Raw genomic sequence first — 264867 nt, 5'->3', positions numbered from 1 at the left:
CTTCCAGCTGTCAAGCCTGAGCGGTGGCTTAGATTGAAATTGAGCTGTATTGTTATGAAAACACTGCCGCTGCTTGGGAGCGAATCCAAGCTTTTGTGGCTAGACATCACAGCGCTAATGACAGTGTCCCCGCGTTGGAAAAGACTGCAAAGGCCCGATATACCAACGCAGAACATATATGAGCACCCAACACGGAACTCAAATGACTGCTGCGTGTGTAGACCTGAGCGGCAGCCTTATAAATACAGCTGTACTTAAAAAACAGTGGCTGCAGACCCAGCTGACAGTGACAGGGGGATTGGAGGCTCAGCGGAGCCGAAATGTGTTGAAATAGAGGGGTGGAAAAGTTGCTCAGCTGCGACTGGAGGAATGGGGTCTCCAGCTATCACATAAAAATGTTGGTTAGAAGAAATGAGCACCAGATGATCCAGTCGGTCTGCAGAGGAAACTGTAAAACACATTTTCTGTGGGGAGAAATTCTCCAGCATTCCTTGGACAGTTTTGTCCACAGTGGAAAATGACTCTCTAAAAAAATGAAGCACCCAGCACCCAGCACATATAAGATTTAAGAAGAAGGATTTGCTATAATGAATCTTTTTCATAAGGGATATCTCTCCCGGTGAGGAATGGAGATGTTGTTTTAAAGTATCGTCCCATTGAACTTACAAGGGCAACTCTTATTGGTTTTTAATAACGGGGCCTGTACAGAATGTGATCCTTCAGATAATTCATATATTGCTTCAGTGGAGCTCTCAAGATCCCGGGGCTATATCAGGAATGGAACTCTAAAACAACCCCCCCCTACACACACACACACACACACATACAATTTATCCTTTTTATTCCCTCACACCCAACATAGTTTGTTCAGCTGGATTTCCTGCTTGTGATCACTGTGTCGCTAAGACTTTGTTGAACATCTTGCAGTTACAGTTGTGTGTGTGATTTCTGCACACACACACAATCTGTCGCTTACTAGATGCACTTTAGAAGACAAAAAGCGATCTGTTATTCAAATATTGTCATTGATTCTTTTATTCTTAGTATATCCTTCCCCTCATGTTGGGTATGTCTGCTCCATGTTGAGTGTGAGCCTCTGGCAGCTCTTCTGACTGTGCCTGTGAGGGTGTGTGGGGGAGGTGACTTTACCGCTTCACAAGTCCTAGTTGCCCAGAACATAAAGCCTAAAACACTCCAAACAGCAGGAAAATTTAACCGCTCAGATATTTGATTACTGGGACAAATCCTGACAGAAGGGAATGTTGCTGTAGTTCTATGGAGAAGGGGGTTTTGACAATGTCCAAACCCATGACTCTCTGTGTGGCTTTTGCCTTCAGTATTCTTTCCACAGCCCACAGAGAAGAAAATAATTGCCTTGTAGTTGGATAAGTTAAAGATTTTTTTTTTTAGGACACATTCTTCCAGTAACTTGCTAAAAGGTTTGGCTAAATTTCTCATTTTCATTGTGGTGTAATCAACTTCTTGACGTAATGCTGCTCTGTGGTATTTGAGCAAAACCTTCTGTGTTTGGACAATTCTGACATAATGTGAACCCCTAAATGTACGCCTTAGATGAGTGCCTCTGTTTTACATTGAGGTTCTACAGTATTTCTCTGGAATAGGATTGAACAAAGGGGGCAGAAATAGGCCACAATGTTCCCACATAGTGATTTAATTGGTTGTGGGCAGGGGGGAATCCCGTGGGACTCGTTGTTAAATCTCCAATGGCAACATAACAGTTGTGGTGAGAGAAATCCAAAGCAATGGCTCGCTTGTGTGATTTAGACTGAGAGGTATTTTTCCAATAAATTGGACTGACAACTTTTCTTAACTTTACACATATTTAAAATTATTTTCAGCCATGTGGCCAGATAAAATGATAAAGGGATACAGCCTCAATTGTAATGAAAGCTTTAGCCTTGTGATTCTGTGGCATTAGTTGTAATTTGCATTGTAGGGACTACATGATTCATAATTACTCATGATGTAGTCTTTTTGCAGGACCATCCACACATTATAATTGTAGGAATGCTCAAGAATTGACTAGTAATCAAACCAGACCACAATATGTTTTTATCAATAAGCCAAAAAATGTAACAACAATGTCAGCTTCTGTTTATTTCTTCATAGGAGGTGGCTGCTTCCAGCTTTATCATTTCATAGCTGTCAACCCAGGAAGTATCATCACTATACTTCTGCTGGTATACTATAATAGTATACCAGCAGAAAATGGAACTGTCATCTCTGAAATTTCAATCTCTTTCACCTGCCACTTTCAAATCTCAGTTTCAGAAGATAGTATGTTTTCATAAGATGCACATTTCCATTTTCATATAAAACACTTTATCATCAACCACAAGACCCAGGGCCAATGCTGCTAGTGTGGAATATCAAAACAAGTCCAGTTTATGTGCTATATGTATGTATAAACTGATTTTTAAAATATTTCTTTTTGATAGTTTAGTTGTTGGCTGTATTTTTTTCTTCAGATAACACATAAATTGACAGTAATCTCTATAGAGAAGCATGACTGCAAAAGAAATAACCAGAACATTCCCATGCAATTTATCTTTGACAGCTACCACATTCAGAGAGAAGGTACATATAAAATTCTGTTCAATAACAAAATAAGCCAAGGTAGCAGTGTGCAATACTCGATAACATTTTGCAGAATTGCAAATGTGATATATTTGTATGTGATGTAAGTCATCAGCGGAACTTACAAATGGGGGCTCTGAAACTTTGTTTTAATAGTACTCCAGAGAATGCAGGAATTCTGTAATGTGTTACACAGGAAGAACGCCTCATTAAAAACAAGCCTCTCTGTGCTACTGATGGACACAGAGGAAGTGTAGTCTAGATAAGGATCTGCTGAGTGAATAAGAGGAGAAGCAATTTCCTCTCCTCTTCTGTCCAATCACATACAGTGAACTCCTTAACATTGGGGCAAAGTCCACTTTTTTTTCTTGATTTTGGCTCAGTACTCCACAATTTTAGATTGTTTCCCATAGATCAAACAGTTTACATGTGGTTAAAGGGCAGATTTTCAGCTTTATTGAAGCTTTTATTATTTTTTATACATTTTGGTACCCTTAAATGCAAGATAAGAAAGTGCACTTTAATCGCATGTTGTTTGATTGCAAATCAAAAATTGGTAATATCATTCTCTTTTTGACTGTTAAAATCTAATGATCTAATAATCTGCAGGCTCAAGCCAGAGCAATTTATTTGAAACTGTAGTAAAGTAAGTAGATTTAGTGATGTGACCGATGTACAGACGTCCACCTAGCATTTTTGGTTTAGGCATAAGTGAGAAAAAAAGGCAATGCAAAAAAAAGACAATGCAATAGGACAGAACAGACAGAAAGAATTTATTATTTCCTGACTAGAGTATGCTGCAAACATATTCTAAAAAGAGCAGCCAGGCACTCATCTAAGTGCATCGCTTGCTTAGCCTGCATTTGCAGATCTGTTAAATGGGACCTATTCAGCACTCATTTCGTTCAATTAGTCAGAGACAAGCAAGCTTTGTAACACGCACATTAATGAGAGAGACAGTCTGCACCACTCCTCTCAGCTGACTCAAACGCTTCATGCCCTTATCAGCCAGTCACTGTTGCTCTCTGAGGCTCTTTTGCGCACTGCAACTCTTTCTCTTTCAGGCCCTACTGCGCCTCACGTTCATAAACTGGAATCTAGACTAATGGGGTGCATACGAATGGGTGGTGAGGGGGAGGTTGGGAGACGGACTGTTTTGCCACTGGGTCAGTTCTGTTTGTCATCATCTCGTCCCAATGACCCAGTTACAGGCTGAAAAACAAGCTGAGGGCACAATAGATGCCAGCTCAGACAGATTGCCTGGTTGCATCGTTTACGTCGCTCCTGGTCCTTCCATGAGCCTGTAGGCAGGTGCTGGTCAGCAGGGCAGAGACCGTTGGAGATAACCATATGTGGATTGTACACATTGGGGGCCAGAGAAAGGTGAGTGGAAGAAGATCACACGTAAGCGTTGTGTTCCTGTTTTCTTTGGTCTCCCCTGCTTTCTGTTTCTTTTTTTTGCTTTGTGTGCTACTGCGTTCGTTTCTGTCTCTCCTACAGGGTGGAGGTGAGGACATCACAGTCCTGCTGTGGAGATCCTGGTCCGAAGATGCGTGGGAGAGGAGACCCACGCCTTCGCCTGGCAACCCTCTTCAGGAGACGAGGACACCATTGATCCTTGCCTAGCGACCGGGCTAAAAGACGCCTGTTACACAGGGTGCGGAGAACTGTCACGGAGCAACAGAATCAGAAAAGATGCAGGACTATATATAGATAATCTGCATCAGCATCTGTCATTCTGTTCTGATAACTATGCGCTTACGACTTTTCCTGCAACAAGCTTGCTTGATCACTTGCTGTTATTTCTGTTTGGCGTTCAAACGTTTTTTGTAAACAGAGCGCAGGTTGCATCAGGTAGTCAGTATTACCAGAATTCCTATTTTGTAGCATCTACGAGGGATTTGTGGCTGGACTTTCAAGGAGAGGAACATTTCCACTTTCGCATGAGTTCTGGAGACTTGCACTCCAGCTGCTTGATGAGATTCTGCAACCAGCACTGCACATTTATATGTACTGATCGCTTGTTTTTTTTTTGGGTTGAGGTTATTGTGATGTCACTGTTACATCATAGTGTTACAGTGTGTCCATTACTGTACTCCTGGTCATTCTAACACAGGTGGATTTTGGGACATAACAGTAAATGAATAGACAGACCACATAGTAAAGTGTAACATAACCACTGGGATAAGGCCCATATGTATCCGAAGCCCGGTCAGCACTTCCCCGTTTCTTGGCACTCAGAGAGGATTAGCCGTGCTTTGGTTGGCTAGGCTGTCACTGGGCTGTGAAGTGATGTAACTATCCCTGGTACAGAGCACATGCTTTAGAGGACAGATGAGAAAAAAAGCTTTTCATCCCCAGTAAATGAAAATCATCTCAGCACTGAGCCCATCAGCGCGTTTGCAACCAAAATTCAGAGGTTTTCTATTTACACTGATTCAATGAGAGAGCGCATGCAGTGCAGTCTGTACAAAGCACTGGGAGAAAGGACTTCCTATTTAGTATGTGTGTGCATGTGCTACAGGAATGAACTCTGACACACATGCACAGTTTACAAAGTCCCTCAAGAAATGTCAGGCAGTAAATCCGATACATGAGTTAATGCCTTCTGATCCATGTATCATTTCATTGACTTGTTTACAAGGCTAGACCTGACTCCAGCCTGAACCTGGGTAGGTTTTGTTTTATTACAGTGCCTCTGCATAGATTCTTGCCCCTGGAATGACTTATTACTGATGCTGGGAATGTTCACTGATCTCCAATTCATACTAATGGGCCTTCCTAGTTCCTTTGCTCCATATGCCAGCCAATCCATGCACTGTACTGATCAGTTAGCCAGCAGCCAGCAGTGCCTCATTGATACAAAAACAAGACTTCCAGTTCAGCTCTTGTGTGTAGTTTGCACTCAAGGGAATGAATCCCAGAGCTCTTTGCCACTGTTGGTTGTGAAAAGGATGGGACCTGATTACTTCCAGATGGCCATCGCTGGAGATAAATCAAATTTGATACCTCAGTTTATTATTCCAATTATTGTGAGACATAATAGCCATTTCCTGGGAGGTGGGATGCCTATAGTGAAAATGTTCCTGCGGTCTTGGCCTCAAAGTCTACAGGGCAAATATCCAGGTGGATAAACCTGCAACATGCTGCAACTAGGGGAGGGAGGGAAAGAACATCAGTATGATGACAGAGCTTTGTTCTGCATGTTATCAAAGAATGTGGCACTGATTTATTCACAGAGAACACCTGTTCTACAAGTCACTAATTTTTCAATACTAAAAACTATGTGATGGGAAGAAATTATTCAAATATATTCAACTGCTTCAAATTATTTTTAAAAACAAATAAACTTGATAAATCACATTTCAGCCATGTTCTATTTTACAGTTTATCTAAAATATAATTTTATATTAATTTAAACCCAGCAGAAAATATTTCTTTTCTGGTTTGACACCAGAACCATATTACACAGCCATATTGCTTTGATAGGTTTGTTTAAAGAAAAGTACTGTAATTAAATTGAATCATTCTTTTACTATTTGCAAAAGAGTTCATGATCTGCAAAATCTGAACTGCTGAGTTTCCACAGATGACTTGGTTCAATTTACTCCCTTTCTTTGGATAAACAGTGCAGTAGTTCTCCACCATAAACATAATTTAAAACTGTAATCGTCCATGGAATTTCCTTGTCCTTTCAATCCAGCAGCACTGTGAAGAGAGGCCTGCTCTGGGGAGAGAGAAGGGGGAAGATAGGAAAGTATGGCGGATGAGGACATGTTCTACTTTAAGTTGGACTTGTACTGGTGGAAACTGAGTCCATTCCTGTACATAATTCTCTGTAATTGGATGGTATTTTCTCAGCATGCCGCAAGGCCCGTGAATGACACTGGCTAAATAGTTTTGTAGATTTAGAGAGATCAGTCTAACCTTCGTAAACAATATTTACGTCACCCGATGTTAATTCTTCACTGATGAAAGGCATCGCTAATACCTCACTGCTTAAGAAGAACTTACACATACACTATACTTCCACTGAAACCTGCAGGCTCTGGGACTCCAGAGTGCACCAGAAACTGTTCAATATCTATCACATGCAACATTTCTTGCAAATATTTCATAAAAGGTACATACTATTACTACTAGCAGTACCAATCATACAGAATCATCATGAACATTATTAGCAATAAAAAACTGGTGTGGGGTAATATTTCATTTCAATATGATGGGAGAAAGTAATGTGTACCACTGTCACATTGGATTTATGATCTCTCAATAAAAAAACAAACATCTGATCAGTGGGTTTTAATCAGTGGGTTTTTTGACAGCTCCAATAAATCCATCCACCTTTGAAGATGATCACATTTGAGTGACAATAACCAAGGCACTGTGATAAAGTGTAGGGATGGGGAGTGCTTTGATTATCTATTTTTTCAACATAATGCACCAGTTCTTTCTGCATAATATTATTATGACTGTATATTATGTTTTAGTAATCAATAATTCTACATAGAAAAACTGAAACCAGTTTGCGTGTCAGAAAAATGACAGTGCCATATCTTGTTTAATGTGCACTGGATCTGACTACTTTCATATTTTTATTGTCTTTGTGTTAAAAGATGGATGTTAAAATTGTGGTATAGTTTCTGACAGGAGGGGAAAATATTCAATTTATTTTGGCAGGGCCCAGTACAGAATCATTTTCCTATGCGAGAGTAATCTGGCCCATTGGGTATTCATAAAAATCAGATATAATTAAAAAAACATTCAGCGGACCTTCATGAAATTCTGGAATGGATGTGAATATCCATCTAAGGCAAAGGCTGATATTACTCAGAAGAAGCTGTCCATCTGAATATGATGGCACAGTGGCATAGTGGTCTGTTAAGGTTTGCATATTTGTGGACAGTGAAGGAACAGGAATATATTTAATCATAATAAATTGACTGTGGAATTTCCCACAGTAGTCTGTGTTGGGTCCCACTGGATGTCTTCAAAAGTGTATATCACACCATTTGTGTGACAATCATGACCAACATATGGTGCCTTGGAGACAGAATCTGATGTAAAAGAGGAAGCCTGTCCTAGAAAAACAGCTAAGCACTGAAATGTGCTCTTCCAAAGCAGAGCTGGAGATTTACATTAATCTCCCAGCATATCAACGCCCTCTCTCAAGTGCTGGATCACATAGTAAGAGAGATTAAGGGGACGGGCTACTTGTATATCCTGCAGAATATGCAGGAAGTACATATTCGAACAACAAGCACTGCAAACATTTTCTCAAGCTTACATGATTTTCTGCAAAAAAATGTGTGCTCCTTCACATTTTTTATTTATATCGCATCATTTGATGAGATGTTTGTTTTTATAATTGAGTAATTCTGGATATTTCACACTGTAACCACAGAGACTGGCCACTAAAAAATATCAACACAATCTCAGGGAGCATTTCAGATTTCAGTCTAGTTAGGTTTTCTGTCGAGAGCTTTGAAAGGAATTTGATGTACTGAGACTGCCAATGGGTGTCCTAAATTGAGCCAACCCTTACTCTCCCTAACATAGATGGAAATAATAAAGGGCCAATATGGTAGTGCACAGGGTAGAAGGTCTTGGGTTTGAATACTGGCCTGGGCCTTTCTGTGTGGAGTTTACATGTTCTCCCCGTGTCCATGTGGGTTTCCTCCAGGTACTTTGGTTTCCTCTCACAGTCCAAAGACATGCAGGTAGGTTAATTTGGAGACTCTAAATTGACCATGTATGAGTGTGTGAGTGAATGATGTGTGTGCCCTACGATAGACTGGTACATGTCCAGGGTGTATTCCTGCCTTTCGCCAAATGTACACTGGGATAGGCTCCAGCACCCCCTGTGACCCTGACCAGGATAAGCGGATATAGATAATGGATGGATGGATGGTCATAATAAAGGATTCATCTGTGGATAGTCTTGCTTCTTTGAATTCCCTAAGTTGCATTGTATTGAAAAGGGAAAATAGGGGGAAAATGTAAGGCAAGACCAATAAAAACAATAAAACTGCTGACAGCTTCAATAATATAGATTTTTTCCCCTGGCTATTTAATATGAAATGTCCATGGTAAGATGGAAAACAGGAGTTTTTCATTAGTTAGATCTAAATCAGTCCCTGATCTTTCTGTCTATTGTCTGGACAAACAGAGAAAACCCCTCCCAAATGACAAATTATAAATGTGAGAGGGGTCTACTGTGGTAGTTTGCACACTAAAGACCTGGGTTGAGGTTAGGGACCACAAGGTCCAGTTGTGTTCAAAAGAAAACTGGAGAGGCTTTCCTTGCAAGGACTCCAGGTTCTAATAAATGAGCAATCATCATTCAACTTCCATGAGTTTTCTTATAGTCCAGCTAAAATACTAATGCATTTCAATGTTCAACAGGCTGTCTGTGCCTACTGTGAAGTAATAGTACAGTAGCAGTATAGAAGAAAACACATATAGAAGACTAAAGTGCTGACCATAAACCAGTACAACGTTTGATAAACATTCTACGGTGGCCCACAAAGACGATCGAGCTTCAGAAGCAAAAGCACAAAACAGAAAGGGAACATAGTCCAAATCAAGAACTGATGCAAAGATGAGAAACACGGCAGAACTAGTTGATACAACGGAAGTGCTCCACACCACTTGAGGGGAGTCGCATAATGGACTGTACTCTTGTACAGAGAGGAAGACGCCACGACTGCTTTGGACTTGGCAGCAGGAAGTGACTCGTGCTTTTCTGGGGTCCATTTAGCTGAGCTTTGCCAAACTGACATGTTTAACTGGAGATATTTTGCCTACTTCGGTTGGGCTTGCAAACGAAAGCGGGAGAAAGCGCTGGCAGCGGCTTAATTTCCTCCAGGCACAGGATCCTTCTTGTAGCTTCCTGTGTTGGTGTAAAGACACAATATGGATTCATTTGGGATCAAATGTCTTACACGTGCAAGACTGTACAGCGTAACCTCCTCCATAAGGAAACAAAAACTAGACAATGAAAATCATCATGATTCATATCGATGATAATAGTTGGCTGTATTGTTATTAAACTGGAGCTCACACAAATAAAAAAAAAATGTTACAACTGATACTGTTGGAAATTAGGCATTACTTTAAACCATGGAAAAAGAATTATGGGGTTTAAAGCAAATGGCTTGAATAAACAAATGCTATATTATGTCATATTATCATCAGTCAAGCACTACATCACACAAATCCGTTCAAACAATTTCAAAATTGCATTACAAATTACAGAATGGCATTATTTTCAATCTCAATAACATACGGTTATTGTTTGTTCGGTCAAAACAAATACCAACTAAGGGCATTATGAAACTATGTTCTGCTTCTGTCCACTTCCCAGTGCATGTATTTGACAGGTAATGACCTCCCACCCCAGTATACATGTCATTAGCATTACTCATTTTGAATCTCATAATGGCAAGATACAGTAAATAAAGTTCATTGTTATCAAAGATATGGTTAAAATGACCAGTTGAGAGACTGAGTGGTTCTTGCAATTGACAATTTTCGTTTTACTGAACAGTATCTTGTTCTTTTTATTTTTGACTTCTATTATCACTGAGTATACAGTATATTACATACTATAGATAATGCATTTTAGATGAATGATTCTAAAACTTATAACTGCCTGACAACCATGGCTTATCATTTCATTTGCAAGCTAGTATGCAAAATTGGACTTTTATATCACCAGACAGGAAACAAACACCTATAGATACCATTTTCCCTATCAGATGAAAAATAAAATTTTTCAAAAATAAAAAAATCAGGGGGACAGCTCCAGAGAGAGAAATGTTGAAGACACTGGAGTGAGGCAATCGTCCACATTTCCAGGAATCCCACAGACAGGCAATGTGTCAGCTGAGCTGGGTGAGGTTTTTGTGTCTTGGCAGTTAAGGTCAGCACCGATTCCAGGGAATTTCACATAAATCGGAGACACACCACTAAAGCTATACCACAGAGGAAAGTGATAGACCAGCAGGCTTTTTTCTTCTCTGGTGGAAGATACTGAGGCTTGATAAACACCGCAAAGCCCTGCATGGGTGAGTGGGGCTCTCTTTATCCACAAGGCTAGAGGGGTACAAGATGTCTGACTGTCAATGGTGATATCACCTGGATGTATTGCAGAACACTTCATCCTGCAGAATTCCACAAGCCAAGTTCTTTTGCAAACACGTGGCTCTCTAGAACACATCAGAAAGACACCTCCCGAACAATCTTAAATAGCTTGAAGTAGCTATGTAGTAGATTCCATTGAGGGGGCACTGGGACTTTTCCTCAGTAAATACATTCTGTAAGCCTGAAAACCATGGAAATTTGGATTCAATATTTTCCCAACTTAATATTGAAAGCTAGGTTTAAGGCCTTCCATGTGGCCTTATTAAAACCACCACTACAATTTAAGAATGCATTTTTAATGTGTGGTTCAATACAACCAGAAAACCATGTACTTAGTGAGTGCTTATTTGAGCAAAGCTTAGTGATTCAACAACTTTTGACAATATCATCAATCATGATCCCTATTCTTAGAAATGAACATGACAGCAACAGACATTTTCTTTTTACTGAACATAGAATGGCAGCTTCTCTATTGTGAAATAAATTTAAAAGCTAATAATTTTCGTAAGAACGTTTGTTATCAGATTCAATATAAAATATTCAACATATTTCACCCTGTTGCAGATTCAGATATCTCACAGCTTAAACTTTTGTCATCACGGTACCACAAATTACTCCCTTCCTCCCCAGTCTACAAAACCTCTGAGGTAACAGCCCTCTCATCTTTGTTCTGGTAAATGGTAAATGGACTGCATTTATATAGCGCTTTTATCCAAAGCGCTTTACAATTGATGCCTCTCATTCGCCAGAGCAGTTAGAGGTTAGGGGTTAGGTGTCTTGCTCAAGGACACTTCGACATGCCCAGGGCGGGGTTCTCTCCTGTATTACTAATACTACCGTGCCAGGTTTGTAACAGTAACAACAGACCCGTCAAAAGACCCAGTAATGGACAAAAACAGACTTCATTGTTGATATCATAAACATGTAGCTCACGGGAGCATTTTTGAACACTTTGTCATTATTAATCCTCTCAATTTTACATTTTTTATTTCATGGGGGTTCTGTTCTGTAAATACTGCTGTCCATCTCACATATGTGAATTTCTTGGCTGTAAACAGATCTTTTTATTGCCTTCATAATTTCAGATTCAAAATTAATTTCTGAACAAAAGAGAATGATACTCAAGATAAAAATGTCTTAATTACTGATTATGAAAATATGTTTACTTATTTATTTGTCAGGTATTATCCATGTGCTGAATATTTATTGGTGCAGTGTTATTCATTTGTTTATTCGTTTTTTTTGTTTATTCTTTTTTGCTGCTATAGTCGTAGATGTAATTCAGTTAAACATATTTTCATATGTACTTATTTAATGAAGAATACAATTATGGAACAACTCTTGGCTAGCTATACACTGTTCATTCTGTTCATATACAGTAGCTACTGTTGCATATGTGGCACCAGAAGTTAATCAGTTCAATCCAGCCAGTTACAATAAAAACTCAAAAACTGTGCCATTACCTCCCTGTTTGTCCCTGCACATAATTCTATGGCTGGTCACCACAGCGCATCCACCATGCTCCAACCAGCACTTTTTGTACATATAATTTTGTCCAGGAAAAATAAAGGGTAACACTTTCCTCTGTGAAATAAGCTTTTCATGGATTGTACACGTGTATACATTGTATTAAGTGAACTCTAAACAATATGAGACAAAAGACAAAACTGATTATTTGATGAAGCTCAGTAATTTTCTGCAAAAACTGACAGGGAAGTATTTTTAATTTTCAAAAAGTTAAGATTATTTGTACTTCCCTTCATATTATATAAAATAAAAAATATACCATGCAGCAATGAAATGCATTTGGAAACAAAAGACATACAATGTACAAAGAAAGGGTTATAGTGCTTCCAAGTGTTCGTATATGAAATTGCAAATGCATTCACAAGATTTCTCGATCCATGAATGTACAGGGGTATACATAAAATTAAGAGAATATTTTACACCACTATTCAATCAAATATATTTCATTTTATCGGGGCTAGTCTTTGCATAATCATGCGGTTTGCGCTCGTCAAAGACCCGAGTCGAATTGCAAAATGGAAGTTTCAGTGAATGAAAATAGAAAATTTGCGACAGAGGAACGAATGGGGGGGATACGTTTGGGGAATACGGAAGTAAAGATGTACGATAGCTGGACCAAATGAACGTGTTTCCTGGAGTGCTAAAGATGAGGAGCAACTTGTAGAAACACCTTTATTTGGCTCGCCATCGCACATCTACAGTTTACTTCTGTATTCCCCACATTCCTTCCTTTGTGTCAGTGTCTGTGTCAGTTTTTGTGCAAGTTTTTTCTGTGCAAATTGCCACGCAAACTACAATTGTTGCAATCCATATGGATTCCATGTTTGTTGTTTCAAAATATCGTGTAAAGAACACATTCTTGCAAGTGCAAAAATCACGTTCTTCTCATAAGCAAACAATTACGAAATTCTCAGTTGTTGTCTGGGAGAGTTCCATGATGTAAATGATGTCTGTTTTGTTATTTTTAACGATATCGTAAATATGGGGATAATAATATAGTAATATATATATAAATACTGCATTCCCAGCTGGTCAGATTGGTCAAATTTTGGATACCAAAGCAAAAAGACATCTCAGTGACTTTGAAAAAGGGGCGGTTGTTGGGCTACATTTGGAAGGAGGCTTGGTGGACTGGTCTGCTGAACTTGCTGAAGTTTCATGAAATGATGATGTTAACCTAATCTGTGAGAAAGCCAATCTAGTCCTTGATTTATTGGAAGTTTAGAGAATGATAGTATGGTTGGTGTTGACTTTATTTTGGCAGTTGTGCATTGTTCTTTTAACTGGGTTCACTTGGTTTAGGATTTTAATTTTACTCTCATGGTTCCTAACTACATGAGCTATGGACACGTATCCATTATAGAGTTATCCTTTTGCCGTTGGGCGAGAGGGGTGGTCATTTATAATTTTTAATCTACGCGGCATTATCAGGAGCGCTCCAGCATTACACTGTCGACATCGTTGTGTACGTTTAGAACGGCATGCTGGACAGATCTGATTCTGATGAGAACAGCTGTGTAAGGCATCAGGCCAGTGGGGGGCAGCCATCTGCTAGACTCTCAGAACACTGCAACTTTGAATCGAATGAAATCCTGATGCATGGCTGAGTCTACATGAAGATGAAAAATGAGGAAGAGGCCTGTCTAGACGGAAAAGGGAATATTTTCAGAAGTGGCTCCAGATTATTTTACCAGTGAAAATATTTCTTTATTTATTTTGTTGTTTGTATTTTCCACAGTATCCCTTTCCATATACCTCAAATATATTGATTATCCATATTTGCTTCATATGTAAGAGTCATTCTAGACCATTTTATTAGCCACAGACAGTATTTAGCTGATTTAAAGGATCATGATGTTGTATAAACACACAATATAATCAATTACATTTACACATCTATAAAATAATTAATAACATGAACTTTATTTAGAGTATATTAATGTACTACAGTGCAGTTTATAAGCTGGCAAATGTGATGAAATGTGATTTATACATCCTAGTTCACCAATGCGCCTCCCGGCTCCAAAAAAAGAACACTGGAGCTGAAGCAAAATGCTGTTTCAAACAAAGAGCTCCTGATGAGCAAATTCAAATCCCCTGTGTCAGTGTTAGGGGCGGGGCGGTAATCAGGAAGCCAATCAGCAGACGCTTCCAGTTCAACTGACAATTGCTTCCAGTAATTTGCCACGTTAACTTAATTGAGCGTTTGATCAAAGCCACCTGACAGTTTAAAGTCACATTCCACTTGGTGCAGCTGTTTTAGAATAGGAAGAATGAACTGACTTGATATTATAGATTATTCTTTTTATAAAACAGTGAGTATGTTCAGCACATTGAAAGTGTTTTCGTCACATAGGGTACGGATTATAATGATTCAATTAACATTTTAAAAGGGACTGGTTTGTGTTGCAATGACTGCTGAATCCAGCTTTAATTCATAATTTCATACATTTTAACCATGATATACTTTTTATACATGTTTTCAGAAGAGAGAATAAACTGAAATGATTCTTCATCAATGACAACAATGATTACAAATTTAAATTAAAATGGCATCGTTCATGGGAACAAAAAATACACCTGCCCACCAGATGGCAGTCTTGTATTTTGTATGAAACCTCTTCTGAGTCTCAAAAATAACTGTGTCCATGGCTGCTTGCAAGGATTGATCATAGAGTAAAAACTGGTTTTTGGTTTTTTCAAGAACCCAGCTTGCCTACATTAGATGAGGATACTTGTTCATCAGATTGAGATAATCATAAATGCAATGTGTCATAGACAAATTAAAGAAAAAGCCTGAATAAATTAGTGGAGAAATGTAACACATGCAGATGCTTCCATACAGGTGTACTGCATGATACAATTAAGCAATTAACATCCTATCATGCTCTGTTACATATATAAAAATGTTGAGCAGGCCCAGTTGACCTCAATTTTGGATCAAGATAGCAAGAGAAAAAGATCTAAGTGATTTTGAAAGAGGGTTCATTATTGGGGTATGGATGGCAGGAACTTCAGTTGTAAGACTGTTTTCCTGGCATAGTTTGAGTCCACTTGTCCAGAGGGAAGGGTCAATGCAAACCAATACAAAGTTATTCTGAGTGATCACCTTTATCCTGTGATGAAACATTTCTATCCTGATGGGAGTGGTCTCTTCCTGGATGACAATGCCCCCAGGAGGGCACGAGGGGGGCACTGAATGGTTAAATGAGTATGACGCTATGGCTTTTGCAGTCACCAGACCTAAACCGAATTGAACACCTGTGGGAGATTTTGGACCAACGTGTTAGACAGCGCTCTCCACCACCATCATCAAAACTCCAAATGAGGGAATTTTTTTTTTTTGGAAGAATGGTGTTCCAGCATTCAATAAGTCCAGAGACTTGTAGAGTCTATGTCAAGACACAATGAAGCTGTTCTGGTGGCTTGTGGTGGCTCAGCACATTACAATGGCACTATGTTGGTTTTTCTTTCAATTTGTCACCTCTGTATCTCTAGGCAGTCTACACATGTACATTTCTTCAAGTCCTGCACTTTTGGATTTGTGCATCCATATATAACATACCGCCAAACAATGTAAATGTCAAATGATGCCAATTGATGTAAATGTAAATAATAAATATTTCAATTGCATTTACATTTGTGAAGTAGTATAAAACATAAGACATAATGAGTTGCTGCTTGTCTACTGAAGCTAAATGAACAGATTGCGATGGATTGATTTAGAAAACTTGGATTGCAATGATTTACATGATGAAACTAAAATATTTTTTTACTGTAATGAATTTCTCTGTAGCATCTCCATTCAAGTGATTCCTGAAATGCGTGTGACGTGTTCGTGAAACGTATTTTTGGCTTTGAATTCCGTGTGAAAAGGGTGGAGACCGAGTCAGAAAATGAGCGGCATGTGAGTCTGCTCTTCACGGCCACTGCAAACAGCCAGAGCGGCGCTCTGCCAAGCCCCTGTCCATCGTGTGCGTTCTGGAGGCCAGCCTCGTGGACATAAAATATCTGATCTAATCTAGAGCATGCTGAACCCTGCCAAGAAATCTCAATGCTTTATTTGATCGCTGGTTGTCACCAGCTAATGAGATGGGAACTTCAAAGCATTCAAAGGAAGCGCACACTGAAGATTTACTGGTGTCTGTCAGACTGGGCTCGAGGTGGGCATGCCATGTTTTGAATTTCATTGCCTAAATGTAGTTTTAAAGTAGTAGTAAGTGTTGGCAAACTGCAGGCTTGCAAATAGCAGAAGTGAAGCTGGCTATTTGAAGAATGAGCAATTCACTGACCCTGACCTTTTTCACTGATATTTTTTTGCCTAATAATAATAATACTAATGATAATCACAGCATGTCAATGGTAACATCTGAAACCATGTGAAGCAGGAGATAATATTAGGCCTGGGCTGACAGGTAAAGATTCACTGTGGGCTTAAACTTCCAGGGACCTTGTGTATGCTGACTGATCCAGTGTGGGAGTTTCCAAGGCTGGTTTTGTGACAGTTGAGAGAACGCATCATTTGAACTCATGAATCATCGCTCACTTTCTTCTCTCTCTCTCTTTCTCTTTTCTCTTGCCCTTTGCCAGGGAATCGTGTGTGTGAGTGTGTGTATGTGTGTATACATGTATATGTTTGTGGCTGGATACACTTGTTTACACGTCTGTTGATGGGTGTTAATACAATGCGGGTACGGGTGTGTGCATGTACACGTTTGTATCAGAGTAATCGTGTGAATACATGTGGTGAGAATGTGTGTTCTAATATTGATATGTTAACATTTGCGCAGAAGCTGAGAAACATGTGAGAAAGCTAGGAAAACCCTTATGGTCGAGGATGAATTTTTTCTGGAGTCTTTCTATGATGTGAGAAATTCCTTATGCTGGTGAAAAACCACCCCTCACTATATATCTGCTGAAATTAGCCCAGAATATTCTTTTCCATTTTTTGCAATCCTGACAGAAATTGTCCAGCCTTTCTTCTGTCTAAGAAGAATCTTGCAGTAGATTAGATTTTCACATTCAGGGATTGGAATGCTTACCAGTTCTAAAAAGACAAATTACGTGATGTATTTTTATTTATTTATTTTGGATTGAACGCTAAAGTTTTGTAACAAAGCTCTGAAGTTGTTATAGTTATTCAAGTGGAAAATTAACAGTCATGCCTCTGTAATAATATGATAGCTAGCTAGCTAGCTATGCTGAAGAGTGGATTTGTGAAAACTGACACTATTCATTGATTATTGCAATTTTTGTATGCTAATTTATGTATTCAGTGTTGAATTAGGAGGGGACGATGAGTTTAGAAATGTACATTTATCTCACACCAGATTTCAGAAAATAAAATGAATTAGATTTGACTTATGATTTATATTTTTTTAATAAGGCTATATTAAATGTGTATACCCATTCCCTCTAAATCCTGTGAGAAAAGCAACTGGATTAATGGCTATAGAGGAATATGATGCTGAGGGATGAGGTGTGGCCAACATGGATGCCATATTTGATTTCAGAAGGGGCTTTCATTTGTCTCTTTATCTTCCACAGTTGTGTAATACAGTATGTGTAATAATATCCAAAATATTTATAGCTGCGTTTAGAGGAAAAAAACTTGACTGATCCATGGTATTATTGCACCACAGCTACAGCTAAGAAAAGATCATATTGTCATGGATGTGCCAATTTTCCATGCAACCTTATAAAAATTATGGACTTAAACTGTTGTTATATTTTTCCCTTTCCCCTCAGCTGAATGTTTTGAGTTTCACCTTTTGTTGACTCATATAGAAAGAGATTCTTAAATTTTCATTGCTTCAAGACTTACCGTATGGATTGGTGTTTTGTTTCCTTTAGCCTTGCCCAGACCCCCAGGATAGCGTTCCATATTAAATGACATGGAGGAGGAGATGGTGGAGTCATACACTTGTGAGAATGGAGTAATGAACACATTCAGTCTCGGTGTTAGTCTTTTTATTTCCAGTATATACGGTCCTGCCTGCACTCTCAGCTTTTATTCCTGAGACACTCACATTTTCTCTTAGAACTGCTTTCAGGTAAAAGCGTGATTTTGTTTCTACACACCGATTTCAAGGAATTCAGTCTACTCTCTTATCCAGAGTGACTTACTCAAAATCCGTGTTTATATACAATCCATTTATATGGCTTCATATTTTACCAAAGCAGCTACATGTTTAAGTATCTTCCTTAAACATGCCTCCTAGGGGCGATATACCCATCCCAGCACTTTTTGGTAATTTGTATTTGTCCTAATACTGTAGCTTATTCTTCTGCCTAGTTGGCTTTGCAGAGGTTAGGTCTGAATAGTGTTCACTGTGTGAACTAAACTGGGTTCTTGGCTAGAAATAGCTGTACAAAATAAGTATGTGTCTTACTGAACCTGTGTTTAGTAGTTGTCTATGACCATGAAATGCACTTTTTGTACGTCACTTTGGATAGGTAAGAGTGGTTGTCTGGCAGTCGGAGGGTTGCTGGTTCGATCCCCCGCCCTGAGCATGTCGAAGTGTCCCTGAGCAAGACACCTAACCCCTAATTGCTCCCAACAAGCTGATTGGTACCTTGCATGGCAGCCTTTCACCGGTGGTGTGTGAGTGTGTGTGTGAATGGGTGAATGAGAGGCATCAATTGTAAAGCACTTCGGATAAAAGCGCTATATAAATGCAGTCCATTTACCATCCTAGAAGCTACATTGGCAGAGCCCCAGCTGGTCAGCCTCTGAGTTACAAACCCAGTTCCCTAACCATTATCCTGCATTATGCTTCGGTCACTTATTCGGAGGTACAACCTATAACAGCGCTGCTGACAGCCTTGAGTCTGTTCCAGACATGAGGAGGTGTGATGGGGAGGTTTGCTGCCGAACGGCGTCCATTCGAGCTCACGGATAGAGGCTGGGGGGGTTGCCCTGGCCTCATCTGAGTCACGTGTTTCTGGGCGCCCAGCTGAGCAGCTGGCCGGACTGCTGCTGTCTGCCCTGATGAACCCGGCCCGTCTCCAGTCAACCTGTCAGATCAGATGAGCATGACAAACCACGGTATGTAGCACCGCAGAGTGCATCATGCATTTATTTTCGCTCAGTTTTTCCACCACATGGTACAGGAATTTGCTGCCCAGTGACCATATTCAGTAGTCACACTATTGCCTGTGCACTCTTAATCGCTTTACCTCCTCAGCTATCTGCATCAGTACAGGTGTTCACCAGGAATAAAGAAGATCACTACAGCGTGTGGTCGCACCCCTTTTTAATGAGGACCAGTTTAATCCTACACTATGAACTACCTTCATCCTGTTACTTTGAGATATATAATCACATCCAAGAGGCTCTGAGGTTTGCTGTTTGATTTTCCCATTAAAGTTTTCTGTTAAGGGAGGCCTATTCAACACTTCATAACACCTGCAATTGTTCATAACACCTCAAAGCCTCTATTGTTCAAATTTTCCTTTGATGTTTTGCAAAGGCAATTTTCATTGGCTTGTTGGATCATGTGATGAGATTATCTAACGTGATATTAACAGTAAAGCCTCTGAATTAATACCACTTTTATTTAATTTTTTTTTTAGAAATGTTATGGTAGTTCCAGAGAATCTGGGGGTCTTCTAAAAAATGTCCATTAGGTTACCCAGTTTCCAGTTACCATCACAATCTTCTCATTTCCCCTCATAATGAAGTTGTCAGCGATAATTGTAAAGAACATCAGCATAGATCTTACATTTTCATTGAATACATTTTTGTTTTGCAAAATGAGTTTACAAATAACCAGCAACAAGTAAGCAACAATTAGCATTTATTTTATATTTCCTTATTTTTATTTCCCTTTATATGTCATGTTACTGTATGTGTTTAAATCAGTTATGCCAATTGCTGGTTTAATTTCCATTTGAATAAACACAATGCTCGACTGAGAGGAGGGGCTGACAGGAGGCTTGCAGTACTGATGTCAAGTTTTTAAGTGACCTGGAAGCCATTCTTGTCCTCCATTGCCCTATTTCCATATACACAGTCTGAGCTATAAAAAGAAAGAGAGAGACCACACACGTGCGTTTGCCCCCATGTAAGGGGGAGACCTCCAGTATGCGATAAATCTTGCCTGTTGAGGCAGACAGAAAGCCATCAAGCACTTCCGGTAAACAGGATATCATCTCTTAACATCGCTAGCCTCTTGTCAGTGATTAAGAAACACGTAGACACAAATGAAGAGTCGCAGCCAATACACGCGGATTGAGAACATCTTTATATCTGTATATAGCTTGTCAACAGCTGTCTCAAAGAACGATAGACGATAAGAACGAATGTTGTGCCTGGGATGTGAAGCACGGAACTGGAGGTGTGGGAAGAGATGCGGCAGGATCAGATTTCTCCCAACTATTATGTGCGGGAAGGGAAAATTCTCGGCAAGGCCACACCTGTTAATGTCAGATGTCATAGCTGCCTCAGTATACAAGGTGACGGGGGTTCCATTTCACACACAGACTGCATGGAGACAGGTATTAATAGGCCGAAGTGACTGTGGCAACAGCTTGGTTGGAGTAGCCGTTACTCAAAAATGCTCATTGGACATGTTCGTAAAAGTAGTTTTACATCGGACTGACTCTCTTCTCGCGCATTCACAGATTATTTTACGAGAGATTCGAAAAACAAGCTTGCAAACCCCAGCTCTGAACAAAACCACACCTAATTTTTATTATTAATAATTGGCTTGATACACCTATATTATTTATTTTCCCAGTGATCAGCACGACATTGCCTATGAAGCTTCATGCCTCTGCTTTGGCATCATGTATGCCAAGAACAACAGTTTAAATAAGTATTTTTTATCCAAATAAGAGAGAGGCAGTTTATTTCCAGTATTGTGTAGAATTATGTGATCTCAGTGGCAAGACTCAAAGTTTCTCATAGGAAAGTATTGATTCAATATACTGCACAAGTGATATAACTTTTTTCATTTTATTACCTTTAACTGAGTTCCTAGAAAACTGAGACTGTTCCATATATATTGTTTTAACTAGTGCCTATACGTAATGTAAAACTATTTTTAAATGCCCCTGAGAACAGCTCAGTGTGGGGTTAGCTCATTTATGACTTCTCTCAATCATCACCCTCATGTTTTAACAAGCAGGGAAGAATACTCAAAACTACAGAGCTGGTATGGCGGATTATCTGTGGACTTCAAGCAGCGTTGGAAAAGTAAACTAAAATGAAGTTAGTTACTTTTTACTTCTTAAGAGGCTAAATTCAAAGCAATGTGTGAAACAGATTTGTCACTGCAAGACAGACCACTCAGAACAGTTGGACTGATCAGCCTCTGTGACTGTATGTTCTGCTCCTTGCATAGGAGATTCATTTTGAGCCAACTCCAACATCCAGCCATATTTTGATATTGTTGAATAGGGATGGAAGTGAAAACGTGTGACATTGGACCCAATGCAGTTTTTAGCCAAAGGTCTATCTGGTGTTATTTCTTTGCTAAAGTCCTTCTAGCCAAGGGTTCTTTGAAGCTGACTTCTGACTTTCTGTGCAATTATGAGGGAGCTGAGTGCTCTCAGACCAGGGTGAACACAAACGCTGTGAGTTGCTTCTCACGCTATCCGTTTAATGAGTTTACCCGGAAAGCTACACGTCAAAGAAATCACAAGCGCCCCCATTTCTGGGGTCAGTACTCTCACCAGCAGTGGAGGCCAGTTCAGCTTTGTTCACATTTGATCTCCCTGCCTTTAATGAGCCAAAACATGACACAGCTCTCCCAGAAGAAATGCCAAATAATATCTGCCCAGACTGTCACCTGCTGTACAGTGTTGTGTCTGGTGGTCTAATGCCTTAACAAGTCTACTGTCTTAACAATAGTTCCCCCAGCCTACATACCAGAGGTAGCAGGAGCTGAAGTTCATTTCACACCTCAGCTGAATGAACAGTGCACCTGTCTGAATGTCAGGGACAGACACAGTCTGTAGATCAAAGGGTAACTCCTCTCCCTCACACAGCTTCTCCCAGAGGACTTCACCTCCAACAAGGCCCCAAAGCTGAAATAAACTCTCATTAACCCTGAAATTGGTTAATTGAGTATGCCTACAGAAATGAGCCTCATACGTTTGGAGCTGGTGCATTACATTCCGCAGACCTTCGGTGTTCCTGTCAATTTCCCAGTCCGTCAGTTCATTCTGGAAATCTAATCTGGTCAGTGGCAAAGCACAAGGCAGTCTGCAAAGTTTATGCGTTTTTTTCAACCTTTGTTTGAGTGGTTTGGTAATTTCCTGCACCGAAATGGGAGGGGAGCCACTGCTGGGGGTGTGTCAGTCAATGTCACATGGAGCAATGCAATTTTGGGAGCTCATCAGAATTTTTGGGTTAGTCCAGTCTGTCGTTTCCGCCATTCGCTGCCTGCGCGCCCAGACCACGTCTACAGCGTATGGTGCAGGCCAACATCCGGTGGATTGCTCATTTTGGGGCTTTCCCATGCAATGTGCACATGTTTCACAGTCTATTCAAAATCCAGTCAATGGTTTTCATTGATCATATGCTGCCTAATTTGACTTTGATATTAATCCCCAGAAGCAGGAAAAAATGCATACTTTGCATTTATTGTTCTGTCTTTTTTTAAATTTGAATTCCTGTATTTATTTCCATTTTTAATTGTTTATGGCTGTTCTTATGCTGCATTGTGGTCCTGTGTTTCATTCTTTCATACCCATCTGTAATTCATTTTAAATGACTGTGGTTAAAATAACAGCAACAGTACTGGAACTAATTGTGGATAGACTGCCTTTATGAACAGAGTTTGATGATTAATGCAATATTTTGCTACAATCTCTTTTTGGCATAACAAATGTAATATGTCATTAACCTAATGACATAAAACAAAAATGTAGAAATAATTAGCATTTGAGTGAAATAATAATCATTACAAATTCTGCCACGCGCTATGCCATTGAAAAAATCCATGTGCTGTGCAACATTTATTCGGGAAAATAGAGCCCCATGTATGAGGAAACATTACAGAAGAACTGGCGAAGGTAAACAGAAATGGCTATTTACTTTTGAATAGATATTGAGAACTGTAGCTATGCGCTCTCAGACATTTTGATGCCTAAAGAAATATCTCAGTTCACCATATATCAATTTATTCCTGAATATGCAGTAAAATCCAAAATGATTGTATTTAACACAGCTTGCCTCTTATCATAGTGTGTGGTTCATGACTGCTTCAGCACAAGGTTGAACTGAAAGCAAGGCTGTGTGGCATGTTTTTTCATCACTGGTACACAAATGATATGTAAAGGTTATGCAAAGCATTTAGAATGTGCCTGGCAGTTTGTGGTCCTTAAATGTACGCTCTTTGTTCAAGAATACCTATTTTCTGACCACCTGTCCTCTGGTGTCAGTAAATCCATGTCTCCTCCTGTCCATCACTCCTGACATCCTTCTGTCCATTTAGTTCCTCTGATTAACTCATACCAGTCCACTGGCTGTTTTCTCTCTTCCATAAAACAGATTCATGTCACCCCCTTGCTGAAGAAAGCTACACTTTTTCCTTCTGCCATCTCGAACTACCCATCAGTCTCTCTGCTCCCAGTTCTAGCTAAGACATAAGACCATCCTGTTTTCAGTCAAGTCTCTGCTGTCTCCACGCAGAATAACCTGCTCAATCCCCATCATCTGGTTTCAGGGCTGGCTGCTCAACTGAACTAACCGCTCTGCTCTGTCGGTGAGACCCTGAACTCTGTCAGGTGACCTCCCTTTCCTCCCGCTCTGATTCTCTTTGACCTCTCTGCTGCATTTGACGCTGTTGATCTTCCCTGTCTGCTGTGGGGATTGGTGGCATAGCCCTTGCTTTGACTGCATGATACCTCTCTGGATGACTCTATGAGCATTCCTCAGGGTTTCATCCAAGTCTGCTTCTCTTCTACCACTATATCATATCCCTTGGTCCTGTCTTTACCTCTCAAGGCTTGTCATATTGTTGCTGTGCTGATAATGCTCAGCCTTTTTTTTCCTTTTCACCATCTGACCTGCAGGTCTTTGCATGTTTCTCAGCCTGCCTGGATGACATCATGAGCTGGATGGAAAATCCTCACCTAAAGCTCACCCTGGAAAAGACTGAGATGCTCAACATCCCTGTTGTATATTCCCTTTAAGTGAAAACTCTCGCCAATGTTTTGGCTTTTTCTGGCACCACAAACTTTGGAAAGCTGCTAGATTACAAAAATATTGATTCTACAAACATCACAATGGTGTGCCAGGTGTGCAAATTCTTAATCTATAAACAGCATTGGCCCTCACCATCTATTTAACCCAGCGTCTGGTTCATGTTCTGGTCCTCCTCAGCCTTGACTACTGCCACTCTCTCCTAGCTGGCCTTGCTGCCTCTGCCTTTAGTGTTCTGCAGCTCTGCAGCTGCTCTCCTAGCTATCTTGTATCACCTCCATCTTCATTGCCCTCCACTGGCTACCTGTGACTACTCAAGTCAAATTTAAAACCTCAGTGCTAGCCTCTTGGTGCACTAGACTGCCCCATCAATAATTTCAAAATATCATCAGATTTTACTGTAGTCCACTGTCCCACAACCTTGGGATATCTGGCTCCTCCCCCTCTCTGAGCCTGCACTTCCTGATGATGTCTGCCATCTGTTTTTGTCTATCACAGTCAGAATGAACTTCCCACCATGGGCAGAAAAGTTGTGATCTTGCGACCAGGCTGAAGAACCACCTCATCAGATTGCACCTTGGCTCCTCCACTCAAACCTTCTTTGGCAATTTTAACCTAGCCCAAACACCTGATTAGGTCTAACATACCTTTCTGATTTTAGAGCCTGTTTTTGTTCATATAATGTAATTTAATGCTTATTAGCGTAGTTTTGTTGACTTCAGTAGTTTCACGTTCAATAGAACTGTTGGCAAGTTGTCATTGAAATCTGCACTTCTTGCACTTGCTGTACCCCTCTAGGGAATTCGTGCACTTCATTCCTTGATCTTTGTAAGTTGCTCTGGATGAAGGCATCTCGTAAATGCTAATAAAGAATCACTCACAGATCTTCTGCCGCAGTCTCCATTGCACTGAATTTTCCACATCAAGCTAACCTTCAATTAAAAGGCGGCGTGTATGTTTGCATCTGTTCCGTTCTGATCGCCCACATATGTCAGCTATAAAACTTCTCACACAAAACCATGCTCGGCAATTCAATAAAAAGTGTTTCTACTGCAACGGTCTTTCGCCAGACCGGTGAGCCATCTTCCATTATGCTCATCTGGAACACGGTACCTGTGAGCTCGCTTGATGTGGACCAACTGGACCGAGGATAGGGAGCTCTGTCACTCACGTGACCACTGCGCAGTCTGATCTGGCTTTCATCCTCAGAAAACAGGGAGGAAGCAATATTAGGTCATGGCTGCTGTGTAGTTGTTTTGGTGTGGCAAAGACTGACATGTAACCTGCATTACAGCTGTCAGGGGGACAGGACTAAGCTGGTGGGCGACAGGGCTCAGTTATTTTTACCACAGTGACATCAGGGAGGAAGACAGCTGATAGCTAAGCCAGGGAACCTGGCTGAGAGACAAGAAGCAAATTTAGGTTTTTTTTTTTTTTTTTGTATCTGTTCCTAGCTAATGATTACTGCTTCTAGCCCCAACCCTCCACCAGAGGAGTTATTATTACTGAAAGTAGAGTTATCACACAGCAAATGTCCTGTGTTATATCAATTCTTACAGAGTACATATGGTCCCTGTTAGACTCATATGCATTCTGTTAGAGTTGAATTAACACTGGATATTTATCTGTGTCGAAAACATTTAAACTACAATAAAAACAATCAAAGCCTCATTATTATTCATGACACACATTATGTGTCCATTATGATATGCAGTATTACAGTGAAATGAAGGATGTGTCTAGATTTCTTCTCTTTACCATATTTAGAAGAGTTGAAATAACAATTGAATGGCTGTGCAATAAGTTAAGATAAACAGACACCATTGTTCTGTATTTGTTTAAGATGCCAGACATGGTAGACAGGGTTTTGAGTATGTTTAGAGGAAAAGACCATTTTCACAGAACATGATCTCAATGAATACTGCTGAAGCAGATGTAGATGCATTTTCCCCATCAGGGGCTGTTAACAATTTTCTTAGCAGTTGTTTCTAATCTTTTGCAGAACACCATGTTTCTCTCTCCAAAAAAGCGTTTATTTTCAAAAGCGTAAACATGGGGTATGTTTTTCATTGTACTGTGTTTGAAGTCTTGAGTGATTGCAATGAGCTACACAAAATATAGATTTCTAGTTCCCTCAAAAGAGAGAATTTCACACAGATGTTCTTTTATTATACAGTTGGCTCATAGATTTTGTCATTTAATGACCTACACTGTAAATCAGGGATGTCCAATCTTGTATGAAAAAATGGCCAACGTGAGTACAGGTTTTTGTTTTAGCCCAGCACTAACACATCTGATTCTACTTATCAAGGTCTTGATTTTAGACCATGATTACTTAATTAGCTGAACCGGGTGTTGTAGTGTTGGGGTAAAATAAAAACCTACACCCACATCAGCCCTTTTTGGATAGGATTGGACACCCCTGACCAAAATTGTGCGACTTAATGAAGGCACGGTCACAACAAAATTTTGATGGCCACAACAAAATACATGGCTAATGATACATATGTGGCTTTTCATACTAACCAATCTCTGAATAAAAAATACAATGCTAGGCTGCTGCTAATGCTTGATTTTGTTTGTCGTTTTTATTACTTTCAAAATGCAATTTTTAAAAATAAAATGCATGATTGTGCATATTACTATGTAGTGTCTAGAGTGTTCCAAATATCCCCAAAGTTGTTTGTGACGAATAAAAGTATGATGCTGAAAGGCAGAACTGCTGAATTGTTTACCAGCTGACCTAGAGACCTCAGGTGGCACTCCGTGCCACATAACATCACTGAAAATATGGTGTGTTGCCATAACATGCTGTGAATACAGACTTCAATCTGGAACATATGACTCAGAGGAAAGTTCAGCCTGCAAAGTAATGCAAGCCTGTGGCCAAGTCAGACATGTGAAATATTTCCGCTCCTCTTTAAGAACCGAAGAGCCTGTGGCAGGCTGGTGTGAACTCTTCCTTGGTGTGGCACTTCCACCCATGAAAGGGAGTCTTGTAGTGTGGCAGCCACCAGGGCCCAGTCCCCTGAACTTGACTGCTGTCTCCTGTCATCAAATCATCCATATGCATTTGTAAAAGAAGGTACATTGAAACAGTATTTGTCACTGCAAATGTGTCAGAAACCAAAAGTGGAATTCTGCTGTGTGAGAATTCGAATACACAATAAAAATTAACTTAACTTCAACAGCTTTGACAATAAATTTGTCGACATTGTTTAAATCAATAAAATATAAATGTGGGTATATATTTATACTTGTCCTGACAATTCAATTTAGACCTGAAACAACGAAGCATGCACTCTGCTTACGTCTAAAGCCGGCTTGCGGACAGTGGGGGAACCTTCCTCTTGATGACCAGGCCTTACGAAGCATACTGACATATAATGAGCAATGAAGATAACTTTTGGAACTTCAAGGCAAGAATACAATAAATAAACATTAGGTCGCATGTTAATAAGCTGCAGACCTTCTAAGTTCCATTACTGAATCTGGCCTCCTTTTACAAAGCGCTTCTCGGAAGCACATAACAAATGGCTTTATGAGGAGAGCACTAAATGAAGAAGAGAAGAGAAATGGAGATGATTAAGAGGTTTTTGGGGAGATTATAAAGCACTTTCCTTTCATCTTTGGGAGACTGGCCTCATGTCTGAGACTGCACAGAAGGCACAGCAGTTAAGCCCATCTTGACCCTTGCTGAACTCACATTTTTACTGCTTGTGCTGACGCTATGGCCTCTGAGCAGGAGTGCCACAAATTTTTATTCATAATGAGTACAGCATGACAAATGAGATCAACTCATTTTAATAATGCACATAATGTGTCGAAAAGTATCTGGACACCCCTGAGACTGTGACCGTTTTCCATGGTTAGTTTCGGTGAAGGTAAATCTTAATGCCATGACATTCTAGATGATTCCGTGCTTCCAACTTTGAAGCAACAGTTTGGGAAATGCTCTTTCCTGTTTCAGCCCCAAGGCACGCAGCAAGGTCCATGTAGAAATGGTTTTGTTTAGATTAGTGTGGAAGACCTTGACTGGCCTGCACAGGGCCCTGACCTCAACCCCATCCACCACCTTTGGGATCAATTGGAAAGCCAACTGCGAGCCAGACCTAATTGCCCAATTAGTGCTCAACCTCACTTGTGCTCTTCTGGCTGAACAGAACCAAATCCCTGCAGCAATGCTCCAACATCTAGTATAAAGCCTTCCCAGAAGAGTGGAGGTTGTTATAGCAGCAAATGGTGGACCAGCTCCATATTACTGCCCACCATTTTGGATGAGATGTTGGATGTCAGGTGTCCGCATACTTTTGGCCATGTGGTGGAGCATAAAAAGACACGTTCCATTATATTTTATGTTGTTCAAGTTAAATAATAAATGATTTCTGCAGAGGCTGCATGCCCTCCGTGTAAAAAGGGTAAGATAAAGCACTTGCCTCACATTTAATACAGTGCTTTTCCACTTCTGTCAGATGGAGAAACAGACTGTAAGTGTGTCTCAGTGGATCTGTTAGAAGTGCTTATATCTGATTAAGCCGAGTATAAGGAATCCCATTTGAACTTGGTGCAACATATTACTATGTTTTGGCTTGGAAACTCCTACAGACTGTAATTGTGTTGGTACTTCTTAGTGAAGGATAACTGAAAATCTTCTCATTTTTTCTCTGGTAAGAAAGGCTCAGTTCCTAGTAATCTGTGAATGTTGCTGGGATTGGGATCAAAGCTGGCTATTTGAACAGTTATGCTCCATAGCTGCTTAATATACAGTCTTTTCATTAAATAAAATGTCACAATTCAGTTGTCTGTTTCTGTCTGCTTCTGTTTCTCTTCATATATATGTGTGTGTGTACAGCAAATTTTTGGGGGGTAATTTTGGGGGTAAGATTTTCATATACCACATGCAAGATGTTTAATTGTTTAAGATTGTAGTTACAATGTTTTTTTTTAGTAATCTTCCAAATACATACAGACTCAGGGGGCTTGTACTTTAATTTCTGAGGCTCACAGAAATTTTAAATATATTTTTTATCTTAAAGCTTTTTCTATCTTTTTCTTCTTAAAGCACTTTAAAGATTAAATTAACTGCCCTGTTCAATTTCATTTGACCTGCAATGACTGAATCATCTGTTTTTGTTGACCAAGAAAAGACTTTAGTCTTATGATAATCCATCGCCTGTTCCTAGAGAAAGGAAAAGGGGCATTTGTAATACTGTGTTAAAGGTCCTCTAAGTACATTAGGACTGCAATGACATACGAAGGCTTGCATACAATTTCTATAATTCATGTTCAGACTAGAACAAGGAAAGTAGTGAAATGGATGACATGGAAAAAGATAATACTGACTGTGTTCTGTTGGAAACATTTGGCCTGTGCACATGTATTTCAGTTGAAGCTGGGAAAACCATCAGGAAGAGAACTTCATTCCATTTTCTGAACCTGAACCCACCAGGGACAGGAGGAACTGCACAGGAGGAAAATTACATGGAAAAGTGATTTAAAATCATAGAAACACACTGCTGGCACTGTGCTTCCACCCACTAATGTGATCCTGTTCTTCTTCTTTTTTTCATGGACATTGCAAATTCTCACACAGGGACTTTACTGTTTTTTGTAAACCACTACTTTAGGATGTTGAAACCTTGGATGATCACTGCAAAAACTGTTTATCTATGAGCTTTTAAAGTGAAATGTACTTCGATGTGAAGCTTTTGTGAAGCTGCCTGCTTTTTGAGGTAGGACTTCTTATCTTTGTGATGTTTTTGCCATTAATTCACGCATAAACCATTTTCCTGCTAAGGCAAAGAAGTACAAATGACAAAATAATGTACTTCCTGGTTTGTAATACTTGTTGAATTTTTCTGAAGGAGAATATAATATCAGTGCAATTCCTAAAAAAAAAAGTCTGAGGATAGTCTCAAATTTATTTTTCAAATAAGTTGGAAAAAAGTGGATAGAATAAGGAACTTACAAAATACAAAAACAAGAATAGGGAGTAACCCTACATTATGCTCCCTACAAAAACACACTACTGCACTCTTTCCTCCTCTGTGAACTGGCCATCTTTACAGACTAGAAGCATGACATACTGGTTTATACTAATCTACAAATCTCCCCAGTCTATTCTACTGCAAACATCTGTCCTGGTTTACAATAATCAGATCTGCCAGATACATTTAACTCGAGACCCCCAAAATGAACTACACTTGGCCACACCTCCTTTTTGCTCTACTGCAGCCAGAGACGGGAACAAGCTGCAGAAAAGGCTTAAAATGGACAGTCTGGTCTCAATCCCAGTTTACAAATCTAAAATCATGGACACTTTCAGATTCATGTACTCATATATGACATCAGTGTTGCCTTTAATGGAAGTCTCATGCTTGAATCCCCTTGTATTTCTGTGTGCCTGTCTCATCTGACTCTCCTGACCAGACCATCATTGTAAATGAGAATGCCTTCTCAATTAAGTTGTAAAAAGTAAACATTTATTTATTTCAAGAGGTGCCGATTATTGTTCTTATAAAGGCGTAGTGCTTTTTCATACAGTAAGGAACTGATGTTGGAAATGAGCCCTGGTGGGTATTGTATTGAAGCAAAACCTGAGGCACAGAAGACTTTTTTATGTCAACTATTATATTATAAATTCTACATTTATCTCTATTTCACATGCGACAAATAGAAATATCATCAATAGAATGAACAGGGCCTGTATTACTATGCCCGTGCATAGCATTTTTAAACACCAGGTGTGCATTGAAATGATGCAGGGGTTACTGGACAATAAAACAGATATTTATAGGTGTCATGAATTCCATGTCGACCTATTGTAAATGCTGGTCTTGAAATGTGGTGCTTGTGAAGCTACCTGCATAATGAGAAAAGTAACACCCATGATTGTTTGTGTGCTTCCCTGTTGTGGAGGATATTCCCTGCAGGGACTCATTAAACACGTAGTCACAGCTGGCGGATATGCATGTAATCCCCACATACTGCAATCAGTCCCACAGCAACAGCTGGCCTACCTAAACTCTGATCATTCGAAGCATTAAAACAAATCAATTTTGTTTTGAATTCTGTTGGAAGGGCAGCATTAGCAATAATAGAAAAATAGCATTGTTTAAAACAGATAAAGCATGTGCACTCCACCGAAGGACCAGCCTCTGGTCTTTTGAATAACATGGTCTGTATGGCCATTGGATGAAATTTATCAAGCACCTACAATGCAAAGTGCAAAGTTTTCCTCATTAACTTCCTTTTGACCTTCCATAAAAGTATAGAGATGGCCTGTTTGAACTTGTATGTGTATGTGTGTGCATTATTATGTCTCAAGTACTTATAGTCAAACGGCTGCATCAGCATCTGTTTTTCCTGTGTAAAGACAAGCTTCAGGATGACTTGATTCTAAATAACTTCATTATATTTTATTCTTAATCCTGGAAACAGGATGAATGGAGCTCTAAACAGTATCATTTAGCTGTCATTTATCTCTTTAGTTGGGCTTTATAAAATTGGACTGTTCATATGCTTTATAATGGAGGGTATTAAATACTCACTTAAGAACATATTTTAACAGGACTTAAACTCTCGTCGGAGTCAGATATAGCTTCAAGGACAGACAAGCCTCTCTGGTTCTCTCTTTTGTGGGAAAGCATGTCCTGTGGCAAACCTGGGCTTTTGATTTCTGGTCCATTCTTATTCCCCCAGGACGGGAACCACTTCCCCTTACTTTACTGCCTGATTACCCCTCAGGCCCCTGTGTTTTCCGCTGCTATTCCCCTTGTCCAGGTCCCGGCGACTTTACAAATCTCCGGTAAACATCCTGGGGGTTTCTTGAGTCCATACTAATGGAATGTTCTTCTCTACCGTCCGCTTAACACTATTCCAGCTGCTATCCACGCTGGCTGTATTTGGCAAAATAATCCCTTTCAATGTGCGTGTCTTGTGATAGAATGAAACAAATTGCTACATCATGGGTTAAATAAAATTATTTTTTCTAGTAGCGTAATGGAAAATTGTGACTGCAGATTTTTTTGGAATAATTTGCACGTAACCAACATGGAAAGATGCAGACTGAATGGTGCAGAGAGCTTAAGGGGGAAATTGGAATTAGATGTAAAATTGAGTTATTACTCATCAGTCAGAAGCTGAAGGAAACATAAAGGTACTTCATCCAAGGAAAGCCAGACATTCAAACCGCTATGGTAATTTGTCCTTTGTCCACGCTGAGTTAAAAAAATAAAATAAAAATTCAAACCATATGGTTTCCCCATTTTCACACAAATTTGTAAGTCTGAAGTTTAGAAAAAAGAAAAAACAAAGATTGACATAATGGTTGTTACTTACTGAATTCTCATTTTACAGTGTTAAGATACTTGAGATTCCCATCACTGCACCAGACCATGTCCATGCATGTGCCACACTCTGAAGCCTTTTTGTATTCGATGATCCTGTAGGTCAAGATTAACAGTAGACTGCCAGACCAAAACAGGAACCCTCCTTAAGCATAACTTCTTAGTTGTTACAGTGTAATTCCACAGAATGGCTTATCACAAAAAATGTTTTGCTTTTTTCTTTCTGTTTACCCAGGCCTGGGCGATTTTGGCTTGAATATCATCTACAGAGGAAAATAATTTCCACGAATTTCTGCTTAATTTACAAGCTGTTGCTATGAAGCATGTGGCTGAAAGACAATATGCAATTGGACCACATGTTATTTGAATAGATTTTGGATAGGAAATAGCCTTTCTGGTGTTCAGATTACAATGTGGAGGAGGAAACATGTCAAGTCTTTGAGGCCAAGAGCCAGCTCAACTTTTTTTCCCCTCTTCGCATAATTTTAATCATGTTATTTTCAGTCATATTTGAATGTGTATATACTACGTTCAGGAAGATCACACAGTTATCCAGCTGTCCGTGATTTTTTATTTCCGCAAGTCATGCAATTCTCATCAGGATCTATGCTTGTTCTTCAAGTTACTAACTGTCCAGGAATATAAGCTATACAAGGTGGGTGTTGAGCTTGTACAGCAATTTATTGGTTATATAATGGGTTTGAATAAAAAAAGTTAAATCACTGTACAATATTTAAAATAAAATAATGAAAATGACAATCTCACTTGGTGATTGCTCAACCAGACCTGTGTTAGTATGGGTAATCAATGGAATATTGGCCCAGGTTATGACAGTGACAGTTGGTTTTCACTGATATATCTTGCCAAAGTGTATTCTCAAATACATCAATGAACAGTTGGAGTTGTAAAATGTAATGTCCTAGGGGATTTCCAAGTCTTTGCTGAAGGCAATTGTGCTGTGTGCAAAGCAAATCAACAATGACATCCTCATAAACTGTTGTTATCCAGAAAGTACCTATTTTTGTCTCTAAATACAAAAATGGCACGTAGAAATCTTTTTTCTACTGATTTACTGGACTGTTGAGACCAACTTCTGGACAAGGCATTACGAGTAGTAGATTCAGGTTTAACCATCTGTGGATGTCCTGGGAGAAATTCCTGCAGGATGTTTTGTTAGTACACAGTGCTAAGCCTGCTCCTGTAGGCATGGTCTTTGAGAGCATGGTGATCACGAAACATAGTAATGAGTGTGAGGACAATTTGTGGAGTTGAAGGCTCATATTCTTTTCAGCTGTTCAGTAATTCACCGAGATGTATCTGCTCTAAAACAATAACTTAGGCAGTTTGATAACTTAATAATAAAACCAACCAAGTTTGGTTTTTATTATTGATACATTTATTTTGGTAATGAAACTTCTTCTAGCATCAAACACTTGGAAGTAGGGTTGCCTTATGCCATGTATTAAATTAACACATGTTCTTAACTTGGACTTTGAAAAAGAATAAAGTATTTTTGAAATGAACTAAAAATTGTTCAATTCATTTAAATTTTGTTTGTATAGTGTTTTTTTTTTTTTTTACATCGGGCATTGTGACAAAACAGCTTTACTGACATCCAGGCCTGAACCCTTGAAAAGAAAGCCTATGGTGACAGTGTCAAGGAAAAAGCCTGAGCAAAATCTGACTCAAAGGGGTGTACCTATTTGCTGCTGGATTTTACTTGTTAATTGGAAAAGGCTACCAGGCTACCAGGCTACCAGGCTACTGGTAAAGAGAAGAAAAAATATCATCATTAGGCAGCTAATGTTGATGAGTTGAGCAGGAGAGATAGAGGTGCCTGTGTGCAATAAGGAAAATCTCCGGCAGAATAAGTCTAAGGCTGCATGGCAAGGGGAAGGAAGGAGAAGGACCAACACAGTAATTAGGGCAGCCCTGAGACAGTCACCACCAGACCATGACTGGCTCCTCTTAAAACAGAGACATCATGTATTATCCAGTGACAGCACTGACAGCTCAGTCTACCAGAAACTCTGTGGCCTATGCCAGCCACCCAACCCTGTCCCTCCACTATAGGGCTGGCTTTAAAAAAGTAAATCTTAAGCCTAGATTTAAATATTGAGAGAGTATATGCACCCAGAACATGACCAGACAAATTGTTCCAAAGGAAAGGAGCATGATAGGGAAAAGCTCTACCTTCTGTGGTACCTTTAGTTACTTTAGGAATAAACAGGGAGCCTGCTATCTGTCAGCAGCGTGTTCTTGAGGGATTACAGGAAGAAAGGAGACCAGTCAGATACACGGGGGCTAGCCCATGTAAAGTTTTAAATGTAAGGACAAATGTCTTATAATAGCCAGTGGAGAGAAGCTAACTAATCTCCCTGTTCTGGTAAGAATACAAGCCACAGAATTTTGAATCAGTTGGAGACCTTTCAGTGAGGAATTTACATATCCATACAAAATATAATTACAGTAGCGTAATCCTGAAGTAAATGACACAGAGTTTGACTAGTTAATCCGTGATTGTTGAACTTGCTATGCTGTGTCTGCGAGGTGGAAGAAATAATTCGTTTTTCATTTTTTTTGTCAGCTAAGTAAACATGTGGAGTCAGTCTGGGTCCATGTTAATTACGATGATAACACAATTCATCATTTAGTAATTTTTCTATTGTATTCAAATCTGAAATTAATACTTTTCATTCATTCAAACTGATTCGCCTTTATGATTTTTAGTCAGAGTAAACAATAAAATTGTTCACTGATGGAGGCCTTTGTATAGTTGTTAAGACAGTATTCAACAAGAGTACACATTTTAAGCATTTTCATGTTTCTGAAGTATTGTCTTGCCCATCCCATGTGTGCTGCACATGTCAGTTTAAAAGAATTATCCTGAGCATTTGAAATGACAGTTGATTGTGAGAGACATGGGGCCCACATAAAGAATGGGACTATCATGGTAATATAGGCCAAAGGCAATAAAGTCTGGGTCCATTGTGGTCAGTAGAAAGTCACATAACTCAACTGATGCACCCAGATATGACAAGCTAAGATGCTGACTGGCTGATGACTGACGTGATTGACTCTTGAGCTTCTTCAGGAAAGCTGTGATGTTGAAGGCACAGAAGCACACCCGCTGATTTTTAGAGGTAGAATCAGTGTGTACAGTAAATTTAGACCAACAGCAAAGGTGGATTTACAGCCGACATGTTGAAAAGGAGATATATGAAACTGTTCAGCCATCCTTACCATGAAAATAAAGCGAATGGTCCTGTGATGGATTGGTGACCTGTCCTGACTGGATTCTCGCCTCTCGCACACTGCATGCAGTGTAAAAAAAACCATCAACTATGCCATATTTTTTTTGTCCATATCTTCACAATACATCTTTTATTTTATTATGTCACAAATTGCAATGGCAGGTATGCCATCCGCCAAGTTACAGCTTGGCTGGGCATGCCCCATTCCTTAACAGCACCAAGAGCTTTGAACTTTTCCGGGTTTCCTACAGAAATAACCACAATGACCAAACTCTCAGCCCTTAAGAACACTAACTTCTGTACTTTCTGACCTTACGTAAACACACAGAATTCAGATACAACTTTTACACATTCACACTATAAAGCCCCAAACATGGGTTATTTAGCATTTTTCTCCTATTTCTTTTTCCCACCGATTTCATCACTACAAATGCTCCAGTCAACAATCAATAATTCTCACCACTAGACATTTAACTACATCTGCTACCATTCTGCCAATAATGACATCTGATCAAAGTAGTCTGATCAAAGTAGCCAATTGCTCGGATTCCCTGATACGCAGGCAAAATAGACGTATAAGAAAGTGCATGTGATGCTGATTCAGCCAATATAACATGGCTTTTAAAAATGTAGTGTTCACCTTTGTTTTGTGTGCAAACTAGCTTGCATACTAACTAATAATTACCAAAACAAATGAAAACTATTGCTCACACCACTGTATAAACTTTGTGGGAAGCTCATTAATATTTTTGAAATGCATTCGCTATCATTTCACTTGCAAACCTCACATAATATCCTTTCATTACTAGGGATGCGTATCATTCCCGCACTTTAGACAGTTTCGCTTTTGGCATTTTGACCAAGTTTAACGTTAGCCAGCTTGCAACTGACAACTGCTGTCACTGACTTGGTCGACAGAGCAAGTGTAATGTTAGTTAAGATGGTGCCAAAATGAAGCATTGCAATCTGTGTTGCAATCCAGTCAGATAAGCAACAGACATATGCGAATTGGTGCCAGAGTGCTAAACAGGTTTTGGTACCCAGCTCTATTCATGACTCAGACAGCTACATGATTACATGGTAGGCCCCAAAACCACAGACCACTATTGCAGGCTTCGGCCAACCACGGGCTTGTTCTGTGGGCCTGCAGCTGGGTACTGTTGGAGTCCTTCTGCATCAATGTTGCACCCAACAATCGCAATGCTCAAGCATGTGGTAAAGGCAAGATAAATCATGGAGACTTTTAGTGCCCATGGAAATTTTAGTAAGTGTTTATAACTTTATTTTGTTATGCAATATTGGCATTCAAATTATATCAGAATGTTCAATGCATACGTACAGGAAACTTCATGAAGAGGGAGCCATGTGGATTTCATGATGGCAGATTTCTTGATTTTATTTAAGTGACAACAGTCAAACTGTGGCATTTCTAGTGTTTGCTTTGTAACAAGGCTACTGTTGCCTACTTGCTAATGTCATATTTTAAAATTAATGTTAGCTAACAAATAACTTTAAATAATTTGTAATTCGTGGAAAAGGAATAAAGGACTGAATCTACGTCTGTGTGTTTCTTTGAGCTAGAATGTATGTGTATGCGTGACTCAAGATTTAATTATCTGAAGGTTCATACATGTTTATGTATTATTATTATCAGTTGCTCATAACAAACACAGTAAAAAATGATCAAGAAAACACGGTAGCCAATATTGTTTGTTGAAACTTGATCTCATTTTGACATCAAAACAATACATTCACTAATGACAATCCCGCAACACGGGCTGCTGTATTGGCTTGATATATGGCGCGTGATGTGTTAATCTTCTCGGTCCGCACAAGGGACACCATGTGAAATGTTACTCATTTAAATGCAGGATTCTTTTTTCTTTTAAAAAAGAAATGTTCTTCTAAATTACTTCTTAAATAAATTTAAGAATTGATGGGTGCAAGCCAAAAATGCGATCTGATCTGTGATGTCACGTCAGTAATTGGTGAAATTTAACACCAACTGGTACCGGGGTTGAATACGGCTCCCCTTGCAACATTGCAAGTTAAGGCATCTGCGGAAACCACCGCCTGGAGGTACAGCACGGATCTGAAGTAGCCTGTGTGCATGAAATCTTGCGGCAGTCACTGTACTCCATTTAATACGGGAATCTGGATTCGTGATATGGTTCTGTAAATAGAACTGGGCAACTGCAGAGTGAATAGTTTTCCGTGCATAGGTCGGTTAACAGCTGGCACTTGTATTAAGCAAAAAGTCGCACTTCTACTATCAAACCGCGACGGAGTCTGGGGAAGTTTCGGTGAGAGGGAATCTCTATCTCTGGATTTCCCTACAATGAGGAAATTCTGAGGTGGCAGTCTTCAGTCAGTTAAACTCTCCTTGGCTGTTACTAAGGGATAGCTCATGAACCGGTATCCTCTAGCGTGGAATTCTGTTTTCACTTAGAACTCTGCTGCTTGGACAAATGCATACAAATGCATTTAGGAGCCCAACGGACAAGGAGTGGAAACATTTCTCCTACGGCAAAAACGTAAGTTTAAGTAGTACGTTTATTCAATTAATTTGGTTAGGAAAACAACGGAAACACAACAAATCTTGCACCCATTTGTGTTAATGTTTTTTCTTTATTTCTGTTGTTAGCATGTTGGGACTTACTGTATATTACTGAAAGGTAGCCTACATTTAGCTTGCATTTCAATCTGAACACTGAAAACACTGTGACAAGAGCAACCCTTTCGGTTGTCTTGCTCTTTTGATACATTGTTAAGAATGGATAATAATTTTGCATATTTGGCACCTTTGAAGGTGATAATTAACCGACTAGGCAGAACAGCTTCCAGAGCATGACTGGCTATTGAGCCTACATAGAACGTTCATGGCTTTGACCTGCCGAGTCTCTGAGCGCATGGTTGATCTTGTGTGGGTCCCAGTCGGTCGCCCTGAGGATAAAACAGACATGAGCTAAAAATTTGATTGTTTGCCATCCAACGGGTTTTATATGCTGAAACAAGTTACTGTCAGACCCAGATGCCAGGGTTGAAGTCATGCATTTCACTTATTAATTACTTGGAAAGTTTCAGTTTGTATTTGTATTAACTTGTTATGTGAAGTCGAGGCTGCTTTTTGAATGGGATTTTCATTGAGTTCAGTGGAACTGCGTTTGGACGTTAAGTGGTAATAGTCACTGGCCTTTAAAAGTTGTTCCAACCGAAAACGTGTGTGTGCGTGCGTGCGTGTGTTGTATTGTGTGTGTATTTGAATGAACCAGTGCTACTGGAGCTCTAGACACATGACAGTGGAAATAACACGGTCATTTTGTTTTGCATTACATTATAAAATTGACAAGTATTTTTTATTTATTATTTATAACAATAGTTACTACAACGCGCAGTTCCTTGTTGCGCATAAATAGCCTACAGTGTAGCGTGAACTGCTTTCTACGCAAGCAAAGTCTAGCCCAGTCACTCAGCCTGAGGTGAATTCTTTTTGGTTTAAGACCTAATTGAGACCAGATGATAGGACTTCGGTTGGGATGGGAAGACATCAGTGGAGTTTTAAAACCCTGCCTGTCCTGCTACAATAGCCAATGTAGCCTAGCAATACCAGGATCGGAACATGTACTATCTTTACTGTCTTCTGTAATATTACAGCAAATGCAAGTTCTGGCAGGGGTAGAACTGCAACAGTACAACCCACGCGCAGGGTAATTGCGTTGGGTTGCACACAGAACATTTTGAATGACCGCTGACTGAAGGCGTATAGCAGTTATGGCTAAACATTCCTCATGTAAGTGTGCATTGGGTATTTACATCTCGGCATTCGGTTTCTGCAGTGCTGTGACATTTGTGGGGGACAGACAAGCTGGATTACATTTGAGACACCATTTGAAAGCCATAGCAGAGATGAAAATTATATCCAACTTACATTTTTTCCCCGGAACATAACACCGTAACTTTTTTATACCTCTGTGGGAAGTATTGTTTTATGCAATCAGGCAAAACCACTGTGTTTAAAAAAAGTGGCTAATTCTTGTTTGAGTCTAATTAGAGGCAAAATGTGAATCAAAGCTGTTATGAAGCATTTTACTCAATCTCCACACATGGCAAAGCCTTTGATTTTTGTACATGATTTGGGCATAATATTTGTCAAGAGCTATTGAAGGCATTAGATTATTTCCTGAAGTAGATTGGGACCATTGGAACATGTTCATAAAGGGGAATTCAAATGATTGAGCCCTAAAAAGGTGGCTTGTGTCACTTCTTGACTGAGGTGTGCAGAAATAGGCTGCTGGAGATTGGAACAATAACACACTGTTCGCTTAACTCTCTGGGCCAGCAGTGAGCTGAAGCCTTGGAACACTACCACCCGTCTTCATTGACCAAGCATAGTCCTGGATTTTTTTTTATAACACAAGCCTTTCTTCGTTTTCAGTGTTAAAACAAATTCAGAATATCAATGTGGCTTTCACTATTCTCTGTAGGTAGGTAGTAAAGGATCTGTGAACAATTAAAATAAGGACTATACACAAGAAAAATGTGTCAATGAAGTTGGCCATTGTTGAGAGAATATTCACATAATGAGTGTATTGTTTTTTTTGTCCTCCGGAATGTAGGATGCTTAACATCAGTAGGTACAATATTGAGGGCTGGTAGTGTGTGTGTGTGGGTGTGTGTGTGTTTTTGTGTGTGGCAAGCCCAACATCTGCATGTCTTCCTATGGGCAGGAAAGGGTAAGCCAATAAAACCCTGCTGAAGTTTACTCACAGTCCTTTGTCTGCTCAGGGTCTTGTGGACCTAGCAAATCTTTACTTTAGTGTACAGCGACCTCTTGACTCTAAATAATTTGAGTGTTTTTGAAGAGGAGGCTAGTGGACTTAGCAATTTTATTGTACTGTGGTTTGAATAGTATGGATCTGAAGAGTCACAATGTGGAATGAAGCATCCATTAGACAATGAGATAGTGGTGATTATGTCTATCCGTGCAATTTTATCTTAATTTAATGCCTTTCTAATGAGCTCATTTTCCTGATGCAGCTGGGAAATATCAGCAGCCGCAATGAGGACGAGCTAATGGCTTGCTACGCATCGACTTTCACTGGCCTGTTAGCAATCACTGGATCACTATGAGCCAAGCTGCAAGAGATTATGTTAGTGAATACCAAGAGCAGAACTCAATGTTGCAGCACTGTTAACCTAAATAAATGGAACTTATAACCAATGGAAAGGAAACATCAAAGTAACATATCTGTGAAACGTAACATTTCCACAGTCAATATTATGGATCTTGAAGGAGGTCATAAACCGGCTCATTGGATATGGATCCGTATTAGACTGTCTCCAGTATACAGGAGCTGCTCTCTTGTCGCAGGCGGAACAGTAGAGCAAACATGCAGATAACTCCCTGTCCAGTCACATCCTTTTTTCACCTGTAGGTCAACTGAGGCAAAGTCTGCTTCTGAGTTACACAGTAGACATCTGTGCCTCAGAAATAATAAATGTCAAAGACTGGATACACCATTGCAAATAACAAACTAGTAACAACAGGTTATTGGTGTGTAAAAGACAAGGGCCCAGGAGTCAGGCAATGGTGACCTCTTCCCAGTTCAATTAACTTTAAAGTTAATATTGTATAGTTAAAAATCCCCTGTGGTGGTTAGGGCGGAGATGACACTGTCCTTGAAAACTGTCTAATGTATTGTTGTTGCATTGAAGAAGAAATTTGATTGCCCTGCTTGCAGATGCTTCTTGAATAAATTGTGACAACATTTCAGTGTTGCAGAGCTACAATGTGTCAATGTCTGACAGTTTTTGTATGCATGTAAACAGTTCTTGAAAGATAGCCGTGGTTTAACAAACTTACATTCTGGGTGGTTACCATAATGATTAAGATTTGTAATGGGAGGTTTTCATTAAAAATGTACGATAAATATTATACTTGTTTTTTTGTAGAAAAAGCAACTCACATTAAGTAGCGTCTAATTGATTTTGTAAGGACCCTGTTAATTAGCCCCATGGAAAACATAACTAGTGTCTTAAAACATCACATGCCCTCTCTAAGCAATAGAGTGGGGATAATTGCTCCCGTCTCTTAATTAAAGATAATTATAAACTAGACTTTATTAGATGTGGATCATTCCATAGTCCCATTGATGAAATGAAATAGTGCTTTGTCTTCTAGATGCCTAAATGTCAATTGATCTGCTGTGGCAACTTATTTTCAAACAAAACTGAATGCAGTTTTTTTCTGAGCCTCACACACACACACACACACACACACACTGTTTAAAAGTGGTAATTGTTTACAATTCTGACATCATAGTCACTACCACACTGTGGCATTTCCTTCAGACAACACAGTGTTGTTTGGGTCTCTTTGCTGTCCCTTCAACTTCTTGCCCTGTAAACTATCCATGAGAGATTTCTATGGATCATGCCAAGCGATTATCTTTTACTTTACAAAACTTCAAGTTTGAGAGCACAATTTTTTTGCATTAAAAGAAAAAATGCATCTTGCATCTTGTGGCACACTTTACAGGTAATGTTAAAAGGAAGCATAAAATTGCACAGTACAGAGAGTAACTCCTGTGAAGAGTGCAGTGTTTGCTCAGGGATGTTGGAATGCTCTTACGACCACCCCAGTGAATGTGACGTAACTTTGCTTAAAATCAATAGCTATTAAAATAGGTCACTATTAGATTAAATTACCGCATTTCATCCATGGGCAACTTAACTTCTGTACCTTTTCTTTGTGTTTAACATCATCGTGTCTTATTACTGTTTGCAGTTTCATAAAAGAATGTCCTTTTTTCTGCTGATACAATGTGTTGTTGCCCATTTTCTCAGCTGGTGTATTGTGAGAAATGTCACACCAGCATCTCGGACAGGTGAAATGATTCATTTGTTGATTCCCTTGCTGTGAGCCCACTGGCCAGTGTTTATCTGGAAAACAAACTTGGGTGGATTTTCTGCTTGGAGAAAAGTCTCGCCTCTGTAACTGAGGCCACACACAGTAACATCTATTCCGCTTGGAGACACCTCTGTCCTTGATGTTGCATTGTTCTTTTCATTTTTGTGCAGAGTTTGGGATTGTTCAGTGCAGCTCACTTACATCATTGCCTGATTAAAATGAGAGTCTGGTTATCTGTTTGAAGTTCAGCTTTCATTAGACATGCAAGTTCCTTGCAGCTGTGTGTAGTTATCTAAATCTCAGATTGTATAATTTAATATGAATGGCAAAAGGCCTTGCTGATAAGCAACCATTTTGAATGAAGTCGGCTAATTATACAATAACTCAGTTTAATTTTGTATTTTGTCATTTAACTGTGTTTTAGTTGAGGTGCTGATCATTTTCCTAATCAAATGATTCATGGTTGGAATGATTTTGCCCCTCTTACCTAGCTTGTTTGGCAGTGTTTCCATCTGTCTAGAAAGCAATGTTTAGAACTGGGAGTTCTGAATGAAATGTTTTTAAGAAACTTAGCATTACATCTATATACTTGTCAGAATCAGAGAAGACACAGAGTATGGGCCGGCTTGTGATTAGCTGTGATTAACATATATGAATTTGCTAGCGATACTTAAATGGACTGGAATTAACCCCTGGGGTACCCTTGAGCTTTGAAGTTCTTCACTGAATGATTGGCTACATGAACTAAGCTAGTAAGCTTATAATATTTTCAAAATAATCAATGGAGGCCATGCTGGAAGCCACTTTGTGATAACACTTGTCTCACACATAATACTCAACAACAAAAGTACTTTGTTATGGACTGCTGTCATTAATTTGTGTGTGCATTATTTGTGTTTATCTGCAGAAGCTTCTAGTCCCCTGCCCCAGACAAGAAATATCATTTTCTTCGTTTCCTTTTCTGTTTTAAAAAGTATTTTCATTACATAAAAATGTCTTTTTATGTGGATAAATGAGGGTGCATTTACCTCTTTCAAATGGAGGAATGTTTGATTTCTGCATTTGACTTTCCATATATGAATCAGTGCAACATACTTTTTCATAGTAAACACATGCAGACATAGCTCACTCTTAAAGCATTATTTTGTGCTTTACTGTCCTGCTCCATGATTTGCACAGTGCTTCATGCAAGAATGCATGCCTGCGGACAGGCTAACATAGAGGTTGGGTTTTTCAAGGTTAGGAAGGGAGATAATTACTAGTTACCTAGTGAATGGGGTCTGCCTGTTATGCAATAAAAGCGATGAGAAATGTAGCAGGTTATCAACTAAATCAATCATGATTTAGTTCTTGCTTTCAAACCACTAATGTCATTGCTGGCACTACTTGTTCAAGTTTTAAAAGTTAGTGTAAGAGTCTTCACAACATTTGTCATTCTTAATCTCTGACCTTTAACAGTAAATAAGAATTTGGAGATGTTGTTTGAGATGACGTTTAAAAAAAAAAGAAAAAAAAAATTATGGGCCCCAGTCACATGATATTTGGAATCCTTTCATGTAACAGGACGAGCGATACAAGTAGACATGGCCCACCTCAAATCACTTGCCTTACATTTGTGTGACCATCCATCAATGGTGTCAGGCCGAGATACAAAGTGGAAATGTGTAGCCGCCTGTAGTCTACAGAAAATCTATTATTTGTATCTGCATCGTAGTCCGTAGGCATATTTTTGTGATGCACACACTGCTACCCAGAAGGCATGAATGTTTTTAGTTAAGACCTTGCTTTTCCAGCACTCTAAATGAGAATAACATTTTGACTGTTACAATCTGAACAGTGCCGGAGTTCAGCAGTTTCATGAAATATATTTCTTTTGACATCTTGAAAATTTGACACATTATTCTTTGACCGTCAGCTCTATTTTAATTTTTCTCTGAGAGATATATTTGCTCTCTCAGATAAAAGAACACCTGTGCCCACCTTTGCTGTCACTAACTTCTGTTTTCTGTCCCTTCCAGGAGAACCCTCCTCCTACTCTTCTCAACATGCACAGCATTACTGTTTGCACAAGCGCACTCTCAAGCACAAGGTAAGGCAGCATCCTCTGTCCTCCAACAACTCCGAGCCTGTTGTCCTCAGGTCACTCTGTCCTAAGTTCAGTGACCACACACCCAGATCTGCATCTCTTCCAGAAAAGATCAGTAGTGACAAGGATGACCTTTCTCAGCACGGACGCAGCTCATGAGGTTATGGAACATTTTTCCACAGCAGGGCTATTGCTTGTGATGAAAAGTGCTGATTGTTATAGTCCTCTGTGTGGGATGCGGGGGCACAAGTCTCGGACCTTCTGGTTCTTTAAATGAAGAGCATGATGTAATATGACTGTGGCCTGTGTTTAACAGTGTACTTTCGTACATTGCTTTGGCTGCAGTGCGCTGTGATTAGAATTCACCATGCCTGCAAATGTCAGAGGTATGCGTAATGGATATTGTCCCATCCTTTTTGTATTACTTTTATATATACATGCAATGTTATACATGTTATTATATGATTTTCGCAATGCTATTGCCAATTTGACCAGTTGAAAGAAAGTAACCAATGTGTTGGTATACATTTGCAGACACATATGTGTACATTTACAGGCACAAAGACACTGAGGTTTTGTGCTATAAAAACACATATGATTTTTATATTCAGCTCACCAAGAATTAAACTGTCATAAACAGAAATTTGCTTTTTACTGTCCCTTTTGGCACAGGCCATAATAAAGATTAGCTGTCTTTTCGTAATGATGTCTTATTGCATACATTTAAACTGACACATTTTTCTCAAGTGACTACAGCTAAACATTATTGCTAGTCTTATCTGATGAGCAAAATATCAATCGGCTTGAACTATCTTGTTTCCCTGGATCAGTGCTCTTCGCTGTCTTGTATTAGCATGATCTCCCCGTAGCCATTTTGCATCTGTAATTATGTGCCGCGTAATACAGCATGGAAAAGAGCCACAGTACTGAGTGAGGAGTGACAACACTAGCTATTCTGCCTCACAGAGGGACAGCTGCAAATAGGAGCTTCTCTAACCTTTCTTTTTTTAAACTCTCCTGCATGTCCGCTCTTGTTCTCTGGATCCCAGAATGCAGGTAGAGACCGCCAAAGAACAACTTGAATTTTTCATTTTTTTAGTTCTTTTTTTTTTTAAAGGAGACCACTAGCTGGTACAAAGCCTTTTCTTCCTTATACTGCAAGATCATTTTGAATGTTTGACCAGTCACACTAAAAAAAAAAACGATAACAAAACACAATTCTCAGTATATCTTGGCAAGACTCTGTATGTGCTCAGATGTAAGAGATTAAGAAGGATGTTTGCCATTGGTTTACAGACAAGCACATGGTGGAAGGCACTGACCAGGCAGGGCAGATGGAGTTTCCTTTTCTTTGCTTTGTCACAAGCTGCATAGCTCAGGCCCCCTGCCCTACCAGCGTAAATCAACACAGGCTACTCATACAAGTTCAATCACAGCAGCGATGCCTTCATCCTGTTCCTCAAAGAAAACACGCAAGTACAGTATATATCAGCTTCTCCTAGCTTGCCTCTTGTATGGTATTTAAACTTTCACAGGAGCATTTCACATTAAGTTATGTGAAGGGGAGTGTCTGAGACTGGAGGGGCTTTTTTTTGTCATTGCTGAGACAAGTCCAGCAATTTTTAAACCGATGGTCACGGTGCTTAATTCTACCACTGACCAAGAACACATGGAACCTCAGCAGAACCGCCTTCTCTGGCCACACAGATTACTGAGTGACTGACCGCTTCCAGTTGTCATTAGTCAGTGTTTCTTTGAAGTGCCGTGTGCATGGCGTAATTATAAACTAATCAAATTGCTATTTGTTGGAAAAAGTATTTTTAGATAGTTCAATGAGAAAGGGATGCACTTTCCTGGAAAATGTCTTTAATCACCCAAAAACAACGTGCAATTCCTGCGTTTGGGTTGAAGTAGATTTCAGCCAGATGATTTCTGTCCTGGCAGAGCTAAACCTCTGTCACAAAAGGTTTTTTTTTTTTAATTAAAAAAAAAAAATATCCACTGTAGTCCTACACTACAAACTGAATCAATTTATTCTCAGTTTGTTGGAATGCAGAGTAAGGGTGAAAGAAGCCTGTCTTCACGTATGAGACAGGTTCATTGGAATCCAGGTTTCTGTTGCCTCAGGCGTAGAATGTCAAGGATATCTCTGCCTGTAGATCCCCTGAAGATACGGCAAAGTGCCATGGATGGACACAGGCATGTTCTCTCTGTGGGCACAGCAACAATACTTTGCAATCTTATTCCAGTTGTATTCCGCACAGGTGGTGCTCTACTGTACAAAACCTCACTCTCACTTGGTGCACACAAATTAAAATAGCAGAAGTCCCCCTGGCACCAAGTCCCTTGGTTGCAGTGAATGCTGAATATTTGTTTTTGCAATCTTTTAACTTCTTGATTAACTGGCTTTAATGGGAAAGAGGAAGGGAGAATAGAAGGGAGGGAATGGGAGAAATGGTTAATGGTTAATGGACTGCATTTATATAGTGCTTTTATCCAAAGCGCTTTACAATTGATGCCTCTCATTCACCAGAGCAGTGCTTGTGCAGAAGTTGTGCATTTACGTACAGTGCAAGCACAGTATTTACACACTTTAACTTACTCTGTTGAATGATTTTTGTAGTAGTTTATCATGAAAATATTAAGGCAATATTATTTAATACTTGGTAGAATGACACCACTTTACTGCCTATAAATTTAGTTTCATTTGCAATAACATTGACCAGCTTGAGTACAGGAGTAATACTCTGAGCAGCAGTCAGATCAAGTTTGATTAGTGTTAAGGTGAGTTCAAAGATAAAATTAAAATATGGCATGTACTCATAAACATGAGGGCATTTTAAAGTGCTTTAAACAAATCTTTGACTAGCATGCCCTATAAGGAAATATATGGGAGCAATTAAACCATGTGATTCAGCCCTTTCAAAGGTATCATGAAGCTCTCCTTCATATCTAATTCAGTCAGGCTGTTTTTCAGTAAACTTTCATCCTAGGTCCCCCGTTCATCTGTAGTCCATCTGCGTCAGTGGGAATGTGAGTGTTATTGAGGGTAAACTGTGATGTCAGCAGAGCAGAGAGCTTTGAGGGAACCTCCCCCACACAGTCCCTTCCGAGACTGCGGTTTCTGACGTTCGGTAAAGGTCTTCAGCGTTTGAACTGGGGAGAGATTGACTGCCTTGTTTCTGTCTCTCTCCTGTCTCTTCCCACAGGTGTAGATGTTCTGCAGCAGCTGGGCCTTACAGGCAACAAAGAGCGAGGCTCCTCAGGGGAGGCTGTCCTTCCATTATCCTCCCCTTCACCACCTCCTCAGGGTGCCCTTGTTTCAGATGCTGGGGTTATTCTCCAGAAGTCTGCGTACATCGAAGGCTCCACCTCCAGGCTCCTCCTTGCTGAGATTGGAGAGGAGTTCACCGTTGTTGTTAGCCTAAGCTCCTGGCGAGCGAACAATGCTTTTCTTTTCAGCGTTAAGGACGGCAAAAGCAAACTGCAGTTTGGTATTCAGCTTTTGCCACAGAAGGTGGTGGTTTACACTGCTGAGAAGACGTCTGTATACTTTAAGTACAATGTGCACGATGGGCAGTGGCATTCCTTTGCCATTGGTGTCCGTCCACGGTCCGTGTCCTTCCACGCGGACTGCGGGGACGTGCATTACAGCGAAGAGACTCTGTCCAGGCCTCAGAAGCTGGATTCTGATGGTCTGTTCACCTTAGGAAGGATGAACTTGAAAGCTGTCCAGTTTGAAGGTGTGATATGCCAGCTGGACATCTACCCCTCAGCGCAGGCAGCCGCTCATTATTGCGACTATGTTAAAAAGCAGTGCCGTCTGGCCGATACCTATCGATCGTCTTCACCACCCCCGATCACATCACCACGTGGCTCTTTAGCCTCAAACCGCCCCCTTCCAGAATCCCAGATCAGGCCGACGGTTCCATCGGACTCCTGGACACAGACAATCACTACCCAGCCAGGATCTGCCTCTACCCCTAGCTTTGAGACCTATGTAACGCATCACCCGCGTTTAAAACCCACGTCGTCTTTGATGCCTGATCTGAGAGCCAGCCCCGAGACGTCAACGCTGCTGCAGCGGCTCAGGGCACTGGCAGGCGACTCTTCCACCAAGCCTGTCACTGTGCAGACAACGTTGGGCATCAAACTCAGGAGTACAACTGCCTCGGCAGGTCCCCGTGGTCCTGAGGGGGACCCGTCTGAGAATAACACAGAGAATGAGCATCTCCTTGGGAATCCCAGTGCCACAGATAACACCTCTTCCCCGATCTCTCCAGAGAGACAGAGCCAAATTAAGGAGGGTCTAAAAAATAGCAGCAGGCCTCTACAGCCCACGGATGAACTGATGGAGGTGCAGTTGAAAGTCAACACTACTCTGTATCGTGAGAACCAATACCAAGTGGACAACTCTGAGGAGCACAGTTATGAAAAAGCCTATGATGTTGACATGGGAAATTACGACTATGGCTATGAAGAAGGAGACTATTCCTTCTATTACGATGGGCTCCCAGGGCCGAAAGGAGAACCAGGTCCACCGGTGAGTACTCTTTGTCACATCAGTATGCAGTTCCTTGGACATATACTTATATATTCAATCACTTTGCCACTGCAAGTCCGTGCAAAATGTACAAAAACACTGCAAATTAGAATTCAAGAAATGAGTGCTAATTTATAGCCATATGACTGCTTTGACTGGTCTTACATGTGGCTGAGGGGAGGACGCTTTTTGGCAGCATTGCATATTGATTTAGAAGCAGGGAGATAGCTTGTCCAAGTATTTTTTTATTTTTTTCATGTACCAACAGGTGGTTAAAATAACACATGTCATTCTTCTGAAATACTGCCAGTGGCTTGTGCTGTGATGTGAGTGAGGGTAGGGTAATTTACAGCTGTGCTGGAGCTCAGGTTTGCATGGCCTGGTTACACATGAGAAAACTATCAAACAATGCAACATCAACAAGTAGTGAGACGTTACTGACAGAAAGTCTATAATCACCGCGTTGCTTTGGCTTTGACTGCGCATACCATACATACAGCACATACAAGACGACTATTGTGTCATCAGAGATTCAGATCTTTTCCTCAACATTTTCATGATGGGAATAAGTCACGGAGTTGTGATTTTTGAGAATGTGAAGTATGCCAGCTTATCTAGGAAAATCTCACGGTAAATTCTATGAAATGAATGCCATACATTAAGCAATGCGTGCCATATATTAAAAACACAAATCAGAGGAAAATGCCTGAATTCCGTGTGTTTATGTGCTCCAATGCAATTAATGTCTGTGTCATCTCAATAAGCGAATACCACATTATGACATTCACCAATCAGTTATGTGAAAAAAAGTTCTTGGAATACAATGAAGATGTTACTTATTGCAGATGTAGTCTACGAAGCCAGCACTGTGAATCTATTCTCAGCATATATCTAATCTGAGCAAGGCTCTTTGAATCTTGACCATTTGAAATGTCAAGCACTTGGCACATCAAGAATGGTGAATGGATCATAATTCTGGATGCTTTCAGTTCCATATATATATATATATATATATATATATATATATATATATATATATATATATATACCATGAGCTCCATAATGTTTGGGTCAAAGACTTTTTTTCTTTTTGGCTCCACAATTTTTTTATATTTGCATTCAAACTATTTTCATGTGGTTAATGCAAAAAAAAAAAATGCTTTTATTAAAGGGTATTTTTTTGTTGAGATAGCAGTACTGTATATTTGGGATCATTATCCAATGAGGTTGGAGGCATTTGCTTGAACTTGAGCAGGTAAGATGCCTCTGTACACCCTGTTCATTCCCCTGCTATTAGCAGTCACATCATCAATGAATCAGACAAGTGAATCAGTGTCTGTGGGAGAAATACATGCCCAAGTCATAACATGGATCTTGGGCAGTTCCTTTTGGCCTCCACACTTTACGCTTGCCATCACTCTGATACAAGTGAATCTTGGCCTGATCTGTCTGCAAGAACTTTTTCCCAAACTCATCAGGCTCTTTTTGGTACTTCTTCACTCACTGAAACTGGCCATCCTGGTTTTGCAGCTAACTAGTGGTTTGCATCTTGTAGTAAAACCTCTTTAGTTCTGTTTCTGAAATCACTGGTGCATCCACGCCCTGCCTCCTGGAGAGTGTTTATGATCTGTCAGACAGGTGTTTCTTCATTATGATGACAATTCTTCAGTCGTAATCTTTACCCTTTACAAGGGTTGTTGGTGACAGTTTTTACTTTTCTTATTCTGCCCTGTGAAGAGTTATATGAATGAATAAACCATTGTTATTGAAGCTCACTTTGTCCCATCTGAGCAAGGAATGAGTAACTCAGGCTGTGCAGGAGTTCCCCTCCAGATGTTAGGCCAGTTTCACAACGCACAAAATAGTGTAGCGCGCACTACCATTGGTCAGTACCTCAGAAAAAGTCAAGGAGGGGGAGGGTATGGCCTTATTTTGCTTTGAGGTCACAGATGGACAGTGTGCAAAACAAACAATACTGTTGTTTTTGTTTGCAACAGGGTTTTAATTGACGGTGAATTATGGCATTTTATTTTATTTGGAAAGACAAAAATCACAACCACAAAAAAGTAATTGTACATTTTCACCACAGATAGATTTAGTGCTTATCTATTTTTGTTTTCCAAACTTCCATCCAAAATTGTGTTTCTTCCGAATAGTTTGTATACTCATTTGGCCAGTTGGTACTAAACTGTGCACAAGGGCCACAATGATGTAACAGAGGACTTCTCTTTTATTTTCTGTTGAAATATTTTTCAAATGTTTTCAGCCATTCTCTTCCCCTGAGATGTACTGGTGACTTTTATTCATTTTGTTTGGTTAAATTGCTTAAAATACATATAAAAAGACTGACAACAGCACAAATAAATTTTTTAAATCCAGTCCTCCGTTGTTCTTTACAAATATAAACAAACTAGGTAAACCTATTGCCCTAATACCAGTTTTTATCTGGCTGCAGTATGCAGGGTAGTATACTTTTCTTCCATCAGCAGCCAGTATTGACTATGGTCAATTAATTACTGCAATTAAATACTCAAGTGCTTAATCAAAGTAATTAAAATATATGTACTTAGTTATTTTTAGCTTTATTGTGATACTTTCTGAGACTACCTTGTTTTCATTAGGATTCAAGGTAGACTTTAGTCAACAAGGGATGCAGAGTTGAGGGAATGACAGGGGAAGGTTGAATTGTCGGCAGTGCACAGTGCAGGTGGTGCGGTGGATAGTACTGTAGCCTCACAGCACGAAGGTCTCAGGTTTGAATACCGGCCTGGCCCTTTCTTATTACCTTTCTGTGGAGAGTTTGCATGTTCTCCCAGTGTCCATGTGGGTTTCCTTCAGGTACTCCCACAGTACAAAGACATGTAGGTTAGGCTGATTGGAAACTCTAGAGTAAATGACTCAAAAATGAGTGAATGTTGTGGGTGCGCACTGTGATGGATTGGCGTCCAATCCAGGGTGCGTTCCCGTCTCTCATCCAATGCATGCTGGGATAGGCTCCAGGCCCCCCTGCAACCCTGACCAGGAATAAGTGGGTTAGATGATGATAGATAATGGTTGTAATAGAAGGCTGTTCCTAAATAGGCAAACTGAAAAATATGAGCTATCACTGAAAAAGACTGCCTAACAATGATCTTTAATTACGTGAACCATCAAAGCACAATTAACTTTTGTATTTGTTAGTAAAATGTGCATGTAGTCTGACCTGTCTTGGATTTGGCTGCCTGTTTGGGCCTCTGGGAGTTAGTTACTGAAGAAAACAGTGGATTACTTTCCAGTTCATCTGGCTATTTTCTTTCATTCATTAACTAGCAAGCCAATGCAATTTTGAGATTGGCGTATGTCTCAAGCTTAGAATTTGTGGGAAGATTTGTTTAATTGAAGTAATAAAAATCATCATCAAACAATCAATCAGATTCAGCTCTTTTGGCATGTTCTCTGGTTCTCATGTATCCTTCTTGTGAAATCCACAGTTTACAACAAATCAGAACAAATGCTTAAGTTAACTGTGCCAAACAAGAACTACATGTATGACAGAGTACTGTTTAAAATATTACATAGTGGTATTTCACTGAGGTTATATGGCATATTCCACACGGTTATTTCCAAGTATTTCACACAGTGGATTCATAATTCAGGTAGTGTAATTCTGTATTGTAATGTGCTGAATGACGATTAATTCAGTGCTGCATAGGGTCCTGTGCCACACTTCTTCATTCTGGCTCAAGCATTCTGTCATACATTGCGGTACCACATAATAATGAACCAGTTTTTTCTTCCACTGAATACACTTTGCTCACCTCAAGACACTCAAGGCTCTCAAGAGACTGTGTTTTTTATGCCAAGTTAACCTTGTAGGAATGATACCATACGTAAAATCAGAATGGCACTTAGTGTAATTTGAGTATTCAGTCAGTGATAAAAAGCTAGCTAAAACATACAGTATAAGTGGGATTAGCTAGCAAGAGCCGTACAGTACTTCTCAACCATTGGTCACAGACCACATGGGGGCCTCAGATAACTGCAATATGACATGGAATATTTGAAAAAAATACAAAATACTCCAATCACAAAAAACACAATAGAAATGACAATTTGACAAAATAAATCCACACTGTACTGTTACATACGGTATGTCTATAAAATAATAGTCAAATCTAATTTTATAAAGTGTATAGTTCTGGTCCATTGCTCCTATTGGTCTAAGCCGTGTCTCATGGACCCATACTGCAATCATGGACAATCTGCAATACAGATGAAGAATCGTCTGGTCACCTGCCATGCCCATTCCTTCAATGATTGCACCTTAACTGACAGCGTTCGAATGAACGTGAACAATAAGGAAGGGTGATATTTGGATTTGGATTGGTTTTATATAGCCAGCCACCTAGCTAATGCATGTTTCTTTATATTTTCGGAAGTTTGCCCTCTTTCTGGGTTTTGGCTTCACTACCTCGATAGCTGGCATTCACAAGCCTGTTAGGCAAGTAAAGGGATTCTATAGCTGAAACCAAGTGGTAAACTGCTAACCACAGTAACAGTCAAGCAGTGTAATGGCACTAGTAACAGCAAGCAGTTTTTGTTCAATATATAGCTATGTGTTTGAAAGAAAGCACTTTTGCCGAAAACGCTGAAGCAAGAAGCTGCAACTTCAGCTGTGCTTTGTCATTTATGGGCTCTTGTTTTATCAATGCTTTTTGCATTCATCTACACTTCAAGTCTCAATGCACTTGTCAAATTTCGTTCCCCTTATATGTAGGAAGCCAAATGCGTTTTTTGAATTACTTTGGAAATGTTTGCCATAAAATATATTGCGAGTGGGATGTACCACAATTTTATATGTTCAGATTGATTTTGTGATATCTTAATAATGATTTTTGCAGCCGCTATTATATTACAGTGTACTATAAGCTGAATACATCTGTGCTGCTGAATTGAAGTGCGCCTGACATGAGTAATGGGTGCAATCTAATTATAAGAAAACATCAATGGCACACTATTGTAAGATGAATGTCAGGTATTTAACCCAGAACCATAATAAATATTATTTCTATAAAGGTCATAAAAATGAGGCACTTGTCAAAATGGGGGTAAGCCTGCAAGGCTGAATTTCACTGACTAGTTGAAATGAATCAACATATGCAGCGCACAGGCTACATTACCACCCGAACGAAAGTCCGTAACATAATTTGTAATATGAAATATAAATTACTGGCATATGAAGTAGGATTAAAATCAGACTGGCCTTTTTCTCAAGATTTATTTCTGTTGTTTTATCTCTTCTGGGTCCCTCTCTGCGGCCGATTCTGGCATGGTGAGTCTGGGCTCCTGAAGGGGCGCTCAATGCAAACAAGATCAGAGATACAAAGTGAAGAAAAGTAAGCAAAGGCACTGAACGACATCAGCTGCCGTTAGCCGTTATTTTTTTAGGCCCATTTCAGTGCAAGCTATTTCATTCCTGCGCATTCAGAATCAAAACCTAATTTAAGGCGGTGTTGCTAATCATAATAAACACAGTTTAACGCTGCGTTAAGTTTATCGATGGCGTTCACAGCCTCAGTTACAGTTACAAGTGCACCTCTGGCAGGGATGGAAGTCCATTTTAGGGCCATTGGCCCAGTCAGCTGTATCTCGTTAACAGTTTGTGCTCAGCGCAAAGCTGTGATTACTACAATATTTTCAAAAATCTTTGACATCACCCAACTATGGACTGAGTCACTGAACTCACTGTCTTACTGTACAAGGACATTGCAATGATAAAACTGCTAAACTGGTCATGGCCTACACAAATTATCAAATTAATCATGTGATGATTTCAACCTATGAATAGAAGTCGTCATGTTTTCAGTAGTTTCTTGTTGATAACTTTGGATTGCTCCTCAGATAAAGGGCTATTTTTGTTTAATTTGTAGCATGGAGTTTTAATCTCCAGCAGTAAAGAACTCAACATAAGATGGCTGAATAAAGGTTATAGTTCCAAAAAGTCAATCAAATCATGCATCATATGCAAAAATACCTGTGTTCTTTCAAGGGAACGATATGGTTTATGGAGTGTTATAATATTACAGCTAAAAAAGTGCACTGCTCAGCACCCTATCAGTACAGTGTGCAGGCTGTATGTGCTGAACTAAGTTGCTTAATTTATGGAGCAGGGTTTCAGATCCAGGGTATTTTATTATAAAAATGCACAAAAGCTTTCATCATTGTACAAAGCCTGGAACTGTTTCAACTCAGCATCATGCCAGGAGTCTTGGCCACCGTTTACTCAATGACATCAGCCATTGAACATTTAGTGTTCTTTACAGCCAAAATCCACTATCAAAATGAATGCTTTCAGGGTTAACGGACTGTTTCAATGGATTGCAGTGTCTTTCAGTAATGAAAACGTACCTTTCCCCATTCTGCTGCGGGTGCTTCTCTGAAACCATTGTTTCCTGTTGGAAAATCAATTAATACAGTTGCGGTGTGAACACGTCCGATGGTGAAATAGTTGTGCAGGGATTTTGGGACCTCCAGAAGTTATGATTACATATCCCCCCCCACATCCTCTCACTGAATCTCTTGGAATATGCAACTGAGGATTATTCTGTGTATGGCCTTTGGGGAGAAACTTAGATTGATGCATGCCTTTCCATTTGGAAAATGCATTTATTCCTTAAAATATACAAGATGGGTGGTGTCAGATTCACTGCAGACTGAAAAACGATATATTGCTGTTACTTCTATATTGAGTTATTCTGGAAACAAGAAAAACGCATGGTGGTTCTTTAGGCCATAGATGTTGGTTGCTGTTTTGGAAACACAAGAGGTCGTCCTTTGGGGGTGTTATTTTTTTTCCATGCTCGGAAAAGTGTCAGACCACACGTGCCATGGAAGAGAATACCTGTAACAGTCAGTTTCAGTACAAGTTCAGTTTGTTTCCCTGTCAGTGCCTGAGCCTCTTTTCTCTCTTTCTCTCTGTCGCTTGAAGGGTCCAGCAGGTCCCCCTGGCATGCCTGGGCCTTTTGGAAGAAGAGGACCTCGAGTAAGTATGGTGTTTTAATGACTTGTTTTATGTGCACCTACGTGCTGAGTGTTGTTCAGTCTTGTTTCCTCCCTCCCATTTTACTGATCATCCACACCCTAGCCCACATTACATCCATCGATTGTTTTCTATTCTCCAATTTCAACCTGTGGCTGTTTTGTGCTACTATTGATGTTGGACACAGGCTAGTTTTTAGTTCAACTACTGTAAAATACAATGTGAAGGAAAGTAATAAGAATTATTATATTATATTGGATATCTGTTCATTTTTATAGGCTTACCTGTAGTGGATTTCATAGTCATATCAGCTGCTGTTATTGGAGTGGTATATGGGGTGACTAAATCGATATATGAGTCAGGATTTGACATCAGCATCAGCCTGCTATTTTTGTGTAAGAAGAGACCAAGAGCCCTATTTTGAGGAAGCAAGTTGACAAGCACAGCTGGGCAAGCACCGGTGCAGATGAAAAGAGGCGTGCCCAAATCTATTTAGACGTTTTAGCAATGCTTGGCAGCTGGCCAAGGATGTGTTGAGGTTGTGACCACACACTGGCAAATCAAGATGCTTTTCACATCTCCTTTAAATGAAGTGTCCATGTTTCCTGATGTTTCTACAGATAAAAATGAACAAAATTAACCTGTGAGGGAACATTTTTGACAAAGGTCATGATTATAATATAGTTATAATGAAGCATTTGGGCCACACAGGGATAATGACAATTGAAGAAATGGATTTACATTCATCAGTAGTGTTTTGTGCAATTTCGTTGTGTTTATTTCAAGTTGAAAAGGAAAAATCCTTCCTAGATGGAACCTGAATGTCTCTCAGGCCTATATCGTATCTGTCTACAAGATGCCCTGGAAAGACTCTGTGTCCTGGTAACACCATGTAACTTTGCATTTGTATTTGTCTTCGAGGCCACTGCTTTGTGTGCTGTATTGGACTTCAGAGAGAACAGCTGTATGATGATAGCACACCAAGTTCTACCCAGTTAAATAATATGACCTATTATTTTATTGTGCCCTCCTTTGAGGGCTATACCAAACAAAAACATTGCAGGGCTTTCCAGAGGGTTCTGGCACCGCCAAACATCTGTGAGAATTTATCTTTTTCATTTTTTAAATAACCTTTGGAGACATGATGCAACTTGAATGCAGTTTTCCTTCCTCTTTGTAGTTGCAAAGTATCTGGCAGGAAGCCTCAAGTAGGAAGCAGTCTCCAGATAAGCTGTGGAGAAGTCATATGTTCTGAATATCGTAATTCACTGCACATTGATGCAGGTCTGTAGCTTCATGGAAAATGAATGGGATGAATGGATGGTGAAGGACATGGGTGGGGCAGGTGGGGCCAAATTTCAGACTCCTCTCTGCCACACTTTCCCAGAATGCCCTATCCCACAGTAGAGTGTTTTTAAAGAAAACCACATTACAAACGTCTGTTTGCAAAAAAGAAATTAAAAAAAATGTGTGTGAAAGGCTCTCCTGAGGGAGAGAAAGAGGTAGAGTAAGGACAGCCCCACTACCTGTTTCTGTGAAGATCCCATATGGTCCTCCCCACTACACACACTCTTCAGGGACATGTGTAACAGCTAGTGTGTCCAGTGAGTCAGAAAGAGAATGTGGTGGAGCCGGCCAAGGAAATGGTGTAATTCATTGCTACCTTTGCAGTCGATGCCAACCGCTGTTTATTGGTGGATATTTTGAAATGATTGGGCATTGCGTCTTGTGGATTTCAGGGGTGACTGTGAAAAAAAGGTGTATAAAGCAGCATGGAGGCAGATGTGGGATGTCTTGCTTCCAAACCCCTGCATTCCTGCAAGGAGAACAAGCTTTTGGCTCAAACATGACACAACACAATATAAAGAAGCATTTAATTCATCTCACTTCTCCTTTACTTTCAGATGGGAAAAATGGCCAAACACACAAATGCACACACTCTCTCCCTGTTTCTATAATTTTTGTGTCTCCCACTGAGACAAAATATATAAAACACCTGTATTGATGTTCTTAATATGCAGTGTCTTTGTCTATATCCAAACAATGTAAGGTAAAATTGTTTTTTTTTGTCTTAATAGAAATATTGTGTCGCTATTCTAATGCATGCTGTCCTTTCTTGTATTGTTTGTAGGGCCTATCTGGTCCCCCCGGAAACCCTGGCCTACCTGGTCTACCTGGGCCCAAGGTGAGTCTGACACATGCCAGATCAGCTCCTATGCCTGGGGCATCCCAGCATGTTCATGTGAATTTCAACATCATGTGTAACCCTGGATTAATTAGCTAATTAACTGTATGCACCATCACTGGTTCTCTCCCAGATGAGGCCACATTAGCACGCTTCATATAGGGTCACAAGAACAGTCTTAACTTGAAAATTACTTCTCAGATGACATAAATGATTGGGTTAACTAAATAATTTTGTTGACACAAAAACCAGAAAAAATTCCTTGTCGTCCACCTCTGCTGTACAAACATAATTCAGTTTTGTCCTTGCAAATCTCAGCAGTGCAGTCAGAAATTTGAACCTCAGAGTTATGGCCTGGTTGGTTAGCTGATAGGGGTATGAAACTGGATGTAGTACAAGTAATTATACATTATCAAGCTCCTTATTAAGCATCAGTATGCAATTACAAAAACCTTAAAACTCTGTGAAGATTAGACTTAAGGCCATGTCTTAGCACTATTTCTAAGAATATTAATCAGAAAGTCAACAGCGTTTCGTGTAACATAAAAATGAAACGTTTTTCATTAAAGTCTAAAGATAGCAAGCTTTCTACATTCTGTAACCATTGACTCTAATAAATGCGTGGCTAAAGGAGGGCTATCAGTTCTGTTTCGAGGTTATGATGAAACAGACCGATCCCGTTTCCAGCATTGCCATGTTGGGAATAAGAGAATGTTTAGGGTGGACGGTGCCCCAGGGTGATGACGAAGGCCTTTCATAAGCTGTAAGATGCTGACGGACGAGGGGAAAAAGCTCTTGTCTGCCATTTGATGAAGTCGTCGCCAAAGTAAAATGGAGAAAACACCTGGGCACTGTGTGCCTTTGGCTGCAAGCCGTGGGCGTCCCTGAAAAAACGTGATCGCCAAAGGGACTCACACCGCTTAAAGCAAACATGCTTAATAAATGACAAGTTGTCATTTATTAAGCTGCACTCGTTATGTGCATTCCTCACCCAAAGCATTAGAGAAGAGGAATGCTTTTCCTTTATTCAGCTACCACAAATGCGCCTTGTAAGACTTAATTAATGGCACTCTTATGAAATGGATATATGCATGCTTTTTTGTACTGTACTGTACTATGTCCTGTTTGCTGAATTTTGGTTGATGCAAGTAATCATGTTTTCACTTTTAAATGTCCCTCCTGAATATAATGTGGTGCAATGTAAACTGCAGTTTCACCCAGAAGCCACAGCGTGGTTGGCTGTGACCTGTTTCTCCTGGGTTGTAGAAATGTCTTGCTTTCATGAATGAAATGATACTAATTGCAGCTGAGAGCTGGTTTTGTGTCTAAAAAATAGCGTGCCCTGGGAAACGTTCACATCGGCTCCTGACCTGAACTCCCTTTTGTGTGTGTATCACCCATGAGGAAACCAGTAAATGTGCTTTTATATTTAGGAAAGTTTGGTTTAAGGAAAGGGGTTAAGTGACGAAAGCATTCTCAAAGGAAGAGTAGACTTGGTTTTTTGCCTAGTTCTCAATGGACGTTTTGCAGTTGTTGATGTATTATTTCTACTTGAATGGAAAATTGAAAAGCATCAACATTGTACAGCTCTATTTGGGATTAAATTGTCTCTCATTATAACATTAGTCTAATCCTTCAGTGTGTTGACTGATTTAATACTCTAGAAATCTCAGCAAGGCTATGACGACTATGCACTACTGATGTATTTGGTATGACTTTTACATGCTTTAAGGGCATTTCAATGAGATGGAGTTTTATCACCATTTCTTACTTGAAGCCACTTTCACACATACTTTTCGGATATGAATTCTAACATTGATTTATTTGAAATGTGCAGATATTAATCTAGGGTGATATGCCTGTCGTGTCTTCAGTTGCTCTAAGGCTTCAGTTAAGCTCATGGATCTTCCTCTGTCCTCATGTTTTTTTCTCTCTTCTAAAAAGATATGATCTGTACACCGGGTGTGCTGTATTAACAATGTCAGGTTCTGAAGTATGCTGCTATAGAGCTTTCCCAATCCATACGCACAGTCGCACACATACATGTGCACAACAGCACTTGAATGCATGCACACACCCACACACACAGAGACAGACAGACACACACATGTACACACACGCACATACACACACGCACAAGCATGCTAATATGCATGCACACTTCCACACACAGACAGACACATATACATACACACACTCACACACAGATACAGACACACACACACGTACACACACGCACACGAACAAGTATGCTAACATACACGCACGCACAAACCTGCAGGGGATTGAAGGTACTCTGACATCAACCAATGTGTCAGACTCAATTATCCTTGTAAAATGAGGAACCTTTATGAGCACTGTAATATTTTTGGCACACAGTGCTGGTTCATTTACTACATACCTCTAAGTAGTGCACAGTTTTTCAGTTGGGGTCCTGTTTTATTTCTTCCCTTTCCTTCAAAGGAGAGCAGCACCTGTACAGGCAGTTTATGACCTGACTGTGCTTACCTCACTGTGTTTTATGTTAGGTGTAAAATACAAATGGGATGAACAAAAAGATTTAGTTCACCAAAAAGGTATTTTGTGCTGGAATTCCTAATGACATACCTGTAATAAATTCTACCATAATTGATTGATTCACACCTGGCTTTTTAAAGTGACCTTGAACTTTGCAATAGGCATTGATGATCTGAGGTAATTACATTTTGCCTTACTTTCTTACGTTATATACTTTCTGCAAATCGTATTACACAGCTGGTTAAAGAATGGTTGTGGTGAAGAGCCTAGCTCCAGGCCATAACAGCGGCATCCCACCTGCATTCTGAACCTTTGACTTTTAGGTCTGCAGTCCTGCGATTTAGCCGCTACACCTAAATCATATTTATCACATGTTGCCATGCTTAGCTGTGTTAGTTTAACCTTATTTGCTTTAAACATCCTGTCCTATATACACATAAAAATTGTGATCTCATGCACTGTTATGATCAATGGAAATGGGACTCTTTAGACGTTTTTGTATCGCATGAAAGGATAAGCTCCATAATACTTAGATTCCCGTTCAGAATATTGCAGATTAGATTTTGTTCAGACATACCATATGCATTCATTTTGATATCAATGTGATTTTAGAGTACTGAGACTAACTGATTATCATACCATTATACAGTTGTCTTTATGAAGCTCTTTTCATTTTCCTTATACTTTATTTGGAGATTCAAAACAGCATTCCTTAGTTCATCATTGTACACGTTTCTTCACAGACTTCATACTATGTGTTGTGTATTACAGTGAAAATTGACAGTAGACTTTATTGGCCAAAAGTGAGAAGATTCTTGCGATTTGTCAGGTTAACGCTTTGAGATTGCATGTACAAGGTAATTCCCTCCAGCCACGTGAAAAAAAAGAAGCAGTTGTCTGTTCTCGTTTGTATGGAGGTTGAACCCATAGTTAAATGGCTCCCAGGTATGCTGACCTGTGTACTTGAAGGAAGGTCAGATATGCCAAGACAAGGGATTCACCTGGATCTCTCGTACATTTTTGGTGTGTTAAATCACAAAAGATAGCATTGTAGAGGAGTGCTGATGAGTCATCTGCCCTCTGATTGATGCCAAATGCATTATGAAGTCAGGGAAAGACAGAGAGCTCTTTGCTTTGTTATTCTAAGTCCTTTGTGAAATCCTGAAAGCTTGAATCAGGACAGAAGAGAGGAAAACTGTCGGATGTGGTGAAAGCCTCAATTAACAACAGTTAAAGAATAATGTGAAGTGTCATGATGAAATGGAACTAAAAACAGCAAACACAGCCCCACACATTGTAAACATTTCCTAGCTCCAAAGGATCTGCTGGAACCTATTTATGCATTTATTTCCAATCTCGTGCTTTGTGTGAGTTGTTTAAAGGAGTCTTAAACTGAATAATTTGAGTGTAACCAGCCGCAGTGGATTGACAGTCACAGGGATCACAATACTTGGAATGGGACTTAATAGCTGTAACAGCTAAAAAATTGGATACAGCTATCAGCTGTGATGTGATGGCAAAGGACTGGCAGAAAGTGCAGTAGAGAAGGCAAGGAGATAAACATCAGATGCCAGAACAGAAGAAAAATGTGTCACTGGAACATGTCTGTAGTCCTGGCAATGGTGCATTGGTTAACATATGAAGAAGAAGAAAAAAAAAATAGAACGAAATATGGTTACCAGGCTACCATCTAAATCCTAAATGCAGATAAATGAATTACAAGTTGTCTTGTTAAACTTTCATGCATGGTTTCCTAATATTTTCTTAAAGTATTTTAGAAGAATTTTGGAAAATAATATCTGGGCAGTCCAATCTGCAACCAGTCAAAAATACACTGTGGGGATTATGAAATTCTCTGTGTCGCAATTTTAGAAATGTGTTATGCTCTGTGGAATGTCTCTTTAGTGTTGTTTTATCATATATGTGGTGGGCTTAGTGTGTAGTGTTGCGTAGTTTGTGATATATGCCCCACTATGTAGCATTGCTTAGTTTGTAATGTATGTCCCACTGTGTAGTGTTGCTTAGTTTGTAATATATGACCATGTTTGTAGTGTTGCTCAGTATGTAATTTATGGTCCTGTGTGCAGTCTTGTTCCCTGGCATACTCTTGGACTGCCTGTGTTTCTGAATGGAATAATCTACATCCTGTCTTTAGTTGAACTTCATCTTTATTTTTCTAATATTTTAGGAAATACAGTGTAGTTCCAATAAATCTTTTGTAACACCTTGCTATAATACTACATTACACACATTACATTTACATTTTATACATTTAGCCGGCAGTTTTATCCAAGAAAATGTACACAGAATACATTCTCTTTATATACAAACAAATTACACAGCTGGGTACCTTGCTCAAGGGTATAATCACAGTGCTCCAGTTGGGGCACAAACCTACAACCTTGGAGTTGCAAGCCCAGTTTGCTGACCATTGTACTACGCTGCTGCCATTTACAGCAATACAGTCCTTTATTTCTTCTGTATAGAAATGATATTCCGATAGCTACCAATACAAAAAAGTTTCCCTTTTATGGAAATAAATAGCGCTGTAAATAAATAATTGAAGTCAACACTATGTGTCAACAGGTATTTGATGCCATCTATCTACCAAATTTTGAGGCCATAGCCTCAGGTTTTATGTCTTCAGCTTTTGACCTTTATGCATTGCAGCATTGATCTTAGAATGGAGGGGGTCGGTGATTTTTTAAGGCAGCCACATAAGAATTTCAGTAGCATAAGAATTTCTGTTGACATACCACACATCTGTTTTTTAAGAAATACTACCTCAAATACTACCTTTCATTCATGTGTGATGCACAGCAGCCAGTGGCATTAAAGTTTAATGATATGTGGGCAAGATAATCGCAGAACTGACATGTGTGTTTGTCATTATCAGAGCATCCAAACCAATGTTAAAGTAAATATACAAATAAAATTGTATGAAATGTAGTCTAATATGTGTCTGTCACACAGCGCATGTGTGTGGGGTTTGGAGACATCCACGGCGGACTGGATTTGTCTATTCTGTGTATAAAATAGTAAATAGCAATATATTGTCCTATACTACAAGCATTCTGATCTTAAACTTACATCTTATTTATACCTGACCAGGTTTGGTGCCTTGAAAGGTAGAAACTGTGGGTAATTATGCCCCTACTGGTTATCAGTTGTAATAACTCTAGGAAAAATCCAAATGAAACCAACATTTGTGTAAGAATAGAAACTACCCAATAATATTTTGAAGCATGTCTTAACATAATAACCATTTAAAATTAAATAAAAAATGTATAATGATTAAAATATTTTGGGTAGTGTTACAGAATTTTGTAGCCACTTTTGGCCATTAACCTGAAATAAACATTTGCTGACAGTTCTTTTTATATAGTGCTGTATTTTGTCTAGCCTGTTTACGCATCACGGTAGTGCTTTGGGCTCACCATTTATGTGTTAAGTTCCTGGCTTGTCACTTGCACTGGTCTGCTGACACCATTGTGCTTAACATCATTCTACAGTAATTATTATTTGTGCCAGCCTCCAAGAGTTCAGTGTCTTCTTACATCTTGCATCAGCACTGTTCCATAGCTTTTGTTCTCCTCTATATCGCGATGATTAAGTTTATTAAAGAATTAGCCGTGTATTTTTATTGGGTTGTATTGCAGCTGAGACTGTTAAATAGGACACTTTTTAAATGTGTGCTGTCCATTAACATAATTACGTAAGCCAAAGTTCTCAAACCATTTTCATTGCTTTTGTTGAATAACTTACAATTAAAAAGTAATCACATAGCTCGCTGTACAAAAATCTTGTAGTAAGTATAGTCTTGTATAATCTACATTTGAGCAACTTCTCATGCTAATTTCGTGTGACTCCTGTGCTAGATCATTAGCACTTGTGATTAGTAAATTAATCAGCCAATTATAAGCTTGTATTCTATGCATAGACATTGAAATTTCTTTCTTGCTGAACAACATTAATCAATAAAGTAAACTTTATGGCTTTGAGTGTGGAAACCAGCATGTTGAACAAAATACAACAATCTGTGCTTTTTTTTGTTTTTTTGTTTCTATGGCAGAAGAGTATAATCTTGCCTTGGAATTATTGTGAGCCACACTGAAGCAATCTATGGGCAGGATCCAGTCCGTGGGCTGCATTTTCCACCCACTGCCTTTGAATTTTGTAGCTATGACCTCAATTTGAAGATATACAGTAGATATGCAACTGATGATTTCTTTTTGTGATTGAAAAAGAAATAGTCCTGGATGTTATCATTTGAAATCTATAAGCAAATGCTAACTACATTCATGCAGAGAAATCGTCATAGTACTCATTATTTCGATATGACAGTCTTCACGTCTATGCTGTGATCAGTGGATGGTGTAAAGAAAATGGGATAGATGGCACGAGGCCAGAAAATTCAGCTTTGGGCTAATGTATAAATCATGATAAAATCCATTTACATATATTAGTGACTGATATGATCATTGCATTGGTATCAAAGTTTTTAAAATATGTTCATAGATTTGTTCCTGCACTCATTAAATTTCAAAATCATAAAGCTGTGGTATGAAATCATAAAGCTGCAGGCTTGTAACTCGATGCTCATGAATTGTGGTGACCGTGACAAAAATATCTTGCCTACCAGTTATTAAGTATGGGAAAACTGATATGAATGTGACCCCAGTGGCACAGCTCCTGGAGAGCACAGTTAGTTGCCATCCTGCCACTGGCCTCCCACATGCCATGCAAAAGTCGTTGCTCATATGTAGGCCATTATAATAGGTAATGACCTCATGAATCCATTTGTATTAGGGCTCCAAGGGTGATCCAGGACTGTCTCCGGGCCAGGCCCCATCTGGCGTAAAGGTAAAGAGATGGGCTGGTGGATGGCTACCCAGCATGCCCTTACTCTACCCTGATATCCTGTTTTAATCTTCGCGTCTTCGCACCCGCTCGCTGGCATCCCCGTAATCCTTCTCAGATGGGGTGGGCGTGGCATACCGCTGAGCCTCGGCTGTCCTTCCTGCATGTCTATCATTGCTGCCCCACGGCTTCGTCGCGTTTCTCACGATTCTTGGCAGCCAGCCCTTTAAGATTACTGGCTCTCCTATCACTACTTGGCAGATCTATAGCTGGCTGTCTCCTCGTGTTCTTGTCTGCTGGGAATTAAGCTGCTTCTTCACACCTTTATTCTAACTTCAGTGCATGTCACATGGTACCAGGAAAGTGCAGAAGACGATGGGATTTTCTGACTTTTTTTTTCCATCTGTTCTAGGGTGATCCAGGTCTTCCAGGTCCACCTGGTCCAACAGGATTCCCAGGCTCCCCGGTAATATAAACTGCAAATCTGCCAGCAAATACACATTCAATAGGAGCTGTATGAGAGCATAAGCATGGCAGGATTTTCAGGCAGCGCACAGGTAGTACAGGCCAGGTATGAAGAAATGGCAGGAGTTGGCCATTAGGAGGCACTATAAACAAGAAGCCCCAGAGTCAAGCCCTCAGCTCCACCATCCCGTTCATCCTAGAATTGTCAAATTTAGTACAGTGGTGTATCTCTTCATGCTTAACATTTTTGCCTCTAGGACCCAAACGTTCCTCCTATAATTTTTGCCCGCCATTTTGAATTTTTAAAATAACTTCAAAAGACAACTTCTCATGAACCCTAAACCGGAATTATGCCAGATTTGGTATGTGTTGTCAGTGGATGTGTCTGAACATAGTTTGTGAAAAAGTAAGTTTTTTAATGAGGCAATAAATGAATGCAGTATTAATTAAATGACTTTCAAACATGTTTTCCATAAATTTCTACTGTCAGTTGAAGTCTAAAAGCCTTCAAAGATTACAAAATGGCAGCCATTTCAGTTTGTGGCTGGCATCTTTATATTGTTCACAAAACATTCCTCCTCAGCACTTCTGTGCATTTTGTCCTGAAGTTGTGACACTTGGTACATAAGTTTGTCTCCTAATAATTGACATTTTTGCCCAAACATCTTTGGATCCCCTCCATTTGCCACTTTAATGGTATCTGGCTCGTTGCTGACCATGCAGCTATATTTTATCTTAAATCTAGAACCTTCAACCCTCATTTCTTATTACACGTTTGTATTTGCTGAACAGTTGGAGCATCCTGGTGTTCTGTCATTCTGAAACTAGCAAGTTGTTTCTATACTGCAATGAGACCACTACTCCAGCATAGGGGGGTGTCAGGTGATAATGTAGCATTTTAAAAGAAACACATTCAACGGAAGGTTGCACTACTGATGGTAGAACCCGGTTAGTGCATTCTCACAAAATGGCAAGTGGATCTAACCTTTCCCAAAGATAGATGCTTATTTTTCCTTTTTGCTTTGATTTGTATTTGTGTTATAAACAATATACTGATTTTCATTTAGCTTTTTATTTGATGCATTTTGACATTTGCTTTTTAACAACAGAGAAGATACAGTTCAGAAACAACTAGAGGGCCTTTTTATTTTTTTTTAGCTGGACCGCAACAGCAAAAAACATTTTAGCCCTATAAATGCAAATGTCTGTGACTGAGTGACTGAGTGAGTGATGAAGTTACACCGTGCATGTCTGTGACTGAGTGACTGACTGATGAAGTTACACCATTGGTCGGCCAGTTTGGTCCAGCCATATACTAGGTTTTGTCCTGGTCTTGCAGTATATCTCTATCTCACAGAAGTTTCTCTGATAGTACTGTAATAGTCCACATCTTATTACCCAACTAGAGAGTTCAAAATATTTGTAGTAGCTATAGCTAATATCAAGTCAATAAGCTGTTTGTTCCCAGTGGGTCTCTTCTGAAGAAATTAATGATGTGGCCTGTCTTACACAGGCCTTTGTTTCCAACAAGTTTGTTATGATGATTGTAAGAGGACACTCAAATTCTAGGAAGAGCTTTACTCAGAAGAAAAAACTAATGTAAATCTGACCATGGATTTCTCAGCCCTGAACATCTGTTGCAGATATAAAAGCAGGTGGGAACTGTTGGAAATCAAGTAAACCGGCTACATACAGAAGTAAAGGGGCTTATCTTCATCCCAAGGAGCAAGTTCTGATTAGTTCCCTGACAGTGCAGATTCTCTGGAAATTGGATTCTCTGGAAAAATCAGTTCAGATTCATATTGAAATCAAAATATAGAGCTATTTTCAAAAGATACTGTAGTTTTTTGATAGTTTCATTGTTGTGTATCTGAACTTTCTAATGCTTTTGACAATGCCATTTGGTCATTATCCAGCTTTTGAAATTCTGGAAATATTAAAATTGTTCCTGTTATCGCTTTCCAGGTTGAAATTTAAGTGATAAACAATACAGTGCCTGTATTTTATTTTCTTTACTTTTATAAAACTTTGATTATTAATTAATATATTAATTTTTAAAGCAAAATGTAGTCATAGACACAAATAAAAACCTTTATTCAAACTCAAGAGAAACTCTACAATTATGCCCCATAAGATGAAAGGTCTCCATTTCACTCTAGTGCAACTAACTGCATCAGAAAACAATTCATCAGTCATTCTTTAAAGAAATTGTAATACCCGTAATACACAGCTGATTTTGCTCTTCTGTACAGTACTAATTGCAGGCATAGCACCCCCTATTGGCAGATTAAGAACACCTGCTGTATTAAGTTTTACATTAAAATAATTGTTTTTACATGATGAGACTTTTTATATTTTTATGTGTTATTTTATTACACTTACCTGCATCATGATATTTCGGTCCTTGTCAGCAGCCTGTGGAAATAGGTAGCTAAAAGGTTTGACTCCTTTCCAAGTATTTGCAGGGAAATAACTGCAAACAGCTTGTTTCTTAAGACAGGTGGCCTATGTGCTGCTTGACCCCATGCGGCTTTGGGGGCGGTCTCCTGAGAGGATTAGAGACGCACGGGGTGTCCTAAGAGGGAGTCAGAGTGCATTTCGGTAGACCCGCTTTTTTCTCTCACCCCCCTCCTGAGATCCCATGTGACCCCATAGCACTCTGAAGCTTTTGAACAGGTAATGTAAAGCAGATTATGTTTTCTGCTTGAGTGATCCTTTCTCGTTGTTGTTACTTGTAGGGTCTCAAGGGGTATCCTGGACCACCAGGTCTGCCAGGAGAACAGGTAGGATGCTGCAACTTCCTGGTGATATCATGACTCATATGAGTCTGAGAAATCTGCATTTTGACTTGTACTTTGTAGGTCACTTATAGTCCTCCACCAGCTATATCACAACAAACAGGTTTTGTGATGATGTATTTGACATGTGAAAATACATTTGATATTTCTTGCATAGAACACCATTTTCCATTAGGCACTGTGATTGCTTCAGCTCCTGGTGACAGGTTGCCCCAAGCACAAACATAAATGGGTACTGTTTATCTACAATGGTAAGAGGACTTGACATGGATTGACTGAAAGTGGAGTAGGCCCAGCCAGGAGCCAGAGGTCAAACACTGCCCTTTCCTAATTCCCGGGCTGGCAGTGCCACCTAATGTCAGGGCCAAGTCTAGTGCTTCCACACTTTCAGCCCCTTTTCTCTGTCCCAATTCAGGGCATTCCAGGACTCCCGGGCATGGCTGGGGCAGCAGGTTACCCTGGCAGGCAGGTGCAGTGACTATTCTCCGGACCTTTTCCCTCACGGGGTCTCCCTCAGTGTACAGCGTCCTGAATCCCTGTCTTTTACTGAACCCCACATGTGCAACATCCTATCTACTAAAAATGCATAGCAAGGTTAAGAACAGAAGCCTGAATACATATGAAATTTGATTGACTTTCAAAGTCTGAACATGAGAGCATATTTAAGTACAACATGTATTCAACACATACTTCACCATTCATTTTCCATGGAAACTCTTGTCGACTCCTTCCATTTTCATTCTCAAAGAGATTATTTATTCGATAATTTGCTCCTAACTTATTAGGCCCTAACTTTTTTGTTGAATGTGAATCGATGTGCGCTGTCCTGCATTAACTTTGTGCTGAGTAAAGCATAACAATGCATTGTCCTCATGAACGGCTCTCTGTTACAGGGGTTGGCTGGGCCAGAAGGTAACCCAGGTCCTAAAGGTGTGCGAGTAAGTAAAGAAAACACAGGCTTAAAACGTGCTCAAAGTCCTCTGTTCTCCGTGCGCCTTAAAAGTGAATATTTAATTTCCTGAAAGGATTAGACAGTGACAGGCCTGGGTTTGTGTGAGGGCCAGCTCTGGGTCTGTGTTCTTAACAAAGCGCAGGCTCCACGCTCCGCAATGCTCTGCTCTCCCGGAAGAGGCATGGGGGGTTGGGTTCTGGGCCTGGGCTGAGGGGAGAGAGAGAGAGGGGGCGCGCGGGGGGGGGGGGGGGGAGAGTGAGAATGAGAGAGAGAGAGAAACACAGAGAGGGAGAGCAAGACAGAGAGAGAGAGAGAGAAAGGGAGAGCAAGACAGAGGGAGAGTGAGAGAGAGAAAGCGAGAGAGCGAGAGAGATAGAGTGTGAAAGCGAGAGAGAGAGAGAGAGAGCACAAGATTCAGAAAATGTGCTGCCTTGAGCGCAGCTGGATTCCTTGCATAACACACCCTGACAGGCAAGAAGGCCTTCACAACGCATATCATTATCTGGCTAATTGTTGGAAAAGGAGGTTGAGGGAAGCTTGACATATACACAGTGTGAGTTTAGTTGATCACTGAGCGCTAGGGAGGCAAAGGAAGCCTCAAAGGGTGTGAGAGGATAATACATGGGAGAAACAAAGAGGGAGTAAGTGAAAAACAGAGCAAAGAAGAGGGAACAAAAGTAATGAGAGAGAAGAGGGTTTACAAAAGAGACAAGTGTGTGTGGGGCAGGGGGGTGGGGCTTCAGGGGAAGGGCTATGTTTCTGAGGTGCTATTATGGTGCACCTCCCAAGTCATGTCTTACATTTTGAAATGCTGATCATCTCTGGTACAAAGGAAAGAAAACAGGCTATAAAAATAATTTTATATAATTTTTTTTTAGCAGTCTGGTCTTTCATTCCTCTCTGTGTATGTGTCCAATAACTTCCCAAACCTTCTGGTACTGTATCTGTGACATGACACTCAAATGTCATAGACTAAACTGTCCTAAATAAAAATAATGTGCATATGTTCTATAACAGTGCATTTTTTATTACATGAATTTACTAGCCTTTCCAAGTAGCAGTATGCAATGCAGTAGAGATAGAATGGGGGGTTAGAGAGAGCAGAGATCAGAGAGTAATGATTTAGCAGTTTCTCGTATTTCTTTTTTCATACTTGAGTGAATGGACATATGATTCTAGTTAACCAGAAACCAAAACAGCAGATACCTGCTGCCTTCCAGACTGCTGCCCATGTAGATTATTAGAACAGCTTTTGTGTCTTGTGCTCTTAAGCACAAAGACACTTTATGAGGAGGATAGTTTCTCTACTGCATGAGGTAATGGCTAACCCGCTGACGTAGATCATTTAGTGAGTGTCAGATGAATGTAGATGGATATCTTGTTTTGTGAACTGTGAGCAGTAGAACCTACACACACATCAAACCCCACAAACTTGTTAGAAAGTTGTGGGTTTCATATTCATTGTTATTTAAAAATGCATATGTAGTCTACTTGTTAGTAATCAGAGAGAAATATAGAGTGAGTGATAGAGTGTGTACGTGAGTGAGTGAGTGAGTGAGTGAGTGAGAGAGAGAGAGAGCTTGCCCCTATATTGGATCGGCCTGTGAATGAAGTATTGTCCCCAGGGCAGATCTTACAAATGAGAGCAATACTGTATATTTTTATCAGAAAAAAGTCATGGTACCTGAGGTAATTGTTGCAGAATACAGTAGTAAGCCATCTGACAGGAATGCTGCCATATTTCTACAGATTTAGCTTTTTTCATTTTAAAGTACCCCCAGGATTGTCCAAAACAGAACTGTGCAGAACATCTTGAGTTTCAAATAGTTATGTTCAAAACGTTTTCCAAAATGCAAAAAGAGCATGTTTGTATTCCCAAATGTCAGCACACCTGCTGATAAAAATAAATAAAATAAATAAATTTACTAAATAAGGAGCCCTGACTGAGAAGAACCTTGGTGGGAGTAAAGGTACATTTTTAGAAAGTGTGGAGCGGATATTTAATGTTGCCTTTGCATAATTTCGTGTTTGTGTCTGTGTTTCAGGGCTTCATTGGGCCTCCGGGTGTGGCCGGACCACCTGGGCTGGAAGGGGAGAGAGTAAGTCACATGACTCTGACTTTGAAGTGCTTTAAGTATTGGTCTCAGTATAAAATAAAACACTTGACGGACAGGGGATAGACAGCAGCGAGGTTGTTGTGTGTACACATTTAAATGACTAAGGACCACTGCTCCTAGTTTTTACCTGGAACATTCTCTATCCTAACTCTGGAGGGGAAGTGTGTTATCAGACTGTGTTGAGTTCATTGCCCACTTTACTTTGTGACCAGGCTTGTTTTAAAAGGAAGTGCATTCAGTTCAGTCCAGAAATACATTCACATTCTGATGGAGTTCACTGTACCCTAGCAAATGGCAGCTATGACCTCTAACAGCACTATAATAAACTACTGAGCTGCTTTTTATGGCGTAGGAAAGGCAGACATTCCCCAGGCGATATGGGAGCAGTTGTTTCCATGCTCTGTTCTCTCCAGTATTCCAAATAGACTCTGCCTTCATCAAGAAGAAACTCGTACATTTAACCAGCGCTGTATACATTACATTACTTTACATTTATTTAGCAGGCACTTTTTTTCCAAAGCGACGTACAATAGTGCATATCATGGTCATTGGACAATTACAAAACACAGGTTCAGTTAGGTACAATACTAATTGCGTACAGCTATTTATAGCCAAGAACACAGTTCAGTTCAGGCAGTGAACATTACTCTGACCTAACTTATGCCAAGCCAAACTAGGGAGAAGAACAAGCTAAAATATTAGGAGTTCTGAAAAAGGTTTGGAAGGAAACAACTTAGCACAAGGGAATAGGAAATATTTTGTTTTAATTGTAATGCTCAACTTGCCACTTCACTGCTGGTCTTTATTGCTGCCTCTACTTGTGTTTCTGAAAAAAAAAGCTTCACCAACAAATTATACGGGAGCATGTCCATACAGTATTCTGCCATGTGCTCTGTATTTTCCTGTGGGGGACAACCCTTACGCAACAAAAATATATTTTCCCTGTATATCTAGTGTATTCAAATTATTTTTGTGACAGTAGAATCTGTTTTACCAGTACTGACATACCAGTCACATCAAGACTGACTTGTAAAGAACAAAACTTGAAATGTACATTGTAATTTGTACTGAGAAATATATTGGATAACACAGTAGAACCTCAGAGATATTAACTTCCAGTAAAACACAGTACCATTGTTTTTGCTTAGAAGCAGTTTACATAACAGGTTATATGAAAAACAGAGAAATTTGTCTACCTCAGAAACTCACTTTGCCTTTTCCCTTTCCCTCTTGTTCACAGGGCATTCCTGGACCCACTGGGAAGAAAGGCCCTAAAGGAAGACAGGTACGGAATTGCCGCTGAATTGGTGGACATGTCACTCAGGCAAACCATATTAATCAACTGTCAATAACGCTTGTCAAGTTTAAGGAAAAGCAAATTGCATTTAGAAAATTCTTCATTTGGCATCCATCATTTTCACTCATGATAATGGGGGTAAATACCGGTCACAATATTACACAACCCTGTAAGTGTATGTGTAGCACTCTTTAAATGAGGTTTAGTTTACTGTAAGGTCACCATAGGCTATCTGGATAGGTTAAAAGGCATCTGTACAACAAGTCATAACACTCATTTGTATGTTATATGTATGCATATTGTGTACATGACTAGTACAGTACTTATACGTGTTTTGTTTAAACTGTTTAAACTTGGAAAGTGCTAGCACTCTTAAGAAAAAAAAAACAAGTGCCAGCAAGGTACCCGGTCAATTCTACAGTGCATTGCAGTGCCAAATGCAATGCACTGTAGAATTGACCGGGTACCTTGCTGGCACTTGTTTTTTTTTTCTTGCCTGGAGTTCTGTGTTGAATTTTCTCTGCATTGAAACTTTGGCAATGTTGACAGATAGATGGATGATATTCAAATACCTGTAGAAATTACCTCATAAGATTACACAACAGGTGGACTCAACAACTTGACATGTACAGACCAATGGTTGCATAACTACAGGCTGATTCCTTTGTTAGCTAATCCTATTGTCCATTCATCTTTGTCTAAAAGGATCAGTTGATGGCACAAAGAGACGCAAATCACAAAGACACAAAGCTAGTAGACACCGAGTACCGCTGAGCACTACATTTATCAGTTGCTAGTAATAATGTACTGGTTTTGCTACTCAGGGTGTTGTTGGTGACATTGGTGAAAGGGGACCTCCTGGACCAGATGGCGACCAAGTAAGTCTTTTCTTTTTCTGACAACTAATACATGAAACATAGTCTGGACAGATTATTTGTGACTCTCTCACACCTAGGCTGTTCTCTCTTGCCGTCTCTCTAAAACAAAGTGTGATGAGCATTAGCAGTGTGTTCCTCCTTTGGCTGTCTATTTTTCTGACTCAAGACTTTAGAAGCAGCTGGCTGCTTTAGATTACGAAGGCTGAATACTATTCTGTCTGTCCAAAGATATGACTTCCAGCGCATTCTGACTAACCTGTCAGGATGGGCTATTATGGCCTGGAGTTGAGTTGGCATGGAAAAACCTGGAAGTATATTTCAGATAATGTTTGTCAACTTTTAATTTTAAAATCTTTGCTTTGGAGTTTTAGTGACTGCTATATGTAAGCCAGAGGACACAATAAATCAAGCCACATTGACTAATGTGCCAGCTGTTGTTATTGAAAGCTAGCCTTGAATGTGCTCGTCAGGAGCATCAGAAGGCAAAGAGCCATGCGAAATGGCGTGTGAGGACATAGCTGTCCCAGATGTCACTGTCTTTCTGACCATGTCCCGCACTCATAGCGTTGCTTGACGTTCCACAGGGGCCGATTGGCGGAACTGGCAGTGGTGGATTTCCTGGTCTGAGGGTGAGTATAGCTGCCTGCCCACGTCACACCTGACACCACCCCAGGGCTGTTCTGGACTCTATTTGAACGGTTGTTCTCAGTCTGACTTTGCTTTTTATGTCATTTATTATAGATCTGCACTCTACTGAGTGCACTCTCCTAGTTAAACTATGAAATTTGTTTGGCACTGAGGATGTTTCACCGATATACTTGGTATATGCAATAGATTTCTTATTCTTGTGTGCTTGTGAGAATTACACTGTGTGTGAGCAATCGGAAAGTGTGCCATTTGATGCACTTTAAAGCTTGGCAGACATTCAAACTATGAGAGATCCTCATAGGCCAGAGATCTGAAGATAAGCCAGTTACTAAGACTTCCCTGGCACTCTGACTTGGAACATAAAGGGAGAGAGACAAATTGGGCTATTCTCTCTATTCTGGCATCAGGACAGGCCTACATGTCATTAAATGCACTACACCTTCTCTCTGATGTGATTCCTGTATCCATAGCACAGTAGTGTGACCTCTACAGCCTTAAAATCTGACACTACCCAATAAACCATGCCCTGCTGGAGTTATATTGTCCCTTAATGAGACCATAGGTGTAATTTGCCCTGTTATCTTTGCGCTGGTGTCAGGCGCATCTACAGCATATGTGAAGATCCATAACTCAGTTGAGTGGACTGGCTGTGTGATTTGGTTGTTTTTCTTCACCAAAATATTTCTCAAGCAGCAATAAGTCTGGCAGTGTTTGGAAGCTTTGTCTGTACACATTCGCATAACGGAAATGAACATGGACTATTTCTGAGTTTCCACAAATTGATGCCATTTGTTATCTTCAGTAATTACAAGGAAATCCCAAGAAAATATGCAGTCAGTCTCCAGCAACAGCTGCTAGTATAATTCTCAAAGTTACAGATGTTTGTGGGTAGCAAACTTTACCCCAGTCTAGCATGTCAATTCATATTTGTGGGTTACTGCCATCCTGCACAGATTCAGTAAACAAGATGACAGTGGAAAATAGGGTGACATTAGTTCACAGAACAAAAAGGGACAATAGCCACCAGATACAATGTTTTTAATTAATTCCCGGGCATTTATCTTTGTCCTTTGTGAATTTTTTCCATTAACAGTAATATGCATAAAAACACGTATAAATTTACATTCCGGAGATTAATTGTCAATCCTTTAATGTTCTTGGCTACATCTTTCCGGGGAAACCATTTTGTATCTTTTTACATTAACTGTAGTGGTTTGACCAATGCGATCTGTTGTTCATAAGAGATTTCATGGTGGAGCAGAACCAGAGCTCGTTGTGCTGCAATGAAAAGCACATGTCCCATTGATGTGAAGGGAAACCCAGCGAAGCACTTATTTACAGTGAAAGTTTCCCAAAGAGACCCTTTCAAATTCCAAGCGGATATTTTTATGTGCCATGCAAGGAACCGGTCATATCTCTGTAGACAGACATGCAAGTCCCCCTCCATATAATATTTATTACTTATATATTTATTCATAGGTATAGTTTTAAACCCCTATCATGTAATACATTATACATTGCATTATATATTACCCAATATAATGTTTTTGTAGGTAGCGCCTTAGCCATGGAGACTTGAAATCATCTTACTAAATGTATGAAGCTGTAAACTGTACATATTTACTGACTTTGTACTGTAAATATGCTCTCACACACACACTTATAATGTCTTGTGCTATGTGACTCATATCATTGGAGCTTCCAGCACAAGAATCATGATCAGGGCTTAGGTGGCCTATTTGTAAAAATAGAGAAGACATTGAGCTGTGATTATTCACAGGACCAGTGCATTCTCAATGTTGTTTTTTGTCCCTCTTTAAGAGTTAGTATATAAACATACTTTGTGATTTTAATAATTGTCAGTAGATGACTCCATCTTTACACACTAACTTAAATAAAACAAAAAATATAATTTCTTCTGTGTCTTTCATTTTATGATCTCAAAGCACCTTTAAGGGGTGTGAGTCATCTCAGACACAATCAATATATAGCACCTGCTTGGGTGAACCAAATACAGCAGCTATTTTGCATGTAAATTATCTCCACACATAAGCATAAGATGGAGAGAGTTGACAGATGGATTAATGGCAAAAATCAAATGATCGAGAACAGAAATTTGGCTAGAACACCAAGGAAGCCCCAACTCTTGTAATGAGTGCAGTGGGATCCTTTGTGATTATCCTGGATGCTTCCTCTGTTAGGAAGACACGTTCAAATGCACTTCTGTGAAGATGGGTTGTGAGATTGCTGGCCTTTAGAGGCAGGATGGTATAGCATAATAATAATAAACATGTCACAGGTCTGACTGCATAGTTTAGCCATTGTATGCTGTTTTCATTTAACGTTCTATAACAATAAGAAGAAAAAAAAAAACTGCAGCATAAACCCATTAAGGTTTACAGAAGGAACCCTCTCCATAAAGCTTCTGGCACATATTAAGTTATGAGATCTACAGTTGAAAGTAAGACTACCCCTGCTTCCTTTGATGTAGATAAGCCCGTGTGCTGCGTTGATGAGGATCACCTTTTTCCTCTGTGGTTCTGTGAGAACCACGGGTCGTGTTACGCTTGGTCCGTCAGGCTCAGCCACGGAGGTTCATATTCCGTCGACTGAAAGCACTTTATGGACTTGTGTGATTTGTCTCTGTCCTGCAGTACCATTAGCCTGTGAGCTTCACCATCAAACGGCAATCATTACTGAAACCAGATGGACCATTTCATTTAAGCCATATTTTGTGCATGGGGCATTGTATATTTTTAGTGTGAGCAGTACAAATATATGATGTTGAGGTAGGCGTGTCCAGTGTAGACATTTTCTTTGTCATGGTCTGCCTCCTGCTTAAGTACTAACCATAAATGGAGGTTATAAAATGAAGCTATGAATAGATAAGCTGAGAAACCATTAATAAATTACTGTATTAATTACACAAGTCAGATTCTGTAACATAGATATTTGTGTACAGACTGCAGTGGCTCACTCTAGACCAGTGGTGATTTGTTGTTTCACCTCAATAGAATGTGTTATATGGGAGGAGAAATGTCCCTGTGTTTTTTTTTTTTTTTTTTTCCGTGGGAACACCAGCTCCCCGCATGTGGAGATTTAGCAGGGGCCCTTGCCTCTGGCTATGTTGAGGTGAGCTCCCTGGATCCAATCAATCTCTTAAAGAAAAGGTCTTCACTCACAGTGGGCTTCAGCCTATGGTGTGCTGCTGAGGCTGGTGACAACCCCTTCAAAAACGTTAATGCGAAACAGCTCTCAACTAAACACAGCTAAATTGCCCGCCCCACTCTTAGTCTCCCAGTGCCTGCAAAACCTTCTTATTGCCAAAGATGACAGTGTGAATAATACTTTAATACTTATGTGTATTATCCTTAGCAGTATCCTCATTGTTATTTCTGTATGTTTTAACGTATGGTGGTAAAATAGCCTCACTGAATTGAGAAGGACCTGGAAATGTCAGTGTAACCCTGACATTTCCCTGCACCCCCCTCCCGACTGTCGACATAAAGGCTTCATTCTTAGTTTTTGGGCAGCCTGAGTACATCTAATTTCTAACCCTGGACCAGCACTGAAGTGATGATTCTACACATTAGTATACACCCTCAAGGAACAGTGCACCAATACCTGTACACCGGAGATAACAATAAAAAATGGATCCTTCACTCTCCCCCCCCACCTTAATCCTGCATCCACGTTCACAAGTAAAAAGAAGTCAGAAAATAGAGGATATTTAAAGCTGAGAGACAGAGAACACATAGCCTATGCCCTTTGTTATACAACAGACCCCATTGTGGCAGAAATATCTACTGGAAAGTGTTGGGGTTTTTTGAAAGTCTGATGCAGGGCCCTTTTGAATGTGTGTGGCCTGGGTCTTACTGCTGTGCTCTGGTTGTCCTCACAGGGTGACGTGGGGCCTGAGGGTCCACGCGGAGTGACTGGCATAATGGGACCTCAGGTATGCTGAGCTGTGTCTGATCACCCCCTCCACTCCTATGCCCAATCTTTGCCCCACTCCATTTCCCAACACTTAAAGAACTCCTGTTCTCTCCGTGGCAGGGCCTGACTGGAGGTTCAGGGCAGCCTGGAATGAAAGGTGATAAGGTGATCTAAATATTTCTATTATTGCAGTGAATGCCAATAGCTCAGTTTGTGCATGAGTGGGATGGGCTGAAGACTAAGAACTTGATAAATTGGGTAGGGCCTAGAGCTCTGAGGTGTAGTCTGTCAGATGCTATTGGATGCTGTCCAGCTCTTTAGATAACTCTTTGTAAATGTAAAAAAAAAACAGCTGGAGAATATTTCGGTAGTGATGGTTTTTTCTTTCAAATGCTTATTGATGACCTTGTTGGCTCAGTGACGCCATGCATTTTTTGTGGTAACTACTGGGGTGATACCGGGTCAGCTGCCATTCTGTGGTTCACAGGAGACCTTCTCTCTCATTGAGTGCTGTGCTGTACTTGTCGGTTTTGACTGAAGAGCAGTGTTTTGTCTCTGTTATATATCTCTGTGCAATGTTGCCAATTTAGGGCGAACCGGGATTAACGGGCGAGCCAGGAGAGTACGGTTACCAAGGTGACAAGGTAGGAGCAGATTCATTAAACATCTGTAAAGTGATTGCTAACAGGAAAATGTATTCCATTACTTGTGTCTGCCTAGTAAGTATTTAATTTTCTCAGAAAGTTTTAATCCAGATCATTTTTTACTTTTCTAAAATATGACTTTATTAAATATGATTTATTCATCTGGGAATGGAGTACAGCACTAACTGCAAGCATGGGACACTTGCTACAACATCAGTCTTCTCAGTGAGTCCATTAAATTGAGAACAAACGCACTGCGGTTGGAAGGATTTTCGGCGAATCTCATCGGCAATGAGTAGAACGTTGCCATATCCGTCCCACTGAGAAGCGTTTCTTCCAAGCGTAAGGAACCCACTTAGCAGCCAATCCCACTGAAAACAAACACGGAGCCGGTACCAGCACCGTCAGGGGCCCGGCAGGCCAGACTAAACAAAGCCATAAACGCCCCCCCCTCGGGCTTCTTTCACAGGCAGCGCATGTGAGCTGCTGCTGGGGGTGAGGTGCAGAGAGGGGGGGGGGAGGAGGGGGGGGTGAGGTGCAAAGGGGGGGGAGGGGGGGGTGAGGTGCAGGGGGGGGGGAGAAGGGGGGTGAGGTGCGGGGGGGGGAGGTTTGGAGGGGAGAGAGAGGGGGCTGAGGTGCAGAGAGAGGGGGGGAGGGGGGTTAGAGAGCTGCGAGTCACCGTGCCTTATGTTTGCCCCAGGGAGCAGCAGGCTTGCCAGGACCGCCGGGGATACGAGGGAAACCAGGACCACCTGTAAGTCTCCGCTGTACTTCTCATCATTATTTAAATGCTTCTTTATGGACTGACCTTAGTGAGCCTTTAACGTCTATTGTTAACACCTGCATAATGATTAAACCCGTTCATTGCCAGGGTGAAATGTGAATGAGAGCAAAGCAAGAAAGCGTGGTTCCCTCACTCAATGAAACGTATTGTATAAGTGACTGATAGATACCAGCTCCAGATATACAATGTATAATAAACATTTGCTTGCCTATACTGTGTCATACAATAGATACGGTTACTTGTCCTGATTACATTACCTGACAGGTTCCTGATTCTGTGCAAATTTTGCACAAGAAATCCATTTTGCAGTGCCTACTGGTTAGGGTGGCACCATAGTGGCTTGTATGGTGCCTGACTGAACAGGCATTTGTTAACCTGCTTAGACTATGTATACAGAAACTACCATCAGGTCAAGACTGCAGAACCTTATGTATCAGCTATTAAATCTACCCACGAGTTGCATTTTTTAAGTTGGCAGCTGTCAACATAAACACAGTCAACAGTTTTCTGGAAATTGCAGCTGTGACCAAGACGATTTGAGTTGTGTGGGTGAAAGCCTCGATTTGATCTGTGCTGGCGGTGAGTCACGTGCCTGCCGGGGATGTTTTTAATCACACATTTGTTTTTCTCCTGCTCTTCCTGTTTGAAAGGGGAAAATGGGCGAGATAGGACCACAGGGGCCTCCTGGCCCTCCTGGCCCAGTGGTAAGAAATCCGTCCTATTGACGTTTCAGCGGCACGGCTATTCACGCATTACTTACCAGGAAAGGGCTTTAAATGTGATGTCAGGTTTATTAATTATCATGTGTACACTGTACATACTGAAGTCCTGTTCGTAAAAAGTATATTCATATGGAAAAGCAATCGTATACAAGTTTAAGAACATGCGCAACAACTGGGCATTCAAAAATCATATGCTCCCTGAAATTGGAAAATTGGCAGTTAACGTTCTTTGTGAACACAGTAATTCCAGTGATTAGTCATTTAGAACCCTTATTAGAATAGTTGTGCTGTCTATGATTGTCTGCATCCAGCAGGTGGTGCTCTGTGTGAAAAGTGAAGCAAAATGCTGCCCTCTTTGGGTTTGGTGGGTATGGGTTTGGTTATTGAATCTTTATTGTGGGTCAGAATGTACAAAAGCACACTGACAGCTGTCTACTGTGTCTATAAAACAGCTGTTCACTCTTGGTTCTGACAGTCTGTAATACTGAGGCTATAGTATGAGAGATTCCTCTGGTCAGTAGCATGATTGACACTTTGATTACCATAGAGTATTGATCCCATGCCATCAATGGCCATCCAAAGACCAAAGCTGGAACTAATTCCAGAACTCTGTGGATCGCCAGCATTTACATGAATGTGTTTAGGGCAGTGATACACCTCATATCATTGGATTTCAGTTCAGTGTGGTTGGAGCCAATGAGCTTGTGTCAAGAGGAAGGTTTTAGCAGCTAACCAAGCTTTGGCTTCTGTTCAAGCTGAAAGAGAGAAGCAGAGCCCCAGGTCACTGCTCTCACACAACACAATGCCTTTCCAAAGCTTGCTTGCTTGCTTGATGACAGTCATGTCCTTTTAAATCCTTAAGGGGTATTTGTGAAGATACGTACACTTTATTATATTGTATTACATTGGAATATTATATCAGAGTAGAACCCGTGCCAGTCAAAAGACAGTTTGTGTGAAGTATATTGATAGGATGTTTCAGGAATAGAAAGAGAAGGGATACTGAGTTTATGCTGTAGGTATTTTTGTTTATTTCAACAGTTAAAAAGCAGAGTTGGATGAACTATGACACCACACATTTCAAGGACACCCCTTTTTAAAAACAGAAACAATCGCTCAGTCCCCTCGATTGTGTTTAGTTGAACGTAATATGAAGTGCATGTTCAGCGAGTTCTACTGAGCAGTAATCAAGCTTGTTGGCCCAGTTCCTATGAATGCGTGCTGTGTACAGTCAGCTGTCCTACATTCTGTTCTTGAAGTGGGTTTTGATCCTGTCTCTTGGCCTAAATCTTGCATGAAGGTGTACATGTGCACTTCAGATGCTGTGCATTTGAAGCGAGCAGTGTGATAGGAGGGAGAGCAGCTGGCAGCTGGACTGAGGGGGATAAATAAAGAGCACCTCCCATTGTGTCCTACAGCTGTGTAGTGAGGAGCTCTTCAGAAGTGGTCACATTTGTAGTATGTTAGTTTCCAATGGAATGCCTCTTTCAAAATAGTGTACTTTTCACCTGGGTCACCTGATCACCTGTATGAAAATGGGTCAAATTTTTGCCACATATGCTCAAGACCGTTGTGTGATTTAATCCACTCTGACATTTGGTGTTTCCTTTATCGAGCTCAGTGAGAGCTCAGTGAGCATTATTTTTGCACGTCTAAGATTTTTATGAAGAGATGCCCCCTAGTGGTGTTCCATTCTTACTACAATTAGTGAAGTTTTTTTAATTGAGTTATTCCGTATGTACATTCTGGTTCCTTTGTTAAGGTCAGCCAATGATCTGATTGTATGTTTCCTGTGTTATTTATTTTTTTGTTCCTTGGTATGAGCATCGCTGAAAAAAATACCAAATGTTTTTTTTTTTTTTTTTCTGGATTTACTGGGTGCTGTGTTTTCTGTATGCATAGAAAGAGACCCAGAAACTAGTGGAAAAGAGAACCATGTACTCCCAACTAGTACAGTCACTAAAGGTGCCATTCACATGCCCAGGCTTGACCATATTGCTGCAGATTTGATTCTTGGTTATATCATTTGCTGATTTTACTGACTCGGGGTCCACTGCAGTAGAAGTCATCCTTCTAGGGGAAGCATGGGATAAAGTCAGTTAGGTTTCTTGTGTCACCACTGCATCAGTTCCTCCCAGAAATGCAAATGGTCCCCACAGATAAGCAGTTAGAGACACGCCTCTCCTGGCCTGTGGGCTTCAGTGCTTCTTGCTTATGAATGGCTGGCAGAGTGGTGACTTCAGAAGCAATTCCAAATTGGGGAAGACATATGTGCGAAAGTGATTTTTTAACCAAGCATATTACAACAAAGTCTGTGTTTTGTTTCCACCAATGGCCGAGCCTTAACGGATTTAAGTTCAGAATCGCAAATATTTAGGTCAGGGTCCTTTTATGTGTACTCTCTACTGATATTCTATAACTTGGCAGATGAAAGGTCATTGAGCTTTGACACAAATTTACATTGCAAGAACATAAGAGAAACACAGATCTCATGAGATTCAAATGATTATAATGTTTCAAAGCTTGAAATGCATCCACGGGTGCCTCCTACCTGTAACATATGAGTGAGAGGTTCAGTTGTGTCAGGTGTTTCTGACAGACCTCACTGCATGACTCACATCAGGTTCTTATAAGGCTGCTTTGGCCTAGAATCCTTGATTTATAGGAATTGCCTACATACGCCATAAAAAAGTGACTACAGGTCCACATGCAAGCTTTCTGTAGTGTTTGGCATGGAAAGTGTTATGAACAGATTTGGACTGAATAAGGTCAGTTTTGTGGATGCCCCAGTGGACGTTGCTGAGACACTTGCTTGTGACGCATTTGGAATGTTGAAATGTATTCCTTGCAGGGTTTCCCTGGAGATATTGGTGCCCCAGGTCCCAATGGTCCACCAGGTCCAAAGGTAGTGTAATATAATCAATTTACCCGAGCAGCACGTTGCACATTCACTACTGTTGTACTACACAAAAAGCTAATGTTTTTTCTAAGAAATCTGGACAAGTGGTTCCTCAAGGTGTCAAAGGTGACAAATTTCAAACACTGAGCAATATGCTGTACCTATTCTGGCTTCTTGGATGCTTTGGTACATTGATAAAAAATACATTTGTGTTGTTTGTTACTGTAATTTTCATTCTGACATAGTTTTATATTGTGCGATACATGTTTCTTCAAAGGCTCACAGTTACCGTGTTTCAGTTACAGTTTATGTTTTGGTGTTTCAGGGTCTTCAAGGTTCCAGAGGGCCACTTGGGCCTCCAGGCCCAAAAGGAATAGAGGTATCCTCATCATTGCTCAGCTCTTTCTCGTTATTCATGTCAGTGACCGTAATAAAGGTTGTCTTTTCAGTTATACGCATGTGTGTTTGAGGTGAAGTGCAGACATTTCGCTGAAGGAGAACTCCTGCACTAGTGGTGGTTAAAAAAAAATCAGCGAACGCACTGTATTTGCCATGCGTGACAATTAGTGGATGCCTTGGAAACACACACCTTTCCATTGTGCTGATGTTACACGATCCTGGCACCTCTCTGCACAGGCCTGTGCACCGACTGGAACATTCCCGTGGGCCAGTGGAAGAAAGGCATACTTTATGTCAGGAAATCCTGAGATAAAAGCAATGTCAGACCGCAATAATCTCCCTGGGAGCTGCTTATTCATCAAATCGGGCACATTCAGTCATGACATTGTGATTTGAGCGCGTGCAGAATTAGGTCAAGTGCAACCAAAGGTAATGTGGGGACCGCGTTACAGTGTTTCCTGAGGGTTACGTTACCACTTAACATTTTTTCAGTGTTTGGTTGCTCTACACTACACGTCTTATGCCGGAATGGATGGAGGCCTGTTTAGGGGGAAACATCGAAGGGACAAGAGAGAGAGAGAGAAACTGAGAAAAGCAGCTGTATTTATATTATTGAAACATGTTCCCTTTAATGTTGCATGATGCACTGCGGAAATATGCGGTGCTGCTCTCCATGCCCAGAATACTGCGGGCTGCTTTGTGTACAGACATGTTTGTGTGTGTTTTCAGGGTGATGAAGGCCCCCTTGGTCCACCTGGAGGTCCCGGGCCAACTGTAAGTGGCCTCATTTCACTGTCTGCACATCTTCAAACAGTTTGTGTACAGTATTTATACGGCCCAGGTGCTCTCACGGTCTGGATATCCAAACTGTGTTCATCGTGTGCGCACAGTGCTCAGGTGTTTCTCTGTTGTCCTGGGAGAGAAAGCTGTGTTGTGTTAAAACACGCAAGATATGCACAGCTGTTGGAATCAATTTTATTTCTTGTGGGAATGACAGCTATTTCTCTAAGTAAAGTAGCCTTTTTAAGCTGGTAAATTGAAAATAAAGAAAATAACCTGGCTATATTGATTTATACCCATAGTAAACATATGGTGCACACTGATTTCCATTAAATGGGTTATTTCTGTCTCATGCTCTATGAACTGATGTTTTATGTGTGACTGACTCTTTTTTTCTCTCCCAGGGAAAACCAGGAAGGAAAGGTTACGCTGGGGAGCCTGGGCCAGAAGGACTGAAGGTAGTGTAATTTCTACTGTCATTCTTTTCAGTGTGTCATTCAGAATATGAATCGTGGATCAAGGTGTATCAAACATCAGTAGGGTCATGCTTAAACCACAAAGGGCACAGAATTGTCTAGAATTTGATTGTATGCTGTAGCATTACGATTTGCCTTCACTGGAACTAAGGGGCCTAGCCCAAACCATGAAATTCAGCCCCAGACCAAGGGGTGTCCAGATGCTTTTGGTCATATTGTATTCTTTTTATGCTGTCATGGATATTAGCATCAGCAGCAAGACCTTATATTAAAACATTACCATGTTTTACTTTTTTCTTTTTCATTTATTTATGCAAACGTAGTGCTGCTGGATGCATGACTGTCTGACATGAATGCAAAGAATAATAACAAAATATATTTTTGATGTTTAATTTCAGGGGGAAATTGGAGACATTGGGAATGCAGGAAAAATCGGGCCACAAGTAAGACTGGTTTAAGCTGACTTACTGCATGCTTATTCGGAGCAATTTAACCTCTTAAATCTATCTATAGTAGCTTTCTGTTTCTCAGATGTGGAGCTTTCATTGATCTCCTGTCACCTGTGTTATGTCTTCCGTTATTTTCTTGATTCCATTGATGAGGTTGCAGTTTTTTGGTATGGCTGATTGTAATATCATGACACTTTACCTTGTGACCATGTCTCCCTCTGACACACTGTTGTTACGAATCCTGCCCCAATGTATGTTGACCGCAGTGTAGTGATGTAGTTAATGGGAATGTACTCTGTGCTAGTCTCACATTGAGACAGAGAATTAGCTTCAGTTTTAAGGCTGTGTAAAAGTCAAAAATATTTTTCTCCCAGTGGTTGCCCATTATTGGATTGTTTGAATCTTGTTGAATGTTTCTTTAAGAACAGTAATAAAACTTGACAGAGTGGGGAAAAAATGAGACATAACAAAATGTTGGTTCCCAGTAGGCAGTGACATAAAATGATTGCTTATAGCGCAAGTATAAATATGTCTGAAACTGTCATAATTGCTGAAACATTAGAACCATCATTGTTTTGATGAACTGCCACCTGTTAAGTGCAAGTCAGGAACAGAGAAAAATGGTTTTCAATGTCATGTTAATGATACATAGGCTAAATAATGAAGTGCCATAAGTGCAATGTAGTTACAGTAAAGCTGGAGATGTTACATTTTTTTTTTAGGCTTTTGAAATGTATGAACATATATATGCTTATTTTGGACTAAAAACAAGTAATATTTTTTATTTGTGGCTTAATAAATTTTCACAAGTTATCTACAATGTAATATTTCAAATGTTACGAAATTTTTATGGTTATTTGCGGACGGATGCCTCACTCTAGTAGATTGCTTTCTCTCTGTAAACATTGTACAATTAGCAAGGTAATAAACTTTATTTTGCTATAGATAAAGAAATCAGCCCCATAAACATTAGTTTCCCTCACTCTCTCTATCTTGGAATTCTCTATATTGGCAGCCCCTGCAGTAGAGGGAAAAAAATGAAAGCTAGAACCAGGCTCAGCCAACCACACTTCAAGATTGCTGGAGGCACTGGTGTAAAGCTGTCAAAGTCAATGTTAGAAATGTCTGTTAGAAAGTACCACTCATTTGCAGTTGGTTTGTGAGTTGCCAAGGAAAACAAAATCGGTGGAGAAGAGAAAGACATTTTTGTTGCTATTTTGTTTGATGTTGATGTTGATGCTGAAAGGACACGCTTTGGTGTGATTGTCTCATGATTATGCTAAAGGGACTTGGATGCACTTGGATTGTTGTGTTTGGTCAAATAGGTGTGCTGGTGGTGTCTAATTCTTGTACTGCAGAGGAAAAATGCTTCAGGGGGACATTATCAGTCTTATTCTCCTTGAAATTATGATTACTGACTTCTGTCTGATCTGATGGTTAAATGTATAATCTGTGCTGTGACACTATTGGTTCATATTTCTAACACTGAATCCATTATAACATTTTAACATTTTATCTATTATAAAGCTCTGAATCAGAGGTGACAAACTTCAGTCTTGGAGGGCCGCACTGCATGCTGGTATTTGTGGTTTTCTTTTAATCAGCTGCCTATTAAAGCCTTGAGAACAAGGTGTGTGGACTCTTTAGTCAATCAATGACTGAAATGAATCACTCATTTCTGAAACACACCAAAAGCCAGCAGACACTGTGGCCCTCTAGGCCTGGAGTTTGACACCCATGCTCTAAATTAAATGCAACAACCTGACAGAAGATCTCTGAGCATTTAGTAATGCACAATCCTGTCTTTGATTTTAGGCATATGGTGTTGAGTTACAGAATTTGTACATTGTTAATAAGACTGGTTTATTGCAAATTATGGCTTTAAAGGGCTTTGCTGGTATAATGGAGCTTTCAATGCTGATGTTGCATGCAAGCATAATTGACTGACATGTTTCTACATTAAAGGTGACTGAAGGGTCATGTTGAGGTTGTGTCTCATTATGTCATTATCATTATCATTCTGTAGCCTTTGTAAATGCAGTGAAAAACATTCTGGTTTTTGTTTCTAGGCAACAGGTTTAGCAGCTGAGGGAAGAGTATGCTGTCACTTTGCTTGTGGAGCCCACTTGATTATTAAATGAAATCTTGGTGTGGAGAAGGGTCTAAGGTCTTTCGTTTGTGCATCAGATTCCAGTTTAACAAACAGAGTGTCTTTATATGTGACAAACTGAAGCCCTTGTGTTGACATGGCTTGAGGAGGTCAGGCCAGGTGATGATCTGTTCTGATTCTACTTATGTACCAGTCAGTTAAGCTGTATTTGTGTTCTGTTATAATATAGGCTATGTCATGTCTTTCAAGTAAGCCATCTCCAGCCACAAAACAAGCTCTTTTAACAAGAAGGCCTTGTAGCATCATACAAGAAAGTTGCCGTAGTCCTATTACTGTGGCTGTGATGAGATCCACATAGTATTTTTATAAACCTTGGTAATTGTTGTTAAAATGAAGAACTCTTTCTAAAAATGCAAAAAGAATTTCAGAGTAAGTAGGACCTAAAGGGTGTTACCCCAACAGACAAATTCTCAGGTTACACATTATTCAGAGGTGTCCTTCAAATAAGCAAGAAGTATTCTGACACATTTCCATGCGATAAATCTCCTTTTTTTTGACCGTGCCATAGTATTTGCATGGTACACTTAAGAGTCCACCAAACATGTTTCCGTTGCGTACAGTCACACACATGCGAAGGATTAAATAGTTGCCACAGTCTGCACAGCCCTTTGAAGCTTAGGAGGGGCCACGGGCTTGTGTAAAAGGGGATCTGCACCATATGGAGGGCTAATGAATGCCATTACATCACTTTCCAAATAAATAAGATAAAGATTGTCTGAAAAACTCCGTCTAAGGCTTTAGGTGACTGAGGGGTCAAAAGAGATGGCCTGGTTTTCCAAATATGCTCTACTTCCATATCTCAGTATCACTTAACAGACATTCAAATATACCGCACAACTCTTCATAATCTAATACACTAAAGTGACGGTGTACTCTGAAACTATAAAATATTTTTGATTTGCTGAATACCGAATAAAAGTCAGTGGGCCAAAGACTAGATTATGATCGAATCTGATCCAATTTTTTTATGCAATGGCTGATTGTTTGTTGAATTCCCTGAAATCATCTTCACATAACTGTGTGTGTGTGTGTGTGCGTGTTTTGAGGGGGGGGGGAGGCTTTGTGTGAATCTTAATTGTCTAGCATATCCATTCAGATTTGACTGCAGAGAAACTTAATTGTGTCATTATGCATTTGTTTATTTATAGAAATTTGTTAACAGGGAAAGTGTACTATTATCTGTTTGTCTGGTGTAGCGCAGATGTAAATGTGCCAGATTTAGCTAAGCGCATAATTTAGGCCCTGAACCTTTTTTATCCTGAAATACTATGATATTATACAAAGTCGTGAATGAATAAAGCTATGAAGCTTTGTCTGACAGGCAGTCATTGATCAGGCTTCTCTGATTTCATCCTGAGCTCACAGGACACTTAATATTATTGAGGGAGGAGTTAAGAAAGTAAATAGAGAAACACAGTGTGTCACTGACATTTGTGAGAGAAGTGTTCACTGGGTTGTGGCGTGGATGTGTAAGAGTAATATGTGTTTACCAGCCTCTTCCCTGGAATACACCGGGGCCCTGTACGAGCTGGCTGTGGTTACAGCTTTCTCTTTGGCATTTGATCAAATCCACAGTACTTAATTTTCCAGACATCCTATCTGGGAACAATTATCCTCTTCTGGTTTATTCACTTATTTACATTACCCAGAGTTTTCTGTTATCATTCTCAAAGCGCATGGTGAAAGGCAGAGGACTATTATTTCACTCATGAAGTTAATGTCATCCCAGTTAAGCGCTGAAGTGTTGTGTAGTTAAAGTGTTGTGTAGAAGTGCGTATCACATAATTTTACATGGACAAAGTTTTTAACTATGAAAGTTACATGAAATGGATCAGATTTTAGATGAGCTCGTCTGCTTTTTGATAAGAGTTTGAACATATGACTGAACAAAAATTCATGATCTACTGTGTCTTGAAGTATTACGTGGTCAGCAGATTTGTTTGAGCAGTATCATATCTGGTTATTGTTAATCCATACCAATCTAATGAACATATAGATTTCTACAGCAAAAAATCATATCCACAATGTCTTATTTTACTTGCAATTTGTTAAAAGAAAACATTGTTCTGCTGCTTTGTACTTTTATCAGTGTTTCAAGTTTTAACATTGTATTAAAATGAAGCAGGCCTGTTGTTTTTTATTGATTAACCCTTTAAAGGGAGTGTGTGATTTCAGGGCTAGGAATATCATATCATATATGCAGCAGTTCTTCTATGATAAGAAGCTCATTGGGGCCTTATTTTTGTCTATTGCGTTTTCACATTGCATTCTCAGGATGCCCAGACCGTGTACGTCTAAGCCCAGCTTTTTCTGTGAACAGACAAATATTAATTGATGTATTTTCCCAAAAACAATTTGTCCCCAGGACAACATGTCCCTACCTTCCTCATACACTCTTTCTCTACATTTGCATTTTTTGTTTCTTAAATTCTGTGTGACATATAAGAAAAAGCTGGAGCGAATCTAACAGTAACGGATCAGTGTTTTTTATGTTTTCTGTATTTACCTTGATTTGATACTTGACAATGCACTTTTTCTATTTCCAGGGACCTGTGGGCTTATTTGGAATTGCTGGAGGGTTTGGAATTCTCGGTGAAAAGGTAGAGTCATTTTCTCCCCCCATTATCCTGTCAGGAATGGTTTACCCCAGGCTCTGGGCAAACAGCTGACATCTCATAAATACTCCCATTGATAGACCCCTGTAATTAGTGCCCTGTAAAAAAGTGGTTTTGGATTCTTCCTGGAAGTGAGTCTGGAGCAGACAATCATTCTGGAACTGCTGAAACATAGACCATAGCAGAGACCTGGTTAACAAATAGCATTGAGCAAACACAGTAATGATGGACAGAACAGGATGTGAACGAAATTTACATCTATTTTTTAAGTAATGTCATTCAAAAATCTTCATTAGATTAGTTTCGACTATTTTTTGTATAATATGTTTAATATAATATACAACTAATATATCTTATATCTGCACTAAGGAAGCAACTGAAGACACCTGAATAATTAGAAACACCTGTGAAGCCATTTGTCCCAAACATTATGGTGCCCTGAAATAGGGGGGCTATGCATAAAAAGTATTATATAATGTCTACATGTAAAACCAAAATGTACAAAAATACTCTTTTATAAAGGTTGAGAATCTGCACGTTAACCACATGTCAATTTTAAGACACTTATATCTTTGTCCGAAACATTATGGAGCTCACTGTCTCTACCATAGTATAGCAAGAATGACATCGCTTACTGTGAAGTTAGAACCAGGCAAATTGAATATCAGTCAACAAATAACAATATAGAAGAATTGATCCTGCGAAATGGATAAATGAGTAAAATCTTATGAATATCCTATGAATACAACTTATAACAAAATGAACTGATCCTATGACTACTTGTTTAACCTTCTGACCAAAACAATGTGGTTATGAAGTATCAGTGTGCGTTATTCCCAGTAAGCAAAGCACGTTCCTTAAGGACAGGAACCAATTATACACTGATTTAAATTTCTGTTTACAAAGAGTACATTAGCATGTGTTCAAACATGTGTGAGGTCTGTGTGACTTGGGAAAAGTGCTAGAGGAAGAATTTCTGAAAGTAATGTAGATACAGATAATTCCAGTCGAAGCCATTTAACAGCTTCTAAGGGGAAAAGGGAATCAAAGTTGCTTGTTTGCTTTTTACTATAAGGAAGTAATCATTTTGAAGTCCTTTACATGAGGATTGCTGACTGACAGGCCACTGTCACAGTATGCCCTCCCCCCATTTGTGTGTTCGTGCTCTGCAACAGATCAAACTTGTTTGGATTTAAAATGCAACACAGATGTATGACAACCAAAGCCGCCCCACCTAGGTCATCTGTCATCGCTCCCCATACCTTGTCAGACAGTAAATTCCTTCCAGATTATATGCTATATAAATGTAATCCAGTTATGCGCCATGATTTAAACTTGTGTTGCCATTAAAGAGCTGTGAAACTATTCGATAAATTTATCTACAGTTTGCACCTTGCAACTGTCAGTGGAGTTAACCTTAACCTAAAATATTGAAAACATTTGAAAAGGATTATAGAAATAATTAATATGCCTAGTTGAAATAAACTGGATTGTATTGCTGAGAGTTAACGGGATTACATTTTTGGGAACACAAAGACCAACCCCTTCTTTTCACCGTCAGCATATTCCATTGTTTAGCTGACTATGCCATATTTCATGACATGCTTTTAATTCTTCTTAAGGGTTTGAATGATTTACGTTCTCTGAGTTTGCTGTGGTTAATTATAGTATTCTGTTTTCCACAGGGAGACCGAGGTCCGGCGGGTCCTTTGGGTCCTCCTGGAGAGAAGGGATCCAGGGTAAGTACAGAGATGGACAAACAAAATGGAGCATTGAACAGTGTCCCCAGAAATTTTCTGACTCTCATTATGCGCTACTGTGTTGTTATTGCTCCCAGAATCAAGCTTTCCAACTGGCTGAGATTTCTTCTTGAGCATCAGCCATTCAAAGATGCCTCCCATTTAATAAAAAAATAAATAAAAATAATAATACTAATATTAATAACAATAATTATATTATTTGTATATTATTTATATTATTCCCCTATATTTCTTTCAATAGTCTGCATATGCACATGTACTTGTATATCCAATGGAGACGTACAGAACAAGTTTATCACAATTTAACACAGTCACTATAAAAAATCTGTTGAGAGCCTTTTTTCCCATCTCCCAATCTCCCAACACCCTCATTAATGGACACCGATATGGAAATTTTAGGCTGAATGAGACAGGCCACACCAGGTACATTTCAGCGTTGCCTAATCTACAGTAACTGATGAGAGGCTGGCTTCTGTCCACAGCCTGGACTCTGAATAGCCTGAGTGTTTGTGGCTTTGCTCTTCTAGCTGCTTGGCTGCTGTTGTAGACTGTCAGTGGAATGACTTATGGCACCCTTGGCTACTGTCCCTGTAACACAGCTGTGAGGGAAAGATGTTGTAGAATTGGCACCGATCAGTCTAAATGTTGAGCTATGAAATGGTAGTGAGCTTCACCATGAATGAGTCAATGTCATTTACTATTCACCAGTGTTTAAGTTATTATTAAGCTTAGGTTATAAGACAAAACTTTATATTATACAACAGGGAACTGGTGAACACAAAACATTTTTATATTATTTTATTTATTTAATGAAAAAATTTATTATACACCCATATCACCCATTTGAAAAAGTAAGGCCTGGTAAGCTAAGGAAGACCTGTACAGTTGATGACCAAAGAATTCTCATCATAAATATAAATAAAGAAAAACCCCCTATGGGAAAAGGAACACTCTTCAGGAAGCATGCGTGGATCTTTCAGTGCCTACTGTCCGCAGAAGAAAGTTGACAAACAGAACTACAGAGGCTACACTGCAAAAACAGGATGGCCTGGTTAAAATTTGCTAATAAATGCCTAAAATGCCTGCAGAAAACTTGTGTCTTGTGGACAGATGAGACCAAGATTCACTTGTATCATAGTGATGGCAAGAGCAAAGTGTGGATGCCAAAAAGAACTGCCTAAGATACAAAGATGCCCCCCCCCCCCCATCTGTGAAACATGACGGTGGAGGTGTTATGGTTTTGGCATATATGGGTGCCACAGGTACTGGCTCATTTGTTGTCAGTGATGATGCAAATGCTGATTATAACAGCAGAATGAATTCTTATCTGCTCAACTTCAACCTGTAGGATGAAGCGCCATCCAATGAGTTTGGAGGGACTAGCTTAAACTTGAGAAGAAAATTCTCACACTGGCCAAGTCATTCACTTGTGCTGAATCCAACTGAACTTGAGTTTCATATGTTAAAGTGAAAACCTAAAGCAGCTAGCCCGCAAAACAAGCAGCAGCTGAAGATGGCTGCAGCAAAGGCCTGGCAGAGCATCACCACAGGAGCTGTTGTAAAATTGTGGAGTAGAGAACCACCTTTGCATGCTTGGACATTTCATTGTTCAACAGGTCACATCCCACTTTGAGTGGACACTGACATTAAAGTGTTTTTTTTTCTTGTCTGCTAATATCTAGTATGTTTTGGTGAAGCTGTGCTCAAGTAATACATAGCTTGTCTGGCAACAGGCATAGTTCTGTTCTTGTGTTTAACATTTTCAGACAGAATATGCACTGAAAGTCTTAAAAGTGAGTGATGGTTTTTGACTGGGAACGAACCATAGTCATATGCCAAGCTACAAATTACCCAAATGGATTTGCCATGTGAAGGGAAATCATTGCTAGATGCAGTCAATATAAAAAAATATATATATTGCACCACAGTTAAAAAATAGTTTATGTCGTTCCGTACCTGTCACTGATTTGCCTGTCTGTGAATTTTACAGTAAACATTAGTACAATAGAAAGGTATTAATTTGTGAACAGCTGAAATGCAAATAATTGTATTATTTACAGTGAAACACCATAATACATTTAACATTTCTTAAATATGCAACCTGCTACTGTATGCTTAACATATTGTTACCGTTCTTTATACAGCTAACTTCTGGCAACCAGTATTTTGTGTTCATGTTCAGAAAGGAGTTATCCTTTAAATTTCCTTCTTGGCCTTTAAGTTTCCACCATACTGTAATGTGTGAAATATTTATTTCATGATATACTTTTATATGAGACTGGTTTGTTATCTCGATTAGTTCCTTGCTAAAGTAATTCAATAAGGAATTGTATTATTCTGGCAGCAAACGTTTGTCATGGCCAAGGAGTACAGTAACTCTTTTCCCACCAAAGCATTTGCTAGGATAGCTAGCTTTACTTTGATGGCCTGTAATTCGCTTTTTTAAATTTCTTTTTTTTATTTATTTCAGGGATATCCAGGTGTACCAGGAAGTCCCGGTGATATTGGCCCACAAGGTTTACCTGTAAGTTCTTATTTTGTCAGAAGTATATGTATAACCATAGCAACATGTTGCCCTGCCTCCCCTGTCTTAGCTGGAGCAGCGGATTACATCTATGTGGAGTTACCCCGTGTTGTCTCACAGATGTGTCTGTAATGGAGGATGGAGTACGCACTCAGAAGCGTAGACTAAAAGATACATATGAACAGAGATCAAAACTGGAAAAACACAGTGCATGCATGGGTCCCGAAAGCCGTGTCTAAACAGCACAGGAATGCAGACACTTGACCTTTGCAGTGTACAAGTAGGGCTCCTGCACAGTTTGAAGTTTGAAGAAACATTTGCGCTGTACATATTCCATATCTAATTACTCCCAAGGCCTCCAACTCAGTTATTATAAATAGCATTTCTGTAGGTTAACGTTATATGAGCTTTTCTCTTTTTTTCCGCGGTTACAGGGACCACAGGGGCAGAGAGGAGCAGCAGGGATCCCCGGACCTGAGGGCAGAAGGGTAAGATCTCCATTTCAGCTACGTCAGGGCTTGTAAATAAGGTGCAACCTGATGAAAAGCAGCGGAAGTACCAGGTTTATGTGTCGTTACAGAAATGGATCTGTATATCTTTGCAGATCAGTAGTAAACCAATCCAAGATGACAGGTGTACTCTTCATTATGTAATAGAGTTAGTTATCTCCTAGTACTTTGGTTTTCAATAGCCCCCCTGCCCCCTCCCGGTCCATGATCACAGTCTCCTCCCCCGGTCTGTGTGCTAATTTACCCCCCCCCCCCCCCCAAAATGACAGTCTCCACCACCGCCCCTTCCCCCCACGGTCTGTGATTGCAATCTCCTGCCCCAGTCTGCATGCTAATTCCCACCCCCATAATCACAATCTTCATGCCACCCCCCCCCCCCCCCAGGATTCAGTAGACTTTTTGTACTATATTGTGTATATGCACAGTGGAGAGATTAAGTCAAATCAAGTGGCATGAATCTGAAGCAGGCAGGACATCTAGTGGTAGCCTGGGGTATGGTGCTTTGACTATAATTTTAACTGCGCACAGCACGTTTAAATCATTTTCAGTAATCATAACATGAAACATATTTGATGGGTTTTTTTGGAAGTACTTCCTGTCGGCAGTCACATGCCTCTGCATATCCAAAGTATTACTGTTACTCTGAAACCCTTTTTGAAATCTTACAGTTGGAATTCGCTCCTGCTTGCGTCGCGCTGATGGCACAGTATGAGTCCAGCTGGCTGGTATTAGTGTGGCAGCCCACTAGAAAGAAGCACGAGCGGGGAGCCTGGATCAGATGTGTGTTTATCGCACTGGCAGGAGAAAAGTGTGTGAGGAATGCTAATGACAAACGCGAATCGCGGGGACAATTCACACATAGATCAACAAAGACCGCGAGCTCACACCCCACTTCAGATCTCCCTCAACAAACTGCGAGGCCTGCTGGCTGCTTCAGCAGAAAGATACTTCGGCGTATGACACAGTGATTCCTGCTGCCTTCAAATGTTTTGGGAGCTACACATTAGTCCCATGCTCATTCTTATAACACAATGAGCATCTGCGCACATTAACACTTTTTTTCATCTTTCAAGTTATTCATGTTTTTGATTTATTTCTCACAGATATGGAAACAAGTTATTGTAATGCAGCCAAAAGCCACAATTCTTCTTTTGTGTAAATGACTGCGATCTGAGAGGCAGCGGCATGGTTGTGTTGTCTGTGTTGCTGTCATCTCTTGTTTATATTGTGAAGACACCAATAAGTACCGGCTGTGGCCTGTCACATTTTCATAAGCTTCTGTGGATGTGCGACTGAGACAAAACACAAGAGGAAACTTGTGAGACATATCTGTGTTAGAATTTTTTTTTTTCCTGCAGAATGTGACATAGATGTATATTATTTTAAAATAAGTTGTGCATTGAATGGGTAATATTTTGAGAAGTATGGGATTTTTTAGAAGTTTTAAAGCAAACCGTCTCTCATTCTCTGTCGCTGTCTTTCTCTCATCTCTTTCTCATTTACCTGATTTACTCATTTTTAAATGAACTGAACATTTAGAAATAATTGTCACAGGCCCAGTGTCAACATGGATAGATAATGCATAGATGCATGGAACCTGAGTGGTAATTTTGTTTTGTATTTTTGTTAATTGCTCATTTAACCACTTGGTTCTTAAATGTATAAAGGATATTTACTTATAATTGACAGTAATCAATTTCAGACTATGTCCCATTCTAGTCTGGTGACTTGCACAGGCCAAAGGGCAGGTGGTTGCAATGACATCCCGAATGTTATCCATTGAGTGAGTTTGTGAGAACTGTCAGGATGAAGGGAGTCCGGTGGCTGTAATGTAGATAAGGAGCAGCTGGTATAGGAAAGCTCATGGAGTAACAGGAAAGGAATGCACCGCTGGAGGAAAACTAAACAACACAGAAGCCAGACAAAGCAGGCAAAACCAGGAAGAACAACAGAATCAAAGGAGAGGTGTTGCTTGTTTGAACCTTTAAATCAGCCTGCAGGGACTGATCATTAATGGAAGGTGCTTGGTTACATGAATCCTGTGGTGTGGTGGACAAACTCACTTACGTGTGCGTTTTTTTCCCACAGTGGATATGTCCTATGTGCAGATTTAGTCTCTGCGCAGTATTTTCTTGTGCTTTTGTCTTGATATTTCTGTTATTAAAATATCCCACTCTTCCTATAGGTAATGGTTCAGGGTTCTCACTCCAGCGTTCCCCAATGTGTTTATGGATGGGAGAGGGAGAGTGGTAATTGGGTTGTTAGTTGCCATGCATATAATCAGAGTTGATTAAATCTCTTAATTTTATTTCAGGGACCCCAGGGTCCAGACGGTCTTCCGGGAGAGCCTGGTCCACAAGGTATTAAGGTAAGGATGCCCTTTTCTACGAAAGTCTACTTTCCCTTGCAGATTCATTAACTGCAAACTTCATTACTCGGATGAACTTGACTATACTTGTAATCCATGCACAGATTTCCACTGTTTCGAATCAGTCTAGTCTTTGGAGGATATTAGATTTTGTTGGAATGTTTGCTGAGACACTAAAGTTTTCTTTGTTCTCCTAGGGAGAACGGGGTGGGATTGGAAGAAAAGGAAAACCCGGATTAACAGTGAGTACATTTATTTAGTTGGTACTATTGACAAATGGGTGTATGATCCATTGAACGCACAGTTCCTTCAGGTTTTTTTTTTTTAACTAATTCTTTCCGAGACCAAACACAGACCCCAGTGATGTTTTGTCTGTTTTGTCTTTAACGTGGGTTTGTGGTAGACTGCGGTATTGTGTTCTTGTGTTGACTGGAGTGGGACTGAAATGGCTTGAGGCTGCAAAAGATGACTGCGCAACATGAGCTCAGCTTCAGTTCCAGTGAGCCCATTGTGCAAAAGATGAATCGGCATACAGACAGTTTAATGGCTGTTGTTTATGCCCGTGTGCGCGTGATGAAAGCTTTGCGCAAAGCTTTCGACACATGTTCTGCATTTGCATATGAAATGAAAGCTTCTTCCCGGTAGTCTCAAGAAAGCACTGCCATTGCCTTCAGGAATCTTCACTGGAAGATTCTGCTTTGTTTGCAGTGCGAGTGGTTCTTCAGAAATCCTTACCTAGTAACACAGAACCTCAGTTAACCATCAGTTGGGTGCCTCTAGTGGTAAGTGGGCTATGTCAGTCAGGGGCCAGGTTATCATTTTATTTAAATGATTACTCATACCCAGTGAGGTATCCCCTCTGTGTTTTTGTAGTGTCACATTTTATTAGCCCATTTTCTGGTAGGTTCTCAGGGCAGCATCAGTGCAGCTCCAGACACAGCCCGCAGTGATGATGAAAGGAGCCGTGGGAGGGTAATTACTGTGCCCACGCTAGGCGCTTATCATTTTTCGGTGAAGTTAGGGAGGAATTCATTAAGCAGTGATGAGGGCGTAGGCCTCGCTGGTGGCTTTGATGTTCTTTTGATTGCCCCCTCTTTTGGCAGAGTCAAAAAAGCCCACATAAAAGTTAATCAGGAAAGCCTAGAGATTATAAAACAGGGCGGAGCTGTCGGCTTGTGGCTTTCCGAGTGCCCGTTCCACAGAGCTTCTCTGTGCTCTGTCTTTGAGATAAGGCTGCCAACACTGTGCTAGAGAGACTGAGTGACTCTCTCAAAAGAAGGGGAACAGAACTCAGACTCATGCTGTTTTCTATGGTTGTAATGAGATGAAGGTGAAGTCTGAGAAGGGGTAAAACGGGGGCAATTTAGATAAATCTTGAATGGGGACCTTACAGTGGAATTCTTGTCCTGACATGAGTATTGAGCATTACACAGCACAGCTCACGTGCTGCAATAGCTCTCTCCAGTATAATTCCAAGTAGAGCTACAGTGCATCCCAAATCACATTCTATTTAGCATTGCTATTGCAAATAACATTTTGAAATTTATAATGACTTAGAAAATTGAGTATATTTGTATATTAGCTTGTACACTGTTACCTTATTCTATGTGTACATGCATATGTACATATGTTTACATGCATGAGTATGTGTATGCATGTGTCAATATAGCACTGCAGTCATTCATGGAACTAACTGCATAATGGAATGTTGACAGGGATTTGTAGAGATCTGGTCAAGCAGCTGTCAAGCAGCAGTCCCAGTGCTCCCCATGTAGATCCTCTGCACATTAATGGCTGTGTAGGATAAAAGCGAACTGGTTTGTTGATTGTCGCCTTTCTTATTTTCAGGGGAAAGACGGACGTCGGGGAGAGAGAGGCCTGCCAGGGCCACCAGTGAGTGAAAAAACCTTATTTTTTCCCCTTCTATTTCGGAAGTTTGAGTCTTCCTGTAACCTCTCGTCTCTGAGGTCCCAATCCGCAAATGGGACCATATGTTGGAGCATTCAGGTCCTGCACACAATGAAGCACTCAGTCGTGCGGAAATAAAAGAAGCGGCAAGAACATAAAAACAGACCGTTTGTTGCAACAAAATGATCTTGAGAAAGTGCAGAATCTCGTTGTGGAGTCGTGACCTTGTAACTCCGGGTCTGTGCGAGTGCCAGTGGATCGGGACTGTTTGTATCAAACTGCCATCCCCCTGTGGTCAGTCATCGCTCCAAATTCAAATGCAGCATTCCAGATGTTGTTTGGGTCTGTCTCTCACCTTCCCACTGCACTGGAAATGTTATTTACTGGCTGCTCCAGCGTGCTATTTTGTAGAGCTATATGCACAGGACATATGAGTAAATATTGCAAATATTCTGAAACAATCTGACTGTGTCACCTGTTATGAATGGTTCAAATGCAGACAGTTGGTCTCCATTGCTGATGAGCAGTAGATTAAGAGGTTGTGAACTATTTGGCGCTTTCATTGGTGTTTGTGTATACCAACCAAAGTGCAATGCTCTCCACCAGAATGAGCTCCTAGCTTCAGTGCCAGCTGTCACAATAGGAAAACCATTGTTTCATCCGGCAATCTTTTGTTTGTTTGGCAAGTGGTGTAGTGGTAAGGGATTATAACAAGACGTTGTTGGTATAATCCCATGTTGGCCACTGCAATTTCACCCCTGAATAAGGCACTTAGTCATAATTGATTTAGTAAATGTGAATTTACTTGGATACTCTTGGTTACTCTTGCCCATTTGTAAAGTGTAATATGTAAAAAATGTAAACGGTAAAGGCATATATCTAGCAAATGAATTTCTTTCTATAGACGTGCAGCTAGCTGGAACAGTTTACTTTTTCAGATGGGTGATGGCACAACGTTTGACGTACGTAAATCTATTTCGCTGTTCTCCTGTCAAGGCACATGGCACTAACAATGTCCATTCCTCTTCAGTAACCCTATGCTCCTGTTTGCAGTTCTCTGTGCTTCCTTTGCACTTTACTCATCGAGCGCTAGTTTCTCGTATGTGTGAATCCAGGACAGGTTTGATTTAGGTTATGTGTCGGAGTCTGTTTGACATATAAAAGGGGACTGGGAACATCTGGCAGTGGTGTTTCTCATCCAGCACAGTCAGCAGCCTATCCCCTCCAACCCCCCTCAGTTTCCTTTGATGATTAAATAAGTTGGGGGGCTAGCTGTCGTATTCAGAATGCTGGCTTCACTATAACTACACTTTCATTGATGCCAGCGCAGGGGAAGTGGCTGATTCTGTTTACTGCCGTAATGAAACAATTAAGGTAAACAGTTCTGTCTCCAGGAGCTCCCTACCAAAGATAGTCCGTCTACTGAAGCCTACCTTCTCCCAGACCTCTCCAGAACCAGACTGCCATCTAGTGTATGCTCCTGTGAATACAACCGGACGTGTGGGAATAATAAGTATGGGAAACAGTGGCGGTGCTGTCTGGTTTTAGTTTCTTTAAGGCATTTGTTGGGGTGCTCTGTCCTTTTTTAAATTATCTAAAGGAAGCATAGAGTAATCATAGGATTTAAGTATCTGGACAAGAACACATGAGTTTTTGATGTGCTTGCAGTTGTAAGTTTCATTAACAGTTAATGAGCAGAAGACTGCTCATTTACAATTTCAATAAAACATAATAGAGCAGTAATTTGTCTAATGTTTTCAACCTTTTTTATTTATTCCCTTTTTAGGGTTCCTAGTCATTTGCAACCTTAATTCAAGTCATTTTCTAAGATTATGTTTTATTGACAAATTCAAATTAAAGGGCATGTTGCCTTAATTGTTGTGCTGCTGTGTTCAGAATTATATCATTCTCTTGAATCCCAGCCACGGGGTGTGTCCTTGGGCTTGGCAGCAAGAAGGCTTGGCGGTTTGGCAGAAATCGATTGGGATTGTGGTTTTATTCCACATTTTTATCTGTCCGTAAGGTACTGTGTGTCATGCTGACTCTGACACTTACAATAGAGGAATTTTAAGATAATCTTGCCTGAGACTGCTACTACTGTAGGTGTTCCTGGCCATGTACTTTTTAGCCAGCATCCTAAAAGTACATACAGTGCAGGCGGTGGCAAATAAAGGTACCATGGATAAAGATAGCCCTCTGCAGTGCTTCCTGTGCAGTTGTTATTGTGGCAAGCACCACCAAGAGTGCATGTATGTTCAGTGGACCGAGCAGCGCATTGTTCGTGCATGAGGAGAGAGATAAACCTGGTAGTGCTTACTCCTTTTCTACTGAAAGCTGTGTGATCACATAACTTGGTCTGTGATGCCATCTGTGGAGTGCACTATATTCTGTTTGAAGGCCTTAGTTACCAGCTGTAAACTAGAGTGCATCATCATATCAGAATTTGAGGAGAACAAGCAAATGGTGTTGGTCAGTTTTACAATGGAACATTGAGAAATAATTAAAAGGGTTGCAAGTCCTATAGAGCACATGCTGTACTGCACTAATAAATCACAGCCTTTTATTGAGTGCTTTTGCAAGGGGTTCTATGTTTACTCCGTTCTAAACAGCAGACACGATCAGTTACACCGGAAATATTTGTCCTTGACGAACTGCATTGATATTGTCTGGAATATGTCACAGTTAAGTGAACTGAACGGAGTCAGAAAGCACACTTACAAAAATGTCACGAGATAAGAGGGCCATGCAGTATTAATTGTATGAACTGAAGTGAGACATGACATGAAAATTTGTACTCCGAGGTAATGTCCAGCACTTCTCAGTAATTTTCTCATTATTCTGTTAAGAAAAACACATGATTTTGATCAACATCTGGCTGATTCCACACAGGTTTGGCTGGTTAGAGAGAAGAGCAAAATTTGAAGTGAATTAGAAAGAAGGAACTGAGAAAACACAAGGATCTGCTTTGCATCGCATAAAGCATTACATGAGAGAGAGGACCTCCCTGCTCTGAGACCAGAAGTCTCAAGGTTATGGTGTCATTTGTCTTTTAAAAGAAGTCATGTATGAATGATAGAGAGAGACCCGGTTCCTACGCTCATTACACCAAAATAATAAATAAATAAATAAATAAACAATAATAATAATAATAATAGTAATAATACTGTATTTTGTAGTAAAATATGACAAAATCTACAAAAATAGGTTTAGTTAGCTTGTAAGCAACATTAGCTGCTTTGTATTTGCCAGTTGTTGGGGTGCTGGTCCTTGCAGTGCTTCCTTTGTGGGGCTCATTTGTAGGACTTGTTTTTGTCAGTATATTATGCGATTGATTTTAGCTCTGGTTCCACTATAGGACAATGTTGCCACTATATTACAAATATTTGCATGCAACTTGTTGCTCCCTTATTGCTGCATGAAGTCCATATGGTACTTCTTTATTTCTTTCCAAGGACACTCTTTCTCAAACCATCCAGTCCAATTCTAAATAATGCATATAATAATGATGCAAATAATGTCTACAATTACCTTGTTGTCATACAGCAAGTGCAAGGGAAAGTGCAATTGGATGTTTCCTTTGAAGTTCTATTATTAATTAATTAATGTTTCTATTTTTTTTAATTGTGGAAAATTTCAAAAATAGTAATTTTACTGGTTAATTCCTGAAAAAAAAATATTAAGAAAACATGTTTGTTGTGCGGTTTATTAGAACAAGTTTTATTGGCTAGTCACATACATGTGTATATACACACACTATACCACTTCAAGGGGTATAAAAGACACAATAAAGTATTTTTTCATGCAGTCTTTTAGAAGTGGCAAAATTAAATTAGAATGTCAGTTTCCTGGTCAAGATACCTGACATTGAGTTTATTAATTTGGAATTACATTTGAGATTCCATTCTTATTACATTGTGAGACTAAAATCAAATTATATTGTTATATATGTACTAGATTCTTTGTTTTTGGTTTTCTAGGGCAAACCAGGTAACCCCGGCAGTACCGGGGAGACAGGAGCCCATGGGGAACCAGTAAGTACTGTTCTTTTCATAATTTCCCTTAAATATTATGGTATTATGGTAAGCGAGTCTGGTTCGTGAATACATGTTTTTTCAAGGCTTGTGTTATTCCATATGATACCCATATTATACAACAAATACAAAGGTTACTATGTGATATGTAATATGTGCGTTTCCTACTGTATCGGTATATTTTCCCTGCCAGAGTTAATCTTAAATATGGAACGAATTCTAAAGTATCCACTTGTCTGGAACTCTAAATGGACATTGCTGTTATTTCATTTGTATTTTTAATTCAGCAATGTTTAAACAGAATTTTGTATGCTCTCAAAGCACATACCAGCTTTAATTGAAAACAATAAAACCAGTTCTTTGTGATTTTCGTGTATGTTTTAATTGGTGTTATTTGAAAACATTTTGGTGTTATTTTTCCATTTAGACCAACATTTTATCAGCTTCAGTATGACTTTATGGTATTGTGGTTCAGCTGTTGGTATATTGCTTCATTTACACCTGGTTCTAGATACACAATTAGAGCAGAGGCCATACTTTGAAAAGTGGGTTTGTTTGTTTTAAGGGCCCCAGGGGACCGCAGGGAGAGCCAGGACCTGACGGCGAGCTGGGCCCAGAGGTAACAGCTTTGTCGTACCTCATGCTTCTCTGAAGGCCTCTTTCCAGTCAACTTCACGCTAATTCACTTCTTTTTCATGCAGGGATTATCTGGCCCTGAGGGAGAGCCTGGTGCTGTGGGAGAATCTGGGCTCCAGGTCAGAATCTTAAAAAAATACTTGACCATGAGGCATACAGTGAGCTGTACAGCCCTATTTTAGATTTATAATCAAACCATTTACTTGTGATTTATGTGAGGTGCCTTACGTTTTATCTTCAGAATATTTAGGTGAGATGATTGACTTGGCCAGTCAAGAGTTTCCCAGTTTTAGGCTTTGAAAAACTCCTTTGTTGCTTTAGCGGTATGTTTGGGATCATTGTCTTGTTGTAGGATGAAGTGCCGTCCAATGCGTTTGCTTGACCTTGAGCAGATAAGATGCTTCTGTGTACTTCAGAATTAATTCTGCTGTAGCTATAAGCAGTTACATTGTTAATGAAGTGAGACAGTACCTGCAGCTTTGGGTATTGGGCAGTTCCTTTTCGCCTCCACACTGTTCTTGTCATCGTACAAATGAATGTTGGTCTCATCTGTCCACACAACCTTTAGAACTCCGCAAGCTCATGTAGGTATGTCTTAGCAAACTGTAACCTTGGCATCCTATTTTTGTGGATAACTAGTGGTTTGTATCTTGCAGTGTAGCCTCTGTAGTTCTGTTTTTGAAATCTTGTGTAGATAGTTGTCACTGACACATTCACGTTTGTTTCTCTAAGGGTTTTTCTGACATGTCGGGACAGGTGTTCAGGGGTTTTTTCTTCATTGTGCTGAGATTTCTTTGGTCATTAACTGTAGAGGTCTTTCTTAGCCTACCAGGTGCTTTGCAGTTACTGAGCTCACCCATGCTCTCTTTCTTCTTAATGATGTTCCGAACAGTTGATTTTGTTGAGCCTAAAGCTTGGCCTTTGGCCTGTCTGATTGCTATTTCTTATTTTTCAGCCTCATAATGGCTTCCTTGACTTTCATTGGCACAACTCTGGTCCTCATGTTGACCAACACCAATTGTAGATTGTGATTATTTTGCATGCACACACACACACACACACAGCACACACACACTGTGTGATGTGGCACCAAAAATAGTGCTACCAGCGAATTAAAAAAAAAAGCATTTCAAAGAGGAAAACATACTATTGCCTAGGATGTCATGTCTACATAAAAGATTAAAGATAGCTAGCCAGTTTTCTTAAATTTGGTAATGACAAGCTTACATGAAGTGCTTTCGTTTAGACCTCACACAAACTGGTGCAGACAGTCGCAAATAAGGAGATGACTCACCATGAAGTGAATTTTGTGGTATGTGCTGTCTCTAAGGACCAGTTGGACCAGATCTGTTTAATGGACTCTCTGGATAAGAGCGTCTGCTAAATGCCTGTAATGTAATGAATTAAATGCTAAATTGTGTTTCTGGGCTCCCCGCGTTTATTCTTAAAAGGTATGTATTAGGTGCTCAGTGCTCAGGTGCTACATAATACATTGCAGAATAGCATGAAGCAAAGTATTCAGTATTCATTCCCTGTCGCTTGGAGATTATTAGATGTGCGTGTTAAAGCTTGTTGAAGTCTGCAAGTCGAGTCTAAACCAAGGGTTTTGGAAAGTTTTAATAGTTTACATGGTGAACTCTTCAATAGCCCTGTGCTGTTTCCTTCAGGGAGAAGCTGGGCCACCTGGAAACGAAGGGGAGCAGGGACAACAAGGAATGAGAGTGAGTCCTTTATTCAGGATAATCTCACTGCTTGTGTTCTGATGGACATGATACATTTGTATATTATTCCTATTTTCCTTCGATGAATGTGAGTAATATTTTGGTTATGAAAGAGCAATGATTGAATTGTTTTTGTGTGCTGAACTGTATAAATAACCCCTGCTGGTGTCTGAGAGGTCTTTGTTGCTCTTGTGTTTCCATAAAATTCCTTAGGGACCCTATTGTTTCTGAGCCTGCTCAGTGAACTCTACTGTTTGTAAAATTCTTTAAACAATTAGGTTTTATTTCACATTTTTATTGACACTAATATCTCAGATTCATGATTATTTTTTCTCTCCAACCTCTGATATTTATATTTCTAAATGAGTGAATATTAAAAGTGCTTCATTTGAATATATGCAGTACCTAGTTCTGGTTTTATCCAGAGAAATTAAACGGTAATAGTACATTAACGCTAACGATAAAGAATAACAGAATAAAAGAATACCCTCACAGTTATGAACACATATTAAGGTGAAAGTTTTTTGTCCACTGATGGACAAATCTAGATGTACATGCTGCAGTCATACAAACTTACATACAGAAATGCGTGTTAACTCTAATAAGTTTCTTTCCGTAGGGTCCCCCAGGTCCTGTTGGTGAAGAGGGTGTTCAAGGAAAATATGGGCACAAGGTAGAACTGAATGAAATGACTGACCTTTGTGCTGCTTATAGAGTGTGCATCCATTGCATGGCTCAGTAAATGTTATGTTAGGAATGGGGGTTTCCATACCACACTTAATCACATGATACCCTGTTGTCCTGCCTTGACTATATCCAAGAATGTCCAACCGCCCAAACCTCACTCATGGTCTGGTCTTGCCCTCTAGGGGGAACCAGGGGACCGTGGACCTTTGGGAGAGGCTGGGGACAAAGGTGAAGCGGGAGAACCTGGGTTGTCTGGTCCTGCTGGTGAACCTGGAAAGCGGGGTTTTCCTGTGAGTAACTCGGGGGGCAGTGTTGCCATGTCTATGGTCCGTGGTTGCCATTGGCTGCTTTCAAAGTGCAGTCGCGGGTAGAAATTAGAAGTCACTAGTTGTGGTTTTTTGGGCTGCTTTTTAAGTGTTTGGCTATTTATTTGGCGGTTTTACAGAATGGCGGGCAAATAACAATTATTAATCTACACAAACATCTGTACAAAAAACAACAAAAAGAAAATCACTTGCATCATATGCATTCAAACTTTAAATGTTGCCTCTACAGTCAACTGATTGGCTAGTGTAATTGCATGTGCCACCATGTGTAGATGTTATTAAAAGAGAAAGAATGCAAAAAGATCACCGGGGAACCTCATGAGGGTGTGGGCCAGCATGCAGATGAACCAGGTTTGTGGTGGCACTTTGAGCCATCTGCAATGATGCTGTCGCTGCTTACTTCGGTTCTTGCTAAGAAGTGACAACTGCTTCTAATATAAGAAAACAGGGAGCTGGTAGGTTGTCTGGTGTCATAGCGCATAACTTCTTGACTAAATAATTTAAAGTAATATAATTATAACGGCTTACGTTTTTTTTGATAACAGCGATTCGTTGAATTCCTTGAAGTTGAAGCACTTTGATGAGGAGATAAGATATGTATGTAAGAACCCTTGCACATTCGTTATCTGATATGTAATTAACTTATTTGTGTGTCCTAAATAAGGGTCCTGAAGGAAAGCAAGGACTTCCTGGAACCCGGGGTCGACATGGAAAGAAGGTAATATCGGTTCTCAGCATGTCAGACACCATTACCATTACTGTTGGTGCCAGATCATTGACCATGTATATAGGCCAAGGTTTCTTTTTCAATGCACAATTCTATTTCTTAAATTGCATTGAAGTTATTCAGTGGACAGAATAAGCTTGGTTAGATAAGCCATTTATTTATTTCACAAATCCAAAGTAGACACAAATGCACAGTTTCCAGATTTGAAAAATATTTGCCAAAAATTGCCAGCCCTCGATCCTCTGTAGTCATTACCAACCCTTTGATGCCTGGATTCTAATTCTTCTGTCCGTACTCGTGTGGTGCCTGCAGGGTGAGAAGGGACCCCCAGGAAACGCCGGTGAGCCCGGACCACGTGGTGAGATCGGACAGCCTGGACAGATCGGAGCAAAAGGTGCAAGAGGAACCAGAGGCCCTCCAGTTAGTGCTCACTTCTCATGAATTTTCTGTGGCTGCTACGCCAATGGAACTGCAAGTCCTGTCTACGTGGCTTCTGCATTGATTCTCACCAGAATACACTGTAACCTTGTATGCAAATAGTTATTATTTATTTAAATTAAGAAGCAAGCTGCGTCACAGTTCATGGTATGCAGTGTTTTTTGTTTTGGTAGTTTAGGTTCCCAGGCTCATGGTAGGGAGGCTATGGACTTGAAGTGAGGCTACATACCAATGTTTCTTCAACAGACTGACTCATTATTGAAACCTTATTTCATGTTACCCTTCACTTCATCAACTTCCATGTGATATTCCATAAACAAGCATCATGAACTTTACGTCTTTCGCCTGAGATGAAACAAAACAGGAAGGAAAGGGTCTAAGCTCATAAAACCTTGCTGGTCTGAGCCAGATCAAAAGCTTCAACTGAGAGGATTTTTTTTTGTAATGTTTGCCTTAATTCAATGAAATCCTATTATAGAATAAAAAGTCCAATCTCCCTTCCTTGTGGATTGCAACTAAAGGGCTGTTAAGCCTGTGGTATGGGACTAGCCATACATCATGTTGATTACTAATCTGATTTCCCAAGCAGAGGCAATGCCTCAAATAACCTCTGCATTGAAGTAGGGGCCCACAGGAAGCAATGCAGAATGGCAGCATATGTGTTGGAGCATGACATGTCATATAGGGAAAGTAATTTGATCTTCTGGTGGCAATTATGAAAAGAATCCAGCAGTCCACCTTTTAAAGAGAGAAGGTGCCTGCAAAAGTAAGGGTGCGTTTCTTCCCTGGCAAGTCAAGAGCACAGCTGATGTTCCTGCCTTGAGCAGCCATGTTATGTGTTGTGCGTGTGCTTTGGTATATACTGCATGTAATGGTGTCTGTTTTATGTATCATCCTCAGGGTTCACTGGGGATCATGGGTCCAGAAGGGGAAGCCGGAATGACAGGATACACAGTAAGACTTTGCTTTGCATCAAAAACAGATAGTACATCTACGTCCTTGCTGCAGGCAATAGCTATCCAGTCCTATTGATTGTCTCCAATGAGCAGTGAACATCAGCAGAACAAAACAAATTTTCTAAAACTGCATTGGAAGTTTTAGTGGATTTCGCTCTGCGGTGCAAAGCATATGTATGCATCATGTTGGTATTTGTGCTCTTGGATATGCCAACTTCATTTTTTGAAATCACACATAATTTTCTGGTAAATTTAGAAGACAGTGATTTCATTATGCATGATTTTTCCATTTTACCATCAGTTTATCATTCCTGTTAGTGAGAACGTACCTGCTGTTGTTGCTGTAATTCAGGGCTCTTGTCTTGTCAGGGTCATACAGGCAAGCCAGGACCCCTGGGACCACCCGGTCCAAAAGGGGAAAAGGTAGAGTGATTGCTTGCTCATAATTTTTGCTTAGCTCAAAGTATCAATGGATCGAAAATCAATATATTTCCATTTGAGGCGTTAACGTGAGGTAATTGCATTGCTCCACACCAAGAGCAGAGAGTATTCCAAATTCACTTTCACTTGCTGTCAAATGAAGTAATATATGGTAATATGAAGACCTGTGTTGATAAGGTTTTATGTTTCAGGGTTACACAGGAGAGGATAACAAAACTCCAGGACCGCCCGGGCCCTTAGGTGAACCAGTAGGTCTTGCTTTCCTTTAACTTCCCATTCCCGCTGAGCTGTTTCATCAAGGGCAATGTGAGAGGCTTGCTGTAATTCTTGTGTAATTCTTGCTCTTCCAAAGGCACTGGTTACATAAAAGTAATACTTTTACTAATGCAAGAACCCAGTCTTTGTGCCCTGGGGACTATCAGAAGGGGGGTTACTTTTCCAGTTAGTCTGTGCATGGAACAAAAAAGTCCGATTTTGCCCCTGCTATCTGTCAGAAACAAATTTCTCTGTCAGATGTCATGTGTAATTTCAAAGGCTCAGTGAATCAGAGATCTAAGGACTTAAAAAATAAAGCTTGCAAGACCTTGACCTGCGGTAAACTTATGTAATTCCTCCCAGAAAAAGCACCTTTCTGTCACGTAACTATTTTGCCCATTTTGTGTGTATGTGTGTGTGTGTGTGTGTGTGTGTGTGTCTGTGTGTGTTAATGGACCATCATAGCATAGAAGGGTGCACACCAACATGATTTCATTTTCCTGAGAAACTAAGTCTGGCTATTCGTTGTGATGATTCTGTGGTGGTTCGGGCTGGCAGGGAGATATTGAAATGTGTTTTATTGGGAGCTTGATGCAGATGGCACCCCACATAAATAAGAGAATGTTGTTGTTTATTGTGCTAGCACAGTATTTTTGCCTATACTGTGTGAAGTACAATGAGATATTCTGTTTTTGTGTAGGCCTTTACCTTCTTTTCAAATGCATGGCAAATTGAGTAAGCCTGAGAAGGAAGCCTTTCCAAGGATGATCTCTCCAGTGTGTGCACTGGCATATTGGCTAAAGTACTCATCCATACAATGATGTTGTCTGTGTTTGGGTAGGGTCCTGTCGGGGAGCGAGGCGAGAGAGGAGAGCCAGGGGACGAGGGGTATCAGGTAAAGCTGATCCTGAGATCTTTTCCAAAGCTTACACTTGTGATATATCATGCAGCTGAGATAAATAGAGACCACGCGGCATCTTTTTGGGTCCCTTTCCAGCAAAAAAAGGGCTTCAAGGATTACAAAGACACTGGTGAAACACCTGAAGGAAATCTGTTAACAGTATTGCATGACTGCCTTTTCTACCTGTAAAAGAAGGCATACACGTCTATAAACACAGCATGATTATGATACAGACTTGTGAGATGTTTACAGCATTTGAGGAAACTATTTGACAGCAGAAACTCTGGGTTTACTGTTTTGTTTAACATTTTTTGAAGGGATTTATGTGAATATTGAGTTTGAAGTCAAATGAATCATTTGTTTCTACAGCAGTACTTGAAAATGATTCAGGTTTCCATTTAATTTTCTAAATTGTCCACTCTAAAGATCTCTACATGTGACTTGAAGACTGTGTTAAATTGACTGGATAGTTTCGCTGTTGTTATTTCTAAGACAATACTGCTGAACTCTTTTTCCAGGGAACCAGCTACATGGTGGGAAAGCACTGGCCTTTCTGCAGCACAGTTTTGTTTTGCAAAGCGTTGTCAGGCATTACGAAATGTTTCAGTCATGCGGTTTCAAGCTGTTATTGAACTGTTTCAATTTCTTACTGTCGTTGCTTGTGTATCTACAGAAAACAAAAAACGTCTACTTGAAAAGCATATTCAAGTGTGAAATTATGTCCCTCAGAAAAATGTAAAACTATTTGAGAGTTTTTACAAAGTTACTCTTTGTTAAAATAAAATTGCCAAAATGCCTCGCAGGGGGTAAACATGTTCTCGTTATATGCAAGATATCACAGACATTGTTGTATTTGTTTTAGGGTCACATTGGCATAACTGGACCTCGAGGGGCTGTTGGACAGCAGGGACTACCTGTAAGTCTAGCACAGCCCAAATACCTAATTTCACCATTTTATTATCAGAAAGAATGAGCAGAAATAGGCAAGAAAATCAAGGCATTCTTTTTATGAAAATGTTAGGCCTTCAAAGTGGCTAGCAATGATGTGTTTCCGCACAAATGCGCTTCATCAGAGTATAAGAACTGCTATGTTCATCATAAGGCAGAGTTATTTAATCATGTTGCACATACAAGCTGTAGCTATAGTAACCAGTAAAACAAAATAATCTGCAGATGCTGTTTGGAGTGCTTCGGTAAATGCTGATTGAAATGTGTGGCATTTGTTGCTTATTGTGCAGGGAACACCGGGGGACCCTGGAGAACAGGGACCCAGGGGTGAAAAGGGAACTCAGGTGAGAGAGTTAAGTCTTACCAGAGGTGCCAACTGTGGGGTAATTCCCTGAAGTGGAGTCGTTGTACAACACTCATTCCTTCCATGCAATTTGAGTTTGGCAAAACGTTGTGCACAGACGGCCAGATTAATCTGTTCCTTCAGATTATCCTCAGTTTTGCTCTTTCGGATTTAGGAGCCTATCTGTCAAATCTGAGTGACCCCTTACTGCCAAATCAGTAAAGCCAATCTGCCAGTTATAATTGAGCCAGTTATAATTTGACTATGGGGATAACCATGGGAGTGGCATCCCATTTACCGGACTCAAGGGTGCATTCCTGTCTAGTCCATGAGGGTTTAGGGCAGTCCCATTGTCAAATCACCTTATTCCCAAGTGCTCTTGCGGCAGTCTTTTTTGCTCAAAATTCAAGTACTTGGAATAAAGGAGGAATTTATATATAACATTCTCTTTCTTTCCGTGATGGACCAAATTGCACCATCTTATCAATATCTTGTACTCATGTTATGTTACTCACAGCAACTGACTACTAATTTTTTTGAAACCTCAAGCACTTGTTAGGCTATTGTTAATGCAGGTGCAGATGTTATTTCAATCATTTTACACTGCTGCACATGAGATATTGGTTCATTTAATAAATTAATGTTTTCAAAATGCTCAATCTGTGATTTTCTGTGATTTTCAACAACTTTGCCAAAATGTTCCCTGACAAATATACCCAGTCGTCTTCATAACTGCTGTTATTTTACGGTGGTGGCACAGTGGTGCATGGCGCTATGGTGCACTGTTGCATCGCAGCAAGAAGTTGATCCTGACCCCATGACCCTGACCAGGAATAAGTGGGTATACTGTAGATAATGGATGGATGGATGGATGTAATTTAATGAACCCATGATAAAAACAACATATTTCCTTTTTTCTGACTGCTTCCTCCATGCCCCCCCCCCCCCCCCCCCCCCCCCCCCCCCCCCCGCAACCCCCCTGGGCCATAGTCTGTCACACAATGCCTTCTCTCTTGCAGTTATGTGACACAAAAACAACATTTATCAGTTTTAGTTGTGATGTTTTTCTGGCTTTGCTTGGCTCCAAGATATTTCAAAATACGGGAAATAAAGAGCAAATATGTGTTGAAGTTATTCACATTCTGAAACTAAAATAAGGCAGAAGAGCTCCCTTATCCATGGCTTTGATATTTTGAGAAGAGATTATTTTGTTTGGCCACCCACATAGAGGTTAATGGCCAAGATTCCTGACTTCAAAGGTTTCTATGAACAATTCATTTGGCAGTATCTCTTCTTTTTTATCTGCAAACTATTTCCAACCATTATATGAAAAGTGACCCATTCAGAGTTTTTACTTATCAAATTAAGCCCATAAGAATGTTCAGCTGCATTTCATTTATATGGCAAATTATTTAGGCAGAATCTAGTATAGAGAAAAGAACTTCTGCATTTCCAATTCTTTTGAAGCAAATTGCACAATAATCTGCTATGTTCTTCAGTAATTTTTATGCCTCCGCGACGGCACAGCCATGGGGTTGCCCGTCCATCCGTCCATCCCGATTCTCGTGAATGCGATATCTCAGGAACGCCTTGAGGGAATTTCTTAAAATTTGGCACACACGTCCACTTGGACTCAAGGATGAACTGATTAGATTTCGGTGGCCAAAGGTCAAGGTCACTGTGACCTCACGTCTGTCCCATTCTCTCGTGAATGCGATATCTCAGGAACGCCTTGAAGGAACTTCTTAAAATTTGGCACAAACATCCACTTGGACTCAAGGATGAACTGATTAGATTTTGGTGGCCAAAGGTCAAGGTCACTGTGACCTCACAAAACACGTTTTTGGCCATAACTCAAGAATTCATATGCTAATTATGATGAAGTTTCACACAAAAGTCTAATAGGTTAAAATAATGAAGTGATGACATTTTATATCCAAACGGCCAAACAGAGCACTGGCTACTGGTTGGCGGAGGCATACAACCGAGAAGCGGTATTTCTTTTTTTTTTCCTAATTTGATCAAATATGAACAAAAGTATGTAAGCCTTTTCAAAAAAAAAAAAAAAGGCTTACATACTGTACCTTTAATCTGCAGTGAAGAGAGCTGAACTGGACCCCATGTTCCAGTCTCTGAATTCCCCATGCTGCATTGCAAGAGATAAATATTTGCTATGGCTTTGCTCTTCATTTTTTGCAGGTGCAAATTCTGAATGTTATTGTTTTTTTGTCATGCAGGGACTAACAGGAAAGAAAGGCGCTAAGGGACCGCCCGGAAAGCCTGGCGATGAAGTGAGTATTTCCACAAAGGCCTCTGTCTCTGGTCATGTCTCCTGGGCTCAGGATGAAAGTGCGTATGTGCGTATTGATGGATGTATTCCCCTGTGTGAAGTGCGGGAAAGTGGGAATTCAGTAAATCAAAAAGGGCACATGTGGACGAGAGAGAAGTCCTGATTTATCGCCAGCATAATGTGCACAGTAGGTTTTACTTGACGTGCTTGTGGCACTGCAGCATGCAAGAGGTCTATACTGTAAATGTTTTTTTTTCTGTTGCTGTTATATAACCTTTATTTTCGTTGCTGGATAAAGATTAGTATTTCACTGACTTTCTGGAATTTCTTGGTTTTCCAGATGTTGTGCAGGGTAGAATTACAGGAGGATAATTGCAATAGCAGTGTGGCCGATTGGAATCTCTGCATTGTTTTTGATTTTTTAATTTTAGGGGACCCCAGGTTTACGTGGACCAAGAGGTATTGAGGGGTACCCGGGCCTGGATGGTCCTCCAGGTCTTCCTGGATTACAAGGATTACCTGGAAAGTCTGGACGTGTGGTAGGTACACTTTTTTTTTTTTTTTTTGCATTCAGACAAGAGAGAATATGGCCCCAAGTACCCAATCCATACGAGTGTGTCTCTGACAGCAACTAAAATACTTAATAAATATAAAGTCATTATAATCAGTTGATCAAACTTTATTTTATTTAACACCATTCACAACCAGGTTGTCATACAGTAAATTGGTCATTTTCTGGGGGGAATAAAAAATAGTTAAACAGGAAAGTTATTCATTGCTTAGTTTTTCATTGAACCCCTGACAACTAGCTGGATACAAATATTGTAAAAGAAGATTTACACATACACTAGAACACAAACATAAAGGAAGAGAAACTGGTTCACTCCGGTTGAAATGAGTGGAATTGAGGCAGAATGAAGCAGTCATTTTTACAGTAATCCGGATTACGTTTTCCAAATGCACCCTTTGCAATTCTGTATTAATGCTTAGTATATGAAATGGGGGGTGCGCATTTTTTACTTTCAGACTGCCTGCATTATCTTGGTGGTCATCTATTAAACTGGCCTGATATTATGCTGCAGAAAATGAGATTGATGGGAGTTGTAGTTGATCTTGGCGCGATCAGACATTCTGAAGCCAGGTTAGAAAGAGGAAGGCTTCCTGTCTCTGTAGGCAGCATAGTATCTGTGATTTGTGTATTTCCCTAATGTGACATTTTTACTCACGGTGGCCCGTAGTCATGGCTGTCCATACAGGAAACATACAGAGTCTACGCGCATTTTTCACAGGGAATATTCTTTCGCTGGTTTTAAAAATACTGGGAGGCAGACCTACAAGAATGTTATTCTTTGGCTTCTTCATGTTCGTCGGCGGATAGAGAAGCGGAAATATCCTCTCGAGCTAGACGAAACCGTGCACCGGCAGGTGTTTGTGTTGGCACCTGCTTCCCATGGGCTCACAGGACTTCGGGCGTCCTTTGAGGCGCAAGTCATTTGTGCAAATAAACAGGCTCGGGGAGGAGGAGATTGATAGGGGCCAGCGCTCACTCCCTCAGACAAAATAGCATTCCTCTGGCCCAGCAGTCTGGCCTCTCTCCCTCAGTGTCTCTGCAAGAATATCCTGAAAGCGGTTCCTCTTGGAAGCCCTGAAAAAGCCTTATCCAAAATGTGACTATGAATACTACTATCAGTAAATATGAAGTTCTAGCATATTAGCAGTTCACACCAGGGGCCAAATTTACTGAATTGACTGAAAAATGCTTGACAAAACAGTCACAGATTTTCTAGTATGGATTAGGCCATTGTGTGAATCACTGGGATGAACACACTAAACATGTGATGGAATTTTGGAGGTTAAATGCTCTGTTAAATCATTCCAGAAGCAAATTAGGCCCTCAGAATGGTCTTGCAAGTGCTTGTGAAGGTGGAGACTAGTCACTGTGAAGGCTAGCCATGATCTGCTGTCTAATCTATACTTGATTGTGCGTGCTACTTTGAGTGCCTGTGACTGTGACTGCAGCCAAAGTTTTCCACATGCTGAGTGACTTCACGGGCCCAAAATCTTTTCTTTCACTCATTCATGCCAGTTGGACGCAGTTAGAAGGGGATAGTAGTCAAACTCAACATACTGTAATTTCAGACCACTTCCTAGTTTTTAACGATGCTTTGAATTCTGAACATTGTGCCAGGAACAGAGGAAATAGGAGCATGGTGTCACTGTTTCTGTTATTTTACCATTTATTTTACTTTAGCAATGCTGTGGGCAATGTTAATATTGAAGTATCTCCTCCACTTTTTTATTTTAGGAGTATTTTGCAACACAGTATTGGATATACATTTTTACTGATGCAGATTGGTATTGGAGCAATAGGGCCATAATCAGGTTTACTTCACATTGCTTTACTGGTATTAAGCTGAAGCTTGTGCAGAGGGACTTACAATACAAACCCAGGTGCAAGTGCAAAGTTTTGGCTTGTTAATCACCAAATATCAACCGTTTGACAGATGTCATGACCGGGATCCAGTAAACATTTTCAGACACTGGATTAAATAACACTGTTATCTACAAAGCATACACCCAGGTTTGGAATTATCGGTCTCAACTACTTAACTACTAGTACTACTGAGATCCTTGGATCTCTCCAGTCATCACAGTGACTGGGGCATGGGTTCTGACTCCTGAAACAGATATGTGATATACCCCTACTGAATCTGAGTCTGCGAACCAATTGTTTGTTTTTCTACATACAGTAAGCAAAAAAGTACAGACCAGACCCTGTAGACATTGGTCAAAGAAGTGCTGGTTTTGCTTCTCAGTATGCTCTTTACTCATTCAGGGTCAACGAGGCACTGCAGGACTAGAAGGGCGGGCTGGGCTTCCTGGTGCCCGGGGTAACCTGGGATATCCTGGAATGATTGGAGAAATCGGACCACCGGGACAAAAGGTAAAATATGGTGCTGCTCTCCTGTATTTCGTCACACATGTCATCTGAGTTTCCGTGGAGTGAAGTGGAGCTGTGCAGTACCAGCAAACCATAGTGGTGTTCTGTGTCTTCTCACAGGGCGACCTCGGCCTATCAGGGGAGAAGGGGCCAGCAGGAGGCAAAGGACTGGAGGGGGTGCAGGGAGACCAGGGCAGAAAAGGAGAAACAGGCAGCAAGGGAGCACTGGTGAGCTCCCTTGTTCAAACTCACCTTTTTTGTTTTGTTTTTTTTTTGTTAAAAACACTGTAAGAATGCCTGTGATGTTGGAAAAGCAGGAGTATCTGTTCATACAATTCAATAGACAATCAGTCATATTCAACACAGAATGCCTGTGTCCTGTGGATATGCTGAGATAGTGGGGGGTCCAGTGTCATGCCTTGCAATTAACAGTACTGTACAACGTTCTCGGTCCAGGCGGCACCGGACATTGTGTCTTAACAGGAGAAGTCAGTTGAAAACACACAGATTTTATCGGGACCATTATGAAACACCTTCCCCAACCCTCTGTGTGCCTTAGTATTAAGCTCTGCCAAATTAGATCCCACAGTATGTTTTTTATATTATGAAAACTCTAAATATAGACAGAGAACTTGTGAAGTAGTCAGGCTGTGGTGTGATGAGATATGTGTGGTTTCTGTCCATTTTTCCCTTTGCCAGAGTCAAGTTACAAATTATCTGGTTGGTGGAGGAATGGAAATATTCCATTTGGCCAGGGCCTATTATGTAACAAAGAGTGCTTTGGGTAGCAGAATGAGGTGCTCCATTTTCTTACATAACTTTCAGAATCGTGAACCGCTGCAGCTAAGATGTCCTACAAAATTCTAGACATGGGCAATATTATTTTACTCTATTCATTGAGCTGTTTGTTTTTTATGAACCCCCTTAGCAAAACAGTCTATAAGGGAGGACTGTAATAATGTGAACACAAAGAGTGTCTTCTGCAGCTGCAGACAGACCAGGCCAGACACTGGAGCCTCACTGCGGTCCTTTGTGGCTTCTAACTAAGGTTAGCTTGCAGAAGGAAGGTGAATAAACTGTAGGGTGCAATACAAGGAATTCAGAACTTTCAAACCACATAGACAATTTTTTTTTTTAATCATCCAGTTTATGTGTTTTTTTTCCTACCTGAAGGGGACGTCAAACTGACTTTTTGATTTTATTTATATTTTTCTTCAGGGCGAAACAGGGAGCCAAGGAATGCTTGGCTTTCAAGGATTTCCAGGCCCAAAGGTAAGACTGTTATCAGGTGAAGCATTCGTAAGACAGGTCGTAAATACAGAGGATTCTGAAATCGTGAGAGCTGCAGTTAAGCCTAATAGACCAGCCATTATGCCGAGCAAGAAGCATTTTCAATATGTTCTAGTCATCAATTCATAAAGTGTTCGCTTTGTCTGACACAGGGACCATATGGGAACATAGGCTTTCCTGGCATACCTGGTCCTAAAGGTCCTATTGGGAGTATGGTAAGCTTAATGGCACAAATCCCCCTTTATATGGACAGGTTAAATAGAAACGTTCTCTGACCATACCTTCTCTCTCTGTTCCAGGGATTCACTGGTCCTGTTGGTCCGGCTGGGATGATTGGTCCAACGGGAAAACCTGTAGGTTATGTTTATGTGTCTGAATTTTAAGTTGAAAGATTTGCTATAAGAACTGAGCATTCTCCCTGTTTTGTGAATAAGCTTTTGTTTAGGCAAAACATGACAATCCACCCTGGCTTTCTTTCTATCTTTGCATCACCCACAATTACGATTAATTACTTAAATATGTGAGTGTCAACACATTCAAAGCCCTGGAAAGTCATTGGAAGGTCAGGACAATTCAAAGTCCTGTCTGGAATGTTTTTTTACACCCACTCTGCTATCAATGAACATATCCTATTACATAAAAATGAGTTTTGTTTGACCATTGTGTTTTTCTATATGTTTCATTGTGTGCTAGCTGTAGCTCATCACACATTGGCTGTAAATCTGACTGAACAAGTGGTTGTAATCTATTCCATGGGAATGTATAAATGGAACATTCTTCAGTTCTGCCTTGAAGTTGGCTTCATTTACCATATATGCTCAGTTTTGATATGATAATACATGTTAGTGGAATAAAAGCTGGGGATGCATAAAATGGTGGAGGAACTTGTCAAGACAAAGCCTGTATTTGTTCGCAGGGGCCCAGAGGCCCAAATGGAAGCAGAGGGGAAATGGTAAGACTATTTATCTTTTTTGTTATTAATAAAATTTGAATACGAGTCAATGCAAGCATAGAGCATGAGTTGCATATGATAGTTTATGAAGAGGGTTGGAGTACGATCTGGTCAGAGAGCCTGTTTAAAATGAGTATGGTAAACCATACTTCTTGCATGCCAGCTATGAAGCTAATAATAAGTTTTAAGGTATTGAATATGGAGCTATAACTGAACTAATCATCCAAAATTATGGCATCAACTGAGCAAGACCAAAAGTATTAGATGAAAATGACCTGCCACAATTAACTAAAAAATCCCACAATAATACGACCAAGTAACATTTCTGATAAGAGGCTTATTTAGCACCAGCGGATTAATAAAAAAGATCTAAGATTAGATTTCAGATTGGAAATAACTTCCTTCAGTTTGGTGAAGTTCCTCAAACTAATAACTTGCTGCTCAGCTTCAAGGGACAACACCTTCATTAACTGTGACAAGGAAGTGCCCTTGTGAGTGTTTGCTTTGCGCAATGTGTGAGGGTGCTGCGTCCTGGATTGTAGTTTCCATTCTGCTGTGTAAACACTTCAAGATTCCAGGAGACTTCTAAGCCCCTTGGTGGCTCATGCACACGACGTGCTTCACTTCCTACACAGGCCTGCGGGGAAAGACCCCGCTCTTTCCCACTCAGCTGTAGCACGACATCACAGTGCATGACACAACCTGCGCATACTGAAAATGTGCAAGTTGAATTACAGCGGAGAGTTATGAGTGGCCACAATCCTATAGTCCCCCCCCCCCCAGAATTACAGACAATTCCTGTCCATTAAGCTGTGGCTTCAGTGGTCAGTGATAACGCTGCACCTCTTTTTGTGTCTCGCAGGGACCCCAAGGCCCCCAAGGAAGTCCAGGTCCTCCAGTGAGTGTTGATTTCAGTTCCTTATTCCTCTGTCCCAACACTGTGCCCGTGTTCACTCTTGGTAAACAGAAGCGGCTCTTTTACCCCTCATATCTCAGCCCACTTTTCATTTTTTTCCACAGGGTCGTCCAGGCACTCCAGGTCCCACGGTAGGAACAGTTCATGACGTCTGTTCTTAGTTATGTCTTGACAATCGATTAAAGATGACTCTTGTCCGTGCACACCCCCCCACCCTCTGATGAAAGTATGGCACTTCTGTGTGAGCTTGGCTGAGCTCTTCCCAGAAGCACTAGGTGTGCGGTAGGGAGCAGGGGCTGGGTTGACCTCATTGTCAAAAGAGCAGGAAAGAAGATTTACAAAAAAAAAGGTGTGGTTGTGGAAAACGGGAGTGGCTGATTTGTGGAAAAGAGCCTTCAGGAGGGCAGGAGCATGCTTGCTGAGGGCTTACCTCATGATTTACTCTGATACCTACTGATGGCCTGGGGCATTTCTCCATTCCCACTGCTTGAGGATTTGCCAAGTACTCATTTGGCTTTCAGAGGAATGAGGAAAGCAGGGTGTCTTACTTTAAGGCTGTAGTTGATTTGACAGGTCCTACATTTTTCCACAATTTAGCTAGCCGGAGAAATGCAACAAATGCTGAAAAACACTCTTTAGGTGTATGTCTATACATTATTTCTAGTGAATCTTTTTAAGAAATAAATTTCCCTGTTACCTCAGCTATAATAGTGAAATTTGTTGATATAAGCCTCTTGTTTATTTTCCAGTACAGGTATGTCCCTTTATGAAATACTATTCCTGATTAAACTTGTCCCCACAGAAACGTGTGAGCATTAATTCAGCTGTTCAGGCCTTGATTGAGTCCAATGCTGCACTGCAGGTAGAGGTGAGTCTACTGTGCTCTTTTCAATATCCAGACATCTGGGGAAAATAATGAATGATTAAGACAGGTGCAAGGTGCAAGCATGCATTGAGGCTTGATCAGCTGTGATTTACACTCTTTAGACTAGGAACTAAAGTAATATTCAATGTGATAAAAATGGATTTGACATCATGATGTGAAATTGAATCTGCAGATAATTTTACAACAAATAGAAAAATAATATAAAAACATTTTCTGGAAATATATTAATAAAAATGTTTGTCTTCTCTTTCTCATTTGCATGTATTACCACTTGGTTCACAAATAATGTGGATAAACAATAACCATGTGCAATATTGATTCTACAAACAATAACCATGTACAATATTGATTCTAACTCCTTCCTACTTGTGCTTTTCAATGCACTATGTAAATAAATATTAACTAATAAACCACCAAACTGCTCAATGTATACTGTCTTTCCTGATTTCCTGTGTTGCTCATGGCTTGCAATAAATGAAAAACTAACATTCAAATGTCACATGGGGCTTTAATGGCTGCATGTGCCTATGTGGTGTGCTGTGTCATGGCAACCCCTGCTTATTTTATGCTGCTTGGCTTTGTTGGTTGCTTGCCTTGTATATACTAATGGACTAAAACAGAGCTACCAGGACACAGAGATGGTCCTGTCAGACCAGAATGCTGAGATATTGCAAACTCTGCGCTACCTGAGCAGTGTGATCGAGAGCATCAAAAAGCCCATGGGCACCCGAGATAACCCCGCCCGTTTCTGCAAAGACCTGCTGGATTGTCGATGGAAGCTAGCAGACGGTAAGAGCAATGTGGCTCTCCTCTGACCTACCATTACTAGTTACTCCTCCATTTTAGATGTATAGCATTTGCCTTGGAGAACTAGATGTTGTGTGTTTACATGCTAAACTTTGCGATTGTTGCTTTCGGGGGTTCTTTAGGACAGTTTTGGATAGATCCCAATCTTGGATGTGCATCTGATGCCATTGAGGTCTTCTGCAACTTCACGGCAGGGGGCCAAACATGCATCCACCCAGTTGCAACCAACAAGGTATAGTCCTGAGAGCCTTCATGAACTAGCTTTATTGATGAAAACAACAGCGTAAGTAATTCTAAGTTCCCACATCTCAGGTAAAATGGCACCTCTACTAACTAAACCACAATTGTCATCTCTCTGCTAAAACCACAGATGGAGTTTGGCATTGGAAAAGTCCAGATGAAATTTCTCCACTTGCTGAGCACAGAGGCCATACATACAATTACGGTCCACTGTCTAAATGCCCCAATTTTAAATGCCACGGATGCAAGACACCAGAAGAAATCGATTCGCTTCAAGGGATGGAATGGACAGATGTTTGAGATGGACACATTACTTGAACCGCATGTACTACTAGATGAGTGCAAGGTAATAATCAAATCTTTGTCCAGGAGTGAGCTTCAGAATTTTATTGAACACCACTGAAACTGTAGAGTCCCTTTTGTCTGCCATTCATGATTCATTCCACCTTGTGCTTTCTCCCTATCAGATTCAAGATGGCAGCTGGCATCAGTCACGCTTCTTCTTTCAAACTCAGGACAGTCACCAGCTCCCCATCGTGGACTTACAGGAGCCGTTTAACCTCAGGCAGGGCCAGAAGCTCCGCCTCGAAGTGGGGCCTGTCTGCTTTGTGTGAAGCCTCCCTGCTCTCCCCACAAGCCTTAAAAGCCAACAACAGGCATCGAAATGAAATGCTCCTGAAAGAGAGAACACCTTTTTATAAAGCATTTTTGTCATTTTTATCCCTTACAGCAAAGGGGATAAGTTACTGAGCATGTCCATGAGCAGTACCCTGCTAAGACAAGCAAAGGACTTCTTCGGGAGAACACAGTCTGTAGGGGATAAAGCCAGCTCAATGAAGTACAGGACAACAGTTTTCAATATGTATAAAAAGCGTATCATTCTGTAATCAAAATGGTGCTTTGGGGTCCTTGTGTTCTGGAAAGAGTGCTCCACGAACTCCACAAGGAGCTGATATTCCACAGTCCATTGAGCACCACAGGCTCCCACACAATAGCACTGTCTATATAAATGTTCCTAAAAGTGCAATAGCTTGTGGATTCTGTGTGATAGAATTATTGCATTTTCAATCGAATGGTCTTCGATATATGTATTTTTTAAGATAAATTTCAACCAGTTGTCCACTCTGGACATGTACATCTTATCAGATGGTGCTCTACCTCCTATATGTTTTGCCTTCAAGTATATTAAAGGTACTTGTGTTTAAGAATTTATTTTCAAGTTGTATGTACTGGTTACATCAAGATATGTTCTGTTGTAAGAGTACTTATTTGAATTTGGTCAATTATTTCATTACAGACTATTTATATGACTTATGTTGATAAAATTTACATGTCTCATCTTTTGGATTTATGTTTCATTTGATGTGGGAGGTGCTTACCAATGGCAACTCTACAGTGGTGCTGCAATAGATTAGAAGAGTTCATCAGTGAGTTTGCCATTTTTCCTGTGTATATTTTGACATTATATGGTTAATTATTTATATCATTTTTGCTCAAATTACTGTACCCCAAATAAATTATACTATTTCTCAGAGATTTATCTGCTCAACTACCATTTTATAAATAGTTTTTTATTTATGTATTAATGTGTATTTGTATGTACACACAGATATGTGACTGCATGTACATTGCTTATATACACATTTGCTCACTATTTCCAATGTTTGTTAGTAATAAACAAACTGGCAGCTAACAGGCCAGAACATGAAAATACCACACACAATAATTATTATGTTTTAAGTTATGTTACATGGATTAAAGTGTAATAATATAGATGCTTGAGAATAAACAAATGTAAATATAAAATATGTTGAAATAAAAAAAATGTCTTAATCCCTTATGAATTATATACAGTTTTTGATATTTGATTTAATATTTGTTCTTGCTTTTAAAAGTCTGCCACAGATTTGGTCAAGGCATGTTGGATTTAACATTGTTGGCCAGACATGCCACATAAGAAATACTGCTCTCACAATCAAATGTAAAAATGGTAATCATTTATTTCCATTTCAACAAATCCCAATATTTTAATAATCATTTGAAAACATGTATTATAAACCCCTGTCATAGTTTTACATGGAAATGTAATTGTTATGCATTCTGGACATGATAAGTAGAATCTGGGTGTGATCAGTGTGTGCTTAGCATTTCATGAAACTGCTAGTTGTTCCAAATTTGTTCTGATTTTTTTTTCTTTAGCCCTTTTTCATTGCAACCATAATAGTCATAATTTGTAAAAATGAATGAAAACCATATAACATATAGTTACTCTTTAAGACATATGACCTACTGTAAATTGTTGATTAATGACTTAACTGAAACACTGAATTTCTCCTCAACTATTTGATGTACATACACCAGTCTGTAACGGGCCTAATTCCCATAGTGATAGTACAAGAGTTCTGCCTTGTCAAAATCTTTGCAATCCCAGTTTCTTAGATGCCCAGCCCAAATTCATGTTTGTTCTGCTGAAGTACTGTCATCAGGTTTACTGTTATAGTTTCCAGTAATAATGTAGCTTCGTGGAAGGCTGCACATGTGACCAGTAGCAGGGCAGGCAGTAGAGAAAATGTATTTATTGGATTGTATCCATGGTGACTGAGTCTCTTTTGTCAGCACATCTGCTAAAGACTGAAGTATGTGAGCTGTTGATGCACACTTTGTTCAGCAGGGGGCGACACGCACCCATCACTATCTTGAGGATGAGGTCTACGTTTCTGACATCCAAACCTCCAATACGTAGCCTGTTTTAATTTTGCAAGATTTAACTGCATAGTAACACAAGACAGATTTGGTGGAATTAACTATTGCTGTTAATCTGCTACTTTTTTGTTATTTATATAGACCATTTATATATGAAATGCGTTTGTAACTTTTCAGTTTAACCGATAATTATTCAAGGTTAATGTATATTTTAAATACCAGTTGTGGAATTGGATGTTTGTGTAATTTATGGATAATGTCTCAATATTTAATGTGTGCATCTAATATAAAAGCAGGATAATAAAAAGGACAGTGTTTGGAAATGAATTGAACTAGCATATAATGCTGCTGTTATTCTGCATTCAACACCTAAAAAATAAGCCATTATTACTTACAGGCCTTTTCAGCATCACAACACATTAATTGCAAGTAGGCTGAAAATGTTTTGCATTCCTTGAATGAAATGGCTTAAATTGTATACTCATATTATTTCCCAGCTCATGGCATGAACAGGGTATAATGTTAGGAAGAAAAATCATCATGTTCAGCTAGTTTTTATGCTGATTTGAGTCCTAACAGGTGAGTGTTAAAAAGGGCATGGGGCTTCACAGGGATTGTTAAAATAAAAATTTAACAACCCTGCTTTTGCAGGATTGTTAAAATAAAATGTTTATTTTATTATTAATTCATTCACTAATTTATTTATTTATCTATTTACTTATTTAATTCCTTCATTTTTATTTAAAAATCACACACTATTACATTGGAGAGATTATTTTTCACATTGTGTTTCATAAGGTACTGTAATACTCTCACACTCCATGAAAACAGACATGTCTATATCATAGCTCAAATTGCATTATAAAGATTAAAATTTACAATGAGCATGGGACATTTTGGGAAAGTGCAAGCAATGTGTCACTAGGGATTAGGGTAAAGCACTTTGAATAAAATTAGTTTACCAACATGGAGGGCCATGATTGGTACTCAGCTATTACAAAAGTGATCTGCACAACATAGATGAATGAATGAATGAATGAATGAAACATTGCATCCATATAGTACTTTTCTAGATGCTCAAAGTGCTATATAGTGATGAGGAGGAAACTCACCTTCACCACCAATGTGTAGCATCCATCTGGGTGATGCACGGCAGCCATTTTGGGCCAGAACGCTCATCACACATCAGTTGATGTAAAACTACTGACTAGCTGAATATTTCAATCTATTTTGCTTTTTGAACTCAGCCCTGGTTTTATAGCCCAGCCCTGCTTAGCTTCAGGTTTTTGGCAGGAAGAAGTGGTAAAACTGCTGGCAAAAGGCACAACAACCCCAAATAACCCATTGTTGTTCCTAATGAATTTATATGGAGTTCTTAATTCGCCTCATTGAGCAAGACATCTCACATTGTGCCAATGCAAATGAGCATAGTAGCCCTCTTAATCAGGAGACACAAGGGCTACTTCTCTCATGGGAATTGTTACCGGATGAATTCACAGAATGAAAACCAAAGGGAGGCAATGGTGAGTAAGCAAAGGGGAAAGTATGATGTTATACAACAGTGTAATAAAAGAAGTCAGTGTACCACTGTTCCAGAATAGAGCATTCTTTGCAAAAATGACAAAATTTTGTTTTTGATTTGTCAGTTTTTGTTTTTGATTTCAATGAAAATGAAGGGACAAATCTTGAAGTTAAGCCAAGAAAGAAGCGAAATCTCACCACTCTTGGGGAGATAACATTGGAAGTAATTTATACCCTTAAAACTGATCTGAAAACTGACCTACCCAGCTACATATTTATACATGTATTTTTCAGACATTTTTCTCAGCCCTTGTGATTCTGATATACATGCATATATAGATTTTAATAATTTATTTTAAAATTGCAACCTTGCAATGCGTTGTGTAGCTTTGCCACATCAGATGGGTCTACCATTTCCCTCTCATCTCACTGCATGAATGTGAGAATAAACTCATTGACTTTCTTAAGGTCAAATTCTGTCTTTAATTTCATATATTCTTAAGAGCCATCAGGGAAGTGAGAGCTGGAAAATTTGATCTGACAACTTTGTTTGGCCCTTTGAAAATGTATGTGCATAGTATAATATATAAATCAACCATGTAGGTATGCCTCTAATGCCACCCAGGTAGTGGTGTTCAGGGCTGCATGTCATAGGTTTATCTTTAAATGCTGAATTAAGAGAGACATTTCCCCAACTCCTTTTTGGACAATGAGGTACTAAGTTGCCAGTGACTTCTCTGTACCATATTAAAACGGAAAGACATTACCTGAAGCAGAAGAGCACGATCTGAGATCACAGTACTTTGAAGGGTTCAAGACTGGACTACTGTAAGTTAAAACTAAATCTATATGTAAAAATGCATGACATACATGAGAAAATAAATACTATGCACCGTTGGGTTATCCCTAATTTCCTTGAAATTTAAGATTTAATTTAATTTAATTTTTTAAAATCCACTGCCTGACTCTAAGATGTTGCAGAGGCAGGTGTCCTTAATGTTTTTTTTTCATCGAACCATTGTGATCTACTGTTGTAGCACACAAAGAGAAGCCAACTAATTAATTCAGGTTTGCCATAGCAAAGAGGTTGAATACTTTTTTTCCCACCACTGTACCAGTAATTTCAGGGGAAATGTATGAAAGTAATCTCTACCTTTTCCACATGGTTTCTTATTGTTTTTGGGCTTGAGGTAACATTCCACAGAAATACTTTCCTGAGATATGCTCATTGAGTGTCTGCCAAATATTTCTAGCTCAGTGGAAGTTTGAAATAGATAATAAATTATAGCCGGGATACATTTCTCCAGAATCTGGATCAAGTTAAGATGATGGTTTGCCCACTTTTAAAGATTACTGACAAAATGTGGGCCTGTGCATGGAATGTTCTTTCATTATTAATGACTGTTTGCAAGTCTTTTCTTTGAAAATCATAATGGTTTTTATCTAAATCTCTTCCCATTATTTTGAACTACTGCACAGAATTGCAGCACAACAAAATCAGAAAAGATGTAATTTCTTGTTGGCAAGCTATATGTTGGTCATGGCAGCATTAAAATACACATTTAAGGAAAGATATCCTAATAAATCCTCAGAGGTAATGTCACATTTACTAGTTATGCTCTTCACTCTGTTGTCTTAATGTACTTCCATGATGAGCCGTTAAATATTTAAATAAGGATTGTTTACAAACATAGATCTTTAAACACAGTCCAAGTATATTTAGTGGCATTGAGAGAAATGGTAAATAACATTCAGCAAAGTAGCCTAGTGTTTCTCATCAGACATGGAAGGTAAGTGCAGAGCATTTCTGTCATGTGTATTTGTTTCTATAGCGATGAGGCTGTTTTTCTTCATACAGCATGACATTTTCATAATGATTTATGTTTCCACATATAACTCAGAGACTGTGTACTTGCGATTCAGATCAGCTGAGAAAAAAAAAAAGTTTTCTGAGCAATTGTTTCCAGATCCTTGCATAATCCAGTTTACGAAAGTTCAGGAGAGAAGAATTTCATGAATTTGCTTTTATACATCACAACAGGATCAACTCTGTGGCCATATGACAAACAGAAGTATCTAAGGCTTGATTTTTTTTTTTTTTTAGAAAAGCTATTTATTTAATGTAAGGTGGCATGGAAAACATGTTTTCCTTTAAGTTTGTTTTATATTTCTTCTACACGTGTACAAGTATGTAACTGTGTGGTTTGATAAATTGAACGATTGTTCCTCTTGCAGCTTACTCTGAGGAACCTTAGTTGGTACCCAGATGCAATAGAAACAGCCTGACACTCACACTCTACTTCAAGTTTGAGGAAAGTCACAGTTACTGTCAGCATAAGTAAATCACTGTTTCTGGGGCGGCTTTCACCCATGCAATCTCTGAAAAGATGTTTGAAAGCATGCGCATAGCCTTGTAAATATTAAGTTAGGCGAAGAGTGCTCCAGACCTGAAGCTGGTTGACCCTCTACTCCAAAGACAGTGAAGAATTTTGTTTTCCTCTGTTATCCTGGAAGCACTGGTGGGAATCACCTACTACCTAGGTTGGCTACTACTGTTTTTGCATGATACTGAGGCTTCCTTTCATCAGTCACACATATTAAATGTTAATTCTTGGATTGGAGGTGCATCATACATCATGATTAGGTTTGAACGCATGCGTTTGGAATATGGTGACAAATGGTACCACAGAAAAGGTGGCACAGCAATGCAGTCATATTTAATATGACATTGCTGGCTTTGAAAGCTTATAAAGTCTATGTGGTGTGGGGATGGCTGGTTTAAGCAGCCACACCTGCCCTGGGTCAAGCTAATTAGACCTGGCCAATTATCTAACCAATTATCTAATTAGCCAGGTCTAATTAGCCTGACCCAGGGCAGGTGTGGCTGCTTAAGCCAGCCATCCCCACACCACAGTCAAGTTTACCTGTTTTGTTTTTTGTTCAAGGCATCTTTGACTAAAATAACAAAGGGTTATTTGTCAGTAACCATACTGAATGAAAAGATTTGATGAAATGATTGGAATCCATTTATTTAATGTCCTTTGAAACTTTTTCTACCCACCCTTTGGCTTTCAAAAGATAATAGGGGAGTTTGTGGTTTCTTTGAAAGTTCCCACATTCTTCCATATAACTTCAGTTACATCTTTTGAGGATAGTTTCATCCAGGCTGCTCTACCTGTATTACATTTGGCTGTAATACAAACTCTTGATCTGGATTTATAAACTAAGGTAAGGATTTTTTGTGTGTGAAAGTCTTTTCCACAATATTTCCATATATATATATTCAGTTAATAAATGTATGACACTGTGATCACAACCACACTTCTCAGTGGACCACACACTCAGAAATCTCAGTCTGCGGGAGAAGATGGAAGCTTTGCACAAAAAGGAGATGGAGAATGTTTTTCATTGACTTAATTTAATTGTAAACTCAGATAAAGAATACACCTTCTCCATACAGTGGCATTTATAAATCCTTATTTATTTGGTCAAGTTTTTGGTCACAAGACCTTTGTCAAAGTTTTGGTGAATTGCAGGTGACCAAAAGCTTGACTGAATAACTGATAATCACAAATGCCACCGCTCGTGGAATTCGAGTACATTTGAATCATTTAATTTGTTTATGTGCACCTGCGTAAAGTTTTATTTCAGGCATTTGGATCCACATAAAGTCATAGAACAGAGTGAATTATAACTGGGCATTAACTAAGCAGGCACTTGTCATTCACTGTTTATAGATCCTTGATAAACTGCGTGTACGAGCCTTGCCTTCTGCGTGGTCGCTCATGTGCAGATGATGAAGATGAGCAGTGAGACATACACCTGCCACATGGTGTCACTCTTGCTAAATAGAAGCTACAACATTGCCCTCTCATTCTACCTTTTAAAAATAGTGTCTCTGAAGAGGACGGCTGTAAAAAGCCCTTAGGATGGGTGAGCATAAAGACTGGGCTGGAGATAGCTCATTGCATTTGCTGCATGTAATGTAGGGTTGCTGTCTTCAACTGGTCAGGACTCAGAGAGCTATTGAAATACAAATCATTTTACTGATTTATCAATGCCACATATTCTCCAGCAGAAACCTAAGTATTCAGATTTTGGTAGATCCAGCAGTTGAATGAATCTGTCTTTTATAAAAAAAGGTTACTTCATTGGGAGGTTTTATTTAACCATGGAAGCCATTTCAATGGGAACATGAAAAGCACATTATTTTTGTTTCACTTCAGTACAAATATTGCTGTTCCTCAGTGGTAACCCAGCTGATCTTTAGAATACGCAGAGTTTTAAAGTACGAGTTCCGTAATAATGCAATCGAAAGCTTTATATGAAAAGCTGTGAACTCCACTGACATGTTTCACCAATGCAGAGTTCTCCTGGCTTTGTTACCAAATTACTGTTCAATGCTGATGTATCAGACATCCTCTAACACCTACATTTTCTAACATTTCCTGGTGTCGTGCTGGTGGTCCGGTCTTTTCCATTTCAAAGGAATTTCTCTCTCTTTGGGGGAAACCCCTCTGCGTTACCTACTAGTGTTTCCACAGGGGAAAATAGGCTCCAGAAAGGGGGGAAATTACTTACTATGATGGAAACGGTGGTAATGTCTAGAAGGAATGTGAGATCAACAAGTGGCTGAATGAATTAGTTGTCCAGCTTATATTGCCACTTACAAATGAGTTTATACTATATGTGACTGAAACTATTCAAAGCCGCGTGTCTCTCAGGGGTAAGACTTCATTATTTATGCAAGGGCTGGAATCAGTTTCCCTGATAAAATGACTTCAAGAGCTCTATCCATTGTAATCCTTCAGAGAACATTTGTTAGGCTTTTAGGCATATTTGTTATAGAAGGCTGAGAAACAGGGACCCATTAGAATGAAGTCATAACGTGATTTTTTTGCCATATATTGAAGCTCCTTTTTTAATGTTTCTTGTGCTATGTTTTGATTTATATCATGCCATTTCTCTGGATGGAATCTCCACATAAAAGGACTCATTTTTCAAGGATGAAAATTCCTCATTTTTAATGAGAACGCTGTTCCCTTATCATTTCCGAAATGGTTCATCAAGGAGCACATGTCACTTGCTGGTTGTATGCCTCTTATTGTAATAGCCAATAAATAATCACAGGGATTAGTGAAATTTTTGACAATAGTTTGCACCCAAAGCATGCGATAAATTGCAGGGGGAAAAAGGTTTCAGAATGTACCAAAGTACATTATATAAAAAGCAGATGTTTCTACTCAAGTGACTGCAGATGGTTAGCGACACGTTCATGATACACACTTGCGCTGCCAGAGAAACAGAGATAATTGTTGGCGGCTGGGTTTAAAAGTTTTCCTGCTTGGCTGTGGGGTCGAGCATGGGTGTGTGACTTGAAGAATTTTTTCCTCCCCTTGGTTACTGAGTCAAGAACAGGGCAAACAGTAAATAGTTTGACCAGAATTTGATGCATTTATTACTATTTACATTAACTGTAGGGTCAAAACATGTAATATGTAATGCATTTATATTGCGATGTGATATGCTATAACAGTGATGCTAATAGTCTGGTATTCTTCACAAGTGGCTTTCCAGAATTATAGTACCCACTGTAAAGAACCATAGGGATTATGACAATCCTTTAGTTTATAAAATAAAGTAGCATTTGTATATAACCTCCAGGGGGACAGGTCACAACATGACTCTGTTCACTGATTTTCAGCTTTTAGATGGAATTCTTGATTCTGTCTAATGAAATTAGACCATTTATGCATTTCAAGTGCAAATTAAGACATTCATGTGTGGTGAACATTTTAACCAGTCCCTGCTCCTGTCAGCTGCAGGGTAAGTAACCAAAAACCACAATACTAAATTAAATTTGTCAATTGAATGTTAATGTCACACAGCAAAGCAGAGGAATTTGGATTTTTTCTATACTGAACCATTTTAGCGCTCAATCACAAATTAGCATTTTTCAATGTTGGACTGCAGAAAAGACGAATGTGTTGGGTAAATTAATGATATCTTTTCTGTTTTTAATATTTTCTTTAGTATGGATTGTGAAGCACAAGCATTTAGACTTCCCCATGTTTGGAATATGAATGTTTGTGCAATGTATGAAATTCATGCTTTTCAGTGAAATACATCTTTTGGTTTGTATCGTGTCCTTTCGTTTCCTATGTTGGTCTTATATTCCAAACAGCCTCTTTATTAGCTCTCAGTTCTGAGTGCCTGAGGTGGCATCCTCGGGAGTTTGACCATGTGGCCGGAAATGGCCCACATTTGGTCATCTTCCACAGCACATTTCCTCAGATAGCCTACTTACCCCTTCATGGCGTTGGGCTCTACTCCTGTGTTTTTGTCGGATATACAGACCGAGCCCATGGCTGCAATTTAGAAATGAAGTCAGACATGAGCCGAGTGCCAGCACACAGCAATGGCTTAGTGAACATCTGCCTGCGATATTCTTCCCCTTCATCTGCAGCTGTCTATTTTGAGCTGCGCACATCGCAGTGGATAGCCCAAAGAGTTTTCCATTTAGAACTTTCCTGTCATTTTGACCCAAAACAGGCAGTCATGTGGCTTCAGTCTGGTATCCTGTCCATGAGTAGCTCACGCTCCAAGAGCAGCGTACTTTGTCCTGTGCATTGTGAAGTTCATCTGGTTCATGCTCGTACGAAGCTTGCCCACTCTTGCTTGAATATTAGGCGTTTACTCATGAAGCTGTTATTGCTTACCCATTTGATTGCTACAGCAAACCCACACTGTTGAGTGCCATCTGACAGAGACCAGACACTGTCAATCATTTATCAATAGTGCTTTGAAACCTCTCAGTGATGCAGTACATGCTGTACTTAGTTTCCCGACATTTATTTAATGCTTTTCCAAGAAATAACAGAGGTAGTTTTGTGCATATAGCATTAATACATTTTGTTCTAGACTAAATTAAAAAAAGCATTGCTCCCCAAGGCCATTACTTGTGAAGGAATGGAATTGTCATTTATGTGAGCAGCTTTAAACTACAGCTGTGCGAGGCAGTATCATTAGATAGACTTTTATGACCAGCTTTACCACCAAAGCTGAAAATAATCACAGGTTTGGGTCTTGAACAGCAGCCGCCATAGCTTTATGTCTTAGCCCTGGTGCTGCATCAGATAAACAGGAGCCTTTTCACACTATGCTCTTCAGTGGGGTGAAGGCTGTGTTTCACCATTACTGCTGTGACCCCTTTTCTCTATGTGGCAGCCACTGTTTTGAATATTACTATATTTTGATCTCCCAAAATCCAATTTACATCACAGATTAAAGTTCATTATCGGTTCCTAATATACTATCGCAGTTCAGTTGAAAGTAGAACCACACGGTTTAGGGTTATTGACTGTGGGCTTGTTCTCGGCAGGTAGCGTTTTGAGGCATGAAATGCAAATAATAAATGATTAGTGATGACCTCATATCTCTTGTGCCAAAATCAGCAGATGCTCTGCTGGAGTGTAAAATAACAAAAAACTGTCCTCTGAGGTCTTTGATGGAAAAGAGCAAATGTTATTTTTTTGGAACATCGGCTTGTTTATAGATAAACAACATGACAAAAAAATTTACCTAATCTGAAGAGCGCTGATTCATTTCCCGAAACTATCACCCCCAAGCTTTCATACGGCCTCACTGGCTCAGACTCTGAAGTGTGGAATGCTTTTGGCTTGATGTTCCCTACAAACATGCTTTATCCTTTTGCAATGGTGCCCTGAGCAGTTTATACACGTTGGGATTTGACCATAGCAACTGTTTGTTGTTTCCTCTGCTGCCCTAGTGATGTAAAAAAAAAATATAGCGGATAGCCAGGTGAAGATTTAAACATCAATGAAATCATGTGATGAAAATGAATTCCTTTCACTCCATGACAAGCTTTAGCATGATTTTTTTTTCACTCTTTGAACCAGAGACACCGACGACTGATATCTTTTGGTGAGCTTCACTTCAAATAACTACCAGAGTCTCAAAGAAAACAGTACAATGTGTTTAAAGATGAACATAAATTTCCAAAATTTAATTGCTTCATTTTTGTCAAGAACATATTCTCTTTTTAATATCAGCATACTTAGTTTGGACTGTCAAACAGGGAATAATTGCGTGACTGCTAATTGTTGTTGTGTCGTGAGCAAATGCTTTTTTTTTTTTTTCATTGAATGCAGTTTATGTTTATATAATTGTCAGCCACAGCATAAAAATAATACCTTTCACACCTGGCATTTAACCCCTGCTTCGACAGATCTACCCACCCCCCTCCTCACCCCCTCCTCACCTCCTCCCTCTACATGGAGCCTCAGCCAGGCCTGAGCAAACACTCATAAATTCCTTAGCCTAGAGAGAGGCCAAATAGCCTCCACACCTGCACAGGGATTCCCCTCAGATGGCCAGCCTGCCCACTTCCAGGTGGAAACTCATAACTGCCTTTGACTGGGTGTTCTGCCAGCGCTGCACTTTCTCTCCCTCAGCTTTCCCTTAAATCCATCCCATTACGCAAGTTTGCCATCTGGTCGTAGGCACCACCTCCAGATCTGTCTGAGAAGGAACGCAGGGGAAACGTTTGTGCTACGCACGCCCCTCCTCTCCCACTGTGGCTCCAGCTGGGAGGGGATCGCTGAGCCACATGGTCGGCACAAAATGGGACCCAGCTGAACCCCAAGATGCGTGTTCACATATGAGTTAGGCCCACAACATTTGTAAACTGTTAATAGTGCCCAGGCTGTGTTTAGAGCAAGTACAGGACTGACAGTGACCTATTTACTATTCATTTATCCTGACACGCTAGTGCTACAGAGAAGCTCGACTCCACCTGTTTTATGGTAAAGCAGTAAGTCGGCGTATTTCCAAAGGCACATGAAAGGCAAAGGAAGTTCAGTTACTCTCATCGTGTATGCGAATCAGTCAGCAATAGGATATCTATGGACACTGCCTAAAAGGAAAAAGCAAAACCTGAATTGTAAATTCTGAGTTAAGTTATAACGGTACGCATTCTGCTGTCCTTCTTTCTCAGTGGGGTTCACTTGCCTCTTTGTGCGAGCATCTGCCAATAGGTATCCTTTTTTGAAAGAAACAGACAAAAAATGTTGTTTGTGTTCAGTTCCTTATTTATGAAATGCGATTTATTTCATAATAAGGAACTCAACACAAATTATACCTACTAAATAAACACAGCAGTGTGAAATGATTCAGCTTAAGTGCTTTTCTCAAGTATATAACAACTGTGTTTCCCTGGTATTCGACCATGTAGGTTTTTGTGTACAAGCCTAATTCTCCAATCGAGAACAGCAAGTAATGATTTGAATCACTTTCTGGAAATCCTTATTTTTTATTTTTATCTAGTATTTATAGTTAATCTAATTGAGAGGGTGACTTTTTTTCTTTTAAAAATATTTTCAGAGAGAGAGAGGGGGCACAGAGACGTGTTTGTTTGCTCTTTTGAGTTGGGTATCTTGGTTTCAAGACACTCTTAGTTTGATCAATGCTGAAGAACACCTAGGAACCAAATAAATTATCCAGTATTAGCACTAGCGCTTAGAGCCTTTTACAGAGACGTTTACAAAAAGTACATACCCAGCTCTGATGACCTCTGGCTTGTTGTCTTTGCTGGACCTAAATGTCCAGATTAGATAGAATGAATGGGGCTTTTGAAACTGTCGGGAGTGAAAATATTGTTGTGTATAGTTAATTGAGAGTTCCAGCACTGACAGGACCTTTTCTGGAATGTTGGCTTAGGTACAAGCATAAGCATACATGCACACACACATATGCATGCATGCACACACGCACACACTCACAAAAGTCTTACTACATTTTTTAAATGACTTCACTGACCTTTTGGAATCTATCTCCAGAGCTTTTTTGAAAAGATAATTACTCCTCGTTCACACATTCTCAAGTTTCATGAAGAAATTTAATTATCATGTGGAAAATGGTGGTTCCTTATTTCTCTCATTTGCAATAACTTTTAAGACTGAGTGATAGTATCTGCAACATTTGTGGTTGAGAAAAGGGTGTGGGTGTCCTGTCAACACGAATCAATGCTTAAAAAAAGATAAGGAGAAACAAATCTGTTTTGAAGAGGCTGCTTCATAGACACAGGTTCTGAAGGTCAGAAGAGCTGTAAAGTCTCTGTTTCCAGAACACTCAGCAGGGAGGCCTGAACCAAGCCATAAATTTCTTTTTGGTGGCATTGATTTGTTTTTTAACCATTGTTGCACTGCGATGGAACAGAGTTTTACACATAGCTGTTGAAATTGATTGAATTTACACCCCCGGTCCTCTCTTTCATCTCATAGGAAACAGCACATGCTGTAATTCCGTCAGTCCGTGGAGCGAGGTGGACACAAGTGCAGAGAAACACATGAGACAGAGGATAAACTAACCAAAGATTTTCAATCAGTAGAACCAAAAATAACAAACAGGAAGGAACACGAAGAACCAAAAACTAAATGCTAACACTGAAGGAAAAGAAATAAGACAGGAAACCACTAGCGAACCGCTAACAAACACAAGAGATTATTTAACCAGGAAACACAAAAAAGACCGGTGCTAGATTTCAGTCTGAGGATACATAGGAAGGCAACGAAAACCGAGCAAAGACCAAACAAACACGGCCAACTTAAATGCAGAGAACAGTCAGGTGAAACTAATAACCAATGACACACAGGTGAGGAAACCCAATCAACCAATAAAACAACAGAAAAAACTAACAAGGGAACAAGAAAAACAACTAGACACAAAAGGTAAAGAGACAATAACAATGAAGGGCAGTTAAGCAGGGGGGGAAATGGGCCGGGCACGCTCCTGGTTTCTCTGGTGTCCAGGAACTGTGACAAATTCTGGTGCCTGAAGCTTCTATTTCCCTAGAAGATTGAAAGAAGGTGAGTGGAATACTAAGCGCTACGACGGAGGTCGGGAGGTCACTGGGACACATCTCCAGACGAAACCCTATTGTTGTTTATTCTGCCACTTTAGAATAGAGAGGCAGATCGTTTCATATCGGTACGTTTCATTCTTGGCCAAATGAAGTTTGGTGAAAACCACATGCAGCTGGCTCCAGTTAGCGTCCACTTTCATTCATCAAGAGCATGGCCTAACAGAGTCTTAAATCTGTTTGCTTCAAGGTGCTGAGAGCTCGCAATCCGAAATTCTGATCCTTTTCTTCCTCACTGCAACATACCAGGAAGTGCAATGCTTTCGATAATCTTTTCTCCATGTCTCCACCTTTAACCAATCAGAGTCTGTTCAATAACAGACGCAGGAGTCTCCACTGTGAAAATGTAGCCAAACTTGAGGCGAGTGTTTTCACTTCTGTAATCATCTTTCCTTGCAAGAAAACCTGCCATCTCCATTTATTTTTCAATCCATTCTGCCTTCACATCTCGTGAAAGAAAATTTGAGAGGCTTTCAGCCAGCTCGTGTTTCATACTGTCGTTCCCGAAATGGGAACACGCACGGTCCCGCCATCAGCTGGGGACCAGGAGCCAGCCCCAACAGCGCCCATCAAACGGCTTTGCATCATCAGCACAGGTCTGCCGAGAAAGAGTGCAGATTTAAACCTGCACATGTCAAGCTACGGGACAGTGCCAGTTGGTTCCCCCCGTGATTCGTTGAGGGATAAAATAACCAACTGCCACAGCGAAGTTCTGCAGCCAGCGATCAAAGCCTCAAGCTGACAGGTCTGTGAAGGCCTCAGACAGTTATTTCCATCAGCTTCAATTCAAATTAATTTATATTTGAAAAGGTGAGAGCTGTGAGGTTGAGCCATTCCACCGCATGATGGGACCAGTTCTAATAGGCAAATTCCTGCTTGCTGACACCTGCTAGTGCACAAAGAGTGGCAAGGTGGAGTCAAGATGAATGTTATGCACTGAAATACAGTCGGCCATCTTGTGTGCTTTATTACATTTTAGCACATTGATATTTGTGGTCACCATAACGGTTCTTCATATTGATACTAACAGAAACTTGGGAGCTTATCATCCATACTCAAATGGAATGGATATTCCATTGTTATGCAACCCAATATGAACAACATAAATACTGTAGCAAACTTTGTTGTGGATATTCTCATCGCAGCTGACAGGTCAGCAGATTGATAGGTCAAGATCGGCCAAATAAACATGATAGGCAAGTTGATTGACAAGTAAAACATTTTTTGTTTGTTTCATGTTAAAATAAAGTTGTCATTGGAATGATGTGTGAGAATGCAGCCCTTCTTTTGAAGAATTCCCCCCAGCAAATACATTTTTTCACAGACAATATTCTTACTAAAGATATATTTTGTCCTTAGAATATTGAAACCTTACTCTCCGTGCATTTGGTATGATAAATTGTTGAATAACTGCTGTTCACTCTAATTTTTGTTGTCAGAAAATAAATTAACAGTAGGCAACCCTACATACAGACCTGCCAAAAAGTATTTTCCCCCTTCCTGATTTCCTCTATTATTGCATATTTGTCACACTGAATGGTTTCAGATCTTTTGACAAAATTTAATATTAGGCAAAGGGAAGCTGAATAAACACAGAACACATTTTTAACATTTTTATTTCACTTATTTAATGAAAAAAGCTATCAAATACAAAGGTTAGATCTCGATTACATGAGGTCATGTTTATCAGTGCAAATCAACTCATTGATCTCCATTAGAAACAGTTATGGGAGGGCACAGTAAGTCAAAGCATTTATGTACTTATTTTAATTACATAATGACTTTTGCTATACACGCAGTTCATCTGGGTTGATGTTGGCGCTGAACCTTGAACTTGAACAAATTGAGCTTGGCTTTCAGTGTGAATGCTGATATAAAAATTCCATGGATGTTCTCATTGTGCACTTTCTTTGGTGTGCACAGTACTTCAAAGTCCTGGGAATCAGACATTCCCTGACATTACAGGCAGTTAAGAGGTCGGTTGGGCTTACCGGCACAATCAGCCATTCCAAATACAAATATTGTCCTATTCAAAAAACTCAAACTATTGTATTTTATCATTTGCATGATTGCAGGTGGGTCCGGACAAGGAAAATACTTCTGTGTGTATGGTGTGACTGTTGCACAACTACCTTTAAACTTTCAACATTTTATGGCAGTGGTACAGGACTGATACCTTTTAACTTCCCAGTTTGTTTGTATACATTATTGGTAAATTAATTAACACCAATAAGAATATGGCCTGATATCAAGATCCATTCAATGAGACACTTTTCTTTCCTTTATTCTTCCTTCGCTACAGACATCACTATCACTTTTCACTTCCTTTCAAATTTCGCAGTCTGCCTGAAGAGCTGCCAGATACTGCACCAGGGAGCCATGTAATCGATGTTGGGATTACCAGCCACAGTCAGTCACACTCAATCCATGCCTTGGGACGTACCAATGCGCTACACAAGCATGCCTTAATTTGGTGCGCCACTTACAAGGCCCAGCTGTAAGCTTATTCTTTGAATTACTGGCTATTCTCTCAAGCCACATTTGAAACATTTATTGCCTCCCAGTATATCCTGGTTGCCAAAGAGGAAATGACGCACAACCTTGTTTGTAGTCATCAGGAGCCAAGCATGCCAGAATATGGATATCATTACAACTCGGACCTTTCCAATGTGACAATATTTTCCTAAAAACAAGTATGGGATCCTAGTAAAATTGCAATTCTCACAATTCATGCAGTATTTATGGAGAAAAAAGTTGGAAGAAAGTAAATCATCTGTCTGTTTTATATAAATTTGCCTTTCAGTTTAGTTTCTTATTATATAATAGTGTGTTTGACTTTGTCAGCCTGACTTGGTACAACAGTGTTTCAAACCCACTCCTATGTAATGAGAAACGCTGCCAGACTATACATCTGAGGAAGGAACAGTTTCATGACCCTATAAAGTGCATCCTCAAGTGTCAAATGCAGGCTTAATGGCTGTGCTTTTGGTTGACTCCATTAATGTTCCCGCCCTGTGACAGCTGAACATGCTCATTAATAGTCCCTGCAGATTTTCTCTACCCCCTCCTGTAGTCTTTTGAGTCACTATTCCAGTCATGTGTGACCAGCTTTGCTTAGTCTAGTGGATTTTATTGGTCAGGGTTTTATTTTGTTCCCTTTTTTGCATGCAAATGGCACCAAGGTAGCACTACTATTACAGAATTGTTTAGCACAAAGTTTAACGGTGTCTTTCTTGAGTAACCATTCACTAATTTGATATCAAAATGCAGGAGCCTGATATGCTGTCATCACTGTCATTATTTTTCACAGAGGCTTCATGGAAGTACAGCCACAAACGGCTATATTGGTTAGGAGGCTTTATCAAATCAGCATTCCGAGTTTTATTTATATAATTAAGAACATTAATGTGATACTTTTAACATTATTTTTAATTCTCAATCCATTAACAAAGCACGGTGTGTTATGATAAAAGAATACATCATGTTCTTTCTATTCAGAGAACTCATTTGATAAGGAGTCATTGGAGAATCTGGGGGAAACTGAAGCCTCCTCTCCCCACTTGTCAATAAATAAATACTGGTGCTGACGAGAAACCCAAGCAATAGAAACTAGAAAGTGCAGTAAGTATAGTAAGTCTCAGCTGAAAATGCCCTAAACTCATTTTCAGTAAATGATTCAATTTGTCTTAAAATCTCAAAAATAAAAAATATACTTATCTACTCAAATCTGACTTTTACATTACTCATTTTTGCACCACTTTGAAGAGCTTATTGAAGTGCAATGGTAAACCTTTTAGGATGTACTGATGTAGCAAACAATTGCAAAGAGCACCGCCAGGTAGCTTGCTTGGAAGGAAAAAAACAAGCAGATTGCCTGGCACTGACCTTTGCAAATCAGTAGATATACGGATGGAGTTAGATGCATTTTCCCAGCATCAAGTAAACGGATGTATTGCCATGGAAATTCTCAAGCATTCACTAAAGATTCTAAATCAAGTGGAATCACAAATGACGCAGTGAACTGTGTTGTAGTTGGTTGTAGCACTGTGCCAAAATGTTTGTAGTATAATCGTTGTAAAAATCTAAGAGCACTGACATTTTAGTAGATTGATGGTTTCACTGTGGCTTGAATCATCACTGAAGGTTTGTAAATTGGTTTGTTAATCAGACTTAATCGCCCTGTAAATTGTTTCAAAGTTACGCAATGATGAATCAGAACAGGGAGCCACCAAGTTTCCCCTGGCGAAGGTGACTTTGTATTGTGGAATGTAATTGATCATGAAGATCCCCCAGCTGTTTTGGCAGGCTTGCCATGGGTGGTGATAGCTCACCTCTGCCTAACCCAGACTCTGGCTGCACTCCATCTATCCCAATTAGTCACGGAACGAATGATAATCCTTTGATTCTGCATGCAGTTTGCTTCAGTGCCCACCACCCTTCCCAGTTTACATGGATAAATTCCTTTGCAACTTATTCCTTTCAGGTCTGCCGTACCCACCCCACCCCCCCACCCCCCTCCAGCAAGAGTTAGTCAGAGGTCTCCTTTTGAGGCGAGCTGAATTTACAGGCAATTTGCCCACAGTGCATGGCTTTACTGGCTCCCCTTCTGCAACGAGCGGGGCCAGCGCTGTAGCCGGTTATGTAAGCAGCGTCTGAAAATGGAGGAGATAAAGGGCGCTAAACCCAGGATTTGGTCGGCGTTTTCGGCTGTTCAATGGCTGCCCCCTCTGCGTGGATTCCTGTGCCCTCTGATGCGTGGGTCGTTCACAGATACAATAGGTGCAGCTGTTGCAGGCAGGGCTGTGGAGCGACAGCCAGCTTTAAAGAACTCGCTCGAGCAGTCAATGCCGCTTGCAAAGAGCCCTCTGATGTTTTTGTTGAATTTCGGGCCTCCATTATGACCAGGTTGGATTTTTGTGTCTGCACGCAAATATTGTTCCCCAGGATGGAAAGTACTGAGAAACGGCCAAGAATGCAAACCGTGCTTTTATTCCGATAAAGTTGTTCATTCGTGCAGAGATGTGAGCAAAGTGCCGGCCAACTCTTTCCACGGCAATTTCTTAGCTATTCTTTTGTGAAAAACAAATAAAAAAAAGATCTCGGTTTACCCTTTCTTGTTAGTCGATATTTATTGGACCCCATATTTCTAATCAATCTATCAGAATTTAATTTTTCATTCTGTTGACACTTTTTGAAAAGCAATCATTTTGGTTAATGGTGAGAATACATCACAAATAGCTGATTTTTTATTCATAAGCGAGAAATAAAATTTATATCTTTACAAAAGCAGTAGAAATCAATCTCATTTGTAGAAGTTATAACTGAGGTTGACAACAGGATATCTCTGTATCGTTTACTCTTTATGATTGACTTAGAAAATGGCAATGGATTCCCAAAAATCTGAATAAGTAAAATTTTAAAATTAAGCATTCAGCTACATTTTGTAAAATGTTGAAAAGTTTAATCAAAAAACATATCTGCACAGATCTAGGTCATGGTTTTGTGTAAATACATTTAACCTTGATATTGGATTGTTGCTTTTCAGTGGGATCAGACAAGGCACATATAAGCCAGTGATTCTGAAAACTGTTCTGGCAGTCTATCAGGTATGTTCCCATAAAACTACATGTCTTATCATGACTCTATAGTAGTGGACATTCACAGGGGGAAAAAGATGCAACAGTCAGTAGTCAGATTGTTTCTGAATTCTGACTTGTTTCTGAGCTCTCCCGTTGTTAACAAGGACATGAATTTAACCAACTTGTTAATGCAGATTTTTAAAAATCATTTAGCTGGACAGACTGTTGTGATTAACAGCTAGTTAAGAACAGAATGGTAAAATATACCCCTGGCTCTATCTGGCAGCATATTTATCTGTCAACACCTCCCATGTTACTACTGAATGTTAAAAACAGGAGAAGACAAGATGCCTGAGCATTTTTTCTCTCAGTGAGACACTTGCACAGCGCACCACTAGGATTGGGAGAAGGTTTAAAATCTGCACAGCCAACAGTTTTTTAATGTTGTGAGGTCTTAAATTCATCTTATCAAAGGTGACTGAAATTCCACGACCTCTGCTGGGCAGCGTTCGTGTTAGGGAATTGTGCCGTTGTGTGATTTTGTGGCTAATTGATCTGCCTCCTCACCCTCATTATCTTTGATGATGACCTTGGGAGCCAGCTTGGCCCTTTTTACCAAAGTGTTTATTATAGATGGAGGGTTTGAAGCATGGACACAGGCCGAGGAGGAATTACCTCACATCGGTTAGGTACAGTTACATAACTTGTTAAAGCTGCGTCATGATGGAGGAGCAAATAACCCTGGAAAGAGAGCAGCAGGCAGTCTCCTGAACTGAAACAGATTTGATGAGGCAGTAGGAGGCCGCATAAGTCATTTTCCCCTACATTATGGAGTCCTGCAGGCTGCAGATTTCTCAGGGTTACACAGTTTCCAGTTAAAGCAGAACACAGATGGACAGTCAGGACTGGCCTGTGCAATGCTGATCAGCCAGTGTTGACTTTCTTACCAAACGTCTGGCGAGATTTTATGCATAAATAATATGGCCTCAGTTCTAAAGAGAGTTGTGTCAACAAATAAACCGTGTTCTCTATTCAGCGGTGTTTTTTTTATCTCCAGAGGCTGTAAGGAAGCTTCTCTTAGAGCTGCTGAAAGGCTGCAGAACATCTGAGTGGCTTTGACGACTTGTGGATAAAATCGCTTGAATTGGCATCCCGAATTACTGTTTTCCACTGGCATGGGCCTGAACACACATACCGCAAGCATTCCGCAGCTTTCCAGAAAACACTCTTGCATACCTGCGGTGTTCTTTCCCCCCTTGCATTCCCCGTGTGCTGTGCGCATTGCCACGGCTGCACGGATTTAAAAGGAGCCACATTCGGTAACCACGGTGACGTCGCATCACCTCCATCGAGTTCTGAGGTGCTCAAAACAGTTTTGAGTGTCAAGAAAAACAACAGCAAACCCCCGGAGTCAACATCAGTTGTGTCCGCAGTTTACTAGAACATTATATATATAACAGATGTCAAGGAATACAGCATTGCCAGCACAGTGAATGTCATGGCAAGGGCTCAAGATATTTTGTAAAAACCCAAGATGCATGGTGTTCCATCTCCAGGCTCAAGGCCTGACTGTTTGAGTGACTGGACAGTTTCTTCTTGGTAAAGGTCTCCGCTGTTCAAACAGCAGCCGCAGACTGGCGTTTGCCAAAGCGGTTGTTTGTCTCCCGTTTGTGTGACAGGGACGCACTCGCAGCCAGGGAAAGTATACGCATGCCGCCAAGATGCAGAGAGAAGAAGCTGTTCTGCTGCTTATCCCCTGTGCAGGAAATGCCAGGGAAATTACGATTAACTTGCGAGTGAAAGCATGGGGTCTCCAACGCCAGAGAACATTCTAACCTATTTAAGGGGTTCTTGGTTAAATTTGAGAATTCAGTATGTGGCCCCTGGTGCCTTGATGGATAATGCAGTCCTGCAGCAAGGGATCTGGTTCACATGGATCTATGTGGGAGCACACTGTGTTACCCAAATTTCTTGACAGTCGGGGAATCTTAAATATCTTGATATGAATATCATACATCCATTGTTTCAGACAGTGACTTCTGCTGGATAGTTTTGACTGTTGAGCAAAACGGAGCAAACAATAGCACTACTCAGGGCTGACAACGTATAAAATGAGGAGTTATGGCCACCCCTTACATGAGACAGGATCACTGAAGCGCTAACTGACGTAATCCCGGGAAGAAGGCAGAAACGCTCTAGCATTCACGTGCGATGTCATTGGTTCAGATCAGTTTGGTTTCCACCCTCAGAGAGGGGTTGTTAGCAAGCCATTAAAATGATTGATTGTGCCAAAGCATGGCTCTCATCTCCATCATTCAACACCTAATAAATCTACAGCATTGAAGACACTTGATTGCTTCAGACCAGAGAAGTCAAGATGTGAAAGGATATCAATAGCAATGGTCCATTTGCTTTCCTTTTTGGTAGTAATGTGAAGCTTTCTCTGACTTTCTATTGGGCCCAGGAACTGGCTTTCATGAGGCTTGAAGGAAAAAACCAGGGTTAAATGCCTTGCTCTACAGGTTATGCTGATGAATCACTTAGGAAAGGTAAAATAAAACTCTTTCATTTCTTTTTTGGTCATGGAACATTAAATAGAGCCACTCACCAAAAGAAATATCATGAACGTCCTATTAGGTCATAGTTGTTTTTTCCTCAGCATTCAGTCTCCGTCTATTTAAAACATGAAATCATGTCTCAGTAACTGTAAATGAGTCTAGGGGGTTATTTGTCATCTCATTTAATGAAGACAACAGGCACTTCAAAGGACACGGCCTTGTCTGGTCTGTGCAATGTCATTCTACCTTTCTGCAGTTTCACTGCTTTGCCAAAATGAAAACATTCGATAGGCAATCGCTTGGCGCAAGCCTTGCTGGACTCGCAGAGGGATAAAAAGATAACAAATTCCATCTAATTTCTTAATGGCATTCATCTCAGAGACACCACATTACTCAAATTAAGGGAGGGATTGTTTAGCATGGCTTGATGAGATGTTTTGGCAGCGGCGTGCAGATTTTGTCCTGGCCCAGATTTAAAATCTGGGGCTTGTATCACAAAGCAGGAGTTACTGAGTTACCTGGATAACTGCAGGTTCAAGTTCAAGGTTTACCATGTTCCACATTGGGGATGGTTCCAGATTTTACTCAGTGCAGTCACCCACTAATTCAGTAATCCTGATTTGTGATACAGGCCCCCCAATGTCTTCAAGTGAAGCCCCTTTTTAGAGGTTCAAGCAGCGAAGCTCATGAATCATACAGTAAGTAAGCTCATAAGCTCATAAATCATAAGAAGACTCATGAATAATAAGTCTGATCAACATGAAATTTGAAACATGAACAGTTTGTTCAAATGCCTAAATAAATTCTGAAGGAAAGGTTTCTATGTTGCAAAATGACAACCAACCATATTTTAGTATATAAAAATTAGCATGCGATGCTGTTGATCTGTTTAATTCCAGGCTTGGTCTTTGGCCTTTGTGCAGAATCAAGTTGCACTGCCGCCTTGAACCCTGGAATCAATGCTTTGCAGCTATATTTTCTTAATCATATCGTCTATACCTTAATGTACAGGCATCCAGTACATGAATGCTCTTACTTAAGCATGAACACTTGAGATAATAATGTAATAGGCCCCCGTAATGAGGACTGTAATTTAATTTTAGCATTTGAGCATACCTCAGGCACTTTATGTTTGCGGATTAAGGAAGCGCCACATGTGCCCTGCTTGTTGCGTAACTTGACATTTTGTAAACACCCCAATAAACAGACCTGTGGGCCAGCAATGGAGTCACAATTCTTGTCTGATGACTTAAGTGGCTGTGGTTTTCCATTCATTTTCCACCCATTAACACTTTCCCTCTTGTTTTGATAGAGGCCAAAAGAGCTCACAATCAGCCCGCAGCAGTAAGCTTGAAACGATATAGGAGATTTTAGCAAGCATTGAGCCCTGTAACAGAGAAGATTATCCCAGATGATTATGGTAAAATGGATGAAGAAGAACAGACCTGAGGAGGTGTTAATAGTAATGATAATTGAGCAAGTAAAAGATTCACCATGATGAGAAGTCTAGTGTAAATACTGTAGCTACAGAAGCAATAATGACCTTTCACTACTGATATGAAATTTTGAACATGGGTCTTCAAAAATATGTAATTTGTAGGTAAAACTGAATGCAGAATTGTGTTTTTATCAGTTTCCACATCTCTTCCCTCCAATTTGTTTTGATGATAATAACGATACCTTTTTTTTTTTTTAGAACTTGCCTTCTTGCTTAAGACAGCTGTTATTTTTAATTAAACTGAAGGTGCATGAAACATTAGCATAATTGTTATACTTGCAATCACATTTTCTTTGCACGTGTTTTTGGATGCCAATCATGATTTCTGGCCTCTTTGATGTTGACACCTGTCATGGTTTAATAATAGAATCCTAATTATCACGTTGGCACAAATTACCTTTGGCTTGTTTCCCCATTTCCAGTGCTATAATCCCCATTGCTTGTTCTTGGCATGATAATACCCTTTGCACCAAATAGCTGAAACTTTTCCATCTGAAATTAAAACAATTTTTCTCCCCACACTGGCTCAAAGTCAGTAATTTGACACATATTTGTTGGGTGATGATTGAAAGATAAGAACATGAACATGTAAAAAGGGTATAAGCCCAAAAATATTTGATCTGAGCATGACTGAGAAGTGAATGTTGCTTTTGTAATTTTTTTTCTTAAACACCGCATTTATTTTTTGTGCTTTTTCCTGCTGCTGGTTATGATGGTGGTTATGGAAAATAAGTGTCTGCTTGTATGTACTTCCTTATTTTTAGTGGCATATTTTAGCTAGTTACACATTGGTTTGTTCCTTTTCTTTTCTAAAATAAAATACTATGTGTTTATTGGGTATTTTCGTTCCCTGATATTTCCTTGGCAGATGTCCTTTGTGTAGTTTGGAGTTGTGATCTGGGACAGAGGAATGAACACCTGCAGCAGATCGAGGACTCTCATATTAAATATAATAATGCATGTGCCACATGGCTCTTCATTACCACATGCATGGACCACAGAATTCTTATTTTAAAAACTAAAAAGTATAATACAGTCCCACAGAAGGAATCAAATCTCCAGGGTTTTCAAAAATATTCCTAGACCAAATGTTTATTTCTGAAAGCTCCGCGTGCAGCAATGTCAAATCCGAATTCTCCAAATCCTCCCTTTGCACTGCAGAATGGATACCTCCCTGTCAACGGAGTGGTGCCTTCTGATAATGGATTCTGCTAAATGAACCATTTAAGTTTTCTCTGAAAGTGTCCTGCAGACCTGATAACGCATTAAGCAGACATCAGCCTTCTTCATTATCAGGTCAAGTTTCAACAACAAGAAGGAGTAACTGGAAAGAATATTGCCCCCTCTCTGCTGTGACAACGGTTTGTCTATGTGCTGATGGTAAATAATCACACAACGTCTGCCCTTGAGACCCATAAGATATTAGTTATGAAACCGTAAATGGGTTCACAGAGTATATTTCAAGGAACAAGTCACCAAAATGAGCCAAGTGTCAAGTTCAGCTCCTCCTGGGAAAATAGATTCTTGAAGGCTAACGTCTGCCTTGCTACGCATTATGTGATCACTGGGTGTGTCAATATGTGTTTGTGGCAACAGTGTACTGTGGGGAGAGATTGTTCAAAATGTAGGCCTTGTGGTGATCTTTTAAAAGTTAATAAAGTCAGCCTATTACAGTTTTCTCTTGTCTGGTTGCCCAAGGGCTTTAAGAGGTGATACCATTAGTGATGATGATGGTAGAGTTCGTTCACAATTTATTAAGTACATCTCGATCTCTGCTCATTCCAATAAGAAGAACCTCTGCTAAGTATCTTTTCAGCTGTGCTCACAACCAGCAGGTTCCTGACTGAGCTCATCCAGTCACTGCCAGTAGCAGGGTTGCCAAGTTCAATCATGGAGTGCGCTGGTGTCCATGGCCCCCTTCCCAGCCCTATGCTGTTTGCTTTTTGTGAAATATTTGGTTTTATGAGGCTTTCTTTTGGATTCATGTGGTTTCTTTATGTGACGTTTACCATCTTGTTAAAACAGATTTCTATCTTTAGAAATCTATGAGAGTTTCATAAATAGCACAACATGCTGAAATAGACTTGGTATGGGAAATTGTTGCGCCAGCCGTACTTGTGGCTATTAAGCACCAAAAGCTATGTTTAGCACAAATGGCAAATATAAAACTGAGCCATAAAAATAAAGTGGTATAAATACCACCAGAGTATGTATTCTGTTGCTGGAGAGAGGGGTTGGCGGAAAGGCATTTATTTTGGAAAAAAAAAACACACTAAACTTACAAATACACACAGCACATGTGTTTGGCTAACACTTTGCTGTAAATATTTCTTGTATACATAGGAAATGTGGACTCCTATTCAATATGAATACAAAACTGTTAACTGTTTAAAGGTTATTTCTATTCATATTAGCTAGATTGCAAACTGGATTTCAAAATACTATTTATATTGGTCTAATAGGGTGTTTTCACTGATATTTCTTTGAAAATGTATCAAACTTAACTTTTTTAAAGTGAACCAAAAGATATTTTTGATGTAAAGAATTAATATATACAAATAATTAGTCTTCACATTATCACAAGTAAAGAGGAAGTTGCAGTATTGTTATCATAACTGGATTAGCCTTATGCTAGAATTTACCATTTATTAAAATGTAACTTTAAAAAAAAGAAAAAAGAAGAGACCGTGCATGAATGAACTCTAATAGCAGTGTATCTGTGACATAGCAGCGCCGAGACAGGCTTCCATTTCTGTGCAGACTCACTTCCTCTCAGTGTGACAGGAGGTGATTATCGGCGAAGGGGCAGCTGTGTCCCTTTAATGGTAAAAGCGGAGTCCTCCAGGAGCCACTGCCGCGGTGAAGCCCGTTGTTATTGTTGAAGAACGGGAGCCAGCGCGCCTTGACTGAGTGCAGGCCCTCCTTTTGGACGCGAGGAAACGAGCGTACGGAGACCGATGCGTTACTGTAACAGAGACGGCCAGCACCGTCGCAGGGCAAGGGCCCAATTCATAATTCATGCTTTTTTGCAGTGGGGGAAGGAAGCTCTTATTTGGGCCGAGTTCAGCACGTGCTTTGCTCAGTGATTTGATTGGATCCCCTGAGGAAGCCCTGAGCTCTTCTCTCTTAGACCAACAATGAGAAATTTGCCTACTGAACACTCATACTCATACTCATACTGTATACCAAAAAAAACAAGAACAAACCCGTTCTGATCTTGGCTCGGTATGGTCAGAAATTAGTTGTGATATATAGAATTATGTTTTTAACTCACCTTGATAGCTGTGTATGCCACTACAAAATTTGATGATGTACATACAGTAAAGACAATTACGCAACACCCTGGATCGACAGGATGTAATTAAAATATCCTCAATCAGAGTTTCTGTATAATGTTAAGTGTCATTTTCCCTTAATTCTATTTATTCACTACTTAACTTGAAATTCCAAGGCTGTGTGTTCAGTGAACGATGGAATTGATACCCTCGGCCCTGTCCGTAGACACTAAATCTCTTTCTTCCGTCAATATGCTGCTTATTTGAATGAATAAACAAAATCCGCTGTTCGTCATTCCATTGAGTGAGGTCCAACAACTTGTGAGTCAATCAAGCATAATTTTCCATAAGCCCGTCTCGTTAATTACTCTTATGTAAGCGAGCAGATCTAAGAGCTTTTCCAGGGGAATTGCGTCACTGCTCACATCCTCTGGCCACAGTGGATGATGTTATGTGTAAGCATTCGCCCCTCATAATTAACTTCTTTTACCCAAGCTATGACTGCAAGGTCCCACGCCTCCCCCAGAAGTTTGGCAGGAGGCGCCTTTTACATCACTAACCCTGTTCCATGTTTTTTTTTTTGTGGGGAGTTAGCAGGAAATATGGAAACAATGACCAAAGCCCAGTGCAGATTTATAAGGCCTGCAAATGAATTTAACAAGGTGATATTTTTTCACGTGCAGTTAAGGTATTATAAAAAGCAAATGCACTTTATTTGGATCATTGCAGCAACTATTTTCCCAAACGCATTTACTGCCTGTTTAATGCTGTGGTGTTTATACTTGTGCTCATTTTAAAGATTGGATTCTCAGATTTACAGCATCTGCGATTAATTTGCTATTCGTTATATCCATTACTGTTCGTTCTGGCCATATCATCCCTTGAAAAAAGAGATGACAATCTCAATGGAGCTTTCTCCTGCATAAATAATGGAAGAATAAAATGATTTTATTTTTAAATTGCAGAGCTCATGTGTAGTTTACCTGTGAATGTTTGACCATCTGAATAACCATCTTGTAAAAGCCGTTCAAAAAGTTGTCACATCACTCAAATGACACCAGGCCTTCTTAAACACATAACAAAACAGTCAAACCTTAATATATCTGTTGGCTAAACTGATAAAACGGCTGAAAATGTTTTTTTTATTTTATTGTTCGCAATTTAAATAAAGTCATTCACTCTAGAATGACTAGAGATGAGAGTTGTACATTATTGGTAGTTATGTTGGTTGTAAATTTGGAGACTTATTAAGCTCTTGTATAACACTTAATTGCTGAAGTTTGGTTTATGCAGTCATACAACTTACTGGTGCAATGAAGTATTAAATAGCATGGTGTTCCTTTCAGGGCCACCAGGTGGCTCTGCATATGAAGCTAAGAGCGTCTATTGGTCTGCAGGCTGTTGAAAACTGCTCCCTGTAACACTGAATATCGACTTCGGAGTTATAGACAAGAGGCTAATAAAAGTGTTGACGTCACTCTACAGCTATTTCCAGCATGCTGAAATGGTCATTTCTACTCTGTTAGCTTCCAAGCACACAGCATTGTAAACATTCAAACATTTAATGAAGCATAAATGTTAATGACTTCATCATATAAACACTCTTCGTCCCAGGCATTAATGTAGCCAGTGAATTATTCAATTTTAGGTTTCTCTACACTAAATGACTCCTCATTCTTTTCTTGTTCGTTTACTCGGCTGCAACGCTGAGCTTCTCATCTACTACAAGAACCAGAGCTGTGTCTGGAGGGCAGGATTCCCCTTCACACCCTTATAAATGTAATATGACTGTACTGGCTTTTAAAGGATCTTCACTGGTGTGCTGAGAATATAACTGTCCTGAATTAATGTGAATGCTGAAAAGTGGGATAATGGGAGTTGTCACATCATACGGATGCTCCACAAAGCTGCATACATCATACATATCAGTTCACTCACTTTCTTAACAAACCGGGTTTAATGGTGGTGACCTTTTGAAATGGCTGCACCTTACTGTCTTGTTGTACCATAAAATCATTTTAAGGTCTCCCTGACCATGCCTTCAGTGGAGATAATTTTCCATAGCTGTTCGATCATCATTTACATTATATCCAAAGACATCTGCGCACTTTGAGGTCCTTTAAATAAACCAATAGCATGTATTATACCGCTATATTCCGGTTAACAGATGCACAGTTCCATAACTCTGCCCATTTGCACGGAGAAGCCCTGGGTCTGTGGTTCACAGCCTTATTATTATCCCACTATCCCCTGAATAAGAGCACTTGGGCATTTGTGTATTTATAGAAGGAGACCATCCAAGTGAACCTGTTTCTCTGAAATAGTTTCCCACATCTGTTGCCCATCAGGGTGTCTGCTCTCTGAGCCACTGCAGCATTCCAGAGCCATTCTTGTACCTGGATCAAAACCCTCTGTATATATCTAAGGTCCAGAACTGATGGTTAGCTGCAGAGAGGAGCGGCAGGTCCAAGCATATCACAGTTAAAACTAAACGGAAACAACAGACCTTTCTGCACATCCTCAACACCTTCTTAATCCAGGCCTAAAATGAATGTTGAAAATGTATAAATAAAGATGAACCTCCCCCCCCCCCACCCATCCTCCATATGAACAGTCTTCCTTTAAATCACAAGGGTGCACCCTCTCTACAATGTAAAGAAGGCATTCAGTAATAAAAGTCTCCTTCACATGCTCTGGCCTTCAGTTCCTTTTGGAAGAGTGCTTGAAATTCTTGGCATACCTTTGCACTTATTGCCATGTTCAATTTTAATCGTTGTATTATTAGAATTAGTGAAAAGCATGGCTTAGGCTGATCTAGTGAAAGCAAGCTACCTCTTAAGACTCCACAATGGAATTCCTTTCACAAGCCCTTTTCAATGCAGAAGGCAGATGGTAGGGAAATGGCCGTCTTATATAAGAATAGACCAGACCACTGTTTTCATTCATTATTTTTTGTTTGGACACACGTAAGACCAGCTCTGTCCTCCAATTGTTTTTTTCTCTCTCAGACAACAAGTTGTTAGCACAATCTTCAAAGCTTGTGAATTCTTTTTTTTTTTTTGCTTCTGATTAATAGCCAGGCAGTTAAGAAATGAAAGAAGCTAGCTTCAGACTGGAGCCACAAATGTGTAGAAAATCTGTTATGGTAGTTCCTCATGTTAAAACTGTCAGAACCAATACATAATTTGGTCCATACACCCTGAGAATCTTGGCTTTTTTTTTGTTTCTTCCAGTTTAATATTTTTGCATGTCATTCTGACTAATACCACCACTGATAGACAGGACACTGCAAGTTTCATAAATAAATCTTTTTTATTTATAACATATAAAATTAAATCCTTTTTACAATTTATTCCAGTATGACATTTAATATCCAAATAAAAGTAGCTACATTTAGATAAATAATAATAATAATAATAATAATAACAACAATAATAATAATAACAATAACAATAATAAAACACATTATTTGATTCTTTGACATGTCTTGCGTTCTCTTTCAATGCTCTAATGGAAGAGTAATCTGATAGCTGCCACAAAACGTGAACATTTTTGTTCACATCTGGAAGGAATGTGACCACAAACTCATTGAACAAGCACAATGCGGTATCCTCTCTTAGATTACAGGTCATAGAACACACAATTAAGTTACACTTGTATGTGTATATATGCATACACACAAACACACACATATATATGCCTATATATGTGTATATAAATATATGTCTGTTTGTGTATATATACACATAAACACACACGTCTACAGTTTGAGTCATGTCTTATATTTGTACATCAAAATATACACGCAAAAACAATATTATTAACTACATTTTACAAACTTAATTACATATTGCTCCATAACGAAGCTACCATGATGCTCCAGTATTATGAAGCGATTCTTTAGAAGTCTTTTTTAAAATGCTGACGTGGTTTCCAGCTATACAGTGCACTTCATATAGTCCTCATGATGTAAGTCCATAATTCCTTGGGAATTTAGTTACAACAGGAGATGTTTGTCTATAATTTGTTGGAATAGACATCTCTAGTACAATGGACTTTGCTGTCAGTATTGCTTCTCTGGGATCCTGCTTGACTTAGTCTCTAAACTTGTGGATGTCATTGAAGAGTCTGTAGAATGGGTAGGAGGATTCATTGGCATGAGGACAGTTGAAGTTGCACTTGCAGGATGCAATCATCATCACATTCTTGTTGAAGGTCTCGCCATCTTCACAGCGGAACTTGACCCGGACTGTTCTGGTCTGCTGAGGACTGCAGCACCGCCCATCCACGCAGGAACCACAATACTTGGGCCGGAACTTCTTCAGACTGGAGCAACCCGCATAGGTGAACTTGACCAGCTGACTGGATTTCTTGGTCCGGCTGCACTTCTTTCCCTTCTGTTGAAGAAAAACACAACAGGTTCTTAGTCAAGGGATTCAGCAGACCATCAAGTGACTCCTTTCACATATCTTATGTCCGTTTTGTATGAAATAGCACAGACTTGAACGTACCTTTAAACTGGTGTAGGGTGACTGGCTGCATGGTCGGACCTCACATATGCGGGTCTCCTTGACCAGTTTGCAGTCTCTGTTGTCGTTAGTGACTCTAGTGGAGATACCCGTCCCACAGGTTTTGGAGCACTGGGACCAGGCTGTCGTCTGGACAATGCATTTCTGGCTGTCAAACATGTGAACCTCAGGTTGGACTCTAAAAGCTGAAAAAGAGAAACAAAAATATGAGGAACTGTTCTTGCTGGTGTTTAGCTGATCACAAAGAGAAAGATTTAATGTCATTTTTTCACTTTTGTTTAAAGATGGGAAACTTACCCGGTAGAGATTTGAGTCCTCCTTTGAATAGGGCGATGAGCTCATTTCTGTTGGTGAGGTCATTCTCTGACTCATCTGTTCCACTTTCCTTGCTGAAGAGTTTGTCAGTTGACTCCATCTCCTTGCCGTCATCACAGACCCATTCCTCACAGCACTGGCCCGCCACCTTCACGAGTCTGGGATTGGCACAGCCCAGGTTAGGCAAGGAGAGCTCCTGTGGGCACAGGGGAATGCACCCAACCGCTCCATCGATGCATGTGCATTGATGTTTGCAATTTGGCTGGAAGCTTTCGCCATTCTGGTAAATCTTGCTGTTGTATTCACAGGGTCTTCCCTCAGATTTGGCTGTTGGGAAAAGAAATGAGAAAAGAATAAGAACTGTTATTCTGTGCACTGGCCCCTCCTTCTCCCCCTGCTACCAATTCCATAGTACATCTAAACTGCAATATCACAAAATTCCCTAAATGAGACAGACAGCTCGATAATGAATTCCTTTGCACCTAATTTTCCTTGAGTTCTACAGGTGTGCCTGGAGTTCACTAGATATCATGAGCAAAGTCCAACAGTGTGACAGGCAATCGCATTTTTAAGGAAATATGGAAAGAAACGGTCGGTAAGTTTACCGGGAATTACATTCACACATCATCTGTATCCCTACCACACTTATTCATTACATAAAAAGCATCTTACCTCGGCAGATGCCTCTAGTGGCGCCGAAACTAGCTCCGAAGTTGCATTCGAGTCCCTTGGTATGGTCACAGGGCTCCGTTTTTCCGCAGTCTTCATTGAGTTGTCTTGCGCAGACTTTGCAGCACCCACATCCGTCCAGAACAAGACTCACTCCTGGAGCGCACCTGGGCACCTCCCGAGGACAGGTACATTCCGAAGGACAGGAAGACAATACCTGCGGGTATAACGAAGTCAAGTTAATGAAGCATAGTAAAGAACAAAACGATTATTGTTTGGCCTATCTACGCCCTTTTAGAGATCACATTTTATTTGAATAACTGTCAGCAATTGGACGGCCAAGCTCTTAAACTGAACTGTCGCACCCAACTCTGCATTAGCTATGTAACCCTGTAAGTTTCGGTATTTTAAATAAGAAACAAAAAACAATGATCTACTTAAATCGAAACACGCAGCAACTATGCACTGAAAATACGTCAGGATGTGACTTACCACATTGAAGCTTCCAAGGAAGATAACGGCAATCGATAGCACCAACATTTTAGGGTATTATCTTGGTTCAATACACGACGAAAGTGTTTTAAAAGAAAAGACACTTCACTAGTCCTTTTGGTTTCTGTTGGTATAGTCTTCTTTTTGTAAATGAGTTAGTCGTTTAAAGATGCGGCGTAGCAGTGGTATGTTTTCTTGTCTTGTATGTAGCAGTTATTTGCCACTTCTGACTTAAGATCTGGTTGCAGTTGCAGTCTACTGAAACTCAGTCCCGCTCCTCTTTTATACTGCAGTGAAAGCTGACGTAGTTGTTGGCTGACTGTTGAACTGTTCCAAAACTATGCAAGGAATGTTTCTTGGCGCGTTTTCCATCCAAGCTAAGCACCACCCTGTCTAACTTTTTTTCTTAAATGAATTTTCCCCTTGCACTGAGGGCACTCTACTTTCTTTCAGTATTATTCTTCATTCTGAAAGCGAGTTTAGTAAATATGCTAAAATAGAAGTTAACCATAATTGTTAGATATAGAATAAAAACAGCATTTTTATGTTTTTTGGGATTGTTTTCCTTTATAGAAAAACGTGTACACGTGTGAAAGTAATGTGTGTATTCCTTCTATAGGCGCTCTTAGCTAGAACAACATCATAACGGTGTGTTGTCAAAAGTTTAATTCATACGATGTTTATTCCTTCATTAATTGTTCATTTTTATGGTGCAAACTTAAGGTTGGAACACTATTATTATTATTATTATTATTATTATTGTTGTTGTTGTTGTTGTTGTTGTTGTTGCTGCTGTTGTTTAGTAAACCTGTCCCATTTTCAAATGCTGAAACAGCATCAAAAAAAAGTAACAAAATCGTATAGAACAGATATGATATTGCAGAGGTTTATTTTACCACCTGTGGTGTTCCTAAATTGTAACAATGGTAGAAGGCACTAGTAGTGTTTTGTCTGACTACACCAGATTACTCGATTTCTAGTATTGACATATAATTTACAAACTAAAACGTACGAGACCACAGTTTTTAACAACCTACATAGCCTACAAGTATATTAAAAGGGAGAACGTAAATGTGGTCTTTATGTCAGCTATTATTGTGTTCATTTTAATGCAAAGGTATAGACTGAAGTTTAGTGGAATACATATTCACCTATCGCCATGCTGTTAAAACGACCGAAGAGACTGGAAATAAAGTAAAGTTTCTATTTTTGGCCCCGTATCCTCTCCATTGGCTTGTACTAAGCAATTCCAGATGGGATGCAGACTCCAGACGTAACAATATTGCCATATTTGGTATGGCAGTAGCCTACATTATTAACATATTTCTACTTCAGTTAGCCAACCACAAAGCATTCCTGACAGCTTAAAGGGTTGTTAAATATGTTCTCCATACAGGAAATTCCTTTGCGTTCCTTGGGTTAATTTACTTTTCACGCAATCTGTCCATCAAGATTTTTTTGTATACAGCAGTGATCCAATTTTCCATATAAAATGTTGGTTTGGTGAGAAAAATAGCAAAGTAGTTTAGTCTACTTTTCAGCGGGGTTCAAATAAGTGACATTCCATCGAAATTCCAAATTCTGAGATTTTAAAGTTCTTTGCAAAAAGGACCTGGCCAAGAGAGCAAACGCACAAGAATAACTTGGTGCTAACAAACGGAGCTGACAGAGAAGTGAGATACGGAGTAATATGATATACAAAACGCATGTTACAGGGCACGATTATAGGTTTTCCATAAATGTATTTACCATATATAGGTTACGATCAGTTTTTACAAAACTGATGGAGGAGAAAATCATCTGAACATTATTTAAACCCTAAGCTATATTTGCAATACGGGACACTAAAGGTTGTAGCTACGTCCAAACAACGACGAAAGGGAATGTTTGACAACAAGAGCTATATCCCTCAGGTGAGTTGGTCTCTTTAAAAGACCTTTGTTTATATTCGCTCATCCATCTCTTTATGAATATGTCTATTCCTATTTGCACATTTTCCGTTTTGGCCGCCTTTAGAAAAGTAAGAACTGTGCAACAAAACTCAACAGTATCTGCATCTTTGGAACAAATTTCTCTATTGAAGAACACTAAAGCTAAAGAACGGCAGTATTCTAAAGTTGTGGCTTTGCCAACCGTAACAAAGTTACAGTTTAAATGCGCTCAGTTTTTTGTTATGTTTTATGAATGCAAGCTTTTTCATACTTCCAAACTAAGACACTAGATGGTGATGTGCAGTGGCTAAATTTCTTAATATTTTTTTTATAAACAGAGAAATCGATATTATGTATCATTATGTAGCTACAGTAAGCTACAATTGCCTCTCTAAAAATTTGGCCAACCGGACCTCGTCTGTCTTCAACCTAACTTGGTGACATACAGCTATAGGCTATCTGTAAAATACATTTATTTGACAAAATATGTTGATCATGTCTCTGCTTTACAGTTTTGTGAATCGTTCGGATTACCATGTGTATCCTGCATCTACGTTTCCAGGGCGTTATCTATCATGTGTAGCTTTGTCCATCTAGCCTCGTTGCAGACGAGTTGAGCTCTTTGCAGACGTGCAACTTGTTTGTTGCTATACATCTTTCAGATCACACATGTATGCTGCTACCCAGTGGTTAAAATAAAGCATATTTTCATATTTTAACCGCTCCGTATACTCTATACTTGAATGCTGAATAGCATTACATTTTCGGTTGTTGATGCCACTTATATAGGCTATTTTACCCATTTCCATGCGCATTTCATGTGAGTGGTTATACTGAGTATGAATATCCAAAGAAAGCCAGAGAAGCCAGGAATTGAGTTACATAAGCAATTCGGTTAACTTTTAACTGTATTTCCTTGCTCTACACCATGAACACATACCATTGTAAAGCTGACAGGTAGTCAGAAACGTCTCAAAATAGCTACTTAACATAACACTGCACAAAAGATCATTGGGCCATTCTGGAAAAAAAAAGAAAAATACAAAAACGAAATAATAAATTATTTAAAATCCAGAAAGTGAACTATCACTTTAAGAACTGTGCGGCTCTACTCTTTCCTCTGAAAATTCAGTAGTGACGTCTGTGCCTAATGCTTGTTGACTTGATCGCTGTGTAGGCTGACGTCTGTTTCTAAGCATGCCTCTCTGATCCATTATTTTCCAGATGAACTGTATGTTTCACACACAGTATTGTCATTGTAAACCAGGCATTCAAACATTACTGGGATTTGGACCGAAGGCTCCATGCTGTAATGACAATAATAATATTTTTGTGGTGTGTATTCCACACCCACCCCCTCTCCCCCAACCCCCCTGCCACACACACACACACACACACACACTCCTTTGCCCCTCTGGGCCCCCATCTCTCTCTCTCTCTCTCTCTCTCTCTCTCTCTGACACATATTGCATCGCCTTATGTTCTAAACAAACAAACAAATGTCGTTGTGAGAATATATAACATATATTCAGGACTTATACAGGCAACAATATTTTGTCTTTTTTATAAAGAGATCCATTCTCTCCTTGCTTTTAATTAGTCAGACAGGAAAAATGTATACACAGCTGTTTTAGCAACTCATATTCCATCACATTTCAACTTGAGTCCAAGCAGGAGGACTCAAATGTTTGCTGCCTGTGAACTTTGCACTCTAACAGTTCACAAGGCAGTGAGCTTTTATAACTCACTGTCCCTCATATAAATCCATGCTCCTTTTATTACTCTTGTCTCCTGAGCAATTTGTTTGTTTTTTTCTTCTAATTTTTACATGTCACTCTTCAATATCACAGTATTCATTAAATAGAAAGTTACAAAGTAACTAAGTAGATATACAATATAATGTGATTTGAATAATATTCACCTAAGTAGATATATATTGGGATTAGAATAATATTCACATTTAGCTGAAGCAAATTGAAGATCACTTTATGAAAAGTGAAGAATGTTACGTAATTTGTTGGTGGCCCTGATCAGGAAAATAAATGTTCCTTTGCTCTTGCCATAAAAGTGGTTCAAGGCCCCCATTACAGTGACAGCCTCTCCTACAACTGAAAATGGGTGAATCATCCACACATTCCTCATTGGGGGGATGGGGGAAGAAATACATCAGTGAGATGATTCTGGTGAAGTTTAAATAAAGACCCGGGTATACATTAATGAACTGGCCCAAAAGCTAACAGAATGGGATTTAGTCTGTCACCATGAACGTGACCATGAAGGAGCTTCCTGGAATCATTAATAGTCCAACTAAAAGTTATTCTGTCCATAAGCTTGAAGCGTTTTCTCTGAGTAATTGTGAGCGAAATATTTAGTTTTTACATTGTGATACTGTAACTGAAACGACAGTCTAAAAATACACTCAACAAATAGGGGTTGGGAAAATGTGACAGCAGTGTTTGCCACTTTGCTGCTACTCCTGCTACTGTACTGGGCAGTAGTGTAATGGGTAAGGAGTTGGTTTTGTAACCTAAAGGTCACAGGTTAAATTTGCAGGTTGGACACTGCCGTTGTACCCCTGAGCAAGGTACCTAACCTGAATTGCTTCAGTATATATCCAGCTGTATAAATGGATGCAATGTAAATGCTCTGTAAAAGTTGTGTAAGTCGCTCTGGATAAGAGCGTCTGCTAAATACCTGCAATGTAATGCAATGTTGTATAACTGGGTATTCTGTACCCTTACTGTCATGGTAGAAAGAATATATGTTTATATTACTTTACCCAGGTTTCCATATTGCAGTTAGCTACAGGTATTTGCAGTTACAATAACTGACACTCAATACACAATGTTGAAGTTCGGTCTACCCTCATTGTGCCCTGCCCTCTTATCACAGATTCATTTTTAAATGTCTGGAAATAATCCAATAGGGCCTGAGTGGATATCTTCTCACCAGATGGGGATTTTGTAAGCAGGCACCAACAACCTGTTTTTTAAAAAAGTTTATTGATGGAAAAAATCTTAGCTGGAATGTGGGATGCTTGGAATGTTTAGCCCAGTCAGAATAATTGAGTGGATCTGGAACAAGAAAAGACAAACAGCAGACCTGGGGTGTGGAAGAATGTGCTCAGTGATGTCCGAAGGAACATTCCATTCAGACATTTAGGAAAGTATTCCCATTGTGGCAAAATGGGAATTCCTTCACTCAACGCAGAACATCTTAAAATGCATTCCCGCTATTCCTATAGTTTCAGTTCTTTCAACCTATACTCAGGGTCATGGCTAGGCTGAACTAAAAAAATTAAATATAACCGAACTATAAACGCTGAATATAATGTAGACCTCACATGTATGTGGTCTTCTGTCAATACCAGCTACAGTAGCTGTTTAAGGGGGAAATTGTTTAAAGATGCTTTTTCTTTCAGTTATATAAGAAGGGTTAACAGTATTTTTGGATATTGCTGTTTATGTAACGTCATTGTAGATGCCATTGCACGCATACCATTTTTATAGCATTTCCTATCGTTTTTGTTCACTTGAGTGCTCATATAGGCTGTATATGAATATTGTCTATACTTCTTTCTGTCTGCACTCTGAACTCTTAAAAGTATGTTTATTCCCATTGTTATAGCATTCTACACTGGCATGCTAAGATTAGATGTCAACAACAATGAAATACTACCACTGTTGTAAAAGCTACTTGCCTCGCGGCTGTGGGTTATCCAGATTCATCTAAATTTGCACATACTAATTCTTAGCATGATATTACCGCTTTAATTAACACACACAAGAAACAAATCAAGGTATATTACTTCATTAGAAATTATATTTCGTTAACATATTTTAGACTAAGCAGGTGAGCAACACCTGTTTTGTCAGAAAGTTACGTTATTTGCTCGGAATGGTGGAGGAGGGGTTAATTCAACCAGAATACACCTCTGACTATCATGGGGGAATTCGTGTTGCATATATGGGCGCAATCACACAACAAAGTTAATGTGTAAACCAACCTATAGAAATCGACTTTGGTGTGTTAACCTTCACACTTGGAGTATTGCATCACGCTAGACCTGCAAACAATTTGGTTACCCAGGGGCAAAACTGTATTGGGGGTTTTTCACTCTTTTGTCACGTGTGTTTACAATATTGCTGTTTGTCACTTAGATGTAGCCCCCTTTAATTCCAACTCCGGCCGTTCGAATGGACTAAACCATGTGCATGTCAATGCGGGATACGACTAGAAGGCGATATAAAATCAGTTGAAAATGTTATTACGTACATCTTGAGGTTTTTTCCCTCTTGTCTAATATATGAAGACATGTTCTCTTGAACGGCATCATCCAACGTAAACACCGTTTTGCTCAACTGCCTATTATAGGAATTAATGTAGCCTATCTGCCAATATAATTTGCGAACATTTACAGTATTGCTTGGTTGGCTACGTCTTCGACAGTTCGGGATATTTTGATGTTTTTGATTCAATTGCATAAATATGCCAGTTGACAGGTTGTTTGGTTGAGGAAGGATTGATGTAAGCTATTCATACACGTGATGATGGTTTGTTGGTGCGCGTCATTCCAACCCATATCGCTCGCTTGCCTGTTTGCGCTTAATTGTTGCTATCAGTTTACAAATCGAAAAGAGAGACAACAAGCGGCGTAATTTAAAGCAGCAGCTCTTATATGTTATATTGTGTATTTTGTTTATGATTTAAAATTTTGAAAGTTAAATTAGAGGGTAGCTAATATGGCTGCTTTAATGGCAGGTTTTGGCAACTTCACCCATGCGATTGTACGCGCTATTCCAACGTCCTTTGCCGAAGCAGCGCTGAGGACAAACTGTTCGGAGGTGGACCATGTCAAAGCTCAGCGAGAACACGAGCATTATGTCAGTGTTCTGAAGCACAAACTTGGGCTGCAAGTGCTTGAACTGCCCGCCGACGAAAGTCTTCCAGACTGCGTATTCGTGGAGGACGCTGCCGTGGTGTGTGGTGATACCGCGCTGATTACAAGACCTGGGGCAGCTAGCAGAAGAAAAGAGGTACCGTAAAATTCTGTACACAAAGTTCGATTTGATAAATACATTTACATTAACTGTTATTTGTGCATACCGTCTAGAAAGGTGTTCATAATATTTTAATAATATTCACTCACCACAGTTGGTAGTAGTATTTTGAATATATAAAGCAAAAGCACATGAAGGGATCTGTGATTAACTGGCAACGCCCTTTGAAAGAGCAATTTACAGTATCTCTAGGGTCAAGTCGCCATGGTCCGGTGAAAAAGGGTCGAGGAGATTTGTACATCAATATGATATTGTAACCAACAGTCAGAGCTGGTGTGATCTGTTTTCGTGCTCGAATTATAATGAAAATACATGCTTGTTTTACACACCGAAGTCTGATAAGTTTTAATGAGGTTGTAAGAGCAATTGTCACCGTCTCCACTAACGACCGTCACCAATTTCACTGCTAGAAATTGTTTACTGTTCTAGTTATATAAACCCCCGACACCAGCAGGGCTACAGGGAGCATGTGCACGTGATCTTCAAAGCAAAGAACAGTGAGCGATTAGCAAATGTATTATCTGTGCGTTGTGATAACAGTAGGCCTAACTACATGCATATGGTTCATGTCTGTGTATAGTCTACAAGTTGGAGTTTATAAGATATACATTTTATTCACTGTAATGTAATTGAATTAGGCTTCTTTAATGTTGAGATCATGAGGCTCTCGTACAATGTCATCACAAAAGACCTGCAGAATTACTGGAGCTTTAAAGGGTCTTTTTCTTGTGTGAGATACGTTTCTGCAGCAGAGTGATGTTTTGAAAACATTTTTGTTAGCTTAATTCTGTTGGTCTTTGCACCTACTAAGTGGAAACTGCAAACAGTATGTTAAAAAATAGACTTCTGGATCAAACACTTATTGGCAGATTATATTATAATTAACCTGTAATGGAAAGAGGAAAGTGGCACTGCCTAGAGAAGGCTGTCCTCAGCAAGAAAGAGACTTGTGGGGAGGTCAAGAGACCAGTGGCTGAAAGTGGAATAAAGGTGCCCCACTCAACATTATGAAGAGCTCTGCATAAAACCAGCCTGTCTGGGAGTGTGGCAAGAAAGAAGTTATTACTCAAAAAGAACTGTCTTAAGGCACATCTGAAGTTGGTCAGAAAGTATGACCCATCTAAGATGTGGCCAGACAATGGGCCTCATTCACCAACCGTTCTTAAAAATAATTTTCTTCTTAAACCCCACTTACGCAGTTTTCATGATGATTCTGACATTCACCAATATTTTCTTATTTGGGATTTGTTCTTAGGTAAGAACATAATCTACGCACACTGAAGAGCACACTTACGCACATTTGAGTGCTGTAAGTTTGTGCGAAATAATTGGTTATTGCACCTCGGAGGGTGGTTGCCTCAGCGGGATTACATCTGTAAATAAATGATAAAAATCAAACCACTGTAGTGACCTTTGGTCTGTACTGCAAAAGCAAATGTTTAAAGGGCACCAAAATGACTGCGCAATAATTTTTTTGTGCAGCGCGGGTTTACTCCGATACAGTTTACTGCCGGTTGATTTAATTAGCGGTATTAATGTGACGAGAAGCGTTTTGTCGTTTGAATGCATAACACGCAATTCCTTGCGCCCACTCCCACCAGCTTTTTTTTTGCCTCATATTTGACATCAAACCATTTTTTTACTTAATCAGTTGTGCGCCCTTCTCCGGATACAGCGTTAATTGAACGAGTAATAGCATCCCATGCATCTTTTTTGTGCTATTTTATATACTGCTAAATATGACAGGTCGTGCTGTTCACTTCCTGCAACAATACCTCCACTTCAGAACTACTGAAGTTTTTCTTACATTCGGAGTCCGGTGCTCCACCGTCTTTAGATTTTCGTTTGGGCATTATTGACTTCGCTTTTTTTGGCCAGAATTCTGAGCACAATGCATGGCACAGCTCTAACACTATATATGTCTCAAGAAAAACCAGCCCTAGAGTAAAGTATGGTGGTGGCTGCAGCATGCCGTGTGGATGCTTTCCATAAGCAGGGACTGGTCACTTTGTCAAAATTGAAGCAAGAATGAATGGAGCAAAATACGGGGAAATGCTACAGTTGAATCTGCTTCAGTCTGCTTTAAAAAATGAAGTTTGGGGGAAAGTTAACCATTCAGCAGGACAATGATTCCCAGCATTAGGCCAAAGCATGACATTGCATTACAGGCATTTAGCAGACGCTCTTATCCAGAGTGACTTACACAACATTCTACATAGCATTTACATTAGATCCATTTATACAGCTGTGTAAATATACTGCAGCAATGCAGGTTAAGTACCTTGCTCAACTGTAGTGCAATAGCAGGGCACCTGGGAATAGAACGTGCAACCTTCATGTTACAAGACCAGTTCCTTACCCATCATACTACACTGCCGCCACAAGAATGTAACATCTACAATTGCCCAGTGTAAGTCCAGATCTCAATCTTATTGGGAATCTGTGGCATTATTTGAAAGTTGTGGTCTACAAGCATCATCAAACCTACACGGACAACCTGGAGCAAATCTGCCAAGAAGAAACTCACTCCCAAAACTCTCTTCCTTACAGTGTGCAGTGCTGGTAAATAATTTTTTCAAAAGACCAATAGCTGTTATTGCAGAAAAATGTGTCTCCACCACATACTCTAATATGTGGGGTTTGATTACTTATCCAAGCTGCATATTTCGGTCTTTCATTTTCTTTAAAATAACTGCAGACAAATAACTTATTTTGGCTTTGAAGATTTTGAGCATTGCGAATGACATAAATAAAAACGAGTGGCTGTTTTCATGGGAGCCCAGTAGTGAAGTAGATTCTGAATGGATCGTTTAACCTGGTGATTTTTTTCTTCACAGCGAAATAATGTGAAGCAGAGTTCATATTTTTCCAGCACATAAGTATCATTCCGCACACGCAATCAATTCCAAATCTAGGTGAACTCTTGATTTCAAAGATATGGGAGCTTTAAGAAAAATTTTTGGCTTGTTGGCATTTCTGGTAGCCTAAGGACTTTGACCTATTTAATTTTATACATTCAGGAGTATTAGCTGTCATGAGAGTTTAAATGTAAAAAAAAAAATATCTGAAGTCAGGCAAATAGTTAACAGACCCAGACTAATCTATATTCAAGTTGTTTCTAGCTCAGGGTCTGCAGTTGTTCTGTAACTGTATTCAGGGAGGTAGTATGCTCTATTCAAGTATGGGATTACGTGCTTAAATTACTTTACTTACTATTATTCTTAGATAGCAGTTTTCTGGGTGGGGGCGGGGCTGGGGGCAAGAATAAAAATGATTTATACATTAGGTAGGAAAAGTACAAGCTCTCAATAATCTAATTGTAAACAAAACCAGGTCAAAACCTAGTATATGGCTGGATCGGCCAATGGTTTAACTGCATAACTCGGCCGACCAATAGTGTCAAACTTCATCATCGCGTTTGTAGTGCTGACCCCGCTGTTGCGGTCCAGCCAAAAAGTACAGAGGTATCCACATCATACCTTTGATAAATTGTACCAAACAAACAGCAGAAGGTGGCAACAGAAGCAGTGTCATGTTAATGTTAACATTGCTGCCCACTGGCTGATTTGGAGCCTATAGATTATTTAAACATAATAAACACAGTGACTTAAACTGGAAGTGGTGGGGGCAATAAGATTACCCTTTTATTACAAACTCAGTTTTTGCAGTTCGCACTTAGTCCGTATTTTGGTTGCATGTTATTTGTGTGACATTGATGTATGTTTGACTGTGAATGTACATTTAGTTCATAACTGCAAGTCAGTTACAATTTCTCAGGACTCATGCAGTAGGGAGAGGTGGATGTTGCGCATGTGGAGGTTCAAGATGGAAGTGAGGTCAGTTTGTGATCAGATCTCTGTAGACAGTAATAACACCAGGCATAATCTGGATATGTTAATGCTAGGTGTAAAGGGTGCCAAAGTAGTACCTCACAGCACTTCTGACCACAGTCGACAGCACTAGCATCATCTTAGTTTGTTAGGATTTTTATCAAGACTGTGGGGCACACTTTTTTTATCAAGAACAAGTTCCTCAGCTGGATAAATACACTAGACACCTCTTGACTACCACGTTTGTAACATCATGGTGCTGAACGTTATTTTGAAAAGACAAGCAGCAGATGGTATGCTCTTTTTTTAGACTTCCTATATAGGAAATAGGTCAGGTGTCTCTAGCAGTTTGATATACTAGTGCTAAAGCGAAAACGTGTTCAGTTCCCTGTGCGTGTGTCAGTACTGCAAGGTCAGCATCGTTTCGCACCGCCTATGTGAAATTCCTGTGCTACAGCCTGACCTACTGGAGGGTAAAGGAGGGTTTTTTTTATAATGGAGAGACAACACACTGTGCTTTGTGCGATGGCACCACACGTGTGCTGCGCTGGCACCATGTTTGGCTCTGTAAAAACAGCAGTGCGAGTGTGCCGCCCTCCAGCCTTGGTCTCTGACCTGTGGGTATGGCAGGAGGCAGCTGTGGAACAGTTACAAACCGGAATTCATCTCAGCCTGCCGACTGGGTCATGGTAAACAGTCACTGGGATAGAGCCAAGTCAGCGTGCGTCTTCGGCATCTGAGGCATGGAGCCGCAGGGAAGAGCATGCTAGTTCAAAGCTCCTGTCACCATAAGGAGCTGCAAGGTTCCAGAGCACTACCTCCTGCATGCAAAATGGTTTCCTGTCTGTCACCTGGAGGGAATTGTTTTGCCTGAATGTGTCCTTGGGTTGAAGGGATGGCTCTATTTGACTCTGTAGACTCAGACAAATGCTGCTGAGAATATTTGGAGTGCACCAAAATGTTCATGTGCTTCTTTACATTATGTTTTGGGGCATTTTTCAGATACCCTCATTCAGAGAAACTTAAATGGATTGCATTCTTCTCATGTCATGATGGGCAGATCATAGAGAGGGTTGATTTTTTTTTTCTGGTAGTAGCTTGCTTTTAGGTAATTTACTTGCACTGGAATGTCCAGTTCTTCAGCTTCTGCATTTAAATGCTCCTGCATTTGCATTAAGCTCATTATGCTTTCAGCTTAATGTAAATGCAGAATGAATAAGGACTTTAGCTAACCTGTGTACAAAGAGCAGATTAATTGCCTAGATCTCAGTGTGGTTTTTTTTTAGCAATATCAATACCATCACTGTAGTATTTTCGGTTGTTTGACTTGTGGTGAATTATCACTTATTACTTTCTGGTTTTTGAATTATTGGATTATAAAATACTGTAATCATCAACCTGGGGTGTCAATTTCAGCCCCCCTTCGGGAAAGGCACTTATTTATTTTTTCTTTCGTTGTCTCTAGTGGTTTTACTGACCGTGAAGGATTTTTTGCATCAAAGTGCGAAGCTTTCGACGGTGTAGGTGTTTCAGCAGTGCACCTTGAATCGGTGACTGATAAAAGCAATATTTGCTATTTTTAGATGCCTGTGACTGCCATTGTCAAAATCAATGTTATTAACCACTGCAGTAAGGTCTTTCTGTGTGTGCTTTCTGTTCTTTCTCATTCTTTTCTATTGTGTATTTTATTTAGGCAAATTGCAATTGTAGTGAGGAATAGTACTGGTCTTCACTGATCTTTTCCTAATCACAGTAGTAATATGGTCCTGCCAACAAATGTAGTAGTTTGTGTGGGAGAGCTCTGTGTCTTCTTTTATTTCAGTGAATTGATTGTCGATGAAATGTTATGTTCCATGTGTGATTTGTCTGCGGTGGATTCTGCTGCTAGTAGATGTAGAGTTAACATCCCTCTTGGATGCAGCTATCAAAAAAAAAAAAAAGATTCCAAACAACAGTCCAATCAATACTCATAGTTTTCTGGCTACAGAATGGCATCAATCCCTGGAGCCCTGTGCTTAGATAGTCATTACAATGATAGTGGAAAGGCTTTGTCTCACTGTGAATGACTGGAATTGGGTCGTCCGAGAGCTGAGGATGAGTGTTGCTGCTATGGCAATGGCACATCCGACAGCTGCCTGCTCTTTTTAAGTCCCACGTTACATTGCTTCTGAATACCAGCCTTTGTGGATATACCACATATGCTACAGTAAAATTCAGGTTTTTTTATGTTCTTTATTTCTGAAGACATCTTATTTTGTCGGTGTCTGAAAGCACAGTCCTTCCTCATGGAACGTTGTACTTATGCCTGTACTTGCCATTTTAGCTTAGGCCATCGATTCGCAAGTGTGCATTTGCAAGGTCATTTCTGTTACCCTTTCAACCATGTTTGGGGATGATATAGTTCAGTGGATGTTGTTGTTGTTTTACTGCGATACAGCATGCTTGGTTAATTTACCCTCTGCATTTTTTATTTTATTTTAGAAAATATTCTTCAAAGCAAGAAAACCAGACTAAGACCATGTAAAACCAGAGAGGATTTTTAAAATAACAGTTTGAAACTGTGTCTGATTAATTCTCCTCTGCCTGGTGGGGAAAAATGTCAAGTGCAGACCACCAATGCGATTTGCTAACGAAGGAATGCAGTTGTCATGGGATCGGGCATGAGGAGAATGCTGATGTTCTGCTTGCTGTTCTCACGCTGGCAGTTAGTTTTAAATGATGTGTACTGTGCAAGTCAATCAAATGTTGTTTGTTTTCCTTATGCTTAGGAAGTGCACAGCCAATAGGCCTATTGTTTTAATCTTTAGTTAGATTATTTGAACATGAAGGGAATTAAGTGTCTTCAGTATGTCACACGAGAGTGATTTATTGTTCTTGGATGGAATGGCGCTATAATGAATTTGTGGCTTTTTATGGTGAATATTGCTGTACCATTTTAGACTTTATGGAAAAAAATGCATCAGGAAATAATGTTCAAAAACGTTCCTAGGGTGAATGTCACTGCAGTGATGTAATAATCACACCACATGTTGCAGGTCCTTTTTTTGGCCTCCCTAGTCTTCCTCTGAACCAGCCAAGCTTTTAGAACCAGATCAACTAGCTGTCCGTGGGGTGATAACATCACTTCCGATAACCCGTTCTGTGAAAGTTCTGTGAAATTCTTCTGGTTTCCTCTTCATTTCCATTGGGGAGCCTTGTAGGATGATTTACCCATTGCTTTCCAGCATGCACTGTGCAAACAGTCAGCTGTTGAAATGCCGTCAAAGCCTTCTTTTCCATTTGGTTGGAGTAAAGTGCAAGCATTAGTCATAGGTACTGTTAGGCCAAATGAATCTCACTTGAAATCATTCCATGATGTTAACTGAGAAATGAAATGCTCTGAAAACTAGTCTGAATAAGGGAAAAAAATTTGGCATTGGGGGACAAGGCCAACCAGAGGAAGCGGGGGAGGGGGGTGCAGATGTCAAATTCCAGAAGGATTGGAGGATGAGCTGAAATGTGTAGGAAGGGTGCCAGAATCTGTGTGGGATGCCATGAGGGGACAGGGGTGCACGGGGGCTATCTCCTGCCTGGATGTCACAGTGTGGCGTGAGCTCTGTGCTTCTCCCTGTGTTCTCACGCCAAGGCCGGGGTGCGCTTCCCCACTGAGCCTCTCCCGACACAATGTAAAGAATGTGCTGTCTCACACAGGGTGATACAGCAGGCTGTCCTCTCTCACCCTCAAAAGCCATGGTCAAGGGCCCTTACTTCATTTAGCATTAAAACTTTCTGAAATGGGTAGGCACATTCCCGCAAAAACGACAGCGCAGCATAAGCCAGAATTAACTGCTTTCATTTATCAGACTGTATGTGGTTTTTTTTACTGTATAATACGTTTCACTTTGTTGGTAATAACGAGGAAATGTTTTCTGTGACCAAACATGCATGTTCGTGACAGAAGATGATTTCCAAGTGGCAGTGGTGAGTAATGTGTCACGGAGAGTTACTGTGCAGAACTGCAGTTCATGGATTCTCCTTGCCTGAGTTGTGTTGTTGTTCTGCCGTTGAAGAGGATACGACATGGTCATCCGTCCACTGTTGAAATGTGAATATACCATAACTTAATTTCCTTGTGTTGATTGTGAAAAGGTATGTTTTATATGCGCTATCGTATGAAAATATTTCTTTTTTTTGGGGGGGAGGGGGGTGCATAGTTAATTAATACTTGTCTACCTATTGATTGAGTTGAGTTTCACAGATTTCTGAAATTCCTCCATACTGTGTGTGTGTGTATGTATGTATGGCTGATACAATAATTTTGCAATAGTCAGTATAAAATATAATTATTTCTTGGTTATTTTTCAAGATTTATTGCTCTGTCATTAAGAATTTTCTGTTGTAAAGTGGAATATTTGTTGCAAGAAAACCAGTGTGTGTTCTTGGAGGCTTTGAAAAGAGGTGCTTCCTTCATAAACATTTCTAGTACAGTTGCTCCTGTTGTGCAGCAGTGGATTTGGCTGTGACAGTGCTGCAGAGTCCAGGTTCATTAAACCAGTCCATTTATTGACAGCTGCATTAGTGTGCAAAGCCTGTCAGAGTTCCTGTAGACAGCTTCATGGTTTGTTTTTACTAGGCCAGGCAGAAGGGCAGTCATCCTTCCTAATTTGTCTTCTGGTGTGTCAGCTATAGCAGTGTGGTATACTGACACATTAACTGAGTATGGTGCATAAGAGAGGAGAGAATACTCATTGAATGTTAAATCTGCAATCTCAGTCTTAAGGGTCTGCATTGTGGCCCTTCATCACTTCCTGTTTCATTATGGTGTAAAAATGAGGTAAAATGCATGTGAAATCCCTTTGTCATCCAAAGCCCATACGGAAAAGCCCAGCTAGGGACAAGCATCGGAAATTAGCATATGCTATAAATGCTGTGATACATTGCATTGGTTATTGTTTATCAATACGCTATATTTAAATGTATCTGTCCCTATCAAATAAACATTAAATAAATAAATTAATTAATTAATTAATTAATTAATAAAGCAAAATAACTGCCAAATCAGAACAGACAGATGGTTGTTGACCTACACAAATCTGGTACTGGGCCAGCATATTGGTAGCTATTATTAGATATGGGGAGTAGAAGAATCACTTGCAGGGTCCAGATTCACCAGTAACAGTTTTTGCCTAATAAAGTTACTGGACAAGTATCTCTTGATGTTTACTGTATATTATCTCACAGAATCTGAGAAATCCTAATTTTATTCTGACATAGATCCAGCTCTTTACTAAACCTAACTTATATATGGGTAGCAATGGTAATGATGTTTATCTTGTGGGTGCTGGGTCTGGCAGAGGTACTGCTGCTGGCCATGTAGTTAGCTCAGTAGCTAAGGCCGGTGGTGGCGTGGCTGATGATCCTTCAGTGCTGGCGCTCAAAATGTTTTACTGCAGCAGCTGGTCATGAGTAGGAACGGGTTTGTTGAAATACCCATTTGAGTTTACGAGTCATTTTTAGCAGTTCTTCTTCACAGGGCTCCTTAGGCTTATGGGCCTATCTTTATGGGCCCCACTCTCAAGTTTATGTGGTGGCTGAGACTCTGACATCTTGGTAGCAATGGTGATTACAATGGTTACAGTAACTGCAGAGCTGCACGCTGCATGTGGTGGCTCATTGAATAAGAGTGCTCGGATTAATTTTTGGACTGACATGTTACAGGAGTAGTTATAGTGCATAATGCATTCTATTTTGATTATGTATTTAGGCAACTCAGGGATGTTGGCCCTGAGTTTAAACCAGAGTAAGCCCATGCCTTAAACCAGGCCAGGGTGGGAAGGATAGAATTGTACTAGATTGGGAATAGGTTGGCTGCGTTATGTAAGCTGCTTTCCATTGTGTAACAGTATTTGTAGAATTTTCCACCAAATACCTTTCTAAAGAGGTGAATTGTGGGGAAAAAATGTAAGGGGGATACGGAGGTCTCGGAGGGACTCTTGATGAAGTGTTTTGTTGGCACGGCGCTTGGAAAAAAGACATCAACCTTGTCCGCGGAATACTGGGGGTGGCGGGCGGGGGGGGGGGGGGGGGGCATAGCTTCTTCCAGACGTGGGACGGCCGTTTCACTCTATTTACTTTTTCATTTTTTGTTATCCTCCCCTTGTAGAAACCTTAATGCATCTGACGTCTGTTCATGTGAAGGCTAGCTCAGTGTTTATTGAAGGTGCCTTGCCAGACGAGGAAAAAAAAAAAGGCCCATCTATAGCTATGACTACACCGCTAAGGCATCTGCCATTTCTATTTAGAGGGTGTGAATTATATTTTTTAAAAACAGATATGAAATAAAGGGCCTGGAACATTTTAGTAGTGTATCTTTAGATTATTATTACTAGTGTAAGCTGTGGCATGTGCAGTTGTGGAAGAGTACTTTTCCTTTTGCTGGGGCCTAAGTACACTTTGGGTGTATGAATTGAATGCAGGAACACATGAGGTAGAACCTACTCATCTGGACCTGCTTAAACCTCAAAGTCACAAACCCTTTTTAACAAAGTAATTAGCTTTTTTTTCGCAAACCATGGGAAATGAAAGTAGACAATAACAAACTTTTCTGTACTCATCCCTCGGTGTAAACTTGCGTAATTATTATGCAACTTGCACCCACAATAAATTTATCCACTGGATTCAGACTATGGGAAACTGCTGACTTCCGGAAAGTTGTCTCGTCACTGCGTGGGCTTTGAAAACATTTGCAGCTGGTGCGAGATTACGCAGCCAAAGATGATGTCTCTCTTTCGTCATTAGATCATCAGGCAATCATCTCCCCAGGAAAACTGCTTGCCTAATTTCCAAATCCTATTTAAAGGACACTTGGCAGGTGAAAATAAGAGTTTTGATGATTGCTCATGCCTAATCTCTCCTTTGCCCTTCATGTCGGAAGAGCTTAATTCTGGAGGGGTGTTGGGTCATTGATTCTCAGGCACGACAGCCATGTGATGGTGTCTTTTGGGAGAAGACTCTTGATGGTAAAGAAGCTTTAAATAACAAAGCTTTTGTGGAGAGACTTTTGAGAGGATCACAGTAATTTGGTCTTGAGTGCAGGGATACTTGTTGGTTTTTTAAAATAATATTTGGTGATGGGGAAGCACATACTGTCTGCAGGTAGCCCCATTAAAAAGTCACATTTAGGAGATCAACGGTGAAAACGATTTCATATTCCCAAAAGGCCTTGTATGCTAGATGAAGCATATAGCGGTGGCTGAAGAGCAATATTCCCTTTATAAGTAACTTTCCTTCATTTTAAAGAGGTAGTTAGGCTTTTTAAAATGTGAATTAACAAGTAGTGCTACCTGTTCACTATGTATGCGAGTGTGCGTGCATGCATGTGTACAGTATGTATGCAGCTTTGCGTACTCACGTGTTGAACCCTCCTTCCACGGTGCAGCTGTGTCGTCTCAGAACATCTCAGGTGTCTCCCAGACCAGCTTTGGCCAGAACTCAGCTGGTACACGCTGTAATGAGTGCCGATTAATGTCTGCTTCCTGTTGGCAATAATCTGCTGCCTGTTATAGCCAGTCATAACATGGCTGAGAGAGCCATCGTGATTCTTTCTGTCACTGGGGCTGTCGGGAGCACTTAGCACTACCTTAGAAGCATCTTATTAATCCACATAATTGCACATCTTAACTGTAAGCACTGGCAAGGGATGCACAGTGAGCCATATTTAATCATCTTGGAGGAAGTCTTTGCGGATGACTGAGTTGAGCTTCCAAGATTTCCTCCTTCCGTACATACCATAATGCCAGATCAGTTTCCGCCTTCCTCCACAGATCATCCCTCTCATCTCTCTAGTGATTAATCAAATCAACCTTGCACAATCTAGTGCCTTGATTATTTATTTTTGTTCTCAAATCGGTAACTTGTTTAAATATATGGTTGCACCCAGTTTGCTTGGGTTAATTATAGAAGGAATCTGTTACTGGGGTTGGTAAACACCCGTTGGTGAATCTGTTTGCACATCTGGTCAGTGCACACTCATTGCTGGCCGTTTTATTGTCAAATCAGGAGCCGTCTGTTTTTGTGTTCTTAAAAATTTGATTTAATAGAACTGGTCTAATTAAGTTGCTTTAAATGTTCTGTCTGAAGAATGGAAGGCTTAGGAGCTTTGTTGCTTTGTATGATTTTTATTGCCATCCCAAATCCCTCGTCAGCTGCATTCGTGTTAATAATTTTTGTTTTTGAGTGTGTAATATTTCTTATTATAGATAATATGTGTGATATTATTTCTTAATATTGCTTGTCTTTAGCAGTCTTGTTTATACACAACTCAGGGTCTGGGGAATAATCGGTACACTGAGGTTTTAATGCAGGAGTTTCCTTTTGTTTCTTTGCTTTTTAGTGCATGTAATTATCTGCACTTATTGTTCATTATAGTTGAAGTAATCATTGAGCGTGCTGCATTTTTTCCCAAATGCATCAGTAGAGCTGGTACAGTGCGTCGCTTGCTTTGCCACTTTGTATTGGTACCGGTTTAATTTTAACCTGCATTTATTGGATGCATTTGCTTCATAATATTTTAGACTACATTCCTTTACAATTTCTAAATGAAATGTGGCATGAACAGATAAGACACTGTTGAACCCAAGCCTGGCAGATAGGAAGGCCTGTGACTTGTGTGGCCCAGATAGTAGATTGGGCTACCCTTATTATTGAACATTGAGCCCTGCTGACCTTCTCTACTTACAGCTGAGATAAGACTTGCATTAGGTCACCTTCATGACACAATGCTCTCAGTCAGTCCCCCGTGCCACATTCCCTCAATCCCACTTGTGGTGCGCGTGTGGAAGTTCTTTGGTAGTCGGCAGCGGCCACGGCGTGTCCACGGATCACCGTGGTAACGTCAGCGTTTCCTTCTACACTCCCCCCAGCGTCCTCCTGGAGCTGCGCCGGGACAGGAAGCAAAGCCGTGCGGGGAGGGGGAGGTCGGGGGGGCGGTGCTGTGTGTGAAGTGGTCGAAGATGAGATCACCATACCGCTGGCTGGGGAGCCTCCAGCGGCTCAGTCTGAGCTGAGCTACCCCGGGCTCGCGTCTGCCAATCGCGTACAAACAAACGGCCGTGCGCGGACCCCTTGTCCGGTAGACGAAAGGTCACAGCCTGTGAGGGTGGCTTTCAGTCCCCCGTGAAAGCGCTGCAGCCTCGTCAAAGAGTCTGCTTTCTGGATCAGCCTGACGCTGCTCTCGGCCTTTATGGGCCCGCTGTTCAGCACACTGATTTCAAACATGAGCCACTTCAGGAATGATAATGGCAGAAACATGCCTGGAAAATATATTTATCCTCCAAACCGCTTTCTTTCTTTTTTTCTCCTTTTGTTTTTTAAAGGAGCTTTACAATTTATGGGCCTGTTTTATCTTTTTACCACATTTAACCTCCCTAACAGTGTGGCGCTACTCGTTTTGTAGGATGGTCATGCAAATACACCTGTCTGGTGCCAGGCTTGTGGTCGCAGATGGTGGGATCTTGCCAAATGTTCCCATACGGTGTGCCTCTTGCATGCCTTTCCTGTGATACCATGTCTGCTTTTATATGCGACAGTGTTTCCTTAAGAAATAAGCTTTGTTAATTGGGGAAGGGGTCGGGCTCTGCCAATGGCTTGGAAACAACAGCGGTGTTAACTTGCATAACCTTAAGAAAACAACTACATGTTCACAAGCTTTTTCAAAGTAGTCTATTTACATTTTCATCTCATATTTAAAGTAGGGGTGGGAGAATGCCATTTAAAACACAGTTATACTTGGGACAGTGTTTTTTTTTTACTGCCTCTTCATCCACAGTCTCTTCTGACCTAGGAAGAAACACCACAAAAATGGCACAATAACGTCAGGAGCAATACATGAATAAATGCATAATTACGATACTACCAAGAATTTTAACCGTAATATGTTTTTTTCATCAGGAAGAGTGAAAATCGAGTGAAAGACCTGCTTTCAAGCTCTCAAGCAGTGTATTCACTTAAAATACTTGTTCCGCCTACTCGCCTCAGCTAGTGGACAGTGAGTGTTTAGTCTGTACCCTCCCAAATTCACAGAGTATGTTGTGCTAGTGAGAAAAGGTAACATATTCTATTGGCCATCACAAATTGGGGAAGCAAAAAAAAAAATAAAAAAACTGAAAAATGCATGTTTCCAGAAAAGTAAATGTAAGTGAGGGCCCTATCGGAGGAGGCAGAAAAAGCCACTGTTTCTTAGCTTACTTAACAAACATTGCTGGATTTGTGCTGACATAATATCTGCAGAAATGAAAGTCTGTGCTGCTGTTCTTAACTTGCTGATGGAGAGAAGAGTGGCTGATCAGACCAATAGTGCAAAAACAGGACAGTTTTATTCATCCTCACTGTGCATGCACACAAAATGACAGGTTTAAGTACTGATGCTGAAGTAACTGGCACTCTGTGTGACCATTTTATGGGACGATAAAACATTCATGCAGTGTGTCAGTTAAGAACAAAATATCATTATACAAATATTAAATCTAAAATGCCTTGTTTTATAAATGTTTTTGTGTGTAATATAGTATAAAATGACTTTTTTTTTCTGTATGGCACCTGAGAGTATGCAGTCTTCTGAATGTACAGTGGAAATAAACATGGCCAGTGCTGTCTATTACAGAGCAGTAGGGGGCTGAGTGTCTGTCTCATACCTGCACCCGCTCTGCCCGGGAACCTGATGAAGCAGACTAATGTCACTGGAATCCTGTGTCTCAACCCAGATTAAGCAGCACAGCCCAACGCATGGCCAATGTACAGCTACACTGTAAAGGGCCCACGGAAGGATCTCCATAGGTCAACCATGGGGAAAACAAGGCAATGACACACTTAACTATAGTGGCCATTGACAAACTCGAGTGATCTGTGATCTTTGTTGTTTAAGTATTGCATGTCCCCCATGCTCTCTTTATACCGTGTGGGCCATATTCTCAAGTTTTTCTTCGTTGTCCTCATATAACGCCGCTTCTCATTGAGGACGACTGCTTTTTTATTTGGGATGAGAAATGCTCACTTTCTCTGCTTGATAATGAAAGGGCTGTTAGCAATACCCTCCCCCCCCCCCACACTCCACCCACCAAATTCTCAATTTCAATTTTCCCTCAAGGACAGTAGGAATTGGAACATAAACTATTCAGTCCTCTGAATGATGGATTGTTCTCCCAGAAAAAAAAAAACAAATGTATGTGATTTTTCGTTTTAGCTTTCCCCTCCCTCCATACCATGAAATCCACTTATTTTTTTGGCAGGGCAGTCCAGACGCTCATTGTGTTCTATCAGATTGTTTGCTGCCATAGTGATGTCATCATTGAAAATAACAAGCCGCTTGAATAGGGTTTTGAATACGCAGTGTAAAAGTAGGACTTCCGGTGGCCCTTGACCCATTGATTTCTGGCCATTCTTCCCATGCCAGAGCACATTCCTTAAACCGACACTCTTTTGTTGGCGGCTAAAGAGGATGTTACTCTAATGTTTTTCCTTGATCTCACGCTGATGTCAGGTTACAGGTATTTCTGGGCAAGACTACCTTTAACGTTTCGGTGGAATTTAAGAACAAATGTATTATGTCGAAGCTTGGAATTTGACTAAACACGTAAGTAACGTCCAAAGAATGCTGTCCAAAAGGGGCCAGAATATCAGTGTTAAAATGCTCATCAGCATTGCAGCTAATAGAAAGTTCTGCTTTCCCTGTGAGTGAGGAAAGGCTCATCCTAAATTTTAATTTATTCTGCGTCTCTCATTGCTCATCAATAATGAAACTGTTTTCTTTAGTGCCTTCACAAAAATCATTGAATTTAATTACAATCTTCAGCTTGACTTGAGTCAATTTTATAAATTTGCCTTTGAATCACAGTATAAAGAGGCTTGGTAGGGCTATTTATCAGTTGCTTAGAAACAATATACAGCATCATTTTGTCCACTATCCCATTCTCATTAACTGATACCTACTGCTGTTTGTGTATATAATTTACATTGCAGAAAAGCCTATTTCTCAGCACTGTTTTCTGGTAGGTAGAGGTGGACACATGTCAGGCAGCAGGTCAGACTCCCGCAGAGGGCATTCTGGGCAATACACTGAGCTGGCTGGCAGGGCAGCCCACCAGCGTTGGCCAGAATCTCCACTGTAGCAACAGGAGGCAGACTGCATGGCACAATCCGAAAAATTTAAAAAAAAAAAAAATCCTCTCTGCGGTCTGGGGCTGACCACTGAGTTCTAACCGCTGACCACTACAGCTGCCCTGGTCCTGCGTGGGCTTCCTTACATGGGAAGAGTGATCACAGGAAATTCCAGCCCTGCCATACATAAGCGACAGCCAGCTGAGTCATGTGGAGTATCCCTCTCTCCATGCTTCCGCACAGGCTTTCTCACCTTATATGGTTAGCGCATAGATGATGTCACTGCGTTTCTATAGCCTCGTGGAGGGAGGAGGTTTTCAAATAAAATTTTTCATGAGACATTTTTACTATGGCTTAATCAGTAAATTATTACATTAAATGTGGAAATGTGGTTCAGACCTGTGCTTTGTATGGTTCAGCTTACTTGTGTTATGAAGTAGGGTGGGATGCTGTATTTGCGATACTGCAGGGATGTCTCCAGGGAGTTCTTCTTTGTCTCTTGTCAGTTGCATTTGGATATTTGGCATTTGTTGTATAAAATGGTACTTTACATGTAGTTCAGATGTACAACCTGATGACAAGGGCATGAATAGTTGCCATGGGTTCTGTCAGTACCAGCCATCATTTTTGAGGGTGTTGAGTTGGATAAAGATAATACAGAGAAGTGTCATGTATTTCCAGATATTCTACTGCTGTGTTTCCCTCTCTCTGATGTGCAGGATTTCTTGTAATTCTTTGTGTATGTTGGTTCAAATTTATTAGAGTTTTTTTTTCCTGTGAGGTATTGGATCTGTGGGTTTATCAATGTCTCACATTTTTCCAGCTCAAGATATTTTGACCACTGGAATAGATTCAAAGCTTTGAAAACCTGATTTTGGCAGATAAAACACATTCACCAGCTGCAAGAAATATGGTCCTAAGCCCAGGTTCTCCCTACTATCATCTGAGACCTTATAAGGAAAAATAGAAAGAATGAGTGGATCTCTTTTCCAGCATTAAAAGGGAATTTGGAATTTGTGGCAGGGAAATACATCAAATGTTTTTTGAAGGCATCCTCTTGTTTATTTGTTTTTACTTAGCATCACTTGGGATTCAGAGGACTGCAGTTACGTGCATAGCTGTACTTTTGAGTTTTTGTACCTGACATACAACAGAAAGGTTCAGCAACGGGCGTTTTAAAAGCAGTTAAATAAGCAAACACACTTAAAGTTCAATCTCTCCCATTTGCAAAATGTAGCGCTCTCAGAATTAATCTGCTATTCCTATGAATGGTGGTGGCAAGGAATCAAAGTATATGCACACCTTACAAAGTAAATTAGCTCATTTTAGATGAAAAGCAGGTTGAAGCAGTCATTACGTTAGATATTGCAGCGTATTTTTTATTTTCACCAAGCCCATTTTTTATTGAATTGATTCTGCAATATAAAGTCTTGTTGCAGAGTTGTGTAGCCAGATAATATCAATTCAAGGACAACACATTTAGTGTTTTTATCTGATTCATCAAATCTGATATAGAAAATGAACTGTAATTTCCTTGGCAAAGTTTCACTCTACTGTCTGCGTCAATGTCTGAGCAAAGTTTCTCTGCCGCCATTATCTAGCATCAAGGAAATATGTTCAGGCTTTTTCATGTCTTTTCCACAAAGGAGCATTTCGGCCAAATTGAAAGATGGTATGGCATTGACATTGATTGCGGCAGTCCTGCCAAATGGAAATAATCTTTGCAAGCACCCAGATGCCAGTTCCTTTGATCTCCAAGGCCTTATCCTAAGTATAAGGATACTTTTTTTTGCAGTTGTTTGGGAAAATCCAAGATAACCTCATGCCAGTCCTTGTCTTTTCAATCATGAAACATGAATCTGCTTAAAAAGCAAGTGGTCTCTTTCAGGGAAAAGAGGGATTGTATTAAGTTCAAACACTTGCGAAACTGGCATTTCTTCAGAGTGGGAAATCCAGGTGCCCCTCAGCAGATGTGTATTTATTCATTCAGCATGAGCGCAGATACCCCCTAAGCATCTCTTCCCCCAGCGCTGAGCTGTGCTACCTGCACAGAGGCGAGAGTAGGGCCTGGAGAGTACAGCAGCTATGGGGCTGGGTAGGGAGATGACTGGCAGAGGAACGGGTGCAAGGTAGTCTGACTCACAGGATATAGACTGCGGGTATAAGCCTGCCATTGGCCGACTATTTCAGTCGAAATTCTCCTCCCCTTCCGCTATCGGCGTGTTACCGTTTTTGCAAGGGCACCGTCGCTACATCCTGGGCTTAGCGCCGCCCAATACATTTGTGATTGGTTTAAATAAATACAAACAAGCCAGAGTGTTTTTTTCCCCCTATACCGGAATGATAATGGGTTGAGTCAGACCTTTCTCCAGCGCTGGCACAGCGCTGAAACGAAGTGTGGAGATAGGTCTGGCTATGCGAGACTAGGTGCAAGGAGACTCATGTCAGCTTCATTTGCTTAAACCTGCTTCAGAGATGGTTGTTGAGTTGAGCCCAGCCGAGGCTGGTCTGTGTGTGCTAGAGCAGTGGTACTGGGGCCCGACCCATCAGGTCAGTCTCGACTCCTGTCTTGGCATCGTAGTCTGGCATGGCAAAACACGTGTGGAAGTGAGGAAGACTCATTCACTTTAGCTGAGTTTTAGTGTTCTTTTTTTCTTTTTTCTTTAAGAGCTTTTGTTTCAGAACAATGCCTTTTAAAGAAGAGGTGAATTGGATATTAGCTGTTGTAACCTTTATTGTCAAAAGTGTGCATATTGCTTTGAAGTAAAGTGTTTAACACATGGGTTATGTGCAGCCTTAGATTGGTGCTCTTTGGGACTGATGAACATACTGTACTATTGATAGTCATATTCTACAGACATTAGCATCAAATAGACGTTTGCAGTTTTACAAAGTTCCAACACCATGCAGAATTGTTTTAATTTGTCATATTAAATGAATTTAAAGTTTTATCTCAAATTATAACATGAAATATGTTCTGATTGCCATGTCATTGTAATTTCAATAGAAACACAGGCATCTCTCGGAGAAAGACTAATATGGTTTGTATGTGAGTGCCTGTATTGTTAGTCATGTATGTAGGGAACACGCAATTATCCTACAGTGAAGTGTCTGATCTGACCCAGAATTACCACCACTGTAATTCTCCATTATTTCACCAGTCAGTAATTTTGTGCTCCAGTAAAAATGTAAACCCACTGCCCTGGTGAGTGAAGGCCCTGTGGAGTAAATTACAATTTAAATGATTTCTATTGTTCTGTTTTCTGGGAAGGTTCCACAATAAAGATGGATGGTAATTATTTCCTTTTCACCACCCACCTCCAACTCTCATATTTGATTCAGAATTGGGACTACACATTTATCACATTAAGATAATTACTCTGGCAAATTAGAGTAGAATCCATTTGTCCATTTTTGTGTTATTTGTTTTTTTTTTTTTGGTCTAACATTCCAGACAGGAAGAGACATATCATTTGTCCCGGTACATTTATGATTAGTAGGTTCTTCCCTGAAGAAGGAGAGACTATACATTTGGACCTGAAAAGGACAAATACCAAATGCCCTTTGAAAGTAAGAACACAATAACAACAATAAATTTGAAATAATAATTTTTAAAAAACATTTCAGTTTTTACCTATTCAGTTTTTAAACCCATTCATTATTGAGTCTACATTAAAGGGCTTAAGCTGTTGTGTACTATATCTCCAGAGGAATGGATATGAGGCCCTTTCAGCTCTGCTAGTGTAAAAGCTGAAACTCACTTTTAATATGAAACTATAATACTTTCTTCTCTCAGATTTGTCGTTACATCAGCCTTTATAGCCCCAGTGAATGTTTAGCCTTTGTAAAGGCTAAACATGCATTGTCTTATCTCCGTTATGTTCATCACACGGTTATTTGCATATTTAGGCCAAGCTCAGTAATTGAGTGTACTCCCCAGCCCCAGACTGCACAGACGAATGAAGTCTCTTCTGGGGTGTTTCAATGGGGGAAATGGACGATGCAAATTCTTAGACCGATAGATTACATAAGGTGGAACTCTCCCAAGGAGCCTCAACAATACCCAGCTTGTGTTACCGTATTCTCAGTTTGACATTAACTGGCTGCTCTGAATTGGAAATGGCTGGTGTGGTATGTGTGGAGGCGCTCTCAACTGACGGATGATGTCGGGGGCGCTGTGGGTTAGTGCTCTTGTGTTTGTGCGCTGACCTGAGAGGCTGACATTCGCGGCTAGGGGGGCTACAGTGGCTCACAGCCACAGCATCCTGACAGCTGGAGAAGGTCAAAACCAGCATGGCCGCATTCTGCGTTCACGAGTGTGCGAAAATGGCTAGTGTTACATCTCCGACCTCCAGATCATTTTTCTCATCGAAATTGTTCGCCCAGTGAAGTCACACATTCTGAAATTCGCAGAATGTTAAGAATGAATACTTTTACATGGATTCTTGTCAGCTATGTGTGACAAGATGGAAGGGAATGAAAATTAAATTGATCCCTTCTTGCAGGACCCAGTGAAAGGGGCGCTATGATTTGCTCTCTGATGCCTGTGACTGTTACGCAATTAATTAGAGACATTTAAGAAAAAAAAACGTGTAATTTTAACATAAAGCCGGAACTTTTCGATGATAATGTACCTCCACATATTTTCAGAATGATGAAAGTACTTTTCTTTATTATTTTGTGGCAGTTATTTAATATCACATTCCTTGGCCCCAAAAAGGCTCCTCTTGGTGAAGGTTTCTGTCACAACTCACTTGAACTGAGAGGAAGGGGGCTGTGGCTATGGTAGCTGAGATTCCTTCAGGAATTGTAGTTATCAGTGCATCATATTCTTTAAAAAAAAAAAGATGAATTATACACTTTTTCTAGGTCAGACAAAGGAATGTCTGCAGAACTGTATTACAGAGCAAAGATGGAATTGCACTCAACCCTTACATCACTGGAAATTAGTATTGCTTCCCCCCACCCCCTCCCCTTTTTTTTCCTTTCCAAAAAGGCACGCAAAATGAGCACTCATTCACTTTGCTTTCCTGTAGGTGCTCTGGCTGTGTGGTAATATTTGTAATGCATGCTAATCTCTATAAAATCTGGAGTTATTTCCTGAAAGAAGAGAACTGTTGTGTGGGTTTTTGGAGAGCGGCTGAGGCAGGGATGCTAGCTATTCCCAGAAGTGTCTGGAAAATGTACGTTTCCATTACAGACTGTCTAGTTTCATACCTGGCTCTTCTTTTTTTGCCGAGGGCCCAGCTCCTGTGGTATTGTACCTCAGCGTAGAGGCAGGTAAGCACTTGAGCAGCAAGCCTCTAGGAAACAGATGGAAGAAATGTGCATGCTTCAAAAGCATTTCATGCAGACCTTTGCACTGGTGAGCGGATTCTGGGGAAGATAAATCACGACTAGGCCAAGGATTTTTGGGCTCTAGCTGACTTGTGTTTACTGCCTGGATGTTTTGTTTTGCATTCCTGGGGCATAATTCTTGAGAGGCCAGTGTGTAGGACAGAAAATGACCTCCACCTTGGTTCTCCTCGGTTGGCGTCATCTTAGGGCTGTGTTTGTGCAGGGTAATGTATGTTAAAGTTACATGCCAGGAATGTATTTGCTTCTTAGCCAATATTTATACACAGGGGGGTTTTCAGCACTAACTGAAAATCTGTGCTTTTGGAAACAGTTGCTATTTTGTCACAAACATGAAAGGGACAGTTTGCTCTGGGTGAAAATGAAATGCCTTATTATATTTTTCATTTCAGCAAGGTTTAATGCGAGACATAAATGAATTCCAAGCCAAAGGATCTTGCTTTTATGGTCAAAGCTATTTGAATTTTAATGAGGAAGGCCTTGAAAGCAGTGTATATGAGGCGCTTAATCAACAACAATACCAAGAGGTGAAAGGCCACACAGAATGCCTTATTTAATAGTCGCTATGAGAACAGGCTGCCTTTGCAGCCTTGAAATCATTTTCCATAAATAGAAGGATCAGCCTTGGCTTTCCTGTACATCAAAAGGCTTTTTTTTATGAAGAGCTCCCATTTTGTAAAGAGGACTATTGTGAAAATAGTGTGCTACTTATGTAGATATAACCTGGACCTTATAATGAACTCGTTTTTGTCCAAGTCATCAAATAATTCTTCGGGAGTAACAGGATAGTTTATTTGAAAGTGAAATTTAATATTATGTGCAATATAATGATGTGTACAAAAGAGTACTGCTAGCTACCTAAATTCAGATTGCAAAGAAAAAAAAATGGAAACAGACTCTTAGCAGCTTCCAGGACTGCTGTGTTGTTCGCATCTTCCATAAACCCAAAAGACCACAAACCACTGTTGGTTTGCATCTTGCAATGTAGCCTTTGTAGTTCTGTTCCTGAAGTCTTCTGCAGGCAGTAGTCTCTGACACCACATCAATGCCTGCTTCCTGAACAGTGTTTCTGATCCGTCAGACATGTGTTCGGGTTTTTTTAAACTGTGGTACGAATTCTTTGGTCATCAACTGTACAGGTCTTCCTTAGCCTACCATGTAGTTTCATTAGGCATGGCTGCTTTAAGGAAAAAACAAGGTAAAACATGCACTCAGACATTAATAAATGTTTTGGTGATTTTCTTGGCCTAAAATCAAATGCTGTTTTTGCAACACCTGTGGTCCATCTGACACTTAATCTGCCTGTGCCAGCTGCAGTCCACCGGTCCACCTAATTCTGCATGGCTCAGCTCGTAGATTGCAAAGTGAAAAGAAGCAGCGGCTGTTTGCACAGGTTTCAGCGCATGTGTTAATGTGCATGCTCAAATGGGATGGGCTTACATGAGCATTTGTGTGTTCTAAGTTGGGGAATAAATAAAGAGGATACAAGTAACCAGGGTCTTTTACAGCTGTCTTAAGACAGGAGGACTCGTCTCTTTCTGAGAAAGCCTGTCAAAAAATATTCTGTAAGAATATTTGTGCCAAGCTCATTTTTTAAGATTAAAAGCTCTCGCTTTTTCCATCTGAACCTTGTGCTTTTGAGCTATGTTTCTTCTGTATGGCAGCGCTGAGAAATTCTCCAGAGTGGATTCTAAGTGATCATTTGCCAAGACTTCAGCCCTAGTGCTAAACACGACTCACTTTTCCTGCGGGAATCCATCACCTTCCCTGGAATGCCTGGTAGTTTTTATGTGCAGACTTGTTCTTTCATCCGCTATTGTTCCGTTTTCCTAGCCCTAACGGTATGAGTGTGTGCGTGCGATGGAGAGACAAGAGAGAAAGCTGTACTTCTCTCCCAGCTTGTCATAAGCTCACAGAGCTTCAGGAAGCTTCCTCCCCTCCTGATGGCAGTATGGACTGCCACTAATTTGTGGGGAACCCTGTGAAGAGAATAATGCTGACATCTCTTGAGTCCTCCATGTAGCCTAACTTACTTACTGACTTTTTTCGTTTGTTTGTTTGTTTGATAACTGTCTTACAGTTTTGTCTGAAAAGGGTTAACCGGTCAATCAAACCATTTGAATCAAACCATTTTGCACTTATTGTGCATATTGAAAATTGTATTGGAAATAGTTGCTACTTTGCTATAGTCATTGGTTTTAGTTTTGCAAATTACATTACCAATTAATTTTATTGTACCATTCTCCAGTTGCAATAACGCCTAAGAACAGAGCATTTAATTTGGGCTCGTTAAAATCTAACAATTTTTAGGACAGGGCACTATTTTTACGGTTGCTGCACGCTGGTATCTTGTTTCTTCCCTCTTTATTTGTAAACTAGACTAACTTGGATTGTGCTATAAACAAACTGTCACGCTATCAACCCAAGAGGTGTCTTATGTTATTCATAAGTGCCCTCATGTCGGCCCTGACTAATTGAACAGGAAACAGGGCAGTGGACACACAGTTGGCCCTCTTTCATTGGTGTTTGGTTACTGTGCTTTTTAGGCCAATGGGAGGTGCCCTGCCTGTCTGTTACAGTCGTGGGTGGTCCTGTGTGCTGCACAGGTAGGCCATAGGTGAAAGCTGGGTTTCTTCACTATTGCTTGAGCAGGATAGTGGCCTCCCCTAATCTGGCCCATTTTTCATTTTCAACATGAGTTTTTGCTTGCTGTCTAGTTACTAGTTCGCTAAGTAACTTCACTGGCTAGTCTTTGTTGGCTAACTGGTTAGTATGCTAACATAGAGTGCTAAGTAACACAATTTAGTTACCTTCAAAGAAGCTTGTACAGTTGTGTACAAGCATGTCATGCTTCCAGAGGTTGTACATATATTACGCAATTGATCATATGCACAGCATCTGGAAACTTCGCATCGCTGCATGATCTGCTTTGAGATACTTTGATAGTGTTTTTTTGCTTTGCAACACAAACTCCTGAATGCCCTGTATCTGTCATTGCAAAGCAGGCAGGTTAGGAAAAACCTCTAAAAATCTAAAACATCCTTCATTGCACAAAAGAAGCAGAAATAATGTCAAAAAACCCAATCCAAACTATTCTTTTAAGTAAGATTTTGAATGTTATTAATGTGGTTCAACTGCAAATTTTTAAATCTAATGTGAAATGTGCACTGTGATTTAACAATCACAAAATAACATGCCTGTGTACGACAGTCACCACAGCTTGCTTCTTTAAGGGCCCCTGCACGTAAAGGGGACCCATAGCGTGTCTTCCTGAGTAAGAATTTGAGTCCCGAGTTGCAGAGGTGGGGCGGCTGGGGGTTCTGTTCGGTTCCCTCTGTTTATTTATTGCTTTCCGTCCTCGGAGCAGCCATTCCTGGTGGCAAAAGTGTAATTCCCCCCCCCCCCCCCCCCCGTTTCTCCCGTACGGCCGTATGAAGAGGTAAACCGTGGCCTCGTTCCCGTTGGCATATTTATGGAGCCGGCGCAGTGTGCGGTACCGGCGGAGACGCATTCTCCTTGGCTCTGCCGACGTAGCGAAAGTAAATTGAGGCAGTTTCTCTTTTCCTCGCGGCCGAACGGGGCGAGACTGATAGGCATGTTTGTTTTTACGTCGGTGCGCTGCGTGGTAGTGAGCCCGTGGCCGCCTGTGGGGTGCCGAAGCCTGGGAGGCTTTGAGAGCTGTTTGTGAGGAATTTCATTTCACATGCAATGGTGTTTTGCCTCTCATCACATTTTCATTACTTTTTTTTTTTTCTTGATTTTTTTCCCCAGTATCCTTTGTTTTTATCCTTTCTCTTACACTTGTGTATGTGTGTACACATGTATAGTGCATGGTTTATTCAAAAACATGCACAGAAATAAGCTGACAGGGGTGAAAACAGTGCAAGTTCCAGAAAAGCTAAAAATCTGAGCGCTTCTGGGCAACTCACTTCTGAGTTTCAGAATTCTGGATGAATAAAGAAGGTTCATTCAGGATGGATCTTAATCTCCTGGAGGTGGCAACCATTTTAAGCTTTGGTACTGTAGGTATTTGGCCTAAGTGGCTGCCAAAATACAGTTTGACCATTTGCTTCAGCCTCTGTGCTTGTGCCACTGTGTAAAAAGAATGTTTGTGTTTGTCAGAATGGCAATTGACTGCTGCCAACAGAACAAAAGCCTGGTTAGAGTGAAAGCAGCCTGACTCCAGCCTCCAGACCACTATCTCTTGCGCAAAACGAATGAAATCTGAACTTTCTTTTCATTGTCATCGTGTCACAAAGCCAGGCCACAAAGCAATGGTGTCCGATGTCCGCAGAAATGCTTGTTCTCCACGTTGAGCCAACCTGTGGGTACCTTTCTTCAACGGTACACCACCATTTGACAAACTCGAGAGGTAATAGTCTGGCCCGGGGCTCGAGGGAGCGAGATCCGCATTGCTGCTAGGTCCCCTCTGAATGCAACCCGAAGCGGAGTGGGCCTGGGGTCTGCTGAAGGGGCCAGCGCTCTGGAACAGAAGGTGACGCTGAAAAGATCCCTGCGCTGCCAAATTCTTTCTGTTACTTTCGCCCCTTTTTTTTATTTCCTGCCTCTTAACTGTGGGAGCTTTCAGCCTCCCGTCTCCTCTGAGGTTCGGCTGGCTGCCCCTTCGTAGAACAGTGAGCATTCAGCTGATAATGCCCCTGGCTTGCGCTCATTCCAGTCTCTTTTGGACCAGACAATAAATGTTGTCAGATTTAGCCACGGTTCGGAATTTTTCTGTCTCAGCCACCAATTTCCTGGGAGTTTAATTAAAACAAGTTGGCAGCAACTCTTGACTTTTTTTTTTTTCTGAAGCCAGCAAGACTACGGTGTAATGTAGGGATGGCCTGCATGAACATTGACCTAGTTTAAACATTTATTTTAAAAAGCAGTGAAAACCTACATAATTTCTGTTTTCTTTAAACGGAGCTGTACTTATGATATACCTCAAAGAAAATCATACCTTAGGATACCTAAATTAGGTTTCATATTTATAACATAGTGGACATTGATATTAGCTAGATGACAGTTGTTAGCAAGTATGTGATTTAAGACACTGCACTGCTGTCAAATTATTCTGAGACCTGATGTTAAATCCGAAGGGGTTGTTGCCGCTGTGAGCAGGCCCAAGAGCTGATCAATTTTTAAGGGGAGTACTGATGCGTACGTACATAATCCGTTATTTCTTCCTGGGACATTGTCATTTCATCCTACATCCTACCGGGTTGTTATAATCCAGCTAGCTGTTACTTTCATCGATCTGAATCCTTGTGTATTGAGATTGAGATTGAGTGCATTGCTACTTTGTAGATTACTAGCCCTGAGTAAGCCATGAGCAAAGAGGTCTGTTTAAACAAATGATTGAGTTGCGCGATGACTGTCCGAGGTTCTCAGGAAGATTGCTAAGTGACGCAAGCAGACTGCGCTCTGTGGATCTTTTGTGGCTTTGAACAAATAATTCTTCATGAAAAGAACTCAGAATGCTGGCACTCCACAGGATGTTCCGCATTAAGGTTGCGTTTTAAGATAATCTTAATTCCTACAGACGGAATATACTTGGTGTTACATGTCTTGTCCCCATCTCTCTCATTGTGGGCTCGTTCTCTGAGTTCACCCTGCTGCTTCCTTTGAGATTACCATAAATTACAGGGTATATTTTATCTCCACATCCGCAGTGTTCCATTCTCCAGTATATTGCTGATGACGCATGTTCTTGCAACCTCACAACTATGCAGCAGTGAAAGTGCAGTTTTTTTTTTGTACCTTTTTGTCCTTAGAAAGAAATACGCACTTTCATAAAATGCCATGTAATTACCAGGGCTTTTGTATGGCGTATGCTGCTGTGATCTCAGTGAAGTTGTGCATCCCAATGTCCAGTTTTTAATACCGAACAGGATGCTGTGGATTGAAGGCTACTGCAGGATGAGGCATACTGTAATTGGCCTTAACATTGCCCAGGGAGTTTTAGTCAACGTCTAGTCTATTTGAGGAGGGTGGGAAAATGGATTTGTGTTACTCTGATTTCTTTTGTTCCGGATGGCAGTTTTTTCCACACGGTTAAGAGCGCAGGATGGCATTGGTAATTTTAAGAGCTGTATGTTCTTTGGATTTGGAAGGAGTCATAATGCATGGTTCTGTGACCTGATACTGGGGGTCATACTTTGTACTTCCGTAGTAATGCATTGGAATGCATGAATCACTGTCTAACAATGAACGCATTGGGACTTGCATTCTTCAAAAAGACAGTAAGCAAGCGATAAATGACATCGGGTAAATGAATCGAGGCCACTGTGAACAGGTGATTTCATTTAAAGCTTATCTGTTCTAAAGGGCCTGCTTTGGTTACTCTTTAAAACAATAGAAAGTAGCTGCCCCCGTTGCCAGTAAGTGTTGTGGCTTTGGAATGCTATTGTGCGCTTTGTTTCTTATGCTTTATCTCCGAGGCGGTTCTTTAGCAATATCATTCACTCTGGTTACATAAAAAGCCACAGTGTGCCTGTGCTCTCGTCTTGCTTTCCCATCTGTTCGGGAATGAGTGGAATGTGACGGGTTGGCTTCAGCGGCCCTCATGAATTTTAAACGCTTTTCAAATTCTAAACGGGACACACAGCGTGTGGTCAGTGGCGGACTGGGAGCTGGCACCAAGCGCGGGCATTATGGGATATTGGGTGTCCCAGAGATAATGGCTGATCTGCTTATCCAGGTGCATTCTTGGCCTGCGGTGCTTGTCCGGACAAAACCGAGTGTGTTTCTCTGTCCAGCAAACAACAATTCCTCATTTTACCATACATGAGAAGGGCATGCTCTCTCCGAAAGCCGCAGGAGGACTTGCATTTCATGCGACTGTAATGTATCTGTATAAATCTGGACTGGTATTTTATTTATAAGGAGGCTGCTGTACTGTACCTTGTGTTGCTGTTCCCATTTCCTTTAAGTATGTTTTTAAACCTTTTATTTTGCATTTCTTTAAAATGGATAGGTTTTGTACTTTTCGAGCAACTCTGCGTCACGGTTACTGGATGTCTGATAATGGTTGCATTCAGTCAGTGTGTGCGGATGGTGACCTCAAACCACCGCTCCTGACACCTGAAGATGCAGTCAGATTCTTGATGTTCAGAAATTCTGTTCACTGAAGCTTTCTGCGTTGTGTAATCAAGCAAGAGGGGTTTTTTTCTTTTGGGGCTGTGACATCACTGTGAAATTACCCAAGGCCAGAATGAAGAGGACTAAGGTCTATGATGATGCATTTGATTCAACTCGAGTAGGAGGTATTGAGACATTACTATGAAAATGACCTAAAGCCAGATTAAGGATTAAGGTCTGTGTGTAGACTGGTATTCTGCTCTGTGATGATGCATTTGATTCAGCTTGAGTCAGAGGTATTTATAAATCAGTGACTGGGTGCACCCTTGGCTGGTGGAGTAGGTACTGTCTGAAAGGCACAGCAACTGTGTGCCACGTTCTCCCTCTGCGCATCATTACTGTAGCACTGTGATAGACACTCGCCCCCCAGGCCGGCCTGTGTCACTGCAAGCTCGACTGGGAGGCAGCGAGCGAATCAGAGGGGCCGTTACTGGCACTGTGTGCAGCCCGGGATGGACAGTTTGCTGCTTAATCAGAGTGCTTGTTAAGGCACGGGATGGTGAAGAGCCTTTATCATGCAGTGAAGGCGCCAAGCATGGAGGTCCGTTTGTTATAATTAGGGCAGTGTCTGTGAAAGCCCCAAGGAAGGCCAGGCATTCTAATTAAATTCACGTTGCAGGCCGATAGGAAAGCCACGTCAATTTCAATTACTGCTCCAACAGGTCTGCCAGCACTGCGCTGAAAGACACAACTCGCCGGATTTCTCTCCCGCACACGCGTTTGCCGGAAAGTCTGTTCGTTTAGACGAATGAATGACTCGACGGTAATTGTTGCGCTGATTGGCTGCAGTCTTATTAAAGCTGTTTTAGGACCAGCGGGCTGTTTGTTAGCGCTAGGCAATAGGCAAGCATTTGTGGAATCTGAGGGACCGGAGCTTTATCTTGTTTTGCACAGGGCTTTGTCTTTGTGGATTTATAGGTTGTGAAATTAGAATAACAATTTGGCGCTATGCCAGGAGACCGCACATGGATGTAGGGGTGAGATAAGCAAACTAATTTATGTTAACAGCATTTGTCTTATATGTCTGTATTCTTGCTTCTGCATTTTGTTGTTTACGCTTGTAGGTGAGTGGAAAGACATTTTCTAAAGATTGTGCTGCATGCAAGGTCCCCAAAATTGCTTCAGTTACTTAGGAAGGATGATCAATCCTTATATTTCTAATGGCGGTTAAAGGTGTAGCTTAAAGTATTAATTTTCTTTCTAGACTTCATCATATCCTAGTATAGTTAGCATACACAAGGCCTGCATTAACAACTCAAATATAATTGTACGAAGGAGAAAATGTGGTACCGCAGTCAACCATTTCTCGTATCCACTTCAGAGTGTATTGAGGACACTTGAGTGCAGCAACCGCTGCAGTTGAGCGAAATGTGTTTAATGAGCTTTAAGTTCATGGTATTTTTCAGTTTACCTGTTGTTTTAAAATAGTAATTCAGAGCAACCCCTCGTTACACAAGCTAGGATACATTTTGCAGGGTTGAGCTTAGATTACCCACAGGACTTTGCCATTGTACAGGAGCATTTCAGGGGGATATTTACCTCCCGACTGTGCCAGAGGGTTGGGTTGCAGATCCACAGGAGGGAGACCAAAGCTGGAGACAGAGTGACTAACGTTTGGGGACCCTGGGGAGGATTCTCATCTCCCAAACTGCTGATCTACTAAACACTCTGCAGTCACCCAGGTAGTTCACGGCTAAAGGCAGACCCTGTTACAGTATGGGAACTGGTAAAATAATTTGTTAAATTATATGTTTTACACTTTCTGCCTTTAATAATAGCATATAGCAATGCAGTAATTCACACTGTCCAAAATTTTCAGAATCATATTATTACATATGGAAACAGTTCAAATTGGATGGGATATTCCACAGTAAACAATGTGGCTAATTATATACAAACTGTATTTTAAATTGTTCTAAAATGGACCTCCGTTTACTGTAAGGCTTCACTGTAGGTTTTCATTCCTTGGCTTTCCCTAGATCTCTGTTCCTAGAGAACATCTACAAGCTTTATTACCTTGTCTGGTACATTTCAGACTCCGTCATGGCAAGTGATAACTGTATGGTACTGCATTTTCCTTTACGTATGCAGAGGCCTTGAATGGCATCAGGTCAGTTGAGAGAGTGAGGCCTTGTGCAAACGCATTGCAGTTTCCATCTGGGACGATTTCGTCATACAAACATAAATGTTTGATGCAGACGATTGGGCCCCGGTGGAAAGCCCGGCCCCCATGTCTATTCCCAGCTCATCAGCGCCTGTTTTCAAGGGTCGGTGCGCTTGACTCCTGGACCCTGGTGGCACGGACGACCTACTTCCCGTGATGCCATAGGAAATGCCTTTTGGGTGATGCAACCGTTACTCCACTGAATTGGGAATATTCCTGTGGAGCCTGCAGCTGTGATAGCACTAGCTCCCGTGTGCCACATGGGGCGACTGGGCTGTTTATTTTGCAGAGGGGCCGATGTGACAGAGAGCGCTGATAGTGGAGCTGAAAACATTCCGATCCCAAAGTCCCTCCTTTCCACTTTGTTCAGGTGGAGTGGGATCCCAATGCTGCAGTGCTATTCTGCATTTAAACCCCAGCTTGTGATTGTGATCATTGTCTAATTGTTACAGATTCCAGCGTCATCACGTGAAATTTAGCAGTGAAAATCAGCTAAAGGAGATGATGGAGAGTAAAGAAAGATGACACACCTATCCTAGATAATAAAGGACAGCCTATCAGTGATCAGGTTAAGAAAAGAACACTCCGTGCATTTTTGGATAAGCAGTGTAGGTAATAGGCCCTTTGTTTGGGTTAAGATGTTGGATTACACTTTGCAAATTGGTAAAGCATGCCTCTTAATTTTTTGCAGTTAATGTATTTAAAAAAATACATTTACAGACTTGGAAAAATGCTGTAATGGACAATGATTCAATATAGCTTAAGCTCTGACCGATACAGTTTAAACAAGTGTGATTTAAGTTGAATCCCAGGGAATGCTGCATTTCTGTCATTATACAGAGAAGAAAGCGAATAATGATTAACACACACATTTTAAAGAAAAAAAACTTTCATAATATTTATGTGGAAATAAAGCCACCCCCTTTAGCAAACTAATGAAGACATTATGATTCTTATACATTTAAGGGAACAGTGGCCTGAAAGGTGGATGCCAAACTTTGATTGACCTTTTTCCATATGTGCTGTTTGTGCACCACAGAATGTGAGAGTATTGTTTACACAGGTGCTGTTGTGTCTGTGCCAGAAAGTCAAATGTTTGTCCAGCTCACTTAAGGGTTTTCCAAAAAAAGAAGCTACCTCACTATTGTGGGAATGCAGAAATCTCCACAGTGTTTAAAGCTGGTGGTGGGGGGGGGGGGGGTGTTCGATGCTTGCGTTATCTGAGCAGAACTTGTGGCTTTCAGTTTGGTGGCGATCCACCTGGATGATCTCATGGCTTGGCTCAGTTCTCTGAGAAGAAGCAGAGGTCTTCGATTAGCAAATGGCCTGACCTCACTGTGAGATATGACTCTGGAAATACTGATCTGACGCTGACATCAGGCTGCTCTGAGTCTCCTGGGGCAGAAGATTTGAACAATAAAAGAATGCCTTGAGTATGTTTTGATCCGAGACTACCAACTTGGCTTTGAACAGCTGTGTTTTTTTTAAGAGGGTGAACTCATGGCTACTACTAACGAGAGTGATACTGAAGAGAATCTATTGTTAGCTCCTATAGGTCACTTCCTGTAATTTTTCTTTTTTTTGCAAAGATGTTTCTCAATGGAAATGTTAAAATGTCTATATCTTTTGGTAAACTCATTAAAATCCATTACAGAGCACTGAAAAGGTGACCCTTAGTGAGCCCTGTTGGCACTTGAATTGTCCCCCTTTATAATCCATATTTCTTGACACTGGCACCTTAGTTGTCCAAGTAGAAATGAAGACAACTGAATCCTGTGATGTCCTTGTGTTTCAGACTGAAGCCATGAAGAAAGCCCTATCAGAGCTGAACTTGAAACTTGTGGAGATGGACGATGAGATGGCCACCTTAGATGGAGGAGATGTGCTGTTCACAGGTATAGCCAATTAATACTGTGCAACTGAGACTGATATCTGTACAAAGTACAGAAAGGTCCAAGTGTGCTGCTTTCTGCTCAGTTAAATTCTGGACTTTGAAAGGTGCGTTTTCATTAGCCGCTTGTTCCACTGACATGTGGTTGAAAACGTGATTACTGGGGGGGAGGTTGGGGGGATGGAGGGGGAAATCTGTATATCACATTTTTGGCACATTTGGTAACATTTGTTATGAATTAAATGTGTCATTCACTGCAAAGTTTGGAAAACTCACTAGTACATTTCATTTTGTATCTAGACATTTTCTCTGCCGAAATGGATTTCACATGGCAAAGCAATATACAAGTGGAAACATTTCCTCTTGGCTCCAAACAAGCAGATTTCTCATTAGCTGCAGCTGTCCAGCTATGCCTACTGTGACACAAACATCCCTGCTGTGGTATCATTGAAAGGTCATCTGGTATTTTCTCTTACTGCTGTTCAGGTAGAGAGTTCTTTGTGGGATTGTCCAAGAGGACCAACCAGCGAGGTGCAGAAATTCTTGCCGATGCATTCAAGGTTAGTAAATTCTGTGATTGTGCAATCGTATTCTCTATGGCTATGGCTCGACAAACCTTTACTTTACTTACTTTACTGCTATTTAGATGATGCTATTATTCTGGCCAAGTCATCCATACTGTACCTAAGAGGGTTATGGCTCACATTTAGAAAATTACATTTCTTCCCAGCCTCCCTTAATGTGATTAAGCACCACCAATGTCATTAGTGCTCAAGGTAAAATATGGTTTTACTGCCTGGGCCTTGAAGACCTTCCTCCTTGAGAACTGGCAGGGCCTTTAACACTTTCTCTTTGAAATGGCAGAACTGCTGCAACTGAAAAGTGGCATTTGAATGCCTTAAATAAAGTGTATGCATAAAACCTACCTTTTCAACCGTGGATAACGTGATTTACAAGTAGGATGTTCCTGGCTGAACGTCCCTTGTTGTTCCTGGAACATACATATACATGCGTGGGCACTATTTTAGTGGCTTGTATTTGTAGTTGAGGTAGTGCAGTGCCTAAATGAGCTAAGATAACCATCTAGTTAGTAGTAAGACTTTGCTAGTATTGCTTTACAATTCATAAAATTAATGCTTAATTAACTCATTAATTTGCTACACTGGATCATCGGCATATCTATCAAAGAAGTGGATGCAAGTTTTATGCGTAATGGCAACAAAATTAAGTAACCTTAGTCACAACAGGAAGACGATTGTGAGAATAGGAAAGATAAGAAAAATCAACAAATGATAATCATGGATCACCATTAGCAAATCTATCCAGGATCAACATGGAGATGATGGTCCTGGATCAACATTAGCAAATCTATCTAGGATCAACAATGTGATGATGGTCCAGGACCAACAAATCTATCCAGGATCAACATGGCGATGATGATCCTGGATCAACAAATCTGTTAAGGACCAAATTGGCAGTGATTATCCTGGCTCGACATTAGCAAATCTGTCCAGGATCAACATGGTGATCATGGTGCTGGATGAGCATCAGTAAATATATCCAGGATCATTATGGCAATGATTGTCCCTGGATCACCTTTATCAAATCTATCCAGGATAATGGCGTATGAAATGACACAGAATGACATAAGAGAGGTGAGAGAAAATGTGATCTTTGTGTGGTTCACAAAGGTCAACCTGTCAGTATTAATGTTAAGCTAACACTAGCCTAACTATTATCAGCCGTACTTCTTAGCCTAACTAGCAAGCTAACTAGGTGGCTAGCTGCTAATATAAGCTACAAAGAATGCTCATTTAGACGAATGACTGAAACAGCTGAACTATTTTCAATAAATCGAAGACCTTTTTTGTATATAAATTAATATTCTTGTTATATTCATGTGACACATTTCTCCTGTTGGGCACCTTGTATATATAGGTGAGACCACACCTGAACTTCCTTCTTCTAAGCCCTGATGAAGACCAGCTGTGGTCAAAACATGTTGGCTTTTCAGGCATTTTTTATATTCTGGCCATTACAATAAAGGCTCTTTAATCTATTATTTTCCTTCTGTTTTTATTTTTGGAGTGCCTTGAACACCATTTCTGTTTTGCTTTACTATTGTTTTGTTCCTCCAGTTTCAAGAGCACCAATTTTACATCTCTACTACGTTTTTATAAGAGCACCCAGTTTGCTTTTGTTTTTGTTTTTTCATTTTAAATCAAGGATTTTGTTAAGTGTTATGAATGGGCAGCTACACAATAGCTTATCTCTCCGGAAAGCTGGGATCTTTTGGAGAATTGTGAAATGGCTCTGGGGTAGGTTGTTCAGCACACACTGATGACATCAGAGGGCAGTGATTGGTTAATAAGAATGTTGTTCGAGGAACAACAATAATGATGTTGATCCAGGAATGTATCCTACTTGCCTATATCACATTGTCCTTTCAAGCATTCACACCGCAGGGTTGTGTGGTCCATGAATGACAGAACCCCATTGTGGAAGCTTTATGAATGCAAATTGTGTTTGACCCTGCAATTTCTATGTTTTATAGACGCTTGTCATAATAAAACTAAAATAGATAATGGGCTCACTTGGTGTCCTCAACAACCCAGGTCTTTATTCTGCAGTGCTGAAAAACGAAGCTTTGTTCTAGGAGTCCAAGAACTGATCTCCTTTATCAAATTTCTGATAAATCTTACAGCAAGTGGTTTTCAGCCCTGGGTTACACCTGCCAATCTGTGTAATAATATAAATCATATATAAAATTACATTTTATGATTTGAACAAGATCAGAGGTGAAGAAAGGTAATTAAGGTTCTGTAGAGACATCTCTACCATTGATTGCCTCACAGAGGTGCAAGAGCTTTATTGCAACCGATTCTATGTGGGGGAAAAGATATATCTGTGCAGTATCAGCTCAGGTATAATTTAAGTCTTACTGGTCAATTTATCCACTGATAAGAATTGAAAGGTTTGTTTGAATTCCTTGTTTTGATTCCAGAGAACCATAAAGGCTAATTCAAGGACATGACATTCACAATAAAGGCGGTTTTATACATGACTTAATATAAACCTTTAGCAACATTGTTTGAACATCCTCACCAAGGAAACAGCTTCTGCACTCATTGGACTCAGTCACTGAGATATCAGTAAAGTATGTATGATGGTATTGCTGTGGGCAGGGGTCCATTGACATCACTGCTTACGAGGCAACATGTGGGGGGGTGCTGCGGGGGTTAATGCTACTTTTTTTTCCAGGACTATGCCGTTTCCACCGTCCCAGTGCAGGAAGGCCTGCACCTGAAGAGCTTCTGCAGCATGGCAGGCCCGGGCCTCATTGCGATTGGCTCCAGCGAATCTGCTCAGAGGGCCCTGAAGGTGAGGCATTCCAGCCAGGTGGGATTACCCAAGCGCTCTGGAATTGGCATTCCCGCACGTGAGCGTGCCGCCTCGCGAAAAGGGTGTCAGAAAGTCAGAGCGAGATTTCACTCTTCACCGCGCATCCCATTTTAAACCCACTTAGCTGTGAATAATTTTTACCTCTGGGCACAGTCAATCTCAGGGTTTGTGTAGCACGTGTAGTTATTAATGCTGCAACTGCAGCCGGAGCCAGGTTTGCATTGAGGCTTGGTGACTGGGGCAGAGGGCATCGGGGAATCGGGCTGAGTAATAGATGCATTTCCGAGCATTTTCCCACGTCTCCATTGTGAACAGTCTAGCTGCATTGACCGTGCTCTTATAAATCTACATTCCAGGTCACCTTTGGGGTGAACTAGCAGGCCTCCAGTTGCTAATCAACGACAGACTCCTTAACTTGTTTCTTGTTTTTTTGCTGGTTGCATATCTGCCGTGACCTCACTCTAAATGCAAACGTAAATAGAATATGACTGACTTTCTTGTTTCAATTTTCAGATTATTTTACTGTAAACTCTGTTACAAGGCTGACAAAACTGCATGCCTAAATAAATCCCATCAAAGTGAAACGAATCATAAGTAATGATAGTGTAATTATGCACATTATGCTTATGCATATTGCTTTCGTATCCTATGTGCTACTTAATTAATGAACTCTTCTTCACAGTGTTTTTTTTTTCAGCGCATAGCTTAGGTGTAATTGCCCATATATAATAAAGGCAAATGTAGCCTGTTAAATTAAATTCATGCGAAATGGTTCAAAACTGATTTAATTTGCAAGTCAATGAACAAGGACGGGGCCAGACACATCTGTAATCTTTACCTCACACACTGTTTTACTTAACTGAAGAAAAAGTTCAAATCAGTGCCGTTTATTGTGCTGTGTGCTGACACCACCTTAATCTCGGAGGACATCTTAGCACATCTCAGAGATGTCTGTAAGGACAGCTGCCATGTATGACCTCACTTGCACCAATGCGAGGCTGCCATAATCACCAGAAGAGGAAATGGCTGGATCAGCCTTCATTTGGATACAGAGTTTAGAAACCTGTCCTCCTGGAATCTGTGGGCCTTTCTTACAGAGAACGAAGGCGTTCAGTCAGAATTGATCTCCTGTCTTTTGGTATTAGCAGAATGCTCTGTGTTAGTGTGTCACGTCCAGGCCTCTGGGGCATTTTGTGGATCAGCTTCAGCCCTGTCGTCATATTCTACCGTCATCCAGTTATAAATCTTTTCTACCTCATGTCGTTATGAATCTGGATTTCAGTAAAACTATGGCATGTCAATGATGGATTGGGCTCCGCCTAAGACATGCATTAACCAAGGTCTGGGAATGCATTCAAGTCGGTTGCTGCATCGCACCGTGCAGCTAAGTAAACAGGTCTTCTCCCCTGTATTCCTCAGTTCTCTGTCTTCACAGCTGTCAATGTCTTCTGCATATCTCGACCAATAGATCAACCGGTGTACCTTTGTACATTGTTCCTTTCTCTAGCACAGTGAAAGATAAAGATCAATTGATTAAAAGAAATTAAACCCAAATGAATGACGAAGGGCTTGGCTGTGATGTGTTTACTAGGGTTTCCAATCCAGAAGTTGTTTGCATTGAGCACACAGACTGCTGCTTTATGTGCGAAGGTTTGACGTAATGAAGTCAGTCTTCTCCCCAATTGGACAGCAGTTGGGGGACGTTGTTTGTGATGTGGTGCCAGTCTGTTATACACAGTGGCATTTAATGAGTGGGGCGGCACTAATTGCCCCTCATGGGCAGGACTGGAGACCTGCAAGCTTAATCTGACAGCTTGCTTCAGGGGTGCTTTATTGCCATTGAAATCCAAGTTGTCCTTTGTGCCTACCTGCAGAGAGAGATTAGAGCAGTGGTCTTCAACCCTGGTCCTGGAGAGCTACAGGGTCTGCTGGTTTTCATAGGACTTCATGAATCAATTAGAGCAGTTGATTACACAGTTAACTCAACTCACCTGGTGTCTTGGGTCTCAATTCGGTGCTGATTTTAAGGTGAAAGCAAAAACCAGCAGACCCTGTAGCTCTCCAGGACCAGGGTTGGAGACCACTGGATTAGAGATTGTGCTTGTGGTCATCTACCAACTTTTTCCCATCTGACACCACCTCATTCAGCTCGGTGCCAGGAAGAAATGAATGACTCAAAAATGCCAAACCACAACAAGGAGAAAAACTAAAGTTAGAGGTGTTACTGTTGCCTATTTCTGCCTCTTTTTCTAAAGATACACAAAACACGCTTAACCACACTAACACCTGGCAAAGTATTTTCAGGACAACAGGACAAGATGCAACAGGCCAGCAAAGTTTGGAAGTGTTCATTCTTTAAAGACTGTTTATCAAAAGACTTAGAGAATTCCCAGCAGCATAATATGAAGGTTGTCTGATGTGGAATGTTGTTGCTTTTGTAGGTATTTGGACTAGCATTCTGATTAGAATCGTAGTCATGGCAACTCATCTGCGCTCTGCCAAAGTTCAGAGTTTCTGTAACATTGACGCAGGCTCTTTTGGCTCCGTAACAGCCCAAGTAGCTATGCAATTCTGCCTTTTATACTATGTGTTTGGAACAAGTGACTGTAACAGTATAAATAGCCTAAAATAAATCTGGACAGAACAGATCGTATTGAATTTAATACAAATGCACAAGTGAATGTTGCTTTCTAGTTTTGTACAGCATGACTTTCTTATATGGGAGGACGCTGACCAATGTGTACAGGACAAAAGTGTCACTTGTATCCCTATTACCTAAATACAGAGCTCTTTGCAGACACATGCGATAGAGGCCTGAGGTGGTTCTTACAAAATCATGGTTTTGTTGTTCAATATTTGTATTTCATTCATGATGAATACCATATTGCTTACACTGTTTATTTCTGGATTGCTGTGGTTTTCAATAGTCAGATTTATTCTATTTTAATATGCCATATACAAATGCAATTGTAAGTATACTCAAACCTCATCCTCCCTGTATATACCAGACACTGGTCACCTCCAAACATTCATTCATAGACCTCCAAAAATACAGTCGAAAACAGTTTAACAAAACTTGAATAACACTGATAAATCACAATAAACCTAACATGCGTAAATTTTAATATCAAAGGAGTTATCCAGGAAAGATTCTGTTCATTGCTGGTCGGCTGTTTGCTTGCGAGGTGACTGAATATTCTGAGCACCTCCTTCAACTATTCTGAAACATTCCTAAATCCCAAAGATTCTTTCCTACAATAGCATACAACATGTGAAAACCTGAGAGAGCATCCTGTAACTTGTCAGAATTACCCTTCGCTGTGGTCCTCCTTCAGAAATATCAGTGAAACACCGCCCTCTACTGTAGATGAGCCTGCTCTTAAAAGGGTTTTATGGAATAGAAAGTACAAATAGGGTAAATCCTCCACTAAAAGTTATTGCATGTATTCAATTTGAGTTAATTTATAAACCTCTGTTAAGCCATTGTCTTAAAACATTATTTATTCTGCTCTCTTTATCTCATCCAGTCAATCTGAACACTAGATCAAATCACAGTTTAAGTTTAGAAAGTTCAGACAAAGAAAAAAGGCTTCAGCGTCATCAAAATAGTTACTGCGAGACCGCATTGGCTCACTTTTCATAGTATGTGACAGGCACCAGGATAAGGATGCAGCTTTATATTTACATATTATGTAGTCACTACAAAGGCTTTATTTGGCTAACGAAGGGGAAGCGGAGCTATATGAACTCCAAGGGCCGTGTTAATAATAATTGAAGGGTGCTGCATAGCTCCAACTATGAGGTCATCCTCTTCTATTGCTCTCCACGGTCAAGCCTGACTCAGGCCTCTGGATTCCCTGGCCACTGACATGCCCCCTGTGGGCCAATGATAATTATAGCCTGCTTGCCTCAGAGGACAGGAGCCTGGCTCTTCATTAGATAAGGCACAGCGGACCCCTCGTAAATGTTTTTGATTGCATGCCTGTAAGGCAGAAATGGCAGGCTGCACTGCCAACAGTAATATGTTCTTGGGGCTGTGTGTCAAACAGAATTCACAAGCTTATGTCAACAACAGGAAGCCATTACGCCATAATGGCTCCCCAAACCCCTCAAGTATTAGTATTTGGAAGCGTGTTGTCTAGCAACTGTTTTGTTTGTGTTGTCTTTATGTACAAAGAGGGCCATTGTTTAGGATTTGAGAGCTGCGCAGAAAGGATCGTAGTGTATGTGCTGAAAATATGTAAACAGCCTGAAAAAGTATGGGATTCATGCATTATCGATGTCCAACCTTAACCAGATGTTGGCATAATAACAACAATAATAATGAAAGGGGAGGTTATGTAAAGTTTATTATATGACTATTGAAAAGTCTTATTACAGTGTAAATATATATGCTCTTTCTCAGTCTCTTACTCACACTAGCTCATGAGTAACTGTCTCACTGGAGGACGAGTGAAAGCCATTGTGGTTTCCGGACAAAACGCTTTTTGATCACTCTTGACTCTTGGAGACGTCAGCACACATCGAGTAGCAGCCTGCTAACTCACTCCCCCCCCCCCCAGCCCCAGCCCCATTCTCTGGTTCCCACAATTCTGCCCCCAGCCTCCGGACTCTATTTCCCTTGCTCTAGCCTCAGGTGTTGGGAAATGCACAGGACAAGTGCGGCACGGCCGCTCCCTATATCTCCTCTCCCATCTTAAGAGACAGACGTCTGTGTCCTTTCCAGTCTGCAGAGACAGAAGTCTGTGGCACATGTCTGGTACGAATCCTGTCTCATCTGTGAACCACAGATAAGAGTCTTCTCGAGACTCGGCTATTACATCAGCAGTGTGTAAATCCAGAACTCACTCATCTACAGCACATCTACCCTTGGGCAGTGCTTCCTTATGTTCAAATTGTGTGCATTTATTAACCCATTTATAACCAAAGAGGTTTAGATATGTGCACAGTCTGATTTAGCTTTGACATTTTTACCAAGATGAAACATGTCATTGAATGATTTTAAGCTTGAGCAGTAATGGAGGTATAGATGCAGGGACCAACAGGTGAAAGGGAGTTTGGTTGATTGTGGTCATCAGTCATCCTTGTGGTTGATGACCTCACGTTTTAAATTTGGCATGCCCTGTCCCACCCCCTGCCCTACCCTGCCCTTCCCTGGCCTACCCTGCACTGCCCTTCCCTGGCTGAATGCTTAACCCTCTAGCTGTCTCACCGAAATAAACGCATATGTTTGAGGATACCAAGAGCAGTCGCTGTCTGTGTATCTATGTATGTGGAAATTTGCTGGAGGGGAGGCACTGATGTTGGCTGGGGTAGATGAATGTAGCGCATTTGCCCGGAGTTATGATTTACGCGGATGCATTGGCACCTGTCTCAGCCCCAGTAATGAACAGCATAGCAACAGCATATGAGAAACATCACTCATAGAAGCGCTTGATTATAATCCAGGCAAAGAAGGAATAGCTTACACCAACATAAAAATATCTTCTCCACAGGAGGCTGTTCTTCAATTGGTCAGACACCGATGGAATCCTAGATGAAGGTTTACTGAAGATGATTATCCAGTACCATTGCCATGGAAAAAAGCAGCAAGATGGTTATGAAAGACCAGGTTGCTGTCATTGTTCTGTTTTGATGCAAGCCTGATTTATGAAACCCCTTTACATGGTTTCATGTATTTGGGCTGAGCATTGGCCTCTGAAGACAGCACAAAGTTAAAGATACTTGTCCGTGTCGTTAGCTAGAAATTGAAAATTTGGTTTGTCAATGAAGGCCTTGCCTAAATGTCTAAACATCCCTAGTCTCTTATTTCTCTCTGCATCTAACTCATTTGAGTCTTCCTCTGCTTATCAGTCTGAGGGCGGCGTGCCGGTCGTGCGCAGATGCGACCGTGTAGCAGACGTGACCTTTATTCGCTCCTCGGGGCGTTCGTAGCGAGCGCTTCCCCTGCCGTTTCAACAGGCAGATGTGGGGAATCTGTTACGGAATGTGTGAAACCAACCGAGCAGCCGAGTCCGTCGTGCGCGATAAACAAGAGGGCAGGGACGTGAAGCTCTGTGGAACTCGACTCCGGCTGTGATTTATGTCCCGACTCGCTACATGGCTCTTTTCCACTCCAAGCTAGCTACCTTCTGCCCTAACATAGCAATCACTTCGTAATTTATGGCGTTTTTCTTTGCCTCATTCACACACACACACAAAAAAAAAAAAAAAAAAGATTTTATGGACCTCTTTCTAATTCTTTAAATAGTTTGTATGGATGCCTGCCCCACTTTCTCTGAGGAATGTACAGATGTTCAGACCGTACACAATTAAGACACCTGCTTGAATATCCCAGCCATGCATACAGCTTCCACTTGGCACTGACTCCTTCATATAACTTAAAATTATGCTTAGTGAAATAACATCTGCCGCAAAAGAATGTCTCCTGTGCGTTGCCTGGGCTCAGATAGGTGTGGTGGTTCTGATTAATCTCTGCATTCCTCTCCGGCCCTGAAGAAATGTGTCGTTCATATCTATGTGTGTCTCTGTAGATCATGCAGCAAATGAGCGACCATCGCTACGATAAGCTGACGGTGCCCGATGACCTGGCCGCCAATTGTGTGTACATGAACCTTCCCAGCAAGGGCCACGTCCTGCTGCACTGCACGCCAGAGGAATACCCAGAGAGCGTTAAGGTGAGGCTCCCGCACTGACGACACTTATGTCACCGCCATTTTGTGTCAGATAAGAGAGAATGCTGTCATATCACACAGTCTTATTCAACTTTTGCTCAGTGTTGTCTGAAATGAACTGCCAGGAAACGTGACAGTGTTGTAGCATGTAAAACGTAACATTTTTGTTTTTTATGAAAATGTAGATAGTATAGTTGCTGTTTGGATACTGCTGTGGCAATTTTAAACGTAAAAAGGAATGCTTTTATTAATAAGTGCCCTTGGATTGAGGTATTTACTGTATGGGTTGATTATTGTAAGACTGCAGTGTTCTGTGGTTGTGTAATCAGGCTATATTTTGAGTATATTTTGTAAGACAACAGGAGAATCAAGCGCATTGTTCTGGAAAACCGCATACTCTGGAAAAAATTAATGAGGATAATTATTTGTGTTTGGCACGGACACAGGTCACGGTCAACATCCTCCATTGGAACATTCCACTAGATTTAATTGCGGTTAAAGAGCACTGGGGTTCTTCTCTGAAACAAAGAAACTCTGGGAAAGAGTACGGTTGGACGTACAGAGCATTTACGAATCAGCCTGGCAAGCATCTTCTGCTTCATGCATGCTTGAGAAGTCCATTGTTACGTTTTCCCGGAGATTCATTTTCAAATATTTCATGAATTGTTCCAGTGAATGACAAACACATTGAATAGATTTCCATGTCAGAAAAACCACTGGAAGATAATGAGACTCCTGCATTCGTTAGCCTAGTAGGTAAGGTAGTAGGTAGCCTAGAGGTAAAACAGAGGGAAAATATTGGAGAATATGACTTTCTGTGAGTGTGTCGCTTTAATTTGCATTTCTACCAATGCTTTAGGCTGCAGGGACCTCAGCAGGTGCTGTGTTGGTGTCTTTCTTAGGTTGGGAAGTCTTGCATATGGATCATATGTTTTTCTCAGACTCGGGTGTTGCATTAGTGGATTACCGCAAGCTTCTTCCTCCGGCTACAGTCGGTGAAGTGCAACCATTTCTATAGCCCATCCAAATGGGCCCAGATGATTTGATAGATGTACCCATGATCTGATGAATGTGCCCACAGAACATGTGGATAACCAGTGGATCCATGCATTGCCTGCACTAACCAAATGTCTGTGAATGAGCCCATGAAGGTTATTTACTGGGCTATTGATCTCTGGAGCTTACTTCCTGCCTGTTATGCAGAACCCTGAATCCAAATGGGAAACCGCCTTTCAAACTGAATTTGCCTTCACCATTTCCAGCGGCATCTGACTGCCCATTAATGTCTGCACTTCACATAATTGAAAGTGGGAAAATAAACTGCCATTCCATGAGATATGCACATCTGAACAGGTCATGAGAATTGTTTCTGTTCTTGTTTGATCTTGACATTTGAAATGTCACATGCTCACTAGGCAAAAAAGGGCGGAATAAGTTCTGCAGTCAGTACCAAAACATATTTTGCCTGTGACTGTTAAAGATGCTTTCTAAGAGGAAAAACATTTAAAGCCTAATGAAACTCCTTCAATTGAATGCCAAAAACAATTAAGATCAGCTACATGTGACTGAAAGTACTACCCCAGTTTCAGTATAACCACAACAAAAATGCATCGTCATGAAATATGTAGCATGGCAACTAAACTAGAGTCAAAGTATTTTTTAAAAGCAGCATAACACCAGTTCATTGTTCAGTGCTAATAACACTGAGCTTGGTGTTAGACTTAATCTTGGCCCAAATGGGTCTGAAGTATTACAAAGGATTATGTATTTTCTATTATGTATGTCAGTGTATGTAAAGGTATGTGGCAATGTGTAAATCACACTGCTTTTAGATGGCCTATATTTAAAGAGAGACCATTCTCACATCAAAGGGATTAATGTGTGATTACAAACGCTTCTGCTAATTGAAAAGCAGTCTGATTTAAAATAAGGCTCATTCCGATGAAGTAGGCAGGTGTAAGTGTGAAGTTTGCTTTGAAAAGCCCCTCGGCACCACCATCGTTTAACAGCGGCAAGAGGATTTATCATGCCAATTTGAGGGTCTTTGCAGGTCTGGCTGCTCCTTTTAATGGGTAACATTCTCCCCTAAAATCCGTGAGTTATTTTTAGCAAGGCCGTTATACAACAGCCCTACTTCTAGAGAACAAAGGTAAAAGTTCACCGCAAATTATATTCTGTTTGCTGGGGGTGGCGGGTTGCAGATTCAGCAGGAGATAAATTAGATCCGCGGACAAAGGCGCCCAGAATCACCGCAGCCCTACAGAACTTATAAATTCCAACTGCCGTAATAGGATCGCAGCTGGAAGCACAGACTGCCATAAAACCCCTTTTGAGAAAGCTGTATAAGGTGATTGATTTAGTAATGTTTTGGTGGCGTTTGGCAAAAATGGCTGCTTCCAGATTTTCCTGCGCGGTCGCAGTGCTTTATTGCGAGCGCTGCTGTAGTGAGACCACGGCTCCTGACATCATGGCTATGGAATCCAATCCTGTGAAGCTTGTGGCCCAATTGCTTCGGAGGCACAGCGCTACTGAGAAGCATTCCTTCTTGGAAGTGTCTTAGGAAAACACTCGTTTTTCTCTGGAAATCCTCCGTCCAATGACACGTTTGTTTCATGAGGGGCTTTTCAGCGATGTTGTAACAGTTCTTTTACTTTTCGTAAGATATTTTAAAAACCCCACCGCAGGTCAAATGTGTCTTAAACTGTTTTTGATTCGGAAGAGCCTCTCTTGTCTTTGCATCTCTTATGCTTGCCAATTAAATAAAACTGAAACAGCCCCACCCAGCGAGCAGAAAGTTGCGAATTGTTGCATAAACACTGTCGTCATGTTCTGAAGGGGGTATTAACTTGCGGATTCTTCTCCCTGTTTTTCCAGGTCTTTGAGAAACTAAAGGACCACATGCTGATCCCAGTGTCCAACTCAGAGAAAGTAAAAGTGGATGGGGCACTGACCTGCTGCAGTGTGCTCATTAACAAGAAAGCAGAAATCTGAGGATTTGGAAATGGTCTCGAGGGCTGGGTGGCAAAATAGAAGTTAATAAACTTGTCCCTGAAGCACTTATCATAATTGAATTAACTTAAATTTAATTATTTAACTGCCTCTATCGAATCACTTATTGAACATTGAACCCTGTGTGTCAGTGCCTGTGATACTGATTGATGTTTACAGTCCATGAAGTACCCCCATTACAATGCACGGAGTAGAATGGTCGGTTAAAGACAGTTCATTACTTTTGAGTCCCCATGTGATAGATGTTTTAGTATGCTTAGACCACTGATATCTTGAAACTTAAAACAGATTAGAATGCAAGCCTTTCATTTACTAGTAAAGATAAATGACACATTTTGTAGACCATTTGTAATACTCTGGACTTAAGAATTTGAAATATTCTTTGATGAGATTCGTAAAAAAAAATTTTTTTAAAAACAACAATTATAATCATTGTTATTGATAGTGTGGTTTAGTGCACATTTGTGCATACGTGTATGAATTTCTGAGTGTAAGGATGATGGGATGCCCTTGAAAAATTCCAGTTTTCTTGAACAATCAACAGTCACCGTGCATCCCTTCTTATTTTGGCTGTCGATCGATGCCAAGCCGTGATTTTGGTGCTAGTAATTTCATGCGGCCGATTGTTGATTTCTTTTCGTTCTTCCGTGACTCCTCGTCATCTTCCCCCATTGCCTGTGAGCCTGATGTGAATGTTTTCTGTTCATATGCCATAACCAAGCTGTGCCTCTGCGTGACGAAATAACCACAGCCTCGCACCGGGATCAGCTTCTGATTGAGCTGATTGACGGAGGTGTACAGCAACATTAAAATCATGGGGTGCACTCACTCTTTATGTTTGGCGGAATAATTAATGAAAAAGTCAAATCTTTTTTGTGTCCCTTGTGATGAGGTACGTTTCATCTACTGTTGGGACATGGTGAGGACTAGATGAAAGTTAGTTGTGTCCAAATGTGTAAAGCCATTGAATAGAAAGTGTGCAATAAGAACACAACTACTTGTACTGAAAATGCATTTTATTAAACAATGCGACCGCAATGATGGAAAAAACATGAACTTTTCTATCCACTGTAACATCTATTGAATAGATCTTTCAGTGAGGCTAAAATTGTGACGAAACATGGAAAGAATTCTTTTGGAGAACCAGCGTGTTATCCCATAAACACTATCTTCTTTCCTATTACACACATTTCTGGTGTAATTTATGACAGTGATATCATATAGTCTGGCGCAGGAACAAGATGACCAGCGCTGAAAAAGTTTAATTTGTGACACAAGCGGTAGATTTTATAGGAGGCATTTGGCAGTGAGTGTGATGACACCACGGTTGCTGTGTGTCTGGTGTTGAGCTCATTCTGCTGAGTCCGGTGCAGATGTTGGGCTTTGTCGTCAGGGAACAGTCGGCCATTAGTCGGGCTTGCCACATGATGAGCTTGGGGTAGCCCTACCCTCCTGTTAATGAACAGTTTGGTACTAGATACCCTAAAATTTTAAAATATTTTACCACTTTGATACGGTTCTATTTTTATTGGAAGGGTCAGTTTGTTAAAATGATTGATTATCAAATGATTCTTTTAAAAATGTGTACATTAAATTATGTATGTAGCACTGCTCCATGTATTACTTACTTCTTTGATATTTTAAATTGTGTTTAAGTGCTGTATTCCTCAGGTTGCTTTTTTGTTTGTCTTTGTTATGTGTACATTTTAGCAGTCAATTAAACATGTCTGTGTGCTTTATTAACTTATTGGAGTATTGCTTTCATTTTGTCAAATAAAGTTAATCTAATGTCACACCTGCTTATGTGATTCAACTATGATTTAAATGACAAAATGGACTGCATTTATATAGTGCTTTTATCCAAAGCACTTTACAATTGATGCCGCTCATTCACCCATTCACACACACACTCACACACCAACGGTGAAAAGCTGCCATGCAAGGTACCACTCAGCTCGTTGGGAGCAATTAGGGGTTAGGTGTCTTGCTCAGGGATACTTCGACACACCAGGGCAGGGGATCGAACCAGCAACCCTCCGACTGCCAGACAACCGCTCTTACCTCCTGAGCTATGTCGCCCCACACAGATTTTAATGATGCATTACATACAGTTCTCATGTGTACATTATGAATATACAGAGATCAGTGCTAAAAGATAACATTAAAACTACCATTTCCCTTTCCATTTTCCCTCCCCCATTCCATTTACCCTTCATTTTATAAATGGATATGCAGTGTGGCTCATGAAAATGAATGCATACCAGAGAGCAGTGAGTACGTCACTTGTGGTATGGCTCTCCCTAGTGGGGGATCGTATTATTTAAGAAACTAGCTGAGACATCCAAAATGTACTCTGAAAATGCTTCACAAAAAAGTTGAAAAACCAACACGCAAGTTTATTTTTATTTATTTCACCAGGCAAGTCATTAAGAACAAATTCTTATTTACAATGGCAGCCTGGCAAGCGACAATAGCCACTTAAGGGAAGGGGAGGTGGGCTAGAAGATAAAAACATGTTAAAAGCACAAAATGCATCAATAATAAATTGTCTTTCTGTGTCACAAGCGGTTCACATGATACAAGAGGGAAAGCAATCAGAAGTTAGGGGAAATCGAAAGGAAACTCCTCACTCTTATGAGAATAATAAAATCCAGGAATCTGAATTTAATTCAAACTGTAATACCAGTGCAGAAATGAACATTTTTTTAATCCCTTTGCATTTTATCATAATCTTGATGTATGTTAGTTTTTGTCCTCCATGTTCCTACACAGTTTGGATTAAAACAAAGAATACCAGCTGGATGAGTATGTGACAAAGACAAATACACAAACTCCCTACATATGGGACCTAACTGTGAGAGGTAATGAATTGAGAGGGCTGGATTTCCACTGCTCAGATGTTGCCAGGAGACATGCCATTGAAACATTAATGAAGTAGATAAATGTCAGTAGCCACTTCTACTATCGTGTGAAGGAAAAGCAAGTCCACACTCAAATGAGAGAGAAATACCACAAAAAAAGATGGATGAAAAAAAATTCAGAGGAGCCCCGTTTGGGACACAGCTGATGAGGTAACTATCGTAAATTGTTAATGTCATTACTATTTCGGCCTGTTGCAAAGGAAGTAGGAATAGACGTAGTATAGTAGTTATCAGAACGATGTCAGAGTCAGTTTGCTCATTCATTTATAAAAATGATATAGCTTTATGTTACAAACTTTCATTGAAAATTCATTTTGCGTTTTCCATCGACTTTCATCAATTCTTACTAAATAGGCAGCCTTCACTGGTGTAGTGGGGAATCTGTGACGTTTTCTGTTGAACAGGTTTGATGTATCTGGCATCTACCCTGCCTTAAAGAAAACAGGAACGTACACAGAGATTCCTTACTGCAAGACGAGGACAACTGAGCTGGTATAGAACATGAAAATTACATTTTGTGATTTATAATTAACTTTTCAACTGACATCACTCATTTCAGCTCTGTATATGATGCTGCAAGAAAGATTAATATTTATGCTTGTACGACTTGTTTTATATCATTACTATTATTTCCACATTATAATGGCCACTTGCTGTACGTGATTTGTGTGCTAACAGAAATGGGTAGTGATGGAACAGTTCACAATGAAATAAATACATAATGCAACCAATAGAATAACATGTCTAGCAAACGAAGCCCAGTCCTTTTTTGATCCTCCATGCATTATATATAGAATCATACATACATGTGTACATACATATACATATATATACATACATACACTCCTCGGGTCAATCATGGGAAATGTACAGGAAATTGAAAATAATTCTTGTGATATTAACACAATTTATTGTTATATTTTCAGTTCTTTATTGGATCTCAGTCTGGTCATCTCAATAGTTTGCCCCCTAGTTTGACTTAGTATAGGTTAGGTCAGAATAATGTTCACTGTGTAAACTGGATTTTATGTGTTCTTGGCTATGAATAACTGTACAAAATGAGTATTGTACCTTATCGAACCTGTGTTTTTTAGTTGCCCCAATGTCCTTTGGCATGCACTTTTGTACGTCGCTTTGGATAAAAGCGTCTGCTTAATAAATGTAATGTAATGTAATGTGATGTCATGTAATGTAATGGTGTGTGTGACAGGAGAGGAATCTGGGCCCAGGCAGGTACAACGTGGACACGGGTGACTTCAGTGCCCGAGTCCTGCAGAAACGGGCAAAGGGTCTGGGCTGGAGGAGAGCGCAGGAGGTGGCCTGGCTGGCAAACGTGCCCCACGTGCTGTATGAGGAGGCCTGGGAGCACAAGCGCTTCCTGGTAAGAGAGACACAACAGCAACACTGTGGTGCAGACGCAACAGCTGGCGTCTTTCAGCTTGCCTGAAGGACATGTCAGGCTGCATAGCAGACTGTGGCCTGTAGCTGAACCTAGTTTAGGCTAAGGTGCCGTACATTCTTTCCAAGCCCCCCTGATTGAGTCCTCTTGTTTAATCTGGATGCTACAGGAGGGCTCGCTCTGACCACTTCTACTGCAAAAATCTCGGGGTTCAAATTAAATGACCAACTCTCATTTTCCATCCATGTAGTGGTAGTGAGCCAGACCTGCAGATGCCTGTTTTACAATATCCGAACAATCCATCCCTTCATGCTCTACACAGCTCCTAGTCCAGGCTCTGATGCTCTCACGTCTGGACAATTGCATTTCCCGCCTTGCTGGTCTCCCTGTGTGTGGCACCATGCTGCTGCGGCCTATCCAAAATGCAGGCGCATGTCTCAGCCTTCCCAAGTGAGCTGACATCACACCCCTCCTCATTTACCTTTACTAGCTGCTTGTTACAGCTCGAATCAAACTGTGTAACTAGCCTTTGCAGGACAGTGAATGTAAGAGCTAATCTATACCTTCAACCTCTTGTATCTGCAAACCTTACATACCAGCCAGACCTCTCTTTTCTGCATCTGTGGGGAGACTGGCTGTCTCCTCCCTGCATGGTTGCTTGTCATGGTGCTTGTCTGTACTTGCCAGTAGTGGAATGAACTTCTCACAGAGGTCAGGACACTGAAATTGCTGGTTATTTTGTGATGCAGACTGAAGACCCAACTCTAGTCTACATTTTTTTACCTCCCTTCAATTCTCACCCCAATACCTTTTTTATGTAATTACTTTAGGATTGTAATTGTTTACTTTATGGCTTCATATGCTAGCTATATACATTTATTATTTGTATTATGATTCTAAGTACTGCAAAAATGTTCATTACCTGAACCAGAGCGCATGAGTAGTGTTACCTGAATCCCATCTCTAAGCCCATCTCTGCTTTAGAAATCAAAAGTAGGGCCTGGAAGCTACAGGATTGCTGATTTCATGGAGCTGCTGCAGAAGAGGCCACGGAGTGTCAGAGGCGTGTGTGAGAGCAGGGAGGAGAGATTCAAAAGCCTCTATGCACAGGTAAGCATTGCGCCAAACATCTAAAGGTCATTCCTCATCCATCACAACCGTATCCCAAACCAAAGTCATACCTCAACTGAAACAACATTGTTTCATACTGTCACCTCCAGTCCTGCTTCAGGGTGCAATGAGCGCAAGGTCTCAAGTCATGCTTTTCTGATTAAGTATTGAGTATTTTATGTGGTTAAATTGTATTACTGCCAGAGAAATTGACTGTGCACCAATTAATTTAGCAAAAAAGCAGTTGATTAAAAAAAACATAATAATAATAATACTAATAGTTGCATGTGAATAAACTGCGGCCCTTTTGCCATGATGTAAGAAGGCCAGTGTAAGCATAGGCATGTTGCAGAATGAGACTCCAGGCCCAGGGAGTTATGGGAAGGGTGGCATACCCTCGGCTGTGCTGGATGAGAAGAGGATGCAGTTGACAGGGACTTGTCCCACGATGGACTTTGGCCCCACAGTGGAGCGATTACTAGAGCCCAAAAGGGTGAGGATACTGAAATTATTACAGTGTGCCACATACAAACAAATCTTTCATTTATATATACCATACATCATGTTATACAGTATGTAGACAGGTAGTGACAAAACATGGAAACACCAATGTAAACTTACTGTAATAGTGTTGGGCCATCACTTGGAGCTTGTAAAGCCTTTATGTTCCATGGCAATCAACTTTTGTTAACACATGTTTAGTTGATGGCAGTAGAAAATGCTATCTCTGGGGTCTTGTCAGAATATCTTCTAAATGCTTTTATTGGGTTCAGGTCTGGTGACTTAGGCCTCTTTATGCATACTTTCATACCCTTTAATGTGTGAAAGTTTGTGCTCTGTGGACAGAGGAATTGTCAACATTAGACATCCCACACGAAAGGAAAGAAATGTAACATGGAGTATCAATGGCTCAGTACTCAGTATTCATGAAAAATTCACATCGAGTCTGCCTTCTGAGGCCATCAGTGCACCCAGGGCCATGCCTGGAAAATGTGCCCCCACACCAATACAGAACCACCAGAGCCCTTCACTGTTAGGACACTAGCATGTTTTGATTATTTGTTCACTACCTGTAGTTTCACAGCTGTGAATACAGCCATTCTGAAATGACCGTTCTGAAAGCTGGCTCATAGATGGCTAGTTCACAGCAGGCTACTGTGTCATGGCACTGCTGTCTACTCTTTCTTTTCTGTTAGCTCTCACCTAGAAGCTTGTCTTCCTATTCCACAGGTCACATGTGTCTGTGTGTGTGTGTGTGTGTGTGCGTGTGTTTGTGGGTATGTGCGCAGGACTGTGGTGTAGGTCCTGGTACCTATAACTTGAAGACCTCTATTGACGTACTCCTGAATCGGCGCTGTGACCACAAATCCATCCCAAGTGGACACTTACCTGACCCGGTAATCACTAATCAGATAACCACGAAGCACAATTTTGGATAGTGGGAATATTATAGATATGTATTTCCATCTGACTGACTGAACTCTGACTGACAGCTTGCGATCTGTCAGAAATTTTATCACACCATTACTTTCGTATCATTTTTTTCTGTTGTCTGTCTTTTGTTTTCTGCTGTCACAGAAAACATCAAATGTAGACCCAGGTGAGGAAATCAGAGGTGTAAGTTCGTTTGTGGAAGAGCTGGACAGACCAGAAAAGAGGAAACATGGGCTGTTCAGCAGGATGTGTCGGAACCCTGAGTGTCCTACGGAGAGGATTTATCACAGTACCCTGGCCCAATGCCCTCGCCCAGCGGTTAGTACTGCTCTCACTAACAACGCCCGCCCTACTGGTCTGGACTGCTCCCAATAACAACCCCATCCCAGAGCAGGCTCTACTCCTCTCACTAACACCCCACTCCCCTAGTGGTCAGTACATTTCTTACTGGCACCCACCTCCCCTAGTGGTCAGTAATTCTATCACTAAAACCCCATCCCCTAGTGGTCTGTGCCTGTCTCTCAAACACACCCCTCCCCTACTGGTCAGTGCCTCTCATGAACACTCCCCTCTCCTAGTGGTCAGTATTCCTTTAATGAACACTGATATAATTCCTCCTGTTAACAACTGTAATAATTACCCCTGCTAGTGCTCTTGGCTCAGGTAGCTATAGTTTCTCACTGCAGTCAGGCCTGTACTACTTGTGCCCTCAGCTATGTGGCATGTGTAAGCTTTGAAGCTGATTCACATTATTTATTATTTACATATTAAAGATTTCATATGTGTAGTTGCTTACTGTGATGTGATACTTTCACTTGTGAGCATACATCCAAGCAGAATCAAAGGGACAAAGGAATTGTGTGCTATTACTGACTAGGCTGACATTGACATGGTATCAGGGGCATAATGAATTAATGATAGCAATATAATCCTGATGTCCATTCACTGTGTGGAATGATTTACTTGTACTTGCTCCAAGAGCTCTAAAAGCTTGCCTAATAGCGGAGTCTGGACTCTGGCTTTTCACGTAAGTGCTTGGCACTGAATGCTACAGTGAAAAATAATATTGTATACTCATGGGATAACTGCACACTATTCACTAACACATTGTAGATGTTTACAACCTCTCTGTACTGCACAGACAAACTGCCTTTTGGTTTTCAATACACACTAAACATTCAACTTTGTGCAACATTTATTCAGTTGTAACTTATATAGAGGGTGTCTTTCATAACAGTGACAGCTGAAATTGTCCAATAGAGGCTAGAATTGTTCACATTATGTGGAAGCTTTATTAGATTATGTTAGTTATTCCAGATTGGTCCAGATAATATTAATTATCAGAAAATGTAGTCTTCCATTTGTTCCAGCCTACCTAGTATATATTTAATCAGACGGCTTGGGGTTTATAAGAACTTAAAAAATAAGAGTCATGGCATTAAATTGTAACTGATATTAGAGAGAGTAGACTTGCTACAGATCTTAAACAGTTGTGCCCTGGATCCACCCGATTGAAAAGCTTACTACTGACTGGGAAGCACCAATATGGCCCACGCCGTGAGGCACTAAACACAAAAGGTACATATCAGCACTGTGGCACCCTCTTCTGGATTCTCTGGTGAAACAATGCATTTTCCCCCTCTTCTCAAATCATGTACACTGATAGTCGTTTCCTGGGCCTGGCTGGTACACCGTACGCCCCTTGTCTGGAGCAGTAAATCGGGATCCACCTCCTTTCCAGTCTTCCGCCCCTCGTAACAGTGAGAGGGCAGAGAGACTGCAGAGCGGCAACCATAACAACGTAAGCATGGCCTCTTGCACTCATCTTTATGATGGTGTTCTCTCACCCGGAAGAATATGTCTCTTATTTTGTGTGTGGATTGTGTTTGCAGTGCATTCTGGGTCCAGGAACATACAACATTGCCAAGAAAGATCAACAAACAACATTACACAGCCATCATTCTGCTTTCAAGTCACGTACGCAGAGATACCTCCACAACCCAGAGAGAGACAAGTTTAACCAGTAAGAATGGCACTCAATCCCTGATCCATTAAAATAGCTTCAACAGAACCGTAGAATGGATAACATTAAAGTTATGGGGAAAAAACATTGTAAATTCATAAAACAGAGATAAATGATACATGATAAATGATAAATGATGATCTGTAAAAGCTTAGCCACTTTTAGGTCTCTATTGACACATATATTACTTTGTCTATTTATTTTTGTGTATTTTAGGGAGAGACTGCAACCCATACACTTTCCCGTAAACAAGGGGTCTTACCTGAAGTCCCAGGACACATCCACCCACTGAGAAAGCCTTAACTGGTGGCCCCAGATGCACTCACCCGCTGGGCTCAGAAGTCAGAGCTGAGAGGTCTTAGCTGGTGCCCTGGCATACACTCACCGACTGACTGAGCTCATCAGCTTATTGAATCAGAATCACCACTAGGAAGAGTTTGGATAAGCACATGTGTTTGTGTCAGGGTGTTACAGAGTTACAATGATAATTATAAAGTCATGTTTGAAATGTAGGAAAGATGACCAAACTTACAACACACGTAAAATACACAGCGATACCTTACAGTTTTTAGTTTCACATCCAAAACATTTGGATACAGCAAACTGCAGAAAACTTCAATCGTGTGGTGCATTGTAGTGTAAAAGGACATAAAACCACATATATTTTGTGAATAGATCATGATTTTATAAATCTGCTGAATCTGGGGTGATAAAGAAATTGGTGAGCTTTAGGGTGCTATTTTTTAGGCACTGCCCCAGTGCCCTTGAGCATGAGACAAAACTGAATTGTTTCACCAAATACCCGGCTGTGCAGTTGGAAACCATTTAAAATGTAAGCTGAATATGGCTCTCTGGATTAAGTATGTCAAGAAGATTTTCCAGATAAATGTGTGATACCTCCATAGTCCAGCAAACACATATTTCTGTCGTCTTCTGGCTTACAGTGATCTCATTTATCACAAATTATTTTTATTGCTGTGTGCTGTGTTGTGTGTCTTATGCATTTATGTTTTTATTTTTTAATTACTGGACTTATTATGTACATCAATGACTATCTTTTTCATTCTATATTTCAATAAATCTAAAAACGCTTCTCCTTCTGCCATGGCCGGAGTGGGAAAAACTTGTTTGTCCTTCCAGCCATACCGTTGACTTTAACCCAGCTGTGTTGTTGAAGCAGGATTTACTTCACAATTGGCTCTGTGCGCATGTGCAGAGGTGAGGTTGAGAGGAACTGGTTGTTTTGATGTTCTTTTTTGTTTTTATCTACCCGATTTTAAATTTTGTAAAGTATGCAAAGCTTTGAAAAATCATAGTGATAAATTACAACCCAGCTTTTAGCTTCCAAAAGCGTGAATACTAAACCAATTTCAACGGACCAAACCCTTTTTAACCTCAAAAGATGGCGCACTATGAAATCAAAAAGTAGGGTATACTACTCAGTGACGTAGTTACAAAGCCTCGTCTTACGACTAGCTCTGTAAAAATGGAGTGATACAAAATTTTGTCGCAGCGTAGCTGGTACAGTGCGTGCATTTCACCGAAGCTGAAGTTGGTCGCTAGGTTGGTAGACTATTAACGCTTCGCATCGTTTCAGTATGGCTGAAAAGAAGAAACGTGACTCTCTCCATTACTTTATGAGTTACGATGATTTGAGCGGCAGCAGTAGTAGCAGCAGCAGTGATTCTGAAGAGGAAGGCCCGGCTTCATCCAAAAAGAAAGGGGGAAAGGATCCGACTGAACACAGTAAAGATGGATCTCACCAAGGGACCAAACGAGCCGCGAGTGGATGCCCTTTACCTAAACCAGATGACCTCTTTAAATCCGTTTCAAAGCCGTCGTTCTTATACAACCCGTTAAATAAACACATTGATTGGGAAAGCCGCACGGTGAAAGCTCCGGAGGAGGTAAACATACAGTAATATAACATTACCTTGCTAGCTAGGAAGCTACATAGTTAGCCAACTTCTAAAGCTACGGCAGCACGACCAAGCTGGAAAAGTAACGTTAGGTGTATTTTGTAATGAGCTTGTGTAGTGAGTGAGTAGTTGTTTTTTAACCTCCTTGGTAGTGAGTTAGCACAGCTACAGCCGTGTTAGATCAGCTAACATCAGCTGTCGTAGCTCGTTCTTATCGGTGTTTGTTAGCTAATGTTAACGTTCTGTGATGCTGACAGCAGACTTACTATAACAATTTTCACAACCGTTTTGGTGGTAACGTTGCAAAAAAAAAAAAAAAAAAGTCATAGGTTTAGAAACTATTTTGTACAATATTGGCTGTATTTCATTTATGTAATGAAAAAAGAAATCTAAATAGTGTGAATGTTTAAAGGGGAAAATATTAAAATGGTATTCTACAAACTGATTTGTTGCTTACACATTTTGAGGAATGTGTATGCAACATCATATTACAGATTACATTGCACTGTTCAATACAAATTGATTGAAAAGTGCAATTTTGAATACGTTTTTCTTGATATGCATTTTCAAAGCGCAAAGCGTCATCTCCACACTTTTCTAGTTATAGCATAATGACCTTTTCTTGAGTGCAATGTTAAGTTGCAATGTGCTCCCTACAGCCAGCCAAGGAATTCAAAGTCTGGAAAACCAACGCCGTGCCCCCGCCACAGACTTACGTTACAGAGAAGAAGAGTGCTCCCCCAGGCATGGATATGGCTATAAAATGGTCCAATATCTACGAAGACAATGGCGAGGATGCTCCGCAGCCCGCTTCAGGGAACGCACGCTTCTTGCCAGATGAGGAGACGCCCGTACAGTCAGGTTGCAGCATAACTTGCTTTCATGCTATTTATTTTATAATATAGAAGGCAGGGATCGTACACTTCTGCACACTTCTATAGATTTTGTCCCCAGCTCACCCAAGCACCGGAGGAGATATCCACGGAATTGAAGAAGTGGGGCGGGTATGCTCCCTAGTCCTCAGCCATTCTCTTCCTTCCCAAGTCAGAGATTAGTGGTTCAGAAACTATTTGGTAGCACTGCCTCATTCATTACATGGTGATGACTGTAGCTACTACATTTTTATTAAGTTTTTATTCAGTCACTGAGTAATTTCTAATTTACTGTAGCACTCTGATCCTTCCTTTCTAAATGTTTCATGCTGCAAACAGCTCTTGCTGCACAAGCTCACTGCTGAAGATGACCACATAGGGACAGCTGGGTGAAATACATCTGCATTTGCTTTTTAAATGATTGAGGTATATATAAGGAATACATGCATACATGCAGGAATACATGCACTATTATTCTCCTGCTTTTGCTTTACTTGTTGAGGAGAGTGCAGTGTACCGTGACAACACTAAATAGGATTCACACAGGCAGAAAAATGAGCAGAGACGTTGAGATGTGGAGTTTTCCCTTTTGATTACAGGGCAACAATTTCAGATGTGGGGGACTTCCTTCCCACCTCCAGCATCACTTTATAAATACAAAATACAGTGCAGGAGAGAATGAGTCACTCTACACAAGAAATAATTGGCACCTGTTTTATGTCACTGCCAGTCAAGTGCGATGCTGTTTTAAAAGGTTTCGGAACCCAGGGATACATTGCATACATTGTATCTATGTACAGTAATACTTGCATAAAGTAGCACATTAGCTAAGTCATGTATGCCTTAAAAGACTGGCAAATGCCAAACATGCTCTTGCATTGCGCAGCAACCAGCAAGATTACAGATAATTCATAAAATGACCCTTTGACTTTAAAGCAAGGAATATAAACCTTTGTCCTGCTTTTCTTTACGCTGCATCCAGAAGAAAAGCAGCAGCATGTATCAGAAAATGTAGATGCACAGTTACATCATTAAGTACACTTGTCTGAATCCATAAGTTTTGGGAATTCACAGCGGGTTACTTTCAGTATGCAAGGCTCATTCTTTCTTTTTTTCCTACCTGTTCCTCAGATGAAGAGCAAGACAAATCTTTGTCAGCGAAGAAGAAGAAAGTGGAGAGCTTCCAGCAGAAGGAGAAGAGGAAGAGGGACATGGGGCAGGCCACGTCCGACAAGAGTTTTGTGGAAGAGGAGAAGAGGATTCTGCGACAGAGCCTGGAGTAAAAAGCTGAGATGAGCCAGAGACTGTCCCACAGAGCTTCCCCCATTCGTTCTGTCATCAGCGTCCGCACGCTCGTGTTTGTGAATGTACCGCCTATAGCTGCCCTGGACTCTATACGTTTTTCAGATAAAAATGGGGAAAAGTGTTGTTTGGTTTTGTTTTTAATAAATATTTGTATATTGTGTATGTGTCGTATCTCCCAAAAAAGAGAAAAAACATTCTTTCTTTTTCTGTAAACTTTCACGCATTTGTTTCAGAATTCCTTAACCCAACTATATTGACTTTCAAACCTCTGGGGTTCTAAAATTAATCATAAATAACTCACAGTTTAGAGATTTAAATGGGGAATTCTTGCCATGATTATGATTCAATTGTTAAATTTTTTGAAATCTTGTATTTATGCGATTAAAAGTTTCAGTTCAGAAATGTATTTTAAAATTAATTTTTTTAAATTCCATAATATGATTAAGAAAAGCACATTGAAATTATGAAAGGACGTCCACTAGGTGGTGGCATTGATTGCATTTCTTATGATGGCATTTTGAAGAACTGCATTTTCAGATCAAGACATGTACACTTGACTTGATATGTACACATATGGGGTGTTTTTTTCTTATTTTTTCCTGTTTATGTAAATGGTCATGTGACCTCCAAATAAATTGTACATCCAGGATGGGTTCAGTTGTGCAAATGTTTACTTCTGTTGCCTCCAGTTCTCATTTATTATCCTCTTGTACAGATGCTCACTTTCAGTGTGTTGCATATTTAATGAATCCTTAGTGTGATATTTTACATTCTGTAACCAGGCTAAATGTAGATTTATGCTTTTTATAATGAACAAGGTGAGATTTTTCTTATTATGAAAGGTGATTTACTCTGCTCCTGAAAAATGGTAAGCAATTGCATTATATTTTTTTCCTGTAATTACACTGAATAAATTTAACATTTGTATTTATTAATTTGGCTGATGCTCTTGTTCGAAATAATCATCGTGGAAAATTAAACGTGTTATCTGCAAAAAAGAAGAAAAATATTAAATGGAGCAAATGTGCTGGTATTACAAAGACGTATTTAAAGTTACCAGTAATAGTTTCATGATAAGAGGAATTCTTGCTCAATCTGTCGTCATCTCTCAAAAAAAGTTACACCGGTGAATATGTGTGCGATTAAATTCCAGCCTGCAATATGTGTCTGGCCATGTCTACAGTGTCTGCCTGATCCAACACAAAAGTTGGGATGTTATCAGATTTTTATGCACAAATAACCATTTGCAGGCTCAATTTCCTTTTGTTTCACCATCTGGGTTACAGTCTGTGAAAGTCAGACTGGAGTTTGTTTATCCTTACACAAATTGTTTTACTCATTTCACTAAAAGGCAGCTCTTCATATTAAAGGCCTTTTTTTGAACAAGTGTGTGTACATTACCCAGTTGTATCACAGCTACTTTCAGGTACTATGAAAAAAAAAAGTTATTTAATCTGTTGGGTACTTTTGATCCTGGAGTCTTTCTCATTTGAATATTGCCAATGTTGTGATTTTTTTTTCTCACTATATACTCACTGCTTTTTCTTGGTGGAGTAAGCTATAAAGATGCCACTGTATTTTTAGACTGTTTAATTAACAATGTGATTGCTGCTACCAAGCCTTCTTTATGTTTATGAACTGAATGTGCTGTTAAGTGTTGAGAAGGAGGGCTGTCTCTGTGGATTGTAGAGAATGCTTTTGTGCAGTGTTGAGAGGTTTGTCAACTGTTCACACTCAAGCTGCCATCTCAGTTAGAGGCAGATGTTCCCTAGAAGCAAACAGTTGGTTTTTACACCACCAGCACAGTGTGAAACAGATGTTGCCAGAACATCTTGTTCCTGGAATGGTAGACATTTAAAATCCTGTCGATTCTTCAGTTTACTTTTGGCTACTACAGGGAATGGGCTCCAAGATTTGTTTGTGACAGGTTTAGCAGCCTAAAGCTAAAACAACCAGGTAGATCCACAATGTCTTTACAGAGTTATGCTGAACAGAAGCAAGGAGACAGCTAGTCTGACCTTGTCAATGATAAACATGTCAACCGTGTCTGTAGGTAATCCAGACCACAGATGAGGGGCTGGTAGCTTGGGCCATAATGAGGGAGATATCTATCTGGCACCGTTTCAACAAGCTAAAGTGGCCGGAGCAGGTCGAGGAGTGTGCTGAAGCCTCCAGATAATGTCTGACCCTGCAGAATGCTTTTTGTCTACGTTGATGTAATGGATCCATTACTCTCTTTCCCAGCAGTTTACATCTTCCCACTAACAGAGCCCCCCCCCCTTTTTTTTGCTGCAGGGAAATTGAACACAAGACAAAGAATCTAAATTACATTCCAAATAGCCATGAATCACAAAGATATAATAACTAGCTGATAGATAATCAATACAAAGTACAGTTCATAACTTGGAGGTGTATTTCTTGATTTAAAATGCATTTCTGTTGTAAATATTATATTAGTATATTATATTGCATTGTAATTAATCTTTGTGAAGCTTTATAATATAAAAAGCCAAAGCTCCATCTTATTTGCCATAGCAATACACATTATGTTAATATGCTTCAGAGAGAAAATTTTATTTTAGTTTTTTCAGAAAGCATGTGTTCAATTCTGGAGTGCATGAGAACTGAAATCTGGTGCTGTGTTGAATATATATTAAGAAAGAGAAACACATATTGAACTATTCTCAGATGGAAATCCAGCTGGATTTATGTCCTGAGAGAGGGAGCATGTCACCGACGTAAATTTTGTTGCTGGGTGCATTGAAAAGGGAAGGCCCATTAACTGGGGAGATTCAGTAAACAATAGGACTGATCAGGAGGCAAATGCAAACAGCTGCAAGGCTCTCTGCACACACTGAACTGCAAGGGCTGTTTAAATAGGAGCCAGGAAAATAGATGTTCTGCTCTTGCCATCACAAAGAGGAAAGAAAGTGGAGTAAAAAAAGATCTCCTCCTTTTTGCATTGCGGCTTTAGAAAACCTTAGAAAAATGAACCAAAATGTGGGTGCTCTCAAAACGTGCCATCAAAGACAGTACTGAAATTGTATATTTATAAAATTTGATTAACTTAAAAAAACATTAATTTAAAGTAATATCCTACAGTCTATTTATATAATTGATTCACTTTTCCAATTCTGCTTCAATATATTTTAAATGTAAGTGCTGAGAACGTGTTTGTACAGCTATATTAACAATAATTTAGCAGCCGGGAAATGTCTTGACTATTAATTAGCTCATCAACTGAATAGCAGCTAACAAAAAAATATGTTTTTAATCTTTTAATCATTTTTAGATGTTTTCAACATGATTCCATTGGCCGTGGAATGTAACTGGCCATAGTACTCATAAGATAGTGAGGAAGCAGGATTTCCATGACCTACCTCTCAGGTACAGGGCTTGCCTTCCACATGTGCTGTGGCAACACGGGGAGAGAAAACTACAGAAGAACTGGTTGGGTGAGAATGTGGAGGCCACAGCTGTAGACCACATAGCATGCATGAGCTTCCCCCCCCCCTCCTCTTTTTTCTCTTGGCCTGCAGGCTTTGACCTGCAAATGGGTGCCCAGACAGGGCCTAATCTGGCAGCCATGCACGCACGCACAGGCGTCAGGTCTGCGTGGCTCCAAAGCAAAAACTGATACTTATCTTTTTCTGTTTCTCTGCTTTTTTATGGGGGTGGTTGGTACAATATTTCCACTTAATCAGTATTGTAACTGATTTTTTTAAATTTTTATAGAACACCGTGTAGCTCCAATTTCTTGCATGAAAAACAAGTTTTGTGCTGGTACATAGATACAAAATGGTAGACAACGTGAGCTGAAATGTTTTCTTTTTGTGCCAAAACAAATAGTGATCTGAGTTGTGGATTTGTAACTGAGCTCTGAATATGTAACAGAGAATTATCAAACCTAATTTCTATTAATTTTAATTACACATAATAATCTAACTTCTCCGGAGCAGACACAGAGGAAACAAAAATGCGACTGATTTAGAGTTGCAGAAAGGCACGATTGCTTTGTAAAGGCTCTCTTTAGGTTAAAGTGAAAGAGATTAAAGTGAAAATTCAAAACCTACTGCCTTCTATTTTGTGACTAAGACACAATCCTTCCTGTTGTTTGAAGATGATACTGATCAGATGACACTCCAGAGGTTGATTATTATTTCTGTGTTGAGGGAACACTACTTTTAGGTTCACGTCAACATGATACTGTTTCATCTTGATATATCTGAAAAAATATTTTATAAAAATTTCACTTCAGAAATTGCAGATGATTTAGTCAAATGACTGCAGTTTTATTCACCAAATCATACGAGTGGCATTATGAGAACACTGTTCAATGGTGATGATGCTGCAGCTCCTTATCATCTCACTGATGGTTCTTTGAGTTCTTTGCTGTTTCTGAGTAGTTCTCACTTGAGTATGGACAGTACAGATTAAGTTTGGAACAGAAAGGTTTATGTTCTTTCTTCCTTAATCTTGTTTGCTTAAATATTTTTGGATCTTTTAATTTTTGTGCTCATGAAAGTAGGTAAACAGGCTAAGCAATGTTCTTAATATTCTCTGAATTTTAATAGTTGAATAAAAAATTAAAATGTCTTCTTAAGACATTACAGAATTCAGCTATTATCAGGGTATTGTATGTCCCTGGAACACTGGTCTGCAAACCTTGAACATCCTACTTTTGTCTGTATGCATTTTACATAAACGTATATTCCATATAAAATCAGTCACACATTTCACTTTTTTATTATATTACTCACATTATGTGCATTTTTTTGATAATATTAGTAAACAAGTTACACATATAAAGGACATGCAGTAAAAAACATCAGAAAATAGGAAAACATTAATTAACCTGGGTAGGTGTGCCCCATCCCTCCACTGCAAGCATTACCAACTGGAAGCAATTCAGAGAGGAGGAGAGATCAACTCTGGCTGCAGACACCAGTACTTATAACCGTGCACTCTGTCATTTCCTGTGCTTCTGGCTTCTCTCAGCTTTTATTGTCAAGTTCATCTCATTAAAGAAAAAGGTGTTGTCTAAAAGTAGTTCTCAGTGGTGTTGCACAGATCAACTGAAAGTGTGTTTCATATTTTATAAAACATAATTTCTCAAGTAGATCAAAATGCTTTCTTACTCTTACACAATGTGCTACTGTAGCTCATCCTAGATCATTTCCTTCAGGAAACATGGTCTAGCAAGTTATTAGACACTATAGGCAAATGTACACATTTGAAATATCCATACAAGAATATGACAGAACGTGTTTATGGTTTGAATTCCTGGCACATTTGAAATCCTAGGCGGCAAACTACAACCTTAGAAAATGTAATTACAATGCACAAATGAGTTACACTGTAGAAAAAGATTATATATAATAGTACTACATAGTACGTTAAACTAATAACACGAAGATAAAAATGAACAGGAGACCGTCACATCAGATATACATTTTGACTGTACTTCAAAACACTGAAGCATTTTGTCATAGCATAATTTACACTTCAGACAATCGGTTGAAAAGAAACACCCTTCCCTGGGTTCAACATTGATTATGATCTGTGCTCACTGATGAGTAACTCACTTCTATTTCTAATAATTTCGGCCTATTATTATCCATTTGATTATTTCTTAGCGAGGTTAGTTCATAAGTAATTTTCATTCCTCTACCAGGATGGAAAGAACGGTATGTACGATACTTTTCACAAGTCTTTCACGCTTTCTAATAACAAAAGGCTATAATTTACCAAAATACCAAATAGCAACATCAAGCAAACATTCAATTAATAGTTTATTGAAGGGTGTCCTTCGGCATGATATTACATATTTCTGTTCGCTGCATTCGTTTATTTTCTTCTCATTTAAAGAAAAGGCGAATAATTCACGTCTTATTTGTGGTTCACAAAACCGTCCTTTTGCCAAAACAGCTGAAGTAGTGCTTGCATACGGATCAGCTCCGCTATTAATGTGTAAATAGCCTACTAATTAAAACATCCACGAAATATTTACAAAACGGTTAACGTCCATGCGTAAACTTTTGCACTCTAAAAATCTCTTCTCCAACAACATAAACATCCCAAAAAGAAGTGTTTGCGATTAGAGCTTGCGCAATAAGCGTATAACCTTTCACCCCCGCTAGAAAATATTCCAAGCATTTGAACTGCGGGGGGTGGTGGAAGGGGGGGCAAGTGAGCTACCAAGCGGGCTAGCAGGCGAAGTACAGAGAGCGAGCGGTGACAGTGGAGAATGGAGAGGGCTCCGGATTGTAGGGGAGTTTTGATCGAAGAAAAGGCCGCTCTAAGTGATTTCAACTCGCCGAAGTATATCTGCTGAAACTGGAAAAACTCAGGGGTGAAAAGGAATGGCTGATCCTCTGCGGAGGACATTATTAGCTAAACTTCGGGGGAAGAAATCCAAGAAAGGGACGACAGCTGGTGGATGCGGCGTTGCAGCTAATGGGGGCAGAGAAGGTAAAGACAAAGTTTTGCAAACGCAAGCCGAGCAAACGCAACAAGCAATAATTATCGCTGAGTTAAACTTTGTGCCAGATACAATGAAGGGCAACGACAGTTGTTTTATTAGGAGATTTGATAACGGAGATATTGGCTTTGTACACGAGAACACAGTTGTTGAGAATACGTTTTCTCAGTGCGAGGCTTCCGTGCACATAAACACTAGACGGTGGGACATTCAGTGCAGTGAGGACTTGAGGCTTAGGGGTCGAGTTAATGAGGAACTCTTGGGGGTCTCAGTTCAAAGAGAAACGCAGGAAAAAGGGAGCGACAGTGACGAGATGAGCAGTTTTAATACGCAAGAGCTCAATTTCACAGGACAAGTGCGACCTGGGTCATGTGGGAGATCACAGGGGCAGAAAAAACACCCCGTCCCAATTCCGCGACAGTATTCTGGAGGAGATTCGATAGGATTCGGGATGTGTGAAAATCATGTTTTAAAGTGCAGAATGGTCTGTACAGATATGGGGCCCCGTGAATTCGTAGATGGTCAGTATCCAGTTTCAAAAAACAGTAGAACAAATGTAGGCTGTAAAAAAGATCTGAAGACACGTTGCGACGAAACTGATTTCTGCTCCCAATCCGAAGATAATCTACAATTCATGGAAACTTTGAGCGATATAAAAGACACGAGTGTGCAGACTGACCACAGCCAAGTATTTGAAACAAATGCTATTAGGCCTACTAATGGGACACAATTGTATCGGTTTGGTGCGCCTTATGCATGTCATAAAACCAACGCTGATAATGTAGAGGAACATATTTTGATAAGTAATATAGAAAGTTATGGCAATGCTTCGGGTCGTCAAAGTGAAGACAAAGTCGGTAATCTACAAAGTCCAACATTTTTCCCCACAGAGTTAGAAATATGTGACGCAAACGTGGCCCCTCGTTATGTAGGTTTCAGAGAAGGAGCACAACGCCACAATTCATTAGATAGCGAGGACGACGATTACTACGATAACGAAATTCTTCCGTTTTATGAAGCTAATTGTCAAAACCTTGATATAAATGTCGGGAAAGCATCTGCTCAAGTCGATACCGCAAATTCGGAGGTTTCAGATAGGCAAGACACTTTTAAAAGGGGTATAAATGATACTGCCTTAGAGACGGACAGATTGAGGACCCAGCTAAAAGAAGCGTATTATCTGCTAATAAATGCAATGCATGATATTAGTTTTGATGGCCAGGTCAGTGTCAACGGATTTGTCGACAAAGCGAGCACTTCCAGTCACTCACAGGACAGTGTCTGCTCGCAGTCCTCTGCCAAGGCCATAGATAGTGATGCGTGGTCTTCTGGAGAAAACAGTTCCCAACAGGTGTCCGACAATGATGCGGTGCCGCAGAATGTCAACAACAATCGTGAACTATGCGGCAAGAACTTTCTAATTAGCAAGAGCTCTGAAAATTTGTCGGGCACGAAAATAAGGCCAACATTACGACGTTCTGTTAGTGACGGTGCGATTAAGTACCCAAAGGCGCATCATCCCGGCCCCAAAATCCTTGGTTCGCGAATTTGTTTTGTCGGCAAAAACGGCAATGAATTGAACAACCTAGCTGGAGCCTGCAGCCAAGAGAAACAGCTTGAGTACGATGGCGTGAGCAGCGACGATCTCCTTAACGACAATGGAGATGACGGGCTACTGAATGAAAGCAGTGGCTCTGTCAATAGTCTGACAGGTTCATCCGATAATGCAGAAACAAAGGGCAACAAACAAGATTTTTCTGGGGCTAGGGCGGTCTCAGCCAGGCCCCATGGGGTGACGGTCAACAAGATGCAGGAGTGGATGCACAAAGGACGCATGCTGTCCTCAGAAATGAAGCAGCGCATCACGGGGTCTTCGCTCCGTGCCCATGGCCCGTCTAGTTTACGGTCTGGCCACGGGGTTTCAAACAGGACAAAAGCAGCGACCCAGATGACCAGAGTTCAAGGAAGCAAAAGTGTGGCTCCCTACCAGGGAGCTCAGCAGTCAGGTAGGCACGTCACAAGGCGTGGCAACTGGATACCTTTCTCTGGGACCCTCGAATGCTGTCATTCCCCATTAAAAGACTCAACTGGTGGCTCTTCCAAATGCAAAGCAAAGGGATGGAATGTCACACCTCTTTGCTTTCCTCGCGATTCCTTCTAATTGGTGGCGGGTCTTTCTTCACACTCATTCAAGTTCATTTAACATTTTAGCTAGTGGCACTTTGGGGGTTACAACTTTAGCACATTAACGACTAACACACTTATTAGTTCTATTTTGGTGAAGGTATGGTAATGTGTATTGAAAATTATATTTTACTGTTTTACTGTACTTTGAATGTTTGTAAACACTTGTATCATGAAACAAGATAATAATCTACATATAAACGGTTATTTTAATAGAATAGGCAGTAAATATGAATTAAAATGTATTGCTGAAAGTGTAAATACAAATAATGCTTACAAAATAATCTAAGAAGGGAAAACCAGCAGTTGTGCAGCCTACAGCTTGTGGGGGGAAAAGATAGAAAGGGTAAAATATGGGAAAATGATAATGATCACCTTTTGTTGTTGATCCTTATGTTAAAATCTTGCAGCTATCTTTTTTTCCCGGTGTTGTTACCCGGAAAATTGAGTGAGATTTTAATCAGTATTCAACATTCCCTGTGCGCACTTGTTTTCACTATCTGAGTCAGTGCAACGGACAGATTGGCCTGTGGAGTGTGGCGGAAGCAGTGTTTATTTGTTCAGAGGGGACAGCTGTTGGCCTGGCTGACAGGCTGTCGGCTGTGCTTCGCCATTCCTTTCACTGACATCCCCGTCTCAGTTTCTCGCGACACATGCAATGTTCTGCTCCAACCTATTTGTTTGTAGGAGGCTACTGAGGGGGAATCCTTGCAGGAAACCTGATGCAGTGTTAACATGTTGTGGATGTTTCTGAGTAAGCATTGCTTAGGACTTTGAACTGGCCCATGTAGGCTCTGTTGTTTGGGGCTTGAGGTGGGGGCTGGGCAAGAATGGGCAAACACTAGTACTACTGTTAGATTTGTCCTAGTCTCCTGGAGACTTTGAGTTTAAAAGACCTCTGAGTGCATGTTTTGAATGCCACTCCTGTTGCCTAACTTGTTTGTGCGCTAGTCCTAAATTCTTCGGTGTGATTTGATGAAATGGTGAGTGATTAAGTATTTATTATGGCCAGATCTCAGATTATACTAACAAAAGCTCACTACAAAGAACTATTTTTTAAGGCTGTGTCTGAAATCTGTAGTGAATTGTAACTCCAGACCATAAGCCTTCTGGTTTTTATGGTTTGATGTTAATATAGGCTACTTGCATATGTTTAAGCTTGTGTGTATGTCCATGCCTTTGCCTTAATGTGGTCAGCTGATTGCTTTATTTTGAGTGCTTATTGTATTTCGAAAGACTTTAATTCCATTTTTTTGTCTTTCGTCACATGGTTTACCACTTAAGAGATTTATATAAATCTATAAATCTGTAGGCATTTAAGAAAATCATATAATTTTTGTTATAGGGCTGGACTTTTGCATAATTATTGGCATTAGAGGGCTGGATTTTTGCACAATTATTGGCATTGTTTATTATTTCCCCATGTTCATCTTTGACATTTCCATGCAGCTTTGTGTGAGTGTGTGAGCCTTCTGTAAATCTTTAGAAGAGAATGTCAAATATAGTGATGCTGTTATTATGTTGTCATGTGAACGGTGTCCTTTTGGTAAAGAAGTTGTTTGCTAGAGGCAACCGAGGTGTGTGTGTGTGCAGTGTGCACAGTGCCAACCAAGGTGTCTTCAGTTTTGGGCCTGCCAGTCATTTTGGACCCTGGTATTTTGTTTGTGTCACTAAGGGGTCACAAACAAAGGAACTGAGCTTATATTAAATCTTCTGTGGGCAGACAGTGGGGTTTCAGCCTCAGGGGAGTCAAGTCATTGTTGTTTGATGCCTTTATTCTCTTTTTGCCATTTCAGTATCTGTTTTGGAATTTTGGCTAAAAGTGTGCTAGTTGTTAACTGCTATTTACATGTGGTGCTCATTCAATTGCTTCCATGATAAAGGACTGTTGATTGACATGTTTTTTTGTGTTCATGTAGGTAAGAAGCAACAACTAGGCTATATTTGGCTTAATTTAGCCCTACATTGTGTAGAGAGCTTTTTTCATTTCAGGAGAACCTTGTTGTGTCTATGAACTGATTATTGCAATTCTACGTTTTATTTTGAAAAAATTAAGAAGAAGCATCTAAAGGTTGTCTTTGAAATTTTTTGAAAAAACTTTACTACAAATGTGCAGATGTGCTACTCTCCTTGAGCAGTATTGCAACACCCCAACATAGGTAAATTATTACGTCATATTGCAAACAAATTAAACCCATCTTTCTTTGAGTCTTTTTTTTTACCCCAAAATCACATGTCAAACAAATCCTTTTTTTTTTCTTCAGAATTTGACTACTGCAACACTACAAAGTAGCCTAATTGAAATTCTTATATGTATCCTCAAGTGTAGACCAGACTGAAAAGCCATAGGAAGTGGAAATCATTTATGAGCCAGAATGGCGTTTTACATCACAAATTTATTATGAACACATGCTATTATAAACTTGGATCTTTGTTAATGAAATTAAATTTGTTTCAGATGCCAGTGTGTCTCTGGTTCCATAATGATTCTGACTTTGCTAGCAGTTTTCATTGCTGGTGCCTTTCCTTGCAGTTTTATTGAGGTGCTTTGCTTGATGTTTATGGAGAGCCAGATATTGTTACTGTGCTGCAGTGTTTTTTTAATAAACACGCAGCACTGACTCAAGGTGCAATGTTTCCTCTTGTCGAAAGGTGCCTCAGTAATGTATTTACTGGTACCTGGTACTGCTGAGGAGATATCACATGATAATTGCACAAACCAGTGCTGCAGACTGTATAATATATATGCCTAAATATGATACTTTGATAAGTCTGAGCCAGACAGGCTTCAGCTTATCATTTCAGTCGGACTTGATAGGAATCTCTGTATCCTTTGCCCATTTTGTTTAGCAAAAGATACAAAAAAAAAAAATCAAAGTCAAAAAGTGTCTGTTACCTGCTCTTTTATTCGGTTTGTAGCCAAGTCATAGTGTGACACAGTTCCTCTCATCCTGTACAACAGTACAACAGACACATGTGGCTGAAGAAAGGCTGACTCTGACTTGGAGCCCTTCACACACTTTGGCCGGTTGTTTGCTCAGGCCATCTGTTACGCAGAGGGCATATGCATGAGATGGAAGGGAGGCTGTCTCCCTCCCGAGCAATATGGCCGCCGAGTTCACTTTCTTTTTTTTGGTCCTGCTCTGGTCCTGCGGTGTTGGGGGCCCATCACTGGAATCTCACGCCAGGCGACTGCACACTGTTTGCATAGCGTTCGGCCTGTTCGACTTATGGTGCACTTTCTGACATGCGGAGTCCCTCTCCGGAGATAATCCCAGGGGGAAGTGACGCAGCTGAATCTGTGCGTTGTTGATCTTCGACATATTTTGTATTGATCCCCGGCGCTCACACACGAACCATTTCTAAATTCCCAACCCTGTGTATTCCTGTTCAAAAGTCTCCTCGAAAACCTGAATCCTAACATGGTTAGAGTAGGGGAGGGGGCACCACAGCAGGATAACACAGATTTATGTCGTAGAAATTACAGATTAATTCCTTTGAATGGCCTACGGTTTCACATTTTTTAATCATCATGTGGACATTTGGACTTTCAGAACACATTTTTGAAATGAAGAGAAAAAAATGTATATTTTTATTATTTTTATGAATTATGATCTATGTATCTACAGTATACACATTTGGAACAACTTTTCTTTTTGCAAATACAAAACAAAATTCAATTCACACAGCAGTACAGCTATATTTTACTCTTCATTTTACATGATTTATTATGGCATGATTGATTATCCAATTGTTATTGATAGAAAGAGCCGAAGTTGAGTGACCTTACAGCTGTGAGGTTCACCAGAGCAGTAAGCTCTGGTTTGTAAGGAGAAGCTGCGTGAAGAGCCAGATATGAGACTGCTCAGTAGAAACTGATTTTTGTGAACATTTTTAATTTTGTGTGAACACCTTCTAAATCAGAACACAAGTTCATAATTGTTTTTGTTTTTTTTGAGTATCATGGCCAGGAAGGGAACTCTTCTGTTAGTTCTAAGACTCTTTTAGAGTAGTTATACCCAATTTGAAGACCTATTAGTTCATTATTTTTAGAAAAAAAACAGGAAGAGAGTCTTGCCTCCTTCAGCATTAAAACAAAGTAAGGCACAGTATATATTTGGCCCTGAATTGTTAATTATTTTTAAATGCTCTTGCATGCTGTGTGCTAGAATTGAAGTGACTTCAAGCATGTCTTAAATTGCATTTGTCTTGAAGACCTCTGATAATGACATAAAAAAAAAAAAATTCTCTCACCATGTTCAGGGTCTGATATGACAGATTGTTTTAGGTTTTTATTTTTCACAATTAAAAAAAAAAATCATCTTATCTTGAGGAGGGGGAGTTCTGTCTGGTTGTAGATTTACTCATATGTTTATCTGCCTCTAAAGGCAAAAATAGGGGAGATGATTGTAAATCTTTTGCTACAGACTGGAATGTTGAGCGTGTGAGAGCATGCTTCTGGTGTATTATGAAAGACCCCCTTAAAGGTATGCACTTCCTGTTAAGAGAGTGCAATTCGACGCAAGTAGATTAACACTGAACAAAACTCCGGGAATTCATAATTATCAGAAATTATAAGAAATGAATGCAAGATTTTTTGGTATTTTGGTCAAATGCTTCCGTTATTTTCTGTTTGTTTGAAACCTCAGTACAGTACAGTTTTTATATTTTAATTATAATAGAAGGTTTGCAACTATTTTCTCCAATGTAGTGTAATAGGAGTACATTGGAGAACCACATGCTTAGCATTTCATTTGGCTTTATGGGCATGTTGAAATCTTGCACACACAGCTGATAAGAGTTAGAAGAGCAAGAAAGATCAAGAGCAAGAAAGAGTATGGCTAATAGTTATTTTTTGGAATGACAATTTGTCGCTTTCATAATAGGTTTTGACTTGCTTGTGCATCTGAAGAAAACATTGCTGCAGTCAGGGAATTTGTAATAATCATTTCTTTCTATTATTTGAATTAAAGCACTAATGGCAGTTGAAAAGCAGCAGCCTAGCAGACAAGCATATCCTCTTCATAAATGTACCCTCAAAATGCTGCATAAAACACCAATTCTTATGGTGCCCATTTTCTACATAGAAGAAAGGTAAGTTTTTTTGTGCATTGTGTGCACATCCAACTCCAGCTGGGTACAGGTGCAGGATGAAATTCGCAACTGATGTTTGCCTGATGAAGACCCTGTTGGTCGGAACGTTGCATTTAAATATATAAATTCAGTCTGCGGACACTTTTTCTTTGTTTCTCATTTCCTGCATAGCATTATTTTTATTGTGCAGATGAAACGCAGTCTCTTGAAACAGCTCTTTATAATTGTGCGCAGTGTTAATTAAATTCACTGTGTCCCCCAACCACCCCCCCCCCCCCACATGCATTTGTTGTGTAAGTGAAAATTGTTAAATCTGTTTCCTTGAGGAAAAGTAACTTGTCATTAACATGTTAAGGAACTAGTCTGGGAGAATAGGTACCTCAAAACAATCTTTAATGTGATCTCTGAAGCATGTTGGATCAGGAACCTGCAAGGACCCTTGCTTCTTTGAATTCTTTTTCAACGTAGATGTTATTGTTGTCTGAACCTTTTATGCATTATGAAAGCCTTGGCTTCTGATGCAAAAGATATTTCAGTGTTTTATCTCTCGTCGCATGCTTTTTCTCTTGAGTGTAAGAAGTCAAAGGCTCATATAAGGGAATACTTCAGTGTGTTTTTGTTTAAGGCACACTATTCAGTAAATTCAGTTAGAAATTTTGTAATTTCTATTTCTTGTATAAAGGTTTTTTTTTAAAACAGCCTTGTATCAGATATATACTGGCATTATTCTTTAATGTAAATCTGCTGTTACAATCTGAAGAGTTAAAGCTGGCTGGTGTGTGTTTTTTTTTTTTTTTACATTTTTTTTTTTAGCTGTGATGAGCAGTCCTCACAGCACCTTAACTTCTGTGTTCCCTTTGCATGCTGATAAAGGACACTGCAGAAACATGCCCACTGTGTCCTGATTCCACTCCCATCTAGGCCTATATAAAACATTATATTCGCTGCAGCGTTGCTATTTTATTTTTCCTGCATTGCTTCTTACCAAACTCCAAATTCTCAGAGTATGTTTAGCCTTCTCTTTATTGTTACAGCTGTCTTTCAAGTATTTTCTTTTTTTTTTTTTTTTGCACTGTGATAAAGAATATGTGCTTTTCCGCAATTCGGAGCACTCTCTGTGTGACCTCGGTTATTTCTGCATATGCACATTACCCTCGGGTGGAAGTCATCCACATTTAATTTGCTGGTGTGGCTCGCCAAGGGCTTGCAACTTATAATTAAAAGTTTGTGCCTGGTCAAAGTAGATCAGGACAAAACAAAACCAACTGCGGTCAGACTTCTCACATGCAAGCAAGATACGTTTCAGATTCTAACTGCGTAGTAAATGCATGAAAATATCTCTCTAGTGGTAGGGTAAACTACTAGCAGTCCAAACGGAAATAGTGATTTGGATCTTATTCTTACATTCTCTTAAACTTACATTCTCAGATATTGAGGATAAACCCACAGTAGGTCATTCATTCTTCATATATAGTATGTGTCCGACTGAGAAAAAGAGAGAGAGATACCTTTCTTACTTAGGCTAATTATCATATAATGTTACACAGACATTGTGAATGTAGATGCATTTACTTGCAAATCACTATCAGTTAAGCCTTATATGTTTCATGATACAATTGTGGTCTATAAGCCAGTGAAGCACATAGTTATCCTTCCAGGAATATACTAAAGAAAATCTACTTGTAAGCCATTGTTGCACAGTGATTTGAGGAATAATGGATGGGGCATCTTTGTTTTGAGTACAAGAGTTACCTTTAAATGCGTATACAGTCTGTGGCTGCCATTTGTCTGCAAAGCAGTGTTATCTATTGGTATGGCCTGGATATCCCTATGTGCTTCTCAGCTATATATTAAAAGGATAATATCTCCTGATGATCATGTGAGTGGCTGAACAAGTGTGGTGCATGCTAGGATACTCATGTTTGCTTGTTCCCTTGCAGCCTTGATTGAAAATGTCCACAGCTCCATCACAGCCACCAGGGAGCTGAGAGTCAGTGCATTTAGTGAGACCCGGTCCCCCCTCAACACCATCACCGTCTCCAAGAAGCGCAACTGGCTTCAGCAGAGCTCTGGGAAGGATGGCCTGCCTACCACGGGAGCAGTGGAGGACCACGGTCAGGCAGCCGGTTCCCCTGGACCCCCCTCCGAGGGCCGCAGGCCGGCGCCCCCCGTAGCCCCGGTGGCTCACTGCAAGCCCCTTCGTCTGCACCTCTCTCACGTCGCCGCGACCCACGCCAGGACCGGCGCCCAGCCCAGGGCTGTGGACCCGGCCGAGGAGAACGACGCCGACGACGAAGGGGAGATCTGGTACAACCCCATCCCCGAGGACGAGGAGCCCGAGCTGGGCCCCCACGGCGGCGCGGCGCGGCTGCAGGTCCCCCCGGCGCCAGAGCGCGCGCCCCCCCAGAGGAGGAGCAGCGGCAGGGACTCTGAACGGGCTCGCGGGGTGTCTCCCACTGGTCTGGAGGGTGCGGGGGAATGTCAAGGCAGCTCAGGCAACGAGGCAAGTCACGCAAATACCACACATTCCACGGAGCCCGCACAGCTGCACAGGCAGATGTTCGCGTGCAAGCCTGCAGACGAAAACTCGGCACCCAAGGCCACGGCTTCAGGTACGGTCCATCTCCTCAGAAATCGTTTAGGAAAACTATCTGCTGGTGGTCATTTTCAGCAAGCGTTTCTTAATGCAGAGGACAAAACCTTGGCTCTCTTTAATCTTGGTTAGACCAAAAATAGCCACGGGCAACAGTAGATGGCTGTGTAATAAAAGTGTTGCCTCGTCACTTAAGAGCAGGCAACATTTTTATTAATCGATTAAGGTCAGCTACTTTCCACCGTTGCTTTTAAGCATAATTTCCTATTTACTCCGTATCCTGTTACATAATGCAAGTGGGTGGGCACATACGCCCAAAGTATCATTATATGCTTATAAAAGGCATTATATTGTTTTGGTTTTTGTTGTCAAATGAATCACAGCCATCCTCTGTTTGTAATCTTGACTCAGTGGAGGTGATGAGCCCAGCTGAGCTCTCTTGTTTCCAGGGCGCTGTGCACTTATAGTCATGGCGTCTTAATAGACTGACTCATTTACAAATGCGGCTACTCTGGGTGAGAAAGAACTCCCAAAGGGAATTACTGTCACCCTGCTGGCCAGTCTACGGAAGTCCTGGCATAATGCTACAGCTCCCTTTGAATAAGGCATTTAACCAAGATAACTGGCCCTGATGTCCTGGTAAAATTCATACAGAACTAACACTACCCCTGGTCAATTAATCCTCCTCTCTACATTTGATTGGTTACACAATCCTTTCTCACATTATCTACCCACTTTGGTTCATCAGCTGCAATCTTAGTTGTAAAAGGCCGAATTGAAACTTTAGTAGCCCGTAAGAATTTGAAAATATTGTATTTCATACCATTCTCAGTTATTAGTATGAGTTGAGACTGTGTTGCTGTGCACTGATATGATAACACAATGTCATGTATAATGAAAGGTGGCACACATCATTGATAAAACGTGTTTGTTATTTCTTTTGATGTGGCTACAGCAGCTTTGTCATTTTGACAAATCTCAGACTGAACCCATAATTATAATTTTTGGGAAAAATTACCCTTGGCATGCAAAATCCCCCCAAGAGTGCACAGAATTGGCACTCTTAATCTCTCTCAAGGCAGCCATGTCTTTTTGTCGAAATCAGTATCTTTGCACAGAGTGACCAATGATTTTATATTTTTGCTGGCTACACTGCTGAATAACAACATTGAAACAAAGGAATATGAACTTCTTCCGGGGAAAGTTTGGGCTTTTATGGGCATCTTTGTGAGAAAGTTATATTGTGTGTCATTCTGTGAGCTTTAAGGCTTCACTAGCTTATAGCAAGTGGTTTAGAGATAAGTGAAGGTAAATATGTAAGTAAAGCTAAATCTGTATGCACTTTGTGCAACTTAGTATGAAATGTGTAATTATTATTATTATTAATATTATATAATATAATTATAATATATTAATAAATAGGAAATTCATTTTCTGAGGAAATAAAAATTAGAGAAACATTGAAATGCTCCACTAAAAAAAAGTGTTTTCTCGTGATTATATACATTTAAATAAAATGGTATTCATTTTAAAGAATATTTTCTGTTTTCGGCTATTTATATTTACATAGGCTAATCACTCAATAGTTTAAAAAAGTATTTTTTGTTTTGTGCAAATATACCCAATGAACAGATGGGTATATTTGCCCATTTACAATGCTCTGCTTGTCCGTGTGTCACTGTGGCAAAGACACTGGCATGAGTGACAGTTGGTAAACAAGTAGAGCCTCTTTGATGGGCCACATTGTGGTTCTTCTCAGAGAAATCACGTGCTGCCCTCGCCAAGGCCTTTACAGTGGAGGGGTTTACAAGGAGGGATTTGAATTAATGCGTAAAAGATTAAAACGGGTTCTGAACACTCAACAGCAAAGATTAGGCTAAATTAAATCAGTGAATAAATTTAAACAAGTCAATGAGTATTAATCATTTTTCCCTAACCAATAAACGTTTTTGCAATTTAGTGTTTTTATTGTTCAAGACAATTTTATGGCATTATAAAATACTAAAATGTTTACAGTTTCTTGTTGAATATTAGTGTAAAACAATTTTTCTCTGTTAATGTAGTAGCATCATTTTTGAAGAAACATACAAAGACGGTGAATCTTGAAATATTGTGATAGTCTTTGTTGCTTGGTTTTGAAAGGAGTTCTTTTTTTTTTTTTTTGAACTGGTTGTTGTTGACTTTTGTGGTTGCCTGTGATGTTTACCAGTGCCATCCCGTGTAGTATTTCAATAAACCCCAGCATTTATTTGACATCACAGAGGCAGCCAGTGGTGGTTATCTTAGCCAGTGCTGTTAAGTAGCTTGTTGCGCTGTCATGGTGATGAGTCTTGATTGACACGCCACTGCCTCTCTCAGCTAGTTAAAATGCCTGTAATCCTTCGGGATGTAATCTGAGTCGACATCCTATCTAAATGTGACTGCAGCATGCTGGGCAAAGTGGCTAGTGGTACTCTCACGTGTTTGAAAGGTAAGAGCCTTTTCATTAAAAGTAAATCAACTTCTGTAAATCAATCTATGCCTCAAAATTGTTCAGCAATGATGACATTTTTAGACATCAAAAATAAACACCAGGTAGCTCCTACAGTTGTATTTTGTTACTAATTTTGTGTAAAATATTCCTGCGATTGTTGTAACTAACTTTAACTTTATCTCAGAAATGGAAGAAAGAGTGTATTGAAATTGCTATAGGCTTTGCACTGAGAATGTGTGAATCCATACTAAAATGTATTTAGACCGTGAGGTACAGCCTAACCATTACATTGCTGTAAAGTGTAGAGTTCTGTGGGACAGAGCAGACGCTGAACTGTAAAATGTAAGGAACAGTTGGACCACCACTTCGATCAAGACCCCATGATTAGTGCCTCATTCCAGGCGTATCCATGTGGGGGGGGGCGGGGAGATGAAAAACAAAAGGAACCCTCAGTGTTGCCCAGACCCTGAACAGTTAATGGCTCCTTGTGGAGTCCCAGGTTTCTGCAGTGTGAGCAAGTGCTCTGTGATTTGGAGAGAACACAAATAGAGCACCGAGCAGCACACCATTCAAATTGTAAATGTCTCTTCACCTTGCTGCAGTGAGACTGAGTGTTATTAAAGTCAGGTTCCAATGTTTGCAGTGATTTAGGAATATGGAGCAGAGACAGAAGCTGTTCCATTTGGCTGCAGTCTGATACCATCAGTAAGTTAAGCCATCATTGGGAGCTTTCTCCATGCAACTTTATGCACACTAGAGGCATTGAGTTATGAGTGTTGTCAGTGCATTAGATACTATTTCATGGTTGTTATGGTAAATCAGGGAAGAATGGTTCTAGATGGTAATTTGATTAGAGTTGACTGTTTGAATCAAGGGACGTGCTGGGTGCCTCAGACAACAAGTCTGATAATACAGACGGGGCTTGAGGTTGTAGCTGAGAGAAATAGACATGGGCGAGCAGCCATCTTCTGGCAGTGACAAGCCTTGCATGCCCTCTCCTGTGGTAGACGGCATGGATTTTTTATAACCTTTATAAAGAAGCACCTAACCTCTTGTTGTCCTGTGTTTCATAGATCTAGTATTTTATTTAACTTTGTTGCCAACCAAATTCTTCAGTTATTTCTGTTGTCTTTTTTTGTTTAAATATGTGTGGTTCATAGGTCTGTTATGAAATCAAGGGAAGAACAGGAACTTGGTAACATTTATTCATACATGTGTGGTGCTTGTTTATTTTTGTGTGAAATAAAAATAAAAAAATAAATAAAATCAATAATCTGAGGTTGTGGTCGTGCAGGAAGGACTGGGCTGAAGGATAGGGCAGTAGGCTCCTTTTTAGCCTCCCCTGTTTGGTTACTCGACCAGCAGCGGCTCCCGGTCCATCAGCACCTGTCCCTGCCGGGCCTTAGTAAGAGCCCTCACGGGCTGCGAACGGGGACCCGTGCTTTGTCAGAGGGTGTTACAGGCTGGGCGCCTGAGGACTCTGAGGTTGGGGGGGTTGGTTGCGGAGGAGTCGTTCGGTCTTCTCTGGTTCCAGTGCGTGGAATGCAGCTTTTCACCCTCTGATCCGTGGCTCGGCCCTGGGGGTAGGGTTTCAGCCAGGGGTAGCAGAGCCTCGGGCAGGGAGCGGTGTCTGCATTTATGGCCTCGGTGTGAATGATGCCGCAGGGCGGGGCAGATGTGTTGTTGCCTGGCGATCTGGCACAATATCTCCACGTTCATCATGAGGTATCAGCTGATCAGGCTGTTTTTGCCTGAAGCTTGGGACGGTTATAATATCGAGTGGCAAGGGCAAAGCAATTCTAATTTTTAAATGCGTGTGATGTTTGTATGTTTTAAAAAGGTGCTTCTCCATCCAGTTCCTCTGAAATGAACTGAGAATTTGGCTTGTATCTGTGCATAAAGAAAAGCTGCCTTTCATGAAAATATGTCTCTATTGTTTCTACATTTAGCTTTTTGACAAACATTTTATTTAATGAATTGCATACATTCAGAATTTTCCTTTCAAAGGCATTTCCAAGTGGAGACATTTGGGAGAGGTGAATCAATAGAAACAAACTCAAACAATAGAAACCAAATTCCGAAACGGTTTTCCTTTCCACGGTCTGGTTTAAAGCTGATGCAGGCTTGTGGAAAAAATGGTTTCGGTACAATTTCCTTTGGAGGCTCTTCCAGGAAGTGTGCGTGAATGGATGTGCAAACTGTACAGAGCTGCCCTGAAAAACTTGTACTGTAGGCAGTGAGTTCCTTCAAAGTTGGGCCCTCAGACCCACAGATGTTACTTGGCATTTCCAAGGGTGTTCGCGCACAGTGACCACCTTGTGGGATCCAGCCCCGAGCTGGACACCATCTCCACCAGCTTCCTCTTTCAGCATTTGCGCAAATTATTGGCAGGAAGACTGAAAAGGGAAATATTCATGAAAAACGGGGGGGCTAAACATGGCTGTGATTATTACGGAATGCTGCGGGACTGCCCAGCCGTCGAGCTGGGCTCTGATTCGCAGGACAAGGGGCCTTTGTCTCTCATCTGTCGAGACCCACGGCTCCTGTCCCACTCTTGCCAGAATAGCACAGCAGGCCTTCTGAAAATAGAGCTGGCCCCGTTGGCAGCCGCTGCCACTGCTCACTGCTGCAGAGAGCCAACAGAACCGCTCTTTGTTTTAGGAGTGCAGAGGAATCACAGTTAAAAACAAAAACAAAACTAGAATTGTGCGTCAGTGAGAAATTTGAGGGAACAGAAGCACTTTGTCCCCGGAGCCCATTTCTGTGGTTACAAAATGAAATGACCGAGTATCTTTGTCACCTTTTTATGTTTTTTTTTTTTTTTTTTTTGAAGACCAAATGTTAAAACCTATTTTGGTTCCTGGCCCCAAAGTCTTCTCATTGATGCCAACTTCGTTTGGTGAATAATCATTTTTTCCTGTCTCCATTGGTGCGTTCATATAAAATATGAAATGAGAATATGTGCGTTTTTCAAGACTTGATCTTTTAATTTTCCTTCAGAAACTTTGCTTCTGAGCATTTTTGGTGCTGGATGTTTTCGCTGATGATTTGCCATAGATTTCCTCTAATGTGCTAGAGAGAGAGTGTATTGAAGTAGGACATCCTGTTAGTAGCACAAATAAAAATGTCTTTTTTTTTTTTTTTTTTCAAAGATTTGGATAGCAGTGGGAGTCCCTAGTTCTACAAATTATTCTTTAATCTAAAATGGGAAAAAAATCTGTGTGCCATGTTCCCAGTTCTGTCTGAAGACAGACAGATTAGTACACAGATCGACTACTTTAGCCTTGTGAACTCAACACAAAAGAAAAGAATAAGTTGTCTGCCCTGGAGGTTTTGTGGGGTAAATGAATACGTTTCTTACGCAAACAGCAGACGTATTCAGCAAAGGTTCTCCAAGGCCATGCCTGAGAAAGATGTTTTTAGAACTACAGCGTATTCGACAGTGTTTCTTCGACAAATTGTTTGTTTTGAGATGTATTTTTGCTTTCCTGCAATAAAATTTTCAATTTTTATTTAATTTTTCTAATGTTTTTTTGCTGGAATAATGATGGTTTAGCCTGCAAAAGCAGCTGAAGCAGTGTTAAATTTCATTTACTAGACTGGACTAGATTAAGATTGGATTAAATGAAATGAAACTAACAATGAGACCACAAGAATGTATTATGTTGAGATGTGTGCAATCTCTTTTCAATGCACTGTTTTGTAATAGTCTTTCTTTAGAGCTGTTTCAGTCAATAAAAGGAATCTGAACTTAATTTACAGATCCTGTGTTGATTGTTAAAAGTCTTGTGATGATGTATAACGTATGACCTCCTGTTGAATTATTGTGCTCCAAAGAATAAACTACCAGCAATGCTTTTTTTATTTTATTTTTCTATTTTTCCCTAAAACATCATAAAAGTCAGTGGCCTGAGACAGAGATATATTTTTAAAACTGCTCTGTTCGTTGCTTAAATGTTGTATGCCATTGTATTTGACTTCCACAAACGATTTGTGTCTGTGCTAACCTTGGCCATTTTGTTTCGTGTGTTTCCCACAGATGGCACTGAACTGTCAAACCCTGGCTTCTCACCTCCTTCCAGCCCCAACCCCCTAAAAAAGGGAAGCGCCATCAACTGGTCCTTTCCAGACAAAATCAAGTCTCCCCGCACTGTGAGGAAACTATCTATGAAGATGAAGAAACTTCCGGAACTCAGCAGAAAGCTGAGCGTGAAAGGGACCCCCAGCATTAGCCTGCCGGAGCCACGACCCTCTTCCCCAAAAAGTCACGGCGGGGTGGAGCCTGGCCCTGGCCCTGGCCCTGGCCCTGCTCGTCTGTCCCCCGGGGTCGGCCAGACGGCGGCCAGCAGAAACGTCATCTCCCGCTACCACCTGGACAGCAGCGTGTCCACGCAGCACAGCTACAGCAAGAAGAGCAGCAGCGGGGGCTCCAAGTCCGCCAGTAAAGGGGGCTACCTCAGCGACGGCGACTCGCCCGAGCTGGTGGCCAAGTCCGGGAAGCACGGCTCCGAGGGCAAGGCAGGGAAGAGTAAGGAGCCCCCGGCCAACTGCAGCCCCAAGCTGCACGGCACCGAGCTGGACATCGACGCCTTCCGCCACTACAGCTTCACGGAGCAGCCGAAGTGCGCGCAGTACATCTCGGGCCTGATGAGCCTGCACTTCTACGGGGCGGAGGACCTGAAGCCCCCCCGGATGGACTCCCGCGACGTCTACTGCGCCATTCAGGTGGACTCTGTCAACAAGGCCCGCACGGCCCTGCTCACCTGCAGGACCACCTTCCTGGACATGGACCACACCTTCAACATCGAGCTGGAGAACGCCCAGCACCTGAAGCTGGTGGTGTTCAGCTGGGAGCCCACGCCGCGCAAGAACCGCGTGTGCTGCCACGGAACGGTGGTGCTGCCCACCCTCTTCAGGGTCACCAAGACGCACCAGCTGGCCGTCAAGCTGGAGCCCCGGGGCATGATCTACGTGAAGCTCAACCTCATGGACCAGTGGCAGAACTCGCTGGACGGGCCCGACGTGGAGCGCGACCCCCTGGTGTTCGGGGTGGAGGCCTGGAGGGTGGTGGAGCGGGAGGGCGCCGGGCTGATGGTGCCCCTGCTCATCGAGAGGTGCATCACGGAGATCGAGAAGCGGGGCTGCCAGGTGAGCTTTCCGGGGTTCTGCTTTTAGGAGAGAGTATCCACTGTGGACTGTCCAAGCCAAACATCTAAAGTGACTCTTCATTGTTATATATCTGTATACTGCTATATAGATTACAGTGCTATTTTAATAGGTGATAGCATTGCAAAGTAGTGTTATTGGGCTCTATGACTGGGACATGGGGGGTGGCGGGGGGTTGTTGCACATATGCCAAATCTCATTTTTCCCCCCTCTTTGAAGCCACTGTCACCAGAGTGAGACCCTGGCTTTCGTTTCTCCTAATTGGAGTGGAGACGCTGGCAGTAAAAGTGTCTGGCCGCCGCTCGCGCGCTATCCTTCACCGGCGGGGCCCGGGGGCCGCTCCGGGCCGCCCCGGGTCTATAAAGAGCATTTATCAGCCGCGGGCTGCAGGGCCTGTCCTTTAATCCTGAGAGCTCTCTGTATTAATTAGAAAAGCACGCGGCCCTGGCAGGCACAGCTGGTGCTGAGCAGGGGCAGACGCAGGATGTTATTAAAGCGGTAGGGGCCCTTATCCCAGCCTCCTCTCGCCTCCGTCTGCGACGGGAGGGGGGGGGGTCTACGCCAGATTAGGAGGAATTTATAGGACGTGTCACCGAGGCATGCGGGACGGGCTGGCGGTATCTCTTTAAATGCCTCTTTTTGCCTGGAGCACGTTTTATTTTTGAAAGAGAGGAGGGAAAGAGAGAGGCTTCGCCGGCACGGAAAAATGGGTCTGGACGCCTGTCGCGAAAACGGAGCACGCCTCGCGGGCGCTACGGCTGTTGATGTTTTCCAGCTCCTCAGACGGTTTCGTCTCAGGAAGGCGTGCGAGGCACATGCGCGGTGTGCGCCTAAACACAGCGTGCGCCGCGAGGGCCGATTTGGCGCAATACTTTTTTTTTTTTTTTTAAGCGAGGGAAGAACGAAATTCAGGCTCGTTTTCGGCATGTCCAGAATGTCACGAGAGCTAAGAGACTTTTGAAATACCGCAGCCCACATTCTCTTTACCTGGAAAAACTTCCACCTTTCCTGCAGAAGCTCCTGACATCCTGCCCTGTGCAGATTTTTCTTTTTTTAAATTAGAAAGAAAACAAAGACTGGGAGTTTTTTTTTTTTTCTTTTTTCATTGTTAGTTGGCAGTACTGGCAGTAGGTTGCTAGATGTTATTACAAACTGCGCTGGTAGGAGAGGTCAAAAGGTGATGGCCTCTGTCATTGGTAATAGCGCAGGTGCAACTGTCTTTCGCCGACCCATTGAGCTGCTATCTCTCCACTCACTGACCTGCTCAATTGAGTTTGTCGGTTCCTTTGCTGTTTAAATATCAAACAGTCAGACCTTCCCTGGACTGGACATCCGGGTGACTCAGAGTACTTCAGGAAACAAATATTTCAGCACAGGAAATATTTTGGTTCTTTTTAATTAGCCTGAGCCGGAGCTATTGTTTCCTATTGGTGATGTGCGTCGCTCATCGCTGGGAGATAGCACAGGAACTCTTCTCAGCCAATGTATGCGGCTTCCTTTGTTGCCAAAGGAACTCTCCCGCTATAACAGTCTGCTAGTTCCTGGCGTCTGTTAGCACACGTAGAAAACCAAAATCCCCACCTTTTCTGTTCATGCTGGTTCACTGTCATGCTGTATGGAACAAAATGATATCGACATAGAAGGCTAGGCAGCCTTATAGTCTGTAATTCTGTGATTCATGTAGTCATACTACTTGTCGTGCTACGCATCTTTAGAGGTTGGCAGATAAAACTATTCGGGAACACAGCTTGTCTGATTGCCTGACTTCCTGTTGATAAACCAGAGGCCTGATCGTATGAGAACGTGAACAGAAGCGTGACTAGTGCATGCTGGCGAGGCACAGTAAACACATTGCCTTTGTTTTGTGTTAATGGCCTGTTAAATTGGCATGCCTTTCCAAAGTCGAGGGCTTGCTCGCCGACGGAATCTACCGAAATCTGCTGGCAAAGAAAAGAGAGACTTGTACCAGTGATATAAAGCGGTTTAGTAGTAAAAAAAAAAAAAGTATTAGTCATTAAATTTGATTGGTCATCAGAAGTGTATTTACTGTCAAATGTGCCTCTGAGAGTAAAAACATACTATAAGGAAGCTCTGTCAAAACTCTCTGATGGGTGTTGTTATTTGAATCAAGCTCTTACTTGCATTATTAAGCTTTCTGAAGCTCACCTTTCTTCAACAGTTGCTGACTCAGGCCAGCATTACTATCAGCCAAGGCATTTAAATGAGAAGTGAAATTGTAAACCTGTCGAAAGCTTTTTATCTCTTGGATATGTTGTAAGCATTTTGGTAGATAAGCATAATATTATCATCATGATTTTATTATGTAGAAATTAATTGGAAAACAGCAACAAATCTTGGGGAGAAATGCCTACAAGCCTCTGTATGGGCTACAATCATGTGTTGTCCTGATTGGTCTTGTTTGCATGTGCAGTTTTCATTTATTTTAGGTACACTTATTGTTTTTCCCTTTTAATTTCCTGTACCTTGTGACCAAAGAAGGGGGGTGGGGTGGTCTGGTTCGCGTCGTTATGGAACATGGAGTGCTCAGTTGTGCTTTGGAAAATTCAATATGCTTTATGATATGTATATTTTGACTGTGCTCAGCGCTGATAATATTGTGTGAGAGGATGTGTTAAGGCAAACGGCAGTTTAGACTGCGCTACAAATTCAGAGACCATTAAAGACACAAATGTAGGCTACTTGCATTCAGCAGAGCGCCCCGCTTCCTGGACTGAGAGTGGTGCATGCATGTTAACAGGTGGTGGGGCTGTACCGTCTCTGTGGTTCAGCTGCAGTGAAGAAGGAGCTGAGGGAGGCCTTTGAGAGGGACAGTCGCGACGTGGATCTGTCTGAGAACCAGTATCCCGATATCAACGTCATCACAGGTAAAGGCAACCCCACACCCCCCGGGCTCCTGCTCTGTACCACAACACTGACAGGCATCCTGTTATTACCCATATTAAGATACAAGGAACTCAGAGGATATTGATAGGTTCTTAATTGTCCACATACTTTTGGCCATATGGTGTATGTTTTTACTTACCCGGAGTAGTATCTGTTCATCTAGATGGTTACGCTGAAATGTGAGGAGTTCTTCTAGATATACGCTGCCGCTCGCCCTGATAAAACGGAGCTCACGGGCCCATCTTCTTGCGGCTTCGAAGTGGCAAAACTTTACATTGAACAGTAATGTTTCTTTCAAAATATAATCTCACGGTTACTCTCAAACATTGATAGATCTTAATTTATGCGCAGTTTCATGGAACTAATACTTCTACCAAAGTATGCCAACTGTGTAGTCTGCAAACAAGCAAAGTCTCATGCAGGCGGACTACTATGAGACTTGAGTGATAATGGCGTGACGTGGTGGAATGCGACCGTTTGCTGCAGTTTAAATATAGCAAATTGTTAGCGACTTACTTTATTAAAGCACGTAACCATTGCGAAATTCATGGTTGAGATATTAATGGGAGTAATTTCTACTACATAAATAAGTGTTAGTGCTTTACATCAAATTCTAATGGCATTAAGTAGCTGGTTGGCTGTGCGGTTCGAACTGGAATTAAACTGGAACTGAAATTGTCCTGTTGTATTTGAAACAGAAGGGCTTTACTGTATAGTCAAGTCTGCAAATCCATATGAGCCTTAAAGAATGCTCAGACACTAACTATTTCTGGCAGCATCTAAATGAGTAGAAAACATAATTAGCTATAATTACCCCTGTGTGTGTGAGCATATGTTTCTATGCGAGTTTGTGTGTACTTGCACAATGCAGTCACTGTTAAAGAGAAATTAAACACTTGTCTTCTTGGTCTGAAGCCAAATTTGAGCAGAGCATTCTTCATTGTGAAAAAAAGACAGCATTTTTCTGCTACCTACAGTAGATCTGGGATTGAGTGGTGAAGAAAACCATAAATTGCCTACATAGACTTTCAAAGCCTATTCACAATTGTATTCAATGTGAGGGCTGTCTTATTGTTTAAATTAGGAAAAAACAAAACGGAACAGGGTGTTGATGACCAGGTCTGTATATGGTATTGAAATGTTTGTTCATGTGAAAGCACCATGGAGATCAATGGGGCCTTGGCAAGTGGATTAATCAAATCAAAGTTAATTGATTACTTGTCCTCAGGTTTGCCTGTTACAGCATAAAAACCAGAACTGGCCCTTCAGCCTGTCCAGAGTATATCTGGTACTTTATCAAGCTTAGAATTGAACACCACAAGTGTTTAGCATCCAAAACTATTACAGAGGATATAATGCATACTGTTACCACTGAGTTGCATTCTTGCACGTGTGTTGCCAGAAGTCTAATGGGGAATATCATTCTGCACAGTATTTTGTTAGTTCTTGCTAGGGCCTGAAGTGAATCTCCTAACATGAACCAGGCAACATTGATGTCATTTTTTTGCTCCAGGTTGAGACATACGGTCTTCTTATCTCTTGACCATTCTAAGTCATCTGAAACCATTAACAAAAAAATGCCTGCAAACCCTCATTTTTTCTGCTGACCAAGCTGAAGGTGCTCCAGGCGCATTCAAACCTTGATGGGCAGCTTCAGGAAGGCTACACGTCCAAAGTTACAAGCCCTCTGCTTTCTTATAATAGCTTCTTACATTGTAGCCAGTTCATATGAACCATGTTGTGAATCTAAACATCTGTGTAAATTGGATTGTCAGTGAAGTGAAATAGTCGCCCAGTAATCGGCATACTTTAGCAGTCGGGAATTCTACTCAACAAGAAAGACATCAGAGGGTAAAGGAAAAGACTTGCACATGTTTTTTTCTCCCTCCAAAAGAGGAAGACTGGAAGCCTGTAGTCGAGGGCTCTTGTTGGTTTTGCGAAGAGGCCCACAATGCCGATCTTGTATCATGTCTGCTTTGATCCGCATGAATTTGCATGTCAGGGTAAAGAACACAGTTAACAGTTGAACGGGTCAGGAAAAAAGAGCCAGCACCAACGTGAATTGTTGGTTTTTGCTTGCTGTCTAAATTAGCTCTGCGGAGCGAGTGGGTGTTGCAGATAGCCAGGGAGGGGGAGGGGGCTAGTTGAGAGTTGAAGGGGGGGATGGGAGAATCAGGACAGCTAATAAGCAGGGAAACGAGAGGAGCTGAGGGCCTGCGTGTCACAAGGCTAATTTAAAAAGCAGAGGTAGTGAAAGGGATTAACTGGGGTCAAAGTTCAATCCAAAGCTTGCAAAACATGTGCAGTGCATGGGCCTTTTTTTGTTTTAAACAAGAATCCAGACAAGTGGCACTGAAAAGGCCTGTCTTGGCCGTAAAAACTGTAGCATTCAGAAAATTAACAAAAATAAATTTGATCCCAATAAAGTGTGTATGTTTGTGTTTGTGTGTGTGTGTGTGTGTGTGTGTGTTCTAAAAAATATAAAACATGTTCTGATAATGTCCTTTTTTATTTTAAACTTATACCACTGAACCTTTCATTGAGCAGTTTGGGTAAAGTGCTTTAGCTCAAGGCTGCAGTACAGTGTTAGTCATAGCACTCAACCCATCACCCACAGCACTACTGTCACTGCCTCCAGCCGCTTCGCATGCTACCATTAGCAGAATTAGCTGAATAGGCCACAGGGGTTAGCGGTGTGGTGACCTGTGGTGTTTTAATCGAATAACAGCTGGTGGACTGGGATGAAGCACGAGTAACTTTAATTAACCAAGGTCATGGATCTCCACCTTATTTGACTCTGAGGCATTCCAGGGCTTGCTGTTGGCAAGTCCGTGTGCCATCGGACAGATCCTCCTCAGGCACACGGATAGAAAGGGTTGCTGGGGACAGCTGGCATCGGACAGTAAATTCCTCCATCAGATGATCTCTTGCAGTGTATCACAGGGGAACTTCCGTATCAACTGGATTTCTTTGTTTAGAGCCATTAGCTAAGCTTTCTGCTCCTATTTTTAGTTTTGTCTCACTTTGCTTTGTGTTTTGGTTTTGTTCTTTAATAATAATTTAAAAAACATAAATAACAATAACAGTACTTTTTATTTGTAAAGTGCCTTTCAGGGTACCCAAGGACACTTTACATGGAAATCGGGATAAGACACAAAGTACAGAGGATAAAGAAAATAACAAAGATGCTAGCTTATACAGAAAATCAGTCAGTGGAGCCTGTGCAGAACTGCAGTGGTGCGATCATGTGGTTTTGTATGGGTCAATGATCTAGCAACAGAGTTTTGAATCAGTTGTAGTTTGGGCCTCTGGGTGGCTCTTGCTGTAAAGACGCCTGTTCCGAAGATAAAGCGTGAGCCCTGTGGCTGGGTGTTCTTGGTCACACGCCATTGGCTGGAAGTCTTCATTGGCGAGGCAACAGTTGGCTCGGCCAATGATAGGGGGTAAGCCGGGTAGTTCCGTTGGTCTCATCGCTCTCTAGCGGCCACTCCTGGTCAGACCAGGCACCTGCGGACACACAAACCGAGAATACGCTGACCTCGTTGTCCTTCGATGACACGGGCAGTGTATGACTGGTGGTGCGTCTGCAGTGTGGAAAATAGAGAGAATAGGCGTCACGTAAATCGGAGGAGTCATGCGTCTGCCGTCTCCTCCTGAAGTCGGCAGGAAGGGTTGCTGATGGTAGATCAGCAGATTCGGTTGAGTTCGGTGTCAGGAAAAATGAGATAAAAGGGATAAAATATAAATTTTTAAAATTGTTCGGGATGTATGAGAAGTGAATTACAACTGTGTTTAACTGACTAAACAGCCCCGCTGTACTTATAAATGTAGTTATGAGAATGGTGTTGCTTACTGTTACTTTTGGCTGCCATATTGAGGCCTTTCTTTTAGATGGTGAGGGCAGTGTTTTGATTAGGCTGAGTGTAAGAGGTCAGTCGGTGGGGATAGGGCCTAACTTGCGTCCTGGATCCTGACCCCCCCCCACCCCCACCCCCCGCTGTGTGAAGACATGGAAAGTCATTAACAAGTGCCCCCTTTGTTGCCGAACAAACACAGATGGTATTTGACTCATGCATTGGGGATTAGCTGAACTCTGGGCTGGCCAGGAGGCGCCCTGGATACAAAGAGGTACAACTTTGTGTGGGTGTCAGAATCGCACGCGAAGTAGTGGACTGGGCTGCACCCCTCTCCCGGTCAGTGCCGGGGGACAGAACAAGCCGCTGTTTGTTCTCTTGTGCTGGTAGTGTACCCGTCCATCTGTCTTTTAGAGCATAAGGTCAGAAGTGGGTCTGTTGGAGATGCTGGATATTGGAAGTCTAAACGGATGTAAAACCAGTAGTGTCAACAGTGGCCTCCCTGCACACTCCCATATTGTTGAGCAGGGCTTTCACTGGGGTTTCACTGGGGTTTTATTTTAGACTAGTGATAGGAAAGTCCGAACAGGAAATTTAACTGGACGGTGTCTGCAGAAGTTCTTCAGAAACTGGACACAACATAGGTTCCTCAGCACAGTTATCACTACTGACTAGAATTAAGAAAATCGGTTATATCTCTGTATAAATACACTTACAGCTTTTGCAGGCTTTTCTGTTTTCTTTTAATCTGGCCACTGTCCATCTCATTGGACTATGAGCATTTGAATGCGTGTTGCCTTTTGGACAAGCTGTGAAAACGAGAAACACCTGCAAAGCCCACCTGTTTGCTCCCGAGTCCTGACCTTGCCTTTGTCACAGGATTTGTTTGTGTGTTGAGTTCCTGGCCCAGCCAATGGAGGTTAAGGTTCTTTAAAACAGAGCAAATATGCAGCTGAGTCATAGCAGGCTAATGATTTACTCCCACATAAAGGCAGCATTCTTAGTGTTCTGGGTCACTTCACACTTGCACAGGGGTTATTGGTGTTTATATTAAACCAGCTTGCTGTTATTACAGATGGAGTAGCTAAGGTTGTGAAGGGACAAAAAGGTGTTTTTTTTCTTTTTTGGCTGCTATGTAGTTACTTTCTTGCTTACTTTATTCCCCCTTTTATAAACGAGGAGGTTCATTTTAAATGGGAAAAATCAGTATTAAAATTGACAGTGTAGAGAATGTAAATGGAGGCATTTTCTTGAAATGAATGCAGTGTTGTAAACAAGTTGCTTTCGATTAGTTCGGTTTTAATTTGTGTACATAGTGTGTATTTAGCCTACTAAGGAGGCGATGTAATCTTTTCAGGTTTGATTATAAAAACTGCCAAGCCTTTCCACATGAAGTTCTTATATTGCAGAATCAAATTCTTCCTGATAAAACATGTTTTAGCGAAATTGGCATTAATATCAAGACAAGTGCAAGGAACTATTTTACATGTGTGCCCTACTTAATCTGTTACTTCTTTATCAAAGAACACTTTGTTGCAGTTGTGAGTGGGTGATTTTTCTCTCATGTTCTGTGGAGGCAGGGGCAAATTGCAGGGGTTCTGACAGGTGAAAACACAGACTGGGGTGTGGATAACAAAAATAATCTGCTCATCAGTACCTAAGTGCAGATCTACAGAGATTTTCACTACATTTTGAAGTACAAGCATTGGAATGCACGTAGATGACTACACTAAGCATTTTATTTATTTGTCAATGGTTACTTCTTGAAATGTGTCAATATGTCCTACCTACCTCACCATTTTAATGATTAAAAATGAAAAATGTGTGTGCTGGTTCCTCAGTCTGGTGCAAATATGTAGAGAACCTGCGAACAAAATACATTTTTTATTCCAATCCCTATGCCTGCGCCACAACAAAATATTTACCTGTCTGTGATGATGTGGCCCGTAAGAATCCACTTGTAAGTGTTTACCTTGGTAGTAGACTTTGCAAGGTCTTGTTCCTTGGAGGAATGAAAGACTGTTATTTTGCACTTTTGTGGCGGCCGCTGGTTTGGAATGAACAAGCCCGAGCTCACACATCTTTGCTGTTGTGTTAAGACGTGTCAGGTCTTGATTTAATGGAGCATGCTGGTGGATCAGACGCCGGAGTACAGACCGTAGCTAATAGACCCTGTTGTGCATACTAACATCAGAATTTGTATCCGCAGGAAGGAAAATTGTCTTGGGTTTTGCGCGATGCCAAACACTGTAACTGTTGATACTTGACAGCGATTTCAGAAGAATCGGATTACACAATGTTTTTTTTTTTTATTCAGTTGTACAACTTTGCTTGCAAGTGTTTTATTGTTTCCTTTGCATTTTTTTCTTTGGTCTAAATGCAGTTAAATTTTTCTCAAGCCATTTACAGGTCCTGTGGGAACATTTCTTGGCCTTGTTTGTTGAGATTGATGTAGAGAAACCACAATAAATCTAAGGAAAGATTTATTTGTCTCAAATGAATTATGCCTACTGTTCATTTCATTTCTTCAATTTCATTAATTGAGATATGATGTATGAGACAGCATCCGGTTCTCTGAAACCAGGACATTAGTTTATATAAGCCTGCCCCTTGTGACATGTGGAGCTGAATTTAGTGCAAGCTGGTAATTTTTTATGACATAAATGTGTAAAAATTCAGGAAATATTTGTCTGACACGAGCACCATACTGCACAGTGTTTTACGGCAGTTCTGGTAATGCTGAGTACATTTCCGGACGGATTTACGGTCCTGTAATGAGCACATTATGTAATATTTAGCTTTGAAGCAGCTTGATCTCTTAAGTGAATGTGAGTGATAGGGCAGTCCTCTGCAAACCCACTTCCATCAGCCTGAACCTGTCTTCGTGAATGTATGGCCCTGGTGGCTGGAAATCTGATGAGGGTCACTGCTGCAATCTATAATACTCTCATCAGCTAGATGCATGGCTCGCCAATTTGGTTTAGTCTGTTAGCTACTCAGCCGGTATTGCTTTGACTCTGAGGCAACACCTGGATTTGTGATTGAAATAGTGGTTAGTGATTTATTTATGTATTTTTTTAATCCATTTAAAAATTTTATACATTACAAACCAGTCTGAGGCAGCCACCTTGGGGAGTAAGGAAAAATGGGCATGTACAGGTGACTGCCATGCAAAAATCATTTACCCATGCAATCTCATCTATGGTTAGACATTACAATACATGCAAAGTGACTTGGGATAGCCACGACACAAGTGAACATCATGGCAGCGCATAGAACAATAGCCAGGCAGTGGCTGGCCAGCTGGTTACTATGCTAGCCACAGCTACAATGGAAATCTTTTGGCCAAACCCTTCATGAAAAATTAGCCTAAATACAAACACACCTAAAGGCTTTATGTTCTTATGAGCTGAGATATTTGAAACTATGCTTTGACTAGTGGCCATCATACACATAAATATAGTTCCTGTGGGCGGGCAACAGCATGGCCACCAACTGTGTTGCGCTGGTGACCATTATGCAAATGGTAATTTGACTTATATAGCCAAGCGCATAATACCAGCAAAATGTATAAAATCTAAAGTTCTGCCATTGGCCCCACCTGTGAATTTGCATTAAACACTCATGGCCATTGTGAGAGGTGACTGTAAGTTGCATGCTTTGTAATTTCTGTGTGTCCTTAGGTACGACCGTAGGGGCAGTTGTACCTGTTGAAAGCTTCTGTTGTGAGAGACTGGAGACTTGAAACTTCCTTTAGACTAGGGTGAAGATCTGAGATTCATTGATAGTTTTGAATGCCTATTTATTTACAGAAAGTATATTTCTGCATGCTGGGAAAAATTAAAAAGAAAAAAATGTTCATCCTGATGAATTATGGGCATGCCTTTGATTTATTTTCTGTGAAGAGAGCTGGTGTAAGTTTCATATTTGGCTTCTTTTTTTCTTTCTTTGGGCCTTGGGGAGGGTGTCACAGCTGTGATCGCCCCCCCTCCTAGACATCCCCACATTCTCAAGCTGCTGCATAGCGCCTGATTCCAATCAGGAATCCTACCAGACTCCATACAATACACCAGAACAATAGGCTGTCTTTGTGCTTACCAAAGTCTGCCAGCCCACACTGCCTAAAAACCTGAAAATGTACAACAATGACTCAATAAAAAAACTGCGCTGATTCATACAGTACTTACAGGTTAATGTCCTAGATTAGACGTGGTGCCCTGTTAAGGCATGGGAAATGGTAGCTCTGTCGTAAAAAAAAACAAAAAAAAAACAATGCTGGCCAACCTGTTAATCATTGTAGTTAATTTTATTACAGTGATTGCGATTCCATTCCCTTGAGTGAGTGCTTGTTTGTAATAGCCGTGCGTCTTGTCCTTTCGTCCCCAGGTGTTTTGAAGGACTACCTGCGGGAGCTGCCGTCGCCCCTGATAACCAAGCAGCTGTACGAGGCCGTTCTGGACTCCATGGCCAGGAGGCCCCTGCGCATCGGACCCAAGGGCTGCGAGAACGACCCCGCCGACTCCGAGCACACCGTCGGCCTCCTCGAGATCCTCCCGGAGGTGGAGAAGGTAAACGGCGCCTCGGGTCGGACGCGGTTGCCACGGCGAGGGAGGGCGTGTGCTGGCCTCCTCTGTTCTCACCGCTTGGGGCTTCCGGCAGAAAGCTCGCGTTCCACACCTTGGTCTTTGTTTGGGGCTCCTTGACATTCCTGGCGTGGCAGCGCCTCCCGGATGACATTGGGTTGAGGGCCTGCAGCTGCTGGCAGACGTAAACATGCATTCATCAGGTTCCGATAGCGGGGCTCCTCGAGGGCAGTGTGTGCAAGCGTGTCGGGAGCCGCCAGGGCCCTCAGTCCTGCCTCAGTGGCTGAATGGAGCTTTACTCATTCTGTCGAGATCAGCACTCGATCCAGAACCCTTTGTACACGTGTAAACTTCAGGCTTAGCGCCAGGTTGGTGGCCGGAAAAGTGTATAACAGGAAATTTGAAGAGCATTACTCATCTTTTTTATGTCTTCATTTTATGAGCTGTGTTTTGACTATTATTTAGCGATCTCTTCCGTTTTTGTTAGCTGACTTGCGTTGTCTGTGGTTGGGTGGGTAGGTAACCCTGCGGAAGCTGCTGGACCACCTGAAGCTGGTTGCCTCCCACCACGAGGTGAACAAGATGACGTGCCAGAACCTGGCCGTCTGCTTCGGCCCGGTCCTGCTGAGCCAGCGCCAGGAGGCCTCCTGCCACAGCAACCGGGTCTTCATCGACTCGGAGGAGCTGGCCAGTGCCCTGCACTTCAAGAAGCACATCGAGGTGCTGCACTATCTCCTGCAGCTCTGGCCAGGTATGCTACTGTACCCACTACTTTCTGCCTGATTCTATCTTTCTGTGCCCCTTTTTCAGTGGACTGTTCAATTTGCCAGTTATTAGTGGAGACAAGTTACAAACCCCATGTTTAACTAACAGTTGGAGCATTGTTTCTTTTTATGGTACCGAAAAACATCTGATGCTTTAAATTTGTGGCTACAACCGTGTCCTGCTGTCACTCAACAAAGGACCAGGGCAGCCGTCTCCTAGCCATGACCATTGATTTAAAACCCTACCCGGGAATAATGGTCTTAAGGCTTTGATCTGGGGTTAGCAGCATGGCATTGCAAACAGCTATTCTTTACTCCAGAACTGACATAGTCCACAGGGTGCTTCATCATGAGTTGAAAGCATGTTAACAATGGGTTTTCACAGTGCTTTTCTGGATGGCAATTTCAGAAATTGCCATCCAGAACAGACGCTGCACCTTGCGGTCGAAGATAATCTTTTATCTCTTTGCACAGCATTTCATGTCAGCAGTTAATTTCCCCCTCTGCCTGAGCAGAAATGCTTAGAATGGAATGTGTAACTTATAAACTGGGAAAGGCATAGGTGTGGAGAATGGAATTAGAGTAGCATTTAGGAATTATAAGTTGTGCAAATGTGCCAGGAAATATGTGCGCCAGCTCCAAACCCTTGCATTGTGGGTAATGTTCTGCTCGATGTTTGTTCCACCAGTCGATGTGGCTGTGGCTTAAGTAACTAATACTAGCGTGCAACATCCGTCTTGTACATCCACATAGTTTAAAAATAACCCTGAATGACCCAACCTAATTTCACCGTTCTCGTGCTTGGAAATGTGGGTGAATGTGGCATTAATTACAGATATCTGACATCTGCTACAAATAAAGGCTGCTCATGATGTGAAGGGTGCAAAATTCCAGCTGGGGATTGATTTTGAACCGTTGTCAAATTACAGTCCCGGCCAGTTGAAACCCTCTGACCCTCACCCACCTGAAATTTTACACTGAATCAAGCTGCAACCCGAGATGTGTATCACTCCCACCTCCCGCCATCGACTTCCTTGGCTTTAAGAGCAGCGCGCACCATCTATAATTAACGGCATTCCTAACCTAACCTTAGCCCCAGCGCTTCCCCCCCCCCCCCCCCCTAACATTTCACAGTCATTAGGTTAAATTTTCAACCTCTTACCAAGTCCTTCCTTGAGCTGCGGGGACCGTGTGTGATGACTGGGCGCTCCCGTGCGACTGTGTGCTTTGGTGTGTGTGTTTGAGGAAAGGGCAGGTGGTCAGGGAAAGATCACGCCGTTGCGTGGCAGAGAGGAAAGAGGAGCGGGGTTTGGGGGTTGGGGGGTTTGGGGGTTGGGGGGTTGGGGGGTTGGGGGGGAGGGGTGGGGGGGCAGGAAGGCCAGTATATTTTTAGACCATCAGGGACTCTGCAGGGTCTGTTACGTTGGAGGCCGAGAGGGGAAACTCCCCTGCTTACATGATGAAGCGCTTTGGGAGTTCAAGGCTTTCCCCCATATCCTGGGATCAGCCACAAATCTGCCAGCTTTTCCTCTTTCCATGGTCACAGGAAATGGAACTGTGATTCTTTTCTGTTCCCCTGGTTACTGGAAAATAACTGTTCTTCTTACGTTTTTTTTTTTTTGTATGGGTTTCTTCTTATAAATTTGTGTAATGGAGCAAATGTTTTGAAAATTTTCTTTTATGAAAATGGGTGTTTCATTTCAAGATTTTCTTCACAGTTTTTTCAAACATGACAGGAGTGAAGCAATCCATTCCTATATAAAGAAGTGATTTGCTTGCTTTAATTAATGTTGCATTTCCTAGCAGAAGAATTGTGAGGTTTGATTCCATGCAATGTTTTTGTTTTCATCACTCACTATAGGAAGCAACTAAAGGTGGCGGAGAGTTAGTTACTCACTGATTGTAAAGAGGAAGACAGGTAACTGAGCGGTGGGTGTGTCTGAGTGCACTGCACTAAACTGAGCTCAGTCATTTTTCCAGATGACAGACATACTAACGTTCTCTGATTGTGGCTGAAGAAGCCCCTCTCAGGTCAATGTAGGTCATATTTCTTGACCTGCAAGTGGCCAGAACTTGCTGTGTTTTCATTCAACAAAGAAGTTTTAAAATCTCTCCCTATATTATGTATTCCACCTGACGGGGAAGTTAAACTGTGGATAGAATATACAAATATTCTACAACACAAACTCCTTAAGATGTAGGTGTATTGACATGACTCCCAACTTTGCTGTAATAAATCAGCAGAAACGAACACTTGTAACTCGTGTGTTGCAGAATGGGTTTGGCATGCTTCTCTGCTGCATGGCACGTGGTTCTCCCCTCGGTTCTGCCCCCTTAAGGCTCTTAAAAAGTCTTGTAAAAACATCTCCCGCTTCTCTCTCGTCTAGTGGTGGACCCCCACGGCAAGACCTCTGCCCTGGTGAGGGAGGCGCCGGCAGAGACGCCGGCCGCTCCGCAGTACCTGCGCCGGAGGAGGGAGCGCCCCCAGGTCCTCAACCTGAGCGAGGCGGAGATGGCCGGGGTGCTGCGCCCCAAACCGGGCCGCCTCGACAGCCCCAGCAACCGCTACGCCGGGGACTGGAGCTGCTGCGGGGACGGCTACTTCCAGCCCCCGACGGAGAGCGCCGGCAAAGAGGCGGACTACGATGACGTGCCGTCGGAGGACGCGGAGAGCGCCGAGGAGGGGCCGGAGAAAGGGGGGGAGCAGGAACCTCCGGTCACGGAGGAGAACGATGGATCGGGGGAGGTTGAGAAAGAGGAGACGGAGGATACCGGACAGCCTGAGGAGTCCGCCGGTGACATTTTGTCGAGCCAGGAGCACCTAGCCAAAGAGCACACCTACCAGGCCTACATGAAAATCCAGGAGATCAGCCCGGTTCTGAGCAACAGAGTCAACCTCAAGGATCTGCAGGAGAGCATCGACACTTTGATTGGCAACTTGGAGAGGGAGTTGAATAAGAACAAGTTCAACGTGGGCTATTGACTTCAAAGTAAAGAGTGGTGTGGCTCAGGCCTGGTGAGCCACTTTGCTGCCGGGTACCTTTCTCAGAGCCTGTGATATTGCACCTCTCTCGCTTTCTCTCGCCAATCTCTTCTGGGCTTTCTTACCTGCCATAGGCATTCCTACAGTGTTGCTCGGTAGCTATTTTAGACTGTTGTTTGTTTGTTTTTTTTCTTCTTATTAGAAGAATCCATTGACCCTAAGGGGTGTAAAAGGTGCCTTAATTGTGTAAAGGTGGTACTTGTGGCAGTGGAGAGTTCTTGAGGTACATTATGTAAACCGATGCACTTACAAAGCTCGGGGAGCTTGTTCGAGTAGACGTAGGCTATGGGCTGGACTGTGGTGGACACCAGTGGCTGCTGAACTCTCCTCCAGGATTCCCCGAAATGCTGCTGGGACTGCTGAGGTGATTCTTATGCAGCAGGAGCCTGGGGTTGACCTGTGACCCTTATCAGTGTAATCATTTGTCAAATCAAACAAACTGTACAGTTATGAATAGCTATGAGATACCATAAATGTTCGCCGGGTGCTAAAACACATGCTTCTTCTGAGGCATGAATGGTACGTGTTGTATCACCATTGAAAGAAAGGTTTCTCTGTCAATGTATACATGTATAAAGATGATAATTTTCTATTTTTCTAGCCCCTTATATACATTTTTTTTTGATACAGTGCAGATTCAAGCAGTTAAGATGCTTAAGAGTGACAAATTGTCAGAAAGACCCAATTGCTTGGGAACTAGCCATTCACATTTTATTGGAGCAGTCACTGTGGTGATGACTTCATATGCTATGACAGAGACTTTTTTACTTAATAATTTAACTCTTCAGTTATCCAGGGATCCAGAATTATCAGTATTTAATACAAGGAAAAAATATATACACACATATAATGTTTTGCAGTATATTTTTGACAGCTTATTTTTTCATTTATTCCTATTTAAATTACCTTGTAGTATTGTTGATCTATAGTTATTTCATATAATGGATTGCTCAAGCTATCTGTACACATTTTTCATGAATGTGTTGTGCTTTTAAATAATTTGTGGGACTAATGAAATTATCGTAGCTGTAAAATATAAATATATATAAAAAATATATGCATATTCTCAGAAAGGTTTGTTTTTTTTGTTCTATCTGTACATATTTGGTATGTTTTTATTTAGTCACTGTTAGTATGAACTTTGTTTGTGATTGTTGGTTTAAATTTACTGAACGTTACATGGTCAAAAGCTTTACAGTCAAAACAAGCTCATTTTATCCCTCACTGTCCAGGGTGTTTATAGTTGTATATAGATATCATTTTGTTGTTCCTTTTATTTTTCCTTTGGCAGCTGCTCACACACATTATTCAACTGTAAATTTTAAATGTAAAAAAATAAATTATGTTTGTCTCAGAAACATTTTTGATTGAGCAGTGTATGACTGTGTTATGTCAGGATGTTTTAAAAGTATTGTGAGCATACTCTAGGTACTGCCACACATTACTGCAAGTGAAGTGGGATCTATGCCATTGGAGCAAATTTCTCTTTTCCTCGTCAGTGATGTTTAGTGCTGTGCAATTGTACAATGTGAGCTGGCTCTGCTGTTCTTGTATAAATGCATTCCTCATAGCTCATTATAAGAACAGCTATATAAATATATGTTATCAATTTTTTTTTTTTTGGAAAGAGAAACCTAATGTGATGAAAGTATCACAGAACCTTAAGATATTACTTTGTACTGACTGGGGAAAAAAATAAATGTATTGTCATATTAAAGTATATATTTCACATGTTGATTGTGTTCCTTTTCAGTTCCTTGCAAACTGGTCTACTGAAGATGAAATATGACTGCTCTAGAGCAGACAAACAGTCAAATCTCATTAACACAGCCAGAAGTTTCTCACCAGCACACTGCTGTGATGTAAGGACCAAGATGGGCTCTGTGGCAGGTGAAGTCTTTTTCAGTGATGCACTGTGATGAAGCTGGTGAGAAGGGAATTGTAGATACTTGTTGTACTGTATGTTTCCGTGTCAAGATGAAAGTTTTCAAGTACTGTACTTGTGGGGAATCCCCTGTGGAATTGAGCTACCTTTTTTTGGTGATAATTCATGACAGTCATGCTTCACTAGTGATTACCCTGTGCAATAAAAGTGCACTAATGAGCACCTTAGCCCGCAGTTATGTGGAAATTTTCATCTTTGCACCATACTGTACAAAATGCAAAATGCTCCTTTTTTGATGTGGTTTTTATGGACTCACTTTAAATGGCTGTATGAAAGGAGTGTAACATGAGCACTTCAAGGTGTGTTTTTATAGCGCTGAAGAACAGAGAAAATTTCCTTTGGCCATCGCTCTGGAGGCCTGGAAAACAGTTTTGTCTGGTGGAGAGCCAAATTCTTCAACCAGTATTCACAGACGTGTCAGCAGTACAAAATTAGAATTTAATTCATGTTATCTCCTATTTCACGGACCTCCAGCTTTAGATATCGTTGGCTGTTGTGTAGGTGATGGAGGAGGTGGAAGTTAAGAGGCTGTTGTTCATGTTGTTGAGCAGTGGAGAGTGCATAAGACAGTGAGACGTGTCCCACCTGGTCAGGCGCTATGGCTCTCATAAATCTTCAGTGCACTCATTGTAGAAACTATGCGACTAAATTCCTTTTAAAAAAAATTTACTTGTCTTTCACAGAACATATGCGGTCTGATTTGTTCCACACAGCTGGGAAAAAAATGTTCCCACCGCCACGATTAATTACAGGTAACTTCTGCATGTTTGGAAGATTTCTTAATTTATGTATGGTTGATTGCCATGAAAAGAAAATGTCCTCTTTTGGATGTTATGTGCAGCCATTACACCGTTTAATTATTCTGTTTGTGCGCTTCGTAAAGGCACTTTTTGGTGGGTGACGTAAGCAGATGGATATTTAAAGAAAAAAAAAAAACCTTCTGGCTGTTATGTGAATTCATACTGTTATTAAATATCAGGCAGTCTCCTCCCGTGAACTGTGCTGAACCCGTGCTCTAATTTAATTTCAGAGTGCTTTGGGCACTTTTATAAACATTCTTGACAGCCACCTGCGTGTGTGTGAAACCGGACTCCGCGCGGCGGCAGTTGGTTGTGGCTGGACAGTGGGAGACAGTAGGGATGACTGTCTGCCATAGGGA

General features: G+C 40.6%; 6 protein-coding genes across 14 annotated transcripts; 5 read left to right on the top strand and 1 right to left on the bottom strand.

Annotated features, from left to right (window-relative positions):
* Positions 1–38043: 38043 nt before the first annotated feature.
* LOC118226508 (collagen alpha-1(XXIV) chain) lies at positions 38044–124815 on the top strand. 2 transcript variants are annotated; one of them, XM_035416211.1, is made up of 60 exons: positions 38044–38560; positions 44955–45025; positions 48232–49565; positions 56533–56586; positions 58715–58768; positions 66095–66148; positions 66558–66611; positions 69349–69393; positions 69824–69877; positions 70302–70346; positions 72406–72459; positions 73718–73762; positions 74599–74652; positions 75237–75281; positions 79202–79255; positions 79357–79401; positions 79827–79880; positions 80581–80634; positions 81315–81368; positions 84238–84291; positions 84611–84664; positions 85414–85458; positions 85869–85922; positions 86339–86383; positions 91106–91159; positions 92860–92913; positions 95405–95458; positions 95893–95946; positions 98282–98335; positions 98533–98577; positions 100184–100228; positions 104221–104274; positions 104840–104893; positions 104976–105029; positions 106578–106631; positions 107251–107304; positions 107501–107608; positions 108309–108362; positions 108684–108791; positions 109710–109763; positions 110135–110188; positions 110398–110454; positions 111303–111356; positions 112225–112278; positions 112601–112654; positions 114891–114944; positions 115375–115482; positions 117780–117887; positions 118005–118112; positions 119103–119156; positions 119327–119389; positions 119474–119527; positions 120091–120126; positions 120989–121024; positions 121147–121173; positions 121845–121910; positions 122549–122717; positions 122858–122967; positions 123106–123321; positions 123443–124815. In XM_035416211.1, exons 1-60 carry the CDS (start codon positions 38505–38507, stop codon positions 123587–123589), a joined length of 5115 nt encoding a protein of 1704 aa, XP_035272102.1. In that variant the 5' UTR covers positions 38044–38504; the 3' UTR covers positions 123590–124815. The 2 variants fall into 2 exon arrangements, with proteins under 2 accessions (XP_035272102.1, XP_035272103.1); XM_035416212.1 differs by lacking the exon at positions 66095–66148.
* Positions 124816–154400: 29585 nt separating this feature from the next.
* ccn1 (cellular communication network factor 1) lies at positions 154401–157319 on the bottom strand. Its single transcript, XM_035414022.1, has 5 exons — positions 157054–157319; positions 156565–156778; positions 155875–156219; positions 155560–155762; positions 154401–155445 (listed from the first exon to the last, which is right to left on the bottom strand). Exons 1-5 carry the CDS (start codon positions 157099–157101, stop codon positions 155143–155145), a joined length of 1113 nt encoding a protein of 370 aa, XP_035269913.1. The 5' UTR covers positions 157102–157319; the 3' UTR covers positions 154401–155142.
* A 1176-nt stretch (positions 157320–158495) lies between these two features.
* On the top strand, positions 158496–211384 carry ddah1 (dimethylarginine dimethylaminohydrolase 1). 4 transcript variants are annotated; one of them, XM_035414025.1, is made up of 6 exons: positions 158496–158966; positions 196461–196560; positions 197043–197116; positions 199818–199937; positions 206492–206635; positions 209507–211384. In XM_035414025.1, exons 1-6 carry the CDS (start codon positions 158937–158939, stop codon positions 209621–209623), a joined length of 585 nt encoding a protein of 194 aa, XP_035269916.1. In that variant the 5' UTR covers positions 158496–158936; the 3' UTR covers positions 209624–211384. The 4 variants fall into 4 exon arrangements, with proteins under 4 accessions (XP_035269916.1, XP_035269915.1, XP_035269918.1 ...); XM_035414024.1 differs by lacking the exon at positions 158496–158966 and adding an exon at positions 163179–164020; XM_035414027.1 differs by lacking the exon at positions 158496–158966 and adding an exon at positions 187912–187967.
* A 1278-nt stretch (positions 211385–212662) lies between these two features.
* LOC118225763 (lymphocyte expansion molecule-like) lies at positions 212663–218877 on the top strand. The gene is made up of 10 exons (XM_035414663.1): positions 212663–212712; positions 212967–213054; positions 213773–213943; positions 214946–215071; positions 215430–215564; positions 216361–216468; positions 216650–216823; positions 218172–218306; positions 218398–218528; positions 218745–218877. The coding sequence occupies exons 1-10, from the start codon at positions 212663–212665 to the stop codon at positions 218818–218820; spliced, it is 1194 nt and encodes a 397-aa protein (XP_035270554.1). The 3' UTR covers positions 218821–218877.
* A 1083-nt stretch (positions 218878–219960) lies between these two features.
* Positions 219961–223477, top strand: c4h1orf52 (chromosome 4 C1orf52 homolog). Its single transcript, XM_035414445.1, has 3 exons — positions 219961–220435; positions 221107–221308; positions 222451–223477. Exons 1-3 carry the CDS (start codon positions 220127–220129, stop codon positions 222600–222602), a joined length of 663 nt encoding a protein of 220 aa, XP_035270336.1. The 5' UTR covers positions 219961–220126; the 3' UTR covers positions 222603–223477.
* Positions 223478–228811: 5334 nt separating this feature from the next.
* syde2 (synapse defective 1, Rho GTPase, homolog 2 (C. elegans)) lies at positions 228812–263498 on the top strand. 5 transcript variants are annotated; one of them, XM_035414441.1, is made up of 8 exons: positions 228986–229095; positions 230873–231111; positions 238324–238995; positions 245489–246597; positions 249374–249500; positions 257760–257941; positions 258476–258707; positions 261108–263498. In XM_035414441.1, exons 2-8 carry the CDS (start codon positions 230913–230915, stop codon positions 261701–261703), a joined length of 3117 nt encoding a protein of 1038 aa, XP_035270332.1. In that variant the 5' UTR covers positions 228986–229095; positions 230873–230912; the 3' UTR covers positions 261704–263498. The 5 variants fall into 5 exon arrangements, with proteins under 5 accessions (XP_035270333.1, XP_035270331.1, XP_035270334.1 ...); XM_035414442.1 differs by lacking the exon at positions 230873–231111 and having other exon boundaries at positions 228812–229095; XM_035414440.1 differs by having other exon boundaries at positions 228812–231111.
* The last annotated feature ends 1369 nt before the right edge of the window (positions 263499–264867 follow it).

Source organism: Anguilla anguilla, chromosome 4 (assembly GCF_013347855.1).
Source record: "Anguilla anguilla isolate fAngAng1 chromosome 4, fAngAng1.pri, whole genome shotgun sequence".
NCBI classification, from domain to species: Eukaryota; Metazoa; Chordata; class Actinopteri; order Anguilliformes; family Anguillidae; genus Anguilla; species Anguilla anguilla.
Note: the sequence above shows the minus strand (reverse complement) of the source record. Positions and strands in the feature narration are given on the sequence as shown.

Excerpts from the sequence above, each read along its gene's own strand:
- LOC118225763 (XM_035414663.1), top strand. The coding sequence starts at position 212,663 with ATGGATGAAAAAAAATTCAGAGGAGCCCCGTTTGGGACACAGCTGATG. Across the intron at positions 216,469-216,649 it reads GTGGACACTTACCTGACCCG|AAAACATCAAATGTAGACCC; the intron begins GTAATCACTAAT and ends CTGCTGTCACAG. Across the intron at positions 218,307-218,397 it reads AGAGCGGCAACCATAACAAC|TGCATTCTGGGTCCAGGAAC; the intron begins GTAAGCATGGCC and ends TTGTGTTTGCAG.
- syde2 (XM_035414440.1), top strand. The coding sequence starts at position 228,987 with ATGGCTGATCCTCTGCGGAGGACATTATTAGCTAAACTTCGGGGGAAG. Across the intron at positions 231,112-238,323 it reads CCAGGGAGCTCAGCAGTCAG|CCTTGATTGAAAATGTCCAC; the intron begins GTAGGCACGTCA and ends GTTCCCTTGCAG. Across the intron at positions 246,598-249,373 it reads TCGAGAAGCGGGGCTGCCAG|GTGGTGGGGCTGTACCGTCT; the intron begins GTGAGCTTTCCG and ends GCATGTTAACAG.
- c4h1orf52 (XM_035414445.1), top strand. The coding sequence starts at position 220,127 with ATGGCTGAAAAGAAGAAACGTGACTCTCTCCATTACTTTATGAGTTAC. Across the intron at positions 220,436-221,106 it reads CGGTGAAAGCTCCGGAGGAG|CCAGCCAAGGAATTCAAAGT; the intron begins GTAAACATACAG and ends TGCTCCCTACAG. Across the intron at positions 221,309-222,450 it reads GGAGACGCCCGTACAGTCAG|ATGAAGAGCAAGACAAATCT; the intron begins GTTGCAGCATAA and ends CCTGTTCCTCAG.
- LOC118226508 (XM_035416211.1), top strand. The coding sequence starts at position 38,505 with ATGCATTTAGGAGCCCAACGGACAAGGAGTGGAAACATTTCTCCTACG. Across the intron at positions 91,160-92,859 it reads TTGGAATTCTCGGTGAAAAG|GGAGACCGAGGTCCGGCGGG; the intron begins GTAGAGTCATTT and ends TGTTTTCCACAG. Across the intron at positions 100,229-104,220 it reads GAGGCCTGCCAGGGCCACCA|GGCAAACCAGGTAACCCCGG; the intron begins GTGAGTGAAAAA and ends TTGGTTTTCTAG.
- ddah1 (XM_035414024.1), top strand. The coding sequence starts at position 163,727 with ATGGCTGCTTTAATGGCAGGTTTTGGCAACTTCACCCATGCGATTGTA. Across the intron at positions 199,938-206,491 it reads CTGCTCAGAGGGCCCTGAAG|ATCATGCAGCAAATGAGCGA; the intron begins GTGAGGCATTCC and ends GTGTCTCTGTAG. Across the intron at positions 206,636-209,506 it reads AATACCCAGAGAGCGTTAAG|GTCTTTGAGAAACTAAAGGA; the intron begins GTGAGGCTCCCG and ends CTGTTTTTCCAG.
- ccn1 (XM_035414022.1), bottom strand. The coding sequence starts at position 157,101 with ATGTTGGTGCTATCGATTGCCGTTATCTTCCTTGGAAGCTTCAATGTG. Across the intron at positions 155,763-155,874 it reads AGGACTCAAATCTCTACCGG|CTTTTAGAGTCCAACCTGAG; the intron begins GTAAGTTTCCCA and ends TCTCTTTTTCAG. Across the intron at positions 155,446-155,559 it reads CACCCTACACCAGTTTAAAG|AAGGGAAAGAAGTGCAGCCG; the intron begins GTACGTTCAAGT and ends TTTCTTCAACAG.